Below are 288,358 nucleotides of genomic sequence, written 5' to 3'. Positions count from 1 at the left end.
ATAGCAAAGACAAGTAAATTTTACAAAGGTCAGGAAAACCTCTGTGAGGTAAGATCCTAGATGCCTATTTATCCATGGATTTCAAGCATTATTCTATCTATTTAAGAGATAGTATCACAGAGGCTATGGTCAGAGTCAGGACTTGAACTCAGATCTTCAGACTTCTGGACCAGTCCTCTTTCCACTAAGCAGGCTATCTAATATTCAATTATAAAAAGTTATACTAACAAGTATCTCTTACTGGGGGCTCCTGCATGCTCTGCCTGAGTTACTGCTTGCATTTCCTCCCCTGAATCCTGGCTGTGATAATACTCACAGTCGGTCCAGCAGATCTCATGATTCCATCCCACTTGGCCAAGTTTCCAGGGTGACAGGCTATTGCTATTCCTTCCTTATGCTCCTCCCACTGCAAGATTCTTTCCCTCCTCCCCATCCCCCCAGGATGAAAACAAGTACATGTTGCCTCCCACAGGCCAACTCAGACAATGAATGTCCTTCTGGAGTTATTCCCTCCCAATCTACTTGGAATGCATGGGGAAAAAGACTATTTTTTCCTTCTCAGCCTACTCCTGGTTTGGTCTCCCAAGTCTGCTACTCCCAAGTCTGGTCCCAGGCTGCCTTTTACACAATTACAGTAGGAATCAAGCTCTAAATGCTGAGGAATACTTTTTCTTGAAACTTATATTCAGACTTTTGGACAAATCTCCTTTATAAACCTCTACTTACTTTTCAAGTACAATGAAATGGAAACAATGCAGGATCGGATCCAGTTCTGTTATTTATTATATCTAGAATGTTTGGCAAATCATTTCCCCTTTTTGGACTACAGTTTCCTCAGTTTTAAAACAAAAAAGAAGGACAAAATTAGGGTTCTTAACCTGTGGTGCAAAAATCCTGATCCACGGATAGATTTCAGAGGGTCTGTGAACTTGGATGGAAAAAATTATATCTTTATTTCATTCAATATATTGGTTTTATTTTGTAAGCATGTATTTTTATTTCATACATTTTAAAACATTATTCTTGTACATTTTTAACCTGTACTGGATTGCTTGCTGAGTTGGGGAAGGAGTGGGAGAAAAATTGGGAATATAATGTTATGGAAAGGTGAATATTGAAAACTTTCTTTGCATGTATTGTGAAAAAATAAAATACTATAAAAACATTATCAGAAGCAATCTATAGATTGCCAGAAATTTCCATGACACAAAAGAAGGTTAAGAACCTTGGGACTACATGTTTTATAAGGTTCTTTTCAGTTCTGAAAATGCCTACATGTAAGTTCAACCATTGGATAAAAGATTTCCTGGACAGCAAATATAATCTCCCATTGTGAGCTTTATAAAGGGGAAAACAGCCATTACTTCCAATGGAAATCTTCAGGACAAATATTCCTACAGTTCTACTCTAGGTCTAAAATACATGATTTAGAGCTATTATAAATCTTAAAGATCATGTAGTATAATTTGTTCATTATATATATAAGGAAACTGATACCCAGATAAGGAAAAGTGGCTCACCTAAGATCCTACAGTTACCGAACAGTAAATATGTAACTTAAGATCATGCCCCTTGACCCTGAATTTACAGTTCTTTCCCAAATAGCACACTGAACTCTATACCAGGAGGTAAAATACCAAATGAAGGTATTAACCAAAACTTTCATATATCTGGTTTTCAACCTTTTCATGTCATGTATCAAACATCTCTCTATATTTGGCACTGTGATAATTGCTAGATGAAGTAGGATAAACAGACCAGGTATATAGCTTTTAGAAGGAGAATGAATGGCATATAGAAAAAATACAGGAAAAGATATTTGGAAGTATAATATAATCATATAATCTCCATCTGCTTCATTTTCCTCATCTGTAAAATGGGGATAATAATATCTACCTATCAGGGTAAAGGTTAAAAATGAGAACATTTGAAAAGACATAAGTAAGAATAAAATAAGGATATTTGTAACTCATTTTGCAAACCTTAAAGAGTTATATAAATACTATTATTGTATATAAGACCCTACACTAGGTGCTTGACATATAAAAAATAAAATCAAGCCAAAACCAGAAAACAAGCAAACAAACAAACAAACAAACCCAAAATAAAATAATTTCTACCCTGAAGGAGGTTATTTTCTTTTAGGGGTGGGAGTATAGTAGCAGGGTCAGAAGGAAGGTATTATGTAGTTTTACTAGACCAGTGCATATAAGGTGTTATTATAAAGGTGTGTGATATCATCCAGATTCCACAGCCTGCACCACATCCTTAGGAATATATTTGATAGTTGTATATCTTGTCTTTTGAGGGTAACCAAAAGCATTTCTTTCTGAACCCAAGATGTACATTTTTTGACTTGCCCACTGGTTCTGAAAGCAGTTCCAAAAGTGCCATAGCAGTCACCAAATTGTTGAAATAGGTATGTAGCCTTTCAAGGTGACTACTTTGAAGGGGGAAACATTCACTTGGATGTATAACTTCTATTGTATTTGTTAAAAATGTCAGTTACATTATCCCATATGTGTAATAAATTGACAACTTGTTGAAAAGGCAAGAAAAAAAAGCATGGATTTCTAGTTAGACAATCTGAAGAACTCTCTGGACACCTTAAGATAATGTTTTTAAATGTATAAAGATAAAATACATAGGATTATAAAGGAAGCCAAATATATTGAAAAAATTATCAAAAGTTTATAAAAAAGTTTGCTTTAAAGAAAGGAAGGTTAGAAACTCAGTCCATCCTAACAATAATTCTTGTTGTAGTAAATTCAAAGAGAAGATTTCATAGACAACCAACTTCACATTCCTGGAAAGTTTTTGGAAAGGAAAACGATCATCTCTTCCATTTGGGTTTTGTGAGATAAGTCTCCTGTTAAAATATAATCAGGATTATTTATTGAGTCTGAGTTGAATGCTTCTTCCTTCTTCTCTATGCTCATTTGACAGGACTAGAGTTAGGAAACTTGAAGTGAGTCAGCAATCAAAATGAGCATCTAAATGTTGGGAGCTCATTGTCCATGCTGATGTAGAAATAGACAGTGAGAGATCCTTAAAAGAAATCAGAAATGGAGTGAATTTATCTCTATTTGGAGAATGAAGTGATATTTTAATCCTCATCAGTGGTAGTTCTCATTTATTGAGTTCCTTTGCTGGGCACTAGGATTTAAACAAAAATATGAGATACAACTCTGCCTGCCCATTTTTGAGTTTATAATCCATTTGTGAATTCAGGCTACACACCTAAAAGCACGAGGTGATATGCCAAATGAATGCTACATCTGTAAGGAACTAGATAATTTCCAAAGTGCCTTCTATCTCAGAGTCCTCTGATCCTGGGATCCTCCCCCAAGCCATGGATACTGAGCCCAAATGGTATAGATAATGAAGCTGTCTCCCCAACCCACTCATATCCCTCCCCAGGAAGTATATTATTACACATTCTTAGCACAAATATCCTAGTGATTGACCAAGGGTAACTGGCAAGAGAAGTTTCGTGACTCAATGGGGAAATTGGCCCAACAGGGAGGAAAGCAAAAATAAATGACAATTACAAAAGCAGGAGGAGGAAGTAGTGATCAGAAACTTGATATGAGGAATAAAGTCTAAAATAACTCCTATCTTCAAATTCAAAGGTGGTTTTCTAGGCATGATTTAGGGGTATCTAAATTACATCTTTTTCTATTTTTCTCTTTTCTTTTTCTCATCTTTCTCTTTCTCTCTATCTCTGTGTCTGTCTTCATATAAACATGTATATTTTTAAATATGTATGAACAAATCTTGTAGTTACACTCTCTGGACAGTTTCTGGATTACAGAAAGGAGTAGGCCAAGAATTGAAGACAGGAACTTATTTGCAAGGGTGGATGCTTAGAGGATTCTTGGTGCTTCATGGACTCCCTGCCTCTGGGATCTGCAGCATTTGAAAAGGGTACAAAACCTGAGGTCTCTGCCACTTTGGTCATTTAAGCTCCCTTGGTATTTAGCACAAGAGGAGGAGTAATTACCCTGGCAGTGTCCTGGCTGAATTCCAACTTGGGTGATTACATTTGCCTACTTAAAATTCCCCTCTCTGGTATCCATTGGGAGAAGCAATTCTTCAACCCTCTCCTGCTTTAAAAGAGAGAGAGAGAGAGAGAGAGAGAGAGAGAGAGAGAGAGAGAGAGAGAGAGAGAGAGAGAGAGAGAGAGAGGAAAAAAGAAAGAAAGAAAGAAAGAAAGAAAGAAAGAAAGAAAGAAAGAAAGAAAGAAAGAAAGAAAGAAAGAAAGAAAGAAAGAAAGAAAGAAAGAAAGAAAGAAAAAGAAAGAAAGAGAAAAAAGAGGGAGGGAGGGAAGGATGGAAGGAGGAAAGGAAGGAAGGAGAAAGAAAAAGAAAAAAGAAAGGAGAGAAAGGAAGAAAGAAGGAAGGAAGGAAGGAAAAAGAAAAAGAAGGAAATCTGTAATATCATCATCTACTCTATGAGATGTAAAAGCACTGTTTTGTTAGGTTCTGTGTACATGGGAATGGAAGGTACTTTTGGAAATAAACATGCAATATTTTGCAATCCTCTAGGGAGAAAAATTTCACTTTAAAGAAGAATAAAGGAAGGGCAATTTTTCTTCTGAGTATAGGGGAGACATCTCTTACTTAAAGATGGTTTTAGGCATAATCCTACATTGTCCAAACCATGGGCCCAAATGCAAACATGCTTGAAGCAATGGGCTGTCTGGCTGCAAAACCTCAGGCAAGCCACATCCCACTGCATACAATAATGCCTGCTGCCTGTTGCACAGTATTACTTAATTATAGAATTTGAAATTGTTTTCTATCTTTTGGATGCTATTGGGAATGATGTATGGATAACAGCTTGAGAATTCAAATTATACTACAGATCAACATGACCTGAGAGAAGAAAAAATGTTTTGACTATTACACTAAACAAACTAGGATGGATGTCATAGAGAGTCTGTGCATGCTCAGATCTACCTGTGTGTGATTTATACTCATCCTAAGTGGCTTCACTAATTAAAGTGCACCAAGACATTCTAATGTTTGCACAAAATGTTTTTTTTTTAAGTATAAACTGCTGCATAAGAACAGTAAGGTTTTTAAAAAAATAAAGTTTCTCCTCTTTACTCCCCCCTGCCCTAGACTCTAGTGACACTTCAAAAATCTCAGCTTCATATTTTGAAAGAATCACAATTAATCCCTGATTTACAGGAGAGCTTCTGTGAGTGAAATATACAGAAACCTCTGTAAAAGAGACATAAACTCAACTAGACACATATGTGGAATGATGCATAGAAAGACTGTCTTCAATCATAACATCTATATATCTAAATTTACTGCATTCTCCATATACAGTAGTAAAAAAAAAAAAAAAAAAAAAAAAGCCAGGATCTTCAGTGCCAATGAAACCTGTGAGTGTTTATACATTTACCCATCATTGTTTCACAAAAGGAAACTGGTACTCCAGAATTCCTTTATTTAATACCTTTGGCTTTAGATTGTGTCTGCAGTACACTAATTATTTTATGATGGTATTGGCTGGCTCTCTATATCTTCATAGTCATGTCTGGGTGAAATTTAAACTAAACATAATTAAACTACATCTCTTTTACTTTTCTTTTTTTCCCCTAGCTGAACAAACTCAGACTCCCAACTTGGCTTATTTTAATTGGGCTGAGATGATGTAAATAGAAGGAAATCTTCGAGTTTGAAATTTTTCCTAATAAATAGGAGAGAGTGGGGAGCACAATATGTAACTGCCATGATTTCTTCCATTATGAACTTACGAGCTTTCCTTATCACTGCAGCTATATTTGCCTGAACCCATCATGGTCAACACTTGCTGCAGTTTTATTTCTTAAAACTTCCAATGTGGCTGACATGTTTTAGAAGAAATTAAATCAAAGCCATAGTGTTATATGACAGGAACAAGAAGAATTTTGTTCATGTCCCTCAAAAGAGATAGATTATATTAGTTGGTATCAATTTCTGTAAGTAGTTCAATTAGCCATTTTTAGGCTGTTGTTATCTCTGTATTGTTTTTGCACATACCACACCCACAGTTACTTTCTTTGTGCATGGTTGTTTATTTGTAGATATGCATCCATAGAACACTGATGTATGCCATGTTATTTTTTTCTTGAATATCTGAATTCAGGTTTTTGGACATGGTACTTTAGGATCAGTTGCAAGAATTTACATTTTGAGTCCTGTATAGTAACATGATATATATATATATTTCAAAATACCAGTGTTAGTTTCCATAATGAGAATTATATATATATATGTATACACACAAAATCTATACTTTTTTCAAAAATAAACTTTTTTTTCTCTTCAAATATTTTTGCAAAGGCTTTATCACATCCAGCATCATTCCAGGGGGCATACTGAAAGAAACAAAGAGCTATAAAAATAACGGGAGGTATTTTCTATAATAATTGGCAACACATACCCAGGCTATGCACTCTGTTCTTTAGTTGGCGTTATATTCTTGGCCAAAACTGTGAGCTAGCCACATCACCCTTCTCCATGAGACATTTAATAATGACAGGGAGTTGTGAGAAGTGGGGAGCCAGAAATCCACTTTGAGAATCTCAATGGTCAAATATTTCAAAGAAACGACTTTCCTTCGTTAAATCTGTCTCATCCGTGTCATCGTGATCTATGGGGCACGGTTTTCCTGTCGGCTTGGCTCCCCTTGTCAATAATGAGAAGTCAAAACCCTGAATTGTAAGTGGAGAGGAATGTTTCTGTACACAACGAACACTTGGTGTGGGGCGCGTTTCCTTCCACTCACTGTGTATGGCTTCCATTCACTTGGAATATTTATTGGAAAAAGAGACCCCTTTTTGTTAATCCTCCGCAGGAAACAACAACAACCATTCCCCCTCAGCAGCTCTTTTGTTCTTCAAATATACTATCACTTTTTAAACTGATGGTGAAGGAAAGAATACATTAATTTTCATCCCAATCAGGCTTCAGGAAAAAGCGAGTTCTGAGGATGAAGAACATAGCATAATGTTGTTTTTCAAAACACCACCAGTTTTGCCTTTCCCTTTTAATGTTATTCATTTTCGTTCTTAGAAAAGGGGGTTAAAATTAGTAGGCACATTTCATATTAGCGTATTTCATGCAATAAAGCATAAATTATTTAAAATAACACGACCTTTTATCTTGCACCTTTTGAAGGAAGCAAATTAAAAATGTAAATTGGGAGCTAATTAATATGCAAATGTATTCATTCGCAGTTAACAATTAGCAATTAAACCTGCAGTGTCTACAAAGAGCACGGACAAAATTAGTAACTTAATTTATCATTAAAAAATGAAAACGTACACAAAATTTTAATTGACTTTCAAAATATTTCCCCTGCTTTTCCCTTTCATTTTTTAATACAAAAAAAAAATCATATTGTGCTTTAGATATACAGCTGAAACTTAGTACATACTGCTATTTAGAGGAAGTTCATTAACGAAGACTGGGAGAAAATCCTGTTAGGGAAAAGTTTGCCTTTTATATGAGGTATTAAAAGATGACATTTAAGAATGTTGACTTGTGTTTCATGTTCTATTTCAAGAGAGAAATAAATACACAGATTCCACACATTGATGCATATAGATATGGGCATGGATTTATATAGATAATGTGTGAAACATTCTCCATGTGTGTAGACGTATGTATGTGTGAAGAGATGTGTCTATGCAGAGAGCTACAAGAACATCTAAAACAAATGTGCAAGGCCATTCAGATGCTGTGCTTAGAGCTCCATTAGAAACCAATGCATAAGATAATAAACAACAAATAGCCAGAAATGTAAATAAGACACTCTAGACTGATCATCACACATATTTACATTTAGTATTTCATTTATTTCCCCCTCTACATATTTTCCATTTCTCTTCTTCTTAAGCATTTAAAAGCAAATCTTTTGCATATATTACTGCATTTTGTGTCCATGCTCTCCATCTTCTCATAATCAGCTTGCTCTTTCCGCAGATGTGCGCTTGTATTTTTACACATTCCCTTTCTAATGTCATGCAGTGTACAAGAAAAACACAGAAAACATCAGATCTGTTGCTTGCAACCTTATTTTGGTTATTTAAATAGCACCTGCTTCCCCAGCTCCATTGATAGCCTGCTAAATTTCATTCACAAGTGTGTTCTCCACCCTGTTTTAGTCAATTCAGTGCTTAATCCAGTTAGCCCCACTACCTTCTATTGCCAGTCAACTTTGACTTTATTTCGGTCAGTGTTGTGTGCTGGCAAATTTCTTTTTCTTTCTTTTTCTATTGCTGATTAAGGACAGACTTTCTGGCTAGAGTTGGATGAGGCTCTTATTTGTTACAGGAGCATTTGCCAATCTTTGGGACATCTTCATGGAGAAGTTCTATTGTTGAGGCTAGTTTCAAAGGACAATACACACGCGCACACACACACATTTTATATATATACAATTTTTTTTTTTTTAAGAACCTGGCTTTATTCCCTAGATTTCAGGATTGGAAGAGTGAAAAATGACAGTTGTGGAAAATTTTTAAGGACTCCCTAACCCCACTGAGGCAATAAATGGTGCCCACTGCTGTCTACCCAAAAGGCCTCGTTAAGTATTTTTTTTAAAATTCACTTTATTTCACAAGAACAGAACGAGTCTGCTGTCTTCTTGACTGACAGTAGCATGGTGATGTATTGTTCCTTACTCCTTGTATAGACCTATGAATTGAAAATGATTTGGGAGTACAAGGAGACTTTATGCCCCACATTAAATATACCATGCAATTTTTTTTTCTCTCCTCAAACTTATATTCTTATTTAGAATTTCCCATTGCTCTGTTCAGCTTCCCAATCATTTCTCCTTTTGCCAAACTAATAGAGAACCATCATAAACTTAAAAGTAAATAAGTAAATTTGATTTTAGCTGAAAAACAAGTAGGAAACAAAGCCCACCCCATTACAAGATAAAGCATGAATTTTACATGCCTATTCCTGATGTGTTTTAGGCACTAGTGAATTCTACTTAGCAAGAAGGATTTTTAAAACAGAGCTACTATGCTTACTATGTAGATAAGCATTTACTACCAAACAAATTAAAGACACTAAGTTATTTGGAGCTTTCTAAAAAGCAGGTTGGCCCTGCATGTACAATTCATGCTTTGTCCTCTTATAGGATAAATCTATTTCAATCTGCAAAATATGGACCAAGTAATGATCATTTTTCATGGACTATTTAGACTTTATGCATATTTATTCTTTATGTCTTTTTCCTCTTGGGATGCAGAAGCAAATATAAGTATTTCTCTTCTTAAGCATATTGCATTATAAGATTTGTCACCCAATCTAAATATAAATTCAAGATAGTCATTCATCTTTTTTTTTTTAATCTGACAAAATAGTTTTCCAGATTCAAATGGCCTTTTGTCCTCTTTCCCTCCTTTAATATGTTTGTGACACTACAAAGATAACAAATAATTTAAAGAAACATTGCTTCCATTGAGAATGGAAAAGCAGGTGGGACTATAATAGCGTTTATTTTGCTTTATTTTATTTTATTTTAGAGGAGGGAAGGAAAGAAGAGAAAGAAAGTTCACTACGTTTCATTTTCATCAGTTCCTCCATAAAAGCATGACAAACTGCAAAGCAAAAATCATTTCAAGTAACACTTTGGTTCCCTTGGTTTTTAAAGCATTTTAAAGATGTCTCAGACCCAAAAAAGACAAGCTGCTTTCTAATTCAGAATTCAGTGTGTGTACTTGGTGGTGGTGGTGGTGGTGGTGGTGGTGGTGGTGGTGGTGGTGGTGGTGGTGATGGTGATGTACATAAACCTCTGAGAGAACGTATTTTCAGTAAATAAACTGAGATGGAAACTCTAAACAGAGATTTCGGGAATAGGTGCGAAAGAAAATCTTTTCCTCTTCCTTCCCTTTCTCATTCACCTGGTGGAGAAGACGGCTTGCAATTTTAAGATCCAAAGTTGCAATTCTTTATCTTTGCCTCCTCCATCCTACCCCAACTCCCAAGTCCTCCAGCATCCAAAACAAGTAGTGAATCCTTAGGTCTATCCCCTGCACAAAAATTCATCCTCTTTCAAGATGTTTGATGTATTGCAAAATTGTCCTTTGCTCCGGCTCCCACCATCCTGCCCCGTCCCATTTCATTATTCCCCAATCTAGCACCCCCCAAAACACACACACACACACACACACACACACACACACACACACACACACACACACACACACACACACACACACACACACACACACACACCCTGGCCTCCAGTTCCCTGTCCCTCCTTCCCCTCCCTTCTCCCGCTCCCTCCACCTTATTCTACGCAAATAAACTAGTTCTCAATTATATATGATCGGGCCCCAAGAAGAAGCTAAACATCGCTCTCTAGCGTCTTAGGCCGGGATCGCCCAACTCCAGCAGTCCGAATCTAATTACCCACCCCACCCTAGAGCGGGACAGTGCGGACCAAGTTCCGGAGGGCCGAAGCCCGTCACAGAGCGGGAGGCTGGGTGCTAGAGCTCAAACCGAAGGCGGGCTCACTCGTCCAAAGTGGGCGAAAAGCTGAGGAAAAGACTGATTCCGTTGTTCCGGCAAACTTTTTATTCCTCCCTTCCCCATCGCCGAGGGTATTGGGTCTTAGCAGCATCAGGCTATGGCGGCAGGATGGGGGTGGGGACTTGGCGGGAAACATTTCCCACCCCCACAAGCGTTTACGCGGGCACCGCGCGCGCGCACACACACACACACACACACACACACACACACACACACACACACACACACACACTCGTGACTATTTATATGGTCAGGTACTACAGGTCGCTCAGAGATGAGTGGACTGAGGGGACACAACTGCAGCAGCAGCAGCGTCCCCGAATCTTAGAAGTGGCGAGCCGCTTAATCTTAGCCATCAGGACGAGAAGAAACGTTAGCTTCTATTTCCACCACTAGTGCTTCTATTTCAATACTATTAGCATGTATATAATTTTTTTTCCCCTAAGATTTGCGAAGCCCTTTTCAGAAGTTAACGCATTTAATTATTTATACAACTTTAGCAGCACCGCTCTCTGGTTTCTTTACCGGCCCGGGGAGAGGAGAGAGAACATACGGGAGGTGTGTGGAGTGTATTTTTCCTCCATTTCTCTCAGATTGTTCTACAACTTAGCGCGACCATATGCTGAGTGTGTCTCTGGGAGCCCAGCGCTGCCAAGCTCGGCGAATGCAGACCTTGCTCGGTCCCTGCGGCCTTCTTCGCCTCTCCCCGCTGTCTCCGCACCTTCCCCTAAGTATCTCTCTCCCTTTCCCACCCTCATCTTCTCCTTCTTCGATCTTTCCCGCCATTCTCTCCCCGAAAGTCACAGATAAATGGTCACGACTTAAATGATAACAGACTTTTCCAAACCAAGAATTCACCTGAGAGAGCGGGGGCGTGTTCGCCACCCACTCCCCCCGGTACCCACTGCATTTGGAATCAGGCTAGGACCAAATTTACTACGATTACTTTCCGTTTCCCTTTCAGGTCACTCGGAGTTTTCAAACACTTCGCTACTCTGGCTGACGCTAGAGGGAGATAGAGAAATACCTCTTGAAATCGCTGTCCAATTGGGCGGGTGGTAGAGTGGGGGTGGGGGTGGGGGGATTGTGGTTACCGAGTGGTTAGAAATTTGGGAGGGGTGACAGTTCCCATGAGCCAGTTGGCCTCGGGTGCATCTTTGGAGAGTTCTCAAAGTTCGACTTTTCCAAGAGAAACTCTCACTCCATTTGGGACTCTGGCGGGGCCTCTGTGTTTTTATTAGAGTATTGTGCCCAGTTTCCTTCACCACACTTCTAAAAGGATGTTGAGACAAATATGAGGAATGTTCAGAAATATGAAAAGACCTATACAAAATAATGCGAAGCAGAAGTGGGAATACAGCCTGCGCGTTTACTACAACTGTGTAATAAAAATGGCTCACGCTTCTCTAGTATTTTGAGATTTTAAAAATACTTTTTTCCCCCCTTTTCAAGGACCTTTGAGGTAAGCAGCATAAGGATTATGACCCAGTATCACAGAATTTTAGTTGAAAGGGACCTCGGAAGCCTCTACCTGAATAAGAATCCCCTTACAGTATCCCTGACAAGAATGTGTTCAGCCGTTGCTAAGACTCCCTTTTCACAGATGGGAAAACTCAGCAGAGATGAAATGGCTTGCCTGGTGTCAGAACGGAAACTTGAACCCAGGAGTTTTGTATTCATGTCCAAAGACCTTTCTATGAACAAAACACCCTTTTATAAACATGGGAATGAATGTTCGACTAAAGTTTGGAATAAATTATTGATAAATTTAACATGGATACCTTCATTCAATTTCCACAAGCACCTAACACTTTATTATGTGTAAGACATTTTGCAGTTTTTATATTTTAAGTGTTTTTATTCAAAGTTAATCAAAATATAAGGGGAAAATTCAGATTATCATATATTTGTACAAGTAAATAAGTTTATATAGCTGGCCCTTAAAGTATTTTTCGAGGTGCAAGGAACCTTTAAAGATCATCTAGCTATATCCACTTATTTTACAGATGGGGAAACTGAGGTCCACAGAAGTTATGTAATTTTCCTAAGATCCCTTAGGTAGTAGGGCTATCTGATTCCAAATTCAATGCACTCTATAGTACGCAGATTTATTGTTTACAAAATTCTTTGCTTTCCATTGGCTATCTCATTTGATCCAACAACTTGGTTAGAAAGTCTGAATGATAATTGTGTTAAATGTGCAAAGAACACAGAAGTGAAAATTAAACAATCTAAGTTGAAGTAATTTCCATTCTCTATTCCTTAATTTTTTCCAGTAAAATAAAGTGATTGTTTTTATCCCAGTTCTAACATGTTGTGACTTCCAAGTGAGTAAACTGAGAACCAGAGAAGTTAAATGACTTGTCTACAAATATTCAACTAGTCTAGAGAAAAGATAATAAAGGGTTAAAATGTACTATTCAAGTGAACACTATAATCAGAATCAGGAAACTGCTTTTCAATCTGTCCTATATTAGTAACTGCCAATGACATATTCATCTGGATGCTCCATAGATGTTTCAAATGCAACATGCCTCCAGAAGAACTCTTTATCTTCCCTTGAAAACCTACTCTTCTACACTTTCCTTTTTCTTTTGTGGGCACCACCATCCTTCTAGTGGTCTTTATTCTCAACCTCAGCATCATCCTTGATTCTCTCATCAGTTGCCAAGTTTCATCTACTTCACTTTCATGTCTTTCCCCTTATCTCCACTCATAAGGAGAAAATTCTAATTCTGGTCTTCTTCTTCTTTTTGACAATTTCACTCAAGTCCTACTTGGTCTCCATGGTTCTAAGTTCTCCCCTCTCTAAACCATCTATTGAACAGAGACCAAAGTGTGTACTTGTAGATTAAAGGGAGAAGGAGCTATTCTTGGAAGAGTAACACAGACACATAGGGATGGTGGTCAGGAGATGGGGAATAGCATATCATGAATGAAAAGCATAGGGAGTCCCCCCACTGTCCTCAGTTCCATGGCAGGTGAGCATTTCTGACATGTAGCAGTCCAAGTCTCCATGCTATTCAGAACTCAATTGATATAGACACAGTGGTGCTCAAACTTTTTAAATAAGGGGCCGGTTCACTGTCCCTCAGACTGTTGGAGGGCCAGACTATAGTAAAAACAAAAACTCACACTCTGTCTCTGCCCCTCAGCTCATTTGCCATAACTTGGCAGGACGCATAAACGTCCCCTTGAATAGAGCTTTATATTGACTTAGAAAACCACACATTAACACTATGTATGTTCTATTACCTTTTATATATATTGTTAAATATTTACCAATTATATTTTAATCTGTTTTAGCAGTTTTGAGATGGAGTGTTTGATTTTTCTGAATTATATTATATTACATAAAATACATTAATCAAATGCAAAGCAATGTGATATATATGAGGTCCAAAGTGACAAGAAAGATCATCATTCTGGCTGTTGCTTAGCCATCATCAGGGAGAAATTTTCAAAAAATCAAAAAGTAAAAATTCAAACATATGCCTTTTTTTCTATCCCTCCCCATCCCAAGTAGGTGACTATTCAGAGTACAATATAGTGCATAATGCACTATCATTTCTAATATTTCTTTTAATGAATGCAAATATTTTAGTATTTGAAAATTCCACTTTCCAGGCCATGTAATTATTTTGAAATCAGTCAAGTATATTTTAATCACTATTGAATTTGCAGTTTTATATTTATTTAAGTAATTATTTTGTGTGTGCTGCTATAACTATACCTCTAAGATGAAATAAGCTACTGAATATCAGAGAAAGCACATGATTTAGAATCAGAAACATCTGAATTCAAATCAAACTTCTCATATTTCCTAAGTGTGTGATCTTGGGTAAATCATTTAACTTTTCCTAGCATTAGCTTCCCAATCTGCAAAATGAAGATAATAGTAGTATTCACTTCATAGTATTATTATGAGATAATGCATGCAAAGTACTTTGCATATCTTAATATGTTTCATAAATATTAACAATTATTAATTATGTAATACTAAGCAAGTCCCTTAACTTTGCTAATCTTCAATTTCCTTCTCTGAAAACAGGAATAACAATTGGCTTTTTTTCTTTTCTTTTCTTTTACTACGAAGGGTTGTTGTGAGGATCAAATAGATAAATAAAGTGCTCAGAAATTTTTAAAATAAGATGAACTTCAGAATAAATGGGATTCTGTACAGATTATGACTCAGCTAGATAAATATGATTATTGTTGGTGTTGTTATTAAGAGAGTCTTTCCTAATCTCCCTGGTTGGTACTTATTGTATAAGGAAGGGAGTATTCCTCCCTACCTCATATTAATGTAATCACAAAATATAAAATAGGTGATTATGAATTTTCCTACAATTCCACTACAAAAGATGAATATGTTTTTAATTTATTTGAGAAGATAGTAGGGCCTTGGATGTTGGATGAAGGCAGTTGGTACTCCACAGGAAGCATCTTATGATTGACTGAGAGAATCAATCACATCCTGTGTACCTACACAAATATAAGTAGGAACTCAGTTTCATAAGACTCTCATCATTGGTAGAGAATGTTTTTTCAACATTCCATGCCCCACATGTAAGAGAGTATTTGTATTTGTTGCTCATATAGATTTCATGGATACATGGGATTGCCTAGATGTGGTTCATACAGAGAAATGAAAAATTATCTCTAGAGTCTTCTTCTCTCATTTTTCTCCAAAGGAGACTTTGATTCCGGCCAGAAAGGGAAGCAGGAGAAAAGCACTTTTGGGAAAATGATACCAGAAAGGGTATCAATCTAGAAATAAAACTATCTGCCCCCTAAATATTGTTCATCTAGAGCAGAGATATCAAACATGTGACCTGAGAGCTACAACATTCCCAGTATTTCCTGAAACAGTTTAAAATGTAATTAGGAAATATTTTTTTTAAAAAACAGCAAAATATAGATATTGTTCATATGTGGTTTAAGTCAATATGTACTTCATAGGGATCCTTATATATGATTTAATGGCCCCTATTCTACTTACGTTTAACAGCACTAGTCTATAGAAAATAATTTTAGCTTTAAATTACACTGTTGGTTGTTAATAGAGAAGGAGTGTCCCAAGTTATATGTCTAAGGCTTGACTTCCTTCCCACCAAATGCTAGTTGTACAAAAATCAAATATAACCATTAGAAAATAAACATATTTATCTATAGCAAACAGAAATCAGAGATGTTATGCAGGTAAGAGTAAATCAGATAGTACACAACAATGTATACATACAATAAGCTCTCCCTGAAAGTTAACCCAGCTTGGCAAAAAAAAAAAAAAAAAAGTCCATTTTACTTATGGAGAAATTCACCCAAATCTAACCTAAACTAAGGTTAGGGATATAAACAAATCATTAGCTACCTTACAGGTCTTCTTTTTTTTAGTCTCTCCCCCAACGGACCTCTCCTTGAAAAAAATTTAGAAACTTGTGTTTTTCCTCTGGAAGCCAGAAAATCAAGATCTATTCCTACTCCTACCCTCCACAAGCTCCTAACAAGTGTCCCTCATGCAGGCAAGCATCTTTGAGTTATCAGTTTCTATTAATGTGGTGAGAATTATTCAAATAGTTCTTGAACCACTGGTTACATTAAAAAATAGCAAAACGTTTAGTAGTTGACAATCCAAATGAAAGAGTATCTTGTAGAAGAAGACCCTATTTTGGTGGCAGAGAAGCAGAGAGAAGACACCTCCTAGGAAGCAGGAGGAAACATTCTCTCCTCTACCCCTACATTAGTCATGTCATTGAAGTGATTATACCAGTAGGTAATAATTTGTCCAGTTAGGAACACAGACACACAACAAAGCACAATTTTGCCCCAGAATAGATTCAAAGAAATAACCCTCTGGGATTATCACCTAAGAGAGGAAGTATCTTCAAGGATTATGACCTTTCCTTGCATCAGAAAAAGATTGTTAGCTGTGAATTCAAGAAAGAACTAAGACAAAATGTTGGAGGAACTATGGGAAAATGAGCACAATGCACTGTTGGTGGAGCTGTGAATTGGCCCAGCTGTTCTGGAAAGCAGTTTTTGGAACTATTCCCCTCAAATTACTGAACTGTACAGATATACTCTTAGATCCAACTATAGTACTACTAGGGCTATACTCCAAGGACACCAGAGAAAGAGGGAAAGGATCTTATATGTATAAACAAAGATTTTTTTTTAAATTTTTTTAATTTTTTTTATTACATATATATATTTTTTTATAATATTATCCCTTGTATTCATTTTTCCAAATTACCCCCCCTCCCTCTATTCCCTCCCCCCGATGACAGGCAATCCCATACATTTTACATGTATAAACAAAGATTTTTAACATTTTTTCATAATAGCTCCAAATCTAAAACTGTATTATCCTCTTATTAGAAATGGCTAGGCAAATGATGATAAATAAATATGACAGAATATTGTTGTGCCATAAGAAATGATGAAATGGACCATTTCAGAGAAAACTGCAAAGAATGATACAAACTGATACAGAGCAAAATGGATAGAATTAGAAAACAAAAAAAAAAAAGAAAGAGAAAAAAAACAAGGAAGGAAGGAAGGAAGGAAGGAAGGAAGGAAGGAAGGAAGGAAGGAAGGAAGGAAGGAAGGAAGGAAGGAAGGAAGGAAGGAAGGAAGGAAGGAAGGAAGGAAGGAAGGAAGGAAGGAAGGAAGGAAGGAAGGAAGGAAGGAAGGAAGGAAGGAAGGAAGGAAAGGAAGGAAAGGAAGGAAGGAAGGGATGGGAATTCAGGTGAATATCTTAAACAGAAGAGAGTTGGACTAAATAAGAGTTGCAGAAGGATACTATAAAGAGAAAAACTCCTGGAATACCAGAAGTTATAAATCACCCATTGCCACTTACATGTGCTACAAGTCACACTACTAATATATAATATTATAAGTTTCAGACTTGTCCTGAATACAATTTGTATTTGTAAGGGTATATATTAAGTCTTTGAGAGGTATATTTTTTTACCAATTGATCTTATTATGACATTATTGTAAATACCTTTATAAAAATCTAATTGTCTACTAGCTGATTTTTTATGGGAACCATAGTACTTCATATGATTCCTTCTTAATTCTCTCTAGCTCTTCTGAACTCAAACTACTTTCTACCTTTACAATCTTCTCATTCTTAAGACACTTTCACCCCTATGACCTCTACTCTAATCAGTGAGGTCCTGTCTGGCACTATAGTTTTAAGCAGAGTCTAGTCATCCACACCCACTTCTCTTCTAGCTCAACTCCTTGCTTTTGGCACATTCTCTAGGTATCACTTCAACAGGTGCAGTATTATTGTTTCCTTTTTACTTCTCTCACTTTTCAGTTCCCTTTTATGTATTTATTGTCTTCTTCCATTAGAATATAACTGCTTTGAGGATAAGGACTGCCTTTCTTTGCTTGTATTTGTATTCCCAGAATTTAGCACAGTGCCTGGCATAAGTACTTTTAAATAAATACTTTTTCTATTCTTATTGAATTTATTTATCAGATAAGTAGCTCTCACCCTGGGATCCTGAGTTCTGATTGATAAGCTCTCATCTTCTCTTACCTGGTCCTACCACATCTCTTCCCAAGCCAGGTATAGCTACACAAGTGTTATTCATAGTTACCTGCCCTGCCCACTTATCCCCTTCTTTTCGACTCTTGCTTCCAATGCTTAACATAATTAACATAGTTGGAGATTATTAAATGTCTATTGATTGGTTGAGATGTGCCTTGTTTTCTTTCATTAGAATATGTTCTTTGAAGGCAGGTACTATAAAAATGTAATAAATACTTTTTTCTCATTCATTACTCAAATTATGTATACTTTTTTCTTGTTTGTGTCATATTCCTTAACTAGAATGTAAGATATTTACAAGTGAGATTTGTGCCTTATTTAAATTTTGTATTTCTGATAGCACCTGGGATAGAGCTATGAATCAAACAGGTAGGAACTTATGTTTTGTGTTTTCATGTTTATCATACTGGTGTATTTAAAGAAGTGAACTTGTGTTCTGATTTCTTGTGAGTGTGGAGGTGAAAGGGTAGAAGGCTCAATTTTAGAAATCTTGCCTAAAATATATCTTACCAAAAATATTAATTACAGTCATGGAGGAAATCCAGTACAGTTGAAGAGTGATTCCATGTAGACAGGGAAATATTTCAGATACTTCTACTTGTGAATGATATTGGCTGGTCACATTAAATCTTGCAAGATTTTAGTCTCCTGTATTGTTGAGTCTCCAGGACCACTTAAAATAATTTGGGTTAATCATTCACATAAGAAAAAACAAGTACACAAAGAATGACTGTTTTCTAGATCATGACCTTCAGTTAGATAGACAACCTATAGATCTTTCTCTATCTCTGTCTCTCTGTATTTCTCTATCACTAAATATATACATATATGTATATATATTATATTAGACATAAAATGTTATATTATAATGTTGCTATATGTTATGATATATATATATATCAATTTATCTATACTATATAAATAGACATAGACAAGAGTATCACAAGATTGGCAAGCATGGATAAATTTCAACAGAGGTGTGTGGATAAATGTATAATGATCATTTTTCAAAAAAAAAATACCCATTATTTACTTTAAAAAGTTAATATTTGTTATTAACATTTTCTTTAGCACTTTCTTAAGTCTGGAAACACTAAGTCAATATCTGATATGTATAGTCTTTGCCAATCATTGAAATGAAAATGCTCACTCTCAAAATTTAATAATTATTCTTGTAAGTTGATGTGAGTGGTCTTAAGCACATCCTTGTTTCAAACTGCATTGTTGAAAGAACCACCCAAGTGGAAAGGATCATAGATCCCACAGAGTCTACAGCACACAAGACTATTAATCTTGGCTTTGTGAAGTCAAAGTGAGACATCCATTGGTTTTCCAAAGGACTGTCTCCTCCAAGTGTAAACATATATATAGCACAGGGCAAGAGACAATTTCACTTTGATTTCCATATTTCACAGTACATAATAGTACTAAACACATTTATAGCACACTTTAACTTGAAGATTTATAAATTAATTTATTTTTTATTTATATAATTTATCATATACTTTATATAATAAATTTATATTATTTGTAATTATAAATTAATTTTTGCTTAACTGTTCTGGGCCTCTGGTTCCTCAGTAATTATTAAGGATGGTCTGTCTAAAGTTTCATTCAGATTTGATGTTGGGATGAAATGTGTTGATTGTAAGTCATTTAACAGTTAACATAGGAGGTTTACTAGCTCTACATATAAAGGCTACTCAACAAGACTACAAAATTAGCTTGTGTAAATGTGGCTTTTCCTTGTCTTCCTATGGAAACACATCTGGTCAGCAGAGTAGGGTGTGGTTATTCATGTGGCCTTAGGACAACTGCCAAGTTTGAAGAATCTGTATGGGTGGGCTTTTTTTTTTTTTCTTTTTTAATACCCTTAGATAACTAAGAAGCCACGTCAGTTCAGTCAGAGTCTACCAGAAAGATGCATAAAGAGAAGTGTGGCTAAAGTCTTCATTTCCTGGGCCAATCAAATCTCTAGGACAAGTTTGTTTGCCTTTTATGGAAAAATTAATCTAACAACTTCTTGTGAAGAGAGGGTGAAACCCTGGTAGATATTTTTCCTATACACTAGTAAAATGAGGTTAGATTAGGTGACCTTTGAAGTCCTTTTCATTTTTAAATCTAGAAACCTATGATTCTAAAAACAGTCAATCAATCAAAGAAGACAATCTCTTCTTAGTACTCTTTTTCAGATGAAGAAACTAAAGCTACAGGAGGTTTATGGATGCCTTTGTTCCCAGCTGGTTTCAGAACCAGAATTTTAATCTAGTCTTCTGACTCCAAGCCCTAGATTTTTGTCAATGTACTTTCCATATACATGCATGCTATTATCAACTCATTAGGAATTTAACCAGTCTATTCACTGTATCTTAAATTCCCATTTGTTTGCATTGGCTCATGCTGTTCCTAGTTTCATGAGCTCTTCTCTCTTCTCATCTGTACCTATACCAAATCCTACTAGCCTTACAAGGAAGGAAAGAAACATTTACATGCTAGGCAGAGTGGTAAGGACTTTACAAATATTATCTAATTTGATGCTCACAACAGCCCTGACAGGATGGTAGAGCTATTCTTATCCCCATTTTACAGGTGAGGAAACTGAGGCAAACAGAAGTGACTTGCCCAGAAGTAAGTTGCTGAGGCCCGAATTGAATTTAAGTTTTCCTGACTCTAGGCTTAGTGTTCTACCCATTGTACCAACTATTTGTCTTTAAGCACAGCTCAAGTCCCATTTCTAGGAAACTCTTCCCAGATAGTCTGCTACCTACTTAGCTCTCACTTTTCAAAATTCATTCCATTTATATTCTGTATGTTATTTTGCAATTTTATTCCTCTTAAATTAGTCCTTGCCAGTTTAGTCTGCCCATATACATTTGGGCTTCTCTAAGACAGAGGCTATTTCTAAGGTAATCTTCACTGTTTCTACCACAGTGTGCTAGAAGGGAAAGACCACTAGACTAAGTGTTAGGAAAACTGACTTCTCCGTCTTACTACTCGCTAGTCAGACCATTTTGGACAAATCATTCCTCCTTCTCTGATTGATCCTCAGTTTATTTCTCTGAGTAAGATGTATATGGCACATATAGTTTATATATGACCACAAAGGCTGTCTAAATGTTGTTCACAAAGAGGCATTATAGCTAGCATTTATATAACACTTTTAGGTATGTAAGGTAGAGATATTATTTCATTTGATCCTTACAACAACCCCAGAAAGTAGGTGCTATAAGATAACTATAAATATGTATACACATATTGGATTTAACATGTACTGGACTACTTGCCAGCTAGGGAAGGGAGTGGGGGGAAGGAGGGGAAAATTTGGAACAAAAGATTTTGCAAGGGTCAGTGTTAGAAAAATTACTCATGCATATGTTTTGTAAATAAAAAGTTTTAACTTTAAAAAAATGAAAGTTTAGAATTCCAGTTTAGAATTGAGGAAATCAAAGAGCAGAAAGCTTCAAGTGACTTGTTCAGGGTCCCATAGCGGGAGGGGGACAAATAAGCATTCATATAGTACTTACTATGTACCAGGCTGTGCTAAGTGCTTTTTATAAATAATATCTCATTTGATCCTTATAACAATCTTAGGAAGTGGATACTAGGATTATAGCATATTTTTTTTTTGTGGATCAAAGCATAATATTTTCACATTTTGTTGTTAGTTTGCTTGCTTCTTTTCCCCCTTTTTGATCTTATTTTCTTTTTTTTTTCTTTTTTTTTTTTTTTATTCATTTTTCCAAATTATCCCTTCCCTCCCTCCACTCCCTCCCTCCACTCCCTCCCCCCCCCATGGCAGGTAATCCCATACATTTTACATGTGTTACAATATAACCTAGATACAATATATGTGTGTAAATACCATTTTCTTGTTGCACATTAATTATTAGCTTCCGAAGATATAAGTAACCTGGGTAGATAAACAGTAGTGCTAACAATTTACATTCGCTTCCCAGTGTTCCTTCTCTGGGTATAGTTATTTCTGTCCATCATGGATCAACTGGAAGTGAGTTGGATCTTCTTTATGTTGAAGATTTCCACTTCCATCAGAATACATCCTCATACAGTATTGTTGTTGAAGTGTATAGTGATCTTCTGGTTCTGCTCATTTCACTTAGCATCAGTTGATGTAAGTCTCTCCAAGCCTCTCTGTATTCCTCCTGTTGGTCATTTCTTACAGAGCAATAATATTCCATAACCTTCATATACCACAATTTACCCAACCATTCTCCAATTGATGGACATCCATTCAACTTCCAGTTTCTAGCTACAACAAAAAGAGCTGCCACAAACATTTTGGCACATACAGGTCCCTTTCCACTCTTTAGTATTTCTTTGGGATATAATCCCAATAACAGCAATGCTGGGTCAAAGGGTATGCACAATTCAATAACTTTTTGGGCATAGTTCCAAATTGCTCTCCAGAATGGCTGGATTCTTTCACAACTCCATCAACAATGTATCAGTGTCCCAGTTTTCCCACATCCCCTCCAACATTCATCATTATTTGTTCCTGTCATCTTAGCCAATCTGACAGGTGTGTAGTGGTATCTCAGAGTTGTCTTAATTTGCATTTCTCTGATCAGTAGTGATTTGGAACACTCTTTCATATGAGTGGAAATAGTTTCAATTTCATCATCTGAGAATTGTCTGTTCATATCCTTTGACCATTTATCAATTGGAGAATGGTTTGATTTCTTATAAATTAGGGTCAGTTCTCTATATATTTTGGAAATGAGACCTTTATCAGAACCTTTAACTTTAAAAATATTTTCCCAATTTGTTACTTCCCTTCTAATCTTGTTTGCATTAGTATTGTTTGTACAGAAACTTTTTAGTTTGATGTAATCAAAATCTTCTATTTTGTGATCAATAATGATCTCTAGTTCTCCTCTGGTCATAAATTCCTTCCTCCTCCACAGGTCTGATAGGCAGACTCTGTTCCTCTAATCTATTTATGATCTCATTCTTTATAGCATATTTTTTATAGATGAGAAAACTGAAACAAACAGATTTGAGTGTATTGGCTCACAGCCCCATAGTTAACAAGCTTTTGAATTATTCTGGCCTTCTTGACTCTTAAGGTACAGCATTCTTAGCCTTGGAAACATCTACTCTTACTCATGTTTCTCCAAGTCAGACACTGATATCTGTATCAGGAGAAAGAACACATGATGCGAGATTCTTTGTTTTCCTCTGAAAGAGAGACACAGATGACTAAAATAATTTCTATCAACCTCCCTAAATATTGCTGGTGTAGGAAAATGATTCTATTAAATTCAAATTATTAGTTTCCTGGTTGCTACTCCTTAAAGAAAAAGAGGTAACCCCAAGCTTAAACTCACAGTTTACAATTAGAATCTACCTGAAAATATGTAGGCGTGAATAAGTTCTTGTATGAAGAGCTAGATATCTCAATTCAATAATGAAAGAAGCCTCAATCTTATCCAAGGGAAAATTACTCAAAGTCTCTAAGGAAGCAAGCTAGAAACTGGGGACATTTGTGGAGCCAACTTTCTCTTATAAGTAAGCTTTCAAGTCAGCAAGCGTTTACCTAGTATGTGCCAGCCACTGTATGAAGCACCAAGGTTATAAACAAAGATAAAAGACATTCTCTATTTTCAGGGAGCTCACAATCTAAGGGGGGGTCAAGAAGACAAACAAGACATAGCTAAATTAGAGATGATCAACTGAAAGAAAGCATTAGCATTAAGGGGAATATTTTCTCTTCTTTCTCAGAATTGATACCAAAGAGATTTTGTATCTGCACACATCTGCTCTCAAGGCAGGAATTAAGTATATCTCTCTTCTCCATGGATCTCCAGCCAACTCCACCCCTCACACACTTACACATTAAGTAATCATTTTCTTCACCAATTTGGAATTGTGCCTAAGTAGTCCAAGAGACATCTTATTAGGGACTCATGTTAGGTCAGTAAGGAATTGGCCTGGATAAGCCTTAAGATTCCTTCCTGTTCTAACATTCCATAGTTCTTTGGGAAGAAGGTAAGTCAAGACCAATAAAGAGGGACTCCAGTCTTATTCAATGGAAAATTAATTCCTTGATATCTCTAAGGAAGCAAGTTGAGAGCCAATTTTCTCTTGCCTGCCTACCTTCAAGCCAACAAATCAAAAAGATAATCGGTCATTCAATGTGATGAGCTTCTGGAAGTAAGGGGCCACCAGTCTGCCTAAGGAGGGACGAATTGGCCCCAACAGGAAAACAGGCAAATCCAAGATTCCATGCCAATTAGCAGTGAGTGGCCAGACTCTAACAAAAAGGGGGAGGGGATTAAAAAACTTTGTCTTACAGAGTTGTGAGGATCAATGGAGATAATAGAGGGGAGAATTCTTTGATAAGTATCAAGTGCTGTAACATTAGACAAATTCTAAAAGACAGATAGTAAACATTGCATTATTTTTTGTCCTTTGCCACACAATCCTGCCTAAGTCAGACCTGACATGCAGAATTTGGAAAAGTAAGAAAGGGACAAAAGCAATGTGTATTATCTTCCTGAGTGGCACCAAATGGGAAGAATGATTTAGAAGACTGTGAGCCCTATGAGGCAATACCAAACCTAACACAGCTCTGTTTTTTTAAAAAATAGGTTCTATATACTTTTACATATTTAGTATATATGGGACTACCTGCCATCTAGGGGAGGGAGTGGGTGGAAGGAGGGAAAAATTTGGAACAGGTTTTGCAAGGGTCAGTATTGAAAAATTACCCATGCATATGCTTTGTAAATAAAAAAGCTATAATAAAAATAGGTTCTTAATTAATGATTTTGGAATAAATTAATTATTGAACAAACTGGCCTGCAAGTAAAAAGTAAGAAGAATTAATTAGTAAGACAGTGATAGTGATTTTAACACTCTCTGAGCCTTCTCTTCTTTATAGGATCTTGATTTAGAGGTGAAAGAGACTTTAGAAGTCAACTGTATGCTGGAAGATTGTAAGCTCCTTGAGGGCAAGGACTAGTTTTTTGCTTCTTTTGGTATCCAAAGAATTTAGCATAGTACCTGGCCCAATAGTAAGTGTACTCCCTCTTCTTCCTCAATTCTGTCTCTTAGAATGTCTGTTTTCATGTATGGGACTGCCTGCCACCTAGGGAAGGGGGTGGAGGGAAGGAAGGGAAAAATTGGAACAGACGTGAGTACAAAGGATAATATTGTAAAAAAAAAAAAATTACCCATGCATATGTACTGTCAAAAAAAAGTTATAATTATAAAATTAATAAAAAAAGAATGTCTGTTTTCCTTCCTAGTTCAGCTAGTTCAGACTCTACTTCCTATATAAGACCTTTTCTGAGTCCCCTCTACTCCTTCAGTTATGTTACATTTATTTTCTATGTATAATGCCTTGGAGATACCCCCATGTCACAAGGAGAGTCTCTCAGAGAATAGCTGTCTGAGATTCAAAGCATTCGCTGGCTCCATACATCTAAAATGATAGCCCATGAGACTCCACTAATGTGTTTACTATTAATACTAAACAAGAGGACAAAATTAATTAAAATTAAAAAATAAAAGATAGTAAGAAAACATCTCATAGTAACCAAACATTTCCCCCAATAAACTTGCAATACATTCTCCCATAATTACACACAATATTAGTGGGAAGACCAGACAAATAAAGAACACACACACAAAAAAGCACATATAACCCAGGTACACACATTGGAGGGGCAGTTCATGCCTCCAGTGCTTCATCTTTTAAAGGTGTCACCGTACTTCTCCTGTAGAGACATCTTCCTATTTTTATCTCTTTTCTCCACCTCTCCTAGATGTTTTCTGCCAGATACATAGTCTTTGCAGGTGCTGTTTGACTGTTGTTTCCACTGGTTTTAGCTTCTGTCTCAGGTGAAATCTTCAGCTAAGCTACTGTCAAGAACTCTTTAAAAAGGCAGTAAAAAGCCTAGAATCAGCAAAAAGTATCTTCTGTATTGCCTGAGAGCTCTCTCCTCTCCCGGAGAAGAGATTTTTCAGCCCCAGGTGCTAAGTTCTTCCTGACAAAGAACAGGATAGTACTGTAAGTAGCATCTTCTTCCTGGTAAAGGCCTGGTTGCCTTGCTAAGAGACTTCACCCTAGATAGTGGTGAATATTTATGGACTTGATATTTTTGTTCTCTCTAAAGGCTAGACTATAAGATTTTTTGCCTAATAATTACTAAACAGCTCTCAGACCATTTAAAGTGGAAGTGACCCAAGTAAATGTGTGGGCAGAGGCAAACTTAGGCCCAAGGGGCAGTCATTGTTTCTCTTACAAACTTACTTTACTCTGGCTCCTTTTGGAACACATACTTAGGGACCCAAGAATGAAAGGAGCTTTCCCACATACTCTTGGATATCTATCTGTATTCATATTTATCCATATCCATATCTGTATCCAAATCTCTATCTCCACCCAAATCCATATCTATATCCTTATCTATATTTGAAGCGATATCTATACCTATAGTCATATCTGTAGTTATCCACATCCCTATCTATATCTATATATCTATATCTATATCTACCCTGTGTATAGAAGGGACTGGCATCCATTATATACATCTGTGTATATGTTATTTAGCTTTTTTAAAGGAAAGCACCTTAAAAGCAGAGCTTGTTTTAATTTTGTCTTTATATTCCCAGCACTTGGCACACAAGCCTGGCATATAGGAGGCTTTTAATAAAATGCTTATTGATAAATCCTTCAGGTCCTTCCAACTCTGAGATTCTAAGATTTGATTCAATTCAATTCAAGAAAGATTTATGAAGTGCCAATTATGTATAAGGCATTGTGCCAGGGACTAGGACATGATTCTAGGTGCCTCTGGTTTCAGTTCCTTGATATGTGAATATGGCTAACCCTGCATTAGCACAACATTACCCAAGATGGTGGGCATGAGCCTGTAACTTTCCTGGAGCTAAATCCATTACTTGCAGTTGGAGCATTACGCATAAAATGATTCAAAACGAAACCAGCCCTATTGTTATGCAACAGGGAGTGTTCCCCAGAAGATCTGCCTGGCAGGAAGATTTCATCCTGTGTATTTCCTGAGGTCACACAGAATTGCATATTTAACTTAGATTAGTCAGATCTAAGCAAGCCCTGAAACACAGTTTTCTACTTCAAATAAGTGAAAAGTGACTTTCTAAAAGAAAGGAAAAGCAGCCCCAGTGGTGGTGATTTGATCTTCCTAGGAATGCTGGGGCTTTCTCCAGAGCTTTCTGAGGTTATCACAAATAGTTCGAAGGAGACAATAATTTGGGAATTGAGTGATAAATTATACATTAGAAAGCATTACTGCTTCACTAGTGATCATTCTCAAAAGGCCTTGAAAGTACCTGAAGAAAATGTTTATATTGGTCAAGGAGACCAGCTACACACACTAGGTAGTGGCAAAAATGAATCAGAACTAGCAGAGGTATGGTGTAAGGGGCTCAGAGTCAGAAAACCTGGGTTTTAATCCTGACTCTGCTTCTCCTTTGTAGTGTGACCTTATTAAAGTCACTACCTCTCTGAGCCTCAGTTTTCCAATCTTGTTATTTGTCTTTGTTACCCCTCAAGTTCCAAATACTTCTTTCTTTGGGATAGGGGCAGCATTCTAGTATTACTTTTTTTCCCCCCCTCCTACTGAAGAATTAGAGAATCAGAGAAAAACTAAAAGAATAAATTGAGTTTTTTTTCATGAAAATGAGGAGAGAATTTCTTGTCATTTCTCTCAAAGATCAAGTTTCAGGGATTAGAAATCAGAACCAAAGCATTCAGACCACCAGAAATAGAAGAGATTTTACAACATAGAACATAGAATGTTAGAGTTAGAAAAGGACCTTAGAACACAAAACATGGGCCCCTTCCAGTTTTCATGGTTTACATTATGCTTTTCCTGTGGTCTTTATATCTTATAAAGTCATCAATTCTAAGTCTAAGCGATTTGGAGATTCCACCTCACATCTAACATCTTGGAGAAACTGCCAAAAGAGGAATCTCAGAGAAAAAGCTAAATGTGGAAGTGATAAAGTGCTGGCCTGGACCTGAGTTCAAATACAGCTTTGTGACTCTGGGTAAATCATTTAATCTCTATCTGCCTAAACTTCCTCAAGTGTAAAAATGGGGATTAAAATAGCATCTACCTCCAGGGTTATTGTAAGGGTAAGATGAGTTAATATTTGTAAAAGCACTTAGCATGGAGTTTATAATATAAATGCTTATTCCTTTTTTCTTCCCTTCTTTTCAATGTTCCTTTTTCCACGGTCTCTTCCAACTTATGGATCTCTAAATGTTACAAGTGAAAGAACTGACACACTTGAACAACTACGGTAACAACAGCTATAGAAGTGTAAAACATCCTATTCAGAGTTAGAGATAACGAAGATGAAAAGCTGCACAATCTTTTTTCAGACTTTCCCTCAGTGAATTTACAATTTGTTAAAGAGGATTCAATTCTGTTCAATAAACATTTAAATGTCAACCAGGTGCTAAGCACTGTACTAAACAATGGGGATATAAAAAGTTGCTGCCCTTGAGGAGTTTACAATCTAGTAGGGATATATGTAAACAAAATAAGCTATATACTGAATAAACTAAAAATAATTAAAGGAGGGAAGGCACTGGAATTAAAAGGAGTTAGAGAGGGCTTCTTGTCAAGGTGAGATGAGATAGGTATACAAATAGTTGGGATGCACCAGGAAACAGTAAAGATAAAAGAGGAATTTAGACAAAGAACAAGATATACAAGAAGAAAAAGTAAACACTGCCCTTGGAAGTTAGTAAAGTCTTGCATCTACCATTTACTAGCTATACCCTTTCAAAAATCACTACATGTCTCTGGGTCTGTTTTTCCATCTGAAAAATGAGAGGAGTGGATTAGACCATCACAAAATCTCTTTCTAATTCTGAGATGTGATATAACACAAAAAATTTGCAATTCTAGAACAAATGTTTAGCTGAAGCTCGAAAGCAAGAGGAAAGTAGGGTTAGGGAGTCTAGGAATCAAGGGAAAGAAAGCTTTTTAGAAGTACCCAAAGATGACGAAGGTGTGTATGTGTGTTTTACAGGACTTGATGGAGCAGGGAAGGATGTAGTGACAGATTGATAAATGTTAACAAGCTGGGATCTTCAGGGGGAAAAAAACCATGTAAGACAGACTTTTAATCTGCATTATTAATATTTTTCCCATCATTTAAAAAATCTAGTCAATAAAATAGATCTAGTATGTTTTGCACATTTCAGAGATGTGAATGTGCATTCTAAAAAATTAACAATTTGGCCACCTACCTGTTTGGACTGGCTCTACCACACTCCTGGGAGAATAAGATGAGGAAAGGAGAAAACTGGTCATCCAGTTTAAGCAGAGCATAGTGTGCAAAGAATTTTAATGGTTTTCTTTTATTCTAGAGAGGTAGAATAGAGAACTACTCTTGAAGCCAGGAAGACTTGAAATTAAGATCTACTGCTGACCCATACTGGATGTGCAATCTTAGCCGTGTCATTTTTCTCAGTACTCTAGGTAATTCTCTAAGTCTTAAGTCACAGGAAAACGTGCTGATCTAAATGGGGAGGTGGACAAGCAAGAAGAAACTAGAGAATGAATCCTGGGAGCAGGTAGCATCCTGAGAAATAAGCCTTTGCAGCCTAGAAGGAGATCTAGAGAAATCTTGTGCAGCAATCCAGCTTTTCCTTTTTCTAGGAAATGGAGGAGAAGAGGGAGAGGTTAAGGTGGGAGTGGAGAGCTTTTTCTCTGGGACTTTTCCTCAGCACCTGGGACTTTTGTATCCTAGAATATTCTTCTACCATCCTGCCTGTCTCCTCTCATTGGTGAGTTCCTTCTGGAATCTTGTTTTGAGAACAAGAATGGGATCAATTCCACCACACTTCATCCTGCTCCAGATTGTGTTTCTGACTTTCCATACTTAGCTGCTATGTCTCTTCAAGTACTATTCTACTCACCACTTTTTAGCTCCCCTTGTATGTTCTGTAAGAACATAAGAATGCAAGCTTATTGAGGATGGGGATTATTTCTTTCTGCTTCTATCCTCAATTAGCCAATAAACATTTATTAAGCACCTATTATTAGGTCAGGCACTATGTTCAATTTTGGGGATACAAAAAAAAAGGCAAAAAAAGATAGTCTCTGCCCTCAAGAAGCTTACAACCTAATGGGGAAACAAGAAGTAAACAAATCTATATAAAACACACTATATATAGCACAAATAGGAAATAATAGAGGAAGGACACTAGAGTTAAAAAAAAGGTAGAAAATCTTCCTGTAGAAGATAGAATTTTAGTTAATTTCTCTGCACTTTAGCACAATTTCTGTCACATGTTAAAGAGTTAATAAAATATTTGTTGCCTGCTTGCCTTCTTGAATTATTAGAGGCAGTAATCATAGACCCAGTTTTTGTATTCTCAATACTCCTACAATATACTACATTTTAAAAACTACTTTTCCCAGAATCTTCTTAAATTATGGGGGCAGCTAGGTGGTGCAGTGGATAGAGCACTGGTCCTGAAGTTAGCAGGACCTAAGTTCAAATCTGGTCTCACTTAACACTTCCTAGCTGTGTGACTCTGGGCAAGTCACTTAATCCCAATTGTCTCAGCAAAAAAAAAAAAAAAAAAAAAAAAAAAAAAAAAAAAAAATATATATATATATATATATATATATATATATATATATATATATGTATATATACATATATATATAATTATACTGCTAGCTCTCAAATTATAATATATAATTTATAATACAGGGTGTCCCAAAAGAGTCAGTTCAATTTAAGTTCTGGATAGTTTTGGTAGAAGACTTAGAAATGGAATATTTTGAGTTCATAATTCATTCAAGGAATGGAAGGTTGTTCTAAATGTGTTTTTTCCTTTTGAAGACAAATGAAAAGACATTTTCTTTCTTTTTGGAGACATTTGAGGTCAAATGATGTACCTAGGATCACACACCTAGTCTGAGGTCAGATTTGAAGTCAGGGTGTCCTTTAGAAAGATTGCTTCATCATCTAATTGCTCCATGAAAAGGTATTTTCAATTTGATTACTAGCGAGCATAATCATTAATGTGAGATTGAATTTTGAATCCCCTAAAATCCACCCAACCTAAAAAGTGATCAGTGCACAAATAAATTTGTTCTATAAAAAAAATTATTTGTATTATTGAAAACAAATCTCAGGTAAAAATCCTGTAATTTTGTCTTAATTCATTTTAATATTAATGTTTTTGGTGCTAAATGGAGTAGAACCAAAAGAACATTGTACACAGTAATAGCAAGATTACAAGAAGATCAATTCTGATGGACATGGCTCTTTTCAACAGTGAGGTGATTCAGGCCAATTCCAATGGTCTTGTGATGGAGAGAGCCATCTACACCCAGAGGGAGGACTGTGGGGACTCAGTGTGGATCAACACATAGTATTTTCACCTTTTTTGTTGTTGTTTGCTTGCTCTTTGTTTTCTTTCTCATTTTTTCTTATTTGATCTGATTTTTATTTTACAGCATGATAATTATGTAAATATATATAGGAGAATTGCACACATTTAACATATATTTAATTACTTGCTATATAAGGGAGCAAGGAAGGGGAAGAGAGGAAAAATTTTTTGAACACAAGGTTTTGCAAGAGAATGTTGAAAATTACACAGGTGTTTTGAAAATAAAAAGCTTTAATTTAAAAAATAGTAATGTTTTGCTCCATGGAGAAAGGACTTTGGATGAAAGCCTAGGTTCTTGTCCTGGTTCTACACTTTACAAGAGCTGTGTTATCTTGGATAGATTATAACTTGTCTCATCTGTTTCTTCATCTCAGAAATGAAAGTAATCAGATATGTCCTACGTATTTCATAAGGTCATTCTAAGGAGATAATTTATTTGAAAGTTCATTATAAATATCAAAATTCCTTATGTGAATAAAACCTTAAAGCAACATAAATGTGAGTTGATATTGTTATCAATATTAATATCAACAAATTTCTTTGGTTCTTTAGAGGGAATTCTTATTCTCCTTTAACAGCTGTAAACACAGAGAATGTCAGAAATGAAAGGGTTCAAAGGTCACCCATGTAGTTTAATGTAGTCCATCATTTTTCAGACAGGGAACCTGACACTCAGGTTAGATTTGCTCAAGGTTAAAAACAAATTAGTTAGTGGCAAATGGGGGATTGGAACTTATTTCCTTATTCCCATTCTTGTGTTCTTTGGGAAAACAATAAAAAATAATTATTATTTATTTAAATATAAAATTTAATATTAAATATAAAATGTAATACAAATAATATTTAAATATAAAACAATAATTAATAAATAAATGAGATGCCACCAAGATGGCATCTAAAAATAAGTTCAGGGAGGATGAAACAAGTCTAAACTTAAAGAATGAATGAACCAGTGTATCAATTGCCTCAATCTGGATTCTCCATGAAGCTTTTTCTGATTCTCTCTCAGAACTCATCTTTTTCTCTTCTCATCTCCTTTAGCACTTGACTTATCCCTCTCTTGTTATTTTATCATTTTTTTCATTACAGTTGTCATACTGCTTTTAAGTGCCTATCACAGTATCATGCACACAGTAGGCACTTAATAATTGCTTGCTAATCTAAATCTAATTATAGTGTAATTTCAGCTGAGTGATATAGTTGGCAGGATGAAATTGCATCTGAGCAGGAGCAGGAAAAAAATAAAGACTGAAGGAGAAAAAAATTCCCTGTAATTCTTTGCCTCCAGAAAGCCTTCCTAGATTATCATAGCCTATTCCCCAAACCATCAACACAATCTCCAGCCCGTCCTCTCCCCTTAATGCACTTTTGTAAATTTGTAATTATATGTTCCTTTTGATTACACGGTTCAATCCCTCTGAGGCTGGTTGCATTGCTACTTTCTACCTTTGTGACCTTGAATGAGTTTAGTGCCCTTCTCGGGGTCTCAATCTTCTTCTTTGTGAAATGAAAGAATTGAATGAGATGATCTCAAAGGTCCCTTCTACATCTAGCAGCTTGGGAATCTATGGAGTTGTCAGGGGGTGGCGTAAGGATAATTAATTCAGCTACAGTACATTCTCTGCTTCTTTTGTTGTGATAAATAATGTGGTGATAATTATAGTCAAGCATTTTGCAAATATGAAGTACAGCAAAAATGTCTAAGAGTTTGTTCATAGATTATAACATGACTCCTAATGTATTTGCCTCTTGGAGTCCAAAAGACCTGAAAGTGTTTCTGTTAGTGGTAATGGCTCTAAAGGATACTTTTATTTGCTTCTAAAATTTTAAAAAGAATATAGGGTAGATTGCTCAGTCAGATTGCAAAATATTTAGAAATCATAGTTTGTTTAGAGGTGAAACGGACTTTGACCCAGTCCCCTCATTTGTTGGAAGAGAAAACTGAAGTTCTGAGAAGCCATCAGAGAGCCCTTAATCTGGGGCAGAATGAGAAATTGAACCAATGTACCCTCATTCCAGAGCTGTGCTTTGTCAATCTACTTAATGAATTCCTTGGTATAGAAAACTCCAGAATGATAGAATCCCCTTTTCTTCCCAACGTATCATCTTAAAGAATAGCTTGAAAGTTTTATTTGCCTGGAAATGTGATTTTTATCATTGAAGGGAATTACTAAAACAAAAACTCCTTCCAAAGTAGATCAGCAGTTATCTAACTTAGTCTTAGGGAGTTGTTAAATCACTGAGAAGTTAAGTGACTTGCTCAGGGTCACACAGGCAGAATGTTTTAAAATTAGGAATTGAATTCAGTTTTTTTTGATTTTTCTGCTCTCTAGAGATTCATGATATCATGCTGCTTCTTAATACTCCATATTTTGATTATTTAAAAATCTTTTAAATGATATCTCTAAATAAGAGATATTGCTCTAAATAAGTGTCTTTTAATTGATTAATTTTCCATATCTTCAATGAATGCATTTGGAATGATAATTTGGACACTTTGAAATACTTTGTCCACAGAACAAATTCTGTTCAACAGTTAAAATGACTGGACAGGGCATTCAGTCCTCAGAATTTTTTTTAAGGTAATTAGGATTAAGTAACAAACCCTGGGTGACATAGACAAATTTGACCTCCGGTCCTTCTGACTTCAAGGCTGTTGCTCTATCTATTGAGTCACTTAGTTGCCCCTGTTTTCAGAATCTTAACCTCTTTTTTTTTCTTTCTATAAACTTTGCTTGATTTGCCAAATACAAAAAGAGAGTACTTGTGGAAAAAAAATACCAAAGGAATAAACGGAATTCCCTGGACTAGAAGAAAAGTATGCAATTACTGAGATTTACAACTGAGTGTAAAGTAAAATCTATTATCCAAATGAGGGGAGATTTGTGGAAAGACAATTCTATCTGGGAACTGACTAGTTCCTTAGAACCTTAGAACATGCACAATAATATCTTACCTGGTATTTTGCCTGATTTTAATCCAGTATATAGAGCTGGCAGGGAGGCTTCTTCAGGCCATGAGTAATATAGAGGTAATCTGATGACAAGTTTTCTGGTTGTTTTCAGAGATGGAAGGAATAAGCAAAATATAAATAAGCTAAAGTAATGAATAAACAGTATGAATCTATGCTGTGATAGAAAAATTAGTGCACTGACATTTAAAAAAATTGTATGTCAGTTCTTTTTACATGTATGATTCTGTAGAAGTCATATCATATCCCCTTAGTTTCCTCTTAGGTTAAATTGGGAATTATATTTGCTTACCTACTTAAATAGGACCAAAATTATGGTCCTTAATTATCAGATGGCATTGATATCCATAATTTCCTGTTTAATAAGAAGGATCAGCCAATAGGCCATTGCCATATTTATCCTGAAAATTATATAAAAAAAAACAAATTTATATATAAATATTAAAAAATAAAATCAAAATTAAAAATATATTAAAAATAAAAATAAATCCTGCTTAGTGGAAGGGCTAGAGGAGTGTTGAGATCTTTATATGTCTTGGAATGGTCATGACCTTTTATTCCTCAGTTGTGGCTTTCTTTAAGGGGCTGCCCTGGTAGACTATCAGGAGGCTGTGAATAACTATGGATTTACCCAATCAGAATAAGTTCTTGATCCCCTGCCTCTAGCAAATTATACTTATACCCTGTACCAACCAAACTATATTTTACTGAGCCTTAAACAAGTGACTTAGGCATAATGGGATTGATTTTCCACAGAACAGATAAGCTGGCTTTCACACTGTATATGGTGTTTTACTCTTGCATAGAATGAAGAAAAAATAATAAAACATCTCTTGCACAGCTCTGTGCTCTCAGCCACTCCTAATCCTAGGTAGTTTCTACAGTGTACCTTGTCTACTCCCAACTCAAGTATTCTTAGAAAGATAGTTCAATTTACTTAGCTCCCATAGTTCTTCCATTTACAATTGGTAAAAGGAGTTTTGATAATAAGGCAATTCACAAATTATGTTCCAATAGGGTTGGTTATTAAATGAAGACTCAAGAATACTGGAATCAGGGCTTTTCAGAAAGGGGCAGGGTCTTGGGGTACAAAATGTATTGAATATCTTAGGGCTGATACTTTTCTGTCAACTTTTTCTAATAAGAGGCAATAAGATATGTACACAAAAAGTTATGGTACACAGTAAATTATGATAAAAGTGGGGAAGAATTTTAGACAGAGTGCTATAAACATACAAGGAAAAATAATCACTTTATTGCCACAGCTAGTTAACTGCTCATGGAGTAGGGTAAGTGGACTCAGTATTTAGTCTCAACAAGCCTGCTGCTACTATGCAGCCCTGGCAACTTTCTGTTATTTATTCCAAGGCACTTGTCTTCTGTGACTTCTTGTCATTTCCTGGGACAATCTTAATTCTTCCCTCTTCAACTCTCTAGGCTTCAGGTAAAGGGACAGATAGAGTGAGAAGGTTGTTATGAGGATCAAAATTATACATTAATGCACTTTATAACATTATAGTCATGAGAGCTGCTATGTCAACTGTCCATTAATTGGAAAATTTTCACTCAATAATACATAGCATATAACTGAATGACAGTGGGGAAATGTTGAAATTGGAGTCAAAGGGCTTGGGTTCATATTATAATACCCATACTTATGATCTGTGTGACTTGGACAAGTAATTAAATATTTCTGGGTCTGTTTCCCAATATAGAAAATGAAGAGTTTGGAATAGTTGCCTCTAAAATCTATGTTCCTCTGATTTATTATAGTTTCAAATTATGATATATATATGAAGTACCCTGCCTTTCCCTCTTTCATGAGTGACATTCTAGATTCCTTATAAACCAAAACATAGACAGAGAATATCTATCCATTTCATCTTTCTTCTTCTATCCCTCCCTCCCTTCTCCTTTTTCCCTTCTTCTTTCCCTTCCTCTTTTCTTACTTCTTCCTCTCTCCTTCCCTCCCTCTTTTTATTTCTTCTTCCCTCCTTTCCTTCCTCCCTTCCTTCTTTCCTTCCTTCCTTTCCAATAGCATAGATCATTTTGATGTATCACATTTGGAAGAACAATATCAATCTTGCCAGATCTATATTATAGATGGGTTGCGGAGAATTCTACTGTAATTATGTCAAAAAACGAACAATTTAAAAATGTGATTGACAGGTTCATTACAATAATGCATGTGATTAAACTCTGAGCTTTCTTGTGCAATGAAAGAGAATATCAATGGTAATTAAATGCATTTTCTTTAAAGTTTGCCAAGATATTCATGTTTTCCTCATGTTTTTCTATAAAATAACCCATCAAGGCACTAAGCATAGCTTCTCCTTACTTCCTTACAGGAGTGATTTGTATATCCTAGTGAGGTAAAGGGGATAGGGGATGAAATTAACAAATTCATATGAATCATATTAATCATTCAACAAGCATTTATTAAATGTCTACTTTGTCCCAGGTACTGTGTTAGACAATGAGTATATAGATACCAAAAAAAAAAAAAAAGAAAGAAAAGAAAGAAAGAAAAAATAATCCCTACTTTTAATGAATTTAAGGACAGAAGAAGGTCAGGTTTGGCAGGTAGGTCAGTGTGAGTGTGATGAACTATACTATAAACCAAGGGCTGTAATCTTCAGGACTCCTTGGCTCAGTGTGAGATCAGGGCCAGTTTGCCCATGGAGGAATTCCTAGTCTCTCAGACCAATTTGTTCATAGGAATTAAGAACTTCAGATAGGACAAGATTGGGGAAAGGAGATAGACTAGAGAGCCCATATCTTCCTGGGAATTCCATCTTTGAAAATTTTCCTCCCTTTCCAAGTTTTGCTTTTCTCACCTTTTCAGACTTTTCTGCTGCTGGGACAAAAAGAGCTAGGGTCAGAGTATATTCATAAGCAGGTCTCTTTTCTGGCTCAGCTACTTTTTCTGAAGGGGCTGATAGTCTGGAAAGAAGGATGGTGATTAAAAAAGAGGCCAAATTTCAATGACTGAAAGAGCACTACATTGGAAGTCCACGAGACTTGTTTTTTAGTCAGCTCTGACTCTGGGTTGTTATTGGAAGTCATCTGTATGATGTCACTCATATCTGTCATTTCCTGACCCTTTGGACCATATTGTCCATAGGGTTTTCTTGGCAAAGATACTGGAATGATTTGCTCTTTCTTTTTCCAGTGGATTAAAGTATCTAAAGTCAGATTTTGAACTCAGGTTTTCCTGATTTCAGGCCCAGAAGATCAATCCATTGAACCATTTAGCTGCCTTCTAACTCAAACACTAGTCATCTGTCAAATGAAAACAGTTGGACAAAGTTGGCTATCTAGTCTCTTACAGGTTTAATAAGCTATTAGTCTGAAATTTGACTCTAACTTAGCTCAGCTTTAGTTTCTCTAAGATTTGAATGTGTCTTCTTTGCCTTTAAGTAATTACCTCCTCTCTCTGGGGCCTTGGTTTGTTCCTTTGTAAAATGGAATTGATTAACATGATTTCTACAATCCTTTCACTCTCTAAGATAATTTAAAAGATTAGTGTCAGTGTGGAAGGGGGGAAGAAAAGTTTTGTTTTTTCTTTCCCAAAACATACACATAAAATCAGGTTTATTTGATAGTAAGTAAGAAACAACTGACCTTAGTATTGATGTAATAAGGACTCTGTGTCTCCCTGATCTTTTTGGGGGGTGGGCCATCCTGGGTAAATTCCTAAAAATGATCCCTACCCACCTGAATCTCCTGGCTGTGAAAACCTGGTTCACATGAGCTACACCCCCTTCCCAATTGATCTGGGAATCACTTTGGGCTGGGAAACAATCACCACCCTTTATTGATTTCAAAATTACCCCCTAGTCACTCCCTACCAAACCATAGAAGGCTAATAAAAGACAAGATTCTATACTCAAACTTTGCTAATTCCTATCAAGAACTGACCCACTGAGTGATTTCTCAATGAAAATAAACTCATCTTTGCCAAAAACCTCACTTGCAGACTGGGACTGTGAATTCTTTTGCAAAACCTGTGACACTGGCCTGGGGATCCCATAACTGTTAGGATATCTCTCACCCTTCAACAGTATTTGTGTTCAAGAATAATTATTTTAGATAGGAAACTATAGGAAAATCTCACCTTTTTCTGGGGTTTAGAGAAAGGTAGTGGAAGTTGGACAATCTTTCTAGCTAAGGAATGTATCCTGGGTTCTGAGTACAAAGTGATTATCTTGAGGTCTCTGATTCCCTCCAAGGGTTAGTATCCGTTCCCACTACTTCCCACCCCAACTTCCTTGTTGGTTGCCCTGGGCACAGCTGGTAGTACACGTGCCAAGTGCAAACATTCTTATTCACAGTGGAATTTCTCTGTAGATGTGTAGTTTCCTGCCAATAGTAACTATTACTATTACTGCTATAGCAGAAAGTATACCTGTGTCCCAGTTGATGGGCCATCAATGCCATGTCTCCTATTGTCTTTACCCATAAATCTTCCAAAAAAACAAATGGAGATGTTCCCAGAGAATTTTAACTGCTGTGATGATAAAGAGAGAGCCAAAGAATAGGAATATGATCACAGAAATAACCACAACAGAAAAAAAAACACAACAACAACACATTATTTTTAGAAAAAGAGAAAGGGACACAGATAATAGTGTTATAGTTTTTTTGTTTTCCCTCAGCCACTGAATGGGACAGAGAGACCAGTTTTATTCATGTCTTGTGGAAATTACCACCACCTATAGTTGATACTGAGTAGAACAAAGATGATCTGTCTCATCCTGCATTTGCTAGCATTAGAGTTGTGATCATTAAGGTAAAGCTGAGAATTCTGGAACTAAGTTGTTTGTACTCTACTAATCTCTTTCCCTGCTTGCACCTGGAGGAATTGGAAGGTTTGAATCTAAATAACTGAATTATGTCTCTTTAAGCCCAGGTTTTCTCTGGGATTGTCTATAGACTGAAAGGTCTTGGCTCTGGGAGGATAATAGGCCCTTAGCCCATGTAGGGGTTATTCCTTTTTTTGTTTTGTTTTACTTTTTCTTTCTATGATTCTGAATAAAGAACTGTGTGTATAGTTAAGTCAGGCTTCCTTGACTGAATTCATTGAGTTATGTTAGTGTGATTGATTCCGCTAAAAAATATAGTATTTTTGCCAAGAAAGCTCCATGGACAATATGGTCCACAGGATCATGAAGAGTCAGATATAACTAAGCATAACAACAACAGCACAGAAAGTTGAAGTTTTCCTGTTAGTGGAACCAAAATGAGCCTTATAAATTAACTAGAGAACACACACACACACACACACACACACACACACACACACACACACACACACACACACACACACACCATACTTCCTAGATTAATGAAATAATTATTGCCCCTCACAAAAGGAACAGAAATGTAGTCAGCTCTCTGAGAGGCATTATTCCCTTGAGAATCCCCTAGTGTTGATAGAGTTTATAATTGCTGCTGTTAGTGTACCTTATACAATATTTGACTGGTAATAATCTATAGGATCAGTTATTTAGTCGTCAGCATTTCCTGGCTATTAAACAGTAATTTATATAGTACTTTAACATTTAAACATTACCTTTCAAACATCTCATTTTGTTCTTGCAACAGTCTTTCAGGGTGGGTACTGTAGGCATTACTATTTTTATTTACAGATGTGGAAACTGAGGCTCAGAGACATAAAGTGACTTGACCATGGTCACTCAACAATCAATCTATTTATAAACATTTACTAAGTACCTGTTATGTGCCAAGAGTTGAGGAGACAAAGACAAAAATGAAATAATTCCTGACCTCAAGAAGCTTACATTCTAATTGGAGAAACAACTTGTATATACATAAATATATATAAAATAAATACAAGATAATTTGGCGCTGGGAAAGGGAAATAAAAGGGAAGGTATTAGGAGGTGGAGATGTTGAGAAAAGTTACTTCATAGAAGATGGCCATGAGCTTTGAATGATAGTAGAGAGTGGGGGGTGAGTGGAACAGAGAGTGTTTCGGGGTGCAATTAGGTGGCTCAATGGCTACATGGCTAATCAGGAAAATCAGAGTTCAAATATGACTGGCCAAGTCAATTAATCCTGTTTGCCTCATTTTACTCATTTGTAAAGAATTCTTCAGAATTCACGCAAATTACCTAGGACCAGCAAGTTTCATTTTGTAACAGCCATGGTCACAAGTGTGTGCTCCTACTGACCTTGATGAAACTGGATTGATTTGGTTTCTTTCACTCATTTGTTTTCTTTTGTTATTATTGTGGGCCAGCCCTAAATTGGGCTTAGAACAGCATATTCAAAGTTCAAAAGGCATTGGGCACTAGTAGGTTATAAAATTTATTAAACACTTGCTAAAGAATTAAAAGAAAATGCTTTTAAAAATACATATTTTAAAATTTAAATTAAATTTATTTTAAATTTTAAAAAAGATGCTATTCAGCTTTTCCTGTTGAATCAACTCTACAGACAGGTGACAAACATTGAAGTGAAGCTTCTAACTTAGGTTAAGCCTCTTAATACCTTAAAAACAGAAAGAAAAAAAAGGCAAACCCCCAAAAACAAAACTGAACAAATTCCCACCTTCCTAGGGTTCATCAGCTATTAGAACAGCTGCCTGGGTGGGATCATAAAAGAGAAATTCCTTTTTCTTTTATGAAAACAAGGTCAAGAATCAAATGGAAATGAGGGGGAAAAAGGTGGTCCTTTTGAATCACCGATGGTCATTGTACTGATCACAGCTCTTATATTTGTCCAAATTGTTTTTTCATCATTATTATTGTTATATAAATTGTTCTCCTGATTCTTCTCAATTCATTTATCAGTTTACAAAAGTTCTCAAATTATTTATTTTTATAATAATTATATTATAGTGTTAATTTTTCTTCTGGGTCAATTTTTATTTTATTCTGGGTCAGTTCATAAAAGGCTCCCCAAGTCTCTTTCTTCTTCTTCTTCTTTTTTTTTTTTTTTTTTTGCTGAGGCATTTGGCATTAAGTGACTTGCCCAGGGTCACACAGCTAGGAAGTGTTAAGTGTCTGAGACAAGAGTTGAACTCAGGTCCTCCTGACCTGGGCTGATGGAGTATCCACTAAGCCATCTAGCTGTCCCTATTTCTTCATTTCTTATAGCACAATAATACTCCACATTCATAGGCCACAATTTGTTTGGTCCCTTTAGTTTCTAGTTTCTTGTTTTTGCTACCCCAACATGTGGTCTCTGTAGGAAACTCACTATTTCGTTAGTCATTGTATTGCATTGAAACGGTACTTAAGATTACCAAGTTCTTCCTTATGTTAAGCTGAACCCTGCTCTTTGCAATGTCCCTTTCATTGCAGAATTCTCCCCTTCTCTCAAACAACGAGACCAAATCTAAACTCTTTGGGATTAGAGAGAACAAAATCTCTGTTCCACATGACAGCCCTCCAAATGCTTCAAACAGTTTTCAGGCAATCTCTTTGTCTCCCCTTAAAAAAAAAAATCCTAATATATACAGTATGGTTTCCAATCTTCTCAATATCCTGGTGACATTGCCCTGAATACTTTCTAGCTTGTCAGTGTCCTTCCCAAAATGTGGCAACCAGAATAGAACACAATATTCTACTTTTCAAATCACCCTGGGCAACCTGCTCCCCTTTGGTTAAGCCCTAAAGCTTGCCTTGTCTCTCAGTAACAAACTGTATGCTGCAAGCCAGGTTTAGAAGGAACTACTTCAGAAGCCGTCTCCTCATTCTAGCCCCTTCACCTTACTTTGCCCTTTCTCTTCTTTGGGGTTTCCATTTCCTGAGAAGAGCCTGTACTTTGCCTTTGGCTATTTTGGGTAGACTTTGAACATCTTCAGCAGATGAATGGCTAGTCTGGAACTCCCACTAGACCCTCGAAGTTCCTATAAATACTTCACTTGAAGGGAAGCTTTCCCTGGCTTTGCATTGAGGTCTTGCATCTGACCCAAGGGCATAATATAACACAGTAGAGATGATCTTGCCGTGGGAAATTTATACTAATGTACAGTGTTTCTGTAGCATTCTTGGAATTCAAGAATTTCTCAGGTTAAACCCATTTATTTTTTGTGTTTATCCCATGGACTCTCTCCGATGGGATGCTCTTCTCTTCTCATGCCTTTTTTATTTGTACTTGTGAAAATAGGACTGCAGAATAAAGTGAATTGTAAAGCTCACAGATTTGATTCTGGTTATTTTATCTTTTCTGGGATATCAGGCAATTTATTCATGGAATATTCATTGCTCTGGACTGAAACATGTGAACTTCTCCATTGAGTTTTCTGAAAGGGGCAGGATAAGATGGTGTGATGCAATGGGGAAAGGAATGACTTTGGAGTCACAGTATTTAAGTTTAGCTGTTAGCGTTGCCACTTACTACCTGACTTTGTAGGGTTATACCGAAATCAGCTTAGTAAGAGCTGATTGTTAAAAACTTTTCAGTTTGGGCATTTACACCTTGAAATCACAAAATGTTGCAAAGCAGTTTGGTTTATTATTTTGGTGTTTGCTTAGATCCAAGAAAGTGATGGAGAAAATTGTAATGATTCAGTTAAATATGAACTTTCTCCTCTCAGAACTGATTATTAAACATTTACCAGCAGATTCTTGGAGTTAGTCGCTTATTTCTTCTTTAGGGATCCTCAAAATTTTTTAAAGAGTGAAAAATGGGGTTCTGAAACCAAAGAGTTTGAGAACTGCTATTTTTCAGGTATAAGTTAGACCTAGGCTTCTGAAATTCTGTGAATTCTCTCAACAACATCCCTGACCAACTTTTGTTTTAATACTTCAGTGATGGTGGTGTCAAGATCTTCATTATATTTCCTTTTCTTTTTCCTTTCTATCATCTATTACTTCTTCCCTCATTTCCAACCACTTCTTCTCCCCCAAAGTCAGCTAATGGAACAGTAAATATGGCTCTGAACTTAGAGTCAGGAAAACCTGAATTCAAATCCAATCTCAAATTTCTTGCTGTGTTATTCTCTACTTCCCTCAGTTTTCTTAACTGTAAAATGGGGGTAGAATAGCACTACTCTTAAGCTAATTTTAAAATTGTCATTTGCACTCTTCTCTCCATCTAATCCACATAATAAAAATGATTCTGGTCTTCTGAACTTCAAACATAAAGAGAATATAGAAGACATAGAAAGATATCTAAAAATGCCTAGAGGATGAAGAATGGGGAGGTTAAGGGCTTTGGCAATTATTATTGAGTGACTGATCACTTTGTAATTAGCAAAAATCTGTTCTTTCTTTCCTCATCCTCCCCATTGAAAAAAAAGAAAACCAATGAATGCCTTTGATATAAATATATATCAAGAAGCAAAACAAATTTCCACACTGGTCATGTCTCCCCACTTTAAAAAAAAGTCATATTCTGTACTCTGAGTCTATCCTCTACCTCTCTCTATTAGGAGATGGATATCATGAATTCTCCAAAATTGTTATGTTGATTGGGATTCCTAAAACTTTCAAAATTGCTTGTTCAAAATTGTTCTATTTTATTGTCATTAACTGTTCTTCTGGTTCTGCTCATTTCACTCTGCAATAGTTCATACAAATCATCCTAGGTTGATCTGAAATCATCCCCTTCATTATTTCATATAGCACAATGGTATTCTATCATATTCCTGTACCATTATTTGTTCACTTATTCACTTATTATTTATTCACTTGATGGAGAATCTTTCAGTTTTCAATTCTCTGCCATTAGAGCTACTATAAATATTTTTTGTACATTAAATTATGTGTCTTCTCATAAAACATCAGTGATACTTATGAAGTAAAATTTGCTTCCCCTTTTATTGGGATCTCTAATTCAACCTGCTTATTGATATGTATGGCCATGAGTTTTGTTGCTGGCTTTTAAAGAATAATCTGTTTCCTGCAAATTCTAGATTGTTTTTTCAGCTGCTCTTCTAACTACATGGTAACTATTTTTTAAAAATCACACCTGTTTTGGAAATGCATAAGTTTTGTTTTCTCTCCTCATTCCTTTTTAGTTTAAATCCTTTTGATATTTGAAATATTACTATCACGTGTTTAATCAATCTTTATTAGGTAGATTTAATTTCTTGTCAGGAGCATGTCATGCCTATGTTTTAGTCTCCATCCAGAAATCCAAATTTCATTCTCAAATGTCATTTTAAATAGTTGTTAACTTCCCAAATCTACCATCCTCTTCTTAATCCTTCATCTTTGCAGCAATGATTAAACACCACTTATGTCCCTAAGATAATCATTTTTTTACCCAAGATTCCTTAAACTTTACTAATGCTTCCTATGTTCCTTCTGGAAGTATAATTTGTATGCTCATGAGGCACCAGAAGTGGGTAGTTGTAACCAGGTCTGGCAAGACTTGGGAATTTTTCTATTAAATCTGTTGAAGTAATTGCTTTAGCAATAGCTAGTCACCAATCACCACTCTTCCTCCTCCAATTAGTGGTATGACTTCTCAAACAAACCTTATGACACTTCATCAGTTTTTCTTGAAAGGCAAGATTCTTCTTCAGAAAAGCTTCAAATCTGTTGCTCAGTTTCCAAGATGCTAAAGGATCCCTTCAGGATCTCTTTCCATTTCCACTTTGTCATAAACCTTTGTCTTCATTAGAATCCTTTTTCCATTTTTTGGTAGGCAAACTGGGTGTGCCCAGGGGTCACAAAGCTAGTAAGTCTTTTCTTTTTTCTTTTTTTTTTTTTTTTTTTAATTGCTGAGGCAATTGGAGTTAAGTGACTTGCCCAGGGTTACATAGCTAGGAAGTGTTAAGTGTCTGAGGTTACATTTGAACTCAGGTCCTCCTCAGGTCCTTCAGGGCTGCACCATCTAGGTACCCCAGCTAGTAAGTTTCTGAAGTTACATTTGAACTTAACTTCTTTTGACTCCAGGGCTGGTGTTTTATCCACTGAGCTACCTGTGCCCCTTTTCCATTTTTAAATAGAATTATTTGATTTTCCTTATTAATCTAGACAGTAATGAGGTAGTCCTGAAGAATATCTTACACTTAGAGCTCAAATAAAATTTATTTGACTGATAGGAATTCTAACATCTCAGACTCTTATGTAAGTCAATGAAAAATCTGATGTTCTTCATACGTGACGGGAATGGGATGCTCAATCCTTTTTTTCTTTCCAGTTTCCTTGGGAACTCCTTTTTACAACTTGTAAGGGTCTCGTTTTCACAGCTGCACAATGCTCTATTCCAGGATGGGGAATTTCCAGCTCAAGGACCATATAAGGCCTGTGAAATCATTTGTATAATCAAATGCGCTGATGATGAGCTGAAAGCTAAGTACAATAACCTCCCACTGCTTAAATTCTATTAGTTGATAATTTTGTGAAATCCCAAATGATGTTATAAAGATCCAAATATCCCTTAGCAGAAAAAAGGTTCCCCATCCCCTGTATCTACTCTTTGGTTTCCTTACTTTGCCTCATTTAATCTGCTTTACCATCTCTCAGAAATGGAATCATCTTTTCTCTATACACATATTCCCCAAACACATATCTCCTCCAAACCTCTGTATTTCTTCTGATCTTTCCTTCTAAGATCCACCATCCTTCTAGTCACCTACATTCACAACTTCAGTCATCCTCAACTCTCTCTCTTTTATTCCTCATATTCTGTTGACAATTCTTATTTATTCCACTTCAACATATTTTAAATGTCATTTTCCATTCTCTCTAATGGTTACCACTTTAATTCAGGCTTTTACCAGATACAGACTATTGCAATGGTCTTCTCACTCAACTAGCATTTATTACATGCCACTTGATTACATGCCAGACACTATTTTAAGTGCTGAGAATATAAATGCAAATACAAAGAAAGTCTCTGTCTTTAAGGGCTTTATTTCTAGGCCTTCTCCTGCTCCTTCCCAGGCCTACCCTGACACTCCTTCTACCAAAAACAGAAACAGTACTGTCCATGTATAAAGATTACCTCTTATTTAGAAATTCATAATATACTTTAAAATAATTTATAATATAGATATCATGTGCACACACAAATTAAATTCAACTGTAAACAAGGATGATAATTAGTTTAATTTGCTAGGTAGCATAATGATGGACCTATTTCTTGCTATTTGATTTGTGTTTTTAATGCTGATTTTATTAGTAATGTAATAGATAAAAATGCATTGTACATATATATGTTTTTCATATCTTAATGGCATGAGGCATAAAAATGCAAATAATGAAATTTTAATTTTAAAAACCATTTCATCCATTTAAAAATGTTTTTCTTTAGATGAACTTTATATACCTGCTAAGCTGATGTCAGTGCCAAGCATGGAAAAACAATGAGATAAATCATGTATTATCTTTCTCTTTATATTTTCATTTCCCAACCTGAATGTGAATTTTAGTCATGCAATTAGCTTGATTGGCTTTCTTATGGAAAATAGAAAACTTGAGAAATTCAAACATCCTTGTGAGATGCATGCATATTTTATTATTTCATTAATGTCCAGTCTGTAAAGGGTGTTTAATCTAGCTAAGCCCGTTAAACTAAGCAAAACAACAATTCAATTCAATTTCACTAGCATTCATTAAGTGCCTACTATGTGCAAGGTATTTGGATACAAATTTAAAATGAAACTATTTCTACACAAAGCTTATTGAAGAGGGAAGGAGGCAGGGAGAGAGACAAAATGTAGAATTCCTGAAGGGAAATAATATAAAATAAAACTGGAAGTTTAAACAGAAGGCAGCTAGGTGGTTCAGTGGATGGAGCAGTGGATCTGGAATAGGGAAGATTTGAATTCAAATTCAGACTCAGGTACTTTCTAGCTGTTAGGACAAGTTGTTTGTTCCAGTTTCCTTATCTATAAATATCCTAGAGTTGTAATGAGGTAATATGAGATAATATTTGTAAAGCACTTTGCAAACTTTAAAAGCACCATAGCTATCATCACCATGATTATTATGACAAATAGTCTTAAATGTAAGGCTGAGTTTGTATTTTATCCTCTGGGCCAGGAATGGGGAACCTTTTTTCTGCAAGATCATTTGGATATTCATAATATCATTTACAGACTATACAAAATTATCAATTTAAAGAATTCAAGTAGTGGGAGATTGTTGTCACCTGTGGTTGCCTTGGCAGAGTGAGATCAAATGATTTCCTCCCTCTTATACAGCTCATGAGCTGGAAGTTCCCCTCCCCTGCATTGGAAACTGAAAACTACTAAAAGTTTTTTTAAGTAAAAGAGTAAATTGTGGATTAGAAATGTTATCTTAGTAACTGTGGGGAAAATGGATTGAAGAGACAAAGGACTCAAAATAAGGAGACCAATTAAAAAAACCAATCCACTAATCCAACCGAGAGGTGATGAGGGCCTGAATCAGGGTGACAACTGTGGGAGTGAAGGGATCAGATATTAGGGAGGTAGAACTGATAAAACTTGGCAATTATGTAATTACAAACATGAGCGACTGGCAGGACAGTAGTGCCCCACAAGAGGAACAGAAGATTTTGGAGGAAGGGCGAATTTGGTGGAGAAAATAGTGGCTGCTGTTTTAGACACAGTGACTTAGAAATACTCTGGGATATCCTAGAGATAGTTTCAAAAAGCAGTTGATAATGAATGACTAGAAACCTAGAGAGAAATGAGGACTTGAATATATAGCTTTAGTAATTATACATGTAGAGGTAATACATAGGAGTTATTGGGGGGGGGGAGAGATAGAGAGACAAAGACAGAGAAAGAAACACACAGAGACATGTAAAGGAAGAAAGAAAATCAGAGACAGAGAGATATAGGGAGAGAGAGTTCCAGAGAACAGCCATGGAATGGTAACTGAAAGGGATCAATGAGGCAAGAAGAAAGATCTAGGAGAGAGCAGTATCACAGAAGCTAAGGAGACTGAAGAAAGGGGAAGAACTATTTTTTAAATGTTTACTACGTGCCAAGAACTGTGCTTAAGTGCTTTAGAAAGTGCTTTATCTCATTTAAACTTTATAATAATCTTGGGAAGTAAATGGTATTTTAATGCTCATTTTACAGTTGAGAAAACTGAGGTAGACAGGGTTATGTGACTTGTCTAGGGTCTTGTAGAAAGTGAGTATCTAAGATTAGATTTGAACTCTTTTCTCTTTTCTTTTAGAAAGAACTGTTTTTTTCTGACTCCAGGTCCAGTGTTCTATCATCTACCATGGTAGATGATAATGGCCAGGTGAAGGGATTATTATCATTACTGAAGACCTCAGAAGTCTGGGAGAATGAGAACTGAGATAAAGTGATTGGCTATAGCAATTAAAAGATCATTGTAACCTTGGAGAAATCAATTTCATTAGTGATGAGATTAGAAGCTAGATTGTAAAGTGTTGAGAAGTAGTTTAGGAAATTATTGATTGATGAAAATTTAAAAAAGGGAAGGAAATGGAGGCAGAAAATATAGATGTTACTCTCTAGTGAGTTTTGCAGTAAAAGGGAGGAGAACTATAGGATGATGCTTTGATGATATGGCTGAACTTAATGAGAGTTTTTTTTTTAATGAAAAGTTTAAAAGTAAAGAGAATTGGGGAAATATTGAGAGTGGCAAACTCATGAAAAAGTGATGATAGGGGATTGATGGCAGATGTAGAGAGACTGGCCTTGACAAAGGGATGGTCTTCTCTTCCTTAAATACAGAATCCTATAAAATAAACAAAGAAAATTCATAGAAGGATTTTGATGTGTGAACTAGAAGAGACTCATGGCAGATGATCAGTAAATTAGGAAAGAGAAGGCAAGTTGAAGAAAACATTGGTAATTTTAGGAGAAAAGAGAAAGTTCACTACAATCATGGAAGAGAATGAGATAATGAGTCAATTATGGAAGAATAAATGTTTTACTGTACAGCAGTGAAACCTCTTTTTAAACTGTTTAACATTACTTTGTAATGGACCCAGTCAAGACAATGTTATAACTTCTTCCAGTAGTCTTTTGAAGCTTAAGACTAGAGAAGGCAGATGATAAAGAGTAAACCAGAATAGAGGATGGGCAGGACGCAAACAGAAGAGATTCAGGATTGTCCTCTTGTTGGACTGGCTAATTATAGGGTTTACTACGAAGAGAAGAAAGTGAATCTCCAGCAGAGGTGATGTTCTTGAAGAAAAGGAAAGGGTAGTGGATTGTAGCAAAAATGAACAAATTTAGAAAGAGTAAAGCAGGAGGAAAGATGAAGAGACTAGAAATTTTATGAGGAAATGGCATTTTTGAGTTTAGAATCATGGATCATGGGTTATAATTATCCTCTAAGGATAACTGTAAAGCTGTAGGTCTTAGGTACTGAAAAAGTTGATGAGCTGGGAATTCAGGATGTTTAAGGGTATATTAATGTGTATGGTTATCCCATTTTAAAGGCAGGAGTTAGGATGGAGAGAGACTATGCATGAATCAAGTTCTAGATTTCTAGGGAAAAGAGGAAGAATAAGGATACAACTGTAAAATGATATAGATGGCTGGAATGAACCCCAAAGAGAGACTGATGAGTAATGGAGGGAGCAGGAAACACTGAGAGGCATGTCAATTAATTCTTGATTCACTATACTTTGGGTTGTGAGAAAAGGAGCAGCCAACTCTGAAACTGATGATGCAATGATTCAGTATGATCCAAAGAGTCAGATTTTTGTGAGCTCAAGAAAATGGAAAAAAAGAGGGCAAAGAAAAACAACAGGTGATGAAAGGAAGTTTGTGAATGATTGGAGTTTCCAGAAGAAACAATGAAAATGAAGGGGGAGTAGAAACTTGAATGGTAGAATGGAGCTGGACTGAGAAGAGGTGACATTACAAGGGGCTTTTGCCCTCAAAACTTAATCTGAATCACTGAGATTAGAAAAGCAGAACACTAAAATTTGCCAGCCACAGAGAAATTATTTGCATCCTCCATTTTTTGTATTATTTGTAAAAGTTTATTGCTTCATTTTGGGAGTATATTTGATTATCACCACCCCTTCCTCCCTTTTCTCTGATACAATTCAGGTGGCAACTCCCTCATGAAGTCTTCTTCCCCTCCCCACCTCTTATTTCTATATAAACAATGCTAAAAATGGATTTCTTGTTGCTCTCTCTCTCTTTTCTGAACCTCTTTGTCAAATGTTAAATCCCTTTTTCCTGGATTTTTTTTGGGGGGTCTTAGTTTATTCTGCCTTATGTGGTCATTATTTGTATATATTATATGTTTGTTCTTCTGATTTAATTAGTTTACTAGAACCTTTCCTATGAGGACAAGAGTCACTCTTTGGGGCACGTACTCTTTTTGCTGGCTAAAGAAGCAACTTTGGTTCGGTCTCCTAGGACTGAAGTTATGTTGAGTGAGGTAACAGAAAAATTAGTGAGGATTGAACCAGGAGGAACCTTCCCCTCCCCCCCTGCTTAAAGCGTTTTAAGAAGAAAGATTCCACCTCTCTCATTGATGTTTTGCTTTGAAAAGTTTTCAGTTTCTCCCTTGTACTTCCAGTAAAGGGGAATGAGGAACTTTTCTCTTACAAGATTACAGACTCATAGAAAGCAAGGACTATAAATCTTCAATTACACAACATGTGTTTTTAAAAATCACTTTGCAATGCAAAATTATGCAATAAATAAAAACTGCAAAGTTTATGGAGGAAATGGGATTAGGGGCACAACACAATTTTATCAGTAAAACATAAAAAAGAGGTAGTGCGCACAAATGTAAGATTAAGTGCACAAATGACTGCAGACCATGTAACACAGCTGTCCATCTCAAACTGGATTCTCTGGCTGAAATGAGGGCTTTTGTACTGCTAATAACTCTGGGGTTGTCAGGAAGAGACTTGCCCTTGCCATAAGTCCTTGCATTTTCTAGTTTCATTTTGATTTATTTGCTTCACATTGGGTTGGCCAAAATTATGGTGCTGAGACCTCCCAGGTATCTAGGGAGGTAATTCAATAATTCAAATATTCAGAAGGAGAGTGTGTAATGTTGTGCCTCAGTTTCCCTAGATTCTCATCTTTGTTAATTTATCTTTGTATTTTTATGTCTGCCAAATGTCAATCTGTTCTGTGATAACTGTTTCTAAGCTAGTTGGTGGAAGCAATTTTTATGGTATGAACTTATTGCAATCAGTGGTATTATCCTGTTGCCACTATATCTATCCTGTATAATTACATTAGTAACCAGAATAGTTCAACGGTTCCTATCAAAATATTGCATACAGAAGATGCTATTAAAATGACGATTCTTCAGAGAAAAGGCTGGAATATATTAGAGAGCGATGATCTTGATGGTGAACTTGATAAGCAATGCATAGATATGTTAACTGATTTTGAACAGTGTATAAGTTCTTCACAGAAATATGATAAAAATAATTTATATATTACAAGGGAATGTAATTGCGGGGAATGGAGAAATAAGGTGAAGAACTTACAGGAATGTTTACATTCTTTTTCTGCATTCTATTATTCATTATTTCTATGTCTCTGTAACCTGCCTAAGTATGTTGTGTGTTAGCCAATATTTATTTAAACTTTAGATATATTTACTTGACCTGAAATGATGACATTTATCACTATTCAATGTTATCAATATTTAGACTATTAGTTGAATGCTGTTAGCTTAGTAATCAAAAATTTGAAGATCTGTTGGCACCCATGTCTAACATTCAATTAAGGGGAGAGGGCACCTATTTCTCAATGCTTCCCAACTTATGATGATGTAATCCTTTGTAACAGAAACCTTCCATTCCAATCTCTCCAAATAGCAACAACCAATTAGATGCCTCCCCCTCCCCTTCTCAATGATCTCTTAACTTGTGATATAATCTTTTGTATAAAAGCTATATATCTTTATTACTTCTTTAGCCCTCCTACCACGAGCTTTCTCTTTCTTATCTTGTGATAGGACAGCTCATCCTCTGGAGGTTTTTAAATAAACAACTTTTCTACCTTCTAAAGTGATCTCTGAGTTGTCATTTTGGGTAAGGGTCTTAATCAATATCTTGTTTCTGAATCATCTAAATATCATAACATTCTTTCTCCAATCTCTCTCAGAAACAATTCTTATAAAATGATTTTAAAAAGAGGAAGACAAAAAAATTCAACAAGATTAACCAATATAGCAAAATTTTTTGATGTTATATAGTATTCCACACACATTTAATCTACTTCAAAGAAGTGGGAGGTAGCTTACATCTTCTCATTTTGCTTCTTTGGGGTCAAAAGTAGTAATCATAATTCTATAGTATTCAGTTTTCATTATTTTGGTTTTTTTTCTTTCCATTCACATTGGTTTTTTAGTATAAAATGAGATACAATACATAAAACATTTTGCAAACTTTAAAGGATAAGTGCTGATTATAATTAGTGTATCTATTGTTTACCATTTTCCACTTATTTCACTTTGCAAAAAACTAATCATATTCACTGACTGACTGAAATGGGAAGCCCTTAGTGGGGCTTATGAGCTATAAAGTTGGAAGTATAGACCCATAGGATACCCTTTAAATCTAAGCTATCTACCATCTTCTGGAAAACCAACCCCCAGGTGGAAATGCAAGTTGGGGAAAAACACAGAAGGTATGCTATGCTATATTTTACACTGCTTTTTCTCCTGACTCTCACAATTCTTCTGATATATGTCCAAAGGAGGCAGGAGCCAATTACTAGAAAACTACTAAGTACCTCATTTGAATTTATAATATATCAAGGACTTATGATTTTCCCAGTATGAGGAATCTTTCATTAACCCATCTCCAACTTATAACATTTGAGAACTGCTTAATGCTCAGAGATGTTAGGTGACTTTTACATGATCACAGAGTGAATAAACATCAAAGATGATATTGAGACCCAATTCTATCTGATTCCAAGCCTAATTCTATGTTATCACATTGCCTTACTAGGTATAAGCAAATGGGATTGGGGAGTTCAGGGTTAAAAAAAAGTCTCATACTCAAAGATTCAACTGGTTAATAACAAAACAACACTGAACACTTGGCAACTGGTTATGTAAAAGAGACATTATTGATTTTAGAAGGTCATTTATAGAAACAAAAGAAAATCCTTCCTTTTTGGTATCCTGTCCCTTAGTTGTATTAGCAGTTTCTAATCCCTAGAAATTATAGAGATTTCTCTATCCATTGAATTTATCCAGTACTCCAATGCTGGTAGAAGATTAGAGCCGAAAAGGACTTTAGAGTTCAGTGCCTTATTGTAAAGATGAGAAAAATTAGGTTTAGTGGGGAAGATGTGACTTGTGTTATATCATACAGCTAGTTATGATGTCACACAAGTAGAGTTGAGACTAGAATCCAGAATTATTTGGTTCATTGTTTTCCCTACCATACTGTGTTTCCATTCATTCAGTTGTCTAAATTCCATCCTTCTTTTAAGGCTAAAATCAAAGCCTACCTTCTTCACAAAACCCAGAATCACAGAATGTTGGAGACAGAAGAAACATTAAAATTGCAAAAATATAGAATGTCAGAGTTTGAAGAGGCTTTAGAAGAACAGACCAATGGAATATTCCAGCTAGAAGGGGCTAAAATTTTGGAGGGATTTTGGAGATCATGTTCTTCAGTGCCCTCATTTAATAGGTAAAGAAACTATATATTTGACTGTTGACAATCTAGCCTTGCTAGATAGTTTTTATATAGCAGTATATATACATAAATTATTTATATACATATATGTATGCATATACATTTACTAATATTGTCCTTTAAGTAGATTATAATTATAATCTCTTTGGAGCAAGGATACTCTATTTTAATAGGTTGCTTTTATATTTCATTTTAAGGTTCTCAAAAAGTTTTGGAAATATCTGTTTTTATCCTTACAACAACCCTGAAAGGTAGATGCCATTATTATTCCCATTTTATAGATGAAAAAACTGAAGGAGGCATAAACAAAGTAATTTGCCCAGTATGAAACAACAAGGAAATATATGAGTTAGCATTTGAACACATCTTCCTGGGTTCATGTCCATGCTTCCTTTGCTGGAACAGCTAACTAGTATTGCCCTTAGTATTTGAGGTTATAGTAGGTGCAGATGGGCTATGATCTTATCTGAAACAAGAGGCTGTGGTAGTCAGAAAAAAGGAAACACATCTTTTCTACCATGACAACATTCAGCAACTAGTCTTTCAAATCACTTCTACAAAAAAGGAACCTGTTTTCCTCAAAAACCTTTTGATTCTCATAATAATACTTATATATAGTGCCTTTTGTCCCAGCATCTCTAAGCATCAAAACATGACAAGAGTTGTATGGCTGCAAAAATAAAAGCAAAGTCTATTGCCTTTGTCTTTGAAATGGCTTTTCATTCCCAGTTCACAACTTGACAGCAGAAAATGCACATGTGTGTGAATTTGACCTGAGTCTCTGACTACACAGCTGCAAGATGTGATAACATTTGCTAACATTTTGGGTCTTTTTATTTTCAGATGACCAGTTCAACATGAGAAATGCTTACATTTGGCCTAATAAAGTAAATGTTGGGCGAGAATGACAGAATCCTTTTTTTATTTCTTCAAGGATGTTAGCATTCGTTTTTGAGCGGCAAAAGGAAAGGCAGTGTTCTAGAAAGGATTTAACCTGATTCTTCCAATATTATATTTCCTATAAGTCTAAGACTGACCTAATGAATATATAACATAGAAGACAACCTATGTGGTGTGAATTTTGGGACCTGGGAAGCCTTTGCTCTCCTAAAATCTACTCTCCATCAATTAACTGATTAAAAACTAAAGTCCTACCAGTAGAGTTTTTATTTATTTGTCTTAAAACTTTTGTAGAAAAATCAGAATATCCTGACTAAAATGGGGCAGCATACTTCTCTCTTTCTAACTTTTTAAATTTCCACCAGTTTCCACCACCTCCTTCACAATTTCCCCCAGTTCCAGGCCCATTTGAGCCATCTGACTTTCTTTTTTTTTTTCTTTTTTTTAAATTTTAATTTAAATTCTCTTTTCTTGAACACTTAGTTCAATATTCTGTACTGGATTGATAAGTGATATATGGGCTCATCTGTTGTAGAAAAACAAAATTAGTATGAAAAAATTTATAGACTTTAAAGTTATAAGAGATATTAGAGATTACCTACTCTAACCCTCTTAATTTACAGATAAAAAAAACTGAAGTCCAGCAGGATTAAGTGAAGTGACTTGTCCACTGTCACAAATGTAGCAGAGCCAGTAACAGGGCCAGAATTTGATCCCAAGTTTTTTGAATTTAGCTCAGTGCTCTTGAAGCAGAAATTCTGTTGCCCTCAACTCAATAAAAACAGTCACCCATATTTATCATCTACAGTAGAGATGGGTCTTTTATATACAGAATTGTACCTAAGCAGTATAAGCACAAAGGAAGAGGTCAGGCAATGTACTATGGGAAGTTTGAGGAGGGAGGGATCAATTTGATTTGGAAGGAGGGTACAGTGAAGGAAGGCATCTCTATTTCAGCAATTTCAAGAAAGGGTCCAGGGGCAGCTAGGTGGTGCAGTGGATAGAGCTTCAGCCCTGAAAGTTCAGGAGGACCTGAGTTCAAATTTGACCTCATACACAACACTTCCTAGCTGTGTGACCCTCGGCAAGTCACTTAACCCCAATTGCCTCAGCAAAAAAAGAAAAAAAGAAAAAGAAAGAAAGAAAGAGTGCATTGAAGGCATAGGGAAGAAGAGAACAGGATTAGTCCAGGGAAAGGACAAGTAAAATGAGACAAAGCATAGTGGAGATTTTGGAGTCAGATTCTGGAGAACCTTGAATGTCAGGATCAAAAGTTTATACTATATATATTTTTTTCAACTTTATTTTTCTTGCTTTTTGGTAACATGGCTTATATAGAAGTGCTTTGTATGATTTCACATGTATAATATTTATCATAGTGCTTGTCTTCTCAGTGAGTTGGGAATGGGCTATAGAAATTTAAAATTTGAATTTAAAAGTGAATATTTCTAAAAATTAACAAACAATAAAAGAAATGTAATTTTTAAAAAATTGAAAGAAAAAATACAGGTTAAAAAAAGAGTTGACTTTATTCAATAAATACAGTAGATGCCCACCAGTTGGAGAGTGGCTGAATTAATTATGGTATATGAATATTATAGAGTAATAATGATCAGCAGATTTCAGAGATTCCTGGAGAGATTTACATGAATGATGCTAAGTGAAATGAGCAGAATCAAGAGATCATTGTACATGGCAGCAACAAGTTTATACAGTGATTGATTCTGATGGACATGGCTCTTTTTAATAATGAAGTGATTCAGGCCAATTACAGTAGAATTGTGATGGAGAGAGCCATCTACATCCAGAAAGAGGACTGAGGGGACTGAATGTGGATCACAACATAACATTTTCGTCCTTTTTTGTTGTTTCTTTGCTTTTTGCTTTCTTTCTCACTTTTTCCCTTTTTGATCTGATTTTTCTTGTGCAGCATGATAATTATGGAAATATGTATAGAAGAATTGCACATGTTTAACATATATTGAATTACTTGCCATCTAGGGGAGGAAGTGGAAAGGAAGCAAGGGAAAAACTTTGGAACACAAGGTTTTGCAAGGGTGAATGTTAAAAATTATCCATGCATATGTTTTGAAAATTAAAAAAAAAGAAGTGTCCTGGCATGTCCACACTCCTCCCACCCACACTAATCAGTCTAGGGACTGAAAAAAAATCAATTACAGGATTATGGATGATGCCTATAAGAATAGGGTTGGGAAGGATTAAAAATAGTGGCTGTTTGGAATTTTCCAACATGTTCCCCTCATCTCTTTAAGGCTAAAGATCTCATCTTCTACCTGGTGGATGAAAGAATAGAAAATAGGTGCATATTTAGGATTTCAAGAAGCCTTCTGAATTTTACAATATGAATCCAATTACCAGATTATCTATAGCAAAGCTGATATCTATTATAGCCATTAAGAATTAATGCATTCTTTTCACATATTTAAAAGAAAGTACAAAAAAAATTTCAGGACTTGCACACAGGAGCATAAATGGCAACCTTTTCCATGAGAAGAATCATAGAGAAATAGATGAAGCTACCAAGGAATGCTCCCAAACAGAAGAATCAAAATACTATGACTGGGAGTATTTAAAACCCATGCAAAGCCATTTGAAGATTTTACCATTAATTAATTAGACCACCTAGTAAAGAATTTGAATTCCATAGTGACCAAAAACATATGGAATGGAATCCAAGAACAAAAATATCTCAGAAATTCTTGATGCTCCTAATAAACATTTGAGAGCAAAAGTCAAAGGACTAAAGAAATCCAAGGAGTAAAAAAAGTACAAAGAACATGAAACAATGATTCTCTAGCCCCACTATCTGAGGGCCAGGTACAACATATCAATTACTCTTCCTCTGGGGTTTTCCATCTTGGGACATAGAGGGGTCTTTGCCATTGACTCAAGCCTCCTACTGACTGTGTTCTACTCAATTTGAGGATCTCCAAGTATCTTGAGCAATAAGATTGGGTTTTTGATTTTGTTTCATTTGTCCTTTTCAATTTTAAGTTTGGGTATATGCCTATGATTGAATGAATCCTTTAACCAGGAGGCCTCAGAAACAGATAGATTTAAAGATATAGAGAGTTACATCTATTCATCCAATGGAAAGAGGCTGCTCCCAAAATGTGGGAGACCTATGTAAAATGCCTTCTTAGAAGCAGATTCTTGATATTTCCTACATGGGTGTCTTCATCTTTGATGGTCTAAGCATACATGAAACTGTAGTTACAAACGAAATAAGTCTACTTACAGACAAAAAAAAAGTCTACTACAGAAGCTTGAGGTGCAAAGATGCAGAAGGGGAAAATTTGTCATCATCTTAAATCTACACAATGAAAACAAAAGTTGCATCAAGTGAGAAAGAGAGCTTGTAAACTATAAATATAATTGAACTACAAAATAGTTATATGAAGGGAGGTAACTAAAACTCTAGCTTTTCTGTCTGATAGGAAAGTTGCAGACCTGGATACTATTTATAATTATTGGCTCAAAACAGGCAAATTGTTAGCACTTTATCAGCTCTTTCTTAACAGAAGGCATTACATAATTACTACCAAAGATGAGAATCCCTTTAAGTATAGTCCAATTACATGCTTATGTACTTTATGTAAAAGACTATGGATAACAATAATAGTTAGTCTTTATATAGCACTTTGTAAAGTGCTTATGCAATTTCATTTGTTCTTATAACAATCCTGTGAGGTAAAAATCTATTTTTACCCTCATTTTTACAAATAAGGAACCTTAGATTAAGAAAGGTTAAATGATTTGTCCAGAGTCATATAAGTAGAGAGTGTTTAAGATAGGATTTAAACTTAGGTTTTCCTGACTCCAAGTTCATCGCTCCATCCACTATGCCATGTAGGTTGCCCATTTACAGCTTGTGCACACACACACACACACACACATACACACACACACACACACACACACACACAAATACACACAAATCTATAAATACCTAAGGTGCAAAAGCAGTATGCTAAAAAGTTCCAAGTATGTAAAAAGTAATTTAATCTCCCCCCTTTTTTATAGTATTACTGAATAAGCTGCCCCAAAGAATCATAGCACTTATATTCTTTTTATTGACAAACACAATGCTTTCAGCTCAATTTTGCACTAAAGACTCATCTATTTACTGTAAATACAAAATAGACCCACATACTATGAAATCATGAAAACATTTTACATATATTATACTTTATTTGAATCATTTCATAAACCAAATAATATCAAGAACAAATGATTTTAAAATATATCATTTTTCAAGAGATAATTTAAGTATTATCATTCTGATTATTTTAAAATCCATTCTTGTCTCCCCTAAATAGAACTAAGTATGGCTTCCAAATAAAAGAGGAAGTGGAACCTTATTATTCATTTAATACTTATGAATTATATCAAATTATATGGCTCCACTGAAAAAATATATTAAATAGCTATTCCATCTTGGGGAATTTTTCGCTGATGTTATCATAATATCATTTGGATGTGTTTAACAAGACAGTGAGGATAATTAGAGATTAAAAGTTTCAAGTTTGAATTTGAATCCAAAGATCATACTGAATCAATGGATAAAGGCCTAAGACACAATAAGTGTAAAAATAATGAGAAGACATTAAAACCATGAAATTAGAGATAAATAGGCATAACATATTTAAAGTAATTAAAATCTATACAATAATTGGATTTTTAAAATTGTTTGTAGAATAGGCTAGTTGGGTGTAGTTTAGATGATTCCTTTTTTTTTTTTTTTTAAGTAACATCTAAAGCATCATATGTAGTCTGGAACAAATCAGACATAGACCTTCTTTCCATAGGTCGGATCAGTATGTTGACTTTGCCCATAATGATGTCATATGGCCTTTTTATAGTCTGTTTGATGTGATGTTAGTAGGCTTAGACATCCACAATGAATACCAAAGTGTTGTCTTCAGCTTTCCTCTTAGAAGACTAAACGATCAAGTGAATCTTGATGATGACTTCCATAAGTTTGTTTCTCTCCAGGTTCCTTTTTGGAGGGTTTTGGGTTGTCTTTGAAGCCTAAGTACCTTGGATCTTTGGAGGGTGGATGATGTTTGAATCATTTCCTTTTTGTGGCTAAGTACACCCTTCAACACAGTCTTGTTGCCTTTCAAGGTCCTTGGCTTGAAGGGACAACCACTTCCTTCTTTGCTTTTGGTACCATTTTGAGAGGAAGTTAATTTCAGAATTAACTTTCAGAATTGTAAAGTGGTCTATAACAGCTTTGAAAAGTAGTCAAAAAAGAACCTCGTACAACATTAATGCAATATGAGATAATTAGCTTTAAGGCAACTATAGAAAGAATAATACTTTATTGTCAAAAAGGAGAAATTGCTAAGTATTAGAGATCATGATAAATAGGTTTTAAAAAAGGACAAATCCAAATATATTTTAGAGGAAACATATATTGCTTCATTGAATTTGTTAAATGTAACTAAAAATGGAGCTTGCAAAAAGATCCAAGAATGAAATCAAAGGGCCTTCTATAAGAGATAATCACATAAATTTAGGCAATAATATATTGACAAAAAGAAAAATTGAACAAATTGCTGAGTCATTCAAACTTGTCTGTAGAACTTAAGGGATTTATGATAACAATTCAAGATGAGGCTATTGCCATCAGAAATTACAGAAGGATTAATCTTAAAGAACCTGGATTTGGTGATCAATGTAGATTATACAAGGAAATTATAAAAGATATGCAGATTTTAAATCTAATTAATACCTAGCATAATAGGATCTCATGGTAGAATCATATGTCAGAAGTTGCTATCTTTCATGCTATCAGATAACAAATCCCTGTGCTGCAAATAGAGATCTCAACTAATAAACCAAACTTAAGTTAGACCATTATTACAGATTAAATTGTTTCCAGTAGGCTTTCATAAACTAAAAGGAAAAACAACTCCTCTCCCCAAACAAAACCCAAATCCTCTTTATAGAGAACAAAAATAGGGGATCAAAGTTATGTGGGAATAAGATATAAAACTCTTGCTTTATCTGAGCCCATAGTTGTATAGAGAATGTTTTAAGGGAGCTATGGATGACAAGGTCACAGCATAATGCTTTCATTCAACTTTAAAAAAAGCAATAGTTTGTAAAATGTTACATATGGAAGAATGATAGGGTAGTACCTTGTCCTAGAACTGTTTCTATCTGAACTTTGTTGAAAAAGATCATAACAAAATGATGACATTTCTATAGGCTTAGTGCTTGCAAATTGCTTTACACACATTAATAGGATCATAGAATCATAGATATAGAATTTCCTGTTTTCCAACCCTCTAATTTTACAGATGAGTACTGATACCTAGAAAGTTTAAGAGCCCATCCCATAGTCTCATAGCTATCAGAGCCCAGATGCTTATTAAATTTTGTTTTTCATTTTTAGCATCATAATATTTCAGCTTCCAAAAAAAAAAGATTGTAATTACTCTGGTGACACAGAGTAAGGATGTCTTACACCTTTTAATTCTCGGGGAAATCAAAATGCTTCAGTGATTTTCTCAGTATTCTCTCTGAGGCATTGAGATGAGTAGGAAGGGATTATGATTCTCATTCTACAGATGAAAAAATGGAGGCCACAGTTCCAATGGTCTTGTGATAGAGAAAGCCATCTGCACCCAGAGAAAAAACTGAGGGGACTGAGTGTGAATCACAAAATAGCATTTTCATTTTTTGGTTATTGTTTGCTTGCATATTGTTTTCTTTCTTATTTTTTTCCCTTTTTGCTCTGATTTTTCTTGTCCATCATGATAATTGTGGAAATATATATAGAAGAACTGCACATTTAACATATGTTAGATTACTTATTCTCTAGGGGAGCAGTTGGGGGAAAGAGAGAGAGAAAAAAATTAAAACATAAGATTTTGCAAGGGTAATGTTGAAAACTATATATATTTTTTAAAAAATAAAACAAAATAGTGACATAGTGACCCTGGCAAGTCACTTATCCCCAATTGCCTCTACTAAAAAAAAAAAAAAAGAAAAGAAAAGAAAAGAAAGAAAGGAAAGGAAAGGAAACAAGAGTAAAAATAAAATAAAATAAATATAAATAAATAAAAATAAAACTGAGGCCAAGAGGTGATAGCAAATCATGGATAGAAACAGTGCTGCTTTTATAAACTTGTATACTTATTGTCCTAAGGCTATCTAAATATTCTTCCTTGAAACATCACTCATTAAGACCCACAGTTTAACAGAGACATTTTCACACTTAATTAGAATGGCTTTGATTAAATTGAAATACAAGTACTAGAGTATAGCATTTTATCACTTAGTATCAATTGATTGACTTCTATATGCATCTATACTCTCCAAAGTAAGGAAAATGAAAACCCATTTACATGTCCACAGCATTTATAAAAGCTTATGATTTATAACTGTCTAGAGACAGGACTAAGATACTTTGACTCTCCCAACCTCCAAATCTACATACAGATTAAGATAATGATGGGGCATTTGGGTAGATTGTGGCTAGTGTGACAACTCCAAAGGTCGTTTCTGTTTTCCCTTTTTGTATAGGAAAAGTTCCTTCTCTTCTGACCCTTGTTAATATGTTCTTTTTGAGGGATTTCCGGTTTTAAAATCTTTGAGGGCAGTTAAGGATGCTAGAGTACAAGCCTGGAATTTTCCTGATTTATCCAAAGTTAGTTAATAATGGGAATGTGAAATCAGAAATGATATGGCTCTGTGGACTCAGATGGACATTTCTTTGTTTTTTACTGGGAAAACAGTAAGAAAACTTTTCAGCTAATTTTGTGGGCAAAAGGCAAAAGCAAGGAGCAATTAATACTGATGCAAATGATCTGGAAAGTGCTGGGAGGAGGGCTTTGGGTTGCTCTCCCTAGCAATGACTCAAAACTTTCATAAAGAAGCTTATGGCTTTTTTTCCCCTTGGGATTTATACATAGAATGATAACTTAAATTCTATAAAGCAGGAGGAATAAATTTCATGTATAATAAGACCCTAACAAATGGGATGAAATACTTATTTATTGACATGACGATGTATAAATGTGCATATACATATTGTTGAAGGTTCCCTGAACTTGTCTTCTTGAATTGTCATATTTTTCAGACACACTGGATCCAGAGTATTAAGGAGACTCTGAATGTGTCAAGAATGAAACCCCCTGACTCCCCGTCCTAGCTGACATAATCTGTTGTTTGCACCCCAAGCTGGACTTTCTGTGTGTCCCTGGAACTCAAGACAGGTGCCAATCTGCACAGAATGGGAAACTGTTGTGCAACTGAGACTCTTATGGATAAGCAGACCACCCTACCTTCATGGTCTAGTAGTTCCCAAAAGAAAAGAATGCTGCTTTTGCCTCATGTGGAGGGGATTAGCCTTTTTACTGTCCTCTCAGATTTTGCTTTTTCCCTGTAAATATCCAAGGCTATCCTTGCATATAAATATCTTTCATATAAAAGAGTCCTTGCATATAAATATCTTTCTCTTGGAAGAAAGCCATTGGCAACTTTTGTCTCATAGACTTATGATATCTTTATCTAGCTATGGTTAACAATACATATACATACATACATACATACATATATATATATAAATGCAAGCAATATTGAGTCATTTACATTACTTATAATGAGAAAATATAATTAAAAATTAAAAAACACCAAAAATATAATGAGGATTTATATTTAAAAAATTATTAGAAGCAAACTATACCTTTGTATACCTAATTTAAAAAAATCAAAGAAACTCTAGAGACCAAGTATTATTGAAAGTAATCAATCAATAAACATTTATTAAGCACCTCCTGTGTATCAGGCATCTTGTTAAGCAAATACAAAAAAGACAGACTTATAATCTAATGGGGGGAAGTCAACATACAAAAATGGAAATGAGAGTGAGGAAAGTATAAGACCAGGAGTACGGTGAAAAAGTCAAGAAAGTCCTAGAATAGTTCAACCAGGTGAGAAATAAGATGTTCTGAGTTCAGCTCCCTCCTCAGATGGAGGTATGGGAGTTTGTGATTCCACCTTCCAATCAGAGGTACAGAGGTGGTGATAAGATCTTGCAGGAAGGTGAGGTTTTCCCCCAATAATAAGTTTTCTGAGAATGGTGAAGTCAGAGAATTCCTAGAGTAGTACAACTAGATGAAAAATGAGGTTGTTCCACCTGTTTATTTATTTAATAAGCATTTATTAACCACCAATTATGTGTAAAACACTGTGCTAGGAATTGGAAATAGAAAGACAGAATAAACCCTCTTCTTAAGTATTTTGTAATAAATGTATAGTAATATAATAAATTTTCCAATTGTAATGTATGGCTTTGAGTGTTGGACTATAAGAAAAACTGAGCACAGTAGAAATGATGCTTTTCAATTGCCATGTTAGAGAAGACTTTTACTTTTTTATTAATTTCTTTTTATAAGCATGTATTTCATTCCCCTACTATCCACCTACCTACCCACCCACTGAACAATTTCTTTTTGTTTTCTTTTAACTGATTATACATGTATATTCTTTTTTTAAAATATGCATTTCTTTTTTTATTAATTTTTATCATTATAACATTTTCTTTGACAGTAAATATGCATAGGTAATTTTTTAAAAAATACAACATTATCCCTTGTACTCCCTTCTGTTCTGAGTTTTTCCCCTCCTTCCCTCCACCCCCTCCCCTAGATGGCAGGCATTCCCATAAAATATGCATTTCTTTATGAAGCATGCTGGGAGAGAAAAATCAGAACAAAAGGGAAAAACCACGAGAGAGAGGAAAAAAAAAAACATAAGTAAAAGGGGAAAAAAGTGAACTTGACATATCTTAATTTACATTCATTTTCCATAGTTTTTCTGAATGAAAAAAAATTATTTACTTATACTTATTCATCAATTTCCAATTCTTTGCCACCACTAAAAAGATCTGCTACAAACATTTTTGCACATCTGGGTCCTTTTCCTTTTCTATTATTTCTTTGGGATACAGACCCCCGTATGCATAGTTTTCTAGCCCTTTGGGTGTAGTTCCAAATGGGAACATTTCACAACTCCACCAACAATGTATTAGTGTCCCAGTTTTCCTACATCCCTTCCAACATTAGATTAGAATTTGAATCCAGTTCCTCTGATTCCAAATCCAGTGAAAAGTATGGGAAGTATGACGATGGGTAGATTATGTTCATCTGGTATGTTGCAGGGTGCCACAGGGAAGGTTTCATACAAAAGGGTATTTTGAGTTGGCAAATCAGAAATGTCCTTGAAAGCAACAAGGAACTTCAGTACATGAAAGGGGGGATGGGAAGAACAGCATTTTATAGAAGAGGACAGCCTAAGATCACTTAACAAATAAGAATAGAGTAAGATTGAACCCAGGTCCTCCTACATCAAGTGCTGATACCTAGAATCTGAGGACTTCTTTGTCTAACAAACATCCCTCCTTTTGTGTCAAAATTTATTAATTGCTTCATGTATGTTTTCTCTTTAAGAATAGCGGAAAAAAAAACACGAATGAAAATTTTACTTTGTGTTCTACAGATTTACATTCAATTTTTCAAGAAAACCTTTGTTGTATAAGGTGAGAGATCCTCTCATACCTAAAAAGGTAGGAACTAGTACAATCTAATTCCGTCACCTGCAGACCAAGTTAAACTACATTTCCCAGGAGACTAAGTCCCAGCATGCGGTTGATGGAGCTCAGAAAGTAAGTTATGGAAGCTCGAAGACTACAGATCCCAGAATGCCTAAAGGGGTTGGAGGTAGAGTTAGGGAGAGGGGTGGGGACAAAGGCCGATTTCGTAAAGTCCGTCCTCTCAGTAGCCAATGAAAGACGAGGATATTGCGTAGTGAGGCTGAGGCGGGAGCTTCTCGGAGAATCCGGGGTAGGCGAAAGCGGCGGGAAGTTCGGTCTGTGAAGGAGTCTCCCGCGTTGCGGTTTTTAGGTGCGTAAAACTGTTGGACCCTGGGGTCGGGGGGAACCAGAACACTAGGAGCGGGGCCCCGCTCCTGAGAACTCGGTTACCGTGCCGTGCCTAGAGGAGAACTGGGTAGAGAGCTGTCGCTGCGTCCATTCTAGGCCAGACCGAGCTTCCTGTGCCCTGTTTTTTGGCGTTTTTTTCTGGTGCTGCATAAGGTCCGGACCGGACGCGAAGTCTTTTCTCCTAACTCCTAGGTGCAGCTAAAGACGCAGAGAATGGCGGCTAAATCCTCCACCTTCTGGCCTTGACTGGGTTGGGGTCTCAGGGCGGACCCTAGGTTTAGTATTGGGGTATAATTATAGATTTATTTTGTACATTGTTAAGGTAGAGCGAACCGAGCTTGGCTGATGGAAGACCTGGGTTCTAATCTGCCTTGAGGCACTTACTAGCTGCGTGTCTCTGACCATGACACTTAACCTCTCTGAGCTTCTGGCAACTTCCTCGGATTTAGCTACTTTGTTGTAGCCAGCTTCACATTTGCATTGATGAGGGAGTTTCCCACCCTGTGAGTTCCGACGTGGTTAGCCCATTTGCACCGAGTGAGGATTTTGTACCTACTTCAGATAGGTGGTTGGGAAGAAAGCACATTGTACATTCTAGAAATGTAAGTTATTATTGTTGTAAGTAGTAATACTACTTAGTGATAGCGTTTAGTAGTAATACTATTCAGGCAGCAAGGTGGTGCATTTATAAGTGACTTAACGGAGGGTCACACAGCTAGAGACTGAGGTTGAATTTGAACTCAGGAATATGACTGCCATCACTTGCATTTTGTTGTCTTTCTTTCCTTTTTGATCTGATTTTTCTTGTATAACAAGAGAATTATATAAATATATTGTAAGTCACTTATCCCTGTTTGCCTCAGTTCCTCATCTGTAAAATGAGTTGGAGAAGGAAATGACAAACCTCTGTAATGTCTCTGTTAAGAAAACTTTAAATGAGCTGATAAGATTGACACGATTGAATAGCAATACTATTTAGTAGTAAACACAAAGCAAGTTTATATAGCAGTTATGAAAGAATGATAGAAAAATCCTGAAGAAATTGGTTATTCACTTTTAATCAAATCCAGCAAGTATTTATTAAGTACCTACTCTGTGAAAGTTTGTGTTTTAGGAACTGGAAATATAAAGAAAATGAACGAGTACTTCTTGCTCGCAAGAACCTAAGGTTCAAATAGGAAGATAATTATAGATAAGTACATACATGATCATTTGAGGAGAAATAGTAATAATATAATCCTCATAGTAATAATATTATCCTCATTGATAATATTAGTGAATAATGTTATCCTTATAGATAATGCCCTTGTTCTGCAAAGGAGGAAATAGAGATCCAGAAAGGGCACTTTGTAGACTTTGTATAAATGCAGAGTTATTTTTAAAGTAACTTTTAGATTTAATTAATCTAATTAATTTGATTACTCTGAATCTAGCAGGAAGATAGATACTTCCAAAATTAAATTTTTATTCTTTCCTCCAGATTCAGTAGCATCCATCCACTCCTGAAGATTTTTCTTTCTTAAATTTTTTTTTTCAGTCAAGCCTAATTAAATTTAATTTAATAAATATACATTTGGATTGGGTTGAAAAACACCTGTGTAACTACAAGCTGCTTGAGATTTGGCAAGGTAACCATTTTTTGAAAAAAAGATTTGGGGGTTTTAATATTTTACCAAATCAAAAAAACAAAACAAAACACATTACAGCCCCCAAAAAGTGCCTTTAACAAAAAACTAAGATGATCTTAGGTTGTCTTAAAAAGGACATAATGTGTACATGATTGGCTTGTATTCTGTCCTGACTGAATTCCATTCAAAGTGATTCTTAAAAAAAATTTCTTCCCCAGGATGCATAGTATGCTCTATTCTTATTTTCTCCACTTGTTTATGGGGCTGGTTTGGAGAGTAGTTATGAAAGAATGAATGGAAAATCTTAAAAATACTAATGATTTATAATCAAATCCAGCAAGCCTCTTCTTAAGCCTCTTCTTTGTATTAAGTTTGCCAGCTACAAACTAGAGATAAAAGGAAAATAAATATTAGTTCTCACCTTCAAGAATCTAATATTCAAATGGGAGAATATAATACATTAATTGAAAAGAACATATGTGATAATTTGAGGAGAATGGAAAAACTGATCAGAAAATGAATCAATCAACAAGTATTTATGGGGAACCTGTTTTCTGCCTGGTATTGTATTAGGCCTTAGAGGTACAGATAATAGTAATACAAATATAAAATGAAGGATATTTCTCATAGGAGATGGCACATAAACTGTGCTTTGAAAGAAGATGATTACAAGTAGAGGTGCATTTTATAGGCATGGGAGAAATAGGCTATGAAAAGGCACAGAGGTGGGAGATGGAACTAAATTCTGAGAATAGCAAATAGGCCACTATGACTAGAAAACAGTGCCTATAAAGGGTATATAATGTGAAATAATCTTGGAAACAGGCCAGATTGTTAAGGAATTTAAATGATAAATTTAGGATTTGGCATTTTATCTTAGCGGCAATAGGTTTGTGAGCAGAACTAGTCTGGCATAGCTGCAATTGTTTCTCAGAGTAGAAATATTTAGAATGGCCTAGATTTTGGCATTCATTTTTCAAGATACAATATATTACCTCGTATTATATTGCATTTTAGTCTTGTTACATTTGAAGGGAAAACACAGTTTTAAAGAAGAAAATTAAGGCATTTAGCATTTTAAAGAAAAGCAATTTAAAGAAAAAATTATTGCTCAGTCGGGCTATATGTTGTTCATGTTAACTAAATATGGCATATAATAAAACACTTAGTTTCTGGATAGACAAGATACCATCCATCTATTAGCCTATTTATTAGGTAGTATTAGTAGTTGACAAATAATGACTTTAGTGGATAGATGCCAGATCTGGAGTCATAAAGACTCATTTTTGTGAGTCCCAATACAGCTTTAGACACTTAGTAGCAGCTGAGTGATCCTAGATAAATCATTTAAAACTTTTTACCTCAAGTTGGAGAAGGAAAGGACAAACCACTCCAGTATCTTTGCCAAGAAAATCTCACATTGAGTCACACATGATTAAAATACATGGAACAACAACAAACACATTCTTAGGCTGTGTGTGGTTTATCTTTCAAAGGAATGTTTACTGGATTTGGACACAGGTTTGTGTTTATAAAGGTTTGTAGAATAAGGATTTACTGTTATGGTCAATGTTTTTTTTTTTTTTTTCCCCTGAGGCTGGGGTTGAGTGACTTGCCCAGGGTCACACAGCTAGTAAGTATATGAGACCAAATTTGAACTCTGGTCCTCCTGAATTCAGGGCTGGTGCTCTATCCACTGCGCCACCTAGCTGCCCCTGTTATGCTCAATGTTACAAAAATGCTAGATGCTAGAGACCTCAGTCAAGTCCTTGTCCATGTTGTAGGTGGTTTATCCTTTGTTCTCGAAGAGGACCATGATACCAAACTTGTGAATTGGATTTAGGTGGGAGACAAAATGGAATTTGCCTCAGATGCAATGGAAGAACGGGGCCTTTTTGAATTAAGATCTTTCCCAGGTTTCAGTTTGACTGAGGCAACATCCATTCACTGATGAAGGCTTGGTAAGAAATGAGGAAAAGAATGGCTTCCTTTATCTTGTTTAAAAAAAAAAAAAATCAATCTGGGAGGGGAAGAACCCTCAGGGTTTCTGATAAAACAGAAACAATTGCTGTTTATAACCTACTCTGAGCTATCTGGACCCAAACTAGGACCAAGGGAGTCTTGGATTGGGACTGATTTTTGACCAGTCTGTAAGAGCCAGAATAATTTGGGCCCAAGGCATGGTTCTTGAGAAAGAAATTAAACCCCATAAAACCCAAGTTGTCTTGTAAGTTTTCAGTGATCAAAATTTATATTCCTTTGGGCAGAGTCCAGCAAGTAAGGTTTCTGATTTTCTGTATGGATAGAGAGAGATTAGGAGAGAGAGTGAGAGGAAAGAAGGAAAAAGGAAGGAGAGGGATGCATTGAGGGAGGGAGAAAGAAAGCTGCTTTGTCCAACTGGAATTGGTCCCTGTTGGGGTAGCTTATCCTGCTCACAGGATGTTGCTTGTCTTTTATTCTTGAAGTGGACTGTGACATAAAGAAGGTGATGCCATGACTGAATTAGGAGGGCTTTGCAAAGGTACAGCAATCTTACTCTTTTGTTTGGAGCCTTCTGGGTCCAGTAGCAAAATAGAGATCAGAATGACTGGATATGACTCCATCTTATAAAGACATGCTTTAAAAACAACAAAAAAAAAAACCTCTTGTCATACTGCATTCAAGCACTAGGCTCAGTGGATAGAGTGCTGGCCTTAAATATTAGCTTTGTGACCCTGGATAAGTCACTTTGCTTCATTTTCCTCATCCGTGAAATGAGCTGGAGGAGAAAATGGCAAATCACTACAATATCTTTGCCAAGATGGGGTCATGACAGGATCTTCAGTTCACTAGGGACTTAACAAGTTAGGGCATTAAGTCAGGGCATTATGTGAGTAGGTATAATAAAGGCTTTTAAGATTTCACGTGGCTGTTCTTGAGCGGGCTACCAGTTATTAAACTATAGATTCAAGGAATCATGCCAGAGACCTTTGAAGGCTTCAGAGGAGGCGAGCCGGGTAGAGTTGACACTGCAAAGGCCAGTGGTCAAAGGTACTCTGTTGGGCCTAGGACAGACTGGTAATAGTAACTGCTAAGAGGGCAGTATTTAATGTATTTATAGTGCTTAGAAAACCAAAAATTAAATTTAATGTAAATAGAAAGCTAGTATTTTTTTTTTTTTTACTTAGAGAATGATTTTTCAAAAATGGATTTAAAGTTATCAAAATGATTTAACTTTTTTTTATCATATATAAAAAACAACTATTTCATTCTTCGCACAAAACTATATTTTTTGATTTAATCTTCAGTGCTGGTTTTTTCAATAGTTTTTTGGTATCCATCTTATCTCTTTCTCCTTCAGTTTTGAATGTTCCCTCTTTTATGCTCTTTTTAGGTTTGTTCAATTCATCAATTTTCTTTTTTTATGTTTTATTATTTGTTGGAAAGATGATTTTTTGTTCAAGAAGGCTTACAGCTAAAATTTTTGATATGTTCTGTGTTTTACATGATCATAATTATCTCTCCCTTATAAGTATCTCTTTTTTTCTCCATCATCCCATATTACATATACTGTATTTTTTTAGAGAGAAAAAAATTAGCACAGTTGATATTGAAAAAATCTGAAAGCATATGGAATGTATTTAAAAAATTTAAAATAATAACATTTTATTTTCAAAATGAATGTAAAGATAGTTTTCAACATTCACCTTTGCAAAACTTTGTATTTCAAATTTTTTCTCCCTTCCCTAGACAGCCAAGCAATTCAATATATGTTAAACAAACACATGCAAGTTTTTTTTTTTAAAGTAATTGAGCTGGTATTTTATTTATTTATATGTTTTAAAGCTTTTTATTTTCAAAATATTTGCACAGATAATTTTTCAACACTGACTCTTGCATAGCCTTATGTTTCAGATTTTCCCCTCCTTTCTCCCACCCCCTTGCCTACATGGCAAACAATCCAATATATGTTATACATGTTAAATATATGTTAAATTCAATATGTGTAAATTTATTTGTATAATTCTCTTGTTACACAAGAAAAATTAGATCAAAAAGGAAAGAAAATGAGTAAGAAAACAAAACGAGTGAGAATGCTATGTTGTGATCAACACTCAGTTCCTACAGTCCTCTCTTTGGGTGTAGATGGCTCTCTTTATCACAAGTTCATTGGAACTGGCATCAATCATCTCATTGTTGGAAAGAATCAGAATTGATCATCATAATAATATTGATGTTGACATGTACAATGATCTCTGGTCCTGCTCATTTCATTTAGCATCAGTTCATGTAAGTCTCTCCAGACCTTTCTAAAATCATCCTCCTGATCGTTTTTTATAGAACAATAATATTCCATAACATTCATATACCATAACTTATTTAGCCATTCTCCAACTGATGGGCATCCAGTTTCTTGCCACTGTGAAAGGGCTGCTGCAAGCGTTTTTACACATAAAGCACATGCAATTTAATTTAATGTTTATTTTATTTTATAATTATAACTTTTTTTTTTGACAGTACATATGCATGGGTAATTTTTTTACAACATTATCCCTTGCACTTACTTCTGTTCAGATTTTTTCCCTTCTTCCCCCAACCCCCTCCCCCAGATGGCAGGCAATCTTATACATGTTAAATATATTACAATATATTCTAGATACAATATATGTGTGTAGAACCGAATTTCTTGTTGCACAGGAAGAATTGGATTCAGAAAGTAAAAATAACAGTTTACACTCATTTCCCAGTGTTCCTTTTCTGGATGTAGCTGATTCTGTCCATCATTGATCAATTGGAATTGGATTAGCTCTTCTCTATGTTGAAGATATCCACTTCCATCAGAATACATCCTCATACAGTATCATTGTTGAAGTGTATAATGATCTGGTTCTGCTCGTTTCACTTAGCATCAGTTGATGTAAGTCTCTCCAAGCCTCTCTGTATTTCTCCTGTTGGTCATTTCTTACAGAACAATAATATTCCATAACATTCATATACCATAATTTACCCAACCATTCTCCAATTGATGGACATCCATTCATCTTCCAGCTTCTAGCCACTATGAAAAGGGCTGCCACAAACATTTTGGCACATACAGGTCCCTTTCCCTTCTTTAGTATTTCCTTGGGATATAAGCCCAGTAGTAGTATGGCTGGGTCAAAGGGTATGCACATTTTGATAACTTTTTGGGCATAATTCCAGATTAAAGCACATGCAATTTATTTTTATTTTTTAATTTTTTAATTTTTTTTTAATTTTTTATTTTATTTTATAATTATAACATTTTTTGACAGTACATATGCATGGGTAATTTTTTACAACATTATCCCTTGCACTTACTTCTATTCAGATTTTTTCCCTTCCTCTCCCAACCCCCTCCCCCAGATGGCAAGCACTCTTATATATGTTAAATATATTACAGTATAATTTAGATACAATATATGTGTGTAGAACCTAATTTTTTGTTTCACAGGAACAATTGGATTCAGAAGGTAAAAATAACAGTTTACATTCATTTCCCAGTGTTCCTTTTCTGGATGTAGCTGGTTCTGTCCATCATTAATCAATTGGAATTGGATTAGCTCTTCTCTATGTTGAAGAAATCCACTTCCATCAGCATACATCCTCATACAGTATCATTGTTGAAGTGTATAATGATCTTCTGGTTCTGCTCGTTTCACTCAGCATCAGTTGATGTAAGTCTCTCCAAGCCTCTCTGTATTTCTCCTGTTGGTCATTTCTTATAGAACAATAATATTCCATAACATTCATATACCATAGTTTACCCAACCATTCTCCAATTGATGGACATCCATTCATCTTCCAGCTTCTAGCCACTATGAAAAGGGCTGCCACAAACATTTTGGCACATACAGGACCCTTTCCCTTCTCTAGTAGTTCCTTGGGGTATAAGCCCAGTAGTAGTATAGCTGGGTCAAAGGGTATGCACATTTTGATAACTTTTTGGGCATAATTCCAGATTGCTCTCCAGAATGGTTGGATTCTTTCACAACTCCACCAACAATGCATCAGTGTCCCAGTTTTCCCACAGCCCCTCCAACATTCATCGTTATTTGTTCCTGTCATCTTAGCCAATCTGACAGGTGTGTAATGATACCTCAGTGTTGTCTTAATTTGCATTTCTCTGATCAATAGTGATTTGGAACACTCTTTCATATGAGTGGAAATAGTTTTAATTTCATCATCTGAAAATTGTCTGTTCATATCCTTTGACCATTTATCAATTGGAGAATGGCTTGATTTCTTATACATGAAAGTCAATTCTCTGTATATTTTGGAGATGAGGCCTTTATCAGAACCTTTAACTGTAAAAATTTTTTCCCAATTTGTTACTTCCCTTCTAATCTTGTTTGCATTAGTTTTGTTTGTGCAGAAACTTTTTAATTTGGTGTAATCAAAATGTTCTATTTTGTGATCAATAATGGTCTCTAGTTCTCCCTTGGACACAAACTCCTTCCTCCTCCACAAGTCTGAGAGGTAAACTATCCCATGTTCCTCCAATTTATTTATGATTTCGTTCTTTATGCCTAAATCTTGGACCCATTTTGATCTAATCTTAGTATGTGGTGTTAAATGTGGGTCCATGCCTAGTTTCTGCCATATTAATTTCCAGTTTTCCCAGCAGTTTTTGTCAAATAATGAATTCTTATCCCAAAATTTGGGATCTTTGGGTTTGTCAAAGATTAGATTGCTATTTTTATTCACTATCTTGTCCTGTGAACCTAACCTATGCCACTGATCAACTAGTCTATTTCTTAGCCAATACCAAATGGTTTTGGTGACTGTTGCTTTATAATATAGCTTTAAATCAGGTACACTTAGACCACCTTCCTCTGATTTTTTTTTCATTAGTTCCCTTGCAATTCTCGACCTTTTATTCTTCCATATGAATTTTGTTGTTATTTTTTCTAGGTCATTAAAATAGTTTCTTGGGAGTCTGATTGGTATAGCACTAAATAAATAGATTAGTTTGGGGAGTATTGTCATCTTTATTATATTCGCTCAGCCTATCCAAGAACATTGAATGTCTTTCCAATTATTTAAATCTGACTTTATTTTTGTGGCAAGTGTTTTGTAATTTTGCTCATATAATTCCTGACTCTCCTTTGGTAGATATATTCCCAAATATTTGATACTATCGACAGCACATGCAATTTAAAACAACTATGGATTTCCCACTTCTGTGAAGGGATGGGTTGGGAAATTCTTGTAGCTTTTTATTTGAGTCCTGCCTGTTCATTATAATTTTGCTGTTTACTTTTGATTTTTTGGTTTGTAGTTATTTCTATTTACATTGTAGTTATTGGGCATGCTCTATTTAATATACTCTATCAATATAAACAGATATTATCCGTGCTTCTCTTTATCACATACATCATTTCATTACAGCACAGTAATATTCCATTCCATTCACATATCACATTTTCCAGTTGATGGATATCAAACTAGTTTCCCATTCTTAGCTGTCATAAAAAAATTCTTTTATAAATATTTTGTACTATATAGAGGTTTTCTTGGGTTAAACACTGTAAAGAGTCTCTGATTTCAAAAAGTATGGGTATTTTAGTCACTTATTTGCATGATTCCAAACTGTTTTCCAAAATAGTTGTAACTATTTCTCCAGTTAACCATGTTTTAATATGTCTAGCCTTTGACAATTTTTTCAAAACTAGCTTTTTGTGTTTGTGTGCCAATTTTCAGAGTGAGGTAAAATCTCAGCGTTATTTTGATATTTATTTTTCTTATTACTGATTTGGAGCATTCTTTCATGGGGTTGTGAATATTTTACAATTGTTTTGAAAGCTGTTCACAACCTTTAATCATTTATCTTTTGGGGAATGGTTATTAGCTTTACATTTATTTTTGTTTAATATATCTGCATACCAAACATTTTTTAGAGAACTTTGATACAAAGGTTTTTTTCTCACCATTTCTTTTCTTAATCCTAGATAAATTAGTTTTGTCTATACAGAAGTTTTTTTCTGTTTTATAGTTTTATAGTTATTTTCTTTTATAGTTGCTACTCTCTTGTTAAGAATAGATCTCCCACCCATAACTGTTAAGGTGTATGTAATGTTTCTCTTCTAATTTAGAAAATGCTATGATCTTCAACTGTAATAGACTTGGCTCTTTTCAAGAATGAGATGTTTCAGGCTAGTTCCACTAAATTGTGATGGAGGGAGCCATCTGCATCCAGAAAATAGTATGAGGACTGAATGTAGATCATAACAAAGCGTTTTCACTTTTGTTATATGTTTGCTTGTTTTTTTTTTTTTTTTGTTTTTTTTGTTTGTGTCTCATTTTTCCCCCTTTGATCTGATTTTTCTTGTGCAGCATGATAAATAATGGAAATTGTTTAGAAGAACTGTATGTATTTATCTTGGATCAGTTACTGTCTAGGGAAAGGGGGAAATTTGGAACACAAGTTTTGCAAGGGTGAAAGTTGAAAACTTTTAGCATGTATTTTGAAAAATAAAAACTATCATTATAAAAAAAATCTAGGATATTTAATATTAAGGTCACATTCCTTTAGATTGAATCATGGAATATGATAAAAGCTTTGTTATAAGCCTAATTTCCACCAGATTACTTTCCAGTTCTCTCAGTAGTTTTTGTCATATAGAAAACTTTCCTAAGTAGTTTATATTTTCCACTTTATCAAAGACTTGGTTATTGAGTTCTTTGTTTCAGGATCTCCCTTAAGTAGTTTGTGATCTTTCTATTCTTTAACAAGTATCAGGTGGTTTTGATGCCTTGCTGCTTTATAATGTAGTTTGAGATTTGGAAGTGTTATTCTACCTTCATCCATACTTCTTTTCATAATTTCCTTTGATATTCTATATATTTTGTTTTTCCAAGAGAATTCTGTTATTTTATCAAATTCTATAAAGTATCCCCTTGGCAATTTCATTGGTATAGCAAGAAAAGTATAAATTAAATTTTTTTTTTTTTTTTTTAGTACTGTAATTTTTATTACATTGGCATAGCTTCAACAAGAGCCCTAAACATTCCTTTAGTTTTTTATGTTCTTTAAGGAGCAATTTTTGGTATTGCTTTTTGTGTTTCATTATCATTTAATAGAAAAACTGTTGATTTTGAGGATTCAGCTTTGCTGAATCTGTTGTTTTAATTAATCTTTGTTGATTCCCTAAGATTTTCCAAGTAAATCATCATATTGTTAGCAAATTGCCTTTATTTTTCCTCTTATCTAGTTGCTGATGCTAGCATTTTCAGGACACTATGAAATAATACTGGGTAGATTGAGCATCCCTGCTTTATTCCTGCATTTCATGGAAAAGTTTTAGTGTATTCCCATCACATATGGTACTTACTTTTGGTTTTAGATAGATTTAATATATACCACTGTGTCTATACTTTGTAGGATTTTTAGCTAAAAATAGTATTTTATGTGTCAAAGGTTTTTTCTGCATCATATTATTGATCATATTATTTTATAGGTTTTGGTTTTAAATATGATTATATTTGATTTCCTAATGTGGCCTTGGTATAAATTTCACTTAATCACAATTTCTTAGAGAAATCACTGAAGTATGTTTGATAGAATTTTCTTAAATTTTTTTGAGTCATTTTCATTAATGATATTGACCAGTAGTTTTCTGTGTTTTTTTCTTTCCCTAGTTCAGGTATTAGAACTATATTTTTCTCATAAAAAGAATCTGGAAGAGTGATTTTATTTCTCAGTTTTTGAGAATATTTTGTGTAGTGCTAATAGTAATTCTTTGAAAATTTGACAGAATTTTCCTATGAGTCTATTAGCAATTCTTATTTTATTTACTTATTTAATTTTTTTTTACTGAGGCAATTGGGGTTAAGTGACTTGCCCAGGGTCACACAGCTACAAAGTGTTAAGTGTCAGGCCAAATTTGAACTCAGGTCCTCCTGACTTCAGGGTTGATGTCCTATCCACTGCACCCCTAGCTGACTCTGCAATTCTTATATTTAATTTAGGCTAGTTTTATTTTCTTTTTTGAGATTGATTTATTAAAGATCTCTTAATTCTACTCACATCCTTCTTACTCATTCCCTTATAGGCTCACTTTGTTGCTAACCCTTCATTTGACTGTGGCATATCACAGACTCCTCTTTTATTCTGCTTTTTCTCCCTCTTTAATTTATCCTTCTATATTTTAAGGTAGGAAAAAAAAATCTCTTGGCAGAGTATCTTAATTTGATTCTTCATTGATACTGCTGTCAGATTTCTACCTATGTTCCTCTTTACTTATGCATATTTAGAAAGAAATCTTTTACAGGTTTCTTTGCTGTCACTATATTATTGTATTTTGATGCATTTATTCATTCACTACTGTATTTTTGTTAGTTGGGTTGTTTGAGGAGCAAATAGTTTCCTTAGGTCCAATTTTCTTTCTAAAAAAGTTTTTTTTTTTTTCCATGTAAAGTTAAAGTTTATATTTTCAGGGTACCTCACCCTGGGCGGTATTCTGAGCTTCATTGCTCTTTAGAACATACTATTCTATTTCTTCCTACATTTTCTATTGGATGCAGAATTATCTTGTATTACTCAAATTTTCTTTCCTTTGAATTTGAAGGTCTTTCTCCTGATGACTTTTGGAACTTGTTTCTGAATTGAATAGTTAAATTTAAGCACTGAATGTCTGAGAGTTTGCAGTCTTGTTTTTTCTCTGCCTTGGAAGTGAATGGTTGAATTCTTTGAATTCATATTTCAATTTCTATGTTCACATGTTCTGCACAGTTCTATTTCCTTCATAATGGTGTTAAGGATGGGATTGTCATTTTTTCTTTTCTTCTAGATTGTCCTTTACTTTTTTCCATTCTTAATTCTCTTTTGTTCTTTGATAAGATTTGCCTGAACAGAGTCTTGTTTTTCATTTTGGTCATTATTTTTGCTATGCGGGCCATAAATTGTACTCACATAATTCTCATTTCCTGTTTTAAACCACTCAAGAATAGTATGTTGGGGTTTCATGTTCTCATATTCCACAAGATTCTGTTTCATCACCCTGTTTTTTGATATTTATTCCTATATATATGTACTTATTTACATTTGGATGCCATATTTTCTTCTGTTACAGTTTTTTCTCTTGATTTATCTGCTTATGTTCAAAGTCATGAATTTTCTTTTTCCTTAGAGCTTTGGTAATTTTGTTTTTTTTTCCCCTGCCTTATTTTTTCCTTATCACTCACTTTCTGACTCCCTCTGATTGTGCTTTCCTTGGGAAATGGATCTCTGAGCATCTAAGCTTTCTTCCAAGCTGGGCAATTTGCCATTCACCAAGCTACATTTTTGCTCCAAGTGATTTTTGGGTAGTCAGAATTAGTCCCAACTAGATGCTGTGCTTTTTTTCTCAGGCTTAATGTAGTATTGTATATTCCCTTACTCCTCCCTCCCTCTCAATCCCACATACTGTGTCTTATCTTGATGTTGCCTTTTGCTCCTTCTGTCTTTGACTTAGTTCTTTGAATTCATAGTTCTGAAGTTTTGCAGTGCTATGTTACAGTGTTATTCAGTCTGGCATACAATTGCCAGATCCAGATCCAAGGCCTCTGGTCCTACAACACTTGTCTACTTTGGCACTGGAGCTTTGCAGTGTTAATGTTATGGGATTATGGCTGTGGCAGGCTTTTGCTCTTGAAGGGTTATAGCTATTAGCTTGTCCAGGACAAATTTCCATAGACTGTAGCTTAGGTCTCCACCATACTGGAAAGAGGGAAAGAGGACCAAAGTTTGAAAGTGGATACTATTGTTAGCTTATGTCATGTTCTTGTATCTGCTACTGCAGTCTTGCTATGCTAGTGTGGGAATTGGGGGAGGGATTCTGAGTGAACTCGGTAACATTTAGTTCAGATTTTTAAACTTTTTTTGGGGAAGGATTCTGATTATCTTAGCTCATGGAGACAGCTGACATTGCTTTACCTTTGGTGCATAGTTTCTCTTTTGAGAGATCATGAGAATCGAATAAAATATTCATTTCTCCATTTTATTGTTTATGTGCCCTAGAATTCTTTTTTCACCTGTTTTAAAAATATTTAATTCATTGGGAGTAGGAGCTGTTATTACTGTAATTACATTTCTTCTTCCCTCTTCATTTCCTTTCTCCCACTCCCAGCTTTACCAGAAAAAATAAAAATCATCTCTCTCCAGTAAGAAATGTGTTAAGCAAAGCAAATGTGTACCTTGCAATATTTTATTTTATATCTCTAGTCCCTCACTTCTCTGTCATGATAGCATGAGAGCATATATTTCATTGTTGGTCTTGATAACTTGATTATTGCATCAGTTGAGTTTTTAAAATCTTTTATTCCCTCCCATAGTGTTGCAGTATATGTGTATAAATTGTGTCCTTGATTGTGCTTACTTTATATTATATAATTTCATTGAAGTCTTTCTGGGTTTCTTTGAATTTATCCTGTTGTTAATTTCTTGTAACTCATTAATCTATTATAATTGAACCATAATTTGTTATATTCCCCAATTGCTGGTCTACATCCTGGTTTTTAGTTTTTATTATATCAATAGGTATTGTTGAAAGTATTTTATTCCCCAATTGCTGGTCTATAGCCTGGTTTTTAGTTTTTATTATATCAATAGGTATTGTTGGAAGTATTTTTATTTATTTTTACACCACTTTCTTTGGCCTTTTTAGGATATATGTCTAGTATCACTTAGTCATAAGGTCTGCACAATTATTGCCTTTGGGTATTTTTCCAAATTGATTTCTAAAATGGTGGAACCAGCAAGAATGCATTAGTGTGTCTGCCTTCCTCATCCCTTCCAACAATTGTAATTTTTTTTTTTTTTTTTTTTTTGGTGGGGGTCATCTTTACCAACCTGTAGAGCCTCAGAAGCTCTTGTGTTTTTGAAAAAATATATTATCTATAAAACTTTAGGCAATGAATAGAAAGTTTTTTAAAATAAGAGGTTTAAAAAACTTAGTGGAAGTTCACTAATCTTAGAAGGACATTTTTTCAAAATGACCTTGATACGTATAAGGAAGAATGACTTGAATTCATGTAAATCAGTACATGTTTATGTCTATACTACTAATAAAGTTGACTTGATAAATGTCTGATGACCTGAGCAATGGCAGACTGCTGCTGAACTCAGCCACTATCATCCAGTTTGAAACTCCTCTGGTTCAGTCATAGACTTTCAGACTTCTCTTTGAATCTATTCCTTGTTTATTCCTTTGTAGGCACTGGATAGGCCTAAAGGAGGAGATTCCACTTCTGGAGCAAGAGACACTACACTTGCCTTTGTTTCTAAACTTGCTCCTTTATATCGCTTAGGGTTTGTAACCACTCCTTATCCCATAATGCTAACTCTGGTACAAGTCCCTTTCCTTTTCTACTCTTGATCTATAATCCGTGACTGAGTAGTATGTAACAAAGCTGTCACTTGACATCTGTCCCCACAGCCTGCATGAGGTAGGGTATATAGATCTCAAACCCCTATCTGCCCCAATGCACAGTCTTCCTCTTCACTGAAGTGCTCTGCCTAAGTCTTGGCCTGATTTTGTTCTTGGTAGACCTCTCTTTTTCCTTCTCCTGACCTTGGCTAGAAAAATGTTTATGACTTTTTCCTTGGATTTCTTGATGACTGTTTAGTCTAATGTGTCTTCTAGGTCTGTTTGGAGAGGTTGTATTGCCGATGAATTTGCTTTACTTTTTTGTGCTACTCTATCTTGGCTTCACCTCCTATTTAAATTTATCTTTATTTCTGTGGAGGCAGTGTAGCATATTTGATAGAAAGTTGATCCCCAAATCAGGAAGACTTGAATTTTAAGTTCCGCCTCTGGCATATATAGGCTATATAACCCTGGACAAGTTACATAACCTCTTAGTGCCCTAGTCAACAGTAATAATTTACAGGGAAAATGCTAATCTGCATTGGTTGCAGGAGTTCTTTTTATTGAGTATTTTCTTTTTTTCTTTTATTTATTTATTTAAGTATTTTCTAATTCAATAAAATAAAGGTATAATCTATATCCATTTTTTTGGTAAAACAAGGATTCTGAACCTGTGGCCTATGAACTTAAGGAAAACTTTCTTATTTACATCTGTCTGTTGTGATTTTAATTTATGTATTTAAAAAAATTATTCTGAGAAGGAAGATTCACCAGGTGATCAAGGGGTTTGTGATACAGAACCCTTGCTACAAAAAGTATTTTGTAATTGTAATCATATAATTCTTTTGTGTTTTGGTAAGTGAATTTTTTTTTTAAATTAATAATTTTTTATTATATATATATTTTTTATAATATTATCCCTTGTATTCATTTTTCCAAATTATCCCCCCCTCCCTCTATTCCCTCCCCCCGATGACAGGCAATCCCATACATTTTACATGTGTTACAATATAGTCTAGATACAATACATGTGTGTGAATATCATTTTCTTGTTGCACAATAAACATTAGATTCTGAAGGTACATGCAACCTGGGCAGACAGATATTAGTGCTAACAATTTACATTCACTTCCCATTGTTTCTTCTCTGGGTGTAGCTACCTCTGTCCATCATTGATCAACTGGAAGTGAGTTGGCTTTTCTTTATGTTGAAGATTTCCACTTCCATCAGAATACATCCTCATACAGTATTGTTGTTGAAGTGTACAGTGATCTTCTGGTTCTGCTCATTTCACTCAGCATCAGTTGATTTAAGTCTCTCCAGGCCTCTCTGTATTCCTCCTGCTGGTCATTTCTTACAGAGCAATAATAATCCATAACCTTCATATACCATAATTTACCCAACCATTTTCCAACTGATGGACATCCATTTATCTTCCAGTTTCTAGCTACAACAAAAAGAGCTGCCACAAACATTTTGGCACATATATGTCTTTCCTCTCTTTAGTATTTCTTTGGGATATAAGCCCAATAACAGCAATGCTGGGTCAAAGGGTATGCACAGTTTGATAACTTTTTGGGCATAATTCCTGATTGCTCTCCAGAATGGCTGGATTCTTTCGCAACTCCACCAGCAATGTATTAGTGTCCCAGTTTCCCCACATCCCCTCCAACATTCATCATTATTTGTTCCTGTCATCTTAGCCAATCTGACAGGTGTGTAGTGGTATCTCAGAGTTGTCTTAATTTGCATTTCTCTGATCAGTAGTGATTTGGAACACTCTTTCATGTGAGTGGATATAGTTTCAGTTTCTTCATCTGAGAATTGTCTGTTCATATCCTTTGACCATTTATCAATTGGAGAATGGTTCGGTTTCTTATAAATTAGGGTCAGTTCTCTATATATTTTGGAAATGAGACCTTTGTCAGAACCTTTGTTTTTAAAAATATTTTCCCAATTTGTTACTTCCCTTCTAATCTTGTTTGCATTAGTATTATTTGTACAGAAACTTTTTAGTTTGATGTAATCAAAATCTTCTATTTTGTGATCAATAATGATCTCTAGTTCTCCTCTGGTCATAAATTCCTTCCTCCTCCACAAGTCTGAGAGGTAGATTATCCTCTGTTCCTCTAATCTATTTATTATCTCCCTCTTTATGCCTAAATCATGGACCCATTTTGATCTTATCTTGGTATATGGTGTTAAGTGTGGATCCATATCTAATTTCTGCCAAACTAATTTCCAGTTTTCCCAACAGTTTTTTCCGAATAATGAATTTTTATCCCTAATGTTGGTATCTTTGGGTTTGTCAAAGATTAGATTGCTATAGATGTACCCTTTTTTGTCCTTTGTATCTAATCTGTTCCACTGATCTACCGGTCTATTTCTTAGCCAATACCAAATGGTTTTGGTGACTGCTGCTATATAATATAGTTTTAGATCAGGTACATTTAGACCACCTTCATCTGACTTTTTTTTTTTTCATTAATTCCCTTGAAATTCTCGATCTTTTATTCTTCCATATGAATTTTGTTGTTATTTTTTCTAGGTCATTGAAATAGTTTCTTGGGAGTCTGATTGGTATAGCACTAAATAAATAGATTTGTTTGGGGAGTATTGTCATCTTTATTATATTCGCTCGGCCTATCCAAGAGCACTGAATGTCTTTCGAATTATTTAAATCTGATTTTATTTTTGTGGCAAGTGTTTTGTAATTTTTCTCATATAATTCCTGACTTTTCTTTGGTAGATGGATTCCCAAATACTTTATACTCTCAACATTTGTTTGGAATGGAATTTCTCTTTGTATCTCTTGCTGTTGCATTTTGTTAGTGATATATAAAAATGCCGAGGATTTATGTGGATTTATTTTGTATCCTGCCACTTTGCTGAAATTTTGAATTATTTCTAGTAACTTTTTAGCAGAGTCTTTGGGGTTCTCTAAGTATACCATCATGTCATCTGCAAAAAGTGATAGTTTGATTTCCTCATTTCCTACTCTAATTCCTTGAATCTCTTTCTCGGCTCTTATTGCCGAGGCTAGCGTTTCTAGTACTATATTGAATAGTAATGGTGATAGTGGGCAACCTTGTTTCACTCCTGATCTTACTGGGAAAGGTTGCAGTTTATTTCTATTGCATATTATGCTTACTGAAGGTCTTAAATATATGCTCCTGATTATTCTAAGGAATAGTCCATTTATTCCTATACTCTCAAGCGTTTTTAGTAGGAATGGATGTTGGATTTTGTCAAATGCTTTTTCTGCATCTATTGAGATGATCATATGGTTCTTATTAATTTGATTATTAATATGGTCAATTATATTAATAGTTTTCCTAATATTAAACCAGCCCTGCATTCCTGGAATAAATCCTACTTGATCATAGTGTATTATCCTGGAGATGATTTTCTGAAGTCTTTTTGCTAATATCTTATTTAAGATTTTAGCATCAATATTCATTAAGGAGATTGGTCTATAATTTTCTTTCTCAGTTTTCGATCTTTGGTAGGTGAATTTTCAAGTATTTCACACAGGATAAGTTAATATTGGTTGTAAGTCCAACTTTTGGTTTTTGGAATATTGTATTCTAAGATTTCCTTTTGTTCAAAGTGGAAACTATTGTGTGTTCTTGACCATACTTGATACTTGAGTTACTTATTTCTGGATTCTTGCAGTATTAATTTTTGAAGTAAGAACACTAGATTTGTAGCTATGTCATTCTTCACCTTCTGATTCTAATATATGTGGACAATTTTCATTCTTAATTATTTATAATAATGTAATGGCCAGGCTTAAAATTAAAAAAAAAATCATTTTCAGAAATTTAATCTTATGGTTGATCTATTTTCCACATTTTTTTCCTTATACACCCAATTTTTTCTCCTTCAAATATTTCTTGTTCTCTCATGGACTCATTTGTTTATTTTATTTTAGTTTTTAGAAAGTATGTTTCTTGGATGAAGTTTACCATTTTCTCTTCTAAATTGCTTATTCTTCCAATTATTTCTGCCAGAACTTTACCTTTATTATTTTTTTAAATCTCTTGCCTTATTTCTTCTAAATATTCATGTAATCTTTGTTAAAAATCCATTTTTTTCTTTTCTCTTGTGTCTCTACTTGTAGTTGCAGTTATTTATTCCTTTCTGGAGATCTTTGCCTTACAGTAGTTTTTGATAATGGATGGTACTTTATTCCTCAAACAGGCTTTGTGCCAATATCATGCTCTGCCCCTTCTGTGTTTTTAGATATAGTGGCCATACCTTGATCTCACCCTTGGTTATTTGGGTTACCAAACTGTTCTTTTTCTCTTGGAATTGTTGCTCTCTGGATCATTGAGGTTCAGAATGATGAATCTTAAAGATCCATTTTGGCATCTCAGGACAGTGTTAAGTTCCTCTGAACCCTTGGTTTCAGATGTTCCATTCTGAGAGCTGCAGCTCTGGGTAATTGTTAGGTTGTTGCTTTCAAGGTCCCCAACTTGAGACTTTCTTATTATTCTTGAACTTCTGAGTATCTGCTCTTCTATCAGCATCAACTAGACATAGAACTATGAAGGCTGTATTCACTATTGATTATTATTAGCCTTTTCATTTTAGTCTAGTTGTCCTTTTCTTCTCCCCCGCCCTATCTTTATGACTGTAGTGTTTTATAGCAAAACCCATTTAAATACTTAAGATTAATTTTCTTTTCTTACCGAACAGGGGAAATTATAGAGTTGAAAGGGTGGATCAGATACCTTTTGTCCATATTGGTGAGCTAGAAAAAATCATTGCATTTTGAAACTTGAAGAAAAAAAAAAAATCAGGTAGTAGTTAGGTTCAATGTTACTTTCTAGAAAAAGGGAGGAGCATAGTTTTTAAATTAGCATTTATTATAAAGCACCATACATCTTTTAAAAAAAAATACTATACTTTGGAAAATCATGCAATAATACTCACAGATTATAGGAACAGTTGGGTTAGGAACACAACACAAATTTCATCAATAACATCTTTAAAAAAAGTAGGAAACACAATTTTGTACATGTTAAATGATTAAGAAATATATCAATAATAGAATAAATAGTAGCAGCCTGGGCTTCATGAGCAAGTTGGGCAGGTGACAACTTGGGACCTTGGGGTAAAGGCATGGGGGAAGGCTGTTGGAATATGGAGCCTTCTCTGCTCATAGCTCCAATTTAACTAGAAGATATACAACAAATACGACACTTTACCTTGACAAAGATCTGAAGTTTGTGAAAGTGGGAATTTAAAAGGTATTAGCTTGTGTTATTGGTAACATTTTTACCTTCTCAGTTTTCCTCAAGAAAAAAAAAATCTTATGTATGCAAACATTAAAGTATTTTCTAATATATTAGTTGTATTGAAACAGATTTGTACTTTGACTCTTGAAACAGATTTATACTTTTCAAAATCCGTTATAGTACAATTGACTGTTTTAATGTGCTAAATCCTCTGTTAGGCACTGAGGGAGATAAAAAAAATAATTAAGAAATGGACTCTGCACTAGAGCTTTATAATCCAGTGTCATAGATTTAGGAATGAGTAATATAATTATAGCTGATATTTATGTAACTCTCTAAGGCTTACAAGGTGCTTTACATAAATATAATTTGAACTTCAGAATAGCAAAATGAAGCAGGTACTATTGGTATTATCCCTGATTTATAGATGAGGAAATTGAGGCTTTGAGGAAAATGGCTTAATCAAGGGCCCTACGGGTAGTCAGTGTCAGAAGCATGATTTGAATCAAGGTCCTCTTGACTTCAAGTTCAATAACCCTTTGTATAGCATTGTGTCTAAATTAGGAGACCATCCTGCCTTGTGATGCTTTGTGAGAATTTACGAGTTTTGAAAAGAGGGCTTTGAAGACAAGTGTCACAGACTGGTTAGTAGAGGATATTCATTAGGAACTGAGGTAAAATTCATATATGAATCGGAAAATTGTGTTGGTTTGATATATGATAGACTTTGGATCTGTGTGGCTTTATAGATGGATCCCTTTTTCTTTTCTGAAGCCATCAGGGTACAGTAGCAAAATAAAGATCAGGATGACTGGAGATGGACCAGAATGTGTAATGGATGAAGAGTTGATCTTTGAGTTAGGAAAACCTTGCTTTAAGTTTTGCAATTGATGGGTACTAATTTTGTTTCTCAGTGCTCTTAGCCACTCTGTAAAACTTTTAAATTGCTTTCCTGAGCTGGGAAATCACAAGTCTAGTTCCTACTTTTATCTTCTTGGAGGCAGGGACATGGGATAGAAACTATCTTGCCTTGTGATTACTTCAAAGTTATTATTTTTCTCAGAATCTTAGGAGTAGCCTCACTAGTACCAGGATTGAAATCCCCTACATTATTCCAGATTTTGATTGGCGATACCTTAAGTATTATTTTGTTTTCCCTGAATCCCTTCTGTTTTTTAATTTCTCCATTAAGCAAGTTATAAATAATCTTTTTTACCTGAAAAAAATCTTAATTTGGTTTTCATTTTCTTTTGTACATTTCAAACAAACCTTATCAGTTATGTAAAATTAGAATCTTACTTTCAAAATACCTCTTTAGCATCAAGTAAAATAAAATTTATTCTCTTTGTAAAGAGGATAATTCCCTTTGACTTTTTCTTCTAATAGGAAAGAATATATTGCAGTTTAAAAAAAATTATCAAATATGACTTAAGCAAAGGATTATCTTGTATAAGATGTTTGATTTATCTAAATTAATGATATATGATAATGTGACAGACATTAATCAAACAACTGACAAACAATATTATTGTTACTAAATTGTCTTTTGTATTTGAGTCAACTACCTCTGCTCTAAATATCTTCTCTTACTTATCAACTTTGTTATTACAGATATTTTTACAGGTTTATCAATAATAGTCTATTTATGATTGTAGCCCTTCCATATCCCCTAGAGAATTTTTTCTGCAGAAGAGCAAGCCCTTACAGTGTTAGCAAGCTGCCCATTCAAAACTATCATTGCTTGGCACCTATGCCCTAGTGACAGTTTGACCAACATGTGAGCAGGCACAATGCCATCCTGACAGATGGGCACGAAAACAGGAAGCCAAGAAATCATGTATCTGCATCTAGTGTATTTGTTGAGGGCAGGATTCCCAGTCGTGTATGTTCAAACGTCTGTCCATTCTGAGCTTTCACGCCTATGGATAAAGGGATGTCATCATTAATCCAGCTTCTGACTGTGATTCCATTGGGTATATAAGAGTTTCTTGGCTCTTATGAAATGAACAATTGGGGACAATCAGGATAATTGTTCTATTGTAGATCATGGGAATACTTCAAATGATACTTTCTTTCCTTTGCCAGCTTGGTTTGCAGGGGACATAAACCTGTTGAGGCACAGACCTTTTACCTTTTGAATGTGTGCTTCTTTATATGTCCTCTAGAGAGCACAAAAGATTTGTAGAGAATGTGATTCATACTTTTTTTCTCTTTTGGACTATAGTTATATTATTTAAAGGTACTTTTAGTGAAGTTCCTGAGTAATAAAAATACAGATACTTGTAAGAAAATACTTGCCAGGAGGAATCAGTTTATTTTATCCTTTATTTTATTTTAAAAGTTTTACTTGGGGCAGCTAGGTGGCGCAGTGGATAGAGCACCAGCCCTGAATTCAGGAGGACCCTAGTTCAAATGTGGTCTCAGACACTTAATACTTCCTAGCTGTGTGACCCTGGGCAAGTCACTTAACCCCAGCCTGGGGGGGTGGGGGGAGAAAGTTTTATTTAAGACCTTTTTAAAAGCTGCACTTCAAGTAATCATTTTCAGATTTATTCCTCCTTCATAGAAAATTTCCTTGTAATAAATAATTAAACAAAATTGAACATCCCATCAGCTACATCTGATTCAAACTTTATACCTATAGACCTCCACTTCTCTTGAGGGAAATTTCATCTGTGCACTCCACTCCCACTAGTAGTAATGTTTAATCTGGGGCTTTGGAGAAGACAGGGATGGCATTGAATTGTTGATGAAGCTGTGATAATAACATTTTTGGAAAGCAATTTGGAGCTTTCTTTATGAGCTGTTTAATTTAAAAAAGTTACCAAGCCACATAAACCCTTTTACTCAGTGATATCACTAACAGTCCTCATCTTAAAGAGATAAATGAAAAAAAAAAAAAAAAAAAAAAGACCAAATACTAGAATATTTGTAGAAGTTCTTTTTGTTATGGCAAAAACTGGAAATGAAGGGGCTGCCCATCATTTGGGGAATGGTTAAAGAAAATATAGCATATGAAGTGTGAAAGAATGTTTCATAAAATACAACAAAAGGGACATTTTCTGAGAAACCGGAGATAACTTGTTTGAACTTATGCAAATGAAAATGAATACCCGAACCAGGAAAATAATTGATATTATAATAACATTTAAAAAAGTAATAACTTCTAAAATCTTAGTGTAATGACCAATCATGATTCCAAAGGATTGATGATAGAGAATGCTATTTACCTCCTAACAAGGATTGGACTAAATATGTACAATGAGACACATTTTTGGATATGATTGATGTGAGAATTAATTTTCCTTGGCCATGCTTATTTATTACAAGGGTTTTGTTTTTGTTTTCTTTTTAATTTGAAGAATGGAAAGATTATACATGCATATTAATTTAAAAATAATTAAAAATAAATGAATCTACAATTACCTAACCTTTAATTGGTTCTTATTTACATTAACTGTAATCATTCTGTATATAATGGCCCTAGTTCTTTATGTGGATATAGGCATTGGATCTATGCATTCATTGTTTTAGAGTACTCTCCCTTTAGCAATACAGGTTGTCATTTTCTGTGTAAGTTTATAATCTTAGTTGCCTAGAACACTGAGAGATTAAGTGACTTTTACATGGTCACTTACCCAATATGTGCCAAAGCAGGGCTTGAAATCAGGTTTTCCTGACTTTGAGGTTGATTATCTATCCAGCATTCTACATTGCCTCATTTCTCTCTTAACTATATCAATTGAAACAAGTATGTTCTGAATTTTTCATAGGCGTTATTTTGTATGGTACCGTCATAATAGTCTATTAGATTGATTTTTTTTTTTCAGAGTTTATTCATTCTCCAGTGATGGACAATAACTTTGTATACTGCTTATTATTATTATTATTATTATTATTATTTTCAAAGACATAAGTATTACTATTTGAGTAGATATTAGATAGGTAAAGTGGTGCTGTAGATAATTATCCTTGGGGAGTTTGGAGAACTTGGATTTAAATTCTTCCCCTGGTACTTAATGTGAACATGAGCAAATCACTTCTTTAAGTCTCAGTTTCTTTATCTGTGAAGTACATATAATAATACCTTGAGTATCTATCTCCTAGGATTTCCTTCAGGCTCAGATTTGTTTGTTCACACCTATGAAATAATCCTAAAATAAATTCTTATTCTATTTAAGTTTTGTAGACCTTTGCACAAATGTATGAAATAAGTTCTTTTTACAATTGAATGAAAGTTTTATGATATACCTTCTCTACACCACTGTAGGCTTAGGCAGAACAAGGATCATGTAAACATCATTTTGTTTTCATCTGATATTGCTCTCTAGATCTCTATATGTTGAAAACTTTTTGCTTCATTTAGTTTGGAGATTATGATTATTTGTCTTGGAAACAGGAAATGAACACATTGTTCTTAAGTTTTTGGGGATTATTTTTATGTCTGAAAGATTGAAGACAATTGCTATTTTTGTGATAATGATCTGATATTATGTAGATTGAGGAATTTTGTAGTATAGGGATTTGTCTGTTGTTAATTGAAAAATAACAATCTTTTTTTTATAATTAAAGCTTTTTATTTTCAAAATATATTCATGGATAATTTTTCAGCATTCACCCTTATAAAACCTTGTGTTCTAATTTTTTCCCTCCCTTCTCCCTTACTCCCTCCCCTAGACGGCAAGTGATCTAATATATGTTAAACACATGTAATTCTTCTATACATATTTCCACAAAAAGAAAAATGAAATCAGAAAAAAAAAAGTAGAAAGAAAACAATGCAAGTAAACAACAAAAAGAGTGAGAATGTTATGTTGTGATCCACATTTAGTTCCCACTGATCATTTTCTGGGTGCAAATGGCTTTTTTCATCACAAGGCCATTGGAATTGGCCTGAATCATCTCATTGAATAACAAGCTCCTGATATGTAATTTTAACTACAAAATCAATTCTTGCTAGATATTTGGTTGGTATTGAGTGGGATGGAGGAGATGTGAGGTCTTCTCAGAAAGCTGATCCCTGGAAGAGTACCATAGTTTAGGGCTACAGTTCCAGGAAAACTTTCACCTTGTGCCCTTACTTAATCTTGCATAAACAGCTTTGCCACATCAGCAGACTTTGTAATATATAGTTAGTTCTCTGTTCTTGTACCCTGAGTATGGTTTCCATGACAGATTATGAGCCCTGATACTAAGTCAGGGGTAGTTGGAGTCCAAGATGTGGTAAAATTGTTTACTTCAGAGTATAAAAATCTTGCTGTTGTCACCTGTCACATGATGCCTTATCCCTGCAGGAATTGAATAAACTGCTTTTTGCTCTGACTCTGAGAAATGTCTACTTGAATTATTTTTATTTGCTGCTCATTGTCCTACACAGTTTTCTGGGGGCTTTTCCGGTATTTATGCTTTCTTACTGGCTACTCTTGTCACTCCAAAGGCAGGCATCTGTTGGGGAAACAGCCCCTGTAATCTTTGAACTTGATGAGGAGGTCCCCTATGAGGAAGTAGGATTCAGAAGAGATTGGCTTGTCAGAGTAGAAACCAAAAGAAACTTCGATAGACTTGAGAGGAAAAGTGGCTGACTGGTGAGAGGATCAGTCACTAAATTATACATGTATAATCTGCAGGTAAACTGAATGGAGGCCCTGGAATTGGAATTGTGGAATCATTGACCCAAGGAGACTGGTGATGATTCTTGGCCAAGTAGTGATCCTATAAAGGGCAGGTCCTAGTAAGTTCCTTTGGGACCTGTTGGAAAGAGGTGACCCCTCTGTGACTGGCAAATTAGGGAGACAGTTCCTTACCAAATTCCAAGATGGACAAGGAATTAGAAAGACTAAGCCTGACAAATCAGAGTGTGAACCCCAGATACTGGTAAATAGAATCCATATGCAGGACCTATGAGAATTAATAATTGCAGGGATCAAAAGTGCAGCCCCAAGATCTCAGAACTTTAAAAAGGCCTTCTTGAAAGATTAAAAGAAAACATGGGAAAATATTCAGGTCTGGATTATGTCTGATCCTGCAACATAAGACATACTACAAAATTGAATTTTGTTACCAATGTTTGGCCAGACATAAGTAAAAAGATAAAGAAGACAGAAAAATGGAACCATAGGACCTTAAGGAAGTTTGTTAGAGAAAGCTATGAAAGTTTGTTAGGAGTGATGATGAAAAGCAGAGACAAAAAACAAAAATCATGGTTTAGACTGTGCAGAGTGTCACCTAGTTTGTGTGTTGAGGGCGGTAGCCCTTGGTATTCCTTGTTTGATCTACAACTTCCTTTGGGACTTGGACCTTTGATACAAGATCTGGTCAAACTAGTCTGGGCTTGTACCCAGCCCCCCACTGGATCTGAGTTGGCTTGGATAAAGCCCACCAAAAATCTGGCCTTCTAGGAATTAACCTGAGCTCCGCCCATTACTTCTTCAAGCAGATAAAAAGAGCAAAGCTAGAACCATTTTTGGTTCAGAGATTTGAAAGATGCCAGCTAAGATGCTTGCATCAGAGATTCTCTGTCCCCGCGGCTTTCGGCATATATCTTCCTCTATCTAATGCCTTTTACTAACCAGACCTTAACCTTGCTTCCAAACCCTGCAATAAACATCTTTTACCCATCTAGGTTTTAGGGCCTGTAAATTCATTTAAAGGGGACTTGCCGCCACTAGACCTGATTTAACTTTGTATCCTTGCGCCGAATCCTAAGGGGGTTGCAGGGGAGCTCCATGTGACTCCCTGTACCCCGAATCCTGCCACTAGACCTCACTTAATCCTATTGAGGTATATACCTCATTATTAGGTATTTATCTCATGATTTGGTTCAAGTTACCTCATCATCTTGAGGTCCCCTATTACCTCATCATGTGGACCAGAACAGACAAAGGGAACCATGGAACGTCTTCTCCCAGGGAAAAGAAGAAAAGATGAAGGACCCCCAACTTTCTGAAATTGCAAGAAGGAGGGACACATTATGAGAGATTGCCCCTGACAACAGGCAGAACAGAAAATTCTCTCCCTGGTGGTATTGGAGTGCTGGGGGTGTCAGGGACTTATAGAAGTGTCTTACCCAGAACCCTTGATAAATGAGGGTGGAACCATGCAGGGAAGAGATAATATTTTTAGTGGACACTGGGGCAGCCTGCCCTTCTGTAACTTTGCTTACTGACATTTCTTTTCTTTCTTTCTTTCTTTTTTTTTTTTTTTTTTTTTTTTGGCTGAGGCAATTGGGGTTGTGACTTGCCCAGCGTTACAGCTAGGAAGTGTTAAGTGTCTGAGACCAGATTTGAACTCTTGACTTCAGGGCTGGTGCTCTATCCACTGAAGCCTGTAGCTGCTGCAGGGAAATAAAACTCCCCAAATGATCTTTTAATCTCTGGAGTTAAGGAGTGAGATACTAGAATTTAAATATGAAGGTAGGATTACCTCAAACAGATAAATTCAGATTCCCCAGGCTGGGACAAATTTCCTCAGAAAGTTAACCGTACTACAAAAAGACTACAAAAAGAACCCAAATTATTCTTGTTTAAAAGCTGATTTTAAAGAAAGAAGAACAGGACCAAATTTGGCCTGATGTATGGGCAGGCCTAACCAACTAGAATAGAGTCAGAATGACTTCCATTAGAATCAAACTTAGGGATTCCATCATTGTAGTGAAGGTAAAACAATATTCTATTTCCCTAGAAGGAAGAATGGAACTTCATCTTGTGATTTGGGGACTACTGAAAGGAAGACTCATTGAACCCTGTATTCCTCTTTATAATACTCCTATATTGCTGATCTGAAAAGGGAGACTGAATATGAGACTTGAGAGAGATTAATAAGATTGTTCTACTATCACATCCTGTAGTCCCCTGATCTTTATACCATTTTAGGAAAGATAATGGGAGAAAGCAAATTGTTTCGTGTAATAGACCTCAAAGATGCAGTCTGACCTTTAGAACAGGGACAAAGCAGCAGTGTTGCTGGTGCATTCTTCCTTAGGGATACACCAAGTTCCCAAACCTATTTGGCCAAGTCCTTGAAAGGATACTGGAAGGAGTCCAGAGTTAAGAGAACTGAAGTGCTTCAATTTGTAGATGATTTGCTAGTTACTGGGAGGAAAAGAGAAGCTTTAATGAAATGTAAATCAAGCTGTTGAACTACCTAGATCAGAAGGATTTGAGGGTCTCAAAACAAAATCGAAGTTTTTGGAGAGAGAAGTTGGAGGAGAGAAGACACCTCACTAGTGAAGGGCAGAAGAAATTAGACCCTGAACAATAGCAGGGATCTTGCAAACACTTTTGCCCCTCCAACCCGACCTTAGGAAATTCTTAGGATTAGTGGGTATTATAGAAATTTGATTGATTGATTGATATGCTGTTCTCATAAAACCATTTGTACGAGGAAAAATGAACGAGAGTGGGAGCCTGAAGTTAGAGAAGGGTTAAGTAAGCTAAAAAAGGTATTAGACTCTTTAGTCTTAGTTCTGTCCTCCTTAGAAAAACCCATTTCATTTCTTTGTTAATATGGATAAGAGAGTAGCATTAGGGATTCTACACAAATAAGAGAAGGGCAAAGGAGATCTATTGCCTTCCTATCCAAAATATTGGATCTTATAATCTCCTTGCTTTGTTTTTTTGGGGGTCTTGAAAGCAGCCTTCCTTTTAGTAGAGTAATTACCACTAGAGTAGCCAGGGGTTAAAGTCCAAATCCTTTATTATCTCTTTCAAAGTCTTGTCTCCTTCCCTGGGGTGGGGTTAGCTTTCTTAAAGGCTTTTGAGGTTTGTTTTGAGTTGGCTGTCATCGTTTCACACAGTATTAAAATAGGAGAAGAAAAAATCTTGCAGTGATGTGTTATACAGTTTCTGACATTTAAGAATGACCTTTTTGTAATTTGGAATGGCAGTGACTTAGTCATAAACCTCTTTGGTTTTCAGAAATAAATTCATTGACTCAGCCCTTTGTGTAATGCTGTTTTGTCAACTTATTGGTTGTGAATTAATGGGGTTGTTTCCAAGACATTCAAGGCCTTTTGATTTCATTCTTGGATCTTAGGTAATTCACATTATTCATTTAAATTTAAGTTCTTTTTGATTATGTTTGACAATTCCAGTGGCCTGTATTTGTTCTGGGCCTTTACTGTTCTTGATGAAATGATGTTTGCTGAAGTATTTGTTACTGATTTTTATGTCTTTATTATATGCTTTAAAAATTACTATCAATTCTTTGACTTTGTTGACAAGGAAGTGTTATTTCTATAATGTCTTTAGTGTAGGCCCTGTTTTTCATTATTATCATATAAATTTTTAGTATGATGACTTTAAAAAATCTTTTATAATTCATTTTATAATTCTAAAAGTATTAAGAGTATATATGATACTCTTTTGAGATCACATATATCTTAATGTTTACCTGAAAATACCTATGCTATAACTATAGTAGCAAAAGAAAATCAGAGGTGATTGCTTTTGTTTTAAACATATTCTTGCCATGGGATTTTCTTAGCATGGTAATTACTTTCTTAATCTATTTAGACACATTTTTCTGATATCTTTAAGCTCATTGTAACTTGCCCCTGGGAGATTGTCATTGTATCTTGTCTGTGGGAGATTAAGTTATTTATAGATATCACCTTGATCTATTGATGGGGGTTGAGGTCCCTTTAAGAACCACCCCCTTCCCCTCATGGCTGACCTTTGATTTAGAAATCCTGGTCCTTGGGCTTTCCCCATCCCCCATTGTATCTGAGCTAATTTGGGTTTTCCCAACCCCCACAGTTTAAACCCATTGAATTCAATGCTGACCCTGGCTGAAAGCCTGGGACTCCACCCAACTTCAATATCACCCAGAGCCCCCATTATAAAAGGGGCTACTTTTGGAGTCCACGTTTGCAGAAGTCCTAAGCATGGCATCCTTATGTCGGTCATGTCAAGGGTTTCTGCCTATCGGACCTAATCCGGTGCCCTTTTATCTCTACCCTCAACTTTACTAACTAAACTTTACTTCCAAATCCCTACAATAAACCCTTTGTATCAATCTAGGTTTTCAGGCCTGTAAATTCATTTACACCCAAAGAGGGGTTCTCCCTTCCCTAATTCTCATCACTATTATTTCAATATGACCTTTGGATTTGAGGGGAAATCTTCAGTATCTTAACTTTTTTTTTTGTCATTTCTTAAGAATTATGCACTTTTCTAGTCTAAATGACATTCTGATAGTAAGAAACAATATTCTATGAAATGAAAAAAATGTGTAATATGTTTTTTTGTTGGATCATAGATGTCATTTACATGACTAGAAGCATATTTTGATTTTACTAAGTTTTTAAATTAGAAAATATATAAAGCAAAAACATTTACTAAACTCTTATATTGTTTCAGGAACTGAAGTCTACTTAGTTTTATTTAATGGACTTAAGGCTAGGGAGAACTACAAGTGGCTTTTATATTCTTTGCTTGACAAGTTCATTTTTATATGAAATGATCTTGCCATTATTATGTTGGTGGCTTCTTTTTTAAATTAATTTTATAATTATAATTTTTTTGACAGTAAATATGCATGAGTAATTTTTTTTTTTTTTTTTTTTTACAACATTATCCCTTGTACTCATTTTTCCAAATTTTCCTTTTCCCCTCCCTCTACTGACAGGCAATCCCATACATATTAAATGTGTTACAGTATAACCTAGATATAATACATGTGTGTAAATCCAATTTTCTTGTTCACGGTAAGAATTGGATTCCGAAGGTATAAGTAACCTGGGTAAAAAGATAGTAGTGCAAACAATTTACATTCAATCACCAGTGTTACTTCTCTAGTTGTAACTGTTTCTGTCCATCATTGATCAACTGGAAGTGAATTGGATCTTCTTTATGTTGAAGATAGCCACTTCAATCAGAATATATCTTCATACAGTATTGTTGTTGAAGTGTATCGTGATCTCCTGGTTCTGCTCGTTTCACTCAGCATCAAAGTCTCTCCAAACTTCTCTGTATTCATCCTGCTGGTCATTTCTTACAGAGCAATAATATTCCATAACATTCATATACCATAATTTACCCAACCATTCTCCGATTGATGGATATTCATTTTCCAGTTTCTAGCCACTACAAAAAGAGCTGTCACAAACATTTTGGCACATACAGGTCCCTTTCCCATCTTTAGTATTTCTTTGGGATATAAGCCTAGTAGTAGCACTGCTGGATCAAAGGGTATGCACAGTTTGATAACTTTTTGGGCATAGTTCCAAATTACTCTCTAGAATGGCTGAATTCTTTCACAACTCCACCAACAATGCAACTGTGTCCCAGTTTTCCCACATCCCCTCCAACATTCATCATTATCTTTTCCTGTCATCTTAGCCAATCTGACAGGTGAGTAGTGGTATCTCGGAGTTGTCTTAATTTGCATTTCTCTGATCAGTAGTGATTTGGAACACTCTTTCATATGAGTGGATATAGTTTCAATTTCATCATCTGAAAATTGTCTGTTCATTGCCTTTGACCATTTATCAATTGGAGAATGGTTGATTTCTTATAAATTAGAGTCAGTTCTCTATATATTTTGGAAATGAGGCCTTTATCAGAACCTTTAATTGTAAAAATATTTTCTCAATTTGTTACTTCCTTTCTAATCTTGTTTGCATTAGTTTTGTTTGTACAAAAACTTTTTAATTTGATGTAATCAAAATTTTCTATTTTGTGATCAATAATGATCTCTAGTTCTCCTTTGGTCATAAATTCCTTACTCCTCCACAGGTCTGAGAGGTAGACTATCCTCTGTTCCTCTATTTATGATCTCATTCTTTATGCCTAAATCATGGACCCATTTTGATCTTATCTTGGTATATGGTGTTAAGTGTGGGTCCATATCTAATTTCTGCCATACTAATTTCCAGTTTTCCCAACAGGTTTTTTCAAATAATGAATTCTTATCCCCAAAGTTGGTATCTTTGGCTTTGTCAAACACTAGATTGCTATAGTTGTACCCTATTTTGTTCTATGTACTAACCTGTTCCACTGATTAACTAGTCTATTTCTTAGCTAATACCAAATGGTTTTGGTGACTGCTGCTTTATAATATAGCTTTAGATCAGGTACAGCTAGACCACCTTCATCTGACTTTTTTTTTTTTTTCATTAATTCCCTTGAAATTCTCGATCTTTTATTCTTCCATATGAATTTTGTTGTTATTTTTTTCTAGGTCATTAAAATAGTTTCTTGGGAGTCTGATTGGTATAGCACTAAATAAATTAGTTTGGGGAGTATTGTCATCTTTATTATATTCGCTCGGCCTATCCACTAGCACTGAATGTCTTTCCAATTATTTAAATCTGACTTTATTTTTGTGGCAAGTGTTTTGTAATTTTGCTCATATAATTCCTGACTTTTCTTTGGTAGATGGATTCCCAAATATTTTATACTCTCGACAGTTGTTTTGAATGGAATTTCTCTTTGTATCTCTTTTTGCATTTTGTTGGTGATGTATAAAAATGCTGAGGATTTATGTGGATTTATTTTGTATCCAGCAACTTCGCTAAAGTTGTGAATTATTTCTAATAACTTTTTATTAGAATCTCTGGGTTTCTCTAAGTATACCATTATATCATCTGCAAATAGTGATAGTTTGATTTCTTCATTACCTACTCTTATTCCTTTAATCTCTTTCTTGACTCTTATTGTCTAGGCTAGCATTTCTAATACTATATTGAATAGTAATGGTGATAGTGGGCAACCTTGTTTCACTCCTGATCTTACTGGGAAAGGTTCCAGTTTATCTCCATTACATATTATGCTTACTGACAGTCTTAAATATATGCTCCTGACTATAGGAATAGTCCATTTATTCCTATACTCTTCAAGGGTTTTTAGTAGGAATGGATGTTGTATTTTATCAAATACTTTTTTGCATCTATTGAGATGATCATGTGGTTTTTATTAATTTGATTATTAATATGGTCAATTATGCTAATAGTTTTCCTAATTAAACTAGCCCTACATTCCTGGTATAAATTCTACTTGATCATATGCTGGGGATGATTTTCTGAAGTCTTTTTGCTAATATCTTATTTAAGATTTTAGCATCAATATTCATTAAGGAGATTGGTCTATAGTTTTCTTTCTCAGTTTTCAACCTACTGTGTCATAAAAGGAGTTTGGTAAGACTCCTTCATCCCCTATTTTTTCAAATAGTTTATATAACATTGGGGCTAATTGTTCTTTAAATGTTTGGTAGAATTCACATGTAAATCCATCTGGTCCTGGGGATTTTTTCCTGGGAGTTGATTAATAGCTTGTTCTATTTCTTTTTCTGAAATGGGGCTATTTAAGCAGTTTACCTCCTCTGTTAATCTAGGAAGCCTATATCCATTTCACTTAAGTTACTCAAATCTTATTGGCATAAAGTTGGGCAAAGTAACTCATTATTTCTCTAAATTTCCTCTTCATTGATGGAAAGATCCCCCTTTTCATTTTCTTATTTTATGGTTTGATTTATCTAATTCTGAGAGTACAAAGTTGAGATCTCCCACTATTATAGTCTTTAACTGTCTATTTCTTCTTGCAACTCTCTCTAACTTCTCCTTTAGGAAATTAGATGCTATACCACTTGGTACATAATATGTTTAGTATTGATATGGCTACCTTTTAGCAGGATGTAGTATCCTTCCTTATCTCTTTTAATTAGATCAATTTCTGCTTTTGCTTGATCTGAGATAAGGATGGCTACCCCTGCTTTTTTGGCTTTACCTGAAGCATAATAGATTCTGCTCCAACCTTTTACCTTTACTCTGTATGTATCTCCCTGCTTTAAATGTGTTTTCTGTAAGCAACATATTGTAGGGTTCTAACTTTTGATCCAGTCTGCTATCCGCCTCCGTTTAATGGGAGAGTTCATCCCATTCACATTTACAGGTAAAATGACTAATTCTGTATTTCCTGCCATCATATTATCCCCTAATTATGCTTTTTTTCCCCCATGTCCCCCCTGAACCCCTTCCCCAGTATTGAATTTATGGACCCCAGTTGTGATGCGCAGCCCTCCCTTTTTAGTATCCCTCCCCCCTCCTTTTAAGTCCCTTCCCCTTTCTTGTACCCTTCCCTTATTCCTCTTTTTCTTTTTCCTTTTCCTCTCCCCCCTTATAATGAGGTGAGAGAGAATTCTCTGAAAAACAGTATGTCAATTATTTACTCTTTGAGCCTATTCTGATGAGAGTAAGATTCACACAATGTTTCTCCCCCTCTCTAAATTCCCTCAGATGTGGTAAATTTTCTATGCCTCTTTCTGGGATGTAGTTTCCCTCTTTTTATCTTTCCTTCCCTTTTTCTGATACTATCCCCTTCTCTTTACTACTTCCTTTTTTTTTTTTTTTTTTTTTTAATGTTATATCAGCAAAATCATATTATCTCTGTGGACTTTCTGTTTATCCACAACAGAGATACAGTTCTCAAGAGTTCTTTTCACCTTTTTCTGCTTTTCTTGAGTCTTGTGAATGTAGATCAAATTTTTTGTTTAAGTCTGTTTTTTTTTTTTTTTTTTTTTCTTTTTCATTAAATGTCCATCTTCTTCCATGGAAGAAAATGCTAAACTTAGCTGGGTAGTTTATTTTTGGTTGCAATCCTAGTTCTTTTGCGTTTTGGAATATCAGCTTTCAGGCCCTTCGATCCTTTAATGTGGAGGCAGCCAGATCTTGAGTGACCCTTATTGTGGCACCTTGATATTGGAATTGTTTTTTCCTAGCTGCTTGCAATATTTTTTCCTTAGTTTGGTAGTTCTGCAGCTTAGCCACAATGTTACGTGGAGTGCTTTTTTTAGGGTCTTTTTCAGAAGGTGTTCTATGAATTCTTTCAACATCTATTTTCCCTTCTGTTTCTATTATCTCTGGACAGTTCTCTTTGATGATTTCCTGTAAAATAGAATATAGGCTCTTTTTTTCATCATAATTTTCGGGAAGTCCAATGATCCTCAGATTATCTCTCCTAGATCTATTTTTCAGGTCTATAGATTTTCCCAGTAAATAATTGACGTTATTCTCCAGCTTTTCTTTTTTTTTTTTTTTTTTTTTTTTTTTTTTTTGTTTGATTCTTGATTTCTCAATGAATCATTCATTTCTATTTGTTCAGTCCTGATTTTTAATGAGTTATTTTCTTCATTCACATTTTTTAGTTCTTTTTGTATATGTCCAATTGAGTCTTTAAATGAATTATTTTCCTCTGTTGAATTTTTTTCCATTTCACTAATTTTTTTTTTTTTTTAATGAGTTATTTTCTTTTTCCAAATCACAAATCCTATTGGGAATTTTTTATCTTTTCCAATTCAGAAATCCTACTTTCCTGTGATTTTTTTTTTTTAACCTTTTCTAATTCACAAATTTTGTTTCACTGCACCTCCTGTGAATTCTTTATTTTTTCCAACTCAAATTTCAGGACGTTGTTATTCTCTATCATAGCTTCTCTTTCCTTGCCCCGTTTTTCTTCAAACTCTTTTAACTTTTTAATCATCCAGCTTCCTCCCAGATAGGATGGAATGCAACACTCTTGTAAAAGGGCTAAGAGAGAGTTCTGGGATAGAGTTCCCCTCCCTCTTTGGAAATGACTCAGAGGTAGTTAGCATGGCTGCATTGTGAGGAGTGCCCAGTGAGGAACCCCCCGCTGTGTGGCCTAGCAATTGCCCTGAGGCTAGGGGCTGAACGGTAAAAGCAACACAAACCCCATCCATAGCCTCCTGTGGGGCGATGGATATTAGCAGCTGATGTGAAAAACCCTTGCACTCAAACCTGAAGACTGACCGGGAAGCACAGTCACTGTTACAGGGTTTCTGCTGCTGGGAGAATTCCACTGCCTCAGGCTGAGCGCCCCCCCCCCCCCACTATGTGGATTAGAGGCTCCCCAGGGCTGTGTCCCACCCCCCACCCCTCTTCAGGTTCTTCACTGCCCCAAGGAAAAACCTGGGACAGCAGAAGGCGGCTGCACATCTGCGCCAAGCTAGGTGTTAGGGGGGCAGCTAGGTAGTGCAGTGGATAGAGCACCAGCCTTGAATTCAGGAGGACCTGAGTTCAAATCTGGTCTTAGATACTTAACACTTCCTAGATATGTGACCCTGGGCAAGTTGCTTAACCCCAGCCTCAGGGGAAAAAAAAAAAAAAAAAAAAGATAGGTGTTAGGTCACTTCTGGTTTGGGGTGATTATATTTTCTGGCTTTTTATTTTAAAGTGGCTTTGATTTCTCTTCTGATCTGCTGTTTTACAAGCAGAGTAGAGCTATCAGCTATGCCAGATTCCTCTATCTCAGTGGCTTCTCTGATCTGAGTTCTCCCCAGCCCGTTTGGCACAATGTGCTAGCCCCTAGGCCAACCCTGTCTGTGCCCATCTTTTTTTTCCTCCCCTTGGAACCCACCTTTTCTGTCAAAATTCCAGATTCTCTTCTGCTGGTAAGTTGTGCTTCTAATCCTTGTGGTTTTTATCAGTCCAGCTTATTTTTGAGGCTAATTTAACTAGTTGGTATTGAGGGTAGAAGGGAGCTTAGAAATGCGTTTGTATCTTCTCAGCCATCTTGGCTCCCCCATGTTGGTGGCTTCTAAACAGATAATAGGTTTCCATTGGAATGTTGAATACTATGCTCCAACATTATTAATATACTTGGCTCTATTTTACATTGATTAAGTTATAAATGTAGGACTGAGCCAAAACACTGGGATAATCAACATAGAAAATTTAAGTGTTATGGTACTTTTGGTTGTTTGTTCAATAATTTCCAAATGGATAATGTAACAATTGTTCTGTACCCTTTGTATTTTTTGGCATATCTTATTTATTCCTCTACCAGTATATTGTTTTCTTGTAAATGTTTCAGATTTTTTTGGGGGGAAGGGATAGATAGTTTAAGCTGTGAATACTTTGTAACCTTATGCTTAGGTATAAAGCACCTAAATATGTAATTGGTCTGTATTTAGAGAGATTGCTGATAAGTCATCTTGTGGTAATGACTATGTGATGCTTTCTGTTAAGAAAGGTGGGATCAGACAAATCTGAATGGAAGCTGACTTTATTAACTCATTAATTATTTATGGAAAGCAGCAGAGCCAATAATTATGTATGATATCCAGACCTGTCAATTTTCAGATTTGCAGAGAAATTAGTTTTTCAACTCCCTTGATATAATTGTTGAGTTATTCACTATTATTGATAGTACACAAAATTCCTATTTTTTATTTAATCTAACTTGAAGTTTTGTTATTTTGGGGCTTTTTTATTCTGTAAATCAGAGGTGACAAACTCAGCCAGCAACTCCTCAGAACTCCCTAAATTACCTGAACCAGATTAAAATAGAATTGGAAATATTTAATAAAATAAATTTTAAAAAATGCAAAAAAAATATAAATAATGTTAACTTGTGGTTTTCTAAGTCACTGTGCTAGTCCTTCTCTTTGAATGTTCTTTTCTTTGATTCTGGTATTGGAATTTTTAATATTGTCCTGTGCAGTACTTTGACTTGCAGACCTTTTAAAATTTTCCTCTCAAATATTGGTTAATATGGAATTTCTTGATCCAACCATTCTGGAGAGCATTTTGGAAATATGCATAACTGTTGCATACCCTTTGATACAGCAGTCTCACTAGGAGGTCTGAATCCCAAAGAGATAAGAAAAAAAGGGAAAAGGACCTGCATATGCAAAAATGTTATAGTAGCTTTTTGTAGTAGCAAGGAATTGGAAACTGAGTAGATGACCAACAGTTGGGAGATGATTGAATAAGTTATGGTATATTACATTATTGTTATATAAGAATATTATTGTTATAAGAAATAGTGAGCAGGCTGCTTTCAGAAAAGCCTGGAAAGACTTACATGAAGTGATTCTGAGTGAAGTGAGCAGAACCAGAACGTTGTAATAGTAACAATGTAATGATCAACTGTGATAGACTCGGGTCTTTTTTAATAATGTGGTGATTCAAGACAATTTTGATAAATAGACTTGAGATGGAAAATGCCAAGAAGACTGAATGTGGATGAAAGTATAATCTTTTGATTTTTTTTTTTTTTTCTCTCTCATGGTTTTTCCCCCCTTCTTGATCTGATTTTTCTTGTACAACATGACAAATATGAAAATATATTTAAAAGGATAGCACATATTTGACCTATATCAGATTGCTTGCTGTTTTTTTTGGGGGGGGGGTAGATAAGGGAGGAAGGGAGAAAAATTTAGAACACAAAACTTTTACAAAAATAAATACTGAAAACTATCTTTACATGTATTTAGAGGAATACTATTGAGAGAAAAAAGATACAGCATTTCTGATAGGCAGGCAGGTGAATAGAAAAGGCAGAGAAATAAGAATAGAGTAAATAGAAATAATGAATAGTAGTAAAGAGTAAATAGAAGAGAGAGTAAAAGTACTCTATAGATTTCTTTATCTATAATCAGAATCTCCTTCAAAATGTATGCTTATAGACCCTTCTAAAAGGAGGTTTCTTGGTATTTGATTTTTCATCCTGATTATTTACAGTATTTTTTTCTTTGACTTGAAATCCCTAGACTTTGGCTATGGAATATATTACTGTATTCTTTTTGGAGATCATCTGATTGGTATGGAATTGAATAAATTAATTTAGGAAATACTATCAATCTAAAAAAATATTATCAGGATTTACTCTTGAACCATTATTATTTTTCCAGTTACATGGAAAGTACCAAAAAAATTTATGAAAAACTATTGTATAGTTGTATTCATGTAGTCTCTGGCTATCTTGTTAGTACAAAATTTGATGCATTCTGTAATTAATTTAAATGCATTTTTATTTCTACTTCTTCATTTTGGATTTTCTTGTTTTGTCTCCTCTGACAGATTGTTCATCTACACTCTGATTTATTTTCAATTTCTCCTTTTCTACTGGCTGGCTCCCTTCTTACTAACTACAAACACATGCTTCCCTCATCCTGAAAAAACCCTTAGATACTTCTATCCTCATTAATTTAGGTCCTATATCTCTTCTGTTATTTGTGGCTAAATTCATAATTGTGCTTCTACTTTGTCTTCTTACTCTCTTTTTTGTCCTTTATTTCTTAATTGCCATATCCAATGCCTTTTTCTCATCTCTCATTCACCTTGATTTTTCTATAGCCTTTGAAATTGTTGATCATCCTTTCCTCTTTGATACTTTCTTCTCTCTTCCTTTTTTGGAGCACCTTTCTGATATTCCTCCTAACTATTGGACCTCTTAGTCTCTGTTGGATTCTTCTCTAGCTTCTCAGTAACTGTGAATATCCCTCAGAACTCTTGTTCTGGGCTCTCTTCTGTGCTACTTTATTTGGCAATCTCATTAGCTCCAGTGAATTTAATTGCCACCTCTATGTTTATGGGGCAACTAGTTCACATAGTGGATAGAACTTGGCTTGACATCAAGAAGACTCATTTTCCTGATTTCAAAACTAGTCTTAGACTCACTAGCCATGTGACTCTGGACAAGGCCCACATCCCTGTTTGCTTCATCTATACAATGAGTTGGAGAAGGAAATGGCAAGCCATTCCATTATTCTTGCCAAGATTTCAAAAAATGGGGTCACAAAGAGCTGGACATGATTGAAATGACTAAACAAAATGATTATTTTCAATCTACCTGTTTAGCTTCAGCTTCATTCACTAAGCTCGTTTCCAATCTTGCGTATTCAGTAGTCTTTCAGACGTCTTAAACTCTATATCCAGTAGACAAATGAAACAGCTTAATATCTTTCTCCCTAAATTGTCCCATTTCCTCCATCTTTCATATTACTGTAGGCAGCAACATCATCCTCCCAGTCACTCATGCTTACAACCTAGGGGGTTATCCTGCATTCAGCCCTACATTTCACGCTTTCCTGTTTTTCACTTTCCCATATTAAGTCTCTTGCCAAAACTATTTTAACATTTGCAACTTCTTTTAAGTATTCCCCCTTGATTCCCCTGACACTGCCATCACTTTACTCACATCACTCACACCTGGATTATTCCAACAGCCCACTGATGGGTTTGGCTGTTTGAAGGTTTTTCCCACTCCACTCCATCCTCTGTTCTAAAGTTGATTTTGTTGAAGTGCAAGTCTGGCCAGGTCATAGTCTCTTCCCCTTACCCACCTTTACTCAATAAACCTATTGCTTCCAGAATCCTTGAGGGCCTGGGCTGCCTTTTTTCTTCTTTTTGTATCCCCAGAACTTAGTTTAGTGCTTGCCTCATGATAAATGCTTAACAATGCCTCTAACCTTTCTCATTACATATGTTAGTACTTAATTTTAGGTGGATAAGAATATACAACCCATATTAAAAGAAAATTCCACTTATTCCTATGCTTTCTAGAGTTGTTCTTTACTGAAATAAGTATTGGATTTTGTAAAGAGCCTTTTTAGAAGTTCATGATACATATGATCCATGGGTCTTTTTTTCTTTTTGTTATTAATATGGTTTATTATGTTGGAAGTTTTTAAATATAGTACCATCTCTGCATTCCTAGTATAAATCTAATCAATTTATGATGTGTAATCTTTTTAATATGTTGGAATCTCTCAAATGACTTGACCACAAGAATGACAAAAGTAACTGTAAGCAGTGAAATAACATATAAAACACAGCATCAAAGGTATGGCAGGGAACAAAGAATAGAAAAGAAAATTAAAGTCTCTGAAAATTAGAATGAAACTAAATAGAAAACAATGAGTTCATAAAATAATAACAAGACGGAAAAATTAAAAAATAAGAGGGGAAAATAATGTTCATATGAACAGCTAAGTGGCATAGTAGATAGTCTTGGACCTGAAGTCGGGAAAATTTTAGACACTGTCAGACAGCCAAGGGACAATGGCTTCTGTCTATACTAACTAGTTCAACTTTCATTTTCCCTGTACAACAACAACTTGTGTATCCTAAGTCCATCTCTGGTAGAAAGAGTAGTTACCTTTTAAAAATATCTCCTTTTCTCCTATCTCCATATGTGTGGGTCCCCTCATGGAAGAGGAATAGAAAAGTTGACTGGAAGCCAATGTAGCCTTCCATTTTTGCCATGTGAATTCAACTTCTGACTCTTATTGCTGCGTTTCTTGCTTGATTTCCATCCATCCAAAGGAAGGGGAAAGGAGAAATGGGGAATCATCTGATTATACATAATTCTGTCTTGTATTGTGTTTATCTCCTGTCTATTTTCTACTTTCTTATGGGAAGAAGAGAGATATGTGCTATTAATGAGGAATATATTTGCACCTGGTCATTTCTTGTATATCCCCGTGATTCTGAACCTGTGTAGGGGGTTCACCCAAATGCTATTTTATATCTCCCCATCAGATTTTTTATTCCTTTCAACTTTAACCCTTCTACCACAGAGTCCTAGCCAGTTACTGTATTTTCTTTACTCTCAGTTTCATAAGTAGTAATAAATTTGCTTTCATGTTAAATCTTCTCCCACTTCTTCTGAATTGATGCAGTTTCTGAGACCTAGTTTTCTTTTGTATAATATCCCTGGCCATCGTTTCCATTAATGACTATTCCTTCACTCATTTCTCTCAATTCAGTGGTCAAGGTAGGGGAGTTCCTATATCCCTTGCTCTCTGTTACTACTTCAGGGTTCTTCTTGATCACTATCATTCAATAACTTTTCATCTTTTGAAGTTTATATAGTTATATAGTTTATATAGTCCACATCTTCTATCCAATCAATACTGGTGGCTGTTGTCTATAGATTGACCTTTTCCACACATCCTTTCCTTCTTCAGTATGTTTGGTAATTGATTCACAATAAGTATATGGGAGCTAGATAGTCTGTTTCATTTTCAGGTAAGTTTCTCAGTAGGAAGTCCCAGGTTTTTTTTTTTTTTTTAAGGATTACTGGTTGTTTTTTGTCCTTGAAGAGGACCAAAATGAGATCACTATGTTGAGGTCAAAGTATAGTGTGTCTGATTGTGGCTGATCATATCAATATAAGCTTCAAAGGCTCTAGCATTGCTTAGACATAAGTAATTCATGTGTACATTTGGAGTATAGATGTCTCTAGATTTGTATGTTTCAAATTTCTTTTTGAGCTGTTACAGTTCTGCTTTACTCACAGAGCACAGTGCTTTCTTTGTAAGCACAGCATTCAGGGCAGTCCTGTTCTAGTGTTTCCCATTCTTATAACTGATTCCAGAGTTTTTCAGAGAGACTTAGAGAATGCTCTTGTATTGCTTCTTTAAACTTCCATATGAGTCCTTGCCTTGTGTGACTTCTCCATAAAATAGTCTTTTAGACATATATATATATTTGGCATTTGAAACAAAGTTGCCAACCCATCAGAGTTATACTATTTGCAGTAGAGTTAAAATTCTTGTCAGTTTAGTTCAAGAAAAGACCTTAGTGTGTGGGACCTTATTTTGCCAGATAATCTTCAGAATCCTCCTAATACAGTTCAGATGGAAATGAATTAATTTCCTGGCATGGTATGCTGTCTTCTTTTGAAAACTACCTATTCATATCCTTATCTATTTATAAATTGGGGAATGGCTCTTATTTTTATAAATTGTATTCACTTCCTTTACAGTACATTTCCCTCCTATTTTCCTACTCTCCTTCTGATTTTGGCTGCATTAATCTTGGCTGTGTTATTTTTGTTTGTGCAAACCCTTTTAAATTTAATCAGAATTACCCGTTCTAATTCATGTGATCTTCTCTATCTCTTGTTTGATTATAAATTCTTCCCTAGAGATCAATAAAAGTTTTTCATGCTCCTCTTAAATTCATTTGTGCTATTACAATCTATTTATATCTAAATCATTTACCTAGTTGGAGCTTATTTTAGTATACAGTGTGAGGTGCTAGTCTATAATACCTAGTTTCTTTATCTAGTCCAATACAATAATTTTTTGGTAGTTTTATTGGGATGGAACTGAATAAGCAAATTAATTTTAAGTAGAATTGTATATATATATGCAAAAGATTGGCTTAGCTTTGAAGAATTTATATTTTTTTAGATCTGTTTTTATATAAAAAATGTTTTATAATATTGTCCATATATAAAGTTCTTGGTTTTTGTTATCTTTTGGGCAGTTAATATTTCTTTAGTTGTTGATTTGTTTTTATGTGAAATGTGTTTTCTAATTGTGTTCATATAGTTTTTTTTTTTTTTTTTTTTTTTTTTGGTCAGTAGACTCCCAAATATTTTATATTGTGTGCAGTTATTTTCATTGGAATTTTTCTTTCTATCTCTCTGGCCTTTGTTGGTAAGATATAGAAAATATAGAAATTTTTTAAATGTCTTGCAATTGTATTAAAGTTGTTAATTGTTTCAGTTCTTTTCTAGTGATAGTTTCTCTACATGTACCATTACACGGTCTGCAAAGAATAATAGTTTTGTTTCCACATTGCTTATTTTTATTCCTTCAGTTCCTTTTTCTTGCTTTATTGCTGATGCAAGCATTTTTAGTACAATATTGGATAATAGTTCTGATAATGGACATCCTTATTTCATGAACCCTCTTCTTATTGGGAAGGCTTCTAGCTCATCCCCATTATAGATAATGCTTGTTGATGGTTTTAGATAATACTACTCATCATTTTAGAAAAAGTTTTATTTTTTAGTTTTTATTTTCTGAAGTTTAAACTTTCAGCTTTGGGTCACTTTGTAAGTTGTTAACCTTTGGGTTCTTTTGATGATGGAGTGATTTGAGATTTTTTCATATCAAAACATGTCTAATTTTCTTCATTATTTTATATGTTTTGCATTTCATCATTGTATTTTGTTGTTGATTTATGGATGGCTTCTGCTTTTTAAAAGATCATATTCCTATCTTTCCTGTAATTCCCTGTAACTGATTTGTCATTCTGCCTTTTTCTGAGTGGGTCTCATTAGGGCTTTTTCCTTGTTATATACAAAATTTATTTGAAGTTGCAGTACTGAATTTTGACAATGATGTGTTTTATTGAATTAATCTTGGGATTTCTTTCTGTTGGTGTATTGTAGATTCTCTTTGCATATTTTACTGTCTTCTGATTTTGGGGGCAATTTTTTTCTGTATGATTTTTAAAAAAAGACATTTACTGGTAAATGAAAACAAAGAGAACTCATTATAACAGACCTCAGTGGTCATCTAGTATCTTCATTTTATAGGTGAGGAATCTGAGGCTCAGAAAGGTGAAATAACTTTTCTATACTTACACAGTAATTGGCACTGCTGAGATTTTAGAGGACCTTTGATTCCAGATGCAGCACTGTCTATACAGTGGTCCTCAAACTTTTAAAATAGGGGGCCAGTTCACTGTCCCTCAGACTGTTGGAGAGCTGGACTATAGTAAAAACAAAAACTCACACTCTGTCTCAGCCCCTCAACCCATTTGCTATAACCTGGCAGGCAGCATAAATGTCCTCAGTGGGCCGCATCTGGCCAGCACGCCGTAGTTTGAGAACCCCTGGCTATACTGTGTTACATCATGGCTTATAGGAAACAAAAATTGCATATGAGCAATTCTCCTAGAAAACTGTCAACTTTATAATTATTGCATGGTATATATAGCACACTCACTCCTAGTGTTTTTCAACATTTTAAATTTCCATATTAATATTAGCAAGGAAGAAAATAAGGAAGAAAAAGAGGAAGAACCAAAGGTGATAAAAGTAACTAAGTAATTAGATGTAAGAAAAACAAAAACCTCGGTGACATTATTTGTAGACAAAATAAGAGGCTTATAGGCTAATTCAGCTTACTGATTTTACAAATAAGTAAACTGAGGCCCAGGAAAGTTACGTGATTTGCCCAATGTCACTCATGTAGTAAGCAGCAGAATTAGAATTTGAACCCAGCTCTCTGATTTTAGAACCAACTGTTTCCATTGTTTTTCACTATTGTGTATTTCCCTCAATGGAATATAAGTTCCTCGAGCATTTTGTTTTTAATTTTTGAATTTGTATTATCAGTGTCTAGCACAATGCCTGGCACCAGGTAGTTACTTTATAAATGCTTGATTCATATAATTTCCATGGTTGTTATGGGCCAGAACTCTGTACTTAAAACAAGGATTCTTTCAAGGTTCTAACTCAGTGGAATTGATAAAGACAATGGTCATCTAGTGTAGCATAGTGATGAATAGTTCTCTAGTTCAATACATGTACTTAATACTTAATACATAGTTCTACAAGATTCACACCTATGATAATGTAATTAATTATAAGAGAGCATACAAGCTGGGATAAACTTAACCAGAGTCAGAACCAGAGAAGACAAGCGGACTGGAGGCGGGAGCTCAAGCTCTGGGAGGCAAACAGACAGATTCATCCCCTTGTCCCACTTTTGTGATGGCTGGAGGCTGAAGCACAAGCCCTGGGACTCAGACAGATTCATTCATCCCATCTCTGGGACTCAGAGAGATTCATTCATCCCATCTCACACCACCTTGGTGACAGGGCTCTCCTTAGCTTCTCCACTGAAACTAAGACTATGTAAGGACTCTAAGAAAGCTAGCCCGGGCCCCAGGCAAGGAAACTAGATTGTGAAGGAGACAATAAAGAATTTGGACTTTAACACCTGGCTAATCTTATGGTGATTAATCTGACTACTTGATAGTGTTCTGTACTAGATTGGTTTTTCTGAGTTCTTTTCAGATATTTTCTGGGATTTTTGTAAGAGAGCTAAGTTTCTTTGCTACCTTTTAAAAAAAAGTTGCTAGGAATGAAAGCGCCTCCCCCCCTTTTTTTCCAGAATAGATATAATTTAATATGCACATTACACACATCCTCTCCCTCTCTCTCCCCCACTCCCCTCCCCTCCCCCCCTTTGCCTGGCTTCTTTTATTTGATTGCATTTTAACGGTCATAATTAATTAGTAACTTCTTACTTAATTTGAAAATGTCTGTCTTCCTATAGCACCTCCAATATTGTATTCATGATAGCTTTATTCAGAACTTTGAAGTGCATTCTTGTATAAGAGATAATAAACATGTCCTGATCAGTCCCAGAAGACTGGCTTAGGATCAAGCTGGAGTAGTAACTAGGAAGCAGATTTTTATTCTAATTGAAAAGGGTTATTACTGAGTCTTCATGTAGAGAATGATCACTTTTTGAGAGGTAATGGAGATATAATTTATTTGGAGACTAGGAATTGTATTGGATGACCCTTTTGATAGTTTTGTTTTAATCATTTCAACTGTTAGCGATAAAGACCAAAGTGACCACATTTCTCTTTCAGGTTTGCATTTAGGACTTCTTAAATGCCATTTGTTTAAATATAAAATACATGTATTGAAATAAAGTTTTGCTAAACAGATTATAGTAGAGTACAATTTTACATATATAGCAAAATGCTTGGAATAGTATCTTAAAATGTGGAACCATTTTACATTTTATGTATTACTGAAATTCCTTTTGAATATGTTCGGTTGCAAGCTTCCTTTCCATACTAATAACTTTTGGATCATAACTTCTTTGTTTACAATTAAATTTTGGTGAATATGCTAATATAGAATATGCCAGCAGATTGGTTGGTTGTGTCATATAGCAGCATAGATTGATTTATCTTTGAATTTCTTCAGTTTGTATACTTTGAGGAAGGTCAATTTAAATAGAATAGATTTCAAAATTATGTTACACAGAAAATAATTTTAGCTAAGTTTTATAGATAAGGAAACTGAGACAAAGAAAATTAAGGGATTTTTTTTTTTCACAGTTATACAGTTGGTAAGTGGTAGAGCCAGGATTTAAATTAATATCTTATACAACTTCAAGTCCTTTGCACTTTCAACACAAGTGTCTTATAACATTTACTGAGTATAACATGAGTTGAATGATAAATTTAGAAATTTGGAGAAAGTAGCAAAAGACAGAAGGGTCTGTAGTGCATTGAAAAAGTAGGGCTTCATGAAGGAGGAACTTCAGATAAATATTGAAGAATTTATAGGACAGTTAAAATATCTAGTAGTGCAGAAGGTATTTTAACAGGTGTGATGCCTGAATAGAATTACACTATTAAAAGTTGGAAGAGATTGTAGGATTATAAATTTAGATGTAAAAGGGACCTCAAGAAGCAAATTATGCAATCCTCTAATTTTATATTTGAGGAAACAAGCCCAGAGAAGTTATGGCTTGTTTAAGGTCAAACAGATAGTAAGTGGTAGATTTGGGATTTGACCCCAAATTTTTTGACTCTTACATCCTATTTTTTCTACTATGCCACAGTGCTGCCCCAGGCACCCTTATCATTTAAGCCAAGATTCCCTGCTCACAATCCTTGTCCGTCATTAAAACTCTCTGCCTTCTTTATTCTAAACATTTCCAGTTCCTTAAACTTTTCTGTGTAACATAATTTTGAAATCTCTTACCATTTTAGTTGCCCCTCTCTGTATATACTTGAGTCTGTCAGTTTCTCACTTAAAATGTGGTATTCAGAATTGAATACAATATTTGAGTTTGATCTGACTGTTTCAGAGTATAATGGGATTGCTATTTACTTTTATGTAGACACCAGATTTATATTAATGTGCCACAGAAGATTGTTAGCTTTTTAGCAGATATCACTTTTTTGTTTTTATTGAGCTTATTAACAACTAAACATAGGTAATGGAAATGAGACTAGAAAGGTGAGTCAGATTTGAGAAACATTATGAAGGAAGAATTGGTAGCATGTAGAAATTATTAGGTATGAGAAGAGTAAGAAGAATCAATTATGACCTCAGGGTTTTGAACCTGTGGGATTGGCAAAATGGTAGCATCACTGTGAGAAATGGATATGTATGAAGGAAAGAGATTGTGGGGGTCAAGGGAGAGAAGAAAAGTTTGCTTTTAGGCAAAGTTTGAAGTTATGAACATTCAGGATAGAGGTAAGAGAAGAAGAAATTTGAGAAAGATCTGAAAATGTATGTCCTGGCAACAGACTGAATATGCTTTCTGAGTACTAGCTTAGCAGAACTCAGAGAGATTCATCTCCAGTTGGCCCCAGGTCACTTGATGACAAATACTATCTCATGATAATCCATGAAACAGAAAAATATATAATGGCATGGAGGAAGAATAATGTGTTATATGTCCTGTTTGGGCTTTAAAGACTAGAGAATTCTGTTTGATTCTAGAGATAATAGGAACTAGTGAAGTTTTTTGAGAGAGGGGGAACTGGAATTCGGTGGTCAGAATTGCCATTTAGGAAAAATCAGTCTGGTAGCTGTGTGGAGGAAGCATTAGCATGGAAAAGACTTAAGACAGGGATGCTTTAAAGAGGGTTTGGGGTGACTGGGTGGAGAGAAAACTCACATTTGAAGGACATGAAGAGGTAGAAATGAGAAGATTTGGCAACTAATTAGATATGTGGGATGAATAAGAGTGAATAATCATGTATCACAGAGAGCTATAAGGATGTTCACAGAAATAATGCTGAAAATAAATAGATCTTGTGTATATTAGGTCTTTTTACTAGGATGTTTTTAGTAAAAACTCAATGAAAGAAAAAAAATAGACTTTTAAGGTCTAATGTCACAAGAGTATAATAAGGGATTACAGAAACGAGGAATGTTTATCTGGATGAATAGTTATTTCCTCCATCCATTCCCGCATGATTATTGATTTCATATGTTAGTATCAACTTGAGGTAGACTTGTGATATTATTGATGCTGATATAGCCCACTTATACCTTCTTATAGTAATCCATTTAATTATACTGTGAAGCTCTTAACCATATTATCCCATAAATCTTCCATGGAGGGAGTGATGCTAAACACTGCTACTAGAGATCTTCCTCTAAGTCTTGTATTGTTACCTGGATACTTAGGAAGCATATTGGCTCTACCTTAATTTCCTATGCTTTCCCTATCTTTCTTTTCCAGTTTTACATTTTGCAGATAAGTTTACTGCAACTTTTTATTGGGTGTATATGCTGGAGCCTAGTTTGTGACCAGATGTGCCTCTCCCATGCTCATTAGGAGACTTGGAACTTTAATTGTTTGGTCTCTGTAGTATTATATAACTTGTCACCACTATATAGCTCCACTAGAAGAATATTGGTATTTGAAAGATGAATCCTTTGCTTCAGGGAAAAGTTTGTGGTCATTAATAGGATCATTTAATTTCTCAGATATAATTCAGTGCATTCTCTTTCTGCTCCTGTTTAATTTTCCCCCTAACTTATTGTCTGTAAGATATCTGTACTGATCCAATTGTATTTTATGGCCTGGATGATAGGTATCAACTTTTCTGTTTGGATGATTAGTCCAAAGTCTTTTACATGATTATGGCATCATTTAGGAGAATATAATTAGAAGCTCTCAGGGCTTGAAGCTCTCACTTCAATATTATATGCAAACTGGAGAACCTGGAAAATCTCACTAGCTGTGTACCTTGCCTATTTGCATAGTATTCTAGTTATTCTCTGATTGCTGCAAGCACATTTTTATCTCATGATATAAATAGGAGGGTGGAATAGTGTTATCTGTTTTATTTTTTAAGGAATCATATAATACATGTACATACACATGCTTGTGTGTATGTGTGTAAGTATACTCCAAATATTCTTTCTCTATGTAGTAGTACTTTCCACCCCTTCTCCCTACCCGTCCTTTTCTCTTTTTTTTCTTCTCTTTAGGGAAACTGAGTTCCCTATCCTTGGAGTTCATTAACTAGAAGCTGAGTAATTTTCAAGGAAGTTGCAAAGGGGATTAATTCACAAGAATATAAAGAACTAGATGTCTTTTAAGACTGATTTCGATTTTGTGATCCTGACAGCATGGAATTGGATACAGGTATAGTTATTTTGAGGTGGATTTCAATAAAAATAAGGGGTCAAGGGTAATTAGGGAGGGCAGGGCATATGCATAGCATGTTAAAGGATTATAGATTTAGAGCTAGCAAGGGAATTTAAGAGTGAAAAGACATCTGCATAGACTGTCACAGGATTGCAGAGTCACAGATTTGTAGCTGCAAAGGGACCTTGCAAGTTATATAGTCCAATCCTGACATTTTATAGATGAGGAAATTGAGGCCCAGAGAATTATGTGAATGATAGAATCCATATTTCAACCAGAATACTCTGACTCTAAATCCATTTTTCCTCTGTACAACTTGGGAGTTGGCAGCCTTTAACAAATAAGGTGTTGTTATCCTGATCCTTTTCTTTCTGGTATGCTACAGATTTAGAATTGATTTTCATGAGATGTAAAGGTTGATATGATGATCCTTCAAGTGCTGTGATGATGGTGGTGCTACTGCTGCTGTTATACCTGCACCCAGGGCTGTTTTCAAGATTGCGTGTGCGCACATGTGTATGTTTATGTGTGTGTGTGCGCGTGCGTGTGTGTGTATGTATGTGTACATCCATGTGCACACACAAAGCATGCACATTTGTGCATGTGCACAGAGTGGCAGGATTGAAGATTGAGTGAATGCATTTTCATCCTCCAGTATAGGAACTGATCTTAAAAAGTCTAGAGCATGAAAAGGTACATGTAATTCAGGGTTGGGGGAATGCTGTTCCCTGTGCTCTCAGGTATGTGTTTGTCCATGGAACCTGTAACTCTTCAGTAATAAAAAAGATAAACAGAGCTTAACTTTTAATCTTTTCGAAGTTGAAAGTGACTTTGTTACTTGACAAGCACATCCCCTTTTCCTAATTTTTATATCATTTTTAGCAGCATTGATTTAAATATTCAGTAAGAGTGACAAAAATGACAGTCATTCTTTGGGAATATTTTAAGAAAGAAATAAAAGTTGTTCCAAACCATCATTAATCACAACAATCAATTTCAATTACCTGGCTACGTGATGAAAACTGAAAACAAAGACAAACAGCATAATTTAAAGAAGAAAAATTTATAGTTAAAAAACATAGAGCTTATATTGTAGATCAGAAATTGAGTAGAAAATTAGAAATTAGAATTGTTTCATATAAAACTCAAAGTATGTCTGTCATTCCCTTGGCAGGAAATTCCAGAAAATACAAAAGACATTCTAATCACTTTGTTGAATTATGGAGAAGGCAAAACACATTTAAAAATAATTGAAAATACCTTAACTTATAATGAATTACTAATAGTCAATCAGGAGATATATTGCTGACAATTTGATGAAGTAGCACAGCATTAGATATAAATCAACTTTGGTATGTGAAATATATTTTAGTTATTTTAAGATAAACTGTTATGTTGTTTTGAGGTATTTCATTTAAAAGCTGCTTAATATTTTCTGAATGATGAACCACATTCCTGATTTGTAGAGCAATTTAAAATCAGATATGGACTGGACCTACGATTTCAATAGAATAACCAGAACTCATTGATAAGGAAACTCATTTCTCAGTACAGCACAAAACCTTCTTTGTCACAAAAATCTTAGAGAATTGCTAGAGCAAAAGCTCCTTAAACTTTTAGAGAATTGCTAGAGCAAAAGCTCCTTAAACTTTTTCTACGCTCAAATCCTTTTTGCCCAAGAAATTCTTACACAATTAGATATATAAAACAGGCAAAGAAATCAAACATTTACTGATAATAAATCATAAAGAAAATAATTTTAAAATAACTCTTTGGTATATGTATAATATATTAAGAAAAAGTAAACCTGCACACTCATGTTTACTCAAGAACTAAATCTTGAAATATTTGTTACTGTAGGATGTGTTAGAGTATTTTCAAATGTTTTTCAAAATTGATTGATATTTTGATTTTATAATTGTCATGACTGAGAATGTTCTGTTTTGCATAAATATGTAGTTCAAAATGATAGAAGTACATTTAGGGCCATGTCAAAAATTGTTTGAAATTTTGTCCTGATTCTAAGCCAAAATTCATTTAACAATTTTTTTTAGGAAACTCAAGTTTTAAGCTTGCATTGCTTAATAACTCCACAAATTCTTAAACTTTTAATGGCAGATGGTTGACATTTTTGATTTCAATTAAGTCTGACTTATGAACCTAACTTAGTTTCTTAGAATCAAAATTTGAAGGGAAATATTTCTGAATCTGTGTCTTCAGGCACTTCAGATCAGTGATAACCCCTCCAATAAGTCTTTGGGAAAGCTATTTTCAATTATAAAATCATCTGTAGCTGAAAACATTTCTAAGGAACTATTTTCTATCCTATTCTTCCATGTGTTAACTTTTAAAGTAAAATTTTCAATTTTACCTTTTAACATAAGTGTTACATTTGCACCTAGAAGTGACATGTTTAAATAATTGATTTTTTTGAAAATATCTGACAAATAAGTTTTGAAAGCCATAACTCAATATTAAAAAAAAAAAGTTATAAGAGCTTCATCTTTGTTTCAAAAATTTGTTTAAACTTCACCTTCTTGAGAGCCATCTTAACCTTGCAGATAGTAATACACTTTTGTAATCAAAGGCCATATCTTTGCAAAGGTTTGAAAACAAACAACTGTTAAGAGGTTATTTTTAAATGAAATTTGTGATTTTGATAGTATTAAGAAGTACATCATCTAACTCTGGTGTTTTTGTTTGTTTTTAGCTTTTATTTTATTTGGCCTATAAGTGATATATTCATTGTCACTAGGTTTAATTTTTGCTACGTATCTAATATTCTTGCCCTTCATTGCTCTAGCACCATATATACACACTCCAATGCAATTTTTTCATTGTAAGCCTTCATTTGTGAAAAATTCATTAATTTGAAGAGATGTATTTTTTACTTTCTTTTGTGTCTTTCACAAGGGTGACAAAACAATAATTCCTCATGTACACTTTTTTTCATAAACACATCTTATATAAAGTAACAATTGTGCTATTTTAGAAATATCAGTTGTTTCTTCTAATTGAATTGCAAACTTTGGGCTGCCCTTATGCCTTGGTAAAAGCTATTGGAATTGGTCATTAATTTCAAAAATCCTTTTGGAAACAGTATCATTTGATAAAGGAATTTTATGAATTTCATCCCCATACTTTTTCCCATGAACTATTTCTGACATTTTAATAGCAGCAGATAACATGAGATCTTTTCCTATTGCATAGGGCTTTTTAGTTTTTAGAATTAAATGTTTCATAAGATGTAGGTAAATACTTTTTGTTGATATTAAAAAATACTTCAAATCATTGTTCTTTATTTGAAGATTTTAAAAGTCCAAATATTTCTTTGGTTTATTGTGGTACTCTGCATGCTTGGTATTAAGATGTCATTTTATATGTATGGGAATGCCTGCCTTCTAGGGGAGGGGATGGAGGGAAGAAGGGGAAAATTCGGAACAGAAAGGAGTACAAGGAATAATGTAAAAAATTACCTATGCATATATACTGTCAAAATTGTTATAATTATAAAATTAATAAAAATTAATTTAAAAAAATGTCATTTTAGTTTGGCTGGTTTCATGCCCTGCACAGCCAAAACTTCATTACAAATTAAACAGATTTTTCTTCATCATCATCATCATTAGAAGTTGATTCATATTGTAAAAATGATTTGACATTTTTTCTTTGTTTACCTACTAGTGAAGTCATCACTATTTTTACCTCTTTTAAATTTATCCATTTATCCCTAACTGAAAAATATTTTTGTCCTAAAATACAAGATAGATGTTATTAATAATTCCTCAAAAAATACTAGCTTTAATTCATAAAATTGTACTTAATTAAAAAAAATTGATGTTTACATTTACATATTAAAAGCCTACTATTTCTCCACCATCACCACTGTACGTATAAATGTGAACATCAGTTTTTTTTTTTCCTCCAAATCAAATTTTGTTTCTCTGAAAGGAGAAAACTGCAATTTTAAAAATCAGACATTCTAACACATCCAAAGATATCCTTATTTGATACTTAAGTGCTGAGGAATGATGATAGGACAATGTTAAAAGTCTCTTTTCCATAGTTAAACTATTATAATTTTCCATAGTTAAACTATTTTCCATAGTTAAACTATTATATTTGTGTGAGAGCAGTAAACCTTGTATGTACAGTAAAAATGCTGTAATTCATAAAATACAATAGTCTTAAATCTGAGCTTGTGTGTTTCTGGCAGTGTTTGTTGGCTTTGTGTGGTTTGAGGGCATGCATGGTACAAACTGAGCATGTTCTGTGTTCAGAATGAAGACTGCAATGAAGTTTTACAGTGCAACATGGGCAGGTGCTGCCAGAAACACCTCAGATTTGTTATGCATTTGATTTTGAATTTTGGCCTTAGTGTATTCATATGCCTTTTGCTATTGCCAGAATTTTTGCTGTCCCCACATTTAGTTAGACAGTCTCATATGGAGTCATGACCCAGTTTTAAGAAGTTTTGACTTAGTGACTGAATGGCTGAGTAATTTGCTTAATGTCACACCACCAGTATATACGAGTGAATTTGAATATGAAATATTACTGTGTTATTGGATATGGGTGTTGTGAATAAAGAAGCATAGAAAATTTACATGAAATGATGCAAAGTAAAGTAAGCAGAGCTAGAAAAAATTTTATATGTAATTAATACAACAACGTAAATGGAAGAAACAATTGAAAATCCAGTTTTACAAAATTATCAGCAAGTTTGGCTCAAAAAGAGGCTGTTGTTAACTCCTTTGCAGAGGTGAAATCTATTGTTTTGGGAATTGCAAATGTCATAATTTTTTTCCCTATCTATATTTCTTAGCAAAATTTACTTTTTTTAAAAAAATATTTTCTTTATTTTTAAAATTGTTTTTTAAAAGAGGGATGCAGAGGGAAATATAGTTACTGAAAAGAAGGAATATAAAAAGTTTTTAAAGACAGCAGTAAAAATTTCTTTTAGGATGTACAAAATTATGTTGTAGATAGTACTTAAAGTGATCATTTGATGAAAAAGAAATTTTTAAGAGATTAGGTAAGTTAAATTGCTAATATGCTTATTCTTAGTTTCAATTTCTTGACTGTCATTCTAGTAATAGCAAATCATCCTTTTTTTTTTTTAAAGGGAAGTCGAATCATTTAAATTGATTTTAGATTTTTTTTTTCACTAAAAAAAAATAACACATGAAGACATACAACATGCTGGTCCCCTTGCTTATATATCATTTTAAAAATTCTATAACAGTAATATTGCTACAGTTGCAGAGTATTAATAATTTCCTTTAACAACATACTAAAGTTTATAGCGTAGAACTTTTCAAAGTAAAAGCCTAAAAGCTTATTAGAATCTAAATACCTTATTATAAAATTTCTCTCTAAGAATTTTAAAATTTGATTTATGTTTCCCATGAGCTAGAGTGTTGATTAGTAGAGAACTCAAAATTTTGGTCCAAATGCCACCTTTCATATGCATAAATATTTTTAATGATATTTTAAAATTTTTTCTATCTTTATTTTTTTAGATTGATTGCATTTCACTCTGCATCCTTGTTATAATTTATATCTTTGAATTTCACTCATTTCCTTTAGTTACTAAATTGAAGTTTTATGTTAGGGCTAGATTCCATCTCTACTTGTATTTTTGAGTGAGTTGACATTTCTTTGTGTCACTCAATGTCTCCTGGATTCTAGTGCACACCCTGGCCTCTCAGAATTTGACACACACACCCCGCCCCACTTCCCTGCTCAGATCCTTGAGATTCAGGTTGCTCTCTGGCATCTCAGCATAGAATCTTAGGAGAGTATCAAGAGGCCTGAGATATCTAAATCCTATTAAGGGACCAGATTGCTTGCTTTTATTCCCAGAACCTAGGATTTTCTTCCACTCTTGTTGCCTCAGGATTAAAAAACAAAACAAAAAAAAAAAACCAAAAAACTTTTATATTATACATATCTTGTCTTTCTTTTGTCATATGCCCTTTTCCTTTGTTTGTGGACTTTGGACTGATTGTAGTTTTAGGGTGAAAGACACCACTAACTGTTCCTTTTTGAATTTCTTGATTAATATTTAAGGTATTTTTTGGAAATTTCAGGATTTTTCCTAAGACTAATACATATTACAGATCTTGGATTAGAACAGCTAATTTTCAATTTACTTACTGATCTAATATCTTTTCACTACATCTTGCTCATTGGATTTTGAGCTGAACCTCTGTGTTAAAAAATAAAATCACTTTAAACAGGAAACATGAAGAAGGTGTAGCATGATAATTTTTTTTTTTAATGAAATGAAATGGTCTGGGGTTTTTTTGTGTGTGTATCTCCATTGTAATCAGTTTACAGCATAGAATTGTTTTTGTAATACTTTTTTTCCTTAATTTTAAGTTATCTTTGATGTATACTTAGTTAAACATGTCTTTTCTTTTGTAAAACTTGATTGTGTTGCTGTTAGTTTGACCAAAATGAACAATTTAAACTAATAAAAAATTATGCTATCCATTTTCATTCTTTAATAAAATATTGAATTAATGGAGATAAATATGTACGAACTAAAAGCATCCTAATTACTTTTTTTTTTTTTTTTTAAGTAATTAAATAGGTTGATTATTTTAGTCAAGTGTTTTAGTTCCAAGGTCTGAGTAAACTGTTTAGGTTCTAAGCCAGTATTGTAACCTAGAATTAACTGATTTTCATTTTAAAATCTTTGTGATAGCAGAAACTTTAACATACATTTTGTTGCCTTTACTAAGAAAAAGAAATTGAGCCTGTTATAGAGATGTTAGAAAATTGAAGCATAGTTTAACAGGCTTTATTTTGTTTTATAGTGAAAATGCCTCGTGTGAAAACATCACAATCTGCAAAAAAAGGTCATACACGCAGAAAGCTAGCAGAACAGTTTGCAGTAGGGGAAGTTTTCATTGACGTGACCAAAAAGGAATGGAAAGTAGGACAGCCCATTGGCCAAGGTGGTTTTGGTTGCATATATCTTGGTAAGTTTATGGATTCAAATACATACATGTATGAACATACATCCTAAATAATTTTTTATTATCACTTGGGTCCAGAAAATAGAACCATTACAGAATGTGACTAAACAATTGTAATAAATGTTGTGCATTGAAATGGATATACTCTACAGTGGAGTTGGTAAAGAATATTCTATAGTTTTTAATTCATTGAGATAACAAAGTATATCTTGGGTTATTTTGCCATCTGTGAGATCAGTGTCTATAGGATAAACATTATCATACATTATATTTGATATTATATAAAGAAAACAAATAGCTAACATAATTAAAAGCAAATTATCTTTCTCTACATTCCCATCACTTTTATGACTTCTATTTTTTTTTTTGTACTTTTTAATGTCAGATCTCTTAATACATAGTAGAATTAGAAGAATGAAGTATGGAAATGATCTGAAGAGATCCCTTGTGGAGCCCTTGGACCCTGTAAACCTTTCTTAATCAGTTCTTAATCTGATTGCTTCAAATATTTCTTGCTTTACCAAGATATTTGGTAGTAATACTCACATTAACAGTTTACTTTTATTTACACTTACATACACAAAATACTTTTCTTCTCAGTCTGTGAGGTAAGTAGTGCAAGCATTTATTAAGAAACTATATTCTAAGTACTCTTCTAAAATCTAAACTTTCTAAAGACAAAATTGAAACAGTATTTGCCCTCAAAGGTTTTATTTAATCAGGGGAGAAATTGGTCTGAGGAGAGTCAAATCAGTAAGCTATTAGAGATAATAGCAGTACTGCTATGGTAGGATGGTAAAGGTACTCTGAGTAGTTTAATTTGAGTAATGGATATTCAGAAGCTGGATTGAAAAGGGTTAAGAAAAGAGTTTAAAGGAGAGAAGTAATGGCACTAAGTGAAGATGAATTTTTTCAAGGAGTTAGGTTGAGAAAAATATTAGAAATATAAGTCCTTAGTGGGTATGGTAAAATATTTCTGTTCTAATTTTCTCTTACCATTTTCTGTAGATTTTGAGAAGTTGATTAGTACCTTCATATACGAAATATCTATTTTCCCCTAATCAATTTAGTAGTTATCAATTTTGTGTCTCTTTGAAGGGGACAAGTGATACCTTCAGTGATCTATCTAGCTTTTGAAAAAGAAGAGTTAGCGTGATTCAAGAATTCTCAAGAACTTGATTCCCTATCAAGGTTTGATGAGGGCAAAGATGTAGCAGTCAGATATTGGTTTAATTGTTTTTGCAATAAAATGATTTCATAAGATGGCTCCTGCAAAAGTGTATTTGCTCTGAAACAGAGGTACCTAATTGATTTTTGTGACAATGACCCTATTGTAAAGCTTATATAGACTTCTCAGAAGAATGTTTTCAGTACATAAAGCATGTAGAATTACAAAGGAAACCAAATATATTGAATTGCGGTTTTCAAAATATTAAATAAACAAAACACTTATGGACCCCAGTTTTAAAAACCCTAGTCTAAAGGTAGTTTTGCCTCTTTCAGTTTTGTGTAGGTAAAATTGGTCTGAGGAGAGTCAAATCAGTAATCTGGAAATTTAGGAGGCTGTACTTTTCTTAGTTTGTATGACCTATTATCAAGTGACCTTTTTTCATGCTAGCTCTTTTGTAATATTTGCCATCAGAAAGTATGTAAAATATTTTAATGTTTAGACATGTTATAAAATATTTTAGCAATCTAGAGTCAGTTTTAAATAAACATTTCTATCAACCTTAGTTAAACAGCCTGGAGGGGGAGATATGATTCTACAAAATTCAGTTTTGGTTACCTCTTTCTCACGTTCTTCTCTCTCAGCCAAGTTTGCATTACCATTTTGTGCAACTATTTCAACTTCATATTGTCTATCTATAAAGTAAATCTTTTTTTTTGTTGTTGTTGTTTTTTGTTTTTAAATCTGACCATGTTTTTTTCATCACTTAAGCACTATCTAAGTGACATGTTTCCTGGGGCTATGCCTTAAGGAGCTCAGACCTCTCCCATCTGTCCATTTCAACCATCTTTGGGACTAAAAAGCTCCCTCTTTGGTGTGAAGACTAAATGATACAGTCTATCTTGGAATGTTACTTCCCAAATGATGAAAAATATTTGTTTTATATGATATGGACAATTTTCTTGTTCTTTTTTGCTCTTTCAGAGGGCTATTTGTATAAGAAATAAAATGATAGACCTTTCCTTAAATTTCTGTAGTTGGTAAAAAAGAATTTAAAATTTGGTATAAGCATCTTAAACTATTACTTGGGCTTTTTCCATTTCATTCTGTAGGAGCATAAAGTTGTACAGACCTTAAAGTGTATACGTCAATAGCATTTTTTCTTATAAGTTATACCTTTTATTCTGATGTAATGTAAATTTTTTTTAACAGCTGATACCAATTCTTCAAAATCAGTTGGCAGTGATGCCCCCTTTGTAATAAAAGTGGTAAGAAACTATTTTAATTGATTTCTTTTTTTCTGTTCATTTAATAATGATGTGTTCTTTAAACAAATTGAAATTAGCTATAAAATTATATATTGAGTAGTATATATTACAAATGCTTCTTGAGACAAAAATAGACCTTTATTTACTTTAAATAACAAGTTTCAAAAGTCTCTTTTCTTTCCTGCCATTCAAAAAAGTCTTAAGCATGAGGTGAACAGGAATTTTAATCAGTGTATCAGAAATTGTTAGTTCTTTTCCCTTTATCCCTTTGCAATAGAAGAGAAGCTTTAGTTCAACAAAGTGGAAACAATGAAAAAAATTGCATCATGACTTTATCATATTTTTTGTTGTATATATTTATCTTCCATTTAGTCTTTCTTTTTTTGGCATCCCTCTCAAAGACTTTTAAAAAATTTGGTAGATTTAATAATTTATGATTGTTTTGGTCTCATTAACTCTTTGGGATAACTGTGAAAATAATACATATTTTACCCACTGGAATCTAAATTAAATTTTTTTAACTGTTATTTGATAATTGACTAAATTCTTAATGTTTCCATGCTTAAGGTTGTGAAAGCTTTTCCTTTTTCTCACCCTTCTGCTTATTTAAAGAATAGTCTGATTTTATAGAAACACTGAATCTCAGATTTGTAAAGGAACTCAAAAGCTACCTAATATAAATTTATTTGAAAAGCAATCCCTGTTTTATTTCTGACAAATAGTTGTTCAACATTGACTTGAAGACCTCTAGTCTTGGTATAGAAAATGCCTATACCAAGGAGCCTTTTCATTTTTGAATTGCTCTAATTAGGAAGTTTTCTCTTACATCAAACTAAAATCTGCTTCTTTGACCCTTTCCCTCACTCACTGTAAAGTTTCAACCTCTGGGGACAAGTAAAACAGATGTAATCTCTTTCATATGTCAGATTTTTTTAATCAATTGAAAATAGTTTTCATTGTTCCCTTAATCTGATATTTAGCTGGTTCTTCTATGACATGTTCCACAGTCCTCCACATTTCTGTCTCTGTTAATTTGCTTGTGGCCTTAAAATATAGAAATATGAAAATGATTTTAAGTTGAATGTCAACTAAATTTTTTTTTTTTAAAGAACCAACACAACTAAAACAGAATAGTTATTTTGGCAAGTTAATATATTTTTCATAACCATATATCAGTTTAACTTTGCAAGGGAAAAAAGATTGGTGTTGCTGAATTTTATAGCTAAGCTCATTTTTTATGTGATTTTTAAAATGATCATAAACAAGTTAATTTCTAAGTTTTAAATAGAAAATATTTACTTCACAATATTTCACTGAAGAAACTGATCTTACCCAACACAGACTCTGATATCTACTGTTCATTTAATTCAGTTCTTATTAATTCTTAATCTGCTTTCTATATAGAACTTCTTTCAACTTAAAAAATATATCTCCTATGTTATAAATAGGAATCAATGAAAACATACTGAAAAAATTTTATTTTGTAGCTAATTTTGCTGGAATGCAAATATTTCATATATTGAAAAAAATGTTACCACTTCTAGACTGGATTCTTTGAAAGCACATATCACAGATTTTATCCGTTTCAGTATTTACTACAGAGATCATTATATGTAGTATTAAATAAATTTCTCATATCACCTTTCTAATTAAGGAAATGAAGTTTGCTACATTTTATATGTATAAAGTTGCAGAATTTTATTCTTTAAAAAATTTATTCTATTACCATTCTGTTTTGTTTCCTGAATGTGTCAAAGAACATATCTGTGATAATGATTATGAAAGTTTCTTTTTCAAGAAGCAATCTAAATAATTAAATATCTTATGTTCCCTTTTCATACAAGTGGTCTTCATAAATATATGCCTTCATTAAAAAATGTGCCTATTCACAAATAAGCAAATTATATTTTCTGAAACAAATATAAAATATTTGGAGATTCACATGTCTATTTCCAATAAATAGAAAACAGTTCTGGTATGTCAATAGCATTACTTTTTTGAGTTGCATTACTTTGAAGAGAAAAAAAATTTTGTAAGCTTTTTGAAAAAATTTCAAATATCTAATAAAAATTGGTATATTTTTGTATGCTATTTGTTTTTGTAGTTTAATCAGGGATTGGGCAATAAAGAATTGACATAAGCAGAAGTAAAGTGAGATAGTTATATTCTCCTAGCTATGAGAATTTTTTGATCAGAGATTTGATTCATCTGTCAAGAGAATTTCCTGATTTGTGTGGAAGATTGGACAGAATGACTAAAGTCTTTGTCAGCCCAAGCTTGATTCCATAAAAGCCTTGAAATTCATTTTATTTTAATAAGAATAGTTGAGTAGTTGGTGGTAATTTTTTGGGGTAATCTGAAGTTAAATGGAAGTGATGACTGTAGGAAAGGTAGCAAGTTTTTTTTATCCAAAAATTAGATAAAACTTCTGACTTGGTTAAATTTAGCTATAGGAAAGGGATTTGGGTATTAAATTGGAGATATTTATAAATCATCTTGAGTATTTCTTATTGAAATTCCGTTGAGATTAATAGGTATGTTCTTCAGTTCAAATAAAATCAGGGAACATTTTATGGAACAGATATAATTGGGTACATTACAACAAGTATTTATCTAGCCAGTGAAGTATGCAATTTGGATAAGACCAAATCTTATCCAAAGGAAGCTTGCCATATCTCATAGAGGGACAAAATAGTAACTTTGATATGATATAACATTGCATATTGATAAATGCTGTATGTAGTAGTTTATGATGAATCCTTCATTTTATGGAACTACCAAACAGCTCAAATTACTCATAACAACAAAATAAGCAAGGTCTAAAATAGAAAGAAGGATTTCATTGCCAATTTGCCATAGATGTTTCTGTTATCTGCAAATAGTCTATGATGTGTAATTCTTGAATTAGTTCTTGAAAAACTTTTTCCTGATCATTATCACCATGCGGTTTTCAGCTTATTCATGAAACATAACAGTGCTCTTTCATGTGTGCTTTTCACAGTACAACTTCTTAAGTGGAATTGATTGTCAGATTTGGGCTGTTCTTAGAGATCATCTGATCCAGCTCTTTCATTTTAAAAATGAAGAAACTGAATGGTATTCAGTAAGGAAAACTTACTTGCTCAGGATCATACAGATAAATGGCAGATTGTGACTTTAACCTGGATCTTGCTAAGTTCAAGTCCAAATTATTTCTGCTATACTATCTCCTCTCATAAACATGTATGTACCAGCCTCTGCTTCATTAAGGAGGCACATAGTTCCTTTCCATGTACTGGTGATTCATTCAATCATGAAAAATTTATTAAGTAGTAAAGTCCTACTCAGATGTCTTATTTTGCTTTAGAAATGATAATAAAATCTTTAAAATTATGCCACTGGAACACAAGCTTTATGGGTCCTATAAGATGAAAAATCTTAGTATGGGCCTGGTAAACAAAATATTTGTTTTCCAAGGATCAGCCTGGCTATGTTTAGTTAGATAGATGTAGGATGATAACTTTGGAAAAGGCAAAACAACTCTTGAAAATTATCTGCTATAAGAGTTTGTAGTGATGGTTAAAGGGCACACTATTTTGAAATCATAAATTCTTGAAGAATTGAAATATGTTTGATGTACTATGCTAGGGTATTATCTAAGACACCTAATAAATAAGGATTGGTTCTTCCTGTTATAGAGGAACAGTCATTTCTCCTGTAACATGACATGTTCCCAAAGAGCACTGTATTAAGCACAATCACCCAATTAAAAACAGATGTTATTAGGAAAATGCTGTTAAAGGCACAACACTCAAAAACTTTTCAGCAACACATTAAAAAAAATAGGACCCTATTAAAAATGGTAGCATAATTTTATGCTACCATTAAGGAATACATTACTACTACAAACAGTGGATGCCACTGTGGTCTTGGACTGCTTTTTGGCCATCCCTGAGACAAGATACTATTCTGGACCTTAGGGCAGAGTCTAAGGTGGAAAGGTGTGATGAGGGTTAGTTAACTTTTCTCCATTACGACTTCTACTATACCAAAGGATATACTACAAATATGGTACTTTACTTTGACAAAGACCTGAAGTTTGCTAGTGAAACTAGGGTATCAGAAGATATTGCGCCTTGCGAGTTCTGTTAAAATATTACAATTTTCTATGTTCTCCCTCTTTTTTTTTTTTTTTTCTGAAGAAAGACCCACAAAAGAATATGTTTTCCCATTTTGCATTAAAACAAATAAGTTTTGGAAAAATGCTCATTATAGCAGAATTAATTTATACAAATTAGAACTTAGATAAGACAAATTTAAGGTGCTATGAGGTCATATGTGAGAGATAACTTTTAGATCGTGGGCTTATCTGGGAAAGTTTTGTAAATGAGGCAGCAGTTTGCTCAGTCACATAGCTAGTAAGTGTCTGAGGTTGGATTTGAACTCTGGTCCTATAACTCTGGGCCTATCACTACTGAATTGCCCTTTTCAGTTGTTAGAATTGGGAAGGGGGGAACATTTCAAATCTAGGGGGAAAAAATAAGGAAAGTTAAAAAAAAAAAAAGAGGAGTTTAAGAGGCAAATAGTGATCCAGTTTGGTTGGAATTCAAAATGCATGAGGAGGGGGAAATATTATAGGATATGATTAAAAGGGTAAACTCCAGCCAGATTGTGAAGTTTTAAATGTCAGATTAAAATTCTTTGGTAGGCATAAGGGAGCCATTGACAACAGTCCTTCTATAAATGTTGGTATGATGACAAAAGAGTGAGAGGTTCCTTCAGTCAAACACTTAAAGGACCTGTGAAAATTGACTTTTGACAAGAACATTTGGACAATAGGACTGGAGAGAAGTAAGTGGAAATTCAGGAAGAAAAGACCTGTGAAACAAAGTTTGTTATTAGAGTCTAACTTTTGGCATCCTTGGTTCAAAATGTAAAATATTTTCAAGGGCAGTTATTCTAGGACAGATTCTAGCAAACTACTACTATCAGTATAAAGCTCTGATTTATTCAGTTAGAACTTACTGATGTACCTACTTTAATTTTCAAGTTTTCCTTCAGGCACTAATTTATGAAACTTGGAATAATGAGAATCAACCAGTGTAACTCAAGTTATTATAATGAAAATCCCCCTACAAGGAAGGATCATGGAACTCATTTCATGCTTTTTTCCCCCCTTCACAATGGAGAATTCCATTATAACAAAATAAAGGAGACACTTCCTTGGCATTCATTTTAGGAAAATTTATCTATTTCTGTAGAAGAACAATACTTTAACTGAAGACTATTTTATTAACATATTTCAAATTTGAATTGCTTTGCCAAGTCTACAATATCCAAGGTTTAAAGAAGAAATTAGGACTGACATTTTAACCCGGAATATCACCAAAAGTATCTTTAAGAATTCTAGGTGTCAAAATGAAGATGACAATAGGGGGGGAAAATCATTAAAATGTGATATTTTTCAGTGATACAATCTGAATGCATTTGGCTGCCATTTAGAAATAAAGTTGTATGAAATGCATCTTCCGTACTAAAAATTATGAAATATGATTTGAAAATTCATATCATCACTCATGAGGAAAATCAAACATGAGTCTGAAAACTTTTTTTCCATGGAACTACCAATTACAGATAGATATTAGTTTATACCTGAGGCACCATGATACAGTGAACTAAGTGAGTTCCACCTCTGCTTTTGCCATGAACTTATTGATATTATTACTACTTGGGTAAACTGCATTTTCAAATTTTTCAAAATTTGATTGTGCCTAAAAAATATGCTAGTAACTGGGAGAACAAAAGGTGATGGTATAATTTGGGGGTTGGTATTATCCAAATTAGAAAGGTAGTGTTGTGGGTAAAGAGCAGATCTCACATCAGGAGTACCTTAGCATATATTCCACTAGTGATAACTACTTAATATGTGACTCAGTGATTTGCAAATCTTTTAATCTTTCTGAACTTTAGGCAGCTCTCTGATAAGTTACAGGGAAAGAGCCAATCTGCATAGGTGGATGAATTTCCTCATGAGGGAGGTGATTTCCCTCATGCCAGTGAACTCATTTTAGACTCCTAGCCCTATTATCTATATTTAACTACAAATTTTTCTTAAGTTATGTAATTTTTTCCCCATTTATTTTGCCTGTCAAGATAAATCCATTATGTGACATTTACAAAAGTGTAGTTACTATGACTTTCAGTTAATCATTGGCAAAGACCAACACATGGAGAGTTATAAGACCTGGATTTAAATCCTGTGCATGCTTGCTGCTTTTCTGAATTTGGTCAACTTTTCATGGATCATACTTTCTCAGTCTATAAAGTTAAGTTGGAGATATGATTTCTTTCAATGGTTATTTTCATTTCTAAATTCCCAAAAATATAAGATGCTTTTATAAGCTCCTACCTGGAAAAGGAATAGATTTCACAGCCTTAGGTAGAGACTATGTGAATACTTAAACCAAACAAGAAAATAATGAATTAGCATTAGGCACTAAAAGGAGGTATGCCAAATACAGGCAATCCAACTAGCCAGTTAGAAAGCAATGTGAAGAAGCTTAGAGAAAAGAATTGAACCAGAATAATTTTCAAATGCTTGTTTTTCTTCTTCCTTTTTTACCTAAATGATATTTTTGATCTAGTGGCTGCATGTTACTTCTAGGATCAAATATAAGGCTTTTAAAGGTTGTCATAACCTGATTCCTTCTTACTTTCCCAGTCTTCTCTTATTCCCCTCCTGATAGTCCAGGATGCAATGACACTTCCTTTCTGTTTATTGCACAAGATAATAGAGGAGTTCTCAAACTAGGGTCCGCAGCCCAGATTCGGTCTGCTGAGGACGTTTATGCGGTCCACCGGGTTATGGCAAATGGGCTAGGGGCTGAGACAGAGAGTGTGAATTTTGTTTTTACTGTAGTCTGGCCCTTCAACAGTCTGAGGGACAGTGAATTGGCCCCCTATTTAAAAAGTTTGAGGACCACTGAGATAATATATCTCTTTACCCCATGACTGGAATTCACACTCCTTCTCTCTTCCTCCTGGCTTCCTTCAAGTTTTAGCTAAAGTCTTATCTTCTTCAAGAAGCCTAAGTGTCCTCTTAAATCTTAGTGTTCAGTTTGTCTCCAGGTAGTCCTGTATGTATCTTACTTTTACAGAGTAGTTAGCGTGCTGTTTCCTCTTCATTTGTTATGGTTAGCTTTTTGAGAGCTGACTTTTTTTTATTTTTTTAATTGCTTTTCTTTATATCACCAGTGTTCAACATAATGCTGACAGGTTGTAAACACATACCTTTTCCTTTTTTAGGGGCCTATAGGGAAACTTCTAAATATCTATGCACAGCAACCTTTTTTTACTCCTTCCTCTTTATTCCCCCCAGTTCCTTCTATATACACACAAATACTTCTATATAATCCTTATATTTTCTAAAAGCTCTTGTTGAGATTTTCTTATTGTGGTTTCCTAGCTCCGAGTACCATCCTGTGAGGCACTCCCATTTCCTCTTCTTGGGAATCAACTGGCTATAGATAAAACACAAACTATTCAACTTGTCATTTAAAGGTCTTTAAAATTTGACTACAGCCTAGCTTTCCAGATTTATTTCATATTATTCTTTATGTAATAGCCATGACAATGAAATTGTCAACCTGGTTCCTGCCTCTGTGCTCCATATCTGGTAATTTATTCATTTTTCATATTTGTCTGTTAAAATTTCTTAGCTTCTTTTAAATTTTAGCTTAGCAACCACCTCCCTTGGGAAGCCTTTTTTTCCCCTTTAGTTGTTAGTGGTTGCTCCCTTCTCAGATTACCTTTATTTTTATTTTTTAAATTTTAATTTAATTTATTTTATAATTATAACTTTTTTTTTTGACAGTACATATGCGCAGGTAATTTTTTACAACATTATTCCTTGCACTCACTTCTGTTCCGATTTTTCCCTTCCTTCCCTCCATCCCTTCCCCTAGATGGCAGGCAGTCTTATATATGTTAAATATGTCATAGTATATCCTAGATACAATATATATGTGTGCAGAACTGAATTTCTTGTTGCCCAGGAAGAATTGGATTCGGAAGGTAAAAATAACCTAGGAAGAAAAACAAAAATGCAAACAGTTTATACTCATTTCCCAGTGTTCCTTCTTTGGGTGTAGCTGATTCTGTCCATCATTGATCAATTGAAACTGAATTAGATCTTCTCTTTGTCAAAGATATCCACTTCCATCAGAATACATCCTCATACAGTATTATTGTTGAAGTGAATAATGATCTCCTGGTTCTGCTCATTTCACTCAGCATCAGTTCATGTAAGTCTCTCCAACCCTCTCTGTATTCCTCCTGCTGGTCATTTCTTACAGAACAATAATATTCTATAATATTCATGTACCACAATTTACCCAGCCATTCTCCATTGATGGGCATCCATTCACTTTCCAGTTTCTAACCACTACAAAAAGGACTGCCACAAACATTTTGGCACATACAGGTCCCTTTGCCTTCTCTAGTATTTCTTTGGGATATAATCCCAGTAGTAGCACTGCTGGATCAAAGGGTATGCACAGTTTGATGACTTTTGGGGCATAATTCCAGATTGCTCTCCAGAATGGTTGGATTAATTCACAACTCCACCAACAATGCATTAGTGTCCCAGTTTTCCCACATCCCCTCCAACATTCATCATTATTTGTTCCTGTCATCTTAGCCAATCTGTGTAGTGGTATCTCAGAGTTGTTTTAATTTGCAGTTCTCTGATCAATAGTGATTTGGAACACTTTCATATGAGTGGAAATAGTTTCAATTTCATCATTTGAAAATTGTCTGTTCATATCCTTTGACCATTTATCAATTGGAAAATGGCTTGATCAAATTACCTTTATTTAAAAAAAATGTTTTCATATTTTATTCCCCAAGTATTATTTCCCCAAGCTATTTGAAGACAGGTGCTAATTTTTTTGGGGGATAGGGGTAGTGTCTCTAGTACTCAGTACTGAGTAACAGTACTCAGTTCTGGAACTTAGAACTTGGCACATAATAGTAACTTGATAAACATTTTTTAATTGAATTGTTACACATTTCCATTTTTTTTTTTAAAGGGCATTTTAAAAGTAGAACTGATTATTATTGTATACTAAGCTTTATCCTCACATTTAAATTATCTTTAATTTATCACTGGTAAATACTGATAACCAGTTTTGAATTTAGTACTACAAACAGTGCTAATTCAGTTTGTAATGCCAAAGATTAATAAAGTAAATTTTTAGGCATTTCTTTTTTTTTTTACATAGAAGTCACCAAAAAAGGGTCATTAAAATTAAAGCAAAGTACAGAGAGAAGGCATATAACAACGGAGTTAATACAAATATCTAGGAAAGCTGGGACAGGAGGGAGAGAAGATGAAAGGATGAACAATCTTAAGAAGTTGATACAACATTGAAGAATAGACCCCCTCCCCCCAAAAAAGCCAAATATATGAGATAGGTATTAAATTTTTTTGTCTAAAAAGTTATTTTAAAAATCGATGAAATCAACATTTGTAGAAATAAAATTTTCAACTTACTGTGCTATAAATTGCAATGAATAAATACAACCTGCTTTTATTTTCTGATGCTTCCTGAGAAATTCTAACTCATGAAATATAAAATGACCCTTCCTCTCAAGGAGTTTATGGTCTATTTAGCGAAAGAAGGACAATCCCCTGAAAAATTAAATAGCAGCTTACAATGTAAAGAATAATTACCAACAAAAATGGGAGAGATATGACGAAGTATTACAGAATTAATTCTTCTATAAATGATTTTGACTAAAAGTTCCTTGGTAATTCTCTTTAAGAGAGCTTATAAAATTCTTTTTAGGATGATTAAAAAAAGAAAACCTGTGGGAACATTGTTTTGTTGATGGCAGTATTCCTACCAATATTTGATAGAATATTGTAGTCTAAAGGTTTTAAAAAAAATATTCAGATATTAAATATTGAAAAGGAATGATCTGTTTACAAATTACAATGATCTATTTTTCAAATTAATGTAAATGAAAAATAATTTAAAGGTATGAATGGCTAAGTATGCCACTGTGAACTAGGAGACAAATACAAATTATTATCCTACTTTTGTTATATGACTAAGAAAATCATTAACCATTTTTTGGTAACATGAGGAGATACTGCTTGTTTGCACAAATTTTATAGTCTCTTTTGAGAATACAGGCATCAGAATAATAGCTCTTAATATTAATTGGTATGGAGCAGAATATAATATAGAGTGCATCCTTTATATAATCCTCTTCTCAGGAAGCTAAGGTATTTTTGAAGTACCAAAAGGACCACTACAAACTTAATTTCACCTCTGTATTAATAATATACATATGTACACACGTGTGTATCACTGATAGAAGAGGTGATATATAATCTTACAAAGCTATTATGAGTTGCTGTATTAGATTTTTGCATGGAAGTAAATTGTTACCTTCAAAGATCTTGTAGATTTGTGAAGATTGGGGATGATCTTAGAAATTATGGGAAAAAAGAACTGAAATAGATAATTTTGATTATAATAAGTTAAAAAGATTCTGTACAAACAGCACTAATGCAGACAAAATCAGAAGGGAAGCAATAAATTGAGAAAACATTTTTGTACTTAAGGGATAAAGGCTTCATTTCAAAAATATGTAGAGAATTGACTCAATTCTCTACATTTAAGTATTCAAGCCATTCTCCAATTGATAAATGGTCAAAGAATATGAACAATTTTCAGATGAAGAAATTAAAACCATTTCCAGTCATATGAAAAAAAAAATACTCCCAAAGAGATCTTAAAGGAGGGAAGGGGACTCACATGTGCAAAAATGTTTGTGGCAGTCCTTTTTATACTGGCTAGAAACTGGAAACTGAGTTGATGAATGCTCATCAATTGGAGAATGGCTGAACAAGTTATGGCATCTGAATGTGATAAAATATTGTTGATCTATAAGAAATGACGAGCAGGCTGATTTCAGAAAAACCTGGAAAGACTACATGAACTGATACTGAAGTGGACAGAACCAGGAGATCATTGTACTTGGCAACATCAATTATTATAGGACGATCAATTCTGATCAACATGACTCTTTTTAACAGTGAGATAACTGATGCCAATTCCAATGATCTTGTGACAAAGAGAGGCATCTACATCCAGAGAGAGGACTGTGGGAACTGAATGTGGATCACAACATTTAACATTCTCACTTTTTTTGTTGTTGTTTGTATTTTGTTTTCTTACTCATTTTCTTGTGCAGCAAGAGAATTGTATAAATATATTTACACATATTGGATTTAACATTATTTAACATATAATTTGTTTAACATATAGTTTAATGTGTGTAACATATATTAGATTACTTGCCATCTAGGGGAGGGGGTGGTGGGGAAGGAGGGGAAAATTTGAAACACAAAGCTATACAAGAATCAACTTTGAAAAATTATCTGTTAATATATTTTGAAAATAAAAAGCTTAAAAAAACTAACAAAAAGTTATGGGAAATTGATTATCACGGTGATCAAGAAATTATATTCATGAATGTCTATTTTTTCTTTACTTCTTTGTAAATTGTTCTTTTGTTCTCTGCTGGATACTTTGTTTATTCTTTCTCCCCCTCTCCCCTCACCTCCAAGCAGGCTATAATTAAGAAAGGATATATTTATATATATGCATATATAGATATGTACATACATATATATAGACACATGTACACATTTCCTTGTAAATTTGTTCTCTGATGTTTACCTTATTTACTTTATTCTTTTTCCCTTCCTTCATTCCACTCCCACTTCCAAACAAGCTACAGTTAAGAAAAGATATATTTATGTATACATATGTGTGTGTATATATATACACACACACACACACACACACACACACACACACACACACACACACACACACACACACACAAGCTCACACCCACACATACCCCACATACACACACATCTTTCCTATCTCTGCTGACTCTTTAATTAAATTCTGTTCCATAACTTGGCTAACTATTAATTAATCTTCTCCCCTCCCTCCCCCCAAGAGATCCCTCCCTTGTCTTAATCCCTCACTCTTTGCTTCTCCATCTACCTATCCCTCCCATCTTATTTCTTTATATATTTTGGAGGGTGCTATAACCTTAATGGTGTGTGTGTGTGTGTGTGTGTGTGTGTGTGTGTGTGTGTGTGTGTGTGTGTGTGTACACTCCCAATGTAAGTTTTTGGAACTCTGAGCCCTTCCCCCCTCCCCTCCCCCCCCCCCCCCCCCCCCCCCCCCGTGTCTATTCTTTCTCTGCACTGTGTTTGTTCGTTTAACATGATTACTAGTTTTACCTTTATTCTGCCAGTCTTTCTTTTGAGCTAATCCTATTGTTGATGTAAATCTTAAACATAAAGTATACTTTAATCATGTAGAAAAAATATACACAATTTGTACGTGTTTAAAGAATTTGTCCATGTTGAGTTCCTTAAAAATGCTCTTGCCAAAAATTGGCTTTGATACTGCACTATTAAAAGTTGTGATCAAAAAGAGAACCTTGATACAATAATATAGGAAATAATCCTAGAAAATTGTCCTGGAATGATAAAACATGAGGGGAAAATAGAATAGCTACAGAGATATCTATAGCTATAGAGATCACCTCAAAGAGATCCTTTGTGGAAAATACATAGGAATATGCCAAATTTTAAAACCCCCAGATCAAAAAGTAAATTTTTCAAGAAACAAGAAAAACACAATTCATATATATGAATTAGAATTATGCAAGACTTATCAGCAACCACAATAAAAGACCACAGCAAAAACTAGGTCTGTGGCCAAAAATATCATATCCATCAAAATCATCTATAATTTTATATGAGAAAAAAATGGACATTAAACAAACTTGCAGCTTTTCAAGACTTTCTATCAGCCAAACCCAAATTTAACAGAATATTTAGTTTTTAATTAATTTTTAGTTCCAAATTCTCCTTCACAAATGATGTTTAGAAAAAAATAAAATGGGGGTGGATTCTGGGAAGATGTCAAAATAGGTTGGTCCATTCATATTTTAAATTCTTTAGCGAGCCAGTTCAGTTCTATGCTGTCTCATTTATTCTCAAATCCTTTCCATTTTTGCATTTGTCCTGTCACTGTTCATAATTTGCCATATCTTAATGCTAGTTTACTTCTACTTTCTATTTCCTGGAACCCTACTCATATACTGCTATGTAGACTAGTAAATTCATGCAAATTTGCTGACCTGCTCCTCTATACATCTTAACTGCTTTCACTGTAGCAAGTGAATCCTCCTTTTGTTGATGTTCAATTATATTTAACTCTTTATGACCCCAATTGGAGTTGGGTTTTTTTTTTTTTGGCCTTCCCCAGCTCATTTTTACAGATGAAGAAACTTAGGCAAACAGAATTGAGAGATTTGCCTTGATTCACCCAGCTAGGAAGTATCTGAGACCTTCAAAAATTGAATTTTTTTTTTTAAATCCATTAGCCACAGTGAATGTTTCATACTTTCTCTTTCTTTAAGACATAGCATTATTCTATGTACTTCATTATCTCAGCTAAAAACCTCATACTTTACTGAGAAAAATTGAGACCATTTTGCCTTGTTCCCTTTTTTCCCCTCTCTTCATTTCACCAAATCTTTGACATCTTTTTCCATTCTCTTGTCTTTTATTTCAGCTTCTAAAGAAGTTCACCTCATCAGGGCCAGCATCCATTATCTCTGATCTTCAGTTTTGTTTTCCCTATTTGTTAGTAAATTTTTTTCTTCCTGGTTACTAGATACTCTCATGTTTTTTACTCACCTGACTTAATTTGTCACCCTAATTCAGACTCATATTTCCTATCTCCAAGATTAAAGTGGATAGAGAGATTATGCATGACTTTTTATTTGTAGATTATTGTGCATCCACATAAAGGTACAACAGAGTATGGATTGCTTCCAAGCTGCTTGTGCTATTTGGTCTCTCAAATCATTTGGGTAACCCAATAATTACTCAAATTATTATTGGGTATTATTCTTCTGTATCTACTTCTGGCTGACAGGGGATAGAGTTGTCTTGCCTCAATAGTTCTCAAGGATAATTGACTGGAATTGAGCATAGACTGTGTCCAAGGAATGTGGGACAGTTATGGGCTGCTATTCTTCCTGAGAGGGCATCTGAAATTTGATTGAGTCCTGCCTGGAGAACACAAATTTGGCTAAAAGGTTTAAGAGGTAAGGTCCAAACATTAACTTGGTTTTTTAGGGCCTTTTGGGGGTATATGCTGAGAGATCAGGGTGTAGAGAGAATCTCTCAATGCTTTCTGAGGTATTTTCCCTTTTTTAGCATTTACCATAATTATGGTAAATGCTATGATATGGTAAAGAATGTGATTACCGCTTTAGTACCCTGGATACCTGAGAATCAGCCGGAGTCAGGATAAGCAAAAGTCTTTATTCTTGGTCTTTAGTGGTAGAAGTCAAGGGGATGGATGCAGGATCTCCACAACCTCATCTCTTCATCTCCTGCCCAGAAGTGACCCTGGCTAGTCTTATTCCATCCCCTAGTTCCTCCTACAATTCTCTGTATAGACCAAATGATTGGGCCAGCACAGGATAGTGGGAAGGGACATTTTCAAAGCATATTCTTATAGAGCATTGTCCAATCGGTAATTAGCCTTTGGTGCTGGATTGTTCTGACCTCAATGCATTAACTCAAGAGTTTCAGCCCTTTACAAAAGAAGATAAAAAAGTAGACTTGGGGACAAAATAGGAAATTAAAGAATTAAAGAAGCTACAAGACATAGCTATTACCTAATTTTTTTCCCCTTCACTTTATTTCTGTGCTTTCTACCAGCCAACTTTCCTTCGCTGCCCTTGAACAATGATGAAACTATTAATTTTGTAAGTTACTTTTAACACTTTTATACTATTTAATTTTTATTTTTCCTTAAAGTAAATTCTATGTAGTATAACATTGAAAATTACTAAGATGTTTCAGAAAGGGGCAACTAGGTGGTGCAGTGGATAGAGCACCAGCCTTGAATTCAGGAGGACCCAGGTTCAAATCTGATCTTAGACACTTAACACTTCCTAGCTGTGTGACCCTGGGCAAGTCACTTAACCCAGCGGGGGGGGGGAGGGGAAGAAGATGTTTCAGAAGAATTGAGTTCCTGGAATTACCCCAAAGTCTAAGGAATTTTCTCCTGCAGAATTAAAATGACTAATTGCCAAACTTCTTAATGATTCATCTCAAAACTTCCAGAATCTGCTTTTAGTGGTTCTTCATCTTTAATTATATAGCTTTATTCCTGTAGCCCCAACTTGTCCAGTTTTTGAACCACAGGAAAAAAATATCATAATGACTTTTCCTCTTTTCTTTTAATCTAATCTCCCACAGAAAAACTGTGTGGGAGTTAGTATAATTAATAAATCTTTTGAATTTTTTCCAGTGTTCTCTCTAACTGCAGCCCTTAGTTTTTCTGGCTGACTGCATTTTAAATCTTTCAAGGCCTTACAAGCTGATTCTGTAGGAGACAACCTAGAGTTCTGTGGGATGGAGGGTGAGGGAATTGTCTGTCCACTATGCTGTAAGCCTAAAGAATTATTTATTATATTTGATGTATACTTCATTATATTTCTGTAGGGAGGGGGATAGCATATTTCAGCATTGGTGTTCTGAAATTGTGGTTAGTTATTTCATTAATCAGTTACTACATTTTTAAAAGTTGTTTTTACAACGTTCTTATATAGATTAATGTAGTGATTCTGTTCTTCTATTAGGTCAGTACAATTTCTAAAAATGTTCATTATGTGCATCTTGTTTCTTATTTCTTGTGGTGCAACATTATTTCATATACTACAATTTATTTAGCCCTTTTAGTTTTCCACTAAATTTCTTTGCCACTGGGAAAAAAACTGTTATTAGAAATATGTATATATTTTTCCTTTTCCTCTTTTTCTATTCTCTTTGTTCTGGAGTATGGGGTATTGGTAGTGTTGATGGTATTGGTCTAACAGTGGTATTGAGTTAAAAGAGTATGTGCTGTTTTTCATGACTTTGTCAGCATAATTTAGAGTTGCTTAGTGTGCTTGTCATCCTCAGTCCCATGAACAACTGTCACCTTTTCCTTTATTTCTTTGCCTATCTGAGAGTAGTAAAGTGGAAACTCAGAATAGTTTTAACTTGCATTTTTCTTCATTAGTTATTTGGAAAAAATTTTTCTTATGGTTGTTGAGAACTTGACTTTTTAAGCTTCCAATTAATATCCTTTGATAAATTGGGGAATATCTCATTTCTACAAATTTAAATCAATTCCTTTATTTATGTTGGAAATGAGACTTAGAAAAGTTTGTTACAAAGATTTTCCTCCAGTATTGGGATTGTGTTTGAGCTCTTCCAGAAATTCATCTTGGGTGTGTTTTTAATTCACTTTTTTTTTTTTTCTGTGAGAATTTGTTAGTAGATATTTTGACATCATTGTCTTCTGATTTTGTATCTTGATCTTCTCTATCATCATAGTAATTTTTATAGTGAATTTTTAAAAAAAAATTGTTTGCCCATTTTTCTAATCTATTGATTTTGAACTTCATATTAAAGATAGGCTATATTCCTTACATAGTTCTGGGGATTTGGAATGCTTCCAATATGTTGTTTGGGAAGAGGTGTGGTCACTAACTCTCCAGGTATGGGCTTTGTTCTTGACTTAAAATTTGTTTTAGGTAATGGGTGGCCAAATAGCATTGTGTTCTTCACTCATTGCTAGCACAGTGATCTGCTGTTGTTGCTTTCTGAATAATTACTAGAACCCCTTACTTTTGGCTGTTTTGGAAGCTGCTGCTTCTACTGTTGATTGTTGCAGCCACTTCCAAGTGTGATGTTGCTGATATGTGAACTCTTTACTAGGTAATTGTCCCAGTGTTACAGATATCTTTCCGACCTCATAAATTGATTTGGGCTTGAGAAATGACTCACCTTGGGGTTTACTTGGCTTTTCCATTACAGAATTTGATATAAAGCATTATTGTAAGGTTGTTTGGAGGGGAATATTGGGAGAGATCTTCTGCAGTGCTTTCTCGACTCTGACGTGTTGGCTCTGACCTCAGAAATCTGCCCATATGACTGAAAGAAAATTTCTTACTCCTCTGATTTGTTTATGATGCATGACCTTTTATATCTAAGTCATATGTCCATTTGGAATTTATTTTGGTATGTGTTGAAATGTGTTGGTCTGAACCTAATTCCTGCTATACTACTATCCAGTTTTTCCAGCAGTTTTTATAAAGTGATGAGTCCTCACTCAAAACCAAGAGCTTTTACTAAGCTCATTTGTGGGTTGTTGTTGTTGTTGTTTTTTTTTTTTTTTGGTTGTTCTATTGTGTATATTTATAGATTTGTTAATTTTTTCTTTTTGGTGTTGGCTAGGGGCAGAATAAACAGAAAGTTAAAAGAAAAAAAAGACAAAGGGATAAACTAACCAAAAAAAAAAAAAAAAAAAAAAAGTAGACTATTCCTGAATGGTCAAGTAGCAAAATAAATACAAAAGTATGGTCCAATGTTTAAAAGATTTCAGATGTGCCAAAATTTAGATTGAAGTGAGATTATTGAAGAAAACTAAGGTAAACAAAGCTTTTTTTTTCTTCTTTTTTCTTTCTTTTTTTGCTTTATTGATAAATAAGAAAAAATCAAAGTGGTTTAGGTACTCTGTTCAGTATATCTATATGAGAATAGATAATAAAGAGAAGGCATTGCTTTTCAGATTTTTAAAGAATTAGGTTATATTTTATGTGGACACAGTAAATATTCCCAGTACTCAACTCAAGCAAAAAATTAATGAGGGAAAGGAAAGGGGGAACCCCATTTCTTGGCACATAGATAGTAAGATAATCCCATGAGGCACAGTGTCCCCTGTAAATGAATTTACAGGCCCAAAAACCTAGATTGATAAATAAAAGGTTTATTGTAGAAATTTAGAAGTAAAGCTCAGTTAGAAAGATGCCAGGGCCAGAGGTGGCCACTGGGCGGGCAGGAACCCTTACGTGGTCAGAAGGATACCATGTTTTGGCGGGAGGACTCCTGCAAAGAGGGAGTTCCGGCTCACCTCTTTTATACCCAAAAGCTTGTGGGCAGTTCCAAGTTCTTGGCGGGCTTTTCAGTTAGCTCAGATCAGGTGAGGGCTGGGGAAAGCTGAGCTGATAGTGGGGCTGTCCGGGATATTCATATGGTGCCTTTGACTAGGATTTGTGAATCAAGGTCAGCCATGGGTTGGGCAATTAGAAAGGAATCTTAAAGGAACCTCAACTCCCATCAAAATGATTAAAAAAAACAAAAAAACAAACACATTTCCTGAAAACAGTTTATCAGTTAATAATAGAAAAGGAGGGATGTGCCCTTTAACTTTGAATAGTAGACAAATACATCATTAGCTGTTATATTTGACAAAATCATCGATTACTTTTTGTTTGTTGTCTCTGTTAAAGAGAATCAACTTTGGACAAGAAGACAGAATGAAAAAGGGTATAATTATTGATACTCAAGAAAAGGAGAGGGATAATGAGAGATCATCTCTCTGTCCTTGATTATTTCTAGTCACTAGTTCTAGATTAACTATATTCAAAGGTACAGAGTGAACTGCCAGATGTGATTTTGAGCCTATTGTGACTTATCTTTTAAAGAAGTTGGGATTAGGAAACTGAGGAAGGATAATTATCTTTCCCGGTATTTAAAAAGAAAAGATAATGCAATCTTCAAACTATTGTATTCTAATCTTTCTTCTTTGAGACCAAACTTTGGCTTATGGTTACTTTCTGTCTATTCTATTTATCTTACAAAATGATATGTATTTTCTCTTCATTAGAATGCATGAGGGAAATTGGTTAGGTATGACTAGATGGGCCTGAAATTTCCATTCAATTCTATTATTGTATAATGAATATAAGAGTGAAATTTTGTCTGATATACTAGATCAGTCCAACAGTTGGCATTTATATAGTTGTTGACCTCTCTTCAGATTAAAATTAATGTCAAAGTCAGTTTAAAATAAAATATGATTCAAATGCTCTTTAATTAGAAAATGTAATGGAATATTGCTGCATTGTCAAAATTGAGGAAACCAAAGACTTTTGTTGAAGCGTAGGCAAACTTATATGTATGGCTCCAGAATGAAGGAGCAAAAGTAGGAAAATTACATAATGACAATAAAACTGAAATTGAATGAAATGAGATTTTACTGATCAGGATTTAATAATCTCACAAAAGTGATAAATTATTGGTATATAATATTTCATATATTGTCAAATTGGGACAGTATAATGTCGGTTTTTCTTAACTGCTTTTTATTCTTTTTCTTAATTGCTAGAGTATTTTCATGGATAGATATGGGAAATAAAAAACTGAGAAATGAACTGGGAAATAAATGTTGTAAAAACAAAAAATGAATAAATAATTAAAAAAAATAAAAACTTACTAAAAGACTGAGCCCACTTAACTGATTTTACCCATTTTATGCCTTGTAAAAATAGGAGTTATGGGAAAAGTAAGACTCAGAATATTCTTAACACATTTAAATAAGTTTCTGCTATGTTGGATTTAATCTTGTTATGAGGATAAGGTTAATTACCAATGTATATTACTTTTATGTTAGATAAGTCAAAGTTAGAATAAATTTTCTTATTTTTAATAGAGAAAATCTCAACTTAAAATAGTAGAACTAATTTTAAATAATTTGTATTTTAAGGAACCGAGCGACAACGGACCTCTTTTTACAGAATTAAAGTTCTACCAGAGAGCTGCGAAACCAGAGCTAAGTAAGATATTTATTACATATTTTAATGTGAATTTTCTTTTCATATGTCAGTTCTATCTATATTACCTGAACCCAGACTTTATCTTACTTTGTTATAAAACATTTATCTTAACATTTTTTTATTACTTCTAGGATCAAATAAAATTTTCTGTTTAGCTCTTAATGACTTACACAACTTGACCTCAACCTACCTTCCTAGTCTCATTTTCTATTACTCCCCCTCCATACTTTGTGATCTAGCCAAAGTGGCCTTTGCTGGGGATACATATAAATTTTTTCCCCCAAAACTCCTGGATATTAAGTTAACTTCAGAAGAGTAATTAATTCTCAATCTTTATTTTCTTGACTGTTGACTTCTTAACAAATAGTTTGATATGGCTTTATAAATTTTTTGGTAAGAAGCTTTTATTTACATTTATATAAAACAAATTTTTGTTTTTTAACTTATAGTTCAAAAGTGGATTCGTTCCCATAAACTGAAGTACCTGGGTGTTCCTAAATATTGGGGTACTGGACTGCATGACAAAAATGGAAACAGGTAAAGATAAGTATCATAGTATTTGTGAAACTTTTTAATGACTAATTTTTTAAAACAATAGATCCCAACTATGATTTAGTATGATAGGTAATAGGTGATAGACAAGTTTAATGACTATCTGACTTTACACATAGGATATTATGTTACATTATTTTGTTGTTCAATCATTTCAGTTGTGTCTGTCTCTTTGTTACCCCATTTGTAATTTTTTGGGGGGCAAAGATATTGCCTCATTTCCTTCTCCAGCTCATTTTATAGATGATGAACTAAGGGAAATGGAGATAAGTGACTTGCTCAGGGTCACACAGCTAGTAAATGTCTGTGAATAGATTTGAGCTCATAAACATAAATATTCTCTTTGACTCCAGGCCCAGACTCTATTCACTATGTGTGATATATTATTCATATAATTAATATATATGCTTATATATTATCATTATATTATGTATAATCATTATTTTATAGGTGAGAAACAAAGACCATCTTTTAAATACCAATAATCTATAGGTTTTATATCTCTAAGATTTAGAATTCAGCAGTCTGAAAAATATTCCCAGCTTTGTAACTTTTGTATTATTAGCCTTGATTCCTTACTTCCTCCTCCTCTGTATCCAGTATTTCTCCACAATATTTTTAACATTTGATCTTTTTTTCTCTACTCACAGAGCTGTCACCTTAGTTTGAACTGTGATCATCTTTCATCTAGTTTATTGAAGTAATGTTCTAATAGGTCTTGCTTCAGTTCAAGTCTTGTCATTATAGTCCATCCTTCACATTGCTGACAGTATATATCATTTTTCTTCTTAGATAATGCCAGGGATTTCCTTTTGCCTGTAGAGTAACATGACTCCTGTATTTATCTTTTTTTTTTTTTTTTTTTTTTTTTTTTTTTTTTTGCTAAGGCAATTGGGGTTAAGTGACTTGTCCAGGCTCACACAACTAGGAAGTATTAAGTGTCTGAGACCAGATTTGAACTTAGGTTCTCCTGACTGGTGCTCTTTCCACTGAATCACCTAGGTGCCCTCCTGTATTTAGCTTTTAAAGTCCTTTATAATTCGGTCTAACCTATCTTTCCAACATTATTGGACAAAACTGGTCTGGCACTCTCTGACCTAGCCAAATTAGATTTTTCTCTCTTATTGACATATGACATTGCATATCTCTTGTGTCTGGATACTGATCATCCATGTGCCTGAAATATATTCCTGCACATCATAATCAGCTTTATAAAGGCCGACTTTCTTGAAATACAAATCAAGTACCATCTTCTTTATGAAGCCTTTCTTGGTCTAAATCTAGTTATTGATGCCTTCTCAATATAGTATCTTGATTGTAAATGTATGTATTAACTTTATATTTATTTTATAAGGATTTATTACTACTATTACAATGTACTTGTACTTCTGCTGTGTCTAACAGTGTTTTTAGTACATGGTAAATGCCTAGTAAACATTTGTTGATTAATGATGCTATTTGGAAGCATATTGCAATTCTGTATTTATAAAAAGATATTGAAAAAGAGTCATTCCCCAATAGTTATGTGGTCAAAGGCTATTCATAGCCATTTTTCAAAAGAAGAAATGTATGCTGTCAACAACTCTGTAAAAAATACTTACAAAATCATTAAAAGTAATGTTATAAATTTTAACATCTCTGTGATTTCATTCCAAACCTATCAGATTGGTAGAAATGACAAATTGCAATTGCTAGTGTAGTTATGGGAGGAGTGGTACATTAATGCACAGTTGGTAGAGCTGTGAATTGTTTGTCATTCTAGAATATATACTCAAAAAGTACCTAACCTATGCATACCACTAGTAGATATATACTCCAAATGAGACTGAAGAAAGCATAGGATTTATGTGTACAAAAAAGCAATTGTAGCAACTTTGTTGTAGCAAAAAAAACCTCAAAACAAATTCATGTGCTAGTCAGTTGAATAATGACAAAATATAATAGAATATTATTGCATTATAAGATATAATTAAAGGTACAAATGCAGTACAACATAGTAGGAGTTGTATGATCTGATATGAGTGAAATTGGGAGATCCAGGAAAACCATTTATATAATGACTATAATAATGCAAATGAAAACAACTTTTGACACACAAAAATTTTCAGAGACCAATTATAATTTCACTAATTATTGATGAAGCATGCTTCCCTTCTCTTAGCAGAGAGCTGACATATTAGAGGTGTAGAATGAGTCATGCATTTTCAGAGATAGCCAAAGTGTGACTTTGTTTTGTGAGACTATACTTATAGTTCATCTCTGAACTCCATCTAGCTGAACTGATAGAATGTGGATAGAACTACTTGTTACAAGGGGGTGATTTTGTTTTATTTTTTTGATGGGAAATGAGTTATGAAAAATAGAGTGGAAATGAAAGGAAATGAAATAAAAGAATAAGGATTGCAATGGAGGAAAAAAAAAAGCATCATTGAAACATGAAAAATAGGAGAAAGCAGAAAGATTTCCAGAAGGATACACAGACAAGTCAGGCAGTGTTGAATATTATGTTATAGGTAGTATATACTTAAAAAGACCAAACTTTATATAGTACTAATTTACAGTTTCATGTACAGTCTTTTTCTGTTCTTTGTGTATTGACATGTTCACATTTGTTGATGTTTGTTAAATTCATAATGAAAAAAATTTTAACTTAGAAGGGTAAAGAAAAAAAGAGACCTTGAAAAAAAGCAAGAATAAAAGATGTCAAGTGTGGTAGCAATAGGAGATAGCTTGGTTATATGGTATGAGTAAGAGAATATAGATAGACAGCCTGAGAGTTCCACCAGTACTCTTGCTGTATCTGGAGAAAAATGAGCTGGCCTCACCTCTAATATATTGGATGTGGTAAATTTTGTAGATTGTTGTACAAAATGAATAGACATGGATAAATTATCTACATTACATGAAGGAACATTCAGCTTATTGAAATCCATTTGAGTAATAATTATGGTTGAAATCCACATTTTATCAGTTCAGCTAGATGGAGTTCAGAGATGAACTATAAGCTCCTCCTCCTCTCCCCCTCTCTCCATTCCTCCCTCATTCCCTCCCTCCCCCCCTCTTCCTCTCTCTTTCCCTCTCTCCTTCCTTTCTCCCTCCTTTCCCCCCCCCTTCCCCCAGTTATTTCTTAATTGCTTAATCTGATGGTGTCTTCTTAATCTCCTTGCAGCATTTGGTGCTATTGACAACTATATTTTTTGGAATATTTTCCTCTCTGATTTTTCATGATACTGCTCTATTTTTTTTCCTATGACAAAATGCTGTTTTTCCACTTCTTTTTACCATCATTTATGTCCTCTTCTATAATCTTGAGTTTATCTCAAGACTTTGTCCCAGAGCTCCTTCTCTCTTCTTTGTTATTTGGTGATTTCTACCATCGCTTATCATTTCTATGCAGAAGACTTCCAGTGCTGTGTGTCCAGTCCTATTCTCTCTCCCTAGCTCTAGTCCCATAATATCAGTTATCTGTTGGACAGTTCAAAATAATGTTCTGTAGACATATCAAACTCAACATATTCCTCTTTCCTTTTCCTTAGATCCTATCTTTCTCCTAAACTTCCCTCTTCTTATTCAGCGGTCCATTATCCTTCCAATCATATTCAAAAATTTGTTGTCATTTTTAACATCACAGGCTTACAGTGTAATGAATTGGCAAATCTTAATTGCTTCTACCGTCACATCCTCCCCATTGTCCTTTCTCTACTCTCATACTCACCACACTTGTTCATGCTGTTGTTCATGTTCTCACCTAGACTGTGAGAATACTTCTTAATTACTTTCCCTGTCTTAAATTTCTTCTATCCATGCCAAAGTAGTTTTCCTAAAACATAGTCCTGACCATGTTATCTCCTTATTTAATGAGCGCTGATGACCTTCCATTATTGTTAAAATAAAATTATACTCCTTTGTCATTTAAGTCCATGATTCCATTTTTTTTTTTAACCTTGTATATTATCTCTTTTTATGTATTCTATGATTCAACCAAACTGGATTCCTTGTTCTTATCACTAGGGAAATCTCCTGTCTCTCTATGTCAGTCCCGTCTCCTGTTTCCATGCCTTGCTTTTCACTCATGTCTGGAATTCACTCTTTCCCTGCTTCTATTTCTCAGAAGTCCCTTGGTTCCATTATAACTCAAATGCTATTTTCTAAAGCCTTTCTCATGAAAGATTTTTTATTTATTTTGTGAATTCTTGATTAAATTCATTAAATATTAAATTTTTATAGTATATGGGTATTTGGGAGGAACATTGCTGGAAATACCCAGTTGAAGATACATTCTTTGTCTTCGTGAAGGTCATTGTCTTGAGGTATGACAGATGTGTAAATAATTACAATGCAGAATAATCCATAAGTACACAAGTGAGATACAAGGAATGTCTAGTAAATTTTTTTGACTTAAATTTGAGTAAGTAGGGGGAAAGTCTCTGAGCAGCCAAAGTAGTTTTTCCCCAAAGTCTCTGCAGTAAAGTTCATATACTTTATTTATAGCCAAAATGCCTTAGGTACACAGACTATGCTCAGTTACACAATGTTATAAGTTAGTTGACTTTTCTGAATTCCAAATCTTAAGAAGGAAGATTAGAACAAGCAAATTAGAAAGATTAGGGTATTGTTATAAATATATACTCAACAGGGATAAAACGAAATAAAAACTACTGGACACATGAAAAATTAAAAGGTAAGAAAAAACAGCTTAGTAGTATGCTATTTGTTAGGAATACAGAAAAAAATGAAATAATTTCTGACCTTAATGCTCTTAAATTTTGTTGAGGGAGACAATACATGAAAGGTGTAAAAAGTAGCAAGAAAAGAATAAAAAGTGTAAAAACTACACATTTTATTCTTTTTCTTGCTACTTATACAGCGTGAACTTTTGTGTTTTGTCCACATTTTCTCTTATCTAAACTAATTGTAGTCTCTTCCTAGTTGGTCTTCCATCTTTAAGCCTCATGCTTTCCAATCCATCTTCTACACAGCTACCAAATACTTTTCTTAAAGCTCAGCTCTGACCATATTATTCTTCTATTTAATAAACTCTAGTGACTCCTTCTCGACTTTTGAATAAAATATTATTTCATCTTTATCTCATTCTTTTTAATGTCTGATTTTTGCTTAGGTTTAATAGTATGTAAAATTATTAGCACAAAAATATACATGCATACTTTTCAAATAATTATATACATTAGAACTATGTGCCTATTGATTTCTTTCTAATAGGGATCAAATTTGGAGACAAATTACAATAGATAGTTGGTAGAATAGGCCTAAGGAAAGAGATGAAGCTTGAATATATGGATTTTGGAAGTCATCTGCCTAGAAATGGTAACTAAACCCATGGTAATTGAGATATGACAGATATGTAAATAAATTAAGGAATAATCCATGATGAGTATACAAGTGAAATACAAGGAGTATTTAGTTAAAAAAAAATGTTGATTTAAATTTGAGTAAGGAAGAAGTAGCTAAAATAAAATGATAGTATATAGAGAGAGAAAAAGCAAGGAAAGCTAATATAAAATAAGAGCCTTGGGCATGACTTGAATGAAGATTCAGCAAAGGAGATTGAGAAGCAGTAGAAAGACAAGGGGGATAAGAATCAAGTGAGAACATATCCTACACTTCCCTGCAAAAAATGAAAAACAAAACAAAAACCCCAAGAAAACTCAAAACAACCAGAAAGGCCAAGAGAGGCCAAGGTAGTCAACAGTCTCATTCTGTAGAGAGATCAAGAAGGGTGATTATTGAGAAGCCATATTTTCAAAAGAAGTTTTACATTACTTTGGATGGAATTATTAACTGTAGCTTAAGCTTGCATTAGTTTTTATCAGTTATATCAAATTCTTGGCTTATACTAAACTTAAATCTCTGCCTCTTTTTCAGCTTAATTCTGTTCCAGCTCCTTTATTTTACAAATTATTTAAAAAAACAAAGCTCTTTAGTTTTTTTTTTTTAAATAAAGCCAGAAAAATGCGAAAGTCACATACATAATAACTAGCAGACCTGATATTTGAAAACAGGTCCTCTGACTCCAAATCTAGTGATTTTTCCACTGTATCCTGAATATTAAGTATTCTGAAAAATACAGAAGGTAAAAGGGATAGTCAGAGTAAAAACAAGAAATGTGTTTATAACTCAGTTTAATTTTACAAGACATTTGTTTAATATGTAGTGGAAACTTAACTAGTTAGTATTCTATATTTTTAACTTTTTTATTTTTAGCAGTACATTGGTTTTCCAATTATAAGAAGGTTTTCAACAATAATTTTTTAAATTAATTTTTATAATTATAACATTTTCTTTGACAGTACATATGTATAGGTAAATTTTTTTTTTTTTTTTTTCCAACATTATCCCTTGTACTCCCTTCTGTTCCGAGTTTTTCCCTTCCTTTCCTCCACCCCTTCCCCTAGATGGCAGGCATTCCCATACATATTAAATATCTTATAGTATATCCTAGGCACAATATATATGTGCAGAACCGAATTTTGTTGTTGTTGCAAAGGAAGGATTGTATTCGGAAGGTAAAAATAATCTGGGAAGAGAAACAAAACAAAACAAAAAAAACCCAATGCTCACAGTTTACACTCATTTCCCACTGTTCCTTTTCTGGATGTAGCTGATTCTGTCCATCATTGATCAATTGGAATTGGATTAGCTCTTCTCTATGTTCAACATTAATTTTTGAAAGATTTTTGAGTTTCTCTTACTCCTCTCCTCCCTAAAAGAGCAAACAACAGCATTCTATATTTTTGATACAAATTGCTGACACTTTATCAAGTTGACTATTTTGTCCTTTTGTTGAAAATACCACATTGAATCTAGACATTAAATTTTTGACATCTTCTGATGTAGTACAAAAATCTAGCAGCTGTGAAGTAAAGAAAAAAAATCTTTTAAAATAGCCATTACCTGAAAATAATCCTATAATAGGAGTAATAGTGACTCCGCAAAAGGGAAAAAGTTAATGTTTTGTTCATCAGTGTGAATCCATTTGATGTTGAATATACAGGATTCTCTCAAGTGGGTAAATATCCTACTAACCCTTGGTCAGGCTATTTTGAGGCAAAAATTTAAAAGGGAAGTTGAAATAGTATGTTAATTTCAAGTAGAAAACTTGTTTTTCAGACATTTGTGTTTAGGATATTTTATTAAGAACTTTTTCCTTAAAGAGGTACAGGCTCTTAATTGCAAGAGTAGTTCAATAAATTGTGTTTCTTCTGTTGACTTTTTGTTTGCTTTAGTTATAGGTTTATGGTAATGGATCGCTTTGGGAGTGATCTTCAGAAGTTGTATGAAGCTAATGCCAAAAGATTTTCACGGAAAAGTGTTTTGCTGCTAAGCTTAAGAATAGTAAGTGTTTCTAATATGGAATAAGCTACTTTTAAGTTCAGTACATGTCCTCTGCTGGTTGGAATTAGTATTACATTAATTTCTATTTGTTGACTTTTTTAGCTGGATATTCTGGAATATATCCATGAGCATGAATATGTACATGGAGATATCAAAGCCTCAAATCTTCTTCTGAGCTACAAGAATCCTGACCAGGTAGTTTTATAACTTTAATTCTTTTCTATTTGAGACCTATTCACCAAATCAAGTTACTTTGAACTTTTGAACCCCAGCAGAAGTTTAACTTTTTAGAAGTGGATATAGTAATAATAATATTTCTACTTGACACTTTTATCTAGTTAGCATTCTATATTTTTGATGCAATTTGCTGACACTTTATCAAGTTGGCTATTTTGCCCTAAATAATGTTCAGGAAGAGTGCTTGCGAATACAAAATGAATTTCAAATAGCTATTTGGGGGTGGAAGCTTAAAATTATATAGTGCACCAATGAATTATGTTTGCCTGTCTGCTTTGTCACTTTTTCATTTCCTTTGTTCAAGAAATCCATCAAATGTAAGTCTTCTCTTACTTGGAAAATTTGGTCTTTAACATGTTGATTATTCAAATCAGTTGTTTTACAGAAATATCTCAGCTGTCTAGTTTTTTATACTCTTTAGTGTCTAGAATTCAAATGTGTATTTTCATGGTCTCTTTCTTTGCCTCCACAATTTTTAACTTTTTAAGGAAAGAATAAAAACTAATATTACTATACTTGTGATATAGTTGACAGAGTAGTGAGGTGTAGATAAATTTCTCACTTACATCTATGTTCTTATATACTTGATAAAAGTAGCATTGTAGACTTAGAGAGAGGAAGAATTTTCAACTGTAGAAATGTATACTAATATATAAAGATTTATTATAGTTTCTTAGTTGATCTAAGAGAACATTTGTATTTTGACTGTCTTTATCGATTATTCTTCTTTACTTCATTAATTCCCAAAGGCATCCAAGATCTTCTATATCCATTTATTTAGCAATATTTAGCACCTAATACTATCTAAATGAATAATTGTGTGATGCACATTACCTCTGTGCCACTAAAAGCTGTAAACAACCCACACGACTCAAACATATTCTGGGGACGTTATGGAAGACTATGAGTTATTGCAGGAATAAAGTACAGCCAGTAGTATAACAAGTCCTGAGATATGAATGGTGTCTCCTATCCCCCTCCAATGTTTTTAGATAATGAAGATCACAATCAGTTACAAAAACATTTATTATTTATAGACTGATAATGTGGTACTGTTCTAAGAGGTGGAAAATACCAAGACAAAAACAAAGCAATCCATGTCTTCATGAAAATTTCATTCTAATGGGAGAGCCACCATGTGTATTATTAAAAACAAAATACAAAAAGCAGATGCCAGGTCTACTTGGATGGGAAGGCAGTAGCAGCTGGGAAATCGTGAAAAGCTTCATACAGAAAAAAAAAGTGATTCTGGAGGTGATTCTTGAAGGCAAGCTGGTATTTCAAGAGGCAGAGGCATTCTAGATAAGGAGTTCAGCCTATGCTAATTGGCCAGAATTACATATCCAAACAGACTTTCCACAGTTGTGATTGGCTTTCAGCTTCAAAACATGCTCAAGACCAAGACCATCAATGGGTTTAGTTTGTAGATACCTTTGGAGTGATTTTCCAAAGTAATTTAAAGATAATACTTGGTCTTTGGGAATTGGAGCTTATTTTAGGATGAGTAGACTACTCAGTTTGGATTTCACTCTCTCTCTCTCTTTTTTGCATCTCCCCTATTTCTCTCTCTGACACTGTCATTTCTCTGTTGCAGATCCTTATAATCTCATATCTGGATTATTATATTAGCCTTTTAGTTAGTTTCTCTCCCTCAGGTCACTTTCCACTTCCATCTGTGTTCTGCTCAACTGTCAAAATGATCTTCCTAAAGTATAGTTTTGACCATGTCACCCTTTTTACCCAAGAAACTCCTGTGAATTCCTATCACTTTTTGAATTGAACATAAAACATGTTAATGTTTAATGGTCTTTATAATTTGGCCCATGCCTACCTTTCTAGACTTCTTAACTCTCCTACCCTCTGTATACTCAGTGACACAGGTCTCTTTAGTGTTCTTCCACTAGCTGTCTTCCTTGCCTCTCTCTTCTGATGTATTTTCAAGTATCTTTAAGTCTTAGCTAAAATCCTATCCCTACAAAAAAGCCTTTCCCAGTCCTGAAAGTATCCATGTTTTATTCTCTATGTATCTTTGTAAAACTTAGCACTGTATCTGGTCTATAGTAGATGTTAACAAAATGCTAGTTTGTTGAAATGAGTAAGGAATAGTATCTTGTCTAAATTTTATACCTTCCTTAGTGTCTAGCACATAGTTCTTGTAGTAATTATTTAATAAATTATTTTTGAATGAAAAAAAAAAATTGTGTTTTGGCTTAAGCTATCTTTGAGGAAGTCTACTGCATATACAATCTATTATATTAATTCACTTTTGGGATATAAAGACATTTTGTTGTATTTTGTTTCTGGGATTTGAGAGAGAGACAGACACAGAAAGACACAGTGTGTGTGTTAGTATGTGTGTGTATGTGGTTGGATTTAATATTAGTGTGATATTTGGGAATTTATAGGTATATTTAGTAGATTATGGCCTCGCTTACCGATATTGTCCAGACGGAGTTCATAAAGAATACAGAGAAGACCCTAAAAGATGTCATGATGGAACCATTGAGTATACAAGTATTGATGCGCATAAGGGTGTGGGTAAGTAAATACTAATTAAGGTTAGTATTTTTAAAACTGCTAAAGTATTTTGAGCCCTAATTTTTTGATTTAGAACTTTTAAAATTAAATGACATAAGGTTAGCATTAGGTAATTTTTTATTTTTAAAGTTTTTATTTTTTATTTTGTTTTTTGTTTTTGTTTTTTTTTCCTCTCTTTCAAATGGAGAGCTTCTTTAACTGTGTGACAGGTAGATGGCCCACTTTCTGGAGTTTCAGTCAAGAAGACGAATTGAAATTTAGTTACTTACTAGCCTTGTGACTCTGGGCAAGTCATTTAGCATCTACCTCAGTTTCTTTATCTGTAATATGGGGATAATAGTAACTTTAGAAAAGTTGCTTTAATAATAAAGTAAAATTCTTTTGCTAAGTGTTTTGTAAACATAGAAATTCTGTAAAAATGTTAGGTACCATTCTTATTTTTATTGGAGAAAATATTTCTAGTTTCTTGAGTTTTCTTTAAGAATTTGTTTATAGTTTGACCAAATGTTCCCAAATGTTAAAAAGTAATTCTTACTGAAAATTGCTTATACATTTATTGGTTAGGTATTGTATAAAAAAGGCAAATGTCTTTTTGAAGGACATATCAATTAATATCTTTGGGGTAATCATACTTACAAAAAAGTATAAATTGAAAAGTGTACCTCTTCTTTAAAGAACTAAATGATCTTTTGATTGTACCAGTGTTTCTTAAAAATAACACTGAAACCAGCATATTGATGAAATCTTTTTAATTTTTATTTCTTTGGAGGGGGGGTCTGTTTGTCTCAAAGTTGGTTATTGAATTATTACAGATTTCTGTTATATGAAGATAATATTATTCCTATTTTTCCTTTAAATAATGCATGGAATATTTATGATAAAAGATTAATTACATACTTTTTTCTAATTTGTCTTATATATATTTGAAGTAATTACTTAAAAATATCATGCATAATCCTCTACTTGTTTTATATTTCAGCACCATCAAGACGGGGTGACTTGGAAATATTAGGTTACTGCATGATCCAGTGGCTCAGTGGCCATCTCCCTTGGGAAGACAATTTGAAAGATCCTAACTATGTCAGAGATTCCAAAATCAGGTGGAGGACAATGTGATTTTTTTTTTTTTTTATCAGACTACATTGTAATAGAATTGTATCATATTTACATTTTTAAAAGTTAAAATGGGCAAGAATATTTGGATTAATTTCTGCTATGAGAGGAAAAATAGTTTTAACTAACAGTAACATAAATACAAATAATTAAGTAGACTAAGCATGTGCCCTTATTTATGTATTCTTTTACAAAAAGAAAAACCATTAGGAAATCTAGGATATCATGAAAGTCCATCCTAAATATGCTATTCTGCCTCCTCTTAATATTAACAACCCACTTATGGCATGAGACTTTTAAATGGTTATTTTTTTCTTTGATCTTTCTCAGCTACCGAGAAAATATTGCAAATTTGATGGACAAGTGTTTTCCTGAGAAAAATAAGCCAGGTAGGAAGTTTTTTTGTTTTTTTTGGGGAAAAATTGTAATAACAGTGTAATTTCTCTTAACCTCAGAAATTTCAGTAACATATTGTGAGAACACTTAAGAATTATGGAAAGCAGTCTTTGTTTTTCTCCCCAAATTTATTACATGAAATTAACATGTATTATAAACTTAAACATAAAATAAAAACAATGTAGCACAAGTAATTTATGACTTAAAAAAATTATAGTGATAATATAAATGGTGAGTGGGTTTATTTTTTGATGCAAAGTTTTCCCCCTTCTATTGCTACTTCATACTTTCTCCCCGTTGATCAAGTTTTTAAAAATTCTGAAAAGTATATTTATGCATGTATATAGTCTGGCAAAACCAATTCCCCCACTGACCATATTTGAAAATATGTCTTTTTCATTATCATTTCTGTGGCAGAAGGTCAAGCATGTTTCATTTCCATTTTTTTAGATTCATAATTTATTACTGTGTTGATGGGATTTTCAAAGTCTTTTAAAGTTATTTCTTTGTGTCAATATTACACAGATTGTTCTAGTTTTGCTCACTTTACTCTGCATCAATTCATGAAAGTCTTCTTAATTTTAACTGAATGTTTCCATGTTACTATTTATTTATTTTTTTAAAGATTGAACTAATTTATATACCTCAGTTTATTTAGCCATTCTGACGTTATCTCTTGGTTTCCAATTTTGGGTTTGAACATTTGGATGGAACTGGAGTCAGAAAATTTTGAGTTCGAATCCAGCTTCACATACTGGCTGGGAAAGTTACATAACTTTAGTCGTCTTCATTTTCCTCACTTGTAAAAAGGAGTAATAGAGTTGTTGTGAGGATCAAAAGATGTATTTTTGAAATGTTTTGCACAGTTATAGCTTCTTAATACATGCTTGCATTCACCTTCCCTCCCAATAAAATTGCTGCTTTAAATATTTTATATATATATAGACACCTTTCCTCTTTCTTTGATGTATAGGTTACCCTGACAGCTGGATGGCTCAGTGCATAAAGGCTGGGCCTGAAGTCAGAAAGATCTGAAATCATATGTATCCTCAGACACTTACTAGCTGTACATGTTAGCCTAAACATAGCTTCAAGACAAACAACAACTTCATATGATTGATATCTTTGTTCAGCTCTCTGACATTGATTTAGTGTGACAGGTTTTTGGAGCTTAGATTTGCAAGTAAAGCCGCCCACTAAATCGTGGGTCTGTCATTTAGTTGATGATTTCTTGAGGCCTTTTCCATGGTGTCCAATGGACACCAGATAATAACCTATAGTATTCCCTTTTATAGGACATACATACATACATACATACATACATACATACATACATACATATATACCTACACATTCAATGCTTCATGCATTACATCGTACAATCAAATTAGGCTTTTTATTATCCCTTATCTCTGTACCTTTTTTGCTGGCTCTTTCCCATTCCTGGAATTTACTCTGTCTTCATCTCAGTTAGCTGCTTTAGAAACCCCAGTTTTCCATCAAAGATTCTGTTCATGTGACGCCTTCTGTGTGAAGTTTTCACCTTGTATCCATCTTAGTATTTACTTATATGTGTACAAGTTCTTTTCTCAGCTAGAAAATAAGCTCTAGTACTTTATATTCTCTTAACCTCATATCCATTTTGTATTTACTTACATCTGTACATATTTCCTTGATGGAATGTAAAGTCTAAAGGCAATTTTTGTCTTTTTATTATTGGTACCTAGAACAATGCCTGGCACAAAGTACATGTTTAATGTGTGCTTCTTAATTGATTATAGTTGGTAAATAGGATATAATATGTTCATCTAGACCTAACTTCCAGCAAACTGCTTTCCAGTTCTCTAATCAATTTTTGTTGAATAAAGAGTTGTTACTTCAGTAATTGGTGTCCTTGAATTAACAAACACTACACTATTGAATTCACCTACTTCTGGAGCTTGTTTACCTAATCTTTTCCATGGATTAGCTTTTCTATTTTTACAACTAGTACTTTTTGTAGTTTAAAAAAAATGTTCTTTCACCTTTAAAAACTTCTTGTTATTTTTATAAAAGCATTTTTAATAATCTTTGTATTGATGTCAAAACTATGAAAACATACAAGAGAATGGATTTTTTAAAAAGTTATTGATCCTATGGTTCCTAAATCCAAATTGTACTTTTCTTTTAATAAATAGATTTTAAAAATTCAAAGAATTTCTTTCAAATATATTAATTCCTTTAACAGCTTTGGACTATAGAAACCTAAATGTAATAAATTTAATTAGGTTGAAAAATATAATAAATTGAATTATGTTGGCAAGTAATCATTGGTTATGGTAAATGAATAAATTAAAAAAGAAATATATATTTTTTCTTTTAGATGAAATTGCTAAGTATATGGAAGAAGTGAAATTATTGGGCTACGCAGAAAAACCTCATTATCAGAATTTACGAGAAATTCTTTTGCAAGGGCTAAAGGCTACAGGAAATAAGGATGATGGCAAACTGGACTTGTGCATCTTGGAAAATGGAGATTTGCTAACAAAAATAGGACTAAAGGTAACTTCTGATAAAATAAATTTTTTTGTGTGAATTTTAAAGTGGTTATTAATGATGTTGGAAGTAGTTTTCATAATTGTAGAAGCACCGCAAAAGTGATTTAATTATGTTGTTTCTTTAATTATATTATTAATTAGTTAAATCTTATTTTTGTCATTTGCAAAAGAAGACATTTGTTAGCTTAATATTCATATGTAATTGTCCATAATTATTTGTATAAAGGATAACTTTGTGTACAGTTACTAGGTATGATACTACAAAAATTGCTACATTAATTACTTAATTACTTCTTCACTAAAATTTGAGGTCCTAACATTTTAGGCTGAATTGCAAAGATAGAGACTTTTTGGAAATTTATTACTATCATATATGTATTAGTTCTTCTGAATTATTCCTTCATGCTTATCTTGTTTGCTGTTTTTCCTTCTCTTTTTATATGGATTAAGGAATGTTTGCCATTTACTCTTTAATATTTTGTGCTCCTCATAGACAAATTGCTTTAGAAAATTTTATATATAAAGCAGGAATTCTCAAAAGAAATTTATAGAATTAATGGAAATAGTAGTGAACAATTTGAGCTATTTTTATGGAAAGATTGTGGGAAATAAAAATACTTCTTTGGGCTTTCTTATTTTCCTTTTAAAGAACAAATTTTTATTGTATGTATACGCTTATTTACTTTCAGTAGTAGTGGGTTTTTTTGTTTGTTTGTTTGTTTGTTTTTTAATAGATCTTCCTTAAATGGAGAGTCTTTTTGAATTTCTTTTGCAGAATTAGTTAACTATTAAGTAACTACTATGTGTCAGATGTTATGCTAAGGATAAATACGCACAATAAGATAAAATAATTGTTACTTGTAAGGAGCTTTTCTTTTAGTGAAATCTAAAAAAAGGTTATCTCTCTATGGCTGACCTGGTGAGGAGGCTGTTCCTTGAAACACAGATGTACTTGACACACATGGTTTAGTATGTGCCAAAACTTGTGCCCTGCTTTTAAAAAACAGGGTTACCACTATACAATGATTTATTAGAGTAAGATTTTTGTAGAGGTAGTATGTTAATGTATATATTATGTGTATATAATCATTATAGCATTTAACATGTATAATGTAATACATATATTTTAATGTAATATGTACATATGATCTTTTCTTTGAAACAGTGCACTATATTAAAAAATATTCCAAATTGTACTGAAAGCCAGAAAGTTAATATACCACTTTTGATAAACAAATTAGTAATTTAGCTAAGGAACTATTAGATTTTAAATATTTAGGCAAAAAGACCATATTTTTTTATTTAAGTGAATTGTGATCTCATCTCGATAACCATATCTTTTATTGGTGCAGTTCACAACCTTTCCATAATTTTTCATTTTGTGCTAATTATTATTGTCCATCTCTGTAGATCTCTATAAGATAAGCATATAAGATTTCTATAAAGCATCTCTATAGATGCAAAAATACTCATAGAGGCTTTCCCCTGGTTCTTTTAATATGTCATAAGAACCAGTCTCTCCCCATTCCAACCCATTCTCCACTCAGTTGATCTTTCTAAAATGCAGGTCAGATTATATGTCATATCTTTCTTTACCTGCTGACTAACTTCAGATCCTAGCTCAAAATTCCACCTTTCACAAAAAATCTTTCCCAATCCCCCTTAATTCTAATGCCTTTCCTCTATTGATTATCTCCAATTTATCCTATATGTAGCTTGTTTTTATATAATTGTTTGCATAAATTACATAAACATACATTATGTTTACATAATTGACATAAATGTTGTCTTTCCCATTTTGCTGGAAGTTTTTTGAGAGCAGAGATTTTCTTTTTGCCATTCTTTTTGTATTTTTTAGTACTTTACACAGTCCTTGGCACAAAGTAAGCCTTTAATAAATATTTATTGACTCACTGCAAGTGAACCATGCATCACTTTTGCTTTGATTGATCCATTTCTTTTGCTCCTACGTTTAGACACACACACTTCCATCTAACTATATCTGCTATGGGTTTTGTAAATTACTTTGTATTCAGACTATTTATATTTAACTATGTAATATGTATACAGAATATAATTTTACTGCAGTTGTTACTTGTTAATTAAAAAAATAAAAGAATTTGTTAAAACAAAAATCTTTAAGGCTTTAAGCAACCAGTCTCATCTCCCACTACATAGTAAAATTAGCATTAAAATGTTCTTACTCTCTTGCTGCTGATTGGATGGGCCTAGAAGTCATCAGACATCCTTACTGATTGAGGACACTCCAAATTTGTGTTATCTAGCTTTAACTAGGTCATTATTATAGCAAGACATTCTTGCTTACGCTTCACCAATCACTCCCCACAGAAACTATTCTAAACTATTTCTCCTTAAGTCTTCTACAGTTTTTCATCTCGTTAGGTTCTCAGCTGAAAATCTTGCTCTTTCTTTATTAATAAAATAGAGGTGATTTATATGAGCCCTCTTCTTCCCTTATCTTTATTTCAAAACGTTGATATCCCCAATTTTCTTTTCTGCATTCAGTTTTTTTTTAATTACATTTATATGGAAAAAAAAAGTAAAAGAAAAACAGAAAAGAAACACAAATCAAAATAAAACAAAACAAAAGAACATTGTCATATACCCAGCAGAACATCAGGGAGGATTTAAAATATATAACAACAAATTACCAGATCAAGAAAGTATATATATTATTAGAAGAAATTATATTCATGAATGTTCTTTTTTTTTTTCCCTTTACTTCTTTGTAAATTATTCTTTGGTTCTCTGCTGCACATCTTACTTACTCCCAAGCAAGCTATAGTTAAGAAAATATATATTTATGTTCACATATGTAGATCAATACATATACCCACATACTCATACATATCACTCCCCCCCCACACACATCCACACACATCTTTCCCATCTTTGCTGACTTTTAAATTAAATTCTGTTCCTTAAGTTGTCTTGCTATTACTTAACCTCCCACCCACCCAAGAAATCCTCCCTTTGTCTTTTTCCTTCATCCTTTGCTTCCCCATCCATCCATCCATCCATCTTTTCCTCATTTCTTTATAGATTTTGGAGGGTGCTATACTCTTCTTGATATATATGTAATGTTGCCTATTGAACCCATTCCTGATGTGAGTTGTTTTTCAGAACATAAGCCTTCTTCCCCCCCCCCCCAATACCTTGTGTCTCGTTCCTTTGCACTTTATTTGTAAAACATGATAACTATTTTTAACCTTAACTCTGCCACTTTTTCTTTTAAGCTACCCTATTGTTGATGTGAGTCTTTAAACACATCATATATCACATTTTAATCTTTTTTCTCATTCTTTATAATATTTTGTTATTTCTTGATTTCTCATAGCTTCACTGGCTTTCCCTTCCCTGATTCTAATTTTCAAAGGATTATTTTCATCTTTGAGACTCTGTACGTCCTTTTCTAGTTTCTAGACTTTTTTCATAATCTTGTTTTTCCTGGCTGGTTTTTATTACTATTTTTTATTTTTCCTCAGTGTCTTTCATTTGATTTTTAAAATTCTTTTAATTTCTTTAAATTTTGATTTCTATAAATTTTCTCTGGGCAGGGAGCCATTTCACATTACTTTTTGAGATAGAAGCTTGCCTTTTTTTTTTTTTTTTTTTTTTCCCCCTTTTTAACTATAATGCACTTCTGGTCTTTCCTGTTCCTATAATATATTTCTGTGGTAGGTTCTTCTTTGCTGGTTCATTTTTTTTTTTTTTTAATAAGAGGTATTAGTGTAAGTACTTCTAATTATGGGGTGGAAGGGTAGTGTCTGTAGCTTCCCTTCAATTTTCCCTCTCCTCTGATCAAGAACCCCAAATCAAGAGCTTCGCTTTCATGTAAGTGCCTGCAGCCAGCAGAATCCCTGCCTCATTGCCTCAGCACCAGCACCAGAACCAGTCCTGGTTCCTTCTTGCCCAAGGCTATTGAAACTCAGCTGGTCCTGACATTCTTAACTGAGGTTCTCACAAGCTTCCAGAACTCAAATCCTCACTCTACTAAGTGTCTGGGAGATGAAAGTCTCTGTGGTTCCTGCTAAGGCTCCATCTACATCTAGCTAGTCCAAAGGGTCTCCACTTGATGTTTCTGTGGAGCTAGCTCGAATGTGTATTTGCAGGTTAATCTCTAGCCTGAGGTCTTTTTTCAGATATTTTAGGGCTGTATCTGGAGGACCCCAGTTTTGCTTTTTTTTTTTTTTTTAACCACTCTGTTACACTGGCAAATTTGTTCTATTTGTGGAGTAATTGGGAGCTTAAAAATTTACTAACCTACTCTAATAGCTTCCCAGAATTCTCCCCTCACTCCCCCCCCCCCCTTTTTAACAAATTTTTAAATTTTAGTTACAAATTTTATTTTCAGTTCTCAAAACAAGCCTTGTCATAACACAGTAATTAAATAAAAAAAGATTGCACATAAAAATCTATCTTGTACAATTTGCTATTCCTTTTAAATATGTAATAAAAATCGTCATGTAAATTTCTTATTTTCCCCTGCCCTACTGCCCCCATTCCACACATGACTACATTAGACACAGATAGATAGGTGTACATACATTGATCTGTATATGCAAAATTATTCTGCACATAGTTCTACTTTTCAGTTCTGTCTCTGGATGCAGATAACATCTTTCTTCCTTTATTTTTGTCCTTTATTTGTCCTTTATTTTTAGCTTATGTAATAAAAATGACTTAGTTGCTCAAAGTCCTTCTTGAAAATGTTATGGCATACGGTGTTCTCTTGGCTGTTTACTCTTCATTTTGTGCAAACCTTTTCATGACTTTCAATGATCATCAAATTAATCAGTTCTTATAGGACAGTAGTATTCCATCATTATCTTTTTTTTGTTGTTGCTGCTGCTGCTGCTGCTACTACTACTACTACTACTACTACCATTACTAGGAGTATTTCAATCATATGCTAAAACTTATATTGTTTTGTTATTCTGTTACTTTTATTTGTAATTTTCTTTCATCTTATTTTTATCATTTTTTTTTCTTAACCTCCCTTTTTTTGATAATAGTTTTTTTATTTTCAAAATACTTACAGAGATAGCTTTCAACATTCACCCTTGCATAACTTTGTGTTCCAAATTCTTCTTCCTCCTTCCTCCTCACTCCACTCCTCTGAACAGCAAGTAGTCATTATAATATAGGTTAAACATGTACAATTCTTCTAAATATATTTCCACATTTATCATGTTGCACAAGAAAAATCAGATCAAAAAGAAAAAAATGAGAAAGAAAAAGCAAATAGCAGCAATAGCAACAAAATTGAAAATACTATATTGTATTCAGTCCCCATAGTCCTCTTTCTGAATGTAGATGGCTTCATCATAAGTCTATTGGAATTGATCTGAATCATCTCATTTTTGAAAAGAAACATTAGATGTGGTCATTACATAATCTTGTTGCTATGTACAATGTTCTCTTGGTTCTGCTCACTTAATGTAGAATCAGTTCAAGTAAGTCTCTTTAGGTCTTTATGAAATTATCCTTCAGTCTCTCGTTTTACTCTATCCTTTTTACCTTATATTTTCCCTCTCCAACCCCCAGTTTCAGTCTACTTACCCCCATAAAAAATTCTTCCCTTACTTGTCTTCCAGTTTTGTCTTCCAGCTTTCTCATCTTTTTGTGTGTCCATAAGACTTCTATACCCTTCCAGATTTATATGTAGTTTCTTCTTCAACTCAGGTGAGGGTGAAGGTTCCAACATTACAAGCCTTTTATCTCATTTGCTTCTTCTGTATTAGTTCTTACTTTCATATTGCATTTAATAATATAATTGTTTCCTTTTGCATTTCCTACTAATTTTGTTTTTTTAGGATCACCCCATTATAAACAACTCAGCCTCAAACTTTCTTTCAAACTATTATAGTAATGATAACTTTTTCATATATGAGACAAGTAAACAATTTGATCTTAATGAGTGCTTTAATATTATTAGTCTTTAATATTTTCCTTTTATTTCTTCTGCTTTTTTTAATATCGAATTTTCCATTGAGTTCTGTCCTTTTTGTTACTAATTCTGAAAGTTTTTTAAGTTTATCAGATATACAGTTTTAAAATTCAGGATTAATTATATCCAACTTTGCCAGATAAGTTATTATTGGATATAACTCCAGCTGTTTTGGAAATACAATATTTTAAGACTTGTACTCTTTTAGAGTAGAAGCTACTTGAAGATATCTGTTAGGAAACAACTTGAATTTGAAATACTTAACTAGATGTGTGATCAAGTCATTTAACCTCTTTCAAATTGCCCTCATGAAAATGAATTCATATTCCCAGAGGTTTGTGGTAAGGATCAAATAAATGGCCAGTGGTACCAGTAGAGGTACTAAGTACCACTGAGATGAAGATATATTCCTTTCTATCCCTATTTAATTTTCTCCAGAGGATATTTAAATTTTCTAAGATTCAATTAACCTCCTTGTGAGTTCATGAATTTCTCCAAGTAGTTAAAACTGCCCAAGAAAAGCAAGAATCATAGACTGGAGTAAAATCTGTTTCTTAAAGTGGCCCTTCTCTGATGTAAAGAGGATTTTATGTAAAATAAAGTAACAATGGTGTCTTATGTTAGCAAGATTATCTCAATGCATGCACAGATTTATTATATACACATTATATAACTATTTTCCTTTTCATGCATGTGCTCTAAATGCTTTCTCTATTGGCAGCTCGCCACTTTGGTGTGATTTTTAATCTGTTGGCAGCCTAAGGTGGGAAGGCAGAAGGCAGAGACAAGAAGGCAGAGGTGAGAGACAGCAGAGATGCCACATGGCAGAAGACAGTAGTAAGTGGCAGATAGAAGCTAAGGGCAGTTAGAGAGAACTATCATTGAATATAGTTAGTGTCTCAAATTACAGACAGTGCAATAGGGCAATAAACCTGCCAGCTCCTTAATAGAAGTGTTTAGCAGAAAGCTGAGAGAAGCTAGCATTCAGAGCAGCAGCTCTTAAGGAAGAGCTTGCCTTCCTGGATCTTAGTACTATTTGGTTCTGACAAAACTAAGCTCTGAGGGAGCTTAACATCTCCCAGGATACACATCAACACTCCTTAAAGTTCTTCCCTTCTTTATTTTGTAATTAGATTTATCTAATTCTGAGAGGGAGAGATTGAGGTTCTCCACTGATACAGTTTTGTTATTTCATCCTATAACCAACTTAACTTCTCTAAGAATTTGGATGTACTTGGTGCATATATGTTTAGTATTGTTAAGTGTAGCTTCCTTCCTTATCGCTTTTAATGAGATCTATTTTTGCTTTGACTTTGATCAGAATTGGTACTCCTGCTTTTTTTGCTTTAGTTGAAGCATAATATATTCTGTTCCAACCTTTTTACCCTTACTTTGTGTGTTTCCTTCTGTTTCAGATGTGTTTCTTGTAAACAACATATGTTAGAATTCTGGTTTTTAATCCAATCTGCTATCTGTTTCTGTTTTGTGGGAGACTTCATCCCATTTACATTCACAGTTATGTTTACCAGCTGTATATTTCCCTCCATCCTATTTTCTCCCCCAGTTTGTACTTGTTTCTCTCTTTACATCTTATCCTTCCTCCCTTCCTTACCAGTGTTTTGTTTCTGACCATCTCCTTCCTTCAACCTGCTTTCCTTTCTGTCTTTGTCCTTCCTGCCCCCTTCTCTTTTTACTCCTTTCTCCTAATATTTCTGTCCTCTCTTCTATCTAGTCCTTCCCCCTTTTTTCACCTTTGTCCTTTCATTTCCTTATAGGGGAAGATACATTCCTATGCCCAATTAAGTGTGTATGTTATTCTTCTTTCGGTGAAAACTGATATGATAAGCTTCAGATAATGCTTATCTCCTCCCTTTTTTTCCCTCTACTATAATTGCTCTTGCCTTTTCATGTGATCTAATTTATTTAATTTTGCCACTCCTTTCTTCTCCCATTACAATTTTTTATATACTCTTTAATGTCTTTTTTAAAATGTCATCACATCTAAGTCAATTTATACCCTCGATCTTTGTATACAACTGACTTGATTAATGATACTATCATCTTTCCATGTACGGATATAAACATTTTAACCTTTAGATATGTTTTTTTCTTTTCTGCTTATCTTTTTAACCTTGTATTTGAAGATCAAATTTTCTGCTTAGTTCTGGTCTTTTTATTAGAAATGATCGAAAGTTCCCTATTTCATTGAAGGTCTTATTTCCTCCTCTGAAAGATTACGTTCAGTCTCTCAGAGTGCATCTTTTTCCTCTTGAAGATGGTATTCCAGGCTCTATGATGCTATATTGTAGAAGTTGCCAAATGCTGGGTGGGTAATCATGAGTGTGGCTCCTTGAATACTTAAATTATTTTCTCTCTGGCAACTTGTAATATGTAATATTTTCTTTTTCACCTTATGGTTCTAGAATTTTGCTACCATATTTCTTGGAGTTTTCCTTGTAGGATCTCTTAAGAGGTGATTGATGTCTTATTTCAATGACGATTTTGCTCTCTAGTTCTGGTATATCACGGCAGTTTTCTTTGATGGTCTCTTAAAAAATGCCATTCAGGTTCTTTTGGGGGTGGGGGAGAATGTGACTTTCAGGTAGTCCAGTATATTTTCTTCATTCTTTTTAGTTTATTTGATTGATTCTTGGTGTCTGATAGTGTCATTAGTTTCCATTTGCCATTCTAGTTTTTGATGATTTTCTTCAGTTAGCTTTTATATCTATTTTTTGATTTGACTAATTAATTTGACTATTAATTAATTTGGACTTTTAAAGGTATTGTTTTCCTCAGTGGATTTTTTTTTTGGGGGGGCATTTGGTCAGTTGTATTTTTTAAGGAATTGTTTTCTTCAGTCATTTTTTGTCCTTCCTTTTACAAGTTGTTTACTCTCTCTTTCATACCCCATGTTTCTTTTCCCAAATTTTCTCCTATCTCTCATTTGACTTAAAATTTTTTATGAGCTCTTTCAAGATGGTTCTTTGGGCTTGAGACCAATTCATATTCCCTTTTGAGGTTTTGCATATAGTCATTTTGTCCTCTTCCATAATGGTGTTTTAGTAGTGTTTTGGTCTTCCCTGTTACCATAGTAGCTTTCTGAGGTCAAGGTTCTTTTTTGTTTGTTATTCAACCCCTTTTCAGGACTTTTAAAGTTGAGCTCTACTGAGGCACAGCAATCACTATCCCAAGTTTGTTTTGCAGCTTTAACTTTAGCTTTAAGCACAGTGGCCCCTTGTTTTTGATGACTTGTTCATAGTGCTATAAGTCGCCCGACTTAGTCCTAACTGTTGTCTGATATCCACAGGCTGGCAGTTTGCCTTCTGTGTAGGGACTGAAGGGTACTTCATCAATTTGCTGTTATACTTTTTTATTAAGCAAGAACTCTGAAGTCTCATTTGCTGCTCTGTGTTGTGAGTAAGACCCTCTCACTGGCTTTCTGGGATACTATTGGACTGTTCTGTGCATCCCTTTTACCCCAGTGAGACTGACCTTTTATCATGTCCTCCCAACCTGTCTTGAGATGGAAAATTGTTTCATCCTGTGTCTTCAGAGGCTCTGTCTTGTTTCCATTGTTTTTTTTTTTTTTTTTTTTTGAGGGAAAGTAGGGGAGCTCAAGCTACTTCAGGTTTCACTCTACCATCTTGACCTCACCCCTAAATATAGAGTTTTCATGACAATCATAAGCCTAACCTTTCCCCTTTTACCTCCTCTATTAGATTATCCACACATTCATGTCCATTAATCTTTAAACTCTAATTTTTTCTGCTACCTACTAACATACTCAGGTTTTCTCATCTCTCATGCTTTATTTTTGATTTCCCTTACAAACTCTTGGAAAAAACTATTTTTATTCTTTGCTTTCACATTTTCTCCTTACTTCTCCATCTTACAGTTTGACTTTTGACCTTGTCACTTGACTGAAATTACTTTGAAAAGGATGAGAATAACTCTCTAAATTCATCATTGCTATCTTAATTTCTCTCACTCCCTCATTCTTAGTCCTTTTTACTCTTCCTGGATACTCTTTCTCCTCTGGGTCTTCATGACACTGCTATCACCTGAGTCTCTCAGACCAATTCTTCTCAGTCTTCCTTTGCTGTACCATCATCATATATTGAGCTCTAATTATGTTCCTGTTCTCTGTCCTGGATCCTTTTATTCCTGTGGGTTCATGGATTTAGACCCAGAAAGGGCTTTAGAAGGTTCTTTCATTTTAGAGATAAAACAGAGATTGATAGTTAAATGCTTTGCCTCAAGATAAAAGTGTCAGAGAGATCTCTGATCTTTCCAACTCTAATCCTGTTACTATATGTACTATTCTATATAGACTCTCTTCTTCTGGCTCTTACTCTTTCACTGATTTCATTAGCTTCTTAGGGTTCAATGTCATCTCTATGCACATAGATTATACAGTCACCTTTAGCCTCTTTCCCAAGCTCTGTTCCTTCAGTAGAAGCCGTTAGATACTTCCTACATGTCTCATAATCATCTCAAATTTAACTAGACTACTCATTCACCTTACCACCTTCAAAACTTCCCTGTTTCCTGTCAAAAGCATCATATCAGTGGGTTACAAAATTAGAGGGAACTTAAATAGAATTGTTTTATAATAAACCATTTAATGACAATTGGATAAATTATTTTATCTGTGAATTCAGGGTACTTCACGTTTGCCCAAAAGTATTTTCATGTCTATGGAATAGCATTATCTGGCTGCCAGCTAATAGGGACTTTTCTCACGATAACATTCTGGCAGAGCTTACAAATTATAGATCTATGTTTTTAGTTCATACCCATTCCAATAAATAATTATTTTGGTGATGTTTCCAAATAGTGCAAAATCTTCAGTTTAAATGTCATTTCTTTATATTGAATCATTAGGTTTTTTGATACAAATTGTTAACAAGGGGACAGCTAAGTGACACAATGGATAGAACACTATCCCTGAAGTCAGGAGGACCTGAGTTCAAATCTGGCCTCAGACACTTAACACTTACTAGCTGTGTGACCCTGGGCAAGCCACTTAACCCCCAATAGTCTCAGCAAAAAAAAAAAAAAAAAATTGTTAGCAAGAAAGAAGATTAAGTATTTTGAAAAAAAATTTTTTGCAAAATTATTATAACTTCCTTTTCTATAATGTGTTGTAGAGTAGAAAGTAATAAAATTGTCTGAAAGGCAGAGAGCAGATAAGTAGTCTTTAAGTGAAAAACTAATAGACTCCTGAGTAATCTAGCATTAACCACTTAGTGGTATTTTTTGGAAACTGGATCTTCATATTAAAGTGAAATTCCATATTAGGTAGGTCTAATCCTTGAGCATAATCCAAAGAGACAGATGGCAGAAATTTTTGATTAGTCTGAATAAACCTTTTGAAGCCCAAGTTCATTTCTATATATAATAAATTGTGTTTATGTTTTTGTTGAATGAGTGATTTTAGAACATAGAAAGAAAACTATATGCTGAAATAGTGAATTAGGAGTTGGCGTTTGAGTTCATAAATGTGCATAATGTAGTAGAAAAGACTCTGGTCTTAGTTTCAGGAGACCTGAATTCAAGACCTTGCTCTGCAGTTTACTATCTATATTGGCTGTCTCAAAAATGTATAACTTAAAATTGCAATGAGATTTTTGAGACAGTTTATATGAACTCATTCAAGTAATTTCTTTTCAGGCTTCAGGTTCCTCATCTTTAAAACAAAGTGATAGAATTAGATCATCCTTAAGATCTCTTCCTGTTATGATATTTTAGTTACATATTATTTTTTAAAGAGCTCAGATTACCTTATTTTAAAGCATCTTAAGAAGTATTTGATGATATAAACCCAGAGGATAGCTATCCAAGAATGGCTTTCATTTGTGTCTGTGTTTTAATATCACAGTACAAGATTGCCTTGGATCCAGATCTGGAAGGGCCTTAAGTGTCATGAAGTTCATATTACAGGTGAGAAAACTTAAAGTTGAGGGAACTTGAATGACTTGCCTGAGCCCATCAAAAAACATGAACCAGGCTCTGAATCAGGTCCTCTGCTCTACAGCTACAACTCTTCATTGATATAATACTTTTCTATTCATAGGTATTATTGATATAAAAAGATTTCTCTGGTGATATCAGGCAAGGCGTGTTAATTGCAGAAAAAAAAGTATAATGTTTGAGCCCTTCCACTAAAACTCAGTGAATCTTTTCAATCTGCTTCACTTATTAATCCCTTGTCATTTCTTCTTTTAATTATGTCTTTATGACTTTTAATAATATGTAAGTTTTGAGGACTTTGTCAATATCTTTAAAGCTAATTCTGTTTCTTGAAACCACAGTATGTTTAGTATTGTATAGAATTGTTACCAGCATCATTTATAAAACTTGTTCTTAAAACATACTAAAAAGCCTCACAAGGAGGCAGCATAGTTTAGTAGTAGGGGAAACTGGACTAAAAATAAAGAGCTCTGGGTTCTAGTTCCTTTATCATTTCTAATTATTACCAGTAGGCAAATGAAATTATTTCCTGGCCTGTAAAATGGGATTTTATTTCCATTTACTTAACCTTGTAATCTTTTTGCAGGAGAAATGAGATAATTTAGTTTTTGTTTCCTTGCAAGATGAGTATTATGAATTCAGACTATAATAATTTTCATTTAATTCAAAAATTTATCGATTTGCAAATTAATGCATTTGTACAATGAATTTGAGAGGGACTCTAACTTTTACATTCATAAGCAGCCCTCTACCAACCCAAAGCTAATATGTGTACTATTTCTGTTTATATTCTCATTCTCATTCTTTCTCTGTCTCTGTGTCTTCTTTGTCTATCTTCTCTGTCTCTCCCTCTCTCTCTTTCTCTCTTTTCCTCGGGGGCAGGGGGGCCGGGAGAGTTATTTCAAGACTGGTCTTTACTCCATTTTCAAATTATTATCAGTACTGGGGGGACAATGTTAAGTCTAAGACAAGAAGAAAAATTAGGAATTATTCTCTATAATTTGGGATAATTAGGAATAATTCTCTATAATATGTTTTAGTATAGGGATGTTATTGCTACTTGTTAGCAATTGTTCTTGTGATAAACAACTTTAAAAGTTCATTTCTAATTTTCATTTTTGTAAAATTTTAAACTTGATTCTATTGGAAGGACTAATAATGTTGTCTTTTCAATGCATTATCTTCCCTGTACTTCCTTTTATACCTTAATCCATTTTTATACATTTTCTCTGTTTTCCCCCCCAGACTTCTACAATATATAATGTCTCCCTATCTCCTTTGTTTCTCATGTCTGATAGGAAGTCCATAAAAATTGAGATAGTCCAGTAATGACCTATTGATCTGTAATATTGGATTTTTAGACAAATAAAAGGATACCCTGATGATTATACATAAGAGGATTTTTATTATTTTCTTTTCAGTAAGCCATCCTTCTAAATACAATTAAACTTAAACGAAACTTAAATTCTTACTTACCATCCTTCTAAATACAATTAAACTTAACTAAACTTATGTTTTTACTTACCCATTGAAAATGGGCAGCTTCAATTTAACCAAATTTTATACTTACCCATTGAAAATGAGCAGTTTGAATTTAACCAAATTTTAGTTTAGTACAATCTGACGATTTCTAAAAATGTTGTGCTTTAGCATTCATCCAAAAAGATAATTTCAAATCATCTTTATTTGATGTTTCAGTAGCATGAAATCAGATTTTAAGAACGTGGGTGCTAATTTGATTTTTCATTATATATTTATTTTTAGATTTTTTTTTCTTTAGTGTATGTAATGCAACTTTCACCTGTATTTTACTAATACAAAAAAGGCAAATAAAGACTATAATCTAGCCACAACAGACTTATGTCCTTTTTAAAATGTTTAACCTTTGAGTGCTTCAGTTTCTTTTCCTGTACAAAAGAAGGTAGAATATTTAATAGCTGATGTCTGAGACTATTGAGAAGTAATACAATATAATACTTTTAGGTCATCAGAAGTAATGAGAAATCATAGAATCTTTATATGACACTAAATTCAGATGCATGTTAAACTGATATTTGATACTGTTTATTGATTGTAATACTCATACATAATAGTGATATTAGATTTGCAAGTAAATAGTTTGACCAGCGAAATCAATAATCCAAGCTTCCTGCACAAGGAAAAGTTGAGAATAAGATATATACCTGAAATATGGATTAATAGAATTCATTGTATTTTATTAAACTGCTTATAATATGTGTTTCCCTTGTTTCCATTGTTATTCAACTGCATCAGTATGAATAAAACCACATTTTGGTTAAATAAATTTGAAAACAAAATAGATATATTATGCACTTGTGTAGAATTTATTGGATAACATTTTTGGGGGGATGACTATTTAAAATCTGCCCTGATACAACCTGGAGAAATATATTCTGTCTTGTATAGAAAGCAATATAGCGTTGAAATATTCCTCCTTAATTTTGATCAGAATGAACAAAAGTGTCTGTGTTTATTCCTGCCTAATGCATCACAAATCTGCTGACATGCTAACCTTGGAGTCTTGGCTGGCGTTAATCAGGCCTGTGCACCGGCAGGAAAGATGTACCTAATGCACTCCATCAGTGCAGTTTGCATATGGAAGTTCTCACAGGGGAGCTGCCCTGTGCCAGCTGAGGGTTACCTGCCCACTGCAGTTATTGTATGTAATTATCGAACCAATCTGTTCAGCCCAGCAGGATTTAGATGGTAATCATGAAGCAACACTTTGGAAAAAGAAAGATGTAAGGCACTCTCCCCTTCTCATCAGTTATGTGAAGTTCTAAACACTCTTAAAGCTATTTTAGTAAAGTAATACCTTTGTATACTGAGCTGTAAAATGAATGTCACTTGAAGTTTCTTAAGGCTTAGTCAAGTTGTTATTTTTACATTTATCATATCTTTTTGGAACATTATACATTCATACATACATATGTACATATGTTACATCTGTGTTTTAATCTTTCCATAGCTACTTTAAGAATGTTTTTGCAATAGTTGGAATTAATTCTAATACACCAGATAATAACAGTTCTGTCCATTTGGAGGTTTTAAGATAATGTGGCTCGAATAGAATTCAGCTTTCCCATGTAGTTCTCTTTGGAATAGAACCCATGGTTGCCATTAGGAAAAATAACAATGTGCTGTCAGCAGGTGTTAGACTTTTTTTATAGCTGTACAAAAATGGCCTGAAGCAAAAAAAAAAAAAGATTCAGATAAAGTTTAACTTGATGTTAATTGCTTGAAAATATAAATGAGGACATTTGTTATGCTCTGGGATAGTGAGATTTTGTGTGTATTGAATTATTTACCAAATGATGTAAATGGACAGTATTGCTGTGAAAACTAGGGGAGATAGCATTTATATAAAATTTGGAATTTTTGACATTTTAAATTTTAAAATTCACATTGAAAAAAAATCCAAATAATAAGACTGAAACTTCTTCTATGATACTAATAGGTACTTAATTCAAAAGAGAATAAATGTAAGACACTACATGAACTAAATAATACAAATGTAGTAGGAGCAGGAATAGAAAAAAGTGAAAGCATAATGTCTAAATTAACACCTCACTCTATGAATCAGCTAGAAGGAAGAATAGAAGTTAGGAAAAGATAGAAAGATCAAATCTATTTTGAGAATTTAGGACCAGACCTCTATTTTTAAAACTTACCTAACTCATTAAATTATTCTGTGAGGAATATGTTAATGCTTGGCAGACTTCTATTGATATAATAGGCCTATTCAGATCCTGCCACCTACTCATGCTTTCCCGCTAAAATTGATTTCCCTTTCCATCTATTCACTATATATCTTGTTTGCCATACTTCTTTGTATGTTGTCCCCCTTTTTATAATGTGAACGCCTTAACAATAAAACTTGGTTTTGCCTTTTTATCTCCACCTCATTACAATGCCTGACACATGTCTATTTGAGTAGTCAATATTTTGGCATAGTAAAGCAAATAAATGCATAATATTTTATAAAAAGTGGATCTTCTCCCCCAGGTATGAAATAAGATTAATAAAAAGTTAGTAGATAAGATATTCTTTTACAGTATTTTAAAAGAGACACACATTGTATATGGTTGCTTCCCTGTGACTTGGGGACATGTAACATTTGTATTCTGTTTTGCTTGGTAGCACAATCTTTATTCATAGTAATAGTTAAAATGCTCAATGAATGAATACTTCTGAAGTTAAATGTTGAGTTGGCTCTTATACTAGAGAGATAATGTGGATAAAAGATTAGAGATATGATTTTAATATGCTTTTAATAAGCTACATAATACTATTTATATTGTTATGATCTGGCAAATTTGTCTCTTGATTTATTCACCTATATTTTTTCTTTCTTTTTTTTTTTTTTAAATTAGAAGCGAAAGAAAGAGATGGAGGAAAGCATAGAATCAGGTGCTGAAGATATGGAAATCTCACATCAAAATATATTGGAGGGACCTCAAACTCGTAAGTTGAATACAAACTTCCTTTGTCTCTTTCATACATGACAGTTGGATTTTCTCATCATGGATAAATACTGAAAGTATCTGTTTATGTGATGACTTTTACGCTAAAATTGTAGTTTTCTTAATAAAACACTAAATATTTGTAGTGTTTTGTAATTTTCAAAATGCTTTCCCATACAGTATCTCATCTAATCCTCACAATAACCATTTGGTTTAGATAGGGTAGATATTTTCTCTATTTTATACTTGAGGAAGTTGAGTCTTCCTTACCTCTCCTTTGCAACGTATGATTTTTATCAGTATATGTGATACCACTTTGAATTGTTACTTTAAAAACAAATAAGGCATCTCAAAAAGTGTTCTCAGAGCTTCAAATCAAACAAAATTTATTTAAGACTCTATATATGTTCTTATGATCAAATTAATGGTTTATCCATTTATATTTTGTGGGAAGACATGGTACTTGTTCGCTCTTCCTGAAACCTGAATATTATCTCTTAACTTTTCACAATCAGTCTCATTTATTACCTGATAGTTTTGTACTTTTAAACAACATTCATATTTAAACTTTAGATATCTTGTTTAGAGAGTATATGTAATGTTAACACTAAAAAAGGTAAAGGTAAGTAGGGTAAACAATCCCACTTTACATTCTGTTGCCATCTTCCATCTTCCCACTGTTCTTCTCCTTCCTGTCTTGTTCATTTTGCTGTTAGAAAATGATGTGTTTCAAGGATAACTACTACATCAAAGCATATCTCAGCCCAGAGACTAGCAGCAGCAGCTACAACAGTGAGTGGAAAAAGAATTTAGGAATAGTAATAAAGAGAGTAATATTCATTTTTAAATACCTTAAATTTTGGTATAAGTAACAAGTTTAATTTAGGCTAGACCAAGAATATTATAGTAGAGTTGATATTTAAGGTTTGAAATTAATTTGTAACTATACAGGAAATTCACATGATTGTTTTTAACTATACACACATGCATGCATCTATTTTACATACAATGTAAATAGGAACATTTTTATTTAATTGAAATTTCAGATATAATAGCTGGATTTTTTTCCCTTAACTAAAGAAATAGTAAAAACATGAGGGAAAGAATAGGGATAAATATTTCTAAATGAAGGAACAATTCAGATATTTGGTATTAGGAATTTGAAACTGGTGGAAGTAACTCTGAGTTAAGAAAGTTTAACCAAATTCTTCTTTATTCAAATTAGTTGGTCACATTTAATGTACATTTTTCCTCAATAGCTTATCTTTTCTCTGAAATATCAGACTAGTTAAGATAATCTGATACTCAAGTGTTCCTCAGTCAAATAAGCTTCAAGTGAGATGGCACAGTAATGGCAGCTACTTAAGAGGAATAAGGAGAGAGAACATCATTCACAAAGTCAAGAAAACTTTAGATAGAGAACACACTTTCATTTTGTTTTTCTATACACATAATAAAATTCAGTTTGTGTTTCGGGCCTTTCATGTTTAGTGTTACAAAAGTATTTCAAGAGTACAGTTAGCTCCATCAGTAGTTCTAGAAATGTCAGTCTCTTCATTAAGAATTTTATTTTCACTCACAGTTTATAGTTTATAATATGGTAGGAAATTTTGCTCACCATGGGATCTTTTAAAATGCTATACAAGGCAAAATGGGAGCAGCTTTCTTTTAATATGTATTTAGACAATTTAAAAATATGTATTATTTCTCTGATATACCTAAACTCATTTTGAATAGTTGGTGGTCCATTGTGTAAGAATGTATTCTGAAAGCTTGTAAAATGTGTATTGTGAAGGGGAGAAAAAAGAAAGGGAAGTGATTGGGTTTATTCCCAATTTTTGTCAGTTTTTTTTTTTTTTTTTGTTATAAAAATACACTATCCCTAGTATAAAATAAACTTTTTTTTAGTGCTACTTTTTTTTAGAATTGTAAAAAATAGTTAATAACATTATAATATTATATATGTATATAGGCATGTTTTGCTCCTTGTATTAAGGATGTCGTTTTTAAAAAATCTTGACTTTTGGGATCAGAATTGAATAGGGAAATATACTACTTGCATTGCAATGTATTTTTGGTGGAATAGAAAAAGTTTTAAGAAAAAAATTAAAATACTGACAAATTTCAACTATCAATACATAATCCAAATGTTGAAATGTACTGAGTTTTGCATGTTTTCCTAACATTTGGAATATTTGTGTATATTTTATCAGTAATGATGAATATTGGAAATGATTGTATTTTATATAAGAACAAAAATAAAAATAATTTCTTTCTGGACCATTTTGCCTGGCAGAACCATTAGAATTGATATTCTGGGAAAATGTTAGACTTCAAAATAGATACATATGTCTCCAAAATATATATTAATATTATCCACTACCTGGTGTTGGTGATGACAAGATATGGCCAGTAATATATTAAATAAAGGCAGGGAATGTTGTAAAAAGAAAAGTGTCATTGATAAAGCATTCTTGAGACTCACTATAACATAGGTTAGGGACATATATTAGGAATAAAATTATACTGAAGTCACTTTTACATATTACATTTTTGCTTTAAATATATGATGTGGAAGTTGCTTTTAATCAAAAATTTGAAGAGGAAGTCAGAAAACACTTAAATGCTCAGAATATCACCTTTAGGTTACATGGTTAGGCAGATGACAAATTATTCATGTTTTCCAAATATCAGTGATATTGTAGTAAATGTTTGAAAACTAGCTCCCTGAAAATTCAGAGCATAATTTTATCCTTAATTTACATTATTAGCTTTTTCTCCATTACTTAAAGCTAAACAATCAACAAAACAATAAATGATGAAACTGATTTGTAGTATTTCCTGATTTGTAGAATGTAAATATTCACAGTCATACCGAATATTATATCATTTGACTGTCACCAGCCAACTACAAACTGGCTCCAGCTCAGTTGTGCCAAATATCTTTAGACATCATTCTTTGGTGAATTTTGTAATAAAAATTGCAACTATACATTCATAGAAAAAAGAATCCCTGATAAGGCAAAATCCTTTATGAATTCTCAGTTTGCTAAGTCTAGTGTGCCTCTCATTTACTAACTTGTTTTCCATACACCCATATTAGAAACATAAACAGAATTGTTCAGAGCTCAGGTGTAGAATAGGGATCTTTCTTGCTATCTACTCTGCTGGTATATCCAATACCTTGCAGGAAGTGATGTTGAATGGAGCAGGATGCCAGCATAAATGTCAGAATCAGGCCTGAAGGAAAAGGTCCTAAAACTCAGCTGGGCTTTGACCATGCTTACCCAGCGTTTACTTACTTAGGGAAAAGATCCAGGCCAACAAACCTTTTAAGCTCTCTCAGTGAGAGGAATTCAAGGCATATTTATATCTTAAACTTGGGAGCCTACTTACCAACAAAAGCATGAAAACAGAAGGTGAGTAATGAGGAATGCTTTATCAAAAAACTAAATCTTAAAGCTTAAACAAGTGCTACAGAAATCCAGCAGATAAATCAATAAACCAACAAAAGAGATCCTAAAACCAAGAGTAAATTTCGAAGTATACAAAATTGCCCTTTCAAATGAAAGAAGGAAAATCTAGAAGAAATTGAAATTAGAACTCTAAATGCAGAATTGTTATTTTAGTGAATGGATTAGAAACATTTTGAATATATTAAGAAAACGAAAAGAAAGAAAAATGATCATTTTTGGAATGTAAAAATACCAAAGTGGAGGAAAATATGGCAAATTTGTTGTTATAGAATTGTTATGACAAGTTTGAAAACTGACCCAAGAAATCATTAAAGGATAAAAAAGGGACATGAGGAAAAGTCTTAATTGGAACATAAAGAATCTGGTAAAAGAGGGAAACTGAAGCCATAGATTAAGTCCCCTGACCTTCCCTACAAGTGAGTAGTTATCTTTTGCAGAATGGAGTTGCAGAATGGGAGGTTGCATAATTAGAAAGACAGGAGGTAGGTAGGGATAGAAGATAACACGTTGATAAATACTAAATCCAAAAAGAACAGTGAGCTAAAGGTAATTCCAATAGTCCTCAAAGAAGTGAAAATGTGACTAAAAATAAGAACAGTTAATACAGAATAATTAATTAATTTCCTCTAGAAGAGAAGAAGTCTTAGCCAATGAGGGAGCCACTAAAGATTTTGTAAAAAGAATATTCACATGAGAATGGAAGATTTGAAATGGAAGATGGGAACTTCAGCATGACAATGACCTGAAGTAGTTTGTACATTGGGAGTCAATCCCTTGGGGCAACTGGTACTCAAAATAGTGGGGACATCATAGAAGTAAAGATAGATGTGACTTCTTTAAAAAGGAGTGGCATGGAGTGGGTCTTGACTACAAGCTTTGAGCACTTAAGAGTTTTTACAATAGCACTATTTCTGATGTTGCTACTATATGGAGAATAAGGTAAAGAAATATATTGGAACAGGAACCTTAAACCTGGTACTCCAGGAGCTTTATTTAAACCTTTGAGTGACATAGAATAAAGAAAGAAAACATGAAAATATAATACACATCAGAAAATTCAAAGTACACTAGAAAGGAAATTAAATAATGTAGAAGACAAAGGAAAGAAATTCTAAGAAAATAAAATTAATGAAAGTAAAATCAAATTAATGAAAATAAACTCAAGTCCTCCTGACTTCAGGGCTGGTACTCTATCCACTATGCCACTTAGCTTCCCCTAGCAAAACAATACTTAATAGAGGAAGCATTGGCAAAATATCAGATCTAAACACAGCCTTATTAATGTTAATGACTGAATCAGAGAACAAGACAATGAAAATACATAATATTTATACAATAATGCTGAAGCAATCCTTAGGAAAAATATTTTTGAGAACATAAGATAAAAAACAAACTGTTCAGTTTTTAAAAGCAAGAAAATAAGCTCAAAATAAACAGAAAAGGACATTTTTAAAATTAGAAGGGAGATTAATTGGAAACAAAAATAGACCTGAGAGAAGAAAACTAAAAGCTAGTTCTTTGAAAGCACCAATAAAATACATTATTATATCTAATATGCTATGAAAGAGAGATCAAAATTGAATTAAAAATTGAACAATGTAAAAAATCATAATACAGGAGACAGAAAAATGGTCAGAATCTACTGTAGTTATATGTTAGCAATCTTAAGTATTTAAAAGTAGAGGATAAACTACAAAAATACAAAATACAGTTAACACCAAATGGAGATTTTAATCTAATTTTAGAAAAGAAAGCAGAAGTAGTTGAAAATGAACTACCAAAGTAGAGAGGAAAGCTTAGTCTCATCTTATATAAGATGATTCTGCCAGATTTTTAAAGAACAATTAAATCCAGTGTAGTATTAATTATTTTCAAAAATCAAGAAACTAATAAAAAAATTACAATCCCAATACTGAAACCAGGGAATTATAAAATTAAGGCAAGAACTATAGATTGATAGCATTCAGAAATAATTTTAAAATGAAAAATATAGACAGTAAATGACTTTTAGCAAAATATGAATAGATATGTATTCATTATGATCAAATTGAATTTATAGCAGGTAAACAAAGATGATTTGATTATTAGAAAAACAATCATTAAAAACAAACTACATTATTATATTGATAGCTATACAAAAGCAACAATAGCAACAACAAAAACTTTTGATAAAGTACATTTTTGCCAAAAAAGCAAAAACAAAATTACAAACATCTATAGAAGAACTTTTTAAATATACATAAAATTGGATTAACCCATCAATTGGTTTTTAGCTAAACATTTTTGGCCCTCTTTTAAAATTTCATCTATTAAAATTAGATAAAATAAAGACATTATGAAATAGTGAAATAATAAATATCAGGTTACTTTTTGCTTTGGTCTAGGAATTTCTTTTGTAATTTTTGTTTTTATTTGATTCATAGAATATTTCATCTATGTGGGAAATTCCCTGGGTAGAAACTATCTCTATCAATTCTTTGGCATCTTAGTAGTTTTAGAGTTTCCTGGAGCATTAACAGGTTAAGTGATTTGCCCAGAATACTAGAAATACTTGAAACCAGTATTTCTTATGTCCAATGTTGACCTTCTGTCTAGTAGTTCACACTGCCTCATGTGATGAGACGGATAATGAACATTCTTCTAAATGTCTTGAGATTATTCTAAATTTTAGAGACTGAGCATTCCCTAGCCTAGAATTCATAAGAAAAACCGTCTTTCTTAAATAGACATTCAACGTTTGTTGAATGAATGGATGAATGAATGAATGAATAACTTAATACTAAAACATTTATCTTTCATGTACCATGCCCTCTGCTAGGTGATAGGGATACGAAGATAAGAATGAAAATGTGAAACTACTTTGTGTTTTTAAGACCCTTACAATGCATTCAAAATTTACAAAGATTCTATCTTTATATCTTTGCCATAATACTCTTCCCTTAAATTTGGTCGTATGATTTTGCTGATCAAAAAACTTTACTGACACCCTAATGCCTTTCAAATAAAGTTCAGACTTCTCTGTCTTCTATTTAATCAAGGATCTCTACAATCTGGCAACTCCCTACATTTCTAATAATAATATCTAATATTCTTCCTAAAAAAGGCTAAGGTCACACATTGCACCCCTGTGTCGTCACCAGTTGTTCTGACATTTGTTTTGTCATTGGACTCCAATAACTGAGAGCTTTTGTTATAATACAGGAATAAAGGAAACCTACCCCTTTTCCCCATTCTTATTTCAAAGAAATTTTGAAATATTAGTAACAGAAAGAAATAGGAAGAGGCAAATATATCCTATTTACTATTAACTTGATGTTTTATGTAACAAATCCTAGAAAATTAGCAAAGAAATTGAGACAATACTTTTAAAAGCAGAAAACAAAACTAACCCAGAAAAATTAACATTTTTAATTATAGCAACATTGCTAATGTAAGTCTAAGAGAAAATAATAGAAATTTCTAATAATAGAAATCATTATAAATGATTATAAAATGGGCAAAAAAAATTTGATTCAGTCTACAAAGGTATATTCAATATTTATAAAGATAAAAGCACAAAATAGAAGAAATAATGGTTGATTTAAATTATCTAGGATTGTCTGTACTTCCGGTTGGGTTATGCTAACATAATGCAAATAACAGTACAACCTAAATGAATTTATAGATTTGGTTGCTGTATAGTGTTAGCAGAATTTGACAAAATAATAACAAAAGTTATATAGAGAAAGAAAAAGCAATGAATACACTAGTTAGGGAATAGTCAGTTGAATTCAATTATGATGTTCAATAAACCCAAGAATATAAATTTGTGAAAAACACCTTATTTGGAAATAATTGCTAGAAAATTTGGAAAACAATTTGGCAGAACTTAGGTTTATATTAGGGCTTTTAAGTGTTTTGTTTTTGTTTTGTTTTGTTTTTGGTGGTTGGTTTTTTTGCTTACGTTTGTTTTTTCTTTTTTGTAACAAACTCCTTTGGCAGTCTGGTGAAGCCTATAGAAGTTGTTCTCATAATAGTGTCTTGAATTGCATAAAATATTGAGGATTACAGTGGAAGCTAATTAGTGAAACATTCATTTATAATTTAAAAAAAATTATAAATTTATATATATATTGACATTACATATGCATGGGTAATTTTTTACAACATTATCCCTTGCACTTACTTCTGTTCCGAATTTTCCCCTCCTCCCCTAGATGGCAGGCAGTCCCATACATGTTAAATATGTTATAATATATCCTAGATACAATATATGTGTGCAGAACCGAATTTCTTGTTGCACAGGAAGAATTGGATTCAGAAGGTAAAGATAACCTGGGAAGAAAAACAAAAATGCAAACAGTTTACACTCATTTCCCAGTGTTCCTTCTCTGGGTGTAGCTGATTCTGTCTATCATTGATCAATTGGAACTGAATTAGATCTTCTCTTTGTTGAAGATATCCACTTCCATCAGAATACATCCTCATACAGTATTGTTGTTGAAGTATATAATGATCTCCTGGTTCTGCTCATTTCACTCAGCATCAGTTCATGTAAGTCTCTCCAGGCTTCTCTATATTCATCCTGCTGGTCATTTCTTACAGAACAATTCATTTATATTTTGGAAAACAATATTCACGGATTCAAAGTTAATAACTTTTAATTTAGATTATCATTTTATGCCATATGACACAGAAAGGTCAAAATAGATTTATTTTCTAAGTACAGAAGGTAAGATCCTTTAATCAAACAAGGAATAAAATCAATCACAAAATAATTTTAAGCTATATGGTGTTCTAAAGTGGATGAATAAAGTGTATATATCTAGGATAAGGAAAGTAACCAATTGGGGTCTTTACATAAAGCACTCTTTATTATATTTAAGATATATAGAAGATTGACACAAATATATAAGATCAAAAAGCCTTTCCTTAGTGGTCAAGGGATATGGACTTTCAATTTTCCAAAAAAATACTTGTAACCTATTAGCAACCATATGGAAGATTGTTTCAAAAACAATTATTAAGAAGAGAAATGCAAATCAAAAGAACTGAGTTTTCACTTCTCACTTAGCAAATTGGCAAAATGACAAAGGATAGACGAAGTGTTTGTGGAAAGAGAAACTTACAGCATATATGTAATAGTATCTTAATACTATACTACTCTGTAAGAAACAATGAATATGAAAAATAGTGCAGAAAAGCTTTAAAAGACTTATCTGAACTGTTTCAAAGTAAAGTAAGCCCAGAAATGTATGTTTACATAGTGACAACAAAGTAAATGAAGAGAACAAAACGGCATAAATTGAGTGTTGTGAAATCATAATGAATTAGATTGGTCTCATTTTATAGTTGTGAGAATGCAGCTCCCTTCTTTTCAGAGATGAGGGTGACTATAGACTTGAATCATTTCCTATAATATCTTTTTTGATTATTGTTAGTTTTGCCAAATTATTTTTCTTCTCTTTCTAAAATTTGTTATAAGGAATGGCTGTCTGCAGGGTAAAAGAAAAACAATATGTTGGGAAATTGGGTAATGTAAAATCCAAGGATACCAATAAAATGTTAAATAAAAATATTTTTCCAATGGTAAAATTAAGTCTTGTCACATAGGAAACACTTAAGAGCTTGTTCTTATTTGCTATATGTCATAGAAGATACATCATGTTTCCCTGGGACATACATAATAGCTTATATCTTTCAAGAAAGAAAATTAATCAGGATCTTGATTGTCTTGTATAAATAAGCAATTATCATCCTGTACTAGCAAAGTAAGGTGAGAGTGTGGCTAGTCATGATGATAGGTGCTTATTCATAAATTGGCCCCTCTAAATCTCACATAGTAGTCTTCTCAAATGAACTACCCAAATTATTGTAAGAGTAGTTGAGTAAGAACTATCATTTAAGATTTCTTGTCTGAAAAATTCTTTTGGTATAAAAAGTAGCTTTTTATTTTACATGTTCATTATGGGAGAAGCAAATAAATTTCAGTGGAAGAGGTGTCATCACCTCAGGAGAGCCCCACATCTTGCTAGAAATATAGAAACAGGATTTAAGATGATATATTTAGATTAAAATCCCATGCCTTTTTCATAACACTGATAGTAAACTCTTACTTAATTCTGAATTGTTTAGGTTTTGTATTATTAATTTTTAAATTTTATAATAAATTCTAATTTTTACTAATTCTTCCCTTTTTTATACCTTTGCAAGCCAGATATATTCTATGCAGCTTAAATTCTTAGTGATACTATAAATAAAAATTGACTTTAGACTTTTTCTTTCCCTTTCTGTTTCTTTTTCCTCACTTTTCTTCCTCTTTCCTTATCTATAAAATGAAGGTAATGACATTTGTTTTGCTTGACTCATAAGGTTGTTGTGAGGATCAAATGAGATAATATTCTTAGGATTTTTAAAACTTAAAAGTGCTTGAGCAGTGTTAGCTATTATTGGTATGAAAATACTTCCTACTCTTCCATGTCGTTTGCATTAGTGATATAAGACATGTAATTTTTCTCAAATTGTGGGTCATATATTGGTTCTTAATTGTGTTTTTCTCTTATTTTTAAAGGTTCAAGAACCAGAAAGAGAGTCCTGAAGTAGAATGAATACAATAAGCCCATATAAAGAATTTGCTTCATTTCTCCTTTTTTTCAATAATGCTTCTTTTCTCCTTTCTTGTGTTGTGTTTAATTTCCATGTGAATCTTGGGAGGAAGGGTGGTGGAAATATTTTAAAATCCTTTTGTGTTTGAAGAGTGTTTAAAGATTTTTATTAAATAAATACTTCATATAACTTGTTATGCTTTAAAGTCCAATTTATGAATGTTCAAATCATATTATCATCATTAATGAGTTTTGTGACATCCTGAAAATTTTTAAATTTCTGAAGTTAAATGTTAGCAGGTGTTATTAAAAAAACAAAACACCAAAACCTGTATAAGCAGTTTGAGACTTTGGAAACTATATATATAAGGAGACTTTTTCAATGTATTTAGATAAATTGGAGAGAAAATAAATATTCCATGTGCACTTAATTTTATTTTGACCCTGTGTAGTTTTTTTTTTTTTTTTTTTTTTTTTTCTCTTCATAGTATAGTTAATTATCTCTGAAAATTTAAAAGGCAGTTTTTTTTCCCAAGTAAAGAATTTTTGGGCTTTTGAAACATGCTTTTTTTTTTTTTTTTTTTTTAAACCTTGAAGTTTGTTGTAAATTTGTACCTTTGAAATTTAGTAATCAATGAATAGGCATTTTACTGAGAATTTGTGATTTTTTTTTTAAGGACTTTTACCTTGGTAATATACAGGCCTCTAGGCAGATATGTTTTAAGTATGAGATAATATAGCCAACTTAATTTATTTTCATACTGTCTTGATTGAAGGGACATATAGGCACATTTATACGATTTTGTAAAAGACAAACTGATAGGTTGCACTATTAAATGAGGTATCTAGTCAATGGCAAAAGGAAACCTGCCTCCTGAACCCTAGCAGTATAGTTCAGAACAGGGGTTCTCAAACTACAGCCTGTGGGCCAGATGTGGCCTGCTGAGGATGTTCATGTGGCCTGCCAGATTATGGCAAATGGGTTGAGGGGCGGAGACAGAGTGTGAGTTTTTGTTTTTACTATAGTCTGGCCCTCCAACAGTCTGAGGGACAGTGAACTGGCCCTCTATTTAAAAAGTTTGAGGACCACTGGTTTAGAATGCCTGTCTTTTCTTCCAAGCAACACCACATTGCCTCATATAACTACATCCTGTCAGCTAACTAATAAAAAAAAGTACATACAAGTTAATAAACTTTTCTTGAATTTGGGGGTGGGGGGGGGGAAGGTAATTCTAAACATTATTTGGTTGATGTACCAGTTTATTATGTCAGTAAACATTTGGTAAGCATTGATACAGTTCAGTTCCATAAGCCATTTGTTAAATACTTATTATGTGGACAATACTCTGCTAATTGTTAGCACTATGAAAGATAGAAAAGATAGGCATCTGGATTGTGCAGTGGATAGAGAACTGGACCTGGAATAACAAAGACCTCAGCATCTTTATAGCTTTGTAACACTGGATAATTCACTTAATTTCTATTTCATTCTATTCATCTGTACAATCTGTACAATATCATTGAATTCCCAGAGTTGTGAGGATTAACAAAGATATTTGCAAAATGCTATCTAAATATTAATTATTATTACTAACATAAATACAAAAAATTAACAGTAGAAAAGTTATAAAGAGGTCCAGGATTGTTAAATAAATAGTGTAGAACATAAATGTTGTAGAAATAGTTCAGTGGTAAGAACTCATTGTGAACTAGGGTGATCTAATTAAACTTTATTAAAACTTTTCTCCTTTGATGAGATAGTTTGTAAAAGGATATATCCTTCTAAACCATCCATATGAGATTATTTGTCTTTCTTATTTTTAGTGCTTACATAGAACTACACAGCTTTACTTTTAATGATTCAGAATTAAACAGTATTGAAACTATATAAATTAGTTTGTTTCATGAGATTTAAAAAACTTAGCTGAGCTTTTAAAAATATATTAAAATAATTCCAACATATAGTCTACAAAATTCATCCTAAATGGTATAGAATTTAGAATTGGGACACAAATCATTATTCCGTTTTCATATTTATTGTAATTTTAGATCTATGAATAGTTTTTTACTTTTGTGTCAGACCACTATCAGATGAGTCTATGTCATTGGTTTTTAAAAATCCTCCCAAGTATGTAATATTGCATTCATTTACAAAATTTTTGTCATTTTTCATTTGCTTTTCAATCATGTCTCCCACTTTGTGACTCCATTTGGGGTTTTCTTGGTGAAGATATTAGAGTGTTTGCTATTTCCTTCTCCATCTCCTTTTATAGATGAGAAAACAGTTAAAACAAGGTAAAGTTACATATCCAGGGACCCATAGGTAGTAAGTCTAGATTTGGTAGGTTTTCCTGACTTTAAGCCAGGAGTCTTATCTACTGAGCTTTACATACCTTCCCTTCCCTCATTTACAAAATAGAAAATTATGGGTTGGGGGAGTGTATCACTGATTTTTTTGAAGAATGCCAGATTTTGATTATTGGAAATGTTATGATCCCAAGTGTATTTGTAACACCTAAACCGACTCTCAATTGTGTTTCAAACAGATTGTGGTATATATTTTATATATGTGCCTTATCCTTTCTATGTTCCAGATTTTACAAACATAGTAAAACCTGTATTGGTTAATATTAAGAAAACAACTTTTCATGATGTTTTTAATAAGTACTGGCACTTTATCTACTGTTACTACATTGATGAGACTATAGGAATTAATGAAAAACTAACAAAATTTGCTTACTGCAAACCAGTGAACATTTATTAATTACCTATGATATGCAAAGCTCTATGCTAGTTGCTGTAGATACAAAAAAAGTCCCTGCCTTCAAGGTTACATTTTATTGAGACATACTCTTCACAAATCAGGGTTTACAAGGTTTATTTGGGGAGGAAAGATTATTAACAAATGGAAAGAGTCAGAAAAAACTTTAGAAGAGATGGAACTTGAGCTAAGCCTTGAAGGATGATAGAGGTGTAGCTGAGGATATAAATTCTAGGCATAAGGGGAAAGTTAGGTGGGAAGTAGGAGATAGGAGAATGATGCAGTTTCACTAGAATATAGAATGTACAAAAAGAATTGTGGAGTAAGTTTGGAAAAGCAGGATCCAAATTATGGGGGGGCCTTAAATTTCAGGTTTGTATTTCTTCCCTTAAGTAATAAGAAACCACTAAAGGGTTTTGAGCAAAGATTTGACATGGTCAGATATATGCCTTACAGATTATTTTGGCATCTATAGTAAAGTTGACTTGTAAAGGAGACAAATATTTAGGAGGCTCTTTTGATGATCTAGGCAAGAGGTAATGAGATTTGAACTAGGGTAATGGGCATGTGAATGGAGTAAAGGGGGCAGATTGAAATGATAATTTAGAGGTTGAATCAGCAAGACTTGGCAACTGATTTAGTAGAGAAGAGAGTAAAGGAAAGAAGAATCAAGAATGACCCAAAGATTGCCCTTATTAGTACCTGGGAATATAGTTGCGAGAGGAGAAGAGGAAGAAAAAGATAGGGAGAGGCACAAGAGAGGGAGGGAGAAAGGGAAGAAAAGAGGAAGGTAGGGGGAGAGAGACAAAGTTATCTAGTTACTTTTCTGTCACCTTTCAGGTGTGTCTGACATTTTAATATATTTGGGATTTTCTTTGTAAAAATTTTGAAAGTCATTTTACAAATGAGGAAACAGGCAAACAAATAATTTGCCTAATGTCACATAGCTAGTAAGTGTATAATGCCAGATTTGAACTCTGCTTTTCTTAGTTCCAGGCCAGGCACTCTATTTGCTGTGCCATCTAGGTGCCCTATAACATACATAGAATCCACAGGAAAAAAAATTGCGTGGGTGAAATCAGTAGCTCTTGGTATGAAAGACAAAAAATTGGGAAGAGCCAAAGGTTGCCCAAAGGGTTTGAACATAGGTCTGGTGAGTTAGTATAATGAAATTTCAAGGATGGACAGGTCCAGTTCTGTTTTGGCCATATTGCATTTCATGTGACTGTGATTCTTTGATGGAGATTGGCCTGTAAGCAACTGAAAATCACATCTGGACCTCAGGGAAGATGTTAGGATTGATGGTTCTATCCTTGGAAATGAATGAATTGTTAAGGGAAAGGGAAGGAAGAAAGAAGAAAACCAAAAATAGATTTAGAAATTATCCCCTGTAAAGGGAAGAGATGATAAGATGGGAAGAATTATGTAGAGCAATGGGAAAGAGTAAAAGTCTCAGATAATTTAGAATTTTTTAAAGATCAAGATTGAAAAAAAATGGTATTAATTAGTAAATAACATTGAGAGTGGTTTCAGTAGAATAGCTTGAACAGAAGCCATTAAGAGACTGAGAGTGAAGATTGGGTAGTGAGAAAGTAGAGTAAATTGGGCAACTTTTATTAAGCTTGTGCTAAGTTGGAGATAGAAATGAATATGTACTTAGCTGGCATAAAAAAGTTAAAAGAAGGCTTTTTAAAATTTTTGGTTTTTTTAATAGGTTTTTGAGGAGATGTGTAGGATGTGTTTATAAGCAAATAGGAAGAAACCAGTGGAGAGGAATAGATTAAAAAAAGCATGAGAGAACAACCTAATATTTGCTAAACCTGAGAATTTAACACTTTGGGAGAATTCTCTATTTGATAAGAATTCCTAGAAAAGCATTTAGCAAAAATTTGATGTTAAATCATTACAAATACCAAAGAGTACAAAAAGCTTAAAAATGGATATGCAATCTAAATATTGAAGATAAAACTATAGAAAAATTAGAAAATAACTAGCTAGGTTAGGTATTCTTTGTGGCTATTGTTAGGGAGAGAATATTTCAACAAGGAATAGAGGTAATCTCAAAAGATAAAGTAGATAATTTCAATGAAAAGGTTTTGTATGATCAAAATCCAATAGCATGAGGATAAGAAGGAAAGCTGTTGATTGGGGGAAAAAGCCTTTGCAACAAATAGCTATAAGATTATTACAGCTAATTTTTCTAGGGAACCCTTATAAATAAGTGGTTAAAGGATAGGAACAAACAGTTCTCCAAAAAAGTACAAATTAAGCAACTGTGAAAGATTGTTTTAACTCATTAATATAGGAAAAATACACATCAAAGTAATTAAAAGTTTCACAATCCATCAAGTTGGCAATAATGACAATATATGAGAATAGTTCGTGTTAAAGGGTTTGTGGGAGAACAGGCATACGAATGCACTGTTTGGAACTGAATTGGTGCAGGCATTCTGGAAAGCAGTTTTTCTGATTTTTTTAAAAATTAATTTTATAATTATAACATTTTTTGACAGTACATATGCATAGGTAATTTTTTTTTACATTATCCCTTGCATTCCCTTCTGTTCTGAATTTTCCCCTCCTTCCCTCCACCGCCTCCCCTAGATGGCAGACATTAATATGTTATAGTATATACTAAATACAATATATATGTGCAGAACTGAATTTTTTTGTTGTTGTTATTGCAAAGGAAGAATTGGATTCAGAAGGTAAAAATAATCTGGGGAGAAAAACAAAAAATGCAAACAATTTACACTCATTTCCCAGTGTTCCTTCTCTGGGTATAGCTTATTCTGTCCATCATTGATCAATTGGAACTGGATTAGATCTTCTCTATGTTGAAGATATCCACTTCCATCAGAATACATCCTCATACTACAGTATTCTTGTTGAAGTGTATAATGATCTCCTAGTTCTGCTCATTTCACTCAGCATCAGTTGATGTAAGTCTCTCCAAGCCTCTCTCTATTCATCCTGCTGGTCATTTCTTACAGAACAATAATATTCCATAACATTCACATACCATAATTTACCCAACCATTCTCCAATTGACGGGAGCAGTTTTTAATGTGTTAAGAGAGATTAAACTATCCCTACCTTTTGATCCAGATCTCATTGTTAAAGCTTTTTTTTTTTTTTTTTTCCTTAAAGTCATCAAGGAAGTCAGAGACATAAAAGTCCCGTCTATGTTAAAATATCTAATAACATTATTTGTAATAGCAAAGAAATGGAAATAAAGATATCTATTGTTTAATGGATGGCTAAACAAAGCATGGTACATATATGTAATATTTTTAAAAAGCATGAACATGAAGAAATCTTATAAGCAATGAAGTAACATGAACTAATGTGACAAGGAAGTAAGCAAAACATACTTGATGGCAATAATATTGTAAATTGAAAGAACTATTGAAACAACAAAATTGAAAGAACAACAATAAAAATAAAACTGCCAATCAGGATTAGTCCTGGATGGAAAAAAAAAAAAAAAATCTCTATTCTTTGAAAAGGTGGAAACCTAACCTTTGTTTAAGGAACATTATATGTATTGTCAGATAATTATATTTTGGTGAGTTTTCATGGATTAATTTTTTTTCCCTCTTTATTTCGCACAAGTGATGAAATAAGCAATGCAGGAAGAAATATATTCAGAAATGAGAGTGATTTAAACCCAAAATATATTAATAAAACTTTTAAAAAGGAAAATGCATTGTTAAAGCAAACTTATGAAGAAGGGAGGGAATAGGTTGCATATAAGGGAAATTAGTAATAAGTAGAGATACCAGTTCCTTTGAAATAGGAAAGGGAAATAGATAATGTTGCAAATCTTTCAGAAATGGTGCTGAGTCATTCACATTGGCAGAGAAGCATTATCTGCTCTCTGAATAGGCCTAAGAGTATGGCCTTAGAGGAAAAAAAATAAATAAAATTTTTATTAGAGAAAATAAATGGAACAGTGGCTTTGACGAATGAAGTAAAAAGTCAACATTGAGCATCAATGAAGCTCTAAATATAATTAAAATCAAGAATACAAGGGGCTCCATTTGGGGCCTTCCAGGGTCTTTGGGGTTCCAAAACCCTTTTTATTCCCTTTTTTTTGAGGATGAAGTCTTTGCTAAATGTCACAAAACTGCCTCAGAAGAAGAAAATATTTCTGCACAAGGATCTTATGCCCCTAAAATATGCTAGAAGCTCTCTAGGAATTTTTGGAAAAAATGACCACCTTACAGGAATTCATATATGAAGAGCTATCAAAGTTGTTCAGTTTGACCCTAGAATGTTCTCCCAGTGATACTGTATGATTATGAATCTTGTAATAGCAATCTTCAATGAACCAAAATTGTGGGTAACCCAAAGGTGAATCTAAGTATGTTGGTAATAATGACACTAAAGAAATATGTAAGGGGTATTGATAGAATATGTGATCTGAAGAGGGGATGAGCCATTTATTACAGGAAACAGATGCACTGCCTAAGTACTATGCTGGTATCCATGTCAGTCAATATTAGGTGTTTCCTATATGCCAGATATATAAGAACTGAGGACATAAAAAAACAGCAAAAGATGATCTTTGACCCCAAGGACCTCACAGATTAACGGAGACAACATAGAAACTGTGTAAAACAAGATATGTACAAGATGAATGGAAAATAAAGAGGCTTTAGGAAAAGGCTTCCTGTATGTAGAAGGTGATTCTTTGTTGGGGGCTTATAGAAAGCCAAGAGGCAGAGATGAGAAAGAAAAAGCTTTCCAGGCAAAGCTGTCAACTATTGAAAATGCTTGCAGTTAGGAGATGGAGTACTGGTTCAATCAACAGCAAAGAGGTCAATATCTCTGAATCAGGATGCAGGCCCTTTTTAGAAAGATTGCTTTGATATTTCAGTGGAAAATGGATCTCTGGCAGGGAAACCAACCAGGGGACTATTGCAGTAGTCCAGATTTGAAGAAAGGTAAAGGAGGAGAGAGGCATAAGGTATCTGAGTAGAGATAAGAGAAGATTGAGCTCAGTCCCCTTGTCTCAAGCAGATTTCCAGCAGGGTTTATATGTGTTCCTTCTGGTCCTGGACAATAGAATTAAGACTGGTTTGAATTGCAAGACAGGTTAAGTCTTAATGTTAATTAAGACACACACACACACACACACGCATGCATGCAACTTTTTAACAGTTATCCAAAAGACCTGCTTTGGGAGATAGAGTATCTCCTTTCAGTTGAGTCTTGAAATTAAGCCTGGGTGGCTCCTTATTGCAGATATTAAAAAAGAGAATCTTAGTCCTGGGTTGGACTAGATGGTCTCTGAAATCCCTTCCAACTCTGAGATTTTGAGATTCGTTAGTAATTTGTTTCTCACACTTTTCTGATCAATTATTTTTTTCTCAAAATAATATAGATGTTTTGTTCTAGATGCTTAGGTTTTTGGATTTTTTTTTGACTTAATAATTAGATATTATTTCTGTTCTCTTCCTCTCCAAAACAAACAAAACGCAACACATCTGTTATAGAGCATTTTGGTGTAATACACAAATCACTTCAGCTTGATAAATATTGACTTACAGCGTTTCATTAGATGATGTAGAGGATAAAAAAGTATAAGATATGGTCTGTGTCCTATAGGAGTTTATAGCAGAGTCATCCAGCAGAATCATCCCTACAAAAACTTAAGCTTAGAATTGCCTTTCAACTCTATTTTACCCTAAAATTTTGAATATTTAAATTTTTAGAAAGTTTCTTAAAATCTGAAAAGCCATTTGAAATGTCATATAGCCCACTGTACAATTTTAGCTTTCTATCATAATCTTAAGGGAGAAGCTGGATTCCATATGTCACAGTTCCAAAATCAATCTTTGATATTCCAGCCAGACTGTTCTGGAAGCAAAGGTGCCTGAGATTACATCAAAATGGTTTCTAAGGCCCTGTCTACTCTTGTAGAGGTCATTGAAACTGCAGCTGGCAAAAACATAGTTTGAGGTCAGGAATTGAAAAACTCCTGCTGTTCCCAATGAACTGCATGATGCACAAAGAAAATGTTGATAAGGGGAGGGGTGTGTGTTGGTGTTCAAACGGGGTTGATGAAGGAGGAGAGCTAAGTGAACAGCCATGATAATACAGTATGTAGTTTTGTCTTTTATCAGCAAAATTGAGGAGAAATATGAAGCATTTTGGGAGGCTGTTTTTTTGTTGTTGATATCCCTATTTGAATGTAGAGTCTCAAACACAAAGGAAGCAAGCTGCCTTTAGACGGCATTTGCTGTTCTTGATGACTCCAGTTGTGTGTAAATATTAGAAAACAGCAGGGTCCTGCATTCCAAGAATCACTTGAGCAGTACTACGAAGACAAGTGTCCTTACTGGTATTGTAGTCCTACTCCTAAGCTCTCCTGCTGTTTCTAATCTGTGCGCACAGCCATGAAAAAACTGGACTGACATTTACAGGCACAGCAGGGAGACACTTGACTAGGGAATGTTAAAGACTCCACTACCCCCGATTCAAAGTAGCCACCATACATGATAAATCTTCACAGGGGAACCAGTCCGCACTTCAACTGATGGCATAATGAGGATATCTATAATGAAGCAAAGAAGTAGAATTTTTTCCCCCCAAGCTCAACTGTTTAGCAGTCAGATGTTTATGTTGGTCTTTTTTTTTTTTTTTTTTTTTTCTTTTTTCTTTTTAAAGATCTAACATATCTAAAGGGAGAATCTAATTCTGAGGAGATGAAGGATCCCCAGCCTCCTTTAAAATAATGCTTTCTTGGAGGGTCTATTTTTCCTTCCCTGTGGTTTTATTAGAATATTTCTCAAGTAAGATGGGCTTATCCATAAAGTATGAATAAAAATAAAATTTCCCAGAATCTGCTAGATTACATACCAAAAACTGGTATGTAAAAGAGGGTCAGTTGCTCACTGACAAGTTTGACAGACTTTACTCACTGTTTTGTCCCAGTGAGCTGCCAGATTTGGATGCCATAATACCAGTAATGCAATTAGGTTTGCTGCACATTGTCTGGTTGACTTCTCAGTTAAGAGTTTCTTTCCCTATGGGAATAAGACTAGACAGACTGTCATTTGCTATTACTAATTCTGCTCAGCATTATCACTGGAGCTTTTTTTTTTGTAATTAGCTATCTTAGTTGGCTCTTAAATTTTAATAGCCAATTGAAGCTACGTTTTAGCCAAGTTCCATATCTAAATTGCATTCAGTCCATTAACAAAGTTGGTTAAAAGGCTATTAAAACAAAAGCCAATATATGGTGGTTAGCACTTACATGTTTGCAGCAGTAGCAATGCCAGCCTTCAGTGAGTCCTCTGAAGAAACTCATGTTTACTTCTGTTCAAGTATATATGGGACTGACCAAATTTAATATGGTGAAAGACTGTTCTAGATGTGAATTCCAAGTATAACAAAATAAGAATGTTTTTTTTTTCCCCCTGTGTGAAGCTTCCATCCCCAGTCTCCTCACTTTTATTAGTATATGGACACCCTTGATCCTGGTTGGCAGTAGAAGGGAGAGGGTGGAAAAGGGACAATTAGTGTTCTAGCTTAAAATCGACAGTTTTCAAAAAGCAAATAAATGAAATTAAATTTTTTTTCTCTATTTCAGTTGATCAAAATTATTAACAAAACCATCTGAAACACCTTCTGGTAGAATTGTAGTCTTGTTTGTAAAACATCCTGCCAGACATTAAAAGGAAAAACAAAAACTTGTAGACAAGCCAGCACATAGACTCAAAGCACTCATTCCCTTATTTATTGTTCTTATTTTATCAATTTTTAAAATTCAGAAAATCATTTCTAATTATTCTATGATCTCATGATATTTTGTATATATCTTGGTACTACATTTTTTACTTCCCTATCACCACTCTTCCTACTCCTACTCTGAAGCATTAATCCTATAATTCCTATATCTTGAGAAATATGTTATAAATGTAGTTTTAAAGAGACTAAGCTGCTGTTGATTAGCTGACAATTTTAGCACATATCTTCTAGTGGACATGTGGAATTAGGGTTATATATTCTCCAATCTGTAGTGACCTCCAATACATCGAGTACACTGCTAAGTGAAAAAAATGTAAACAAGTCTTGCCAAATCTTAATTGTGTTCAATTTAGTTCACAAACATTTATTAAATCCCTATTAGAAGGAATCCTGCTAGGTGACAGGGAGACGAACACAAAAATAAAGCTATACTTTGCTTACTTCCCACCAGAAGGATAGGTAGAGGTAATATACATGCAAATAATTAAAAAGTACACACACACACACACAACACACACACTTTCAAATGCTAATAATGATGAATCTTATGATCTTAGGGAAAAAATGGGTAGACTTGAACTGAAATAAGTGAAATGAGCAGAACCAAGAGAACATTATGTACAGTAATATCAATGCTGTTTTAAAAACAAATGAATTAGTCATTTTGATTTGTAAATACCCAAATTAGCTACAAAGAACATATGAAGGAAAATGCTATCTACATGAAGAGAAAGAACTGATGAATAGAAGTATGTATAAAATGATTTTACATATATGAACATATTCATGTCTAGTGATAGCCATCTCTGAGGCAGGTGAAAGGAGAGAAAAAAATTCACAATAATTTTATCGTATATTATATATTTAATTATGCAATCATTTAATTAATTTGAAAGAGATTTATTATATATTTAAAGAAATAGCAATTTGTACACAAATAGATTTGCAGCTTCATGTGCAATCATTTTTTATTATACTGTTATAAAAATGCTTAAGAATAAAATAAACATAAAAACTTAAAAATAATAGTAGAAGATCAAGAAACATTTTGTGAAGTGACTGAGCTGTGCTTTAAGGGAAGCTAAAGACTCCATCAGGTAGGATTAAGGATGGGAGGGATTACTCCTGACTATATTCTCTATCTTAAGAGTAGTACCTACAATAGTAAGTGTATTTATTTAATAAATGACCACTGATTGATTGTTTCCAAATGTGAAGGATGACTTATGCACAAAATAGTTGGTAAGCCCTTTTGACTTCAATGGAAAGGGAAAGGAAGTAAGTCTGGGAAAATAGATAGAATGTAAATTGGATGACTTTTAAGTTCCACTCCTGAGGTTTTTTTGTCTTAAAGATAATAAGCAATTGAAGAAAATGTCATGTGACCTGTATTGTGTGTGTATGTGTGTGTGTGTGTGTGTGTATACACACACATACAAAATACTTCTGTTTTATTTATATGTGAAAATCTTTTTCTTGTCTCTTGCAGAATGTATTGTTTCTCAATGGAAGTAAGTTCAACAACTATGTATTTTGACATTTAGAACCTTGGGACTTTTTTTCTGATTGCAATCTATGGGCATTTATTTTCTATGTTCAGAAGTCTGGGCAGTTTTCTTGAATTATTTCTTGCATTATGATCAGGTTTTTTGAGTCATCATGTTCTTTTGGAATGCCTATAATTCTTACTGTCTGTATTCTGTCTCTGACATTGTTATGTTTTGTTTGTATGGACAGCATGCTTTCTTTTGTCATCAGTGCTTTTTGTTTCTCTTCTTTCACATGGTCATTCACTTTCTTGTATTTGCATTTCCAATTGGTTATGCGCTCCTTTTTTTTGGGGGGGGGAAGAAGATTCAAGATTTTCTATACTGCTATATAGGCCAAAAATTCTGCTCTTATGACTCATATTTCTTTGGGGCCCTCTGTTGATCAGGTGTTGAATCATCTTCCTTTGTTTTACATTATTTATTCATAGAAACCTGCATTTACTAGTTCTTGAGACCATATTTCTTCCTGTTGTTTTTTCTACTGAAGCTCAAAATCTCTGAACTTTTTTCCTTCTGAGATCTTTGGTAATTTCAGTTCTCCCTCTCCCCATCCGTTTCCCTTCCCTCACTTTATGATTTTCTCTTCTCTGATGGCAGTTTTCATGGCTACCAGATCTCAAAGCATCTCAACCTTCTCCCACACTGGATAATTTGCAGTTCGTTAGTCTAACTTTTTGCCCCAAGTTACTTCATTATTAGTTGGGGGGAGGGCGATATGGATGGAGGTTAGCGAGTCAAATCTGACCTCAGCTGCATGCTAGCTCTTCCCATGAGTTTAGTGGGATGCTACACAACCCTGCACAGATGAATCCTGCCCAGTTCCCTTCTTTGTTCCTCACTTTTCTGGATCAGCAGTGAATAGAGCTACTATGCTGCAATTGCTATCTGAGCTGATGCTGTTTGTTCCAAGTTTGGAGATCAGCACTGGAAAAGAGAGGGATCAAAGTGTAGAACTGAATTCTGTTACAAACCCAGACACTTGTCTTGCCCTGTTCCTTCTGTTCTCCACTCAGGCCTTCAAACTGTTGCAGCATAGGATAGTGCCATAAAGCTGTCAAGGTCCTAGCAAATTTCTGCCCTTTGGGATTTGGATCTTAACTAGGAGCTCTGGAGAAACTGGAGTTTGGGTTTAGAATTGAGATTGTTACAAGCTGAGACAAGTATCTTGCCTCATTCCCTCTGTTCTTCTGCTCTTTTATCTGTGTTGTGGCACAAAATGCTACCATTCAACTATTGAATACATTTCTTCCATTTGGAGTTTGGATTTCCACAGCACTGGGAGAATGGAGAAGAGCTTTGGAGTGTGAGGTAGAATGTTATGGTAAGCCTTTGGATCCAGTCACTTTATTCAGTTCTGCTGCTATGAGCATAGTGGATAAGGAGGAGACTGTGATGAGTGAGTGCTTGTTGTGGAATAGAGTATACTGGCCTTTGCTCTTAATTTATCAAGTTTTTACTTTGATTTCTTTTGGTCCTAGAGAGTGGAGATAATGGAAATTGCTTTTTCTCCGGCATATATTTTCCGTTTTGGACAGGTTTGAGAAGTCATGAAAATCATTAAAAAAAAATGCCCATTCTTCCATTCTGTTGTTCATATAATCCTTTGAGAAGAGTCTTAAATGCCAAATATAGGGGATTAAATTTGATCCTAGAGATACTAGCGAGCTGGTTAAATTGAAGGGATATATTTGTATATGATATGGTGTTAGGATTACTAGGTGAGAACTCAGATTGTCTGGACAATGACAAGGTGAGAATTCAGGTTGTCTGGACAATTACAAGGTGAGAACTCAGGTTGACTTGATAGTTCTCTGGCTCAGATTCTTAAGAGGAGCAAGCTCATTGGTTGAAGTGGTTCTTCCCAGAAGCCCTTGCATTATCCCATGCCCATTCTCTGGGAGGATAAAAAGAGGCAACATTGAGCTTGGAAAGCAGTCTGGACTGGGGAAGGACAAGGGCTGGAGGACAGCACTCCAGGAAGAGGAGAAGTCTCTGCATTACATCAGGCCTGACGGGGCTCTCTGCAGGAAGGGAAGTCACTTCTCTGGACAAGAGTTAACAGCAACTGCCTGGAGACAACGGTTCTCTACAGGAAGAAGAATCTGTCTGAGAGATTTGAGTAGACACAGCAGATCTCTTCCCAGAAAGCGATCCAGCAGCTTCTGGAGACGACAGCTCGCTACAATACGGTCCTGTGTTTTAGGAAAGTTACTTTGGCAATTGTGTGGAAGATATATTAGAGTTAGAAGATAATTGAGATAGAAAGACTAATTAGCAGAATATTTCAATAGTCTAGTAATGAAAACATGAAGCTAGGGTAATGCTTATGTGAGTGGAGAAAAGGTTTTATATGTCAGAGATATTTTAAAGAAAACAATTGCAAAATTTGAAGCTGATTGGTTATTACTTGGTCAGAAAGAAAGATGAATTAAGAATTGTATAGAGTATACATCAGATCAGATTTTAAAATTAATTTAATAATTATAACATCTTTTTGACAGTACATATGCATAAGTAATTTTTTACAACATTATCCCTTGTACACTTCCAAATTTTTCCCCTCCTTCCCTCCACCCCCTCCCCTAGATGGCAGGCATTCCCATACATATTAAATATGTTATAGTATATCCTAGGTACAATATATATCAATATATATGTGCAGAACTGAATTTTGTTGTTGTTGTTGTTGCAAAGGAAGAATTGGATTCGGAAGGTAAAAATAACCTGGGGAGAAAAACAAACAAACAAACAAACAAATTGCTAACAGTTTATACTCATTTCCCAGTGTTTCTTTTCTGGGTGTAGCTGATTCTGTCCATCATTGATCAATTGGAATTGGATTAGCTCTTCTCTACGTTGAAGATATCCACTTTCATCAGAATACATCCTCATGTAGTATTGTTGTTGAAGTGTATAATGCAGATCAGATTGTTTATGGTACTACAGCAATACTTGTGCTCTTTGAAAAACAAAAACCTAAATACATGGAGGAAGCAATAGCAAAACCCCAAATAATATAGAAATGGATCAAGCAAAGTCTCAGTATATTCTGCAGAGGTTGGTAGATTTTATCCCAGATACAGATTCTCAATATAGAAAGTAAAAAATGGAAAAAATGAGTTAAAAAAAAAGAAACCAATGAATGACAAGGAAATATTATGGATTCACAGATGTGCAAGAATAAGTCTTGAAAAAGAGAATAACTACATAATATCTACAAGCTAAGCCTCAAATAAGACCACAACTTGACCATAAAGTTAAGTAGAATTCCTAGAAGAAATGAAGCAAAATTTTAAAAATAATATTTGAATGAAATTGGAACTCTAGAACAGTTTTATAAAGAGAATAAACAAGAATTACAAAAACTTTACCCATGTAACTGACCCTGAAAATCAGAAACGATTAAACAGAAGTCCAGTAACTCCATGAGACAAGAATTAATTAAAAAAAATGAAAGATTGAAAAATATCAAAAAGTATACAGTATCTACTATTAAAAAAACAATCGAGATGCAAGGCATAACTCAAAAAGATAATTTAAGACTTGGAGTACTTGAAAACCTTGATCATAAAAAAGGTATGTTGTAAGAAATAATGAGTAAAAACTGTCTATTCCTAAAAGAACCAGAGGGTAAAGTGAAAAATTGACATAATTTACTAATCTTCTACTGAAAAACCTCCAAAATGAAAACACTCTGGCTAAATGTCATAGTCAGAATATAGAACTTCCAGGTCAACAACTACCAAAAAATTGTAGCAATCAGAAAGAGTTCAAAATCAGAAAAGCACAGTTAGGATTTTTCAAAACTTGGTGACTACCACTTTATCGGATGAAAGAATTTAGAATATATTCTGAAATAAAGTTCAATAAATTGTAGAGGATCACAGATAGTGGGGGAATTCTGAGTGAGATATAAGACCCTTCAGCCCAGCAAGGGAACCTGCTGATTGTCTGGCTTGGCTCCCCATTATCCCTGGGGGCATCTCTGCTTTCCTGAGAAGTCAGGTTGGGTGACAACCTGTGTTGTAATCAAAACAGTTATATTAAAGTAACAAGTTTCTGCACACAATAGTAAATTGTTTATGTGGTCCAGCATGCACAGTATATAGTTAGCACATGTGCAGGGTGTTATAGTTATGTAAGAGTATCAGGGTATTATAAGGCTGAGAGAATTTTGAATAAATGAACTCCTGTTTTAACCATCTTGGTTAAGTGCCGTCCTTTCACTTCTCACCCATGATTAGGATTTAGTTTGGTACCAAAATCCTTCAGTGAGCAGATCTGGACATTAAATCATTGCTTGAGGGTCAAATTCAGATTGTCACCAACTTTTATAAAGTTCATGAGCTTATAATATTAAAAAATATATAATAAAACTTTAATTTCAAAATGTGAAAATCATTAGCCTCTGAAGCATGCAAATGCAGGTAATGGGATATGTTTGATCACAGACCATAGTTTGCTAACCAGTGTTCTAAAATGTGAAAGATAAAAGCTTTGGAATAACAAATAATTCGCCTAACAAGATTAAATACAATCTTATGAGGAAAAAAAAAAAAGGATATTTAATGGAATAGAAGACTTCTAAAGTATCTCTTATAAAAAGAATAGAACTTTCAAAGTTCCTTTTCTTTATATTTTTGTCATTATATAAATTGCTTTTCTGGTTCTGCTCATTTCATTCTTAGTGTATAAAAGCCTTAAAAAAACAAAACAAAACAAAACCTCGCTTCCAAATTTTATTATTATCAGTAAGGGCACCAACATTCTTCCTATCATCCAGATTCACAGCCTTAACATCATTTTTGATTCATTACTCCCTCATCTTATATACATATAAGTAATCAAAGAATTGATTCTCAAAATCTACAGGAATCAAGAAAAATATAATAAGATCAAATGTATTTGAACAACCAGAGAAAAGATTATATTGTGTTTATATCTTAATAGGGGGAGAAGAAACATGTTCCCTTGATACTCATGTTATTAAAGATCATATAGTGAATTAAATAAGATAGAGGGACTGGGAGTGGTTTTATGATTTTAATGATTCTCGATGATCTTAAGAGAAGAAAGAAAAAGAAGGGGGAATGGAATATACTATGGAAGTAAGGGAGTAAAATTTACTATTATATAATTGGAGTGCATAGGAAGACAACTATAGAAACAGGAGAAGTTATGGGGAAAAGGAGGGATCATTTGCACCTTATTCCTATTTGAACTAGACAATGGAGGGAAGATCTCACTTACCCACATACCCCGAGGGTGTATCTGAATATCAGTGTTGTTCTAGAAAACTGATTTAGTTATAGTTAATGTTTTCAGTGTAATCATAATAATAGGAAATTCAGGTGGAGGTTTCTGGGAAGATTTCAGAATAAGGCAGGAAATCCCCCCCTCCCCCTAAACAATATAAAATAATGCCTCAAAGTGAACTTTGAACTGCAGAAATAATTAAAAGATAGGATAAAGTAGTTGTCCCCCTAAGACTACTTGGAAGAAGCTTCAGAAAGATCAGACCTGAGAGTGTTGGTTTGACCTGATTGATGTGCAAATATATTGGGGTAGATACTTTTGAATTAACAAACTATAAGCTCTGGAGGCTTTGGTGTCTGATAATAGCCTGCATCTTCTGGAACTTATGCTCTACAGATAGTGTGGGAGTCAGCTGCTCAATGTCAGATTGCAGAGTCCTCCCTTGGCTCTGGGCCCTGGGCCCAGATATACTGACTAGCAGCAGTTCTCAGCTGTGGTTGTGGATGAGGATGAGGAGAAGCAAATATTTGCTGGGAAGTGTTCACAGACAACAGGAATCCCGCTGACTATGGACACTTAGAGGAGAGTGGAGTCCTTTGTTTTGGTTCCAGGGCAACAGTGAACAGAACAGAGTGAACAGAAGCTTGCAGCTATAAGGGGGACCATAGAGAACTACAGCTTTTGTTTTATTGGGAGCCCTGATCGTGGCTCTGGGGTGGAGAGCAATACCTGAAGTCTGGTCCTTGAATAGATCTCAGAAAACAATAGCACAAAAAAGATGAAGCTTGAGATATCATCCCCCACATTAAGGGAGACTAGACTGATTTTAACACAAAGTTAACAGATAGGAAATAAGCCACTAAAAATAAAATCAAATAAAAAATTAGTATACATACAATAAAGAACCCACAGATAGCTACTAAAGTGATAGAGAAGATCTGGGTTCAAACTTAGAAGTTAGTAAAGTTAAAACAGTTATTTCTATCTCGAAGAAAAATGCAAAATGGTCATACATTCCAAAGGAGTTTTTACAAGAAATTTAAAAACAAAACAAAACAAAACAAAAACTTTAACAATCAAATAAGAGAGGTTGAGGAAAAAAATAGAAAAAAGTAAGAATAATGGAAGATGATTATGGAAAAAAAGTAAAAAAGATCCAAATAGTTAAGGGAGAAAATAACATCTTAAAAATTAGAATTGAACAAGAAGAAGCTAATGACTTCATAAGACACCAAGAAATAATAACAATAAAAATAAAAGAAAATGTGAAACATCTCATTAGAAAAACAAATGATCTGGAGAACAGATTGAGGAGAGACAATGTGAAAATTGTTATGATAAAAAAGGGTATAGGCACTATAATTCAAGTAGTTATTAAAGAAAGTTGCCCTGAAGTTTTAGAATGAGAGGATAAAATAGAAATAGAAAAAAAATACATTAATCACTACCAGAAAGATCCCAAGCTGAAAATTTACAGGAACATTAATAGATAAATTTTGTAACTCGAAGGTCACAGGTATGTGGGACAATTTTATCCAAAATTAAACTTTCACGGGCGCCTAAGGTATAGAACAAAAGGTTTATTCAGGATCTCGTGAAAGACAGGTGGTCATCTAAACTCAGAGCAAAAGGGATGTGTTCGGAACTAGGAGAGAGCCACTGCCCAGTGCCCACTTGCAACTTTTATACAGAGCAACCCAAGAAAAAGCCCCGACCCACCCCCAGTATCCCTCATATACATTCTGATTGGTTATATAGGTTGTGTTCCCTGATTAGGAACTGGAAAGTTGATAGGTTATAAATCTTTATCCCCCCCCACCCCCAACATGATCTTTAAGAAGCCCAAATTTAGGCCTGCAGGCTTTATCTACTTTAGTCAATAGTTATGAGAGATCTTCACTTCAGATACTTGAACTGGAAGAGAAAATAATACCAACAATTAGAAAAAAAAATTAAATACTGTGTAATTAGTCAGAATAACATAAAATTTAGCAGCTTCTAAAGTAAAAGACTAAAGGGCATGGGACATTTTATACCAAGAAGCAAAGGAGCTGGGTTTGCAACCATAAATAACTTACCTGGCTAGCTGTGTATAATCCTGAACAGGAAAAAAAAGGAAAAAAGATATTTAATGAGCCAAAGGATTTTCAGTATTTGTGAAGAAAAGACCAACACTAAATGGAAAATTATAAAGTATTAGACTCAGGAAAAACACAAGGTAACCATTAAAGACCAATTTTAAAGCACTTAATAAAGTCAAAACGATTGTGGGAAAATTTCTATAACTTTAAGAATGTTATCATTACATGGGTAGTTTGAAAGAACATATATTAATAGAATATTTGTTGTTGACTTGAATATTGGGTTGGGAATGATCTTAAAAAATAAATATGAGTAGGTAAAGGCAAAATGGAACATTTATCTTGTACAAATGAGCTATGAATGGAAGCACAAATGAGGCAAGAAGGTTTGGAGGACTGCTAGTGCCAGGACCTTATTCTCATCAGAACTGGATTAAAGAAAAAATAACATATAGAAGAGTATAAAAATCTTCTTAATTTATAGAGAAAAAAGAAGGTGAAGGCACGGGATGAGGGAGGGATTTTTATTTTTACTTCTTAAAAGTTTTTTATTTTTCTAAATACATGCTAAAATAGTTTTAAATATTCAGCTTTGCAAAACCTTGTGTTCCAGATTTTTCTCCCTCTCTCTCTTCAATCTCCTTCTCCTTTAGAGAGCAAACAAACCTTTAGAAGTTGAATATGTGCAGTTCTTCTAAACATGTTTCCATATTCGTCGTGTTGCATCAAAAAAAAAATCAGATTAAAAGGGAAAAAAAAAAACAAGAAAAAAACAAACAAACAACAAAAAGGGTGAAAATACTATGCTTTGATCCACATTCATTTTCTCTCTATATATATCTCGGGATGCAGATGGCTCTTTCCATCACAAGTCTATTGGAATTGCCTTGAATCACCAGATTGCTGAAGAGCCAAGTTTATCACAGCTGATCATCACATAATCTTTTTTTTTTTTTTGTATTTTATTTTATTTTTAATGGATTTTTCCTAACTTTTTTTTTTTTTTTTACAGTACATATGCATGGGTAATTTTTTACAGCATTAACCCTTGCATTCACTTCTGTTCCGATTTTTCCCTTCCTTCCCTTCACCCCTACCCCTAGATGGCAGGCAGTCTTATACAAGTTAGATATGTTATAGTATATCCTAAATACAATATATGTGTGTAGAACCGAATTTCTTGTTGCACAGGAAGAACTGGATTTAAAAGGTAAAAATAACCTGGGAAGAAAAACAAAAATGCAAACATTTTACACTCATTTCCCAGTTTTCTTCTCTGGGTGTAGCTGATTCTGTCCATCATGATCATCACATAATCTTGATGTTGATGTGTGTACAATGTTCTCTTGAATTCTGCTCACTTCACTCAGCATCAGTTCATATAAGTTTTTTTCAAGCTTTTCTGAAATCAGCCTGCTCATCATTTCTTATAGAACAATAATATTCCATTATATTCATATACCATAACTTATTCAGCCATCCCCTAATTGAGGGACATCCACTCAATTTCCATTCCCTTGCCACTACAAAAAGGGCTGCTTCAAACATTTTTACACATGTGGGTTCTTTTCCCATTTTTATGACCTCTTTGGATATAAATCTAGTAGAGACACTGTAGGAACAAAGGGTATGCACAGTTTTGATAGCCCTTTGAGCATAATTCCAAATTGTTCTCCAGAATCACTGGATTAGTTCACAATTCCACCATCAATGTTATTAATGTCCTAGTTTTCCCACATTCCCTCCAACATTCATCATTATCTTTTCCTATCCTTTTAGCCAATCTGAGAGATGTGTAGTGGTATCTCAGAGCAGTCTTAATTTATATTTCTCTAATCAATAGTGATTTAGAGCATTTTTTCATATGACTGGAAATGACTTTAATTGCTTCATCTGAAAATTGTTCATATTCTTTAGCTACTATCAATTGGGCAATGGCTGGTATTATAAATTTGAGTCAGTTTTCTATATATTTTAGAAATGAGATCTTTATTAGAAACATAGGATATAAAACTTTTTCTCCAGCTTTTTGCCTTTCTTCTAGCTTTGGCTGCATTGGTTTTGTTTGTTCAAAACCCTTTTAATTTAATGTGATCAAAATTATCCATTTTGCATTTCATAATGTTTTCTAGTTCTTCTTTGGCCATAAATTATCCCTTTCCCACACATCTGTGAGGTAGACTATAAAGAAGGGACTTCTAGAAGAATTTGCAGATGAAAAAATAAGAAATAAAGAAAGAAGATAAGAGAGGGACTCTTATGGAGGAGGGTAAGGATAGATAATAAAGGAGGGATTTTTAGAAGGGGTACAGATTAGGGAGGCAATGGTTAGAAGTCAATTAGACATTTGAGAAAGGATAGGGTAAAAAGTGAGGGAGATGGAGGATAAATAGTGATGAAAAATAGGATGTAGGAAAATGCACAAGTAGTAGTTACAACTTTGAATGTGAATTCATCCATACAAGAGAAGTGAATGGCAAAATGGATTTTTAAAAGAACACAATAATATGTTTTTACAAGAAACACATTTTAAAATGAGATACATATAGAGTAAAAATAAAGGTATAAAGTGGAATTTATTATGATTCAACTTTTGAAAAAAAAAGCAGATTTGAGACAAAGTTAAAGCTAAAATAGATTAAATTAAAGAGTAACTAGGAAATTGTACTTTGATAAAAGGTAGCATAATAATGGAGTAATATCAGTACTAAATCTATAAAGCAAATACTATAGCATCCAAATTTTTAAAGGAAAAGCTATAACTGAATCACAGATAGAAAGTTGTTTTTTATGGAAAAAAATTAATCATTGGCTAATGTAAAAAAGAGAAGAAAACCAAATTATTAGTACCAAAAATGAAAAGGATGATGATGATTATTAATGATTTAAATTATTAGAAATTATTTTGTCCAATTATATGCTATTAAAATTTAAAATTGAAATGAAATGGACAAATTTACAAAAATATAAACTGCTTAAATGAATAGAAGAGGAAATAGAATAGCTAAAATAAACCTATTTTTGAAAAAAGAAATTAAACAGGCCATAAATAAGCTTCCTAAGGGAAAAACAAACAATCAGGAGCACCAGATGGATTTAGAAGTGAATTCCAATGTTTAATTCATTTTTTTGAATAATATGAAAAGAAGTTCTTCCAATTCCTTTTCTGAAACAAAATGGTGCTTTTATATAAACCAGGAAAAGCAACAACAGAGAAGGAAAATTATAGACCCATTTCATCAATGAATATAAACCAAAAATTCTAAATAAAATGCTAGCTAGGAGACTACATCAATATATGACAAAAGATTATAAATAGTAATTAATTGGGATTTATATCTGGTACAGGGATGGTCTAACATAAGGAAAAACTATTAACATAATTAAATATATCAATAGCAATAGTGACAAAATCATATGATTGTATCAGTAGGAAAAAAAAGCTTTTGACAAAATACAATTCTCATTCCTTTTTTAAAAAATCTTAAAACTTTAGATACAAATGGATTTTTCCTTAAAATGATAAAAAGCAACTATCTAAAATAAGCAGCAAGCTTAATTTGTAATGTGAATAAGCTAGAAGCTTTCCCAATAAAATCAGGAAAGAAACAAAAATACCCATTATCACTAATATTCAGTATTGTATTAGAAATGCTAGCAATAGCAATAAGGAAGAGAAATGGAAGGAACTATAGTGGGCAAATAGGTAATAAAATTAGCTCTTTCTGTAGATGATATAATATATATGGAACATCTAGAGACTTGACTAAAAGTTAGTTGAAATGATCAGTAATTTTAGCAAAGTAGCACAATAAAAATAAACCTGCAGAAATCATCAGTGTTTCTATACATTACCAACAAAACCTTACAAAAAGAAATAGTAAAAGATGCCTTATTATAAATACCTATAGGCTATATAAAATACCTGGGAGTGTACCTGCCAGGACAAACCCAGGAACTACATGAATGTAATTATTTACAAATAAAGTAAGATTTAAATAATTGAAGAAATATTAATTGTTTATGTGTGGACAAAGCCAATATAATGTAAACAACATAATGTAGTATAATAAATGTAATATAATAAAAACAGCAATTCTATCTAAAATAATCTACTTATTCAATGTCATTCAAATTAAATTACCAAAAATTATTTTATCAAACTTGAAAAAATAATAAAATTAATTTGGAAGAATAACAAAAAAAGAATATCAAAAGAATTAATGAAAAAATGTAAAGAAGTTTGGTAGGACCAGATATTAAATTATATTATAAAGCAATAATTATCAAAGCTATCTGGTACAGGATAAGAAATAGAAAAGTGGATCAATGAAACAGAGTAAATATATAAGATATAGTAGTAAATGACTATAATAACCTTGTGTTTGAAAAATGTAAATATTTAAGTTTTTTGGAAAAAAATTACTGTTTGATAAACCAAACAAATAAACAAGTCCCCAAAAATCTGTTGGAAAAACTGAAAATCAGTCTGGCAGAAATTGAATATAGATTAATATCTTATATTATTTACCAAGATAAGGTCAAAATGGATATGTGACCTTTATATAGAGATATTATTAAAAATGACAAGAATATGGAACACATTGTTAGCAAACTTATGGATAAGAAAAGGCAGTGAAATTGGTGACCCAAACCATTTCATCTGATAATATATAGAAATTTATTCAACTGATTAGGAAACAGGAAGGATCTGGGAGAGGAACAGCAAAGGAAAAATACTATTTTGAAAGCCTTCTGGTTGGTCCAAAGGTTTCCCATCATCTTAAAAATCAAATATATAATCCTCTATTTAGTGTTCAAAACTTTTCATAATCAGCTCTTTTCTTATCTTTCTATTCTTCTTATACCTTTTTGTCGCTTCTCCCTCATTTACTTTGTCATCCAGAGATCCTATCCTCCTTTACTGACTGAAATTCTATTTCTTTTCATATCCATCTCCTGGCCTTCCTGAATTTTCAAGGCCTAACTAAAATCCCACTTCCTACAAGAAGCATTTCCCAATCCTCCTTAATTCTAATATCTTTCCTCTGTTTTCAATTTACCCAGTATATATCTTGTTTTTACATAGTTATTTACAACTTAAGACTGGTTGTTTTTTGCCTTCCTTTTTATCTTCAGTGATTAACACAATACTTGACACTTTATAATAGGTACTTAATAAAAATGCTTGTTGAATGACTGCTTTTAGAGAGTGGATCTGGAGTTCTATTTAAAAGGAAAGAAAGATTAGGAACTTATGACTGAAGTCTGAGTATGGGAAGAAAAGATTGGGGAGCTGAAACAGATTGTATATCAAGTATAGATGACTAGTGCTGAGAACACCTCTCTTACCACTGTCTTTGTAAAAGTGAGAGAGGAGGAGAAAAAAGAATATATGAGAATAAGAAGGAGAGATACATAATTAATATTAATAACTGAAGGTAAATGAAATAAATACACCAAAAAAATTAAAACCAAAAGCCAACAAAACAGTATCCCAAAAGTCTTAGTGTAGTTTTCTGTTGTTAAAAGCTTAAATCTTCATTAAATTTTTGGGACACTCTCAAAGTGTTTACAGGAAAGATATTTGAAACATAAAAATTCCCACAGAGTTAATATAAGAAATTGGAGAAAAATTTGTTATACTTCATGTTGTTATTATTATTAAAGCACAGATATCAATTATTAGACAAGACTATAGTAAAAAAGATATATAAAATACAAATAAAGGGGGAGAAGGAGGGAATAAGCAGTATATAATATTTCTAATTATTACATACTATACTTTAAAAATAGTACTTTACTTGATATTTGAAAAAATTTTGCAAAATGGGTGCTTTTATTATCATTTTTATTTTATGGGTAAGGAAACTGAAACAGAGGTTAAGCAATTTGCACAGGAAATTTGCATAGGAAGTGTTGGAAACTGGATTTAAACACAAGTCTTTGATTCCAGGTCCAGAATTCCATCCACCTAGCAAAATAGCTAGGTAAACTACTTTATGTTTAAAGACATCATAGATCACTGTACACTTCAACAACAATGCTGTATGAAGATGTATTCTGATGGAAGTGGGTATCTTCAACATAAAGAAGATCCAACTCACTTCCAGTTGATCAATCAATGATGGACAGAAATAACTACACCCAGAGAAGGAACACTGGGAAGTGAATGTAAATTGTTAGCACTATTGTCTGTCTACCCAGGTTACTTACACCTTCGGAATCTAATACTTAATGTGCAACAAGAAAATTGGATTTACACCCATATATTGTATCTAGGTTATACTGTAACACATGTAAAATGTATGGGATTACCTGTCATCTAGGGGAGGGAGTAGAGGGAGGGAGAGGAAAATTTGGAAAAATGAATACAAGGGATAATGTTACAAAAAAATTACTCATTCATATATACTGTCAAAAATTTTTTATAATTATAAAATTAAAAAAAATAAAAAAATAAAGACATCATAGGTAATGGATCAATAAAATACTTAATATTTATTTATTTATTCAGTGCCATTTTGAGAAAACCTTAACTCCAAATATTTTTTCAAATGTTGAATTGATAAATTTCTCCTTTTTTGAAAATATCAATAGAATAGACAAACCTGCTCTGATTTTTAAAAAATTGTCAGCTTAAAATGAATACAATTGAGGCAGCTAGGTGGAACAGTGGATAGAGCCCCAGCCCTGAAGTCAGGAGGCCCTGAGTTCAAATTTGGTCTCAGACACTTAACATTTCCTAGCTTTGTGACCTTGGGCAAGTCACTTAACCCTAACTGCCTCAGGGGAAAAAAAAGAATAGACTTCAAAAAAATAAAGAAGGAACTAAGAAACTTTTGCTTAATTGCAGGCCAGTGTCATTGACAACTAAAATGCACGAACACTTATAAAAACTTAAAATCATGTTAACAGAACAAAAAACAGTAACTCAATCTGATAAATAGCTATCAAACTATAAATGAATTCCTTTCCATAAGAAAAAAATGGTAGCAGATTAGTTTGCAAGTGAATTTTATCAAACATTCAAACAATAATTCTAATTTTACATGAAATATCTGCAAAAATAAGAAAAGTCACATGTTACAAAGATAGTCTTGATAACTAAACCAGTGAGTGGCAAAACAAAGAGAACCAATATTGTTAGTGGTTATTGATACAAAATTTTAAATAAAGTGTAGGAAAATTGACTATCACAATCACATCAAAAGGATTATGTGCAATGACCAAGTTAGATTTATACCAGAAATGTTGGATTGGTTCAATATTTAAGAAACAAAAAGCAATAGAGCTTTGAAAATAAATTGTTGAATATATACTTTATAAAAAAGCAAATTATGTAATAGAGATTTGCAGTTTCATGTATAGTTTTTTTCTGTTCTACTGGATTTATAGAAATGCTCATTTTATTTGATCTTTGTTAAGTTCAAATAAAAAACAAAATTAGGAGACAGAGGAGAAAGAAGGAAAAATATTGTGTCGCCAGTAGTTAAGAACTTCTTGTATACATACAGTTGTGTATCTTTATCTATTTCTATCTCTGTATACACAGATATGTATATATGCAGTATCTTGTACTATAGGCCCCAATAGACTACAAGCTTCTGGAGAGCAGTAATTGTTTTTTCTTTTTTTGGGGGGGAGGGTGATTTGTATTCTCAGTTCCTAACACAGTGCCAGGTGCATGATGAATTCTTAATAAATGATTGGTAACTGATTTAAAGGTTATATAGATTCAGATACAACCTTGAGTAGATCTTGTCAAGCCAGAAAGTCTTTAAATAATATGTCCAGTAGGAGATTGTTTGTTATCAGAAAATGGTCTTGCTCATTTTAGAGAAGCTTGTTACCAGATTTTGGTCCCATTTGATGGACTTTAAAAAGAAATCATAACAATTCATTAAACTGTCTGCTAAAGTGCGGTGGTACAGGGACTCCTCGATTGTAATCAATGGAGAAAATTTAATGGGGAAATACACCACAGAAAAGAAAGGGCTGAAAAACTGTTAGGGTAGTTAAGTGAGGAGAAGGCACAAGGAAATGATGAAATCCTATGACCCAAAGAGGAAATGAGCTGAAGAGTTAAGAGTTTCAGAGCTGATTTCATTTTACAGAATGGATGAATTTCTGGAAATCATGAAGTCCAGGAAACCTATTGAGTGGGAGATAATTAAGGTGAGTTCCCTTAGAACCTTCTTTAAATAGTAGAGGTTTAGGGAGGGGATATCCAAGGTCCACTCTACCCTCTCCATCCTGTAGTTGTACAATTGGTTTTCTTCCCAATTCAACAAGTATTTGAATAACTTTTGCAAAGTAATGTATATTATTATTTATCATATCTAAGCAAGGTAATAATAATAACTAGCATTTTCATAGTGCTTTAAAGTATGCAGAACATATCTAACTTTATTCTCACTTGGGAGGCAGATACCATTACTATCCTCATTTTGCCAAAGAAGAAACTGAAGCAGACGAAAAGAAAGTGACTTACCTAGCACCACACAGTTAATAAGAGTCTATTCATCTAGCTACTTAAGAGACACAGAAAGGAGGATTCATTATTTATAATATATTTTTGATATCTTCTGCTCACTGACTAGGTCCTGCTAATTTGTGTTTCCTGATACCACATTTACCATAGTGAAATAAGCATTATTTAAGCACCTTCTATGCTAGATACATGTCACATTTTTGGTGATTCTTACAATATTTCAAATTTTTCATTAATACTACCATAACATTACCATAACAAATATGAAGACCTATGACCAATGATCTTTGATGTGATAATTGTGACTGTTTTGGAATTCTACAAATAGTGCCCATATAAATAGTGAAATTAATTGATAAATGTATAAGTGTTATGTGTTTTCTGACTGCTCTATCAATCCCTGTTCCCATCTGAGCTCTTGTCTCATTCCTGAGATATTATCTCTCAATGATTCTCTCTTTTGGAATCTCTAGTCTCCTTTTAGGCTCAGATAAATCACCACTTTCTATGCGAAGTCTTTTTAAATTATCCTCCTTCTTGCCCTCCTTGATCCCTTTTTAATAGTATCCATTTTTTCTCTTTTTGGACCTCCCTTTTCTTTGAAAAACAACAATATTGAAATTAGGCCAATTAATATTCCACAACATCCTCTACTTGTTCAAGTGAAAGGAAGAGTCAATTGATGCCCCAAACTTCATTGTTGTCTTATTTTAAGAAATTGCTACAGTTATTCCAGCCTTCAGCAACCATCATCCTGATCAGTAAGCAGTGATCAACATTGAGGCATGAACCTTACACCAGGAAAAAGATTACAACTCACTGAAGACTAAGAGCATAGAATTTTTTTTTAAAGACCTACTATTGTGCATTTGATAGACTGAAAAAAAAGTATAAATATAACTTTTAAATGTACCTGGAAACAAAAAAATTCATGTGACTTGCCTTGTTGCAATATTTGTTTTATTGTGGTGGTCTTGATATGAACTTGCCATAACTCCAAGGTATGCCTATGGAAGGAAATGCAAAAAAAAAAAAAAATACTCCTTGCTCTCAAGGAATTTACAGTTTTACAAGGGGGTCAACATGCAAATAATATGTACAAACAATATATATAAAGAATAAATTGGGGGTAGTCAAAGAGAGAAAGCACTAAGATTAAGGAGGTCGGAAAAAGCTTCTTGCAAAACTCATCTTCCTCATTTTTGCATCAAAAGTATGCTAAAGCACATCCAAGAGGGACTGACTTTTGTGATTTGGATGGTGAAGGCCCTAAAATCATACAATACAAAAATCAATTGAAGGAAGTGATGTTTAACTTCAAGAAACAAAGGTTAGGTGGGAATGGGAACATGATAGATGTCTTCAAGTACTGAAGGCTTTCTTATGGAAGAGGCTGTCATTCCTCACCTCACTGTCCTTCCCTAATCTTTTGTGAATTCTCTGGCTTTTCCACCATGCCCCAGGAAGCTCATTACTGGAAAAACCTCATCATTCTGAAAGATTCCCTCATCCTGAGTATTTCACTTCATTAGTATTTTGTGCCTCTCTGATTAAGGGTGGAGCCATGAACTCCAAAACTTCTATTTAAGGGAGGAGCTCACATTAGTCATTTATTCATTTCTCATTTGTCAGGGCTGCTTTGAGACCTCTCTGACTTCTCCATTATGATCCGGTGTCTGGCACTTTCGATTCTTTCCCCCTCAACATCTTCCCTCCTCCCTCCCCTCCTCCTCTTGTCCCCTCCCTCTTCCTTCCTTCCTTCCTTCCTTCCTTCCTTCCTTCCTTCCTTCCTTCCTTCCTTCCTTCCTTCCATCCATCAATCATAGATGGTTTGGATCAGCTTTGGTGGCATTAAACTCCCTTCTTAATGTATAGATAGAAATAGACATATGTGAACAGTGAATATTCATTTGAAATTTAAAAATAAATTACATACAATTTCTCTTTTCTACAAGGTATCTAGGGAAAATGCATTCAAGGTATTTGTTGTTGAGTCAACTCTTTTTGACACCATTTTTGGTCTCTTTTTTTGGCAAGAATAATGGAGTGTTTGACGTTTCCTTCTGCAGTTCATTTTATAGATTAGGAAATTAAGCAAACAAGGTTAAATGACTTACCCAGGGTCACTGAGCTACTTAGGCCATATTTGGACTTAGATCTTCCTGACTCCCACCCTGCCTTCTATATACTGCCCAACTTAGCCTGAAAAAGTTTTTAAATTTTATTTTATAAATTCTGACTACCCTAAATCCTAGAAAATGTCCATATACAGAGCAGATCAGAAAAAAGAAAACTATACATGAAACCTTGAATCTCAACTTCATAACATTTTGAAAAAAATAGTGACATGATTTTATGTCCTCGAGTCTATATCTGTTTAGCCCTGTTTACATTTCTCCAAACCTAGTTGAGCAGAAAGAAATCTGATCAGGAAGTAAAAAGCCTGGATTGAGTCTCTTATGTAATTCTGTACAGAGCTACTTCTCTTTTTCCAGATCATAGTTTCCTTATAGGTAAAATAAAGATCTCATAGACCTTGATTATAAAACTTTATATAAGTTTTATGAGGATAAATTAGATCATAGGATAAAATTCAAATCTTTTTTTTTTTAAACCTTTCAGAGATTAGCTTCAACTTTTCTTACCTGTTACAAAATCAAGAAATTTTATTTTCCCTCATTAGCTCTGTATTCCAGCCAAATTGTTCTTACTATTTAATTTCCTGCCTTTGGGAAGCCCTTGTCTCATTCCTGAGATATTCTCTCTCAATGATTCTCTCTTTTGGAATCTCTAGTCTCCTTTTAGGCTCAGATAAATCACCACTTTCTATGCGAAGTCTTTTTAAATTCTCCTCCTTCTTGCCCTCCTTGATCCCTTTTTAATAGTATCCCTTTTTTCTTATTTATTTATCATTGTATATGTTGTTTCCTTTGGTAAAATGTAAAATCCTCAGAGATAGGGACTTTCATTTTTGCCTTTGTAGTTCCAGAACCTAATAATGCCTTTGCACAAAGGAGGGACTTATTAAGTGCTTTTTAATTAAATTAAATTGGATGTTATCATTGAAGACTATTTTCAAAACTGTTAGCAATTGGATGGGTCTTTTTCCTGTGGGTGTCACTATTAGTATCCAAAATAAGAAAAGATATTTTTAGGTTTTAAAGTTTTCTCTAGTTAAAGTGTTTCTTTGTTCTTATACTAAAACCCAACAGATGATGATGATAATACTGGGAGCTGAGATTAACCTCTTAGCACTACTGGGATTTTCTGCTCCAGAGAACTGATGTAAAATTCATTCAGAAATTAAGGAATCAAGTACAGTATTTGAAAAGGGTAGCATTAGCATACTCCCCATGAAATGTATTCTAACTGCTCACAACTAGTTGAAAGAGGAATTAGATCCTTCAAGGTCTGAGATATTATGAATATATTCTGTATAGTGATTCCAAGTCAACCTGATAAAAATCTACTCCAAACAGGAGATGAAAGCAGTTTCCAATGTCAGAGGAAGTCCTCCTGTTCAGCATTTTTATAACCTTTTCTGAAAGTGGTGGCAGCTGATTAGTTCCAAGCATAAATATGAAGAACCTCATCAGGTTTACCATGTAGTGGGTGATATTGGGGAAAGATCATATCTTGTTATGTAATCAGTGAGCGAGAGTGACACTTAAGAGTACCAGGACTGTTACCCAGATGATGACACTTCTGATATAGACATAAGGGATCATCATGGGACCTTAGCAATCTGTGAGAGAGCTGAGAGTTCATTACCCTGTGGCAGCTAAGGAATTCTATTTCTTCTAGGTAAATACACAGTTGTTATAGCTATGCTGAAACTATTTCAATTTACTCATGTCATTAGCAGTAATACTCCTTCTTTGGTTCCCCAAGCACTTTCTGAGAAGAAGTTGCTCAAATTATCTTCTGGAAAGGGAGACATGCCTCTTACAGAAAACCTGAGCTATTTCCCCAGAGTATATGAAACTCTCTGTTGGGGAAGGGGCCTTGGGACCTAGGTTCATTCTGACTCAGGGATTGAATAAAAAAGGACAGAAGGGCCAACCAAGACACAGATCTTCCAGGGATATAGTTGACATTCTTGCACTGTGAAATGTTTACAATAACATCTCAATTTTGGGCTGATGAGGTATACATGCAGGGTAGCATAGGAGAATGAATAATCTACTCCAGTGGAATGTTCAGATTGCAAATGAAGATAAGTGCATACATCTGTCTGACCTCTACTGGACAGTGGTTTATGCTCAAATGTCAGACCTTTGTGACAATTTGAAAACAATTTGAAGGCAAATTGAGAAACTACAAGAACACATTGTGCTTAGTCAGAAGTAATCAGAGTTTGATGTAATCACTGCATAAACACCCAAATTTCAATGTGTATGATTATGATGGTTTTAAATTGCTTTATAAAGCTATACAATTCTTACATGCCTGTAAATTACAGAGGAAAAATATATTTGTAGCAGATCTGGGCAATTATTTACTGCTTAAGGTACCATTAAAGAATTTTTAGGGGGCAGCTAGGTGGTGCAGTGGATAGAGCACCAGCCTTGAATTCAGGAGGACCCGAGTTCAAATTTGACCTCAGACACTTAACACTTCCTAGCTGTGTGACCCTGGACAAGTCACTTAACCCCAGCCTCGGGGCGGGGGGGGGGGATTTAGTTCAAGCACTGTTGTCAGTCCCTTGAGAAGCATTGCTGTAGAAGGCCTCCTATGAGAATCTAGATTGCTTTTGAATGTTGCACTAACCTTTCTCCTGTTGTGCTTTGGTATGGTCTGTCTAGTGCTGTGCTACTAAGGGACCTATCTGACCTACCCTCCCCCTGTGAGCCCGGGTTGGTGCTGCTTTGGCACTTGAACAGGCCTGTTTTCTATTGTGGTGCAGACAGCACTGACTAGACACTGTACTGTCTCCTACTGTACTTCCAAATGGCTGCCTGAGCACTCTGCTGCTTGTTTGCTGATCTGGCCTTGTCGAGTGCTGCACCAGGCTAAGTGATGCTGTAGGCCTGCTTTCTGCTGTAGAGCAGGTTCAGGATGCCTGAGTGCTTGGCTTCCCTTCACATCTCCTGCTGTGTCTACAGGTAGGACTACCTGGTCTGCTACTATGTCCTACTATTTTTAATTCAGGAATGGGCTCTCTAGATGCTTTACTTGGTCCATATCTGGCCTTGTCTGCTGCTCTGGCTCTGGGCTGCTTGTTCATTGTACCTTCTGCCTAGCCACACTTGTCTATGCTGCAAATCCTCTGCAGGTTTTCTGTAGTCTTTTTATATAACCCAGAACTGGTTGGAGGATCTTAACTAGTTTTCTTTGTTTTTCTTTATAAGTACTTCTGGTCCATTGTTAATAGCTTTGCTAATTTATTTGAGACCATAACTTTACTAGGTTAGAATACATTGCCATCTTAGCCAGCAATCCATCCATTTCATTTATAGTATGTTTTGCTGGCAAAATATTGGGCAAAATATGAGGCAAAATATCACCTCTTCATTTATTGCAAATGTTCCTTATTAATTTTTTTTATGCTGGCAGTTCAGTTTTCCTGTCTCTTTTAGAAATCAAACTACCTTACAATTCATTTTATTTTTTAAAACCCAGATGTTGGTTTTTTTTCCCTTTTTGTTGTTTTAGTTATAAACATTTCTTTGATTTTCAGAATTTCTATTTTGATGTTTAGCTAGGATATTTTGTTATTCTTTTACCCACGTTTTTAAACCTTTATGTTCGACTCATCGATTAGTTCTTTCTTTTATTGATGAAAATGTTTTGAGATATAATTTTTCTACTTAGGATTATTTTGGCTGTTATTTCAGTGTCTGGAGATGTTGTTTTATTGCTGTAAGTTTCTTTGGTGACATTATCTATTGCCTTTATGATTTGTTCTTTGACTTAGTAATTCTTTAGTATCCAATTACTTATTTTCCTTTTAAGTTATTGTCCTTTCTTTAAATTTTTTTGTTAATTATAATTTTTGTCACAATATGGTCAGTAAAGGATATGTTTAATTTTCCTGAATTTATCTATTTTTTTTAAAGTTCTAGCCCAAGCAGCAATTCTTGTAAAGGTTCAAAGCACAGTTGAGAAATATGTGTATTCCTTTCTATTTCAATCCAGAATCATCAGGGATTGATCACATCTAATTTTTAAAAAATTCTGTCTATCTCCTTAACTTCTTTCTTATTTATCTTTTGTTAGATTAATCTAGATCTAAGAGGGGCCAACACAATCCTCAGTGATTTTTTTTTGTTACATATTTCTCCTTGCAATTCAATTCAATTTTCCAAATACAATGCCATTTGTTGTATGTACATGTTAAATAATAATTGTAATTGTTTACAATTTCAAGTTTTTCCCTCTAACTTAACTTCTTATACATTTTCCTCTTTTCCTTTTCTCTCTTTCATTACAAAGAAAATTAGGGTAGTTAAAGAGAAGTAATCTGATCAACAATAATAATAAAAATTTTTACATTTTTTCTTTCTTTTTAATCCCCATTTTATCATCAACCTTTTAAAACCGAAATATTTTTATTTGTGAATCTCATCTTTACTCTTCCCCCTTTTTAAACCCTCTTCCTTTCCCTATCTCTACTTTATCCTGTTGAATTTAATATATTTCTAAAGTCTCCCTCTCCCTCTTCCTCTCCCCCCCCTCTCTCTCTGAATAGCTGTCTCTTTCCTTCCCTCCATTCCTCCCTCTTTCTGTTTCTCCCTCTTTCTCTCTCCTCTTTTTCCTTCTCCCTCTCTCTTTTCCTCTTCCTTTTCTTTCTTTCTTTTTTCCTTTCCCTTTCTCCTTCCTTCTTCCCTCCCCCTGGATTATTAATCCATCTAAGTTTGTAGAGACTGGATTTTTCTTCTTCACTACAGTAACTCTTGAAGACCATCTACTAAGTTATAGAAAGACTACAATCTGCATTAGAGAATTCATGATTCATAGATCCTAACAGTAGTGAAGCATTTTTTGAGGACATTTTTTTAATCTAGTCTTCTGAACAGAATTGAGAATCTAGGATTTTTCCTGATGTCCTCTTTTTTCTGTAATTCTGTCTTGGATTGCTAAATAAGTTAGGAAAATGGAACATTTTAATTGTAATGTTTGTATTACTTTCCTCCAAAGATTGCTAGGAGGAAAGGGGTTTGTAAACTTTCAAGTATTATAGAAATGTGGAATGTTGGAGGAATATAGGTTAGAGGGCAAAACACAGAATTTGGAATCAGGTATCCAGGGTATGAATCTGGTAGGTTATTTACTATTTGTCTGAACCTGGGCATAATTCTTTATTTATCCAACCCTCAATTTTCTTATTTATATTATAAAATGAAAGAATTGGAGTAGATGTTCTTCAAGGTCCTTTCTGGTTCTCAATGGTTTTATTGATTAAAAAGTATGTTTGAGAATTTTCTTTTGAGACAAAAATAAAGATTGGATTATAGTGGTTTAATGTATTTCCAACAATATGTTCTCCAATTCCCATTCTGCCACCTTCTCATCCTTAGAATCCACTGCTAAGGCAGTATTATATCCTCTATCCTATCTTCTTGGTAATTAGGCAGTTTTATGTACAAAATGATTTATAACAAGCATACCTATATCATTTTGACCTTTCTTCATTTACCTGTAGTGTGGTATTTTAGGAAGTGAACTTTTCTGGGCGAGTGACATTGTCACACTCTGAATAGTCTCAAACAAAAAGCAAGCAAGTCACAGTGGTCACCCTTAGCAGTGAGAAAGGCACCTCAATTTGTAATTTGCAACCCAGAAATGCCAATCCTCTCATTTGCTCTGTAACATCTCAAGGATGTATCTAATAATTTACTGCATGCTAGAGGATTTCCCATTTTATTATTGAGAGCCCAAATGAGCCACAGAATACCAGGGTTTCTTGAATTCACGGACAAATAAATCCACTTTACTGACAAACAATTCCTCCCTCTCCCTCTTCCTTTCCCACTTCCCATTTCAAAGAGCCAACAGTCTAATAAATGGAAAGTGAATAGTCTGATAGAAAATAAATTAACAATTAGTATTTGACCTGGTAATTGATTAATATTTATTGAGGGGCTACTGAATATAAAACACTTTATCAATCATGTGAACCTACTCAAGTCAGTCTTTGGCACCTCAAAGTCCTCCTTATTTGGAATATGATGAAGGTAAACTAGATGTCCTCTCAGATATCTTCTAGCCATAATATTCTTGATCCATGCTTCCTAGTCTAAAAAGACATTGTGAGTCATTTATTACAAAACTTCTGGAAGATACTTTGATTTCCTCGGGAAACCATTTATGTTTAAGGTTTTACTATAAATTCATGATAATTTCTAATTAAATACTACTCCATTACTATTTTAAAAAAATTTTTATTTGTTATTATAGCTTTTTATTTACCAGATATATGCATGGATAATTTTTCAGCATTATCCCTTGCAAAACCTTTTGTTCCAACTTTTCCCCTTCTTCTCCCCACCCCCTTTCCCCAGATGGCAGGTAGACCAATACATGTTAAATATGTTAAAGCATATATTAAATACAATATATATATATATGTACATATCCATATAGTTATTTTGCTGCACAAGAAGAATCGGACTTTGAAATAAGGAAGGAAATCAAAAATGCAAGCGGATAAAAACAGAGGAATTGGAAATGCTATGTAGTGGTTCACACTCATTTCCCAGAGTTCTTTCACTGGCTACACCATTATTCTTGATGAACTCATGACAATTGCCTTTTTAAAAGTTATCACTTAGGAGGCTCCTATTGTTAAAAACATTTTGGGAATGTGTGTGTGTGTGTGTGTGTGTGTGTGTGTGTGTGTGTGTGTGTGTATGTATTTCTGAATTTGCAGCATATTTTTTTTTTTTTTTGTTCTCAGTATCTTCAGTCAAAAGATAATTATTTAATTACAAATTTTCAGAATTTTAATAATTTTGTTAAGCACCTACTAGGTACAAAGCACCATCTAAGCTCATTATAAATATTATCTCACTTTGTCCTCTCAACAACCCTGGAAAGTAGGGGCTATTATTATTCCTATTTTACAGATGGGAAAACTCAGGCAAGCAGTTTAAGTGACTTGTCCACCAGGGTGATCTAATTAGTAAGTGTTAGAGGTTAGACTAAAACACAAGTTTTCTGATTCCAAGTAAAAGGGCTCTATCCAGTGCATGACTTAGTTCCCCACAGTGCATAGTACATTGTGTTAAATATTAATCAATATGACTGTAACCTGAGTCCCTAAACTCAGTAGTTTGCCTCATCAGGAAGATCAATGCCCTCTGTGTATGAAAGGGGTGAGGTAGAAGTGGTGAGTGCCAGAAAGGAAAAAAACTCCTCTCTTTAAGTCTTTGGAGCTGCTTTGATTCTTTTCCTGGTCTTTACTCACTCTAGGCATTTCTGGCTTCCAGCTTTAAAAAAGATGGAAGGTGCCAATCCCACTTCAGGTTGAAGGAACAGATTCTGGGAAGACAAGAACATAAGAGAGTGGGCAGTCTCCATCATGTCTTTATTGCCAGCTTGCTCCACTAGGGACTTAGGAGAACTTCCCGTTGGGATTCTCTTTTTTTTTTTTTTTTTTTTTTTTTTTTAATTTTTTTTATTATATATATATATATTTTATAATATTATCCCTTGTATTCATTTTTCCAAATTACCCCCCCTCCCTTATTCCCTCCCCCCGACGACAGGCAATACCATACATTTTACATGTGTTACAATATAGTCTAAGTACAATACATGTGTGTGAATATCATTTTCTTGTTGCACAATAAACATTAGAATCCGAAGGTACATGCAACCTGGGCAGACAGATATTAGTGCTAACAATTTACATTCACTTCCCAGTGTTTCTTCTCTGGGTGCAGCTACCTCTGTCCATCATTGATCAACTGGAAGTGAGTTGGATCTTCTTTATGTTGAAGATTTCCACTTCCATCAGAATACATCCTCATACAGTATCGTTGTTGAAGTATACAGTGATCTTCTGGTTCTGCTCATTTCACTCAGCATCAGTTGATTTAAGTCTCTCCAACCCTCTCTGTATTCCTCCTGCTGGTCATTTCTTACTGAGCAATAATATTCCATAACCTTCATATACCACAATTTACCCAACCATTCTCCAACTGATGGACATCCATTCATCTTCCAGTTTCTAGCTACAACAAAAAGAGCTGCCACAAACATTTTGGCACATATATGTCTCTTTCCGCTCTTTAGTATTTCTTTGGGATATAATCCCAGTAGTAGCGCTGCTGGGTCAAAGGGTATGCACAGTTTGATAACTTTTTGGGCATAATTCCAGATTGCTCTCCAGAATGGCTGGATTCTTTCACAACTCCACCAGCAATGTATTAGTGTCCCAATTTCCCCACATCCCCTCCAACATTTGTCATTATTTGTTCCTGTCATCTTAGCCAATCTGACAGGTGTGTAGTGGTATCTCAGAGTGGTCTTAATTTGCATTTCTCTGATCAGTAGTGATTTGGAACACTCTTTCATGTGAGTGGATATAGTTTCAATTTCTTCCTCTGAGAATTGTCTGTTCATATCCTTTGACCATTTATCAATTGGAGAATGGTTTGGTTTCTTATAAATTATGGTCAGTTCTCTATATATTTTGGAAATGAGACCTTTGTCAGAACCTTTGTTTTTAAAAATATTTTCCCAATTTGTTACTTCCCTTCTAATCTTGTTTGCATTAGTATTATTTGTACAGAAACTTTTTAGTTTGATGTAATCAAAATCTTCTATTTTGTGATCAATAATGATCTCTAGTTCTCCTCTGGTCATAAATTCCTTCCTCCTCCACAAGTCTGAGAGGTAGATTATCCTCTGTTCCTCTAATCTATTTATTATCTCCCTCTTTATGCCTAAATCATGGACCCATTTTGATCTTATCTTGGTATATGGTGTTAAGTGTGGATCCATATCTAATTTCTGCCATACTAATTTCCAGTTTTCCCAACAGTTTTTTCCGAATAATGAATTTTTATCCCTAATGTTGGAATCTTTGGGTTTGTCAAAGATTAGATTGCTATAGATGTACCCTTTTTTGTCCTTTGTATCTAATCTGTTCCACTGATCTACCGGTCTATTTCTTAGCCAATACCAAATGGTTTTGGTGACTGCTGCTATATAATATAGCTTTAGATCAGGTACACTTAGACCACCTTCCTCTGAGTTTTTTTTCATTAGTTCCCTTGCAATTCTTGACCTTTTATTCTTCCATATGAATTTTGTTGTTATTTTTTCTAGGTCATTAAAATAGTTTCTTGGGAGTCTGATTGGTATAGCACTAAATAAATAGATTAGTTTGGGGAGTATTGTCATCTTTATTATATTCGCTCGGCCTATCCAAGAGCACTGAATGTCTTTCCAATTATTTAAATCTGATTTTATTTTTGTGGCAAGTGTTTTGTAATTTTTCTCATATAATTCCTGACTTTTCTTTGGTAGATAGATTCCCAAATATTTTATACTCTCAACATTTGTTTGGAATGGAATTTCTCTTTGTATCTCTTGCTGTTGCATTTTGTTAGTGATATATAAAAATGCCGAGGATTTATGTGGATTTATTTTGTATCCTGCCACTTTGCTGAAATTTTGAATTATTTCTAGTAGCTTTTTAGCAGAGTCTTTGGGGTTCTCTAAGTATACCATCATGTCATCTGCAAAAAGTGATAGTTTAATTTCCTCATTTCCTACTCTAATTCCTTGAATCTCTTTCTCGGCTCTTATTGCCGAGGCTAGCGTTTCTAGTACTATATTGAATAGTAATGGTGATAGTGGGCAACCTTGTTTCACTCCTGATCTTACTGGGAAAGGTTGCAGTTTATTTCTATTGCATATTATGCTTACTGACGGTCTTAAATATATACTCCTGATTATTCTAAGGAATAATCCATTTATTCCTATACTCTCAAGAGTTTTTAGTAGGAATGGATGTTGGATTTTGTCAAATGCTTTTTCTGCATCTATTGAGATGATCATATGGTTCTTATTAATTTGATTATTAATATGGTCAATTATATTAATAGTTTTCCTAATATTAAACCAGCCCTGCATTCCTGGAATAAATCCTACTTGATCATAGTGTATTATCTTGGAGATGATTTTCTGAAGTCTTTTTGCTAATATCTTATTTAAGATTTTAGCATCAATATTCATTAAGGAGATTGGTCTATAATTTTCTTTCTCAGTTTTCGATCTACCAGGTTTAGGTATCAGTACCATGTCTGTGTCATAAAAGGAATTTGGTAGGACTCCTTCATCCCCTATTTTTTCAAATAATTTATATAACATTGGGGCTAATTGTTCTTTAAATGTTTGGTAGAATTCACATGTGAATCCATCTGGCCCTGGGGATTTTTTCCTGGGGAGTTGATTAATAGCTTGTTCTATTTCTTTTTCTGAAATGGGACTATTTAAGCAATTTATCTCCTCCTCTGTTAATCTAGGGAGCCTATATTTTTGGAGGAAGTCATCCATTTCACTTAAGTTATCAAATTTATTGGCATAAAGTTGGGCAAAGTAACTCCTTATTATTTCTCTAATTTCCTCTTCATTGGTGGAAAGATCCCCCTTTTCATTTGTAAGACTATCAATTTGATTTTCCTCTTTCTTTTTTTTGATCAAATTTACCAAAGGTTTATCTATTTTATTGGCTTTTTCATAAAACCAACTCTTGGTTTTATTTATTAATTCAATAGTTTTTTTACTTTCAATTTTATTGATTTCTCCTTTTAATTTTTGTATTTCGAGTTTAATTTTTGGTTGGGGGGGGATTCTCTTTTGATTGAGCTAGGGTATCTCACTCACAGAGGGAGAACTCTTTCACTTTAGGTTGACTGGTATATTTTTGTTTGCTATGGACTTGGATAAATAGTTTTCTCTGCTCATTATATGTGTTTATTGTGGAACTGGTATTTGGAGGGAAGGGAATAATTAAGCCTTTTATTTCCCCAATAATGAAAGAGCAATCAGAAATTAGCTTGAATGCCCAAACCAAAACCCCAATCCCTAGAGTAATAGTATTGAAGGGAGCACATAGATATTATCCTATTCCAGTACATGTTCTCTCTGAGGAGAGCAGAGTGTCCAAACTTATGGCCTCAACTTCCCACTTTGCCTCCTGATAGGAATGAAGCCTTTCTTTGAGAAGGGTGAGAGAAGAAGAGGCTGAAGATGTCAATTCTTCCTTCCTTTCAGTCACACAATGACACTCCTGTGCTACAGAAGGGGGGCAGCCCTCACCACACAAAAATTAGGAGAAAAATAGCCCTTGACTTCAAGGAGCTAATTAGTATACTAGGGGGATAAGATGCATACGAAAAAACTATAATATCCACCATAACAGTGAATAAATTGGAGAACTATAAAATAAAGTAATATAAAAGGTCTGAGAGGAAAAATCTTTAGAAATCTGGTAGAACTAAAGAATTCACAAAGGAAAGGTGGCATTGGATTGAATTTGTAAATACAGGTAGAAATTTGACATCTGGACAAAGAGAACATTGCAGGTTTAGTAAACATGGGTAAAGGCATGGTGGGAGGAAATACATTCTAAGCTGTCAATTTGGCTAGGGTTTTGAGTACATGGATGATTACAGAGGCTTGAATTCCAAGGAAGGGAATTCAAGCCTTATTTGAGGTGCAATTGGGAGTCAATGAAGATTTTTTGATCCTTACACTTATGGGTTAAAAGTTGTTACAGCAGCAGCATGGAAGGATAGATTGTGATACAGAAAGAGGTAAGAAGACCGTTTAGGATGGTATTGCACTTTTCCAAGGGAGTACTAATGAATGAAAGCTTGTATCAGGGCAGTGACAGTGAGGATGGTGAAGAAGGGATAGAAATAATGGATATTGTGAAGACAGAGTCCAAGTCCTCTTAATCACTGCAATGTTTTTCTTTTGAGAAATTGTATCCTTTCACTTCTGGGAACATTCCATAAGCCACCTGTAGCAAATTGTGTGGTCAGACTGAGCTTTCCTATTAGAGATCAGAGTCGAGATATGACTAATGATAAAGGGATGAAACTTCTTAGATGTCTTCTACAACAAAGGTGAAGGTCATTCCCCAAGAGAGTCCAGTTGTGCTTTAAAAAGGGTCAGCATCTTTGGCATAAAGTTTGCATTCTATTGAATACTAATTTGAACCACTTTGGCTTTTATTTAATTGTATTGGATTTGGTCTTTGGTTTTTAATTTCAAAATATCCGGCCTCATCCCTTTATGGAATAAAAATAGGCATTATGACAAATGCTTGGCGAAGTCAAACTGATATGGCTACAGAGGAAATAAGTATTCTGTAAATTCTGGAGTTTCTCTCCAATTTGATTATTATCAGCATCAGTTATTATTTATGAAAGCCACCACTCCACATTGAAATTCTTCTTTGTGTCTTATTGCAGTATGAAGGAGGCTTTGAGGTCTTTGACTATGCAAAAAGAATCCAATATGGCTGGGAAGGCTATTGAGTATGGGACTAATGATAGATAATCATAAAGAGCCAAACTAGATAAATTAGGAGAAGTATGGCACTAGGGGGTTGGTGATTAATTTGGGGACAAATCACTCATGAGATTATCTACAAGGCATGGGGTGACTTCAGTCTATATTGATAGAGGGAATAATTGCATTGAAAAAAATCAAGGTCCTTTTGGAATAAGGCTTCTACTTCTTGCTTCTCTCTGAACAAGAGAACAACACACACAAACCATCTTTTAAGTAAGGGAATTGGTGGCTATGAAATTGTTAAGGGAGCTTAATTCCTAAGAGATGCACAATACCTTAAAATTAGTAGTTTTTTTTTTTTTTCAGAAAGGGGGTATAGGTTATCCCTGTGACTAGAGGCAATCCCTCATTAGTAGGGTAGGGATAAAGAGAATAAGCATTTATTTAGTACCTTCAGTGTATCATATACTATAATAAGTGCTTTACAAATATCTCATTTAATTCTAACAACAATCCTGTGATTCAGGTGCTATTATTATCCCCATTTTACAGATGAGGAAACTAAGGCAAATTATAGGCTTAAATGACTTGCCTCATGTCACACAGAAGAACTGATGAAGTATCATGAAACTAAGAGCCATTGACTTCAGTTATTTTGTTCTTCACATGCAACTAAAATGTTCTTGTTGAAACTAGCCATGATCCAAGTGCTCCACTTTTGAAAGCAATTTTTCTACATAAGTCAAACATTAAGCAGTTATGGAAGGAAATGCTAAACCACTCTAACAGCTTTGCCAAGAAAACCTCAAATGGGGTCACAAAGAGTCAGATATAAGTGAAACAACTAAACAACAAAAAACATTGATTAACAACAAACTTTGTGCCAGGCACTGGGTGAGGCTCTGGATTTGCAAAGGTAAAAAAAAAAAAAAATCTTTGCCCTCTAGGAGTTTGCATTTTATCCAGATAGACAGCATATATGTATGTAAGTATATACAAAATAAATACAAGGGGATAGGGTTGAACTCTATCATGGACTGGATAGGTTCCAGGATGCTAATTTCAGTCTTCCTAGTTTGGGGGGGGGGCTATGAATGGGTAAGAAATTGGATAAGAGGAAGCAGTGTTTTACCTGGGAAGGTTGATCACAGTCAGGTACTTCAAGTTCCTAAGTACACAGAACTATTGTGTCCAAACCAAGTTTAGTAATTGGCCAGAAAATAAGAACCATATAGCAAAGTCCTGGTAAATGAGCATTAACAAGGTTTAGATTTGACAATAATAGGGATCTAGGCCAGGGTGTGCTGGAGCTAGTTCTGACTTGATCTGCAAGAGCTGATTGTTATATTTTCAGTTACACTACTACATTTCATAAATAACAAATGCTACAAATCAGGGCTTAATTTTAAAAAATTGTTTAGATTGGAAAAAGTGATGGAAAAAAGGTAAATAAAGTAGCTCAAACCTAAATATATTCTGTGAATATTTTTTTAAATGGGGGGAGGAGAGTGCTGGTATACATCTTATTTAGAGTCAGAGCATTTGGCTTTGATATATTGGCTTCATATTACCCATTTGTCACTTTGATATGTGAAATATCTTATCTATATAGTCAATCTGCCTGTCTTCCACCAAATATATATATATATATATATATATATATATATATATAATTTTTTTTTTTAAACTTATCAAGCTACTGACTGGAAATTAAGCTCCTCGAGGACAGGCGATTGTTTCTGTCTTTCTACCCTACTGCCAAACTACCCCTGAAACCTGGAGAAGTGCCTAACTGAATAGGGATTTAATAAATCTTGTGGAATTAAATTGAATCAGTTCATTTTGTTTTTACATTACAGCTATTTCCATAGATTTTTCTCCTCCCTAACCCAAACAGGGAGCCTTCTTTTACAACAAAACAGAAGAATTAAGCAACACTAATCCACATTGAGTTTTATAGTGAAAACAATCTTTTTATCTCTCTAAGGATAGAAAGGATATATATTTTCTTATTTTTTCTAAATATTACAATTATAAAATGCTCAGCATTGTTTTTATATTGTATTTTATTCTATCACTATGGTCATTACACATATTGTTTTTGCTAGATCTGCTTATTTACCTTGTATCAGTTTATACAAGTTTTCTCATTTTTCTCTGACTCACCAGTATTGCTCTAGACAACCTAAATATACATATCTTGGAAATGTTGTTCATTTGATTCCAAACCACCACCATAAAGCCAATTTTGCAATGAAGAGCCACATGAATTTTTTGGTTTCCTAGTGCATATAAAAGTTATGTTTATACTATACTTTAGTCTATGAAGTGTGTATGTTTTGCCAAGATATTGAAGATATTAAAGTCATCTAACGTATCGTGGGCAATCTCCAGTCATCCTGACTTTGGTTTTGCCATTGTATTATGTCTCTGGAAAAGAGAGTGAGGCTGATAATTTTACTTTGTGACTCTGCACCACTTAAATACAATTCACTTTCAAGTCAAATCACTCTCCTAGGATGTAATTGGTACTCTTCAAAAATGGAGGATGAACAACAATTTATTTTGCTGGTGAAGGATCTTACCTTGATGTTGATTGCTGCTGAATAATCAGGTTGGTATTTGTGGTGACTTTGGCTATTTCTGAAAATAAGACAATGAAGTTTGCTTCATTAATTGACTCTTCCTTACACTTGAACACTTAGAGGCCATTGTTGGGTTATTAATTGGCCTAATTTTAAGATTATTTTTGTAGAGGGAGGCTGAAAGGGGGGGGGTAAGACAGGGGAATGTGGGTCAGTGGAGTAGTCAGAATACACATAACATTTATTAAGGAAAAAAAAAAAAGAAAAATACTGGATGTACTTTGCAGCATCAAAGATCACTGATCACAGACCACCATAACAGATAAAGTAATAATGAAAAAGACTGAAATATTGAGAGAATTATATAGAGACATGTAATATAGAGACATGATATGAATACATACTATTGAAAAAGATGCCAATAAATTTGGTCAATGTAGGATTGCTACAAACTTTTAATTACTAAAAGATGCATTATCTTAGAAGTTCATTAAAGTGCAATAAACTAGCTATGCTAGTATTGCCACATATTCAAACTTACATCATGGATGGCAGCTAGGTTGCATAGAGAATAGACTACTGGACCTGGAGTCAAGAAGACCTAGGTTCTATTTTAGCTCAGACACATACTAGATCTTATTATGCCTCAATTTCCTCAATTGTATAATAATAGTACCTGTTTCACAGATGTTTTTTGAGGGGAAAAAATGAACTAACACATGGAAATCACTTTGCACATTTCAAAGTGCTACATAATTGCTAATTATTATATACATATTCCATCATCAACATGTAAAGGGTTGTTTGTTGGAAATATCTGCATAGAGCATGATTTGTAGGCAGTTATGTGGGACAATGGATATAGGACTTGTAGTTTGGAAGACTCAAGTTCAAATCCTGCTTCAGACATCAAGCTGGGTGTGTGATCTTAGGCAAGTCACTTAACATCTCTTTGCCTTAGTTTGCTCATCTGTAAAATGAAGATAACAGCAGCTTAAAGCACTACATAAATGCTAGCAATTATGATGATTATTTGAAGTGCTCCACTCCATGGAGTTGAATTCCCTAATGAAATTCAGTTCCAAGCCTATCATCTACTTCATCCTTGCCAGAAAAATTCCTTTTAAGCAAAATATGTAGCATTTGAAAGTAATATTTGAAAGTCAATGACTACGAGGATACCACCATAGAATAAAAAGACACTAACTGCAGAAAATGAGGAAGCAACAAGGAAGACTCTTTAGTTGCAATTAGCTCTATTTTCATGTCTTATGTCAGCTGAACTGAGTGCCATGCAAAAAGCAGAAGACTTTCAGCCCAGTGGTGACACTTCAATCTGTTGCTCCTTGTGTCACCAATTATATAATAATAGTAATCATTGGATCGAGTGTTCAATAGCGAAATGCCCACTTTCCCCACGTCTTTGACTTGGTAATCAGAAGGAGGGGTGGGTTAGAGCCAGATTTGCTGATTTCCAATTGCCACATTCAAGACCCAGCCATGTTGGAGTCAGGATTTAGAAGACAGGATTGGGCTTGCTGCCAATGAGGCCAGCTGGGTTTGAGAAACACTACCCTCCAATGGATTATACAAGAGGGCAGAGGTACCCAAATACCTCTGAGAAAGAGAGCTCTTAAAAGCCCCTAAAAATGAGTCCCCTCCCTCCTCTTCCAAGGTTTAAGGGCCATTTGATGTGGAGCAACAACTGCAAATTCCATTATTAGCTTACTCATCCTCTCAAATGGCTTGGTTCTCAGCATGGAGAGCCAGGGGCACAGGGAGAGGGGGATTGAGACAAGCTGTTTTCCCATTCTTCATGCCAAATGGGAATCTTAATCTCCTGCCAAACTGCACCATTGGAAGGTGGTATGGAGGGCTGGGTTACTTCTCCCTAGGCTGCTTGGGGCTGCTTGAAAAAGAAGGTGTGTGGGTGCTGCCTCTTTTTTTTTTCTTTCTTTTTTTTTTCTGAGCATCCATGAAATCTCTCCTGGGCTCTGAAGTTGTGGCTATTACTAACAAGATTTCTTGTTCCTCTTAACCTGGATATTGCATCCGAGGCCTTCATTCAGAATTTCATTTCACCTGTCAATTAGAATTTGCCTTTATTCTTCCATTTCTAATGTTGTTGGGCCCTAAGATTACAACAGCGACCTTCCATGTTCTATGTTCTAAGTGCTAGATTTCACATTTTAGGAAAAGCATTAGCATGTTGGAGTGTATCCAGAGGGAGATGACCAGAACATTAATCTTGTAACCAGGAAGATCTGGATTTGGATTCAGCCTCTAGCACTCAGCTATGTGACCCAGGAAAAAATCACTTAATTTCTCTGAGCCTTATTTTTTAATATGTGATTCATGAATAATAGTTTGTAGGGTTGTTGTGAGGATTAAATAAGAGCTTGAAAAAATGCTTAGTAAACCTTAAATGCTATATAAATGCTGTCACTACAGCTGCTACTAAATCATAAGAACTTATTGAAGGAAATGAGGATGGTTAGTCTGGAGAAGATAAGAGGGATGGAACATTATCTTCAAGTATTTGAAGTGCTTTATGGAGTTGGGGGAAGAACGAATGCAAATTAATTCTGTTTTCCTGGAGCTCAGAGGGCAGCACTGTAAGCACCAGGCCAAAGTTTCAGAAAGACAAATTTTAGGTCAATGTAAGCGAGATATCTTAACAATTAAAACCATCCCAAAGTAGGAATATGCTGCCTTAGCAGTTAATGAGTTTCCCAGCACTGGTAGTCTTCAAATCTCCTTGCAGAGTATGTAGTATGGAGGTGATTGTGTTTAAGTTATAAGTTGAACTAGCTTATCTCTGAAATTCTTTCTGGTTGAGGTTTTGTAAAGCACCAGATAGGCAGTAAGGATCAGAATTTTGAATTATAGATTTGTAAGATTGGACAGGACAAGAAACATCATCTTTTTTTGGATTTAAATTTCCTCATGTAAAATGAAGGGTTGGATTAGATTATTTCTATGCTTTTCTCCAGCTCTGACATCTGTTTTATAACTTTCAGATCTCTTTTAGTTTGGCTTCTGTCTTCTATCATTCTAAGATTCATTCAAAATACTATTATCTAGACTTTATTTTTATAATAAGAGATGCATCATGGTACAATGGAAAGCATTTTCTTCATCATTTTTCTCACCGATAAAATGAGGGGGTGGTGTTAGATGCCTTCTAAGGTCCTTTCCACTTTAAATCAATAATCAAATGATTTTATGATATAGATTAGCATCCTGACTTGAGCAATTAGATGGCACAAGCACTTGAGCAATGGGAAAAGTGCTGGGTCTGGAATTAAGAAGACTCATCTCTCTTGAGTTCAAATCTGGCTTCAGACACTTAGTAGCAGTGTGACCGTGGACAAGTGACTTAGCTGTTTTCTTCAATTCCTTATCTATAAAATGAGCTAAAGAAGGAAACTGCAAATCCCTCCAGTATTTCTTTGCCAAGAAAACCAGACATGATTGAAAAAATGATTGAACAATAGCTTGGTGACTAGACTTGAGGAAAGAAAGATGTTTAATTATAACTAATAAGTTTGTCTCTTTTGAGTTGTGGTAATGTTGCCATATATGCAGGGTCTCAACCTCCTTTAGCAATTCCAGGCTTGAACATCACAATCAACTCTCTAGTTCAACTTATCTTGACTTTCTCCAGGTAGTTCTTTTTTTAAAAATTAAAGCTTATTATTTACAAAGCATATTCACAGGTAATTTTTCCAACATTGACCCTTGCATAACCTTTTGTTCCAAATTTTCCCCTCCTTTCCCTCACCCCCTCCCCTAGAAGGCAGGGAGTCCCACACATGTTAAAATATTGAAATATGTGTTAGATCCAATATATGTATACATATTTATACAGTTATCTTGTTGCACAAGAAAAATAAGTTCAATTAGGAAGAAAAAGAAAATCTGAGAAAGAAAACAAAATGCAAGCAAACGAGAGAGTGAGAATGCTATGTTGTGTTCCACGCTCTGTTCCCATGGTTCTTTCTTTGTAGATGTAGATGGCTCTCTCTGTAGAATTGCTCTCCAGAATGGTTGGATGCATTCACAGTTCTACCAACAATGTATCAATGTCCCGGTTTTCCTACATCCCCTCCAACATTCGTCATTATCTTTTCCTGTCATCTTAGCCAATCTGACAGGTGTGTAGTGGTATTTCAGAGTTGTCTTAACTTGCATTTCTCTGATCAATAGTGATTTGGAGCAACTTTTCATGTGGCTACAAATAGTTTCAATTTCTCTATCTGAAAATTGTCTGTTCATATCCTTTGGCCATTTATCAATTGGAGAATGGCTTGAACTATTATAAATTTGAGTTAATTCTCTGTATATTTTGGAAATGATGCCTTTATTAGAACCTTTGACTGTAAAAATGTTTTCCCAGTTTATTGTTTCCCTTCTAATCTTGTCTGCATTAGTTTTGTTTGTACAAAAACTTTTTAACTTAATATAATCAAAATTATTTATTTTATGATCAATAATGATCTCTAGTTCTTCTTTGATCACAAATTCCTTCCTCCTCCACAAATTTGAGAGGTAAACTATCCTATGTTCTTCTAATTTTTTTATAGTATCATTCTTTATGTCCAAATCATGAACCTATTTCAACCTTATCTTGGTATACAGTGTTAGGTTTGGGTCTATGCCTACTTTCTGCCATACTAGTTTCCAATTTTTCCCAACAGTTTTTGTCAAATAGTGAATTCTTATCCCAAAAGCTGGGGACTTTGGGTTTGTCAAATCCTAGATTGTTATAGTCAATTGTTATAGTCATTGGTTATTTTGTTCTGTGAATCTAACCTATCAACTTTTCTACTTCTTAGCCATTACCAAATGATTTTGATGACCGCTGCTTTATAAAATAGTTTTAGATTTGGTATAGTGAGGCCACCTTCATTTGCTTTTCTCTTCATTAATTCCTTGGAAATTCTTGCCCTTTTGTTCTTCCACATGAATTTTGGTGTTTTTTTTTTAAGCTCAATAAAATAGTTTCTTGGGAGTTTGATTGGTATAGCACTAAATAAATAGATTAGTTTAGGGAGTATTGTCATCTTTATTATATTCACTCAACCTATCTTTGAGCACTTGATATTTTTCTAATTGCTTAGATGTGACTTTATTTGTGTGGAAATACATGTTAGATCTCTAACATGTGTTAGGATCCCAAAACACTGTATAGAAAGTGTAGTTTTGCTTATATAGTTTCTGACTTTCCTTGGCAGATAAATTCCCAAATATTTTATATTATCAACAGTTACTTTAAATGGAATTTCTCTTTGTATCTCTTGCTGTTGCATTTAGTTAGTGATGTATAAAAATGCTGATGATGTATGTGGATTTATTTTGTATCCTGCAACTTTGCTAAAGTTGTGGATTATTCCTAATAGCTTTTTAGTTGATTCTCTGGGATTCTCTAAGTATACTATCATATCCTATGCAAAGAGTGATAATTTGGTTTCCTCATTACCTACTCTAATTCCTTTAATATTTTTTTCTTCTCTTATTGCCAAGGCTATCATTTCTAATACAATATTGAATAGCAATGGTGATAGTGGGCAATCTTGTTTCACCCTTGATCTTATTGGGAATGATTCTAGTTTATCCCCATTACAGATGATGTTTGCTGATGGTTTTAAATAGATGCTACTGACTATTTTAAGGAAAAGTTTACTTTTTCCTATGCTCTCTAGTGTTTTTAATAGGAATAGGTGTTGGATTTTATCAAATGCTTTTTCTGCACCTATTGAGATAATCATATGGTTTTTGTTAATTTAATTATTGGTATAATCAATTATGCTAATAGTTTTCCTAATATTGAACTAGCTCTGCATTCCTGGTATAAATCCTTGGTTGGGTATATTATTCTGGGATGATTATATGTAATTTCTTTGCCATTTTATTTAAGATTTTTGCATCAATATTCATTAGGGAGATTGGTCTATAATTTTCTTTATTTTCTTCCTACCTGGTTTAGGTATCAGTATTATGTCTGTGTTATAAAAGGAATTTAGTAGAAGTCCTTCATTCCCTATTTTTTCAAATAGTTTACATAGTATTGGAGTTAATTGTTCTTTAAATGTTTAGTTATTATCTGCTGATAATTTATTGCACTCTTAATATTTGTGGGTTCTGCTGGTCCAGAGCTAATTAAGAGGCTGGATTTCATAATTAGTGTGAGGATTGTAGAGAAGGTCAATGAGAAACATGTCGTCTCTGCCATCTTGTCTCCCTCCCCAGAAGTCCCAGGTATTTCTTTCTCAATAAATGAAGTGTTAAAGAGAAGAGATGGTTAGAGATAATGGAAGAAGTTTCAGAGAAGTGGAGAGGATGCTAAAAGAATTTGGAATACATAGGGAAATATCCTATCTTCTTGACTGAAAACCTCCCAGAGATTTTTAGTCTGTTCCATTGTTCTGGGTGCCATGTCTCAAAACAATTCATAGATGCCCAATAAAACAACTATAATATATAGTTTACCACAACATGTAAGAGCCCTAACTTTTATAAGTCAAGTACTGAAACCTTGAAATGGAAATCAAGAGAAGAGATTTAAGATTCCAACTCTTCCACTAACTCTATGTATGATTTTGAGTAGCTCTCTTCCCTTCCTTGTGACTCAGTTTCTTTATCATGAAAGAGTTTGATTAGATAATCTGAAAGGTTCCTTCCAGCATATAGTAGGTACTTAATAAGTGCTTGTTGATTAATTCCAGCTCTGCCTTTCTAGAATTAATTAGTTAATTCAGCCAACACCCATTATTGAATATTGAACCTTATATGTGGTCTTTAGTATTTGAGAGTACCACTGATCTCTTATTAAAATGCTAGCATTATCAGTGGGGGCTATCTCCAGTTGTCCTGATGATGTTGAAGAAGAGAGTGAAATTAGTGACTTTTCACAGCCCTACCTCATTTAATTCCTATTCACTTGCAAGCATGGCTTCATCTTCCTATGGTGATAGATAGTGATGAAGTTGGCACAATGGGAAACAATGCAAGGATTCTAACTCTAAAATATCTTTATTAGCTCACACTGCCTTTTAAGTGAATTAGCAGTAAAAGTAGGACAATACTTTTCTATAACTTGCTACCATCAATAGCAACAATAATAGTTATACCCCACATTTCAATGTTTAAACAGTATTTTTTTCACAATACACTTGGGATATATATACAGCAAAATGTTATTATCCTATTTTCAGAGATGAGGAAGTTAAGACTCAAAGAGTTTAAATGACCTGAGTAAAATGATACAGATAGCCAAGAGAGGATAGTAGAATAAATATATCAAGGTACTGAGATAGGGAAGGGTGGAAGAGTAGTGCCTGAGCAAAAAAGGTCAGGAATTGAAATACTATCACTGATTTTATTTTCAAGATGATATTGGTAGTGGTGGTGGTAGTGTTTTGAGGTGGGGGGAGGTATTGGGTCTGGGGTAGGAGAGATGGGAGAAGGGAAGGGATTAGATTTGGATTATACCAAGTATTATAAATTGTAGGTGCCTATTGTTGATTTTTTCTTAAAACTTCCTTTAAATTATTTACAAAGAAATATAGTAGGATGGTATTTGATGAAAGGAAAAACAAACAATCATTGTTATGAATGTGAATGAGAAAAAAATTCATAAAATAGAAAAGAGGGTAGTAAAATGAATTAGAATGCATATCCTACCAATATTCTATGTAAAAGAAATGTGCTTAAAACCAAAAGTCATGTAAAGTTAAAATAAGGGGCTAGAGTAGAATTCATTATGCTCTAGTGGAATCCAAAAAAAGGATTCAAAACATTGATTTTAGACAAAGAAATGATAAAAATAAACATGATCAAAATAAAGTATATTTTAAATCACCATAATTAATGAAATAATATAAGTATTAAACATTTATCTATGGCATAGCACTAAAATGCTTAAAAGAAAGTCTAAATGAAATAAAAATAATAAGACAATAAATAATTATTGTGACTTTCATAGTGCCTTTTTACATAAACCTAATAGATGGAGAAGAAATAAATTAAGGATCTCAACAGAGTATTAGAAAAACTAAATTTGATAAAACTCATAAATATTAAAAATATTGTTATTTACATTCATTGTGAGCCAATCAGGGCCTAAACAATGACCAAATGGGACTTGGGCCTAATGTTGGCCAATCAATGAGTCCCAGAGTGATTAGCATTTAAAGCCTGCTTCTTAAGAAGGAAATCTAACCTGTAAACCCGAAGATATTTTACAGGGTTTTGGTGATCAAAATTTACATTCTTTTGAGTTCAGCATCCACAGGTAAGGGTATGATGTTTTATGTGGACAGAGGGGAGGAAAAATTAAAAAAAAAAAAAAAAAAAAGAAAAGAGAAGAGGTGTATTGCCCAACTGGTCAGTTCTAGCTGAATACCCAGTAGGGCAGCTCCTAATGCTTACAGAGGTTGTTGTTTGTCCTTTCTCAGAGTACCATGATATCAAGAGATGATGCCATGACATGCAAGTGAATTGGATTTAAGTGAGTGAAGACTGGGCAAAGATGTCAGCCTCATTTTCTCCTCCAGAGCACCTGGGTCAAGTGTCCAGATATAGATAAAGATGACTGGAGTTGACCCTAGAAATAGGGGGAGACCTTGGTTTTTTTCAGCTAAATCTTTAATTTGATTACTCTGGTAATGATTAAATGGGAAATACACCTATCTTTCAGCATCAAAACACACAAAAATATGTCATGTGAAGGAAACAAAGAACTCATAAATGCATAAAAGTAAAATTATTAAAAACATCCTTTATGAACTTTGTATTAATACTTTGATTGATTTGGGACCTCATCAAAGTGAATACTTCCTTTGATGATACAGATCATAACTTAGCCATGCTGCCTATTCCATGTAATTCTTGATATCCTCCAACAAAATTTTGACAGACAAATTGAGATTTTTCTTCTAGATCTTTTGATATTAGGTATAAACAAGGGTCATTCAGGATGTTTTTTGGTTTTCCTTGATAGGAACATTTTGTTTCTTAATAAGATCTTAATATTTGAATTATTTGTCCCTATAATATTCCACTTATAGGAAATAATTTTTCCTTTCTTTCTTTTCCTAGATTATTTGAGAGCCTATATTTTATCTCTAGTCTCAGTGACCCATTGGACAGTTGACATTATTAAGGAATAGGGTTTTTCTTATGCTTTCAGAATTTAAGCACAGGATCATTACCTGGTTGGTACTGAGTAGTCTTACACAATATTATGTGTAGTTCCTTGGCAAATGATAGGTATTTTATTGGTCAGTTGAGAATTTTTTTTCCTTTGAGAATTTTGCAGTCTGATAATAATGTTTTTGTTTATTTTTCCTTCACATTAGGTAGTCTATAGTATATTTGCATCATAATATCTCTTCTATTTCTTTCTTTATTACTCCTTATCCTAATGCTCTATATTCATTCTGAAGTCTGAGATTCCTTTCTGGAGGTGACCTGTGTATTCTATTTATTTGTACATTTACTCTTCGTCCCAATAGTCAAACAATTTTTTATTTTCTTGAGTACAACATTCAGGTTTTTTATTATGTTTTTCTAGAAGGCTACCATTTTTAGATTATATGAAGCCAAGCTAATTTTTAGTGATTATTGTTTCTTTAAACAGGTTCACATGTAATCCCTTTAATACTATTTTCTTTTAAAAACAATTTTGTTCATATCTTTTGTTTATACATTTCTAACATTTCTTCCAGTATCCTCTCCTGCCCCTTCCTTAGAGACATTTCATAAAGCAAATAACTTTTAAAGAAAAAAGAAGAGTAAAATAAACTATAAATCCATCAAAAATACATAAAAACATTTGCAATGTTCCACACCAGTAGTTTATATTCTATTAGAAGAAAGAATATGTACATATATAATTAATTATAAAATATCAGTAAAATAAATGCAAAACAATTTTTTTTTTTTTTTAGTGAGGGGGAAGGTACAAATAACTAAGGGTAGCAGGAGAGGTCTTATGAAAAGTGACATTTGAGCTGAGTTTGGGGATATTTTTTTCTATAATCTGGGATGCAAATCAGACATGTTTAATTTTCCCTTTCTTATCTCTTGTGAGGTATAATATGAAGTAGTCATTTCCCTTCAGTGTTCTGATATCTTTTACTTAGTTCTTCCTTATTGGTCATCACTGGGCTCAGGAGAGTGCCCACATTACTTTCTCCTTGTTGCTTTCTCCAAGTTTTGAAGAACTTAATTATCATTAAAACAAGTTAGGAATGATGAAAATCTCTGATCTTATTTCATAGCTTGAATAAAATATATATAATTATAATAAAAATAATTATGATATATAATTATATGATATATAATTAATATAATTAGAATTGTTCGTTACTATTCTTGCTTTTATGACAAATTTGTGTTCTGTTTCCAGAACTTAATACCCATGGTGCAGTGGATAAAGCCCTAGGTTTGGAGTCAGGATTTGAGTTCAAATTCAGCCTCAGACACTTACTAGCTGTGTGACTGTAGGCAAAGCACTTAACCTGTTTACCTCAGGTTTCTCATCTATAAAATAGAAGTAATAATACCATCTATTTTCTCAGGGTTGTTGTAAGGTTTAAATGAAATAATATTTGCAAAGTTTTTACTACAGTGTCTGGCACATAGTAGGTGTTATATAAATGCCAGTTAATATTATTTGTTTCCTTCATACCATGTAGTCTTTAGTTCACTTACATCATAATATCTCTTCTCTTTTTATTCCTCCTTATCCTAATGCTCTATATTTCCTTATGAGTATATCTTTTTTATTTTGAAATACATTTTATTGATATCTTCCTATTTTGTCAAACTTAGACATGTAACTACTTCAGAGGATCAATTTCAATAAAGGTTGCCAGAAGAGCTATAATTTGCTTTGTTTTTTCTGATCTGGGTTTTTTTGCCCTTTCTTAGGCAGCCTGCTGGCCTTCCATTTTGAAGCTTACTATGTCAATGCTGGACTTACTGCAGCTATCTGATTTAAGTCTAGCTCTATTGTAGCTCAGAATTACTGAATTCAAGTGATTCATCAGACTCATCCTTTCTAGCAACATAGACTACAGGCATATGCTACAGTACCAGACATAGCATTCCTATATTAATCAATCAATCAATCAATCAATTGACATTTATTAAGTGTCTATTACATGCCAGGCACTGTGCTAAATGGTGGGCATAAAAGAGGCAAAAAACAGTCCCAGCCATCAAAGAGTTTACAATTTAATGGTAGAGGCAACATATAAAACAAACTATATATAGAATAAATAGGAAATAACAGAAGAAAAGCAAAGTAAGAGGAGATTGGGGAGATTTTTCAATGTTTATCTCCCCATTTTGCTTCTCTCCCTGACAGCCACTTCTTATAATAAAAAATAAAAAGAAAATAATTTACCAAAATTAATCAGCACATCAAGAAGCATGTTGTTATATATGTATGCACATATATGTATGTATGTGGTATTCCACACCCATACTTCTTCATCTCCTTGAAGAAACTGTGGTGATGCCTTTGCATATTTATTATTTGGATCCAAATTTGATCATGATATATAAAGGACAGGAACTTTGGAGAAATATACTTAAGACTCAGTATGATTGATTTAATCCTACAACAAGATGTTAACTCAGTGGAGTTGATAAGACAATGGTTACCTAGTTTACATGTACTTAGTAGTTAGCATAGTTCTACAAGTTGACACCCATTCTACAAGATTGACACCTACGATGATGTACTTATAATAGAGTATATAAGAGCTAAGAGATCTCGGAGGGGAGACGGACTGGAAGATAAAGGTTCTCATAGTGACTCTCCTGCCTCCTGCATTTCTCCACTGAAGCCAGGGCCCATCTGAAGGTCCCCCAGAAAGCTAGCCAGGCCTCAGGTAGAGACAGACTATGAAGGAGTCAATAAAGACTTTAGACTTTATTCCTGACTATTCTCTTTGTGATAATTCTGCTGAAACCAAAGGCCATTTGGAGGACCTCCAGAGAACTAATCAGAACATTACAATGATAATGTCACAGTATTTTATTTTGATGGTTTTGTTGATTTTTTTTTCCATTTACATTCCTGGTTATTGTTTAGCAATATATTATGTATATTAGTTTTATTTATTAGTTCATGTAAATCTCCCCAAACTTCTCTTTATTTGTGATATTTTTATCCTTTTATATAGCACCATGATATTCTATTACATTCTTGTGCTACATTTTGTTCAGCTATTCCCTAATCAGCATTGACTTTGTTTTTAGTTGTTTATTTTGACATAAAGTAAGTATTTTGGCAGATATGGAACCCTTTTTATTTACCATTGACCTTTTGGATAAAAATATCTAGTACTAGGGCCTCTGAATCAGAGTATGGGCATTTATTCACTTTCTTAGCATAATTCCAAATTGTTTTCCATAATGGTAGGATCAATTAATGGGCAAACAAGCTGAGCATTAGTATACCTATTTTTCCTTAGTATCTTATTTAGAGGTCCTTGGAAAAATACAAACATTAAGTGTCTACTATGTCAAGCACTTTACAAATATAATATTATTTCATCCTTCATCTAACTGAGGCAAATAAAAATTAAGTGACTTGCCAGAATCACATACCTAGTAAATGTTTAGGGCTGGCTTTGACCTTAAGTCTTTGGGTCCCTATACAAGAATATTTAACAAGAATAAACATTGATTACTTCTTGAGTTGATTCACCTAAGTGAAGCTTCTAAGGTGATCTATCATCCAGACAAAGAAGAATCTTTCCAGCTCCTTATAGCTGCTTTTAAAAAAGGGACATCAACAGTCAGATTCCTTAGTGCTCTTGAACTAACCAAGTCTCAAGGAACATCCCAATTTTTTAAAAGAAGCTTTCATTGACATCTTCTATTTTTTAAACATCATCATGGTTAATCAGTATTTTTCCATGTCCTCCTTCCAGAGAACTCTTCTACATAACAAATAACATTTTAAAATTGATAGATACATTTAAAAAGTCTGGAAACAAGTATGATGACCTTGTACTTCTGCAACGGAATGGTTTAAGGAGTATTATATCTCTTTATTCTGGTCCCAATTGATATTTATAATTTTGTTATATTCATTATTAATTTTTGGGTATGTGGTTATTTTTTCCACTTACATTTTTGTAGTTATTGTGTATATTGTTTCCTTGACTCTGCATATTTAACCGCATCAATTTGTGTAGATTTTGTCATGCTTCTCTTTATTCATCATATATATATAATTTATTACAAATAATTATTACATTAATATTACTTTACATTCATGTGCCACAATTTGTTAGCCATTCCCCCTATTGATGAATATCACTTTGTTTTCAAGGCTTTACTGTCATAAAAATTTGCTGTTATAAATAATGTGGTGAATATGGAGTCTAGATGTGTGTCCTAAGTAAATGTCTCAACCTTTCTGTTCCCTAGTTTCCTTTTCTACCAAATGGGATCCTAGGATTTAGTATAGAAAAGTAGACTGAGCAGAGAGATAGGCAGATTATGCTTCTTTAAGGTGTAAATCCAGTAGTGGAATTTCTGGTTCAAAGAGTATAAGCATTTCAGTCTTTTTCTTTCATAATAAAAATTGCTTTCCAAAAGGGTTGCACAATTTCACAGCTCTGCCAACAATGTATTTGTGTGCTTATCATTCTACAACCTCTCCAGTCAATTTTTTTTTGGGTCATCTTTGCCTATTTCCAGGGTTTGAGATAAAAATTCAGGGTTGTTTTTATTTGCATTTCTTGTATGATTAGTTGATTGATATATTCTTTCATGAAGTTGTGAATACTTTGTAATTCTTCTTTTGAGAACTCTTTTATATCCTTTCATCACTTATCAGTTGCGGTATTAGTGTGTGCTCTTAGTCTCTCTTTCTGCCTCCCTCCCTTTCTTTCTCAATACACTTATCAGAGAAATTTGAGACATAGAAATTTTCCTACTAAACTACTAGGTAAATTGTTATCTGTGCAGAAGCTTTTCAGTTTCATATTATCAAAGCTATCTTTTTTACCTTTTGTAATTACATCTATATATTGTTTGTCTAAGAATACATCTCCTACCCATAACTATAAAATGTATATGATCTGCTCTTCTCCTGATTTCAGGAATAATTTTTTTATGATTCTTGTAGGACATATTCTCTCTCAGATTTTTGTTGTTGTTGTTGTTGTTGTTGTTGTTGAAGCAATTGGGGTTAAGTGACTTGCCCAGAGTCATACAGCTAGGAAGCATTAAGTGTCTGAGACCAGATTTGAACTCAGATCCTCCTAATTTCAGGGTTGGTACTCTATCCATTGCACTACCTTGCTGTTCTTCTCTCTCAGTTTTGGAAAAAAATTTATAAGTATAGGTACTAATTGTTCTATAACAGTATGATAGAATTCTCTTGTGAATATATTAGGACTAGGAGTTTTAAGTTTGGTAGATCTTTTCAAAAATATATTTCCACTTCTAAGATAGAGTTAAGTTCCCTATTTAATCTTCTGATAGTTTAGTTATCTTATATTTTTTGAAGTATTCTTCTTTCCTTTGTGTTCTTTTTTTAAGTATAAAACTATATAATATGTTCTTTTTAAGACTTGGTTTTTATTACTAGCCATATGAAAAGATGCTCCAAGTCATTATTAATCAGAGAAATGCAAATTAAGACAATTCTGAGATACCACTACACACCTGCCAGATTGGCTAGAATGACAGGGAAAGATAATGCGGAATGTTGGAGGGGATGTGGGAAAACTGGGACACTGATACATTGTTGGTGGAATACATCTGGCCATTCTGGAGAATGATTTGGAACTATGCTCAAAAAGTTATCAAACTGTGCATACTCTTTGATCCAGCAATGTTACTACTAGGCCTATATCCCAAAAAGATTTTAAAGAGGGGAAAGGGACCTGCATGTGTAAGAATGTTTGTGGCAGCTCTCTTTGTAGTGGCCAGAAACTGGAAACTGAGTGGATGCCCATCAATTGGAGAATGGTTGGGTAAATTATGGTATATGAAGGTTATGGAATATTATTGCTCTGTAAGAAATGACCAGCAGGAGGAATACAGAGAGGTTTGGAGAGACTTACATGAACTGATGCTGAGTGAAATGAGCAGGACCAGGAGATCATTATATACTTCAACAACAATACTATATGATGATCAATTCTGATGGATGAGGCCCTCTTCAACAAGGAGATGAACCAAATCAGTTCCAATAGAGCAGTAATGAACTGAACCAGCTACACCCAGCGAAAGAACTCTAGGAGATGACTATGAACCACTACATAGAATTCCCAATCCCTCTATTTTTGTCCACCTGCATTTTTGATTTCTTTCACAGGTTAATTGTACACTATTTCAAAATCTGATTCTTTTTGTGCAGCAAAATAACTGTATGGACATGTATACATATATTGTATTTAACTTATATTTTAACATATTTAACATGTATTGGTCAACCTGCCATCTGGGGGGGAAGGAGGGGAAAAATTGGAACAAAAGATTTTGCAATTGTCAATGCTGAAAAATTATCCATGCATATATCTTATAAATAAAAAGTATAATTAAAAAAACTTTTGGTTTTGTTGTGCTTTTACCTTGCTCATTTTCTATTTTATTTTGTTTTATGCCATTTTCTTTTTAAGTAATTAGCTAACAGTTTATCAATTTTGTTAGTCTTTTCAAAGTATCAGCTTTTAGTTTTGTTTATCAATTTCATGGGATTTTTGTTTCCAATTTTTCTATTACTCTTTTAATTTTTGATATCTTCTCTTTTGGAATTGTTTTAAATTTATTTATTTCTTGGATTTCTGCTTTTTAAAATGCTTATTTAGTTAATTAATTCTCTTTGTAATTTTAATTGGTGTATATTTTTGTGGGAAAATAATTTTCCCCCAAAGGACTACTTTAGCTTCATCCAGAAATTTTAGTATGTTGCTTCATCATTACTATTTTCTTTCACATAATTATTAATTGTTTCTATAGTTTGTTTTTTTGATTTGCTTGTTATTTAGCATTTTATTGCTATATTTAATTCGAGTTTTTCTTTTGTTTGTAGACCCTGAATCAATGACTACTTTTATTGTATTATAGTCTATAAAAGATGAATTAACATATTCTGCTTTTTAAAATATTTGTTTGCATCATCTTTGTACATGCATGATCACTTTTGTAACAGTTCCAAGTAGTTTGGAGAAACTATATTCTTTTGTAATACCTTTTAGAAGACACCATAACTCTTTCAGGTCTAGTTTCTCTAACAATTTGTTCAGTTCCATGTTTTCCTTTTTATTTATCTATTTGTTGGATTTATCCAAAATAGAGATAGGAATATTAAAATTTCCTGCAACTATTCTGTTATTGTCTGTGTCTTTTTGTAGCTCAATTAACATTTATTTTATGAATTTGAATGCTAAGGCATTTGGAGCATATAAATTTATTACTAATAACAATTATTGTCTATGGTTCCTTTCAGCATAATGTAGTGTTCTTGTTGATCTCTTTTTATTTTTAAATGTCTGCTTTTGTTTTGTCATACAGTAAGATAACAAATCCTGCTTTTTTTGGACTCACTTATTCACAAAGTGAATTCAATTTATGATGTAGAAATAAGATAAATACACTACATGCATGTTAAACTATAAGTTCAGTGTATTAAGAAATATAATTGCATCAGAAAACTTTGGTATACATTTTGTCTATGTTCATTTCTCTTGCATTGAAATCTATAGTTTTGTAAGTGAAAGATGAAATATCAATGGCATTTCTTCAGAAATTTTTCATAGTGGCATTCTGAACAATTGCTTGGAAATTCCTTCATAGAATTTTCTATGTCTGCTGACTGCTTTTAAAACTTTAATTTAGCACTGCAGCTATAACTACACATGTGTCTTGCTAAAATTGATCCCAAGAAATGCCTATTTCTTCAGTCTTTTTATTTCTTCTAAATAAAGCTTCTAGAAAACACTACCCTGGGAATCAGAAAACCTGTGTCTAGTGTTGGTTCTTCCATTAATTTGTCACATGTCATTGAGCAAGTCTTCTCCGAGACTTCTCATCTGTAAAATGAGAGTGTTAGATTAAGTGATCTTCAAAGTTCCATGCAGTTGTGATAGAGTGCTCCATCTTTTAATGGTCTAAGGTTTCTTTAGTTCCAAGATTCCATGATACAATGATTCTAAGGTCCTTTCCAGGTCTTATATTCAATGTCTATGATTCTAAGTTTATTTTTAGCTCCAGTAATCAATGATTCTAAAGTTTTTTCCAGTTCTAACATACTATGTTTTATGATTTTAAAATCTCTTCAAGCTCTAGAAGTTCATGGTTCTACGATTTCTATGGAATTCTCTCAGAAGATTTTAACATGATGAAAAATGTTTTATAACTCATAATCTGAGTATTTAAAAATTTAGGTTGATTTCTCATCATTTAGATTGATAATGGGTAAGTTTTTTCTCAAATGACTTAAGATTCTTTGCCTCTAGTGTCTCATTGACTTCATCCTTACTGTAGATTGACTTGTATTGAACTACTACTGGCCTCAAATCCCTTTATAGTATTGCCTGGAAAATTTCCAGATGGGATGGTTGAGAGAGGAAAAAGGCATGATCTCCCCATCTGTTACAGATGGAAATGAAATAAATGCTTTCATTGTTCTTTAAGTAAGAACAGATACAATATTTATGTGTTCAGTGTTATGCATGATAATCTATCCAAATTAGGTACTATTTAGTCAGTCCTTTGAAACTTTTTGTGGGACTGACCCAAAGATTGATAATGAAGTGTTATTATTTGATAGGGTATTAGGTTAAGACAAAGTTCAGGTTTAAAGGTATCTAATAAACAGAGGAGCTAGATGTCTTGATTTAATCATTTTTATACTTTAAGTTATTGACTAGTATTTGTAACTAGATAGTTCCAAAATGAAGATGCAAATGCATAATATGAAAATTTTGTTATTCTATCTTTATGAATGAAATAAATAAACGGAAAACATTTATTAAGCACTTAATATATATCAAGTATTGTGCAAAAAAAGGATGGGGTGGATGGAGCAAACAAATAAAAGCACGTTTGAGAATTTCCAGGAGAATATGTGGGACCCACTGGGTCTGCTAAAATGAGTAGCTTAGCTCCTCCCAGGTATAATCTCTGGCAGTTAGCATGATAGCAGGCAGTAGGGCAGAAAATTCATTCATTCTTTAATTTATTCATTCGTCAGAAAATAAAGAAGTCTATGGGATGTTAGAATAGGCTTAGTCATATTTTACTTCATTTTGAAACAGTCCAAACAATACCTGGTTATGATCACTCAGTGGTCTTTTTTCTTTCTTTTTTTTTTTTTTTTTTTTTTTTTTTTTTTTTTTATGAATAAGCTTACCTAGATACCAATAAACTATATTGAATGGACCTGATGAAGTTCTTAAAATCATAATCTCCAATCCAGGACATGTCTATCTTGATATTAATCTGTTGCATATTCAGAAAAGGAAACAGGAAACAGCCAAGGGCTATAAATAGTAATTATCTATTTGAGTTCCCTTTCCTAGAAGCTATGTGGGAATGGTTGACATGATGCAAGAGTAGAGAAAAACAAAGTTCTAGTCCTTAAAATAACTCTTCAGGAACACTATAAAACTTATTTTTGCACATGTGAGCTGACCCAATATTATCACTATACCTCTTTCCTATCCTATTTTTTCTATACATGAATTTTAGGAGCTTAGGTTATTTATTACATAGACCTGCTATTTTCAATTTAACTCCCTGGTTTAACATTAATCCTTTCATCATTTTTCTTAATCTTAAATAGATTTTTTTGCCCTTTCTTGTTGTCATACTTCTTTGAAATTTCAATTCCATGAAATATCTTTATTTCCTTTTTCAGTCTCTTTTTTAAGAGAAATTAGTGATTTAATAATTTTCTTACATTTACATTTTACAGTATGCAGTTGCCCAACTTAGCAAATAAGTACAAAACATTTACTAAATTGTATGATTTTAAAAACTAGCCTATTTCCTGCAATGGAAATTATATTACATCACTAAGATTTAAAGTCTTCTTAACTTACTGGAAGAAAAAAATTTCATTTTGAGTATATAAAATGAAATTTTTTTTTTCTTAAGGCTGACAATTATTATTGAAGACTCAGGTTGGAAGAGACTTTATAGCCCAGATATTCTATCCAAAACAGTCTCAATGAGTAGTCATCTTGCCTCATTTTAAAGATTTCTTGTGATGAAGAATCTTAGAGAGTAGTAACTTTCATCCATTCCATTGGAGGTCTTCAAACAGAACCTGAAAAAAAGAATTATTAATCATGTTGTAAAAGGGAATTGTAATTTAAAGTATTTGAGTCCAAATTAATTCTTTAAAATAAGAGGGATGGATTGTATTTTCCTTTCAGTAACCCTATGACTTTTGAAATCATTTTCAGTTCTGAGAGCTTCTATGAATTATCTTCTCTGGGCCAAAAATCCAACACATTTTGGGAAGGAAGTTCTTTCACTATTCTGAACACTCTCCTTTGGATATGTTCTATCTTTTTTCTAAATTTGAATGTTTCTTCTAAAATGTGGTACCAGAACTTTATATAATACCCCATTTATGGTCTGAAGAAAACTAGACTCATTACTTCTATTAATGAAATTTAATATTATAATGGGTAACTAAGTAATGCAGTAAATCTAGCACTGGGCTTAGAAACAGGAAGACTTATCTTTATGAATTCAAATCCAATCTCAAACACTCAATACCTGTGTGACCCTGGGGAAGACACCTAATGCTGTTTGCCTCAGTTCTTCATCTAAAATATGAGAAGGAAATGGCAAACCACTCTAGTATTTCTGCCAAGTAAATGCCTAATGTGGTCACTGAAATAATAGAACAAAGATTATATTAATACTTATTTAATGTTTTAATGAAGGAGTAACTCTGAAGATTTGATCATAGTAGAAGGGAAAGAATACTGTGATAGGAGACATGAGCTTTATTCCTGGCTCTTCCATGAACTGTCTAACCTCCTTACCATTCATAAGCTTCCTTAATCCTAGGGAACATATCTTATTTATTACTTATTTAATAGTGATAAATTCATTTTTACATAACACTATAAGGCTTATAAAACATATTCCTCCAAAGAACCCCATGAAGTAGGTATGTAAGCATTATTATAACCTTTATTTTATAAATGAGGAAAGAGAGACTGACAGAAGTTGTTACTTATGTAAGATGACATAGCTAGTAAATGGCAGAGACAAACCTTGAATCCCTAGTGCAGTATATTCTAAATGCTCAATAAATATTTATTATGGTGGTTGTGGCTCTTGGACAAATTGCTTCAGCTTTCTGAACCTCTCTTTTCTTATTTTTGAATTGAGAGTTTTATTTACATTGAGGTTCTGGAGTCCATGAAATTTGTCTTTAAATTTTTTAAAATAAGTTAATGCAATTGGTTCTCTTTGTAATCCTATGTATTTTATTTTATCCATTTAAAAATTATTCTGAGGAGTCCGTAGGCTGAGGAATCCAAGTATTGTCAGTGGGGCTCAGGACACAAATGTTTAAGATCCCTGATCTAGAGAGTTCAGGCTAATTCTTACACTATACTATACACTGTGATTTTAATTTTAATTTTATTTTTACATTCTGGGATTTTATGTTCTTTTATGTAGGATATGTTTCTATATTCTAAAATCCTTTCATGTTCTGACATTTTTATATTATAAACTCTTTTTCAATTATAAAAGGGTTTTATGATCACATAATCTCTTCCATTTCTGATATTCTATGGTCCTTTAATCACTTAGCCAGAATTTAGGAGTCATCTCATTGGTCAGCTAGGGAATATAATGTAGACCTGAATAATCTGACATGGGGTTCATCAAACTGATGGTTAAATGCCAGAGAAGTAGGAAATGCCTCTTTAGGAATCAACTTAATTATAATGGTTACAAGGGTGACAGGTAGCTAGGTGGTGCAATGGATAGAATGTTAGGCTTGCAGTCAGGAAAATCTGAATTCAAATTTAGCTTCAGATATTAACTAGCTGTTTGACCCTCCTTTCTTTTCACATGTAAAATGATGTAAATGTTCTCTGTTAGAAGAACTTTAAAAATCTTCTTGTAATATTCTATCATATATATATCATATATTAAAGCTCTGGCAGCTGACACTCCTAGATATTACTTCTCTGTAGAGAAGTTTGAGAACCAGGCTTCCTGAAAGATATCAATTTAAATTTTGACTTATAATTATGAACAAATGATTTTACATTATTTATATGGGGGCATTTCCCTTTGCCAAATGCACATTATCCAATCTTTTGGTTTTAATAGTATGGTGTAGAAATGGCAGTAAATTTGGATTCAATAGAGTTCAAATCCCAAATTTTCACTGAACTTATATTTGGATCATTTAACATCTTTATGTCTCAGTTTCATTATCTGTAAAAATAAACAAACAGTTGGATTAAATTATTTTTAATATTCTGTCCAGGTTTAAGTCCTTTGTTTGCAAGGTGACTAAATCATCTCCATTACATCAGTTCCTTAACTGAATTTTACACATGAAAAGGATCTCAGATATCATAATCCAATGTCTTCATTTTGATATAAATGGTGTCCCCTTTAATCTTTGGGGGAAGGGTGCTCCTGGGTTTCAAGCCCTCCCAATCCCTGAGAGGACCCTCACTCTGCTGTTCATAGGGGAAACTCTCAGATAAGTAATCTCATTCAGTTGGAGATCTTGGCCAGGGGGTATATAATCACCACTCTCTATTGGATTGAAGATTAGTCCTTCAAACTGCTCCTCAATTCGGGTCCAGAGCAAACCTGATAAAACTGTCGGTCCATCTCTGTTAATTCTAATCAGGAGTTGGCCCACTAAGAAAGCTGTTTTCTTAGTGTAATAAATTAATTCTTGCCACAAACCTTGAGCCTGTATTCATTGGGGTTTGTGAATTCTTTCTAAAGTCTGTGACTGGCCAAAGGGGATCCCATTGCTGTCAAGGGATCTCTCAACCCTCATGTCTCACACCACAATGTTTGGTGGCCCGTACGGGGACCCACAAAATTCTGGCCGAGGTAAGCCTTCTTTTGCTGTTGTTTATTCTATAGTTAGGACACAATACCTAGGAAGATTTGGGTCTTCAGGAGCTCCACGCTCAAGCAGAATTCCCTGGCTGAGGATGCCAGGACTGGGAATTCCTGAATTTCTGATAAAAACTGAGTATCAGAGAAAGAAAGTGTTACATAAGGAGACAAACAAATTAGTAGCAGATTTAGGCCTAAAACCCAGGTATCTTGACTTTTTGTCCATATTCTAAACCTCACAGTTCCCCAATATTTACCTATCCTTAAGAATAATTAATTTCATGTGGCTTATCCTGAATTCTTTTTATAGTTGAGTTTGCCTGAAATTTTATTTTTATGTGAAGAGAGGATGAAATTTCATCAAACATTTAATGTCTACTTCAAAAGTTATTTGTCAATACTCAGGCTTCTATGCAGGGTACCTTGTCCCACATGATTCAGATAGAAAGTACTCCCCAATCCTTTTCTCTTCCTCCCCTGAAAAAGCTCTCAAGTACCTTCCAGTATTCCTCCTGAACTATTCCCAACTAGAATCTTCTCCAGCTCTCCAATCATTGGGTTTCAAATAATTGAATGGAGGATTCTGAAATTGTCAGAAGATTGACTCAATTCCATGAACTTTCTGGAAGACTAGATTGTATAACCAAATATGATATATGCAAAATAGTCATATGAATTGGTGAAACATTCAATATTTTAATGATTTCATATATTTCCCAACCAGCCTACAAGTTCCTAAAAGAAAAAGACACAAGCTGTCCTTCATAATTCAAAATATATACCCTCATCACCTCCATTTGTGGTTTCCCTAGTCTCCTTCAAGACTCAGTTAAAATATCATCTTCTGAATCAGGATTTTCCTAATTTCACAGTTGATATTTCCTTAATTTCAAGGTGCTTTGTACCTATTTTGCATGAATTTTATTCAATCTATCTATATACTCATATATATATATATATATATATATATATATATATATATATATATATATATATACTGTACAAATACACACACACATACACACACACACACACATGCACTTGTCCCTCCCTTTAGAATGCAAATTCTTTAAGGGCAAAGATTGCCTTTGAAACCCAAGTATCTAGTATGTCAACTTTTTATTAAATATCTACTGTGTGCCACTATAGAGTTAATGCTTATTGATCGATACAAAATTATTCCTTTTTCTTCTCAAAAACTGAAAGACAATCAGTGTAAGTATCATTAGGGGGACCAGAACTCATAGAACTGCAGATCTTTATGATTTGATTAATTTAAGGAACTCCTGAGTAAGGAAACTCCCTCTACCAATGCAAGTCAAAAACTTCTCTAAAACTTCTCTAGTTCATCAAAAGTTTAAGAGATTCGCCAAGGGTCACCCAGTCATATTGTATCAGAGGCAGGACTGGAATCCAGATGTTCCTGACTTTGAGACTGGCTCTCTTTCCCCTGCACTATAATGCTCTAGGGAATCATTATCCCCATTTAACAGATGAGGAAACTGAGTCTCAAGTCTTGCCCAAAGTCAGAAAGGTTGTAAATATCAAATTCTTGAATTCATCCTTGGTCTTTTGACTCTAACTTAATGTTTCTTCCACACTACCTTACCATTCCAAATATAATACTGAAGGTTATAGGCAAAACCTAAGATGTGGAAAGGATCTTAGTTGATTATCATGTATTCCACTTCCAATCACTTTAAATCAGCAACTATCTATAAAATGGGAAGCATATTGTATAGATGAAGCCAATAGGGTTTCTGACTTGCCCCAAATATGCAGAAAGTCAGTGGTAGAACCAAAACTAGAATCCTGGTATAAATACGGCACCTGAATTTAGAGTACATCTTTTTCCAACCATGTTGTACCATCTTTTTTGGGAGAATCAAGCCCTGGCCATTTACCATTCCATTTCAATGTAAGTGATTATACTTTTTTTTTTTTCAAGAATGAAGATTAAAATTTAAAAGTCTGGCTCTGTTTATATGATAATTATAAGAACTATTTATCAAAAAGATTTAACAATAACAAAAACAAAAACAAAGATGAAAGATAGGTCAAATGACCTATATTTTGTTGTTAATTTTGGTGAGGTCAATGACAACTCCAGTTGTAAAAACAGGTACCTGTGGCAATTGTAGTTGGTCATGGAAAAAAATAAGAGTTGTCTCTTTTAACATGATATCTAGCTTTTCATTCACTAATCTAAATAACTGGGTGACTTCCATTGTTGATGGGATCACTGAAATTAAATGGTGAATGGCTCTGTCTGGTGATTACTTCTTGTTCTGGCAAAGACCGCACTTGATATTTGGATTGGCCTTTCACAGTTCTAATGACAATGGATCCACAAAATAGCAAAATCAACATAGGATGCAAAAAGCATCAATTCGACCAAGTAATTGAAATTTATAGACTCACAAAACTCGTTTGTTATGGAGAGAAGAGAATGAGCCCAATGTTTATAGTTCCAGCCATGGGGGCCATTTGGAGGCCCAATAGCCATGACTTTTTAGTGCCTGAGTGGGAGCTAGGAGGCCCAAGGGTTGGCCCTGGCAGGGAATGGATTCAGTGAGGGATGGGCTGATGGCAAGAAGTGGAACCTACACAGACTGCCCTATTGGCAAGAGAGGAAACACTAGGATGGAATTCATGAACATGAAAAGAGGGGATCAGGGAAAAATAATTGAGCTAGAAGAAGAGAGGGGGAGTCCATTTAATTAGAGATTTGGGATATGTCCCCAGAAAATTTCCTCTGATTTCCCAAGGTCCTAGAAATTAATTAGGTGGTCTCTCTCAGTTGGAATTTTACCAGCACCAGGATTTTTTGAAGTTCCTCTTATAAAAGAATTTGGGCTTTATTGCATGACTGTAGTGATTCTACCAGGATCCCAATTCTCCAATTCTCTGCTTATTAGAAAAAAGTTTCATAGGGAGTGCAGTGAAAGTTCATGTAGATAAACCTGATTTTATCAACTAGATTGTAAGTCTTTGAGGATAGAGGCTATCATATACCTCTTAAAATCTTTAAGAAGGTCTCATATAGAATAACTATGAATAAATCAGTAATTATCTGCTAATTACTTTTTTCATGAAAAAGAAGTACAATGTTGGGATAGAAAGCTTACTGGGCTTGAAAGTTATACCATCAGAAAGCTTTGACTTTTGAGATGCTTTAGTCTAAAGTCCTCATTTATTTATGAAAAATTAAATTCAAAGAAAGAAATGCTACCCAATAAGAAAAAAAACCTGGAAGGTAGAGGTGGAGGCTACATTTTTCTGATTGGATATCTCCTCTCTGAATTGTTAGGAGGTTTTTTTTGTTGTTGTTGTTTGTTTGTTTGTTTTTGTTTGTTTGTTTGTTTCTGTTCTTTGTTCCTCTCTAGGCTTCATTTCATTCTGGACTTTTTCTATCACATCTTTCCCCATCTCATCATCTCCTCTATCTTCCCATTCTGTTTCCTTTTACAAATTGTCTTCCCGCATTGGAATGCAGAGTCCTTTAGGGCAGGAACTATCTTTCTGCTTGTATTTATATTCCCATTGCTTAGCACAATACCTGGCACAGAGTTAAATAATAAATGCTTATTGACTTTCTGAAGATCCAACTTGACATAACTTCCACTCCATCTTTCTACTGCCTAAAGTGCTACAGATTTTATTGCTATATTCTGGCCATTGCTATGCATTCTGTCATTATCTAAAAAATTATTAATATATTTTGCACAATGCACTATTTCATATGAATATATCTTACATACCTCTAAACAATACATAAGATTTGTGTTTTCTACATCATTTGTAAACTCCTTCAGTATATTATAGGAAGCAGCTAGATTGTTCAGTGGATAGAGTGCTGGGCCTGGAGCACTCTTAGGTATTCTTAGCTGCTTAACCTTGGACAAGTCATTTAATCTCAGTTTGCATGGCAAACCTCCAGTATCTTCTCCTTTTTTTTGCCCAGGGTCATACAGTTAAGAAGTGTTAAGTGTCTGAGGCCAGATTTGAGGTCCTCTAGACTTCATGGCCAATGTTCCATCCACTGGACCATCTATCTGCTTTCTAGTATCTTTGTCAAAAAAAGAAAAAACAAAAACCCCAAAAAACCTCACATAGCACCACAAAGAGCCAAATATGACCAAGCAATCAGCAGATTGTAATTTTTTTGTCTTTGTATCTACAGAACCTAGTTCTTAAAAAAATAATTTGTTGAATTGTTGAATTGTTAAATTCTATACAGTGCTTAACACAGTATTTGAAACATAATATATATATATATATATATATATATATTTAACAAATGTTTGTTTAATTCCAAGTGCATTTATACTACTGAATTTAATGTATTTTTGCTATGTTCCAAGGGAGAAATGAAGTTTAGAAAAGATGAAGCTTCTGCTTTCATGGAGTTTACAGTCAAGGAAGAGATACTTAAGTCATAAACAGACAATCATAATGCACGATATGATATATAAGTTCACTAGTGAGGTGCAAAACAAAGTGCTATTCGAGGTTTGATAGGTAATGTCAATTGGTGATGGGTGTCAGAGTCAAGTAACTGGAGCTTCTTCAATCATACCCATAGGGTCACTAGAGAAAATCTAAACATGTTGTGAAGGTATAACTATATAGAACATAATTAGGACACAATAAGAGGTTGTGTTGATTCTCTCAACATTATCTTCTCTTTCTGTCCCTATTTCCTGACCCAATATCATTCTGTCATCTTCCTAAGACAGACTTTTCTCTAATAATATCTTATTTTCTGGGCCTTCGATTATTTTCATATAATAATATCACATGATTTGAAACTATTAGAATTATACCAGAATATTTCTCTTATTAAAAGATAGATTTTTTGTTAAAGGGAACATCTTGGTATCATTCAAAGTGATGCACAAACTGATGCACTTCCCAACAGCAAGCCAGCCTTCTCTCTTCTTTCTACTTTTATTTTCTATTAAATTCTGGTCCCTGTTTATTGTCCATCAGGAGGGCCTGGTCCTCTATCCTCCTTCCTCCCAACATAGATAGTGTGTGTATATATATATATATACACACACACACACTCTTATCCATATCCAAATTTATATTTATATGTATATATTAGCTCATTGTCTGTTCATCCAATTGTGCATATCATTGTCTGGACAATAGATAGTTTTTATCCACTTGGTTCTTCCTATGTGATCTATTAGGCTAAAATTGTTTTGAAAGAACAATGGAGAAATATATAATGAGTGTAAGTAGGTTATATATATTGCATGTCAAAAATGGCAGAAAAGATAAGTACATATATGATTAGAAAATGACATCCTAAAACCCTAATTTTTTTCTTATTATTTAGTGAGACTAAAGGAGACAGATAACCTGAATAATGTAAAATATCTAAAAAGTCTTTAATACATTTGGAGTACCCCATTTGGAGTTTTGGGCAGGACATAGAAAAGAATAGGTCTTTAGTAAATGTTTGCTGCTTTGATTGATGGAGGAAAAAAGATATTTTTAGATTAGAATCTACATTATTAAAAAAAAAAGTATTTATGTCAGTGAGGTCATGGAGACCCTTTGTTGTTGTTTTAGTCATTTCAATTGTATCTGATTTCATGACTTCATTTAGGGTTTTCTTGGCAAAGTTACTAGAGTGGTTTGCCATTTCCTTCTCCAGTTTATTTTCCAAGTGAGGAAACTGAGGTAAACTGGGTCAGGTGAATTGCCCAGAGTTACATATCTAGTTTCTGAGGCTGGATTTGAACTTAGTCTTCCTGACTCTAAGCCTACTATGCCACCAAGCAGCTCATGGATCCCCTGAGACAGAATTATTATTATTACCATTATTGTTGTTGCTGCTTTATTTCCCATTCTCATTATTTATAAAATACAATTATCATTTTCAATAATAACTATAACTAAATGACAGCTATATTTTTTTCCTATTCTCATTAAATGGTCCTTATTGTGACATTGCTCATCCTGTCTAATTGAATCCTTTGAGGGTGAAAAAGTTAGTTGCGTAATATAGAAGGAACAAAGTAGAGTTGAAAATCAGTAGTTTTTACTTGGGTTCCAAACAATTCAAGGAGGGGAAAAAAGAAAGAGGGAGGAAAATGAGGAGAAATTTTTTTTAGTCATCTCTTGACCTTTTATTTTGTGGCCTATTTAATTTCTGGAAATAATACTTTTTTGTGTGTTTATTTTTAATTTTCACCTTAGCTCTTCTCTCTTAATGCAAAATCTTCAACTGGAATGAAAATACAATCATTTGTACCAGAGACCAATACAATTTGTGCATTTTTGGTCCTTCCAGAAAATGTTCATGTGGTTGGATATTATTGGCATGTTGTACAGTATTTACAATCATTCTTTCATATGCACACATACACACATACACATACATGTGTAAAATAAAACAATTATAAAGAATTATTTAATCATAATAACAGCAAAATCTCATAATTTCAAACCTATAGGACTTTTCTGAGTTGGACCTGCTGTATCCCAGAACTTCAATAGGTAGCTTTTTCTTATTTTTTCTTCCTTTTAGCAAAATTAGCTGTAAAATTTTTTTTCTCCACACAGTTATAACTTACTAAATTTATTTTCTTGTTTCCAAAAGAGGGTTTATTAAAGAACAAAACAAAAAGGTATCCATCAACTATATATATAATAACCACAAATCAATTTGAAAATATTCCTTTTAGTAGTAGCTCCTTATTATTAAACTCTTGATATAGTCAAACTTTCATATTAACTCAACAATTTAAAGGTTCTTTTGAATTCTTGTGGCCAATATGGATTTTTCCAGAAAAGTTTATACTAGCATATAGCACATAGCATATATATGAATAATTTCTAAATTTCTTTAGCATTATGATATATACATATGTATATATGTGTGTATGTCTCAGAAGTTGGGCTACCTAGTCCTACACATACTCCAGGAGAACCTACTATAACATACTTGACAAGTAGTGGTCTAGTCTTTGCCTGAAGATTTCTGAGGGGAAGTCTTTTCATCTCTTGAGTCAGACTCTTCTACTTTTGTGCAACTTTGTTAGGAATTTTTTTTTCTGTCATTGAGCCTCAATGGGCTTCTGTGAAGTTTCCACTCATTATTCTTGGTTCTGTCTTTTGAGGCCAAAGAAAACATATCTAATTCTGCCACATGACAGCTCTTCTAGATCTGGAATCAGGTCCATTTTGAGTTTTCTCTTATCTGAGTTAAACAGTCCCAGTTCCTGCTACTAATTTTTATATGACATATTTTCAAGGCCCTCTGAATCTTGGTTGCCCTCCTCTGGACATCTTCCATGGTACATGGAACAGGGCCCAGTGTTCCAGATGAGGTTTCATGAGGGCAGCTATTCTTTGTTCCTGGAAATGATACCTTTCTTAATATTGCTTAAGATCACATTAGCTTTTTTGGCTATTATTCCACATTGCTGTTAAACTTGCAGTCCACTAAATCTCCCAAGATCCTTTTCAGAAAACTTCTTTCTATTCATGCCTTCCCCATTTTATATTAGTAAAATTGATTCTTTTTTTGCATGCAACAAACATGCGCAAACATGACAAACAAACTCCCTATATCCTTTTATCTCTCCTCTCTCTCTCTCTCTCTCTCTCTCTCTCTCTCTCTCTCTCTCTCTCTCTCTCTCTCTCTCTCTCTCTCTCTCTCTCTCTCTCTCTCTTTCTCTCCCCCTCTCACACACAAACATTCATTTCTATTAACTTATACAAACACTTTTGGGCTCAGTGTGGCTGCCCTCCCCCTCTCCACTAAGGGTCCTTTTGATGTGAAGAGCTTTTGCATAGACAATGGACTGGGTTTAGTCCTAAAAAAGTCAGAATACTGAAAAGAAGGGTCTTGCTCTTTTTGTCACACTTTTTGATTCTTCTGCCCCTACCCAAAATCCTGGAGAAATTTACCTAAAGCTTAGGCTTGGCTCATATCTAAAGTCTCCCTAAGACTAGCTAGATGGTACAATAAATAGAATGTTGGGCCTAGTGTTAGCAAGATCTGAGTTCAAATATAGCCTAAGATACTTAGTACTTGTTGTTCCAGGTTCACTTAATCTCTCTTGCTGCAGTTTTCTCATTTATAAAATGGAGATAATAGTAGCATCTATCTTGTTCTTGTGGAGATAAGTGAAAAAATAATTGCAAAGCACTTAGCATAGTGCCCAGCACTGTTAATGCTATATAGATGTTAATTATTATTTTTAGTATCATCATTATTTATTATTCCTGAGTTAGGGAGTAGTTACAAGTTGTTCCCAAAGTCTTGTGCAGTTTTAAACTTTAAGAGCTTTAATAATCTTTTACTAAGCTTTAATAAGTTAAAATTGATATTCGATTTTTCTAATATACTTTTACAAGATAAATCAGGTCTAGGACATCTATGCATTTCCTATATGAAAGAAATTCTTAGTTTAAGATTATCCAAAAAAAAAAAAAACTCAAAGAAGGAGCAGTAACATAACTCCTTCTACAAAGTTGACACCTAAAAAATCAAGACACGATAATGTTCCATAGATAATTTACATTTTATCTCAGCTCTTTATTGACCATATGGTCCCCTCTGGGATCATATCTTCATGTAAGTGAAGTGTGTCTGTTATATCCATACTCTTGGGTATTGATCATCTGCTCCAATAAGTACTGAAAGGATATTCCTTCTAAAGTTAAGTTGGCATTAACTAAGGATACAGAGATTTTGGACCTATCAAACTGAAGATATTCTCTAAATCTGACATATCCATCTCAGGAATACTGTTCATTCAGAAGCAAAGGGCCCAAAAGCTAGGATTAAATTCACCTAAATCAACAGGTTTGTTTTTATTGTTTTGTCCTGAGAGTTTGACATTTTTTCCCCAGATGTGGAAAAGGAACCAGTCCTCCCCATTTATTCCTCTAGGGATTTACTCAGATAGTCCTGATACTATTTGCAGATGACAAAAATAGTAAAGACTGTATCACACACAGGGGTGTGCTAGAAAATGTTTAATGACCAGATTTCTGAAAAAAAATTCATTAATTTTTATGAAAAAATCTGCATTATTATTTAATCTGTACATTTTCTTCATTACTTTTTCATCTTGATGATTAACAGAACAATAAATCAGACTATGATTTGTAGAATTTGCTAATTTCTAAGGTGTAAATATTGAATGAAATTTTAACAATTGGCGCTAGAACATTTATTAAGCACCTACTATGAGCCAGACACTAAGCTAACTTTACAAGTATTTCATTTGATCTTCACAACAACCTTATGAAGTAGATGCTGTTATTATCTCTATTTTCCAGTTGAGGAAACTGAGTCAAACAGTGATGAAGTGATTTGCTCCAGATCACACCTTTCATAGGGAGTATGGGTATTTTTGTAATCTGGCTTCTGACCTCATTACTCACTGAAGCTGCTCTTTCCAAAGTTATTACTGATCTCTCTTAATATTCAAAGATGAATATATTTTCTCAGTCCTTATCCTTCTTTACTTCTTTGCAGACTATTGCAATTATTGATCCTGTTGATCACCCTTTTCTGAATATTTTTTACTCTCTGAGTTTTCATATTTGTCCTACTCTCTGACCTCTCCTTTTCAATCCCCTTTGCTGAGCCTATGTCAAGCTTCAATTTCCTATTAAATATTTGAAACTGGGTTCTTGAAGAGTTTTTAAAGTCGTATGTCCAAAATAGATTTCATTGTCTTTTATGCATAACATACCCTGTTCCAAATTTGCCTAATTATGGCAAAGATTCTATCATTCTTCCAGCTTTCCAAGTTTGTATTCTTGGTGCTATCCCTGACTTCTCACTCTCCCTCACTCCACATTTTCAATCAATTGCTAAAGCTTGCTATTTTTATTTCTACAATATTACTTGCATCATTTCTCTTCCCTCTCCTCATACAACTACTACTTTAGTTCAGGACCTCATCACACATTACCAAGATTGTTTCTATGGTCCTCTAATTGGTCTTCCTGTCTCAAGTCACCTTCTTCAGTTTATCCTTTACACAGTTGTCAAAGTGATATTCTTTAGCACAGATCTTGCCATGTCGTTCTTATATTCAGTAAACTCCAATGGCTAGGATCTGGTGCCTATGAAATAAAATAGAAACTCTTTCTTTTGCTTTTAAAGGCTTTTGCAACCTGGTAGCAATCTATCTTCATTTTTCATTACTTTTTCTTCCAAACTCTGTAGTCCAGGCAAAATATCTGCTCTTTTCCTTACACATGGCATTCCATCTCTCATCTGTGCACTTTTGTAGTGACAGTCTTCCATATCTGGAATGCATTCCCTCCTCTTCTCTGCCCTATAGAGGGCACCTTAAGCTTATCAAGATCCAGTTTAAGCATTACATCAAACCTTTTCTAATTCTTAAATAATAGGTTATAGAATCATAGGACCACAAATTTTGCTCCAAAAGGATCTCAGAAGCTATCTAGTCCAATTCACCTATTTTGCAAGTCAGGACACTGAGCCTAAAGTGATGGTGATTTACCTCATATTACATAAACAATAATCATTAGAATTAGATCCGTTCACTTTTTCAATTGTACTACTCTAGTTTCCATTAAACAAGATGTCCCAAAAGTCTGAGTGAAATTTCAAGCTTTAAGTTAAAATACTCTGTATTATATATATATATATATATATATGCTCATCTCTTCATTTTTATTCTATGAATATTTAGCTGTATATTTACTTGTTGACTCCTTGAATAGAATGTGATCTCATTAAGAATACGAAGTTTCATTTTTATCTGTATCCCTGGCACCTAACTTAGTTCTTGGTACATAGTAGGGAGCTGACAAATGCTTGTTGAATGACTAATTATTGTAATTTTATTGATATGGAAACAAAGGTAGCAAAGTATTGAGTGACTTGATCACAGTCATATGATCAATAAGCCAACAAATATTTATTATGAACCTATTTGTGTACCAAGCAAAAAGCAGCATGATAGAGAACTTCTGGCCTTGGAATCAGGAAGACCTGGATTCAAGTTTTATCTCTGACACATAGTGACTGTGTGATTCTGAACAAGTTACCCAATTTCTCAGAGCACTAGGCAGCTCTCTAAAGCTATAATAAGTTGAAGAGAAATTGTCAATATGAGTTGGGTAAGAGAGTTCCCTCATCGAAAAATTTCCTGTATTGAATATATATCCCTATATTGAAACCACAGGTCTATTCTATATATCAGATAATATACTAGATGCTGGGAATACATAGACAAAAATAGTTCCAGTCCTTTAGGATATTATGTCCTAACAGAGAAGAAAATATGTGTACAAATAAGCATAGATACAATGTACTCAAAATAAATACAAGATGATTTTGGGAGAGAAGCTAGAGATACAGAGAAAACCCTCTTATTTAGAAATTTTAACACTAGTAAGAGACAAAACTTGATTTTGAACCCACGTCTTTTCTAAGTTATTGTGCTTTCTGTCACAGCCTAACTCCTCATCTATGCATAAGTGCATATATAGGCATAAATATATATGCCCATACTTTTATGAAAATGCTTGGCTTTGGGATTTGAATTTCACTAAGATGGCTGTATTGTGTTTGTTTTTGTTTTTTTAGAAAAACATTGGATAAAAAATATCAGACAAAACCAGGTTTGGGTAAAGTTTATGACAAAAAGGTTTCTTGCAATTTTTATTATTCTTCCCCCTCCCCCAACTCTTTGGCTAAAAACACCATTCTGTGCCCCCATGTTGTTCATTTAGATGCTTATTTATTATTTATTTATTTTTTTTTTACTAAAAACACATTGGAGGAGGTGTGGAGCCTTAATGAGGCCTCCACACATTAAGAGCTCCCAGCATTCTGCCTTTAGCCTCGTGCCTCCCAACGCTCTCTAGGCATGCATATATCTCATTACGACCACATGCCCTGTCATGCGATATTCCTTACTTAGTGACAATTTGTCACTGTCACCCTTGACATGTCACTCTGCAGCAGAAGGATTGGACGTGGGTGCCAAATGTGACACTTAGATGAAAGGGATGGGTAATCAGAATTGAAATAGTGGCCGAGAGTGGCTAATTTCACTCTGACATAATTCTAATATGGCATAAAGAGAGTGAAGTGGTGTATTTAAAGAGAAGGGAATCCTTTTTTTTTTCATGCCTTTTTGAAAGCTTTTTTTTCTTTCTGTTCACTCTTGCTCAGAATCTGAGTATTCAATTATTCTTTAGGATAATGCCTTTATTTTTGAAGGATTAACTCTTGCATTTTAATAACACGCAGTTTCAATTAAGTGCACTAAGATCCATGTATATAACTATTACTTAAACTCTAAGTAATGGTTACATGTAAAAATTAGGAAACATATTATGCCTTAGATAAATTACATTCAAATTAGTCCTTATTATAAATGGGGTAGAAAATGGATTTTTAGCTCTAGATGGCCAAAGAGCCAACATTCATATATTACTTCATTTGTTTAAATACATTTCAAGCCAGATTGAAATCGATATTGCTTGACATTAATTGAGTAGCAGAGCATCTATGTACTCAAGTTTCACAGAGTTGATGAGTGAGCTTTTACTAGCTTGAATTATATGCTATTCCTCTTAGATAAAAATATTATTGTTTAAATAGTGGTCCCTAAACCTATCATTAAATATTAAAAAAATCTTAATAGAGTAAATTTCAATAGACCCATATGCACAATACAATTATCTAAGAAATTATATTTTATCTTAAATACACAATTATTTCTTTTTTTTGATGAAGATATTATTATTGTACAATATTTTCTGTAAATACTGATGCTTTTTTTTTCTCTTCAGAGGGATGAGAAAAGAGGCAGGGTAAATATTGCAGTTCTATCAATTTCTTGTGTTTCGGCACATGTTTTGAGCAGGGAGAGATCTTGAAATTCATGTTATCCAATCCCCCAAATTTCTAGATGAGGAAACCAAGGCTTAAGTAGCTTGCCAAAGCTTGCTTAAGTAGTGGTTAAGTAGCTTGCCAAAATTATACAAATAAGTAGTGGAGCTGAGATTAAACCTGGCTCCAAATTAAGGACTCTCCAAATTTTCTGACTCCAAATTAAGGACTCTCAAAGGCTCCATGGAATCTTCAGAATATCCCAGAAAATCAGAACTAGAAGAGAACTGAGAAATCATATAGTCCATTAAATTATGTTTTATTGATGTCTTTTATTAAAACTGTTAAACAATTTTTGACAGACTAAAAAGGGAGAACTGGCTATCAGTGAAAATTTCACAACATAATGCTATTTCCAGTAAAGGAAATATTAAGAACAATTCATGCTAAGGAAATTACTTTCTTCTTCACCATATGGAAAACATCTGACAAGTCTTCAAGTGTTAAGGATAAGAGAGCTATGGAGATGGAAGTAGACAGGGAATAAAGGGGTCAGAACTCATAAAGCAAAACACTAGTATTCAAGTCATCTTTTTGTCATCTCACTTCTGCCCTCCTATATTACATTCCATATTCAGAAACAGCATTAGCAAGAAAAGTTACCAACCAAACAAATTATCCTATCACAATGCTGAAAGGTCCAGCAAATGAATTTTAGGATGGAAAGCCAAATATCAGTGAGTGAACTGATTAGTTTAAATACCTGAGCATATGAATATAACTTTCTGAAATCATTCATTTTATTAGCATTGAAAAGAGGATGTATTCTGATGGAAGTGGATATCTTCAACATAGAGAAGAGCTAATCCAATTCCAGTTGATCAATGATGAACAGAATCAGCTACACCCAGAGAAGGAACTCTGGAAAATGAGTGTAAACAGTGAGCATTTTTTGGTTTTTCTCCCCAGGTTATTTTTACCTTCTGAATCCAATTCTTCCTTTGCAACAACAACAACAAAATTCGGTTCTGCACATATATATTGTACCTAGGATATACTAAAACATATTTAATATGTAATGGGAATGCCTGCCATCTAGGGGAGAGGATGGAGGGAAGGAGGGGAAAAATTTGGAACAGAAGGGAGTACAAGGGATAATGTTGTAAAAAATTACCTATGCATATGTACTGTCAAAAATGTTATAATTATAAAATTAATAAAAAAAGAAAAGCTTGTTAAATAATCTGGAGCACTCTGTAGTTTTTATATATTGTAGAACAGAGCAAAAGTTTTTAACCGATGTATGTGAGCCATGGACCCCATGTCTAGTGAAGCCTATGGTCCTTCTCTCAAATTTATTTTTCTCCCTAAACATTTTTTAATTAAAGGAAATGTTAAATTGTGGTTAGAGATGAGTGAAAATAAAGATGTGTTTTCCTCCATCCAAGTTCACAGACCCTCCTGAAATCTGTTCATGTACCCTAGACTAAGATCTCTTGTCTTAATAGTTTGAGACATTTAAACATGAAGATTACTAACTGTCCAGATAGGAGAAAACAGTCATATTGACTTTTGTTAAATATCTGGGCACAGAGAATGTAATGAACTAAGACAAAGCAACTTTCAAATAGAAATGGTGAAAAGAAATAAATAGGAAAACTACATAAAAATAAATGATTGAATGAATGAATGAAAATACATTAAGTTCTTACATTAGTTTTAACACTGTGAAAAATGCTAGGGATACAATTACAAAGAAAATAATCCCTGTCCTCATGAAATATACATTTTAATGGAAATAAGACAACACAAATGGAGGTAAGTAATATGGACTTGGTAGTGTGACTTAGAAATGATCTGAAATGCTTAGAGTTATGCACAATGATGAAATCAATGGAACACAATGGTACAACCTGAGCACTTAAAAGAAAAATTCCTAAAATTACAGGGAGACCTAGAGAGCAAAACTTTATCAATTGGAGAACTTACTATACTCCTTTTAAACCTACATATATTTAACAAAAAAATAAGAGAGAAATTAAGGACATAATACAATTTTAGAAAAATTAAATATCATAGATCTCTGGTGATTACTGAAAGCAATCCACAGCGCACTGAGAAAAATCGCCAATGTGCTATGGCTATTTGACAAATTCAGGAAATACTTTACATTCTTTACATTATATCACATGTAATAACAATGTAATAAATAAAGGGCTTTAGAAAAAAGTACTGAAATTGAGAATAATTAATTTAATCCTAAAGAATTGGTGGGTCAAAGAACAAAGCATAATTTTATAGAAGAAAATGACAGGGAAATAACATGCCAAAACTTTTGAGATTCCGCCAGAGAAATCCCATGGGGAAATGTATAACTTTATATACTTTCAAAATTAAAAAGGAGAAATATATTAATGAATTGGACATAACAATAAAAAACAGCAAATCAAAGACTTCAACTAATTGGAAAAACAGAAAATCTTTTTTTTTTTTTTTTTTTTTTTAATTTTTTTTATTATATATATATATATATATATATATATTTTATAATATTATCCCTTGTATTCATTTTTCCAAATTACCCCCCTCCCTTATTCCCTCCCCCCGACGACAGGCAATACCATACATTTTACATGTGTTACAATATAGTCTAAGTACAATACATGTGTGTGAATATCATTTTCTTGTTGCACAATAAACATTAGAATCCGAAGGTACATGCAACCTGGGCAGACAGATATTAGTGCTAACAATTTACATTCCCCTCCCAGTGTTTCTTCTCTGGGTGTATCTACCTCTGTCCATCATTGATCAACTGGAAGTGAGTTGGATCTTCTTTATGTTGAAGATTTCCACTTCCATCAGAATACATCCTCATACAGTATCGTTGTTGAAGTATACAGTGATCTTCTGGTTCTGCTCATTTCACTCAGCATCAGTTGATTTAAGTCTCTCCAACCCTCTCTGTATTCCTCCTGCTGGTCATTTCTTACTGAGCAATAATATTCCATAACTTTCATATACCACAATTTACCCAACCATTCTCCAACTGATGGACATCCATTCATCTTCCAGTTTCTAGCTACAACAAAAAGAGCTGCCACAAACATTTTGGCACATATATGTCTCTTTCCGCTCTTTAGTATTTCTTTGGGATATAATCCTAGTAGTAGCGCTGCTGGGTCAAAGGGTATGCACAGTTTGATAACTTTTTGGGCATAATTCCAGATTGCTCTCCAGAATGGCTGGATTCTTTCACAACTCCACCAGCAATGTATTAGTGTCCCAATTTCCCCACATCCCCTCCAACATTTGTCATTATTTGTTCCTGTCATCTTAGCCAATCTGACAGGTGTGTAGTGGTATCTCAGAGTGGTCTTAATTTGCATTTCTCTGATCAGTAGTGATTTGGAACACTCTTTCATGTGAGTGGATATAGTTTCAATTTCTTCCTCTGAGAATTGTCTGTTCATATCCTTTGACCATTTATCAATTGGAGAATGGTTTGGTTTCTTATAAATTATGGTCAGTTCTCTATATATTTTGGAAATGAGACCTTTGTCAGAACCTTTGTTTTTAAAAATATTTTCCCAATTTGTTACTTCCCTTCTAATCTTGTTTGCATTAGTATTATTTGTACAGAAACTTTTTAGTTTGATGTAATCAAAATCTTCTATTTTGTGATCAATAATGATCTCTAGTTCTCCTCTGGTCATAAATTCCTTCCTCCTCCACAAGTCTGAGAGGTAGATTATCCTCTGTTCCTCTAATCTATTTATTATCTCCCTCTTTATGCCTAAATCATGGACCCATTTTGATCTTATCTTGGTATATGGTGTTAAGTGTGGATCCATATCTAATTTCTGCCATACTAATTTACAGTTTTCCCAACAGTTGGAAAAACAGAAATTCTTAAAGATCAAATTAGATTTTAAAATTAAAAACAAATCTCCTTCCACAAAAATAAAAACAATTCCAAACCCCATAAATATTTGTTTTTTTTAACTAATAAGGTATGTAAAAAATTAACTAGTATGACTAAAAACATAGGAAAACCAAATTTTCACTATTAAAAATGAAAAATAATTCTTAATAAATGGATAGAAAATAAAGGAAATTATTAGAAATATTTTGCCCACTTCTATGACAAAAAATGACAATTGACATGTATGAATACTTATCAAAATACAAAAAGCCAAGGTTAATAGAACTAGAAATAGAAAATTTAAACACTAAAATCTCAGAAAGAGAAATTAAACAAGTCATAAATAAACTCTCCAAGGAAAAAACTAAACTTAGAAATCACATGAATTCTATAAAAAATTCAAACAATTGTTAATTCTAATATTAATAAAAATAAATTGTTTTTTATTGGCATGTCCAATTCATTTTCTTTTAAAAGAAAAAGGAAGGATCCTACCAAATTCCTACCTGAATTAGAAAGAGACAAAAACTACAAAATAAAGCTCAATAAAGCTAATTAATATTGACATAAAATATTGTACACATTATTAGCAAAGTGACTTTAGCAACACATTAAAAAGATTATATACTATGATTGGGTTGGATTTGTGCCAGAAACATATAGTTAGTTCATCATCATTATTACCTAATTAATTATTAATTATTTATTATTAGGAAAATCCTTAACAAATAGATATTAATAAAATAAAAAATTATATTGGTAATTGTGAAAAAAACCTTTTGACAAAATAGAAAATTTATTTCCATTAAAAATATTAAAAAGTAAAGGAATAAAGAGACCTTTCCTTAATAAGAGAAAAAGTATTTCTCTAAAACCAAGAGCCAATATTCTTTGCAATAGCAAAAAACTAGAAACCTTTTTAGTAAGATCAAGGGTTTGTCAAAGATGTATTTTATCAACACTGTTATCTGTTATAGTTCTAGAAATGATATCCAGAATAGTAAGCCAAGAAAAATAAATTGAGGGAACAAATATAGGCAAAGTGAAATTAAAATGATTCCTTTTTATAGATGATGTGAAGATCTAAAACAACTGCAGAGATAAAACTACAAAATTAATTGAAACAATAACCAGAAAACTAGCAATATATAAACCAAACCCATATAAATTATTAGGCTGCTTCACAGTATTAGATCTTAAATTATACTATAAAGCTGCAATCATCACATCAATTTATTAATAATTAAAAATCTGAAATGTTGATCAGTGGAACAAATAAATGAACACAGCATACTATTTATACATAGAGATTTTTCCACCCCTCAAAGTGCTGAGGGGAAGTAGTAATTACTCTTTGAATGATTAGGTACATGTTCTTTGCTGGCATCTTCAAAATATTCCTACCATTTATGTTGTAATTCTTCTATGGAGCTCCTTTGTAAAGACTTGAATTTGCTTTTACTCATCTAACCCAATCAGTTTTTGTCTTCCAATATAGACAATATCTTTAGCTGCTCTTGTCTTGGAAATGCTACTAGGATACTCCAGTCTTTTGAAGTTTGGGATACCTTCCCCACCTTGATTCCTTGGGGTCAGTAGTAGGCTGAGCACAAGGTATGATGATCTTTTTGATTCTAACTGGGTCTCTGAGAGTGTGACCAAATCATTCACTTAATATCACTTAAGGAGGTGTTCAGGCTTTGTTCATACCCAGTGAAACATTTATCCATGTTTCCACTAGATAATGGACTAGGGCTAATTGTGGTTGGATGATTTTGGTCATTAAGATGCACCTTTACACTATTAGCCTACTAAGTTAATAACAAAATATATATGATGCTGGACTTGATGTCAGTAAGATAGATGAGATAGGAGCATGTGAAGGCGTCCTCAAATGGAATAGGTAGATGAGAATATTTGTCCCAAAGGTCAAGAAGGTAGCTGAAGCAGGCACTTTGGTGTGCTTAGAGCTTGGTCATACATCAAAGATGCCATGATCATTCTCTGCATCCTAGGTCATTGTCAATTATCTTGACTTTTATCTTGCTACTGGACTTTGATGACTGGAACAAAGAGGCTACTGATTTTGTGTTATTCTGTATCTTAAATTAAATTAAATTTAATTTAAGTCAAGATGATGTGATATCATTGAGCCTCTTCAAAACAAACAAACAGAAAATAAAATAAAAGAGGAACAACAAAAACCCTCTGCCTTAGGGGTTCCTCTAGTTATAGCTACTCCTCAAACCTCCATTTAAGAAGGGCACCCAAAGTCATCTCTTAATTTTCCATGTAAATGCATTCTTTTGGGTTTCTCCATCAAGGTATAATACCATGTACTTCCCATTGTTCTCCAGATTTCTTTTTCATGCTGTCTTATCTCACTAGATTATAAGAAACTTGAGGGCAATTTTCTTTTTCATATTTGTATTTCTTAAACATTATAAAGTGCTTATTAAATAAAAAGTGTTTAATAAAGATTTTTTGCCTAACTAGTACACACTGCGGTTTAGTTTTTTTAAAAGTCTGGAGATTTTAGTGACTTTAAGATCAAATTGGTTGAATAGTATGATATGGCAGGTAGCAAGCTAATGTAATGTTAGATTTAATTATGAGTAAGGATTGCACCTGGGATTGAATTGATTAAAGGAAATCCTGTGTGAAGAAACGTCCTTTAACAATGCAGGTGGGCACCTTCTCTGTAGCTTATGTTTTTTAAAAACAGAATTTTGAATTTTATTGAAAAAGACATGAACAAGAAATTAGAAATACAACCATATCAAGAAACAAATTACCATGACTTTGACACTGAAGCCAAACAGATTCTGTAGGGCAGATTTCTTTTTTTTTTTTTTTTTTTAATTTTTTATTATATATATATTTTTTATAATATTATCCCTTGTATTCATTTTTCCAAATTATCCCCCCCCTACCTCTATTCCCTCCCCCCGATGACAGGCAATCCCATACATTTTACATGTGTTACAATATAGTCTAGGTACAATACATGTGTGTGAATATCATTTTCTTGTTGCACAATAAACATTAGAATCCGAAGGTACATGCAACCTGGGCAGACAGATATTAGTGCTAACAATTTACATTCACTTCCCAGTGTTTCTTCTCTGGGTGTAGCTACCTCTGTCCATCATTGATCAACTGGAAGTGAGTTGGATCTTCTTTATGTTGAAGATTTCCACTTCCATCAGAATACATCCTCATACAGTATTGTTGTTGAAGTGTACAGTGATCTTCTGGTTCTGCTCATTTCACTCAGCATCAGTTGATTTAAGTCTCTCCAGACCTCTCTGTATTCCTCCTGCTGGTCATTTCTTACAGAGCAATAATATTCCATAACCTTCATATACCACAATTTACCCAACCATTCTCCAACTGATGGACATCCATTCATCTTCCAGTTTCTAGCTACAACAAAAAGAGCTGCCACAAACATTTTGGCACATATATGTCTCTTTCCGCTCTTTAGTATTTCTTTGGGATATAATCCCAGTAGTAGCACTGCTGGATCAAAGGGTATGCACAGTTTGATAACTTTTTGGGCATAATTCCAGATTGCTCTCCAGAATGGCTGGATTCTTTCGCAACTCCACCAGCAATGTATTAGTGTCCCAGTTTCCCCACATCCCCTCCAACATTCATCATTATTTGTTCCTGTCATCTTAGCCAATCTGACAGGTGTGTAGTGGTATCTCAGAGTGGTCTTAATTTGCATTTCTCTGATCAGTAGTGATTTGGAACACTCTTTCATGTGAGTGGATATAGTTTCAATTTCTTCCTCTGAGAATTGTCTGTTCATATCCTTTGACCATTTATCAATTGGAGAATGGTTCGGTTTCTTATAAATTAGGGACAGTTCTCTATATATTTTGGAAATGAGACCTTTGTCAGAACCTTTGTTTTTAAAAATATTTTCCCAATTTGTTACTTCCCTTCTAATCTTGTTTGCATTAGTATTATTTGTACAGAAACTTTTTAGTTTGATGTAATCAAAATCTTCTATTTTGTGATCAATAATGATCTCTAGTTCTCCTCTGGTCATAAATTCCTTCCTCCTTCACAAGTCTGAGAGGTAGATTATCCTCTGTTCCTCTAATCTATTTATGATCTCCCTCTTTATGCCTAAATCATGGACCCATTTTGATCTTATCTTGGTATATGGTGTTAAGTGTGGATCCATATCTAATTTCTGCCATACTAATTTCCAGTTTTCCCAACAGTTTTTTCCGAATAATGAATTTTTATCCCTAATGTTGGTATCTTTGGGTTTGTCAAAGATTAGGTTGCTATATATGTACCCTTTTTTGTCCTTTGTATCTAATCTGTTCCACTGATCTACCGGTCTATTTCTTAGCCAATACCAAATGGTTTTGGTGACTGCTGCTATATAATATAGCTTTAGATCAGGTACACTTAGACCACCTTCCTCTGAGTTTTTTTTCATAATTTCCTTGCAATTCTCGACCTTTTATTCTTCCATATGAATTTTGTTGTTATTTTTTCTAGGTCATTGAAATAGTTTCTTGGGAGTCTGATTGGTATAGCACTAAATAAATAGATTAGTTTGGGGAGTATTGTCATCTTTATTATATTTGCTCGGCCTATCCAAGAGCACTGAATGTCTTTCCAATTATTTAAATCTGATTTTATTTTTGTGGCAAGTGTTTTGTAATTTTTCTCATATAATTCCTGACTTTTCTTTGGTAGATGGATTCCCAAATACTTTATACTCTCAACATTTGTTTGGAATGGAATTTCTCTTTGTATCTCTTGCTGTTGCATTTTGTTAGTGATATATAAAAATGCCGAGGATTTATGTGGATTTATTTTGTATCCTGCCACTTTGCTGAAAATTGGAATTATTTCTAGTAGCTTTTTAGCAGAGACTTTGGGGTTCTCTAAGTATACCATCATGTCATCTGCAAAAAGTGATAGTTTAATTTCCTCATTTCCTACTCTAATTCCTTGAATCTCTGTCTCGGCTCTTATTGCCGAGGCTAGCGTTTCTAGTACTATATTGAATAGTAATGGTGATAGTGGGCAACCTTGTTTCACTCCTGATCTTACTGGGAAAGGTTGCAGTTTATTTCTATTGCATATTATGCTTACTGAAGGTCTTAAATATATGCTCCTGATTATTCTAAGGAATAGTCCATTTATTCCTATACTCTCAAGAGTTTTTAGTAGGAATGGATGTTGGATTTTGTCAAATGCTTTTTCTGCATCTATTGAGATGATCATATGGTTCTTATTAATTTGATTATTAATATGGTCAATTATATTAATAGTTTTCCTAATATTAAACCAGCCTGTAGGGCAGATTTCAAAAAGATCTGAAGTTATACATAATTTAAAAATACAGTTACCCTACTTCTAAAAATGCAAAACATGCAACCATAGATTATTTTCAAATCAAGAAAGCTGGAATTTGTTTGATTTAATTATTATTATTATTTTTTAAAATTGAAGTTTTTTATTTTCAAAACATATGCACAGGGATAGCTAGATGATGCAGTGGATAGAGCACCAGCCCTGAAGTCATGGACCTGAACTCAAAAATGATCTCAGACAATTAACACTTCTTGCTGTGTGATCCTGGGCAAGTCACTTAACCCCAATTGCCTCAGCAAAAAACAAACAAACACATATATGCAGGGATAATTTTTCAACATGGATCCTTGCATGGCCTCTTGTTCCAAATTTTCCCCTTCTTTGTAGAGGGCCAGAACTCTGGAGAAGTATACTTGAAACAAAGTGTTAATTCAGTGGAATAGATGAGATGATGGTTCTTTATTTCATATATATACTTAGTACTTAGTATGGTAATGTAATGGTTTTCTAGTTCACACATATTCAGTATGCTGTAATGATGTAATTGTATTAAGGTATATAAGGGCTAAGAAGGACTGGAAATGAGACATTCCATTTTTGCCTAGGGGTGGTGACTGTCCTGCCTTCATCACTTCTCCACTAAGACCAAGGACTTGGGCTGATCCGAGGTCCTCCAGAAAGCTAGCCCAAACATTACACTCCTTCTCTCCACCCCCTTCCCTAGATAACAAGCAATCCATATTGTTATGTTACATATGTTATATATGTTAATTGATTTAATTTTTAACACTACTAAGACAAAATACTAGCCAATACTTTATACAGCATACTCATACTCTTGTGCATTCTATCTTAAATTTTTAAAAAACAAAGATTCTGCAAAAGTTATGGTTTAACAATATCTTCAGACTTTTCTAAAATTCTAAAATGGTGCTTAAAATGATAAAAGCATTGAAACCTCCACAATAAGGGGACTCTGTAAGCCTAATAGTATCCAAGAGCATTTATAAAGAGAGAAAAAAGATAGGTATATACACTACAATTCTTCAGCCCAATATAAATGGCAGCCAATTGCTCCTGAAAGATAAAACAGTTAAGCCAATGTTTTTTGGAAAAATGTAGAAGTATAGCTAATCAGATTTCATAGCTGTCACACAACTTGACAGCTTCCTGTATAACATCTTTTCCACAGAAGGTGATGAATGCTTACCCTTTATTTTGACCAGACATAAGATCTGTCATAAGGAGTAAGTCCCAAATGAGATCAGTTTTTTCAAACAGTGGTACCAACTAATATTCATATAAATCTCTTGGTATCTTACCTGCAAATCTTACCTGTCATAATGCTAGTTTGCACATCAGAATACATACTATCTGAAGGAGGACCACCATATTTTTTTCTGTACTGAGTGCTGGAGTAGTTTCTGTGCACTCCTCCCCTAATACCATTAAGGTTCAATCTGATGTGACTTCTAGACCTCTTGAATCTACAAGGTCACATTCAAGCCTGAACACCTCCATCTCAAAATAACTATTCACCTAAGATCAGTATACAGCAATAAACCAACAACAATAAATAGTACTAAAACCTAGGTCCACAACCAGGCTTGCTTAGGCAGAATTTGTGCTTTTGATATTTGCTCATGGCTGTTAGGATTATTACAGCAGTATGGTAAGAATAAATCAAAGCCGTTCTACCCTTCTCTCTACTTTCACTTCCCCAAAACAGCTTGAAAACAGTTTTGACACAGTTTTTAGCAAGAAAGGATTAAAGAGAAGAGGAGTTAGATTGGCTATTACAATAGTCCAAGTATGAGGTGATGAAAGCCTACTCCAGAGTAGTGGCAATGACAGGGGAAAGGAAGCACATTCAAGAGATGTTGCAAAGGTGAAAATGACAGGCCAGACTGGATATGAGAGTGAGAGAACGTGCTGAGGAACCTAGGATGACTCTTATATTGGGTGTCAGGATGGTTAGGAAGATGGATGTTCTTGCCTTCTACAGTAATAGGAAAGGGTAAGTTATATTGTGTAGAGGAGAGTTTAGGGGAAAAGGTAATGAGTTCTGTTTTGGACATGTTGAGTTTAAGGTCTCTATTGGTTGTCAAGTTCAAGATACCTAAAAGGCAGTTGGATATGTGAGATTGATGATCAGCAGAAAGAATGGGGCACTAAGTCATAGCTCTTGTTGCTTTGTAATTAATTAAGGTTATCTTGGTCATTTAAAAATGAAAGCCTTTATGTTATATGATTTGGACATAAAAAGTGAAATCCTAAGCAAAATACGGGAGTATGGAAGAAATTTCCTTTCAGATCTCTGGATGGTAGAAGAATTATAACCAGGCAAGAAATAGAGAAGTTCACAGGAGGTAAAATGGGTAATTTTGCTTACAGAAAGTTTAAAAGGTTTTGTACAAACAAAACCAAGGTACCTAAAATCAGAAAAATACAGGGAACTGGGGGAAGAATCACTGCACCAAATTTCTGTAATATTGATCAAATTTCTAAAGTGTGTAGGGAAGTGGGACAAATTTAGAAGAATATAAGCCATTCCCTCATTGGTAAATAGTCAAAGGTCATTTTCAGAGAAAGAAATCAAAGCTATCAATAGTCATATGAAAAAATGCTGTCACTAAAACTTATCCAAATTAAAATAACTTTGAGACAACACTTCTTGCTCATTAGATTGTCTAAGAAGCCAGAAAAGGAAAAATGAGAAATGTCTGAGATGTGGAAAAACAGGTTCACTAATGCATTGTTAGTAGAACTCTCAACTAGTTCAATCTTTTAGGAAAACAATTTGGAACTATGTCACAAAAGCTATTAAACTATACATATTCTTTCCCCCAGAAATATTGATATCCCAAAGAGATCAAAATAAGAGGAAAAGAGTCTTATATAGAATAATATTTATACTATAGTTATTTTTGCGGTAGCAAACAATTGGGGACTGAGGGAATGCCCATAAATTGGGGAGTGCTGAAGAAGTTATGTCATTTGAATGTAATGGAATACTATTGTGCTTGTAGGAAATGATGGCAGTGATGTTTTTATAAAAACCAAAGAGGATTTATATGAACTGATGCAAAGTGAAGTAAACAGAATCAGGAAAACAACTACACAGTAACAGCAACATTGTAATAAGCAATTGTGAAACATGGTAATGACATACCACAGTTCCAAAAGACTCATGAAAAATAGTTTCCATCTTCAGAGACAAAACTGATATTCTAATAGTGCAGATTAAAGTAAGTATTTATCTTATGTGAAAATGTGCTTTCCATTATTTTATATTCACAATGGGCTCTATATTTCTTACCTTCTCAATGAGTGGGTGAGGATGAGATGATGATGAGAGTTTGGAACTGAAAATAAAAAAAAATTATAAAAAGCACATATGTGTGTATACACACATACATACACACACATATATATCACAGGTATACAATATATCATATATCTACATATATGCACATATGTATACAATATACATATATACATGTGTATTTGTATCTGTATGCATGTGTGTACACATACACATCCCATATGTAGAAAAAGATGCAAGCCTTCTTATCCTTAGTCACACATGGCCAGAAGCAGGACACAAAGCTCCCATATGGTCAGCCAGAACCAGGAAAGCAACTATATAACCCCTGTTAGGCCCATAGGAAAAATGTGGGAGAAGAAACCTTTTTCTCAATAAAATTAGGCATGAACCTATCAGTTTTTATCCATATGAGTCTCAATTGATCTAATCACCAATGAGAAACACCTGCTGTTACAGTTATATCATTAATACAGTACATAAGTTCTGAAGTGATTGTGAGTTATTTTAAAGAAGACTTTCAAAGTTGTTACTCCTATCAGGTCCATGAGAAAGGGTCATTTTTCAGGATCCTAAATGACTTGAAATTGATACTTATGATTCAAAGAATGGAAATTGATTCAAACCCAATTGAAATCTGTTTTTCAGTCACCAAGGTGCCTGAAGTCAACTGCTCATATGGTTGGCAAGTTGGTCTTTGCACAGGGAAATATTTGCATCAGGAGGAGGGGAGGGGGAACAATTACATCCTACTAATTGATTACTAAGATCTCCTTAAGGAGCTAGTGTTTACATCTTCATGCTACTCTTTTTTTTTTTAATACAAGGTTAATTGAGGATTGTTGTATACATAAAAGGGGACCTCTGAAGCAGTCACAAGGATTCTTTGTTCAGTTGTACATTAGGCAGCAAGAACCCAAAAGACCAAGGTGAAAAACCATCCTTAGTACTACATCCAGAGGAATGCTATTATCCAGCTGCCTAATTTCAGTTTTAAAAAGTGCATCATAGTAAACCACAACAATATTTGTTCAGAAAATCCATCTTTGTCCAAATTGTAAATGAGAAGACAAAAAGTCCAACCATTTAAAGTAAAATAAGAGTGCTTTCTGTCGTGGCAATGTTCTTCTGAACTGGAAAAAAAGTCATTTAGATGTCCGGAGAATTTTCTATCTTTTCACTGAGGAGATGTGATCATGAGAATATGGTTTTAGGATAATAGAGGTCATTAAAGATGGGATCTATTAGAAAGGCAGCGTAGTTTAGCTGGACCTGAAATCAAGAGACCATTCTTTGATTTCTCAGGTCTTCCCAAATGCTAAGTACCTAACTATGCAAGTCATGCCAGTCCTTGGAATCTTAGTTTCTTCATTTGTAAAATGGGGATAATAACAATTTTAACCTAAAAGTTTCTTTTAAGAAAATCTCTTTATAAATTTCAAAGTAATATTAATGTCATTCTCTCTTCTATGTGGCACAATGTCATTTCTGGAGATGCTGTTGACCTCAAGGTGCTTCCACACCCTTCTTGCCTCTTGAAAGATTTGTGCTTTCTTCTTTCCTCTAGGAGTTCGAAAGAGGTATCTCATCGATTATAGTCATGCAGCCCCAGGACGTCAAATAAGAAAACTCTCAAATACAGTTGATCACTAGTGTCCAATAGCAAAGATGAAAACAAGTACAAACAATCTTTCCCTCCAACCATCTTGCCCTTCTGTCAATATTGATCTTGCTATTCAGGGTTACATAGGAGTCAATTTAAAGAAAGAAAATGATTAAAACCAATTGAAGAAGAATTTGGTTGGAATGGTGGCTGGCTGGACTGTGGGCTTTTGATAATAAGGAAACAAAGACTTCTCTCCTTTCTTTTCTTCTGTCTTTTCTATCTTATTTATTGTTTTATCTCCTATAATACCCAATGTCAGATCTTGAACATTGCAATTTCTTTAAAAAAGCATTTGATGAATCAACTCATTCATACAGCAAAAATTCATGTCATAATCTGTAAAACTCATCCTTTAAATATTTAAATATATAGTTTTGAGAAAATTTCTTGATCTAGTGAAAATCTTGGGAAGTTTGAGTTAAATCCTTTTAAAGATGCATGATTTTGTCCAGGTACATGATCCCTCAACCAATGCATATCATAGTCCTCTAACTTTAGCAGAAAATTTGTATTAGTTATTGTGACCCATCTCTCACCTGCCCATACAAATCATTACTTAATTATTTACCTTTGGGTGGGTAATTTCTCATTTTGATTTAGGCCAGATATTGGACAGCAGATGTGGTTTGTCACCAGACTGTATTTTGAGATTGAAATGATCTACCAGAGCTTGTGTTTTACTGGGATAGTCTTCAAGAATTTATGGTTATACTCAACTCATAATTAGTTATTGGAGAAGAACTTTAGTAAAGAGGTTGAATTTTTTGTTGTTGTTGAATTGTTTAGTCATATCTGTTAGTTTGTTTTCTGATGATACAGATTTAAATGCTCAACTTTGCATATGGATTGCTTATGATTATGGCCCCAATTATAGAGAGAAAAGTCTCTAACAATGGCATAGAGGGTTGTGTTGTACCTATGTATCATTCAGATTTGTTCCATATCCTCATGTTGCAAATGAAAGGGACACATGAAAATGAAGAAGACAATGTTTATGGAAAATAAGATTAGAAAAACCTCAAAGATGAATGTTTTGATAGATTAAAAGGAGATGCTTAGAAATAGGTACCAGTTATATAGCTAGACTAGGGCAGAAGAAAGGGGTAAGGAGCATTGCTTTCTTTAGATCTGTCATTTCTCAGTACTCCAGTCCCTTTAATAAGCACCCATGATTTTAAAAAGTGGGTTTATTGTTGTTGTTTTGTTTATTGTTTGTTTTCTTGCTACCTTCTTCATTATGTTTTTATGCTCACAGTATTCCTTCTAAGCATGACTTTGAGGAAGAAAACTGCCAATGTTGCCATTACATTTGCTGCATATGTGGGTCTGCTCCTAAGTATCCAGGTATCTACACTCCCTCCTAGAACTTCAGAAGTCATTTTCCTACTCTCCATGTATTCTCTTTTCTTTCATTTAAAAAAAATAATAGCTTTTTGTTTTAAAAATATATGCAAAGAATGTTTTTAATAGTTATCCTTGCAAAACCTTATGTTCCAAATTTTTTCTCCCTCTCTTCCCCCACCCCTACTCTAAGCAGCAAGCAATCCAATATATGTTAAATATATACAATTCTTCCATATATATTTCCACATTTATCATGCTGCACAAGAAAAATCAGATCAAAAAAGAAAAAAAAAAAGAAAACAAAAAAGCAAAAAACAAGTGAAAAAAACTATATTGTGATCCACATTCAGTCTCCACAGTCTTTATTTCTGAATGCAGATGACTTTCTCCATCACAAGTTCATTTGAATTGGCTTGAATCACCTCAGTACTGAAAAGAGCCATATTCATCAGAATTGATCATCACATACTCTTGTGCTTTCTCTATACAATGATCTCTTGGCTATACTCACTTCATTTAACATCAGTCCATGCAAGTCTTTCCAAGCCTTTCTGAAATCATCCTGCTGATTGTTTCTTATAGAACAATAACATTTCATGACATTTATATACTATAACTTATTCAGTCATTCCCCAACTGATGGGCATCCAATCCTTTTGCCACTACACAAAGGACTGCTACCTTATCTTTTTGCACATGTGAGTCCTTTTCCCTTTTAAATGATCTTTTTGGGACACAAGCCCAGTAGAGACACTACTAGATCGAAGAGTATGGACAATTGATAGCCCTGTGGACATAGTTCCAAATGCTCTCCAGAATAGTTGGATCAGTTCATACATGTATTCTCTTTTCTTTAGAAACTTCTAATATTGATCTAATATCTAATATTGATCTCTCATTAGCTTTATGTCTTCATGAGCTAGAAAGAAAACTTCCAGAGTCTTTAATGACATGGACCTCTCTATTAAGAATAGCCAATCCAATCAAGAAGAATTGTTACATTTTTTCTGATCCCACTTCTTCCTGCGGATTATCTTCATTTATCCAAATATATAGATGATTTGGACATAGGTGTTTTCATCTTGTTTCCCTTATTAGACTGTGGACTTCTCCAAAGGAGGAGTCTTTTCCTTTAGTACAATGCCTGGCACGCAACAGACATCCAATAACTGGTTTTTTGTTTTTCTTTTGACTGAGCAGCATTTTCATTTTTTTATTTTTCAAAAGAAGATTATTTTATGAAGAGATATGCCTGTTATTCAGGGTTATTATAGGCCATATTAACAATAACTCCATTAAAAGAAAGGCAGTCTGGAAACCATAAACATCTTCTAGGTTACTTGGATGTAAGCATCAGTTTATGAACCATTTACTGACTAATAATGAGGAGATTTGGACTTTTTTCAGACTTTGCTATGAATTCATGGTGTGACCTTTGCAGGTCATAGTTCCTCTCAGCTCTCTGAGGTTGGTATTAGATTACTTTGAAGATTCCAAGTCAGTTCTTTATGATGCTAATAGCACTAAGCATTTCCTGATTCTAAGGCCACTTCCAGCTCTAATATATTCTATGTTTTCTATTCTAAGATTACTTCAAAATTTCTAGCTCCTTGGTACTGTAAAGATTGATTACTACAGTACTCTCCAAGCCAGTGACTTATTTTACGATTGAAATTTGGTCTCTGGACCCATGTAGGTATGATTTAACTAGCTCTTTCTAAGCCATAACAAAATTATCTTTCAAGTACAGGTCACATCCACATGGACACCTAATATTTTCATGACAGTCTGAAACATGTTTAATGATGTAGTAGAATAGGAAAATTAATTCCACTCATTGACAAGATTGTCAATTTATTCTTATTGACTTTTTGATGGCTACACAGCATATGGCAAAGTCCATATAATATAAAATACATTTTTATTAAAATTATCTAAAGCTTTTATAAATGTTTGGTATCTGAAAGATAGTTGAGAATTATTTTCTTTTAATAAAATAAATATTAAATGTATTTTGGAACAACAAACCTGTTCTAATTTAATTTCTTTTTAGAGAGATAGAGGATTGTAGTGGAGAGAACCCTGAATTTTTGCTTCAAGTTTAGGTCCTATTATTTCTTAATTACTTCCTTTTTGATTTTGGACAAGTATTATGGTTCATAGCCATTGCTGAGGCTTAAATGCATCTCACACAAAAAAAAAGAAATTCATGGACCCACATTTAACACCACATACTAAGGTAAGATCAAAATGGGTCCAAGATTTAGGCATAAAGAACGAAATCATAAATAAATTGGAGGAACATGGGATGGTTTACCTCTCAGATTTGTGGAGGAGGAAGGAGTTTGTGTCCAAGGGAGAACTAGAGACCATTATTGATCACAACATAAAAAATTTTGATTACACAAAATTAAAAAGTTTCTGCACAAACAAAACTAATGCAAACAAGATTAGAAGGGAAGTAACAAATTGGGAAAACATTTTTACAGTTAAAGGTTCTGATAAAGGCCTCATCTCCAAAATATACAGAGAATTGACTTTAATTTATAAGAAATCAAGCAATTCTCCAATTGATAAATAGTCAAAGGATATGAACAGACAATTTTTAGATGATGAAATTAAAACTATTTCCACTCATATGAAAGGGTGTTCCAAATCACTATTGATCAGAGAAATGCAAATTAAGACAACTCTGAGATATCATTACACACCTGTCAGATTGGCTAAGATGACAGGAACAAATAACGATGAATGTTGGAGGGGCTGTGGGAAAACTGGGACACTGATTCATTGTTGGTGGAGTTGTGAAAGAATCCAACCATTCTGGAGAGCAATCTGGAATTATGCCCAAAAAGTTATCAAAATGTGCATACCCTTTGACTCAGTCGTACTACTACTGGGCTTATATCCCAAGGAAATACTAAAGAAGGGAAAGAGACCTGTATGTGCCAAAATGTTTGTGGCAGCCCTTTTTATAGTGGCTAGAAACTGGAAAATGAATGGATGTCCATCAATTGGAGAATGGTTGGGTAAATTATGGTATATGAATGTTATGGAATATTATTGTTCTGTAAGAAATGACCAGCAGGATGAATAGAGAGAGGCTTGGAGAGACTTACATCAACTGATGCTGAGTGAAACGAGTAGAACTAGGGGATCATTATACACTTCAACAATGATACTGTATGAGGATGTATTCTGATGGAAGTGAATATCTTCAACATAGAGAAGAGCTAATTCAATTCTAATTGATCAGTGATGGACAGAATCAGCTACACCCAGAAAAGGAACACTGGGAAATGAGTATAAACTGAGAGCATTGGTTTTTGTTTTGTTTTGTTTTGTTTTGTTTTTCTTCCCAGATTATTTTTACCTTGTGAATACAATCCTTCCTTTGCAACAACAACAACAACAAAATGCGGTTCTGCACATATATATTGTACCTAGGATATACTATAAGATATTTAATATGTATGGGAATGCCTGCCATCTAGGGGAGGGGGTGGAGGGAAGGAGGGGAAAAATTCGGAACAGAAGGAGTACAAGGGATAATGTTGTAAAAAAATTACCTATGTATATGTACTGTCAAAGAAAATGTTATAATTATAAAAATTAATAAAAAACCTAAAAAAATAATTAAAAAAATGAAATTAACCAGTCCGTGTGTGTGTGTGTGTGTGTGTGTGTGTGTGTGTGTGTGTGTGTGTGTATGTGTGTGTTAGTAGTGGCTAAATGATCAGACTCTTTAGGCAAATCACATTAATAATTGAATGAAGGATGAATTTGAATGGAGAGAGAGTTGAGGCAAGCAGACACACTAGTAAGCTGTAATAATCCAGTTATAAGGTGATGAGAACATTCACTAGAGTTATGGCAGCATAAGAAGAAAGAAGGAGGGATATTCAAGAGCTATTTGCAAAGGTTAAAAAATAGTAGGCTTTGTCAATAGATCAAAAATGGGAATAAAAGGTAGTAAGGAGTCAAGAAGGAAATATAGTTTCAGACACATCTAAGAATTTAACTAGAAGAAGAGAATAACTAACTCCCAGATAACTGCAAACAGAGTCAAGGGAAAAATGCATAAGTATTTAGAAGAAATGAAAGAAAAACAAGAAATATGATTTTAAATGAAATGAGAACTATGTAAGAAAGAATTGGAAGGAAAATAAATAGATTAGAAAAAAGGTAGTAAATGCTACCAAGAAATAGATTATTTGAAAATTGGAATGCATCAAATATAAATAATAAGAAACATTGGAACAAAGTTTTTTAAAAATTGAAAAAAATATTTTGTATTAAAACCAATTGTCCTAGAAAATAGGTTTTGGAAAGATAACTTAAGAATATTTCTCCTCCCTTAAAATCACGGCCAAATAAAGACCTGGATATCATATTACAAGAAAACTTTCCTTATTTATAAAAACCAGAGGGAAAATTAAAGGCAGAAAGAATCCATAAATCACCTCTTGAAAAAAAGAAAATACTTTCAAATTAAAAGACTGACACAGTCTAAATCAGGAGTTTCCAGGTTACAAAAAGAAGGAAATACTATAACTTAACAGAAAAAAAAGCAGATTAGATACAAAAGAATCATAATAAGGCTTATGCAAGATATGATAGCTACTACTTTGAAAGAGAAAATCTTGTAATATGTATGACATTCAAAAGACAAAAACTGTGAGGTTACAAACAAGAATGACTTACCCTGGAAAGCTGAATCTAATCATATGGAAAAGTAAATACACTTTTAATGGAACAGAGGGCTTTCAAACATCTTTATGAAATGATTAGAACTTGAAAATGAAAGCCCAGGGATCATGAGAAGCATAAAGAAGATGAATACATTTGAGAAGCTGGAAGGAGACATATAAACATTGTTTTTAATATTCTAATAGTGTACTGTAATAAAATTTTTTTAAAAGTTATATGTGATAAATGTTCTGTAATTGCTCAATGAGAATCAAAAGGAGTACACATATTTTTAGCTATACCTATTTTTGAGAGAGGAAAAAATACAGGTGAGCATTTGTATTGAACATCAATATAAACCTTAAATAAAATTTTAACTCTTTCCTTCTCTCCCTCTCTCTCCCTCTGCCTATTCCTCTCCTCCCCCTCCCCTTTCCCCTTCCTTTCTCTCCCACTTCTCTCTCCCCACCCTCTCTCTTTCTGTGTGTGTGTGTGTGTGTGTGTGTGTGTGTGTGTGTGTGTGTGTGTGTGTGTGTGCCTTCCAGGAGCTCACATTCTAATAGGGGAAACAACAAGCAAATAGCTATTTACATATAAGATATATATAAATTGCAGATAATCTCAGAGAGAAGGCAGTAACATTGAGGAGTACCGTAAAAGATTTCTTTCAGAAGGTGGAATTTTAACTGATCCTGGAAGAAAGAAGAAAAATTAGGTAACTGAAAATCAAGGAAAGAGGACATTGCAAGCATGGGAGATAGTGAAGAAGCATGAAATCAAGAGATTTCATCCTGGCCAACCTCCTATCAATTAAAAAAAAAAAAAAAGTTTCCTTCAGTTTCTATGAGACTTTTCCTAGGATTTGGTGCACCATCACATGCATGAGCACACACACACACACACACACACACACACACATATACACACACACACACACACACACATTATATTCTTGCTTCTAAGGAAAAATGGTTTTTAATGCAGCTTTTTAAGAATATAAAGCAATAAAAATAATATTCAATAAAGGAACATGGAAGCACAGGTTAAAATATTTGAAGTTAAACAATCTAATTCTGAAGAATGAGTAGGTCAAAGAACAATTATAAATCAATCAATAAAGAGAATGACAATAATGAGGCAACATACCAAAATTTGTGGGACATAGCCAAAGCAGTACCTAGGGAGAAATGTACATATCTAAATGCTTACATCAATAAAACAGAGAAAGAGCAGATCAATGAATTAGGCAAGCATCTTAAAAAAAATAAACCCTAATAAAAGTACAAATTTAAAATGCCAATTGAAAACAAAAGTGGGAATTTTGAAAATCAAAGGAGAGATGAATCAAATTGAAAGTAAAAAAAAATTGAACTTATAAATAAAACTAGAAGCTGGTTTCATGGGGGGAAAAGCTTAAGAAAACAAATAAGCAGATTAGTTTAATTAAAAAAATAAAAAAGCCAAATTACCAGTGTCAAAAATTAAATGGGTAAACGCACAACAATGAAGATGAAATTAAAGAAATTATTATTTTTAATTTAAATTTTGCCCAATTTTATTTCAGTGTATCTGATAATCTAAGCAATGTGGATGAATATTTATAAAAATACAAATTTCCCAGATTGAGACAAAAGGAAAATTTAACCTATCTTAGAAAAAGAAACTGAATAAATTATCATAGAGCTCTCTAAGAAAAAAATCCCTAGGACTAGATGGATTTACAAGTGAATTGTCAGTTTAATTCAATACCATATTTGAGTCATAAAAGCAATTTGGAAAGACTCCTTCTTTGCCTATTTTTTTTTCAAAAACTTTATATGATAATGGGATAGATTGTTCCTTGAATATATTGAGTGAAAAAAACCTGATAATTCATTTGAAAATCCATTCTTTTGTGACTCAAATAT

The 288,358-nt window shown here is 33.8% G+C and overlaps 1 protein-coding gene across 7 annotated transcripts; it reads left to right on the top strand.

Annotated features, from left to right (window-relative positions):
- Positions 1-65,776: 65,776 nt before the first annotated feature.
- VRK1 (VRK serine/threonine kinase 1) lies at positions 65,777-186,661 on the top strand. Of its 7 annotated transcripts, none has more exons than XR_012486618.1 (14): positions 113,783-113,915; positions 122,652-122,816; positions 125,194-125,249; positions 144,947-145,016; positions 145,466-145,553; positions 152,813-152,921; positions 153,024-153,116; positions 155,564-155,696; positions 156,676-156,796; positions 157,140-157,198; positions 159,568-159,746; positions 166,435-166,511; positions 176,081-176,171; positions 186,197-186,302. XR_012486618.1 is itself a non-coding variant. In XM_074291343.1 (14 exons), exons 2-14 carry the CDS (start codon positions 115,809-115,811, stop codon positions 186,226-186,228), a joined length of 1,212 nt encoding a protein of 403 aa, XP_074147444.1. In that variant the 5' UTR covers positions 113,809-113,915; positions 115,668-115,808; the 3' UTR covers positions 186,229-186,661. The 7 variants fall into 7 exon arrangements, 4 of the variants coding, with proteins under 4 accessions (XP_074147446.1, XP_074147443.1, XP_074147445.1 ...); XR_012486619.1 differs by lacking the exon at positions 186,197-186,302 and adding an exon at positions 176,887-176,966; XM_074291343.1 differs by lacking the exon at positions 166,435-166,511 and adding an exon at positions 115,668-115,824 and having other exon boundaries at positions 113,809-113,915; positions 186,197-186,661.
- Positions 186,662-288,358: the final 101,697 nt, after the last annotated feature.

This window comes from Sminthopsis crassicaudata, chromosome 2 (genome assembly GCF_048593235.1).
Source record: "Sminthopsis crassicaudata isolate SCR6 chromosome 2, ASM4859323v1, whole genome shotgun sequence".
In the NCBI taxonomy this organism is placed as follows: domain Eukaryota; kingdom Metazoa; phylum Chordata; class Mammalia; order Dasyuromorphia; family Dasyuridae; genus Sminthopsis; species Sminthopsis crassicaudata.
The sequence above is the reverse complement of the archived record's forward strand: the minus strand, read 5'-3'. Positions and strand labels throughout refer to the sequence as shown.

Coding starts and splice junctions, on each gene's coding strand:
- VRK1 (XM_074291342.1), top strand. Junction 155,697..156,675: donor TGATGCGCATAAGGGTGTGG/GTAAGTAAATAC, acceptor TTTATATTTCAG/CACCATCAAGACGGGGTGAC. Junction 156,797..157,139: donor GTCAGAGATTCCAAAATCAG/GTGGAGGACAAT, acceptor GATCTTTCTCAG/CTACCGAGAAAATATTGCAA.